The sequence below is a fragment of the Battus philenor genome, unplaced genomic scaffold (genome assembly GCF_028537555.1).
Source record: "Battus philenor isolate CCGP_79_NKW_IND1 unplaced genomic scaffold, ilBatPhil1.0.hap1 SCAF_9, whole genome shotgun sequence".
Lineage (NCBI taxonomy): Eukaryota > Metazoa > Arthropoda > Insecta > Lepidoptera > Papilionidae > Battus > Battus philenor.
Window position 1 is genome coordinate 9978552 of NW_027181759.1, and position 288358 is coordinate 10266909.

Genomic DNA, 288358 nt, shown 5'->3' on the forward strand with positions numbered 1-288358 from the left:
TTAACTGTACGGCCATAATATATCTTACTGTATGTAATGTAATTCATTTCGATTGTATTGCAGCCATTATTGTTTCTTCATATATTCGTACCAATACATAAAGTGGTTGTGGCATAACGTGACTCCCGTTGACAGATAAAAACACAGTGACACTTTCATACATACATCTTATTCAAGAATCATAAGTGTGTATATTTTACAGTATATTTACATTTCATCATCGCATTTGATTAAGCAAGTACGTAAGCGTACATGCTATTGTTTCATTAGGTATCACAATCATAACGGGTTAGTTCACATCAAATTTACTTTAAAAGCACCTTAACTTCATTACACACTAGTAAATAAATGAAGGTAACCACATTTGTGCTATATTAGTTAAGATGCTTATAACATAAATCTGCTCACGCCAGAAGCAGGGGTCTATAATTCTAGAAATAGTGAGTTTTTAAAATAACGTAACAAAGAGTTCGATTATGCAATTATAAGTCTCTATGGTCCATTAAAATTAATAAATTGTTTATTCGCATACATATAAGTGATATAAGTCTAGTTTGACAATTATAAAACCTTAAACAATGGCCTAAGCGGTAAAAAATTACATTGCCCCTCTTTTCGCGCCAATTCTCGTAACGAATTCAGAATTAGTAGATTGCAGTAGTAACACTGCCATTTTAACTTGTCTTCACTATATCCTCGCATATATTCATACGAAAATATACAGTTAATCTTTCTTTTATCGAACATTTTAATTACAGTTGCAATATTTATAGGTAAAATAAGATTTAACCTTAACAACAAAAACATAATGAAACAGATGGAACTAATTGTTTATTATCAATATTATAACTATTAATGGTTCAGATATCAGGTATGTTTGCGAATTTTTACCCAAAAAAAATTATTTAATTTTCGTATAAAATATAGACGATGTAGAGAAGACCTTAAATGTCTGAAACATGGCGTCGGGGATGACACCGCGTGAGGGGCGTTAGGGGCGCGAGGGGCGCGGGGCAGGGGGGCGGCGGCGGCGGGGGCGCCCGGGCCGCGCGCCGTCATACGCCATCCAGCTGCCGCACTCTCACGTCTTGCGAGGCACACATGTCCGGCGCGAACGGCAAACACGTGAAGTAAGCGCACACTGAACATTCATACGCCGGTGCCGCGTAAAATAACGCCACCAAAGAACACAGCATACCCACTGCTGATATCAAACACACCCAAACCAAAATAATCTTTCTTCGTCTATCGTACGGACCGAATGTTATGAACGGCAGCAACGCATACGAAAGTAAAAATCCGAACACGAAACCGAACACATGCGCGAAATTGTCAATCCAAGGTAATAAGCCGAGAAGAAACAACGCCATTGCGAGTCCCACTAGTTTCATAAGTGCACGCCGAGGATGCTTTAAGAGCGGCCACGCTCCTATCACTTCAACTATTAAACACGCGAGGAGTCCGAAATGAGACCCCGCTGGACCGACCTGAAAGAAAACACATTTTTAAAATATTATCTCATCTTAAATTGTAAGTATAATATTTTAATAATTAACAAACCTCAGCTCGATAAGGTTCGAATATAGCAGAAGCCATGTTCCCAACTACTCCGCTCCCCAAGTAGACGACAGCGAGTCTTACAGGACCTGCCATTTTCTCTAGATCTCTCATGAAGAGCCACTGGATAGCTAATGTGGCAGCCAGATGCAATAGACCGGCATGTACAAATAATGAAGTCCATGCTCGATACAGTTGATCTGGACGACGCCTTCGCATGAAAGGCAACATTCCGCAAACGTCGTCGAGACAAGAAACCTGAAAATAAAATTGATGTCATTCAAGCTTTTGCTTCTTACTTCATCTTAAAAGACTACTTTTATACTTTTTTACATGGTTGTACCGAATATTTTTTACAAAAAAAGGATTTTCTAAAAGAGCTTTGTTTTTTAACGGATATAAATGTTACTGACATACAGTAACTAACGAAATAGTCCTACTATTTTTCGAAACATGACAAAGGAATCAATATCTCTATGCAAAGACGTAAAAAAATCTGTGCAACATAATTTTAGTTTATAATTTATTGAAACTGTTTTAACATTGTAAATTTTGTTTTTAACAATTTTTAATAATTTACTTGTTGTGAATAATCAGTGGCATTAGTGCATATACGAACTATTATTTAACTGTATTTGGTTTCAAAACTAGTTTACAGAATCCAGTTCAGTTTACAATAACTTATAAATCTATCTGTACCCTTAATATTGAAGTTGGGTTAATTTTGGAAAATTTCCTATGAAGTTTTTACAGGACCCTTTTTAACTAGACGAAATAGGAAAACCGGATAATAGTTTTATCTACCTGAGAACATAACGATGCCTCTTCATGGAAGTATCCTTTGACAAAGTCACAATGCTCGCTTGTTGTTATAACACATTGTCCGTGGACACCTATACAGCAAGGATGAGCGATGACTTCGCATGCCATGTGCTCAGCTGCATGACCCGCCCGTCCGGCAGCCGTGGTGCCATCTATCACAGACTTGCGGCAAATTGGCCATTTCGTTATATCATCTGGCCATTCGTGTGGCGCGATAGATCTTGGGGCTTCGCAAAATCTGGAAAAAAATGAAGTGTTCTATATACATCACGTATCAGATCTTCTAAATTTTAATAAAATAAAACTAATTTACAAATTCTTTCGCAGTTAATTTTCCTTTTTAGGTCTGTTACTCCAGTAGGTGTTAATGGTTTTGAATTGTTGAGCGTCGTTGCCAGGGTTTATTTCCAGATGTCTCCGAACTTATATATTGTTTTGTGAGTTCAGGAAAATATACCGCGATATTCGCATATTTCTACGTAATTAATATATTTCGTTTAATTTAATATTGGAATATATATAAGATTTTTCTTTGTCCTTAGTTCTTTTTATTAATTAACATTATATCAATGCAATATAAAAATATAGCGTCATAATAATGAAAAATTGACTCAAAAATGCGCAAATATTTAGCGTACAATCTTTTACTCACTTTGGGTCCAATCCACAGACTGAGCCTGATATTCGTCCACCAGGTCCTGATTCGCCCGATGACCATTTCTTCCATGTTGATATTGTATTCTGAATAAACGAAAACATTTAGAATTCAAAAGCGTTACTTTTAAAGAAAAAAAATCAAAATTAAGTTCCTGTTCATGTTTTTTCTTACCTTTGCAACTAATCCTCTTATCTTTACGTATGCGTGAAATAAGATAACAAATGATGAAAACAATATGTCTTAGTGAATATTTACTTTATCATCATTATTTAACAAAATGGACTGAGAAAACAAATATTTTTTGTAAAGTTCATATTAGATCGGGAATAAAGTTGTTTGTATAAATTTGTAATAAAATCTCTTTGGCTGCACAATTTGTATCTGGTAGGTTTTGATGACATTAAAAAGGTTGCATTTAAAAAAGAATTTTCATAAACAATGAGAGAGAAAATTTTTCCCAAACCTATTACACGTATATCATTTTATATGTATATACGTATATAGCGTGTATACATATAAAATGATCACACTGAAAAACGTCCTTTTTATTTCTTTGTTCTATTGGGCGACAGATCAATAAGTTTTGACAGTAATAATTCTGTTTGTATAGCTAGCTTAGGAATAAAAATGCCATGTCATTCACTATTATATCACAAACTTCGTCGGTTTCGATTGGAAACATTGCGAGATAAAGAAATAAAACAAATTCAGATGTCTTAACTCAAAATTTCGTTGTTGATTTTGTAATCGGACGGTGATTGACATATATCATTATAGTAAGATACTAAATGATATCATTGTTGAGTTTTCTGTGCATAAAATGAATTTATCCAATAACAATAAAAGATTAAAAGAGATGAAGGGGGTCGATGAAATATAATCATTAATTGATTATCAATATCAAATTAGGTTATTTATTTATTACATCTTTCATTCTTTCCATTAATCTAATACTGGACGATGATGAATTTAACTACATGTAGGTAATTCACGTAAAACTAACCTAGAACATCAGACATGACTCTCTTGAGTACATATTTATGATAAACACACATAAAACAAAAAATCGTTAGCGTTGAAAATACGGCGACTACTTCAAACCATACTATTTTAACTTAAAACGATGCAGCTTCAGAAATTATTACACAGCAAACCTGCTTAATAGATGATTTTAGTTTCCATTGTTAGGTACGTATATTATAAGAACGAAGATTATAATACACGTATTTAAATAAAAAAGACAGGTAATTGATCTGTAACATTTACATTGGTATGCGAATATATTAAAGGCCAAGTTCAATGCTATCTCCAATGTTATTTTGATTATGTAATTCATTATAATAAGTAAACATGTGATATGAAAAATATGTTGTACACTACTAGCTTTTCGCCATGCGCTTTACAAACTTTGAACTATCCTCCTCTTGGAGACCTCTACTCGACGGCCATTTACTTCCAGAGATATCGTTTAAGTTTATCATATAGACGTGATACATACATTTGATACATTTCATGACATTTGGTTATAAAAAAAAATATATTTCACAATTTCTCCCATTGCGATTGTGATATTATCAATAATCTCAAAAGTAGAATTTTTTCTTTCGAACTAAATTATGAATTATGGTTAATTCAGAAACTGCTTCGAAACTTATATAAAGGAAGAACTATAAAGGAATTGAAAATTGATCTAATTTATCGTATTCTAATATTTGGAATCTTGCGTATTAAAATTTGGAAGATTATATTATGTATATATATATATGTATATATATATATATGTGTATATATATATATGTGTATATATATATATGTGTATATATATATATGTGTGTGTATATATATATATATATATATATATATATATATATATATATATATATATATATATATATATATATATATATATATATATATGCATATATACTAATTTTACTTTTTCTTCACTCCAAATTTACATCAATTCAAAGATTCTTGTCTTTTCCATGGCTTCATAATTGTAGAAATATTTACAAAAAATTTAGATTACTCGAGATTGTTTTTTTATATGAACTGGCTCTATCATTAATATCTCAAAATCTCCAAAATAATAAAGGAACATTTACCGAACAATCCGCTTTAGAAGATTGTACGCAACCGGAGTCGTCGTTTCGTATGCAGCACGCCGTGTCTCTTTCTCGTCTCGCTGACGCAGCTATAGCACGTGCTATTCTAGCATCGCGTCTCATGCAGGGTGCAAACTTCGCACCTAAATGTATCAGGTCCGCTGCCCTCGGACCCAGCCAAAACGAAGCAGGTTCTTCCCACTCCACCTATAATTTATCATAATTGCACTTTGTTAAATATACTAACAAACAATAACAAAATAGTCTATGTATAAATATTAATCTCTGATTTCCTTGGTCACGGTATAACCCAAGATTTTATCGAAATTATTTATCTTTTTTAATAACAATAGGTTTTGAATATCTTTAGTCTTTATACGGCCTAAAGTTATATGTCTATATGTGAGTTTAGTAATTGATTAAATGTAAAAAAAAATAACTGAATTTTGTGATTTTATAAACACTAACCAGTGCAGCAGTTAAACGGCTGTATAAAACCACACAACTGTCAGTAAACACGCAGTTGCGATAGTAAATCTAATTTCTAAAAAGTTTCAAGTTCAATAAGAACCTTCTACAAAGTATTAGAAAACGTAAGAAAAAGATGAATGATATCGGTAAACTCGTTATCGGACTATGGCGTGACCAAGGGAAACATAGATTAATTTTTTGTAAACAATTACGTCTTTGTCTACGTTTAAAACACTTACAATTAGAGGTTTAGATCTTTGTAGATACTCATAAACAGTGTTTTCGAATAGTGCTGTCTTCAATTTATATTCAATTTAAACGCATAAAGTAAATAAACACGTTCTTGAATTTAATTTATGCTACGTAACATACTTCAATCACTTAATATGCTGAATGGACAGCTAAGCTTAAGTAATCTGTAGAGCAGTAGGTTCACGTAGGCAGTAAGCTGCCAACCTGTCTAAAATATGATGCAGTTTCATGAGAATCTATGTCTTGAGAAACCGATCTTTGACAGCGATACCTATTGTTAATCCTAGGTAACTTATGATACGATAGTAACAATAAATTGTTCTGATTCATTGGATTAATGTTTACTTTGTGCTATTGCTAACTTCAATGTTTAATTAATTGTGATTACATGCAAACTTACTTTGATAATAATATAATACGAAATATCAATTATTATCTGTCTAAACTTTTTAGTGCATTTTTAAGAACAGAAATATATTTAGTTTAATTTATGAGATAGTAAAAACTCACGGACCCCAAATACTTCACGTTGTCGGTCCTTTTGCGGTCAGTCGAGCTTAAAAGATGGCAAGCCGCGGGTGACTTGCTAAGCGACAAAAAGTACACAAAAGAGCGGAGTACAAAGCGTGTGTGACCTATATTCCGCGCTTCATTCATTAATAATCTTACTTTGTTTCTATTGAACGTGGTACTCGTAGAGTGAATGTTCATAATTTTAATATTTGCAACTGGTGATATATAATCACGTTTTATTACGATCGCGGAAAGACTAATAAAAAAAATCAATATTCCTTGCTTAACATCACCTTTTAGCTACTCTTTAATAAATTATAATTCTTTTAAAACCTTTTTTCTTTTTATTAGTAATTAGATAATAGAGTTCGTATTAATAAGTTACATTAAATATCATTTTGTTTATATTGTATTACTCATTTTTCCCTCCCCACATTTACACATTAGCTTACTAGTTAATTTTTTCTTCCACTCTAAGCAACTGGTAGAGAATACCGATAATTCATTATGGCCACTATTCCACGATGTGTGTAAAAAGTATAAATAACAAATTAAATATGAAACTAGTAATTCTTCATAAACATTTTGTATAGTTAAGCTAATGGAAATATTAATTCACTTAGGTAATATTTTATCAAAAACTGTTATCCTGTTTATTAACGTCAGATACATGACGCCCACAATGAGCTTAGAGCCTTTAATAAATTCCCCGAGCATTGTGCATTGTCTCTTAAGCGATGTCGCGCGCGTTAAATCTGAGAACGCGTTCTGTCTAAAAGCTTTGCGCCATTTAACCTTGTTATGCTAAAGTCTTAAACAAAGAAACGGATTTTGGGAGTTGACGTGCGCTATTGCTCCCCCGAGATACGAATTTGTCGCGCTGCGGAGTCGCTCGTGCGAAGGAAATGGCAAATCTTGATACTTTGATAAAAGGAAACTTTGAATTGTATTTTACTTAGAATTTTAACTTATGTTCCGAGTATTCATAGGAATTCTCTGCTGTAATTTCTGTACGCAATGTCCTACGTAATGCGTAAATTGACTAGACGTATAAAATGTTTACCTTACACGCCATTATTTATGTAATTATTTATTACATCGTTATACGTTCTTTTTAAGGTCAAACTTACAAATAACACGCTTTACTTAAAAAAAATATTAGCAGCGATATAAAATCAGTCTAGTACGTAATTACATAATTTTAATAAAGCTTAGAACATCTTGAAGGATTCATGGTAATTTTTGAAAGTCGTGACGTATTTTCGCTTTCTTTAAAGATTACATAAAGTAATTGATAAAAGACTTAAAATATAGATCATTTTCCAGGAAACATCTGTAAAACTTTTAAAACACCTTTTTAAATCATTATGTATACTTTGATTTAGTTTTTCTATTGAAATGTAACATGCCAACAACTTCTGCCAGCGAAAAGTTTGTAAGGACATATAATAAATAAATATTAATTTTCATGTATAGTAATCTAAAGTTTAAAGACGCATTTTACGCATTGCTTTATTTATTATTTCTGAAACCTTTCATTTTTTTGGATAGGGTGTATGAGGTAGATACATTATTGACAGCAAATAAGTCATGCATTTATCTTCCTAAAGCTTTTACGGCTATAACAAACCCTACACATAATACGAATCCACAATGAAGAAAATATCCAAACAGTTAGTAGTAGGCATTTTTATCTTGCGACGGTAGATAAATTTACTTACTGGAGTGTTAACAAAGTAAGTACCAATTGCCAATGTCTTGGAAACTGTAAATGTTGCGCACACATTACTTTTAAGGTTTTTACATACAGTTAAATTCTATTTCATAGCCACTTACTATTCGCTTCCCTAAACATTTACCTTTTTTTACGAACAAAAACCAGACGAGGTCGAAAGAGCGTTCAATAAATATAACCGGATAAATATCGCCTAAATTAATCTTAATTTAAAACTTTATGGTCGAGTTGTTTTGAGGGATTACAACAAATTAACTATGAAAATTACTTTATATTGAACGTGTATTTTCAATTACTATAAAGGCCAGTATTATTAAGAAGGTCGAAAAAGGTCGCGTATTGTTTCATATTATTAATACGTTTAAATACATTTTCACTATACTACAGTTGTTTCAGCAATCTACCTAAAAATTGCCCTGTGTTTGTATAAAATATAATAGATCTAAAACATAATTAGCCAATTAAAATATTTCTATAATATTAGCTAATTAAATATATTTAAGTTTTTGAATACGGGATATGTTTAAAGAAGATCCCTCTTAACTTAGTAGACTGAGAGCGAATATTTCTATACGTAGCGGCAATAAAAGTATGTAAACCATAAAACATTGAATTGACACATTTCTAGTTTTCCTAATATTTAAGTGAGCAAGCGCAACTTAGAGAGCATCTACCCGTATAGTTGGACAGACGAACTTGTGAAGTCGTCAGAAGAGTGGACTCTGGAAGTCGCTGGCCTCTTCCCATTGGTCTTATTGAAAACTTTTGTTCGTAGTGATTTGCTTCTTATAATTCCAAACTTTGTTATACTTTCCTGTAGTTTTCTTGACTGCACTCCTTATTAATTTTCGCACGTTCGGTACCTCATATATCGTAATACCTCTACAAATTCTAGACTTATATAATTCTAAAGGGAATTGAGAACTTAGTGGCGTAGATCAGTTCAATCGGCGATTAGTAAGGTGAAGTATTCTTACCTGTTGTAAGCTGAGACTCTTGACCATCACCTGGCCAGAGTGTGTGTGCCTGCCGAAACCGACGGGCCCGAACCCATAACAGAGTAACGACAGCAGCAATACCAGCGTCTGCACCGTGCTCACCCACCAAGTGAAGTACGGCCGGTAGTCTGTCAGTTCGTCCAACTGTTGCGCTATTTCTTCTTGACGCGCCACCGACTTACGTAGAGAGCGTCTGAAAATAAAACAGTTCATGTTAAATTTAATATTCGGCCATATTCATTACAATTATGATCGAACATGATAGTTGCGTAGTTTGTATTCCAAAATCGAGAAATTTTGTTGTGGAGACTCAACATCATATGAATGTATTAATCGTTACTGCACAGAGTTATAAAAGCTTTAAGGAAATGAATGCCTTTTGTCAGCAAATAGATTTAAAGATTTTACTCCTATTTACAATCATTCCGTATAAAGAGTACACTCTGAAATATGTCACATTTTTATGGAATACGACAAGTTAAACAAGTTACTTCAGGTCAAGCCCACTAGGATAGATAGTAAACAATAATTCATTTAAGTTTGCAGTAATCCGAAATTTGAAAACGTTTTTTCTTTTCTGTATTATAATAACGTTACTTATTGTTCCTATACCATTAATTTTTGGATAAGGTGGACTATAGATTGTAATATATACTTAAAATATATAACGGTAATTAAATGAATACACAACAATAATGTTACATGTTCCACAGATGATAATTTATTGTAAAGTGAATTAAACACAACAAATATACAAATATTTTTAATTACAATGATGTCCGCAAATAACAATACAAGAACGCTCCCGCTGATCAATGAATTTGATCATGATAGAACTTGAAGCAATCCTATTGATCATAGAACTGTATTCTGAATTCACGTAGATCAGTGTTCGATTTGTAAATACCTACGCAGATGTAAATTAACTCCAGTGTTAAATGTTTTTTTAAGCTTATTTTTTTTAAAGATTTCTTATATGCGTTGTTGTAAAAATGTATATGAGATTTCTAAATATAGAAATTATTAACAATATTTATTAAATATCAACTTTGGTGCGATCTTACGTTAAGCGAACTGTAAAAAAATTCATAATGAGTATTATTTCTCTTGTACAAAAAAGAACAGTCTGCACAAAAAGGCGCTTTTTAAATTTTATTAATAAGTTAGGAATTTCTTTTTGACAGAGTTTTTCGTCTAGCGTCGTCGCAAAATCTAAATTATGTACCTTCTGCTCTTTTACCCTCCGCCTTGAGGCTACCGATCCCTAAACTCGAAAATGTGTTTTAATTTTTTCACAGTCCATTTGGAAGGCGAGCTTTTATTCACGCGTAATTTAACATCACGGCATTAAAATATAGAACAATGGTTTACATAATTGTATAAAATATATATGTTACATTTTTGGCAGATTTATCAAATGACTTTATTTTAACATACTACATATACATTAAAAAGCGGAAACATTCTATTATATTAATGTATATTTTTCATACTTCAAAATATAAATTTGAAGAATAAATTCATAATCCATTCTTACTTGATATTCGAAAATGAAAATGAGAATAAAGACAATAAAGAATATAATTTTTTTTATTAATATTTCACCAAAAACGTTTAAATAAGTTCTGGATGGATTCAATAAAACAACAATAAACTTCTTCATCCGTAGTAAGAGACTTAGATGTCGGAGAAGGTTTCACCATACTCTCATACAATTCAACTTCAAACCCCTATATCCAGACCTTCGGGTGATCAGTACAAGTACAAGGTCTTTAAGATAATTAGTGAAGAACGCCAGCGCTATCATAACATTTGAGAGGACGGCATATGCAAAAGCGTAGTAACCATTTGATTTATTGGAAATAAAAAATGACCGAGAGGTTTTTACTTAGGATAGGATTTCGGTATAATCCTTTAGTTAATCCCACAACAGAAAGGTATCCTATAAAGGATTTCGTAAAAAGAGAAAGTCATTTTTTATTTATATTGAAAACGAATATTATTCCTTTTGTCTTTTAATGTATAATGACGAATAATTGATTTCGTTTTAAAATGTCTATTCATTACATCAATTGAAATATGAAGCATAAATATAACGCAGATCAACGATAATATCTCATAAAGAATCAAGGGATAACACATCATCCCATAAATATTATCCCCCGTCACGTCCACGAGGTATTAATTCAAAAACCCATTACGGCAACTTTTAAATGGGGAGCTTCGCCCGTAAACAGGATGATATATTGGGGACGCAGGTGATATATTCGCAAATGGATCAAGCCCCGATTATTGTAATTCTTCTTTAAGGTACATCGTGAGCGTTAATTGTAAATTCAGTGATATCTTGAGATTTCTGATAAATTAACTAATGCTAACTAAAGATTTAGAAAAACATTTCGAGAAGAGATTTTCAAAACCAAAAATCCAAAGAAATTTGACATTCTCTAATCTGCTCTACACTCGGGTGGCGGATTATGTGACACACCCTCTCTCTGAATAGAAACCGGCACCCTCTGTCGTGATCTTGCCCCAACAATAGGAACAAACAAGGCTTATGTACATAAATACAGATCTTAAATGCGTCATATCGCAGTGTAACATTTTTTCGCATATAACTCACATGTATGTCGAGGTCAATGCTCTATGTTTCAGATCGCAATTCATAGTATAACAGAATTATTATACTTTATCACGTAGTGTACCGTCAGCACATTAGCCATTAGCAAAATGACCGTTAAAACATTCTTCTCTTCTCCACATATCTGAGATTTTGTAAAACTCAAAACTTGTGTCACTACCAGCTTAAAGTTTACGATTCTTTAATATTACGACAGCTTTCTTTACATTAAAAGTATAAGTAAATTATTTCAGACAAAGAGTAAGTAACAGCTACTGCAATTATATCAGTTAAAGTTTTTCATTCTTACTTTCAGCGATGATAAAATTTCCATCTCGATAACGATATCATTATTGATTGAAGAAATGTGAAAGGCGAACTAAGGGAATTTTATTTAAAAAATATGGTATAGTTTCAATGTTCATGAAAATGCAATATTCAAATATACAATTTATAGAAATCCTATAAGTATTTTACTATAGTACGACTGAAAGTGATAGATCTACCATGCTCTATCTCGCCCCGCTTTTATAGAACGGTAATGGTATTCTTAGCTTGAAAGAACCGTTGTAACCTACCGTCGCAAGGTTCTGAGCAAGTATAAAAGGATATTGTTAATAATGTAATTAACGGGTTTTTGAAAAATCTCATTTAGTATCTAAACGATATGAATGTACTATGTGAAGTAGTGCACTTATAAGCCAAAACAGTATTGAGGAAAAAATGATGTATTTCCCTTTCAGAGTTTCAATGACAAAAAAATACTGGACCTGAGAAATAATTCAACCTTTTAATAAGAGAATCTCAGTGACTGTTTTGTATTGATATAGATGATATAAATATTTGTGGTAGTGTAGCACTATTTTTGTTACATTATATGACTCCCTTTCAGGTAATCTTATTTCTTTTCGTTACTATTGAATACTTTCGAATATTCGTAAAGCTTTCACTTCTCACGCTTACTATTAAAAAAGTTTTTAAGTGTTTGAGGTTTTAGTTTTTGGAAAAAATAAAAAGAACTGAAGAGCTACATAGATAATAAAACAATAAAAAGTTTATCGGCATAAAAATTAATCGATGAGAATTTTTAAAAATTACTATAAGCATTTTTGAACGAATTGGTTGGACGTTTTTGAAATATTAATTCGTCGTTCATTTATTTATGGCGTTTTGCCGCGGGTTCTTTTTTAATTACTCTATGGCCGAAGAGCAATAATTTCGGAAGCCATTAAATATATTTGCGACGGACTAAAGTGATGAATGTTTGAAATAGCTCTTTGCGGCATAACTTAAATAATTACGAACCAATCAGTATGACGCCGAAACGATGTCCGTCCGGCCGAGACGTAATTTAATAATTATTAGTGGCTTCTAACCTTGTTTAAACGAGAAGGTGTAGTCGCCACAACTACAATCCTTTTAATTTGTTTTACATGACTTTTTAATTATAGCTGAAAACTTTCTGAACTATTACGAGTATAAAACCTTCAATAAAAGTAAGTTTAGAAGTATAGCGAAAGTTAATTTTTTAAATAATATTAAATTACAACAATGTTTCTACTATAATTGTAATTTACGTCGCATGAGCAAAATATATTTAAATTGACATTACTACATATTATTTCACAAAAGATGTCTTCAGGCATTTTAAAAAGGTTTCAGAGAAAATCAATTTAAAAAAACTTTCTTTTCGACTAAAGTACATTTGATATGACAGAAGTTTATTTTATAAAACATATTTAGAATCTTATGTCAATCGTATCGTATTATATTTATTTACTTGAAGAAACAGAATAGTTAATATTAATACAAATAAACACCTCCGACTAATACCTTTTAAAGCAGTTTTTACATCCAAATATTATAATAATATTATTACTTTTTTATTGTTTACGAACCCTTTGATTTTTGGATAAGATGTTTCATACAGTACATAGTTGACAGCAAAAAAGCTATACATTTAGAGCTTTTCTATATACAGGGTGAAATTTTTAACGCCACCTGGAGGGAAAATACTGCACGTACTGAAGATAGACAATTTTACTTAAAGGAAACATTCCTTTATTTTTAAAAAGAAAAGGAACTGCATTCACAGATTTTCAAAACGCGTAAAATCCGAACACCACCCTGTAGTTTTACGACATAGATCGACAGGGTCAATCATAAGGATCACATCTCTCTGACAAATGTGGTAAATTAAACATAAGGAAAGCCATTAAATCTAAACTTATAACTTTAATAGGATAAAATATAATAAGATAAAACACTTTCACCTAATGGTCTATCAGATTACTTATGTTCGTAATTATTAATTATCGTTGACGTTATTTATTCATTAAAATGACGAAGAATTAGGTGGATAAGTAGATTACATTTTGGCACGTGTTTGTTATGCTGGTTGGACGCAACATTTAAATATGGAATCTTTTATAATAGTGTAATAAAATGCCCTGCAATAGTCGTTTGTTGTTCACGTTAAATTTATTTGCATAATTTCATTATTGTAAGCTCACCGTAATAATGGCTTGTTAAGAACAATTTATTTTAATAGAAGCTTATTTTTTAAAATCACAAAGATTGAATTTAGCTCTGCGATGGTATGGAGAGATATCGGGACTGACAAGTACCAACTCGATTTGTGCTGAAAAGAATGGTTGAAAAATTAAAAAAAACTGGTAATTACAAAAAGCAACCGCAGCGTCGGCGGCAGGACTATTCCGATTTTGATGTAAATGTTTTAACATACTTCGAAGCTTATCCAAAGGCTTCAAGAAGAGAAGCTGCCGAAGAAAAAATAACAGCAGAATCACCACTACCCATCTTAATAACCATTTCAATACCTGGATTGGTACAAACGACACAATCAGATAGCCTGAGAGATCACCAGATCTCACCTTTTTGGATTTTTTATGGGGATATGTAAAGAATCAAGGTGCACAGTACGATTTTAAATATTCATCACAACTCGATGTTAAAAGTTACTGGAGTGAATTACTTAAAAGAATAAATTTCTGTATCCAACAAAATAAACTCCACATTTCGAGCAACTAATTAATTAGTTAACCCTTTTTTTCGTTTAATCAACAAAGTTTAGATTTCATGGTTTTCCTTGTGTTTAATTTACCACCTTTTTTAGAGAAGTAATCCTTATGATTGACCCTATCGATTGATGCCATAAAAGTGCAGGGTGTGATTTTTTCGGATTTTACGAGTACGCATTTCGAAAATCTGAATATGCAGTTCTGTTTCTTTTTAAAATAAAGGAATGTTTCCTTTGAGTAAAATTTTCCAACTCCAGTATGTACAGTACTTTCCCTCCAGGTGATGCTAAAAAATTCCACGCTGTATATAAACAATCACTTTGTATAATTGAGAAAATAGCAGAAAATTATTAAGCGCTTTATTTTTCCATAAAAATTATAACAAAAGAATTATTCTAGATCTGTATATGAATACAACGAAAGGCCTCACCGGAAGAATCTGCCGACAATGCCCATGCCAAATTGCCTTCTATTCGAGTTGTCTGCCAATGGTTCGAGCATCGGTGTATGGATCCGTGCCCCTCCCGCACCCCAGGACACACTCCTCTCCGGCCTTCTGTACTCCACGCCCGCAACGACCGGCGAACGAGCGCTGAAAACACAAACGCTAAATGTACATTCGAGAAAAAAACGCTGCATTCGAGAGAGGCTTTACGAAAACCCAAATGGAATTGCGTTGGAATCACCATGGATAAAATCCCTCTATTCAGCATCAAAATACATCTGTAGAGAAAAAATATTAGAAATGCTCCACATTCGTATAAAGTATATTAAAATCGAAAAATAAAAAAGCAGGGAACATTTTTGAAAAGACGAAAAAGTTTTAATCATTTCCAAATCTTTGAACACTGAAATACAACTTAAAATAGTAGTGGCAAAATCAATATGATTGTTATGTGGACAGATATTCAAAGAATAGACATTTACTAGTGTCTATTGTTGCTTTTGATATTTCTAATAGTGACCAGCCAAGAATGTGTCTTAATGGATTAAAGGAAAACTTCATCATGCTTTCTACCCATAGTTCCATTGCACCCAACGTCTTCCAACAACATTAACAACTATCTATCAACATTGCAAAAAAACTTATCATAACTTTATTTTATCCTTACTCTACGTTTATCTTCACTCATGTTAATAATTTTTAAAACTTGTAAGAAAAACATATTACACGAATAGTAATATATTCATACTGCTTGAATTGATTAAGCGAGTGTACGTTACCGATCGGAAATACAAGTAAAGCGATCTTGAACGGAACATTTTATCGATCGCTTTGTGGAAACTCACACGGAATACACAAGTAGCTGCATTACTCTTCGACCGATTGAAACACGTCAACAGAATAATGAAAAACAATAAAATGCAGAAAGGTCGGACACATTGCGCAATCTTTTTTCAATTGATTTTTTTAAAAGTCGAATTACAAAGAAATTAATAGTTTTCCTTTATTTTACTTAGAACTTTCGAAATTACTTACTTTGGAAGATAAAGAAACCTTACAAAAATATTAACAAACACAAAATCTGAAATCGTCAAGATAAAATCATTTCTATTCTTTAATAGCTTATAACAGAGGGTTATAAAACTCTTTCATTTCAGTTCTTAGAATAAACAGATATTTGATTTCACTATTTTAAATTTAATGTTTTATGATCACCATAAATCCACTAAGAATAATTCATAGTAGTCATCTATGTAAGCCATGAAGAGAATGCCAGACCTACCCAATTTGATAAGAACATGAATATATATAGATAGGCATATGTTATCATAAAGCTACCAGGCTTTCAAACTCTCACTGCTCTGAAAAGAGCCCATAATGGTAAGTCAAGTTTTTTATGTTTTTTTTTTACAATTGAATAATACTGTGGCAACAATTCTTTATCACTTATAATTCCTTTTCATAGTAATAAGAATTATTTACAAGTGTTTGTTTATAAGTTATTAGACTATTTTTCTATAAAATAATACTCGTATTAAAAAAATTAGTCATAAGCAATTTTGGTTTCTCTGTAAACAAAATTTCCTTAAAGCTACTATGTCAATATAACAATGATAAATTGGCAATATGCGGAATTGATACCAGATCACTTAATTCGATGCGCATATGTAAGTTGGTCCCGAGATTAAGTCCATTCTCCGACCCATGTCACAAAGATCTGGGTAAAGCGATATCTCCCTCTGTTATAGAGACATAACACGTTTAACATTATTGGGGTATGTCAATCATAATGACAATTATATATATTACTTTACACGTTTTGGACAAAATGGATGCATTACCGCAATCAATCCTGAATGACTTTCAAAAAAAGGAAGGATGTTATTGCTAGTTTTTATATTTTAATAAAATTTTATTGGACAGTATCCAATTCAATAATAATAGAAGTGATTTATAAATTAAACTTTAGCAAGAACGATTTGCTTTAATACACAAAGGCATTCAATCAGTTTACAGTTGAACAATAAGTTTTCAAACAACTTCCCGGCTCGGAGCTCGCTCGTTTACAGTGAAATGTATAATTATAATTAGAAGCTAATTAATCTGTCAAGTTAGCGCAACATGACGATGTATTAAGAGCTCGGTTCTGGCTGTAGCACGATTATTAAGTAAGTTTGCGTCCCAGCCCTGCTCGACGCCGAGCGAGTATGCATTTATAGTAAATTTCGAATTAAACAAACCTACTTCGCTGATGCAATTAACGTTGTTTATTTTATACTATAATATAAGAGAGGAATAATTCGTTGATGATACGCATTATCATTTGTGATATTTTTTAGTATAAATCCTACATAGAACTGAACATCATCATAATCATTGTAGCCGTAAAGCGTTCCCAACTGGACATAGACCTCCACAGATTTTCAATAGAACTGGTAGGAAGCGTCCCTGGAACAAGCCTTTTCCATGGTTATCTTTTGTGCCCGCGTTGTGCCCATCCCATTGCTATATTAACTATATCTTTACAATATTAAAAAGTGTATAATTCATTTAGCCAATCTATTAACCCTCTGGTCCAAAACTAATCTTCTGTTACTGTCAAAACCTCTATTACTTTATAGCGCTTTGAAATAGTGTAATACTCATATAAATACAAATTCATATTTAATATAAAATTTTAAAAGACGTGTTTACCTTATAAGTCTAATAAATCAATGAGCTTAATTATCCCGAAACTCTTAAATACCTTCGAATTTTCTTTTTACCGATACATTATATGACTTTAACACTTAAAGCTTTTAACTTTGATCGAATGTTTTTCTCAGCTTTTCACCAAAGTGCTTTCAAGAGGCAATCATTAGTTAATACGATCGAGAAGTAATAAAAAATTAAGGCTTTAAATATAAACCATTGCTTTAACTACAAGGCAGTGCACGGAATCGGTTTAAATGTAATACATAAAGAAATTATAATAAATTTATATTTCTTATTTTATAATTGACAATGTCTACACTTTAAAAATGAATCTCAATCAATTTAAAATTTATTTAAATAAGATTAAAAGTAACTTTGTCCTTTTTTTTTAAATTATTTATCATAAAAACTTAAAAATATTGTTTACCCCTTTGGCCCATCAGCAACATCGCCCTCATCATGGTGTTGCTGATTTATAGGTGACGTCATCGCCATCGGCGCGAAGAACACGTCATCGACGTCGACGTCATCGTGCTGGGTGCCCGCAGTGCCGCGGAACGAGCGCGACCACTGCATCGATGTCGACTGACGGGACCGTCGTGTTACCGCCTACAACAAAAGATATATTAAGTTTACACATTAAAAGCAAACGCAAAACTCTTTGTCCGAGCCTAATAATAGATTCTATATAAAACTGAAAAGACATTAATATCTTAATAATAAAAGAAAATATAATGACGATACTTAGGTGAAATATAAACTTTAGAAAAATAGCTTTCTCTAGGCTTCATAAAATTAGTGATTAGTGCGCAACTATTTACGATATTACAATTCACTTCCATGTAATGTTCAAGTTATCAAGTAATATATATTTTTAAATGGCCTCCGGTTTTGCGCGTCTCTCGTTCCCTTTGCTTTGTGTGGGACAGGAACATTACAAGTTCGAATAATAGTTTTTTCAGATACAGTTTTATTTTTATTTACATTTGTCTTTTTTCTTCTGTGTACATTACCATCCATTCTTTTTCTTTCCTTCATTCCATCATAAAATCTTTTTACTTCCGTAGCATTCTTTTCATTCTTTCAACCTTTCATCCTTCTACCCTATCCACAGCATTACAGATTGTTTATCACCTTATTTAAACTTTTGAGTTTTATACGAGGGTCAAACTGAAAGTTCTTAGAAAATCAAAAACTAAGCATTCTAGCAAGTTATTAGTTTTATTATAACTTTTCAAAATAGCGTCCATTTACATCAATACATCGCTGCATTCGATGGAACCATTGAGAAAAGCACCTTGCCCACTCGGCCTTAGGGGTCTCTTCGACGGCGTTTTGAAACGCAGCCACTGCTTCTTCGGCGTCCATAAAATGTTTTCCTCGATGTTTTTCTTTTATTTTCGGGAATAAATAAAAATCGCAGGGTGCGAGGTCGGGGCTATACGGCGGGTGACCCAGTAATTCCACGTCTGAGGTCGCCAAATAGTCGATCGTTTGCCTGGCGGTGTGCGACGAGGCATTGTCGTGATGAAGGAGGATCCTGCTGCGAGGTCGTTTCTCTCGAACTTTTTCCAAGACAAGTGGCAAACAGTTGTTAGTGTACCACTCTGCATTAACCGTTTTCTGATCCTCTAAGACAACTGTCGCGTATTGACCTGTCTTTCCGAAGAACGAGGCCACCATCTTTTTTCCAACACTTCGACCTCTCTTCACTTTAGTTGGCAACTCTTCGGAAGGAAACACCCACTGAGCAGACTGTCTTTTGGTTTCCGGATCATAACAGTAAATCCAGCTTTCGTCACCCGTTAGTATGTCGAACACAACATTTGAGTCACCTCCGTTAAATTTTTGGATCATTTCTCGGCACCAATCAACACGACGGAGTTTTTGAGCCTCGGTCAAATTATGCGGTATCCAGCGGGCAAAAAGCTTCCTGACCGCTAAATGTTCATGGAGGATTTTGTGCACTTGACTCATACCTATGCCTAGACTTGTCCGAATCTGCTGATAGGTCACTCTTTTGTCAGTCTCTATCATACGCCGCACAACACTGATATTGTCTTCAGTCGTCGCTGTAGAAGGCCGTCCCTCACGCAAATCATCGGTGAGATTAGTTCGACCACGTTTGAATTCATTAAACCAGTTGTAAACTGTGGCACGAGATGGGGCTTCATCGTGAAAAGCCAATCGAAGTCTATCATAACTTTCTTGTTGACTTATATGACATCGAAAGTCATAAAAAATCATTGCACGAAAATTTTCTCGGCTTAAATTCATTCTGACGTGCACAGACAATTTCCAATTTGCCGCCAAATCGTAAAACAAATGACAAATGAATGAAATGTATACTAAATATTATTGGTAAAGAGTTCTATTTTCAAAATTTAAACTTATTTTTTTAATATAATGCTTTTAAGTTGCTAGTTCTAAAAACTTTCAGTTTGGCCCTCGTATCTTCATTTTTATTATATTCTGTGACTAAATTGTTACTCATATTTATTACTCTTTTTTATCTATTCTTTCATATTTTGGCATACCTGTAGTCTTAACCGACCCTTTACTACGTACTACATAATATATTTATGAAATTCATTAAAGATAAACAATTACAGTGTGAAGGATTTTTCGAATAACAACAATGCTTATGAATGAATTGCTTTACTTTTGAATTAAGGATATTGTAAAAGTTACCACAAAAACAAACTTGTCTTTCGGTGTCGGAATCTTTTCAAAACAAAGCGCGTTATGTATCCTCGCAGCCTTAAGTACAAAGATGTCATTACAGAGGAATTCAAGCGAATTCTAACTTCTATCAAATCGGACACTTTAGGCATTTCTTCCTAAGTGGTCACTGTAAATGGTTTTGAGTGGATAATAATGTAAATTAATATTCTATTACTCGTTTTATTTATGTACGAGTATTTATTGCTCTATGATATAACAGCAGCACTACACATATATATTTCAATAAATTATGTTTGTGCTACTCAAAGCATTTACAACGGACAACATATATGACAATGAAAACATGTTATTACCATTGGTTGTGAAATACATTAGGTTAGTTATACAGCGATTCTTTAATAGCACATTTATGTCTACAGAGGCATAAGACTGCAAATATCCACGTTCGAGTACACACAAAACAATAAATTTTACCAAAAACAACAAGGTATTTAGTTCGATTTTTTAAAGTTTATTTACCTCATTCCAAATCAGGTAATAAAAAAGATAAAAATTCAAATCATTGCAACAACACAGTTTAGCACTTGCCTGAAATCCAATTTTAAATTTGCTGACTCCTTTATTAAAACCACATTAGCGTAATAAAAGACCATTTACTCCCCTTTTTTAAAGGTTCTCACGATAACGATATAAACGTAAGGGATAACTTAAAGTAAGGATTTCATAATTATTTGAATCACATGAAAAGTTAAAGAAATAAGTTACCCTCTAGTTATGATTCTTATAAACAGCGATTAATATCCGTCATTCTTATGTATACCTAATGAGGAAAAATTACTTAAAAAATTATTAGGAAAATTTTGAAATTCGAATATTTGGTGAGACTTTTAAACTTTGTTTGCGCTCGCGTATAGCATATATTCCAATTTAAAAGAAATTTCACTACATTATGCGTTATTTAATACGATGTTTAAAAAAGATTACACTGGATAGGTGGAGGACAAAAAGATACAACTGTCACATAGAACTAAGAACAGTTTGAAATATCCTTTATATCAGTGCGGTTCTTGCAAAGGAAGCAGTTGTATTTCGTGATGTCATAGCAGAGTTCCTTCCGGAGATATTGCCGGCTACGGCGCACCGCATCTTCGGCCGTTATTTACGACGCCGTAACGGACGAGTCGATCCCCAAAGACATCGCTTTTATAATTTATCGTTCGGAAGCATTGGGGCCTAATTCGTCATTCACATATTTCACATACTAGAAAAGGAAATTATTGAAGGCATTGGATACCTTAGAAATAAAGCGCTAACGATTTTTCTTACAAAAAATATTATTCCATAAACAAATAAAGCATACTTTTTTGCTGTTAAATTTATTACTGTATTAAAATTGTTGTCAGCCATTAATTTCTTACCATATTTTTGACTGTAGATCATATTATTGTCATATCTACGTCACCCCAATTGAACATGGTGATTATTGAACATTCATTAAAAAGTAGCTTATAACTCGCATACGAAGTTTAAGGAGGCCCCCTTGTAATGCAATGACAGTAAGGGATTAATTGCTAAGTTTATAAGTAACTGTTTTCTTTCAATTTAATGATTTTGATCATTTTTAATACAAACAAAAATTTTATTGTTAACATTGCCGATCAAACAATATCTTCACTAGGAAATATGTTGTCGTTTCAGCCCACAGACGCTCACTGCTAGGCATAGTCCACCCTCAAAGATATCTATCGAGTACGTTTCATATAAGTCACGTTTGGCAAGCGGCTTGGCGATCGCAGTGTGGTATTATGGTACACCGAGGGCGCTGCTACCCATCCTCTAACAACATCTTTATGAGAACTAGCAATCCTATATAATTAATGCATAATGTGCGAATTATATATAATACTGTAACGGAAATCGAACCCCCGACCACCTATCCCAAGTCTCAGTCCTCTACGTTGGGCTAGCACTGCAATAAATATTCGTATAATTTGAACCTATTTCCCCCTCAGTCTCCCGCCCCCTTCGCGTGGGCCGCACAGCCTTTTGTAAATTTCATAACATCCTCTCTTAGTGATTTAAGCATGCTAAAAAATATTCCGAGAATATTTGATACCTAAAACAGCTATAGCTTGAAATTATGCATTTTTAACGGCTTATCAACCGCATGTATAACTTCGTCGAATTCGTTCTTGGTTGACCTGTACTTGGCAAAAGTTCAAGTATCTAAACCTTATTGTTCCGGAAATGTGGTGATGAGTCAGTACATAGATGGAATCGGTATTTATATGTATGTATGATCTTACCTTCATGAATTTTTTGGTGGGTTTATCTATACGGCAATGTCTACAAAACAAATCCAATGACCATATCAGCGTTTAAAGAAAATATTGTTCCCGAGGTTAGTATTTTCCCACGATCACTTTTGCAGCGAGTGAAGCGAAATACCGAGTTCAGATTTCAGGAGTGTGCTCGACCGTCGTGATTTAGACAATATAAATTTTAAGAAAGAAAATCCGAGTAATTATTCTTTTTAATTTTTATTGAAGAAAATGTTAAATTATTTGTCCCTATTCTGCCTACACTCCTTATATGTGTACTGTATAAATAAAAGATTACCATCTATGTCTATATAAACTTGCGTGCAAAATGTTATTTTATCTATCTTATTACTTAGATCCTTATTCTTTCCTCACAATTTTATTTTGTTTTTGTTACATTTTAAGCTCGAGTAAATAATGCACTTAAGAAATGTTAAACATTGTAACAAGTGACATATTTATAAGTAACAAAGTTCTTGGCTTAGCAAAAACTACTGAACTCTACGAACACCTGCCAGAGCTACGCTTTTACCGAGTATGGCTACGGTTAAATCCATTTATTGTGCTTGCATTTAACGTTGTTATTTATGTTCCAAGTATATTAATTCCATAAAATACGTATTAAGTTATGAAAACGATTCAGTAAATTTAAAGTAAAGATTTATAAATTGTCATTATTTTAAATCAAACACTAATCCTTTCGCCTTTCCTTTCTCCTGCCCTTCTCAAAATAATGTTTGTATTTTGGCTTTGTGACGTGACCGAAAAATTTTCACCGTAAAACTGATCTCCAAGACAGGTGAAATAAGTTCGTCCCAGTCCTTCTCGTAATTCTCGTAGTTCAGTTACTGTGGAAATATTTTAAAATATTTGTGATGTTAACGCTATGAAGCTTAAAATAATCGTCACAAAATGGCAACTTCCCCTTAATTATATAGATTTTACTGTAAGTCTATGTCACGGAAATAAATTTTGACAAATTGAAAATAAAAATTTAATAAAAACAGCCGTCACAACGTAAACTATATACTGAACATGTCATGATGCATCCGGTTTTTTTTTCTTAGTCTTATTTTTCTCTTTTATAATATGTAGTTATCTTACCTACTTACAAATACTAATTATAAACTAATTTATTTACAAGTCCCAAATAATAATCCAGAAATCCAGTACGCTTTCGGCATATTCGTCATTTTTTATATAAAAATATATAAATAAATAAACAAACATAATCTTATTTTAATATGTATTATACAGAAAGTATGAACTTTTAAATACTTTAAAATTATTTAAATTCAAAATTTTTCAATGATCATAAACTTCACGACTCTAACAATGAATATTAGCTGAATTTAAATTGGTACATTAAAAATCGGTAGATTCAGTAATGAATAATGTACTATGGACTTTAGTAAATTCCCGTTACTTTTGCTGCATTCCAATGAAAGGAAAAGTTTGATTGCTCTACATATCTATTCGCGTTAATAAAACATACCTTTACGTTGAAATACCTACAATCGAAATGATTCTTCAGAAGTAACACAATTTCTGTTATCCATGTCACTCATAAAATTATCGAACTGATTTGAATAATGATGTAACTATAAATTCTATAATTAACCCCTCCCTATTGTAAACATCATAATATCATCATAATTGTTAAGTACACCATTCAGTATTAACAACCAAAAAGCATATTGTTTACTAGATAAAAACTCTATTAGTATTTTCATTTAAATATCAGAAAATAATTATAGAACAGAAAGATAGAATATTTTAATTTTTAAACAGCGAACTTTACAGCTTTCGTATTTTAATATTTATTGACCTATGGTAATCCAATTAAAAATATGAAAATAATGAAGCGTATTTAAAACCGCAGTGATTATTTTATCGATTTAATATAGTTATAAAAGATTGATTAAATCTTAACAAGCCTTGTATGGATTTCATTGACGTCAAATATTGAACAGAAAGGGATAGGTGTTTTAATTTAATTTGTAGTAGGCAACGTCACAAGACGTGAGCAAACGTGACAAGACGTAACCAGTCGTGACCAGACGTGACAAGGAGAGACAAAATGTGACAAAACGTGATAAGTCGAAACAAGAAAATTTTGAAAGCCGAACAGAACTTTCCTGTTCTATTACCTGTCGGTATATATTTGTTTTAGCTAAAAAATAATGATTACATTTAGCAACTAAATTACGAACCACTAACACGATTGTTTAGCTTAATTTCAACGACATTTATAATGTTATTTAACATTTTGGTCTAATCTTAGCAAATTGATTTTAAATATAATTATAGGCACAGATAAATCGTATGTATGTTACGTATTAATGTTTTCAACAAGAAAGTAGATTTTTACGTCATTTAAAATATAATCTTTTAATGAATATTCAACAGGAAACATTATTTTATTTCAATAAAAATGGTTCGTTTGTTAAGTTACTGTGCTTATCACTTTGCCTGGTGACAGGAATCTATAGTAGAATATATAATAATGAATAGTGTTTGTAGAATTTGAAATTTTAAAACATTGCATAATATATCATAATCGCCACGCGTGGCAGGCGGACTGCGACCTGGTACCTGGTACCTGGTGACCTGGTACGCAGAGGACTCTGCTGTCCATCCTCTGTAGACTTGTTTGAGAGCCACAGCTCTACACTTTGTACATTAAATATATAGGTAAACCTATATATTCAATGTACAAAGTGTGAATTATGTAAGATTGGATAGTTGTAATCTAAAACGCGAACTAAGATCGAAAGTCTCACTCCTCTACCACAAGGCTGCCACGGCATGAACATTTATTAAATTACTATTAGTAACCAATAAACGCATAATTTTTAAACAAATATCTAAAAAAATTGACAAGATTAATTCATATTTCGCATTTTGCACATTTTTTTACTATTTAATATTCAACCGTTTCTCCCACATTCGAAATATTTTACTGAAACATAGTTGAAGAATTTTATCACGCTCTAATTATGCATCAGGCTTTAATAGTGGCAACAACTTCCTTTGAAATTATTTATGAAATTTGTATATAGACTCGTCTGAAATTTCTGAAGCAAAATATACGTTTATCAAGCAGGCAACATTCTATTTATTTATAGCCTTGTGAATTCAATAGTTTACATTTACATGACTTTGTACAATAAATAACAAATTATTCAATATAGTCATTAATTACTATCCATTCACTTGTAACCAAAAAATATGAACTGTATACATACATATATACATATATATATATATATATATTTAGAGACAAAGCCGTGCGCATTGAACACCACGAGTCTGTGGTCCCATGGTAAACAGGACCATTTGCAAACATACACAAAAAATAACGTAACAGGCAAGCACGATCAAACATGTACACATATACACATACACGGCTACCATTCCTTCTTTCGGATCAATTTAGAAATGTTTTCATATGTGTGTCTATTTATTATTTGCATAGTATTTTTTTTCTTTGCGTTTGTGTTTCTTTTTATACCTTACTGTAATTATTGTGTGCATATGAATATATATCATTATTGTAACTGATTCGATCTTGTAAATAAGTCCTGAGCATAACCCTCACTACGGTTATTTGAGTTACCGTGAGCTTACAAATAACGCGAAAATTTTATAAATAAAAGTTTACGAACTTTCAAAAATTGGCTTACTACAAGACAAACTTTTCTCATTTTAATTCTAAATAAAAAACTTATTTTCATTATAAAATTTAAACCAGTAATTCAAACACACCTAAGTCGATAAACTAGTGCTCTGCAGGCTCGTAATTTACATTATCTAATGCCTTTAGTAGCTATAACTACGTAACTAAACTTCGCCGTCAGATATTTACCCAACTTTTAAATGCTTAACCGGTAAAACTGGGTTAAGAGCTAACTATGCCACCTGTGGTCGTAATGGCCTCTGTAGGTTTAACAAATTAAACTTAGGTAACAAATTGACCTTATTTCTACAGACTATAGTAGATAACATTGCTCAGAAAAATTTAAGTAAGACCTTTAGTTTACTTTAGAACTGTAATCAACTTTAAGTGTAAAAAAACAGTGTAAAAAATTCCATAATTCAACATTTTGTATAAGTAACCGATGTGACCGTGCGGGTTGGCAAGTAGAAGTAACATTAGATAGTCCACATAGTGCGCAGAATAGAGGCCCTTAAGTGGAGATAACGAACCAGTAAGCACAGAATAGGGCTTCTACCACCTGGTCGGACCTAGTAAAGGTCGTCCAAAGACGTTGAACGAGGGTTGTTTCCTAATGGTACTACTGTAAATGTTTTTGGGAGACCTATGTCCAGCAGTGAACATTTTGAGGATAATAATGAACATTACATGTTTTAAAGTATATTCATAAATTAAGGCTAAATTAATCGATGAATTAATATTGACTTTAATGTACGCTTTAGCTTGTCTTTATATACTGTTTAAAATCATACTAATAAATGCATTACTACACGCTAACATTTTACTAATTTCGGATAGAACTGTTAAAGATATCAATTGATAGTTTTTTTTTTTTGCGCGCTTCGTTATTATGCTTTATTTTTTTATTAACTTAATTTTCTAAATAACATTTGATATAAATTAAAATTAGAATAGGAAGTTACAATAGTCAAGTTCTTTAGCACTATCTATGGGAATTTATTTCGCCATTCGAATGACAATTTATGTTTTTTTTATTATTGTAATACAAAATAAAGTATTGTCTTTTTGCATTTTTCTGTATTTTCAGAAATAAAAATTCTTGCAATTATCTAGACATGTTCTCCCGTTACATTAATTTAAAGTAAAGCTCTTCTGGACCTGTCTTAAAGTGCAGTTCATTTAGGAATGCATTCTGCTACACCACTTAAGCTCATTGTTCTGCTATAAAACGTAATGGCTATTACAGAGTTCTTTTTTAAAAATACGAAACCCACTCCCCTGGCGGACTTTGCGAACAACATACAAACGGCAATTCTAATGAAATGTAACTAGCAAGCCTTAATAACACTTACATCGAAACATTAATTCTAAGGCCGCGCATAATCTTGCTAAAACAACAGCTGCAATTTCCTCAACAATGATTAAAATAAGTTTATATTTTTAATAAAGCATATATGAGAATCTTTAGAGCAGCGGCAGCCCAGCAATCTTACGTATAACTCACAGTTTGTACATTAATTATATGGAATTGTCACTGTTAACAAAGAAATTTCCAAAGGATAGGCAGAAGCGTCCTCTGCTTACCATTATACCAAACTGCGATCGCCAACTTGCCTGCAAGGCATGGCGATTAATATATTATATATCCTCCCATAGTTATCGTTGGAGGAATCTTATACCTAGCAGGGGGTGTCTAATGGCTGATACAACTACGACATGAGAATTTTTTACCTTATGTTCTACAAGCGATGCATAATTAATATGTTAGCATACAATTTTGTTTTAATTTTCAAAAAGAGCGGTGCTCTCGAAATTTTAAAATTAACGTATGGTGATAATATGGTAGCCTTGAAGATTGTTTACAAGTGGTACAACAACGATCGGAGTGTTCTTCGAACTCGAAAACCGATGAAAACGTACAAAGTGTAACAAAAATTACTTAATCTTACTATACTTTAAGGTTTTCGTTTGTTAGATGATTTACAGAGAAAGAGACCTGGAAAAAGGGCCAACGGTTACCTCTCCATCACGACAATGCACCGTGCTACCCATCCTTACTGATTCGTGAGTTTTTGAAAAAAAATATGACCACACTGGCCTTACTCTCCGGATTTAGCATGGTATTTTTGTTAGTTTCCAAAAATAAAAAGTAGTGAAAGGAAACTGTTTTAACACAATTCCCGATATTGTAATAGCTACACCAGAGTAGTAGAAGACCCTTCCGAAAGAAAAATTTCCGAAGTGCTTCCAATCGTGGAATCAACGTTGGGATAATTGCATTGCTAGCCAAGAGGAGTAAATTGAAGAATATTAATTTAAATTTGATGTATGCTTAATATCTCGTTGTTAGCAATAAAATAAGTCACCATATTTTTTGACCTACGTACATTACACGGCGTGGAATTACATAATGTTTATAAAAGTTAAGCAAATTAGGTCAATATATGTTCAAGATGTTATTTAACTTTGTGACTTTCGGCTAAAAGCTACCAATTATTTCTGACATGAGTTAAGTCCCTTTGGGGTTTAAGTTTTAATTAAAGGCTAAAGTAATATTCATAAAACCCAATTAGAAAGTTTAAAATTGTAATACTCGAAGTCGTAAACACTATTTAATATATATTTATGACTTAGATATTTCAAATTTCTAATAATTTACTTCCTTCGTATTTTATTGCATATTTGTTACAAAATGTACATAGATAGAAATAATTTATACCTGTAAATTTGCTACTATAGACTAGATACAGACTATATATAGACTAGATACACTAGAAAGACTAACAGTATTTACTAATAGTACACATATTGAAATATATACTGGATTTTAACAACTAAAACTTTATTCGACCAGATATAAATATCACAGACATGGGGTTACAAAAGAATAGTATAAAAGCGAGGAAAACTATTGCAGTAAAAAAAATTCCTCGGGCACATCTCTCTTCATCGATTCGTCGAAATTCTGCTTTTTTGGTGGTAATGTGGTAAAATACATCTGACATATTACCAAAATATGATTTGATCATAAGGTCGACGTACATTTTGGCCACTTCGATCATCCTACGCAGTGCTTGCTTATTCGTGATCTCCTTTTCAGAATCTTAAGATCCCAGAAGCTATAAACGGCCTGACCTTTGCTACTCAACCTTGTTAATCGACCTCGTAGTAAAATTCTGCTCATAACCCCCTCCATATTTTGAACCAAATTACCGCAATGTCTGAAGACGCAGGTCTTTGCCAGCGTGTGATGACTTAAGGATCTGAGACATAGTTGTTTACAATTGGCCTTACAAGGAGGCCCAAGATCTATCACAAAACACTGGATAGAACTATGCTAGGGGCTTAGTTGCGAGATGGGTTTATAAATTAGGAGATCCGGAAAAAACCAAGTTCAACGAATTTGTTCATAAAAACGCTTGTATGAAGCGGTAATAGTACATTGCTCGTGAAGCCGAAGACTGTTTTCAAAATTGAAAGTTTCTCGAATGGCAACTACGAATAGATGGATGTAGCGTAGATAGGCCCCCAGTAGATGGAACCGTCGATAGAGTTAAAGTCGCGGGAAGTCACTGGTTGCTGGCAACTCATCCTCATTCGTCTTCTCATCATCCGTCGGCAGGTCATCGTGGCGATCTGGGAGAGGCCTATTATACTTTGCAGTGAGCATCTTTCAGCTGATATGATAACAATAAGCTCTTTTCATGGCTTGTTGGGTGACTGTAAGCTTGCCAATGAAGACCGCAGTAAGAGAACATGTTTCTCGACCGTTAATTATTATATAGTAAGTCACTGGAAGTGTGTAATAAGTAAATTAACAATATTACCGTAACAACATAGGAGAGTCCGGTGAGGGTGAGCCTTGCGACGCTGTCCTTCCCGGGTGGAGGCAGCAAAGACGATGTGGCCTCTTGGAGCGACGCCGGCGCAGGCAATACGTCGGGTCGCTCCCGGGGATGCCCCCGCGCCTCTCTCGGCGCCGCGCCCGACGCTCCATACATACTAACCAAATAATACGATTATTATTTTTTTATATAGGATGATTAATAACAGGTTACATTATTATTAAATAAATATTATTATAGCATACAAAAGTTTTTGTTAAATCTAAATGTGTAGAACTCGGTTCTTTGACTCATTCACATGGATATTATAATGTATACATCAGACTTTGTTAATATTCATTTAAAGAGAGCAGCTATTGGTTTTATAGCTTGTTCTTCTCAGCAGATCAGCAATTCCATCCGATAGTAGCTTACTAAGATTAGTGTTAAAATAATCGACGATTAAAAAGTGCGTGTAAATTCCAACCTGAATAAAGATATTTCGAATTTGAATTTTAAATTGTAGTCAATTATGTTGCATTTGTAGTCAATTAAAATGTAGTAAAGTACTATTTTATTGATAGCATTTTATAACTCAATTATTGTTTAAATAATTACGTTTGTCAGTGTTAGAGGAATCTTTCGTCGCTAAGTGTTATTTATTCAAAGGTTACCTTGGATAAAATGTGTTAAAATCTAATTCCAATAGTTTTATTGTTAAATAATGCACGATTAAACAAATATCAGATAAATTTTAAATGCACTGTAAATCAGAAGAAACATTAAAATTTGCTAGAGAATTTTATTGTCAGAGGCAATCTTTCTTTAAGGCGCAATGTGGTGAACTTTGCAAAGTTAAAATCGGCGCAATGCGACGAAAATATAGTGTTGAAGACGCCTGCTCAGAATAAAACGGTCCACTCGCCTGAATAACGTAGCAATTCTAAATATAAGTCATTTAGTTCAAAGTTTTTTATAACTCAGTATATTATTAGTACACTTAAGGCGATTGTTCAGAAAATTCCTAATTTTCTTAAACAGAGTTGGCAAAATAAGTAAACATCTCTGTAAACCAAAAACCGATTAAGGCAATTAAAAATAAACTGTATATAACAATTTTTTTTCAATAATTTTCTTATATATTCGACACCTATATGTGAATATAAATATTGATCCCTAGTTCTCTTCTCTAATACTATATATATATATATATATATATATATATATATGTATATATGTATATATATATATGTATATATGTATATATATATATATATATATATTTATATATATATATATATCCCAGAAATATGTGTAGAAACTTGAAAAACTACCATTTTACAAAATATAATCACTATTAAAACTTTGTGTGCTCGACAATCAACATTTTACCACACGTTTTACAGTTTACGCTATGCAAATTTATATTTTAGCTGCATCGGTTAGAACTAAACGGTCACATAATTTATTTATATCGTATTTAAACAGTAAATAAAACAATGTATTTTTTATAAGAGTGCCGCAAACTTCAAGCAGTTCAAAATATTATACATATTTTTTCATTACATTATTTCGAGATGTATCATCTGATGTATCGTAAGATACAAAGCATGCTCTATAACTTCTCATAGGATGTTCGCTTAACTTTTCTCATCACTTTCATATGCATACAATATCTCTTCTAAAATCACTTTTAATTAAACAAATTTATAATTAAAAAAAATATTTTTATTAAAAAAAAATAAACTTTTGTTATTCTTATGTCCATTAAAAGAATTTTATTAGAATTGTTACTTTTTAAATTCAAAAACTCGCTGCTGATGGTTTTCATAATTTTTTCTTACATTTGAAGAAAAAGGAAAATAATAACGTCCTATGCGTAATACAACATCAGACACTAAAACCGCGGAGACTAAATTTTCTCCTTAAAGAATCGAAAAATCACAGAGAATTTCAGACAGAACTGGCGCAAAATGTCGAGCATTCTGAATTTTCTCCCGCGCATTTAGAATTTTGAGAATAGCTCTAGAGACTTGCGGCTGATTTCGATCTGATAAAATGGAAACAATTCAATTTCCAATTGGATTTTATGAAATTAAATTTGTCATTGCACATTTCAATGTTCTCTTATTTAAGTTATTGTTTTAACAAAACCTATTGAAACTATTCAGAAAACTTTCACGAATTTTAAATACAAAGTGTATGAATGAATCGTGTTTTATTTTTCCATTGCTTTTCTGGTAAATTAATTGATGAAATGTACATTCCAATTGCTATAAGAGAAAAATAAAAAGCACCGCAATTTTCAAATCAGTCGGTGATGAACTTTTAAAACCAGAGCTTATTGTTTTACAGTAAGAAAACAGTTTTCTTTTTTTGGATTTATTTTCAGACTAATTTTTAGCTCTTATAGTAAAATATTGCGTTTTGGATTATAATATACTTGTTGCCGAATATTTTATTCAAATACTTTTAAATTGTACGTAGTGCTCCAAAATAATGAATATAAGTGATGTTTATATTATCGTATATATATATTACTCTGGACATATATTACAATATTGAAAGCAACTCAAGACTCATGTCATCAAGTCAATCACATTAAAAATCTTATAAAGTGCATAATTTTAGCCTTAGGCCTGGTATTGCTGGAAAAATGCCTTCACTATTGACTTCAAATACAGATCGTCTTTTGACGACCATAATAAAGTCGTCTGTAAATGTAATGTCCATGTTATGTGATTTTTTTATTGATTGAAATTAAAAATTAATTTACTTGAAGATAAACGGAATTTAAAAAATGTTTCCTAAAAAATTTGCAATAACTGCGCTGCTGTATCCATTTCTTTAAAAGTTTTTTTTTTTAAATCCTCCATTTCTGCTTTCGGTATTTCGAGTTTCTAAAGTATGCAACAACTGGGATATCATGTGCATATCTCAGTCGCTGTAATTGTTCTAGATATACTTTACTGTAAAATAGTCAACAGGTAATAAGTTCCTTTTTTAATCATTCATTTAAATATTTGTATAAAAGATTAAATTTGATTAAAAAAAATTGAAAAAAAATTAAATGGATTTTGTAAAGTTCACATGTGTTTTATTAGAAAACAACTTTTTGCTATTTTCATTTCTAAAATTTAACACTGACATTTCTCAATTTTTACTCTCCGCAACAACCTTCCTTGTGTCTTTACTTAACATATTCTTATTTAAAAATGCCTTACTAGGTGCGCATTTATCCACTCGTTATGTAGACTATCCCAATGTTTTCTACTAACGAGTAGCCGGCATTTGAAGTGGCACGTCGGAAATATAATTCGTCGAAAATGTTAATCTTTTATGAACATAATCAGTTTTAAGTACTATGTATGCTTTATTTACGATTTCCGATGTTTCATTGTTTTAATAGCCATCCAATCGTGAAAATTCTCTCATTCCTAAATGTAAAAATGTTCTGTAAACTGTAACTGTCTCTCTTAGGCTTTTTCTTCTTTATTTTGTTCTCGTCTGTTCTTTTCGGCTTTTTTATTACGTTTCAGGTATTGTTTATGCATTCAGACCGTTATTTTAAAAATCTTATATTCATACGTATATTTGATTTTTCTAAAGATTTTTAACCTTTCTGACCGCGAAGCATTTACAAAAGAACACATATAACTAGGCACGCTTCTCGCTTATATATATTCTCTACAAAGCTCGTATGAGCCTACATCGACGACGTCTATAAGAAAATATTTAGGTCGACAGTTTTAAGTGAAAACTATTTTAGTTTTTTCATCGAAAGTATATATAATATTGGAAATTTCATTCGAATATCGTACGTCTCAATTTTTATACATGTTTTTCTATATAGAATTTATTAATAATTTGAAACAACAAAATCAGCCACTGTTTAGTTAAAAATTATTCGAGAATGATGAAACAATAAAAATCTGATGTTTTTTTTCTATTCTAATATTTAACTGTTATATAACAATTAAATTTGAATTTGACTAATTGTTGGTACAATGTATCTAATCTCCGAGTCAATATTTTTTTTAAATATTTATAACTATCCCAATAATACATTATTTGGAATTAGCTTGTTCACGAACAATTTATTTAATTGTTTTCTGAGAAATCATTTAACATGAAACATGTAATGAAACGTGAAAACATTATCCTAACAATATCAACACGTTACGTTACGTAATTATTTAAGTATGTCTTTATTAGGGATTAGATAACAGATATAGTATTTATCATATATTTATAGGGTGATTGGTTATAGGCGTAGTTTTTTAACTATTGTTAATTTATAAAAAAAAATTATGCCTTTTGCACCTATTTCAAATCACCACTTAAGTATAAAGAGATCACGCCAGAATATATTTTAATTTATTTATTCTAATGAAATGCGACGAAAAACTTCTGGTACTGCAAAGACTGCATGGACTGATAGTAAGCAATGATTAGTAAGTAAGTAATGTTAGTTAAAGCTTTTACACCACGTCTTATATTATTTTTATATCACAATTAAACACGTGCCTACTTCATGTGTTACCGGTAAAAAATGCCTACAAGAACTTAATCTGCCCTTGCACCAATTGTAAAAAGAGTGAATGATTACTAAATTTCTTTACATTTTAATATTACACTGTAAAGTATGGGAGTAACTTGAGGCGAACGTACTAACTGTAACAAGCACCTACGTGCAATTAGCTGGGTTGCGTCCAAAGTTTCCAATTCGGCGTAGCATGCAAAGTTGCCGGCACAGGCAGTCAAGAATTAACAACTACATTAATAAGCTTTGCGCGCTTCCGGGCTTCCCGGAGGGCAAACATTGCAGTTAGTCTTTCATACGACTTTCCTACTTACGTTAACTACAAAAGTACTTCGCCATTGTGACATCAGACATGTTCCGCAAATTGGAGTGTCAGTTATGTGATAATTATTTTATTTCTTTTGCTTTTATTGCATTTGGATCGGAAATGTTAGTATTTTAATTGTTATGTGTGTATATTTTTTCCAATAATAAATAAAGTTTTGCCCCTACTAGGTGGAGCTACGAAATAGTTAAGATTTCGGGAAGTTTCTGGATGCAGGCGACGCAAGACTGGTAATCATGGTGATGTTTAGGGAGGGCCATGCCTTGTAGGAGGCGTCTGTCATCTAAGAAGAAGAAAAATTGGTTTAACTCTCAAACTGCATTATTGAATTAACTTGATTTTTAAATTTATAGACACAATTTTACTTTATTTTGTTACTTATAACGGATCATCGGCAGATATTGATATCAAATAAATATTAGTTTACATGACAGCAAAATAATAGTAACATTTTCATGGCACATCTAATAATAGAAGAGTAGTAAACAAAATAAACTTTACATACGAAATACAGCACAATCCCAAAAAACTTCCAACATTTACCGAGGAAATTAATTGGATGAAAAATTGTTATTCAACGATTCACCAAATATTCATTGCACTATTAAAATGGCAACATGTAAGTGATTTTTTTTATATTTATTAAATTATTAATTGTTAAATATCTTTACTTTACACCACTACAAATAATCATTAATTTTTAATTATCTACGCTTTATGTAAGTGATTATGAACAGTATTATTAAAGCGGTAATATATTGAGGAAACGTAATAAAAGAGTTATATAAAAAAAGAGGCCATAATGCTGAGTTATATTTGTAAAACAACATTCAAACCTATTTTCGTTGTTTTCATTAGCAACTAAATTGCATGATCGTGAATTCCAAGCAGGCGCATTGTGTGCTGTTTTAAACAACAACGTAAGCAATAAACATCGCACGGTGTTGCCACCGTTCCTACTCTACGCTGATTTAGATGTTTTAGAAACATGCTATTAACATTAACGTAAAATGCATCTCTCGCCTCCTCCGCATCTACGTCGGGATTTATTGTTTTTATTTTCACGTTTCGGAATAATTTAATGTGCGCTTAATATACACATAATGCATATAATAAATATGGAGGGAGTTATTCTCGGGATATCTCTACCAGATGGAATTAGAAAAGAGGAGGTCCATAGACGAACGAAAGTGACCAACATAGTTGGCGAGTTGAAGTAGCAGTAGACAGGCCGATAGTTCGCAGAACAGATAGCCGCTAGGGCGTCAAGGTTCTGGAGTAAAAATCATGGACTGGTAAGCGCAGTGTCGCACATTTACCCACAAGGTGAAAAGGTTGAAAAAAGCTTGGTGCAGACGGCTTCAAAATTTTTGGAAACTTATAGGGCAGGCCGTTGACGTGAAAATCTTACGATTGAAATTGAATTGAAAATTGAGTTAATGATGACGAATATACACAAAAAGTAAGATAATAAATTTTTACATTACTTAAACAACTAGCAAATATATGGACTTTTTGAAGTTACAGTTAAAATAGTTGTAAATAGTCGATTTGTGGATTCCAATCTGCAGCAGTACTTAGACAATAACAAAGTCGTTACATTTTTAATATTGAAAGTGCCCTTCAAGCAGTACAAACTTTGTGTACTTGTCATAAGTTAGCAATTCTGAATGTTTTACTTAAAATTTTAATCGTTATTAATTTTTAATAAGTTACAGACGTAATTACAGAAAATATGCCTTTTATTTATTCTGACATAGCATAAATTTTTGAAAATATGTATTAAAAACAAGTAGCAATGCTGTATATATTGACAAGAGTGTACAGAGCTAATAATGTTGGATAGTTTTGATTAAAAATTTTGCTTGTAAATGGGCTATTAAAATTCAATTAGCACGCTCATATTTCAATAAATTTTCCCTTTAATGACTTTGTTGAGAAAATCTAGTAGTAGTAGTAGTCTAGTAAGTATTGTATTTTAAACAATTATGATGAAGATAGGGCAAATGTCACAAACGTATGTTCATTATTTAGCCAAAAATAATTCCTTCAATACGTTAATTTTAATTAGTACTTCGAACGATTTATTTCCGATAATTGTAATAAATATATATATATATATGTATAATATGCATTGCGAAGAAAGAAATCTCTTATTTGTTAACAAAGTACAAAATATCAATATTTAAACAATTTTTTTTAAATCTTTTGTGAAAGTGCTTGTAGCATGGATCCGGATAAAATATCTAAAGAACGTCGATACATCATTTTTGCAATGCCACCCCTTTAATGACTAACAATTTTCTTTTAGCAAATGTAATATGTAGTATGTAGTCTAAAGTATTCTTGTTTTTAAATAAATGAAGTTGTTTATGAAGACACCTGCAACACGTTTTATGAAAGCTCCTTTAATATAAATGTTCAGGGGCGAAAAGCAAAGTGGCAGAAGCTGTTTTTCTTGTGAAACGAGAATAAACAAGACATTATTAGTAATTTTGTACAATTCATTAACAAACAGTAAATTGGATATAAAAAGTTATCGAACACAATAACAGCAAGTAAATTAAATTCCGTTGTCTTGACAGACACGTGACCTGTTTTATTTCTCACATTTCAATGAATAGCTCGTGAAATACATTTCAATAGCGTAAGTAGCTTACAAATTGCTGATATTTGCTGACAGCAGTGGACTCTGAACACTATATTCAATTTTAATTAAAAATGAGAATAATTGCCTAGCTCCTCATTATGATCGACAGATAATAACACAATTAAATTGCAATAAACTCTGGTTCTATTTAAAGAAAAAAATAATGATATTATAATTCAGATATACCTACCTTTCGTAGAAATGAATTGTACCACAAATATTTAATTTAATGCATTGCCTGACATTTATAATATGTTTAGTATTAATTAATATTTATTATTTATTCACTCCTCTATTTTAATCGTTCTAATTTTCTCTCAGATCTACATTTACATGATAACATAGCACAATAGTGAAACATTTTTTTTACCTCATCGTTTTGCTTAAGACTAAACAAAACTACAAAATTATAACTCTACACGGGTTCTACAAGATTCAAGTAATCACTTTGTCAATCTTGTGTATTTTATCGCAAAAAATATTATTATTAAGTATTTTCGTTCATCATGGGATCTCTAATGCTTCCTAAAATCTTTTAAACGTTTATTCATGTAGTCTTCATTTTTAGGGTGTAAGTTCCAGGTGTAAAAATATCATTTTCGATCGCTAACACTTTTTGCAAGTTGACAAAATTTCGTTCAATGTGCAATCACCTTCTTTGACGACCACTCATGTACTGTAAGTCGTTAGACATTCATTGAATGGCCTTTGCTTCAACTAATTTGGGATGTACGTTAACTTTGCGTTACTAAGAAACTATTCCTGGGTATTAACTATATTATATAAGTAACTTAATTAGCTAGAGTCGTAGCCAAAAATACAATAACTGCAAAAAACATGCCCTGATATTTCAGACATAAATAAAATTTTATCAATTTTCATTTATAAAATTTAATAATCTTTTAATAGTATTCGATTTTCAAATTAGAATGTGATAGAGCGTATAATTCGACTATGTACATATAAAATACAATAATTATAGTGAAAAAAAAACATTCAAAAATTAATATGTAAATACCTAATATCATCGTCATCGGGGTGGTGGTCTGGTGGCAAATCAAGCCGGAGGTCACCAAGAGCTCTCGCCGCATGTCGTCTCCGTCTTTCATACCACAGTCTCCTTTGTTCCCTCTCATTATCTCTCTGAACACCGAAAAATGTTTGGGTTTCTCTTTTCAAGTAGTCGCGAACCGCCACAGTATGAACTCGACGCAATCGTACACCATCTTCTGGGGCGGGTTGAGGCACAGGTTCTGGCGGAGGTTGTACTACTGGAAGCGGAGGCGCTGAGACCACGCGTGGCGGTGAAGATGGCACAGGGTGAGAAGGTCCGGATGTGTTCGTTGCTGATGACGAGCTCTGACAAGCCAGCTGAGACGCCAACAGCCCTGCACTTGAGCGCCTGGAACAAAAAATAGTACTGTTATACAGGGTGGTGGGTTTACATATAAAAGGTTTCTCTACTTTAGTAGAGATTATATTCTCTGAAGCTTTGGCTGGCAATAAATTTTTGGAGGACCCTATCTAGAAATAAATGGTTTCAAAAATAATAACCTATATTATATATAATTTATAAAAACGGTTTTCAAGATTCGGTTGCTGCATATTAAAATAATAAAATTATGGGTTACTATCTGTCCTTGTCAAGTTTTTACCATCGGAGGTTATAAGCCTGCTACATTCCAATAGAAAAAAAAATTATATAACATACTTTAGGGTAATCACTGTGTACAAGGTGATAGGAATTAGGTGTAAAAGTTTTTAAAGCTTTTTGTTCACAAACTAGATAATCATACTGTATATTTTTATCTGGAAACGTCGTGAATTTTAACTAAAGAATTTAAATATTTGTATGTTTTGCTATATAAATTTAACTTATCCTAATTTATCTCCGGATATTGACATTCAATTTGTATTATATTCCTAGTGATGTCTTTTACAACACCCACAGGACTACTTATCAATATACAAAAATTACCTCTTTACTTATTGCAATGTATACGGCGAATATTTTATAGTGAACGTAAATATTATTAAATAACTTTTTATTATCTATGCTCGTAAAAAATAATTCTTTTTTCGTTTAATCACGATTGACCTATTATATTTATCCTTTTTTTATTACTTATGTTTCCTAATACTTTGTTCAACTTTCTAATGAAATAATCTGTAGAAATATTCAGAAAATATAATAACTGTTTAATCATTAAAGCGCAGAACAAATGGCCTGAGAATGGGTAATTACAGTTATGGAGTGGAGATTACGGGCCGATATTCACAAGGTAGACGGCTGGCTACAAGATAGAGAGACGGTCTTGTTAAAGTCGATGGAAAACGCTGTAGGCGGGCCCATTTCCACCGATTCTGTTGGAAGGTTCTATTGGAAATTTATGCGGGAGGCTTTTGTCCAGCATTGGAAATACTATGGCTGAATAATGGTAATGATTAAATCTTTGCGTATTTGACATTTCGCTATGAACTTCGCACGTTTGGCTGTTGGCACCATGTAAATTTATATTATGAGTTATTAATTGTATCTATCAGTATCGGCCATAAAATAAATAAACTTATTTTGAATTTAATCAATAAATAAAGTGGTCATTCTGAAATATGACATATCGATCTTTTTTTCTATTGAAATGCGGCCGGTCAATAACTCTCGTTAGTACTGTTACTGTACCGCTAGTTTTGTAATATTTGATCTGAGTGGATAGTTTCTAGGACTTTGACTTGAGATCTTTTAATGCATGTTCGATTTCCTTCACGCAGACCCAATATGATTCGTAATGTTATTTCTCTCAGGAAAGGTTTTCGTCCCCAAACATTACAATATTAACAACATTATTGAAACAATTTATATAATACGTTTTAACGTGTTCCATAAAGCAATTTGGAATTTCATTCGATCAATCTTCGTCGGACGTAAAATATTATTAATATATTATTGTACAAGAAACTTGGAATGCCCGTGTTCGGGGACAAACTCCGAAATTCGTTATTCCGGCAAGCTCGTCATCGTTAAATTGCCCGGATTGATTCGGTATTTCCGACTGCAATTCCATCGCAAATCAATTTTCAATGATTGAAAGTCAATAATTGAAAATGGCTCCGGGTAATTGCGATCTAAGGCTTTACAACACCACTCGCAGCTCGATCAATTACTGACATGAAATTTTGACTGCTTGTAACATAAAAAGGCAATTTTAATGGATCGTAAAACCGCCACCAATCTTTATACACAGATACTATGGGAATTCTCAAACACATACATAGAGAATATAATTAAATTTTATGTTATAAATTTATCAGTAGAAATAATGTCAGCTTACATATAAAACCTACAAGAAATTATTATAAGCATCGCAAATATCAAAGGTAACTAAAAAACGCAAGGCCTTCACATTGGGAAACTAATTATACTTACATAATATCAGTTAAAACGGCTTATATTGCTAAACAAGTATAGTCAGCTATGCAGGAATAGAAAATATATAAACATATTATATTATTTACTTTATTTACTAATCTATAAACTTATTTACATTTTTATTTACCTTTTTTTTGATCATGCCATTGTAGAAGTTTTTTAAGTAAATTAATCTGCAATTTCCATTGGGGCTTACATAAATAATTTCGATTAATGAATCTAAAATGCAGTCAGTTATGAAAGTGTTTGTGTCATCAATATAAAATTTTTTTTTCGTTTAGCTAATATAAAATCGCCAGTTCCTGAGTTAGAAATGCATCTACGTTATTTATTTGTGCACCAGATATTTAACCAACTAGTAATTTTGTGTATTAAAAAAAATTACAATAAACATTAGGTTTTTGGTATGATAAATAGAAAAAAAAACTTTATTTTCTTTTTCTATTTATTAAGTCTCAGGATCTCGTCTGTGGGTTCAGCTATACGCTTATCTATTTAAAAGCTAATTAAGGTTGAAGTTGTTTATGATCATGATCATGATCGCCGATTCGTCTGACCAGCATGGCAATTATGGCATATCTCCCATAAATATCTTTGGGAGATGCGTATGCGTTACAATGGCCATCTACGAGCTAAAATAACGATAACGTAGAAGTTAAAGTTATAGCGGAATCTATTTTTAATCGAGTAATTTTACATCAACTTTTATTTTTATTTATGTGAACAGGCAGTGTTTAACCATTGTATCCTGAAAACCTAATAGGCTTTTTATTTATTTTTTCTTGTATAATTGACTATGCTCGGGATTTTTCTTCTAGTTGGAATCATAAATGATCCATTGTAAAACGAAAGTTATCGATATAGCCAAGCGGATTGGCAAATTGAAGTGGCAGTAGGTAGACCACATAGCCGCTGGCACCAACCCACCCAGTTGATGGACGACCATATTATTGTAGTTGGAAGATGCTGAATACAAGCCGCTTCCAATTAATTTCGTTCAAAAAAATATGCTGGAGGCCTATGACATCAATTCACTACTGGACACTCTAAAGTTGAAATATCTGAATCTCAGGCTTACGTAAAATATAAAACTACAATAACGTTCTTTTATTTACTACAACAAAAAATATTTGAAAGAAAATCTGAATAAATCACACTCGAAGAAAATATATACAAAAACTCAGAATTCGAACATCTAAATTTTAATAAGAACTCGTGAAAAAAGTGTCAGGACACAAGCGAGGACTTACCGCTTGCAGTAAAGCGATGCTTTAAAAATTCAGCTTTAAGTACAGACTCGACCGGCCTACGTTTTCTAGCCATAAATATTAAACAACGCTGAAAAATAACAAAAACTAGTCCCGACATTTTCTCTAGGAATTTATTGTGGTATTCTTTGAAAGCAAATGTTGGCGAATCCTCTAATATATTTCGGTACAGTATCGGAAACAGTTTTTATGTCATGATTCGCATGATGCTTATTTAATACATCAGTGTTTTGGCATTTTGTTAAAAGTGAAAAAGTCAAACAATTAAAAATTTAAAAAAATCTGAAATAGTACAAATGAATCCGTTTAAATTATCATGTATGTGATTTAATGATCGCAGCCCAGGACCGGTCAACATAGAAATCTTTAGAGAAGGTCTATGCTTCGCAGTGGGCGTCTATCGGCTGATATGATGGAAGTCGTCAATAAAAAATATTTTTTTTATGATATAAGCTTGATCATTTGACTAAAGATTAACACTATATCTCAGCATTAAAATTTAGAAATTCATGTGTTCTCAAGAAAGTACAGCGTTTATTATATAAATAAACAAAAAAAATTCTGCATTACATTGGTATTTTTCACGGCATGTACTAATCAACATTAGCGTCTTATTAACTTCGTGACATTATTTTGACAAAATGAATCTGTCATATGTAATTGATAGCAATAATTGATTTTAAATAATAAAACAAAACCTTTTAAAAATTAACATAAAACCCAGATTATTTTACATACAAGTTTTAAGTTAATTTAAGAAAACAGACTATAACGCAACTATTAAGTCTATATTCCGACGTTATTTGTAGCTGACGACAGGCTATCATGACACGTGTCAATGTTGTTGCTAATGTAAGCAATAACATTCAACTAAAACCCCTATATTGCTAGATGTTGCCAAAACGTTAAAGTACTTATAATGCCGTATTTATGTTAAGTTTAAAAAGGTAGAATGAAAGTAAACATTCTTATTTATTATTATTGTTATTAGCTTGAGTTAAGTAGTAAGTATTTATCACTATTGTTTTCTATGAAGTCTCGTAAATTCATAACAATATTTAGTAAATATTAGCAAACGATGACTTATACAAGGTGTCTCATAGCAGATTAATATTTTTAAACTTAAACAAAAAAATATTTTAGACACAAAGTTTTAATTAAAAGCATTGAATGATGGAATATATATACGGATTTAATTTCTTGAATAGTATGTCAATGAAATGTCTTCCGTCGAGTTGCACACTAGTCAAAACGAGGCCTTGTCTTCTGCGCCACACACCACAGAAATCTTTGTTCAATTGAGGTTATTCCTCGGCGAATATCCTCTTTTTAATTTTACAGGAATTCGGGGATTGGTATTGTGATGTCTCCGTTTGAGGTAGTCCCACAAAAAACACCAGAGTTAATTCGAGTGACCACGGTGGCCACGGGGTATTCCCAAAGCGACTTATCAATTTTTGGAGAATGCTCCCCTTAACAAATTCATCGAAACTCTAGCCGTATATGCAGTTGCACCATCCTGTTAGATACACGTATGTGTAAGTACGATGGATAACGTCATATGTTCAATAAAAAGAAATCCGTAATCATAGGTCGATAATTCTCACTGTTAACATTCGTCGTCTGATCACATTATCCCATTTGTAGATAAGGCAAACCAAACGGCTACCTTGGGGCAATGGAAGTCTACGATGTATCAGTCGAGAGTTGGGGGTCTTGGAGACCAGTAACGACAGTTTTGCTTGTTGGCGCGACCGTTTAACTGAAACTGAGCTCCCCAAAAATTATATTTACAGTGCTAAAACGCCACAACAAAGTTTGACAAAAATTTTGCGTGAAACAAAGTCACATTCATTCAGTTCTTAAACAATTTGAATTTAAAAAGATGGAACTTCAAATCCTACAGGTGCTTTTTTACGTAACGAAACTCGTGAATTTTTACGTTAACTGCTTTGGTTTAATGTTTTCGGGAGTCATTGAAGATCGACTGGATCATGGCAGTGGGGTGTTAATAGACGAAGCAATTGCACTAAATCTCTGCACCCTAAACAGAAGTAAATTTACACTCGATACATCACTTATCCGGCGAATACCGAAAAGCGAACAAAATTATCGACGAGCAGTTACGTAAGAATCGTTCCCTTAACAAATGCCTCAACGCTGCGATGCTCATTCGACCACAGCAACATCGTGATTAAAAAATCCGCAAAGTCAGTAATTCCAACGGCAACACTGAAATAATTATATTTAAAAACATAAATCTGTCACCAGGCTCCCCGTATAACTATACCTTAATAATTTCCTAATATCCCACAACCTTTCCAATTGAAAGACAGTACAAATTGCATTCAAATATATTTATTATGAATTAAAGTATTCGAGCGCATACTATATTAAAAATCTCATAGACGCAGGTGTTCAAGTAATAGGCAATAAATTTCTCGTAAAGAATACGCGTGATTGGTAGCTCAGATATATATTTGATAAATTTTTCTGAGCACTGCTTTGCAAGGTATAGCGAATTAAGGAGCTCAAACAGATTCCTACAATCTGCATACGAATTACGTGCTCACAATAAATACTAAGAACGCGAAATTACATCATGATATGACACGAATCCACTTATGAGCTTTTTGCATGGTAAAAAGCAAAATTTGATTTATTCTGTTCATTACTCATATATTTACAGTACTTTAAATATTTTGTGGAATATAAAGGTAGTGAATTTTTTAATACCGTGTGATTGTTAGTTGGACTCAATTCTATCAGTTCTCTTTCGCTTTATAACCAAATTGAACTAGGGTTGACCTCCAGTCCGCAGTGGTGTTCTAAACTGATTGATATTCTTAGCGCATTGCCAATATCTTCGACCGATATTGCTCGCCTCTAACGGAAAGGACACCGACGTTATTAAAGAAATCGATCCGAAACTAGAGTTTTTTATAAATTCTACAGGAAAACCAAATTTCCCAACTTAGTCATTATGAAATTTCATCTCCGGGCCTTTCCATTATTATTCATACTCTGCTACATTTCTCGTCATTGTATTATCGTGTTCAATGGACAAGCGGTAATATTCAGGAAAACTAGTGTGTGAAAAATCAGTCTTTTTAACTTTTCTGTTTATTTACATGCCCTATACATAATTTTCTATTAAGGGTTTGAATAATACATTTAACCTAAAAATGCTTAATGCTTTTTACCTTAAAATGCTTAAGTAACACTTGATATAATTGTTCAACTACGTACATGAGAAATGATTTTGCGTATTGAATGCGTTTTATTAGTAAAAGTGAATTAAACAAAGTATTTGACTGCCTCACTTTATCAAGCGATGTGAGAATAACACGAAAACCTTTTAAATTCGACTTTTGATGATTTTCAACTTTTATTATGACCGTTCCTTGCGGTAAAAATGGAACATAGTATACAAAACAAACCCTCTAGGAAAAGCAATTGTCTGTATTATTATTTAATTTAAATTGAAAAGTCATTCTGTCATGAAAATTGATACACCGACAGAACGATTTCATTGTTTAAAGTTATTGAAAATAAATTTAAATTGATTACATCAATCCGCAGCTTTAATACTCATTATAATACAATTTCAATAATATCATTTTACAACTGCATTATGTTCTGTCTACTTTATTGAAGCAGTTTATGTTCACAATTTAGAAACATTCTTCTAGACGTAGTAGAAAGATTACGTAAAGAAAGACTGTTCGGTTTCTGAAATGTAATAATAGCTTATAATAAATAAGCGTTTTTTTGTGTTATTAATAATTGTATTACAAGCTATATATTTAACTGTAATCTAAAGTAAGCTCGTTGGATTCATCATCATTATTTTAGATGTAGGTGTTTCACTGCTGGATATTACCCATCCATAGGTTTGTTTATTAATTAAATTTCTTCATAAATACTTTATATTTATGAAAAAATTTTAACCATCGTTCTTTAAAATTAACATCTCTTATGTGATACTTAACATTCTTTGACAGGGTTATGAATTGACAGAATATTTTTTTCATCCGTAAAATATTTTTATGTTCAATCATCAGATCATTGTGTGTGGATCAATTAGAGCTGTGGTAGCCCAGTGGTAGAGGACTGCGACTTGCGATTGTAGGTCACGGGTTCGATTCCCGTGACACGATCTTAAACAATTCAAACTTTATGCTTAGTTATATAGGATTACCACTGCCCATAAACAAGTTCCCAAAGGATGGGCAGCAGCGTCCACTACGCTTCATAATACCACACTGCGATCGCTAACCTTCCTATCAAGGGCGGCGATTATAGCATATCCCCGTTTAGATATATTTGAAGGAAGTCTATGACTTGAAATGAGCATCTATGGGCTAAAAGAAATTACAATCATTATTTATTTTCGACAATCCGTCCTCATCTATTATTTTTAAAACTACAAAAGAAACCATAAAAACACGTAATTTTAATTTAGTACATTTCAGACAGAATTTTCTTTTAAAAAGTATTTACGCTCAAAAGCAAAATTACTCTCTTTATTACAACTCCTTTTCCAGGGGTTCCGCGGTAAAGTAGCTAATTTGTAATGCGAGCCATTAATGTAGGAATCTTTCATTGGCATTTATCTTAGCAATTTCGCAAATACGATCCAATTTAAGATTTCGAGTAATTTATGTGGTTCTTATAAAGATTTTGCCAACACATTTTTACTTTACTTTTTCAATGGAAAGAATTTAGGAGAAAATTCAGCTCCTTTTTTAAACGTTCTTTAACGACGTTATTGTTATATTTTGCATACCAATGCATAGATATACAGTTAATAATTTCAGTCTACACGTTACTATCAATTCTAAAACCTGTGAGAAATAATTATAGATGTAAAAGCTTTAAACGGGTAGATTTACGAGTATAGTCCATTAGATGTCAATTAATGTATGGTACATCTATCCAAAATTAATAATTTTAGAAATAGAGTTTTCAAAATTCGGATACTACATGTGCAAATTAATTGTTAATTACAATCTGTTTACTGCCAAAACTAAATGTCCTGTTACATATTCTACAATGGTTACTTTATGTAGTGTGATTAGAAATAGTCGTAAAGGGTTTCAAGTTTCTTGCTGACAAATAAGTTATACGACCCACCTAAGTAAAGCTATCTTAATGTAGTTACTGTGAAGAATTCACTTAGTTGTTATAAAACGCTTAAAGTTATCATTTATATTAGTCATAAATTATTGGTATAAAAATTGCGCCTAAAATAAAATTAATGAAAATGTCATGTATTTTTCAAAGTCCAAAAGTTAAATAGGTAAGTGGCCGTAATTTAAGTTCAGTTGCGATATAGCGTGCGCTGCAGCAATATAGATGAGGGTCCCGCTTATCGAGCCCATCGTTTCCGTAGCGGAAAACAGGGTAGCTTTCGTCCCATTGTTAACTATCAGAAAACTTCAACTGTTATTTATCAAAATTTAGACAACGCTTCTTTTACACAACATAATTTGTGATTATTAACATTATCGAAGATAAATTATCTATAATAATATGAAACGTATATTTAAGAAGAAAAAATATATAGTACAGCGACTTCCAACTAAATAAACAAAATAGTTTTTCCACCTTATGGGTGGTTGCTTAGCGTTTGAAGGCTACGCTTGCCTGTCAGTGGTCGGTTATGTCGGATATGTAATTGAAGAATTACAAACGCGTCCTGTGTTTCTGCTGATAATCACGATTTCAATAAAGGGTAAAAATATAGTGTTTTCTCATTTTCCAAATGTAATTTTTAAGACATCGCTTTTGCATTTGTATCTCTAAATTTATTCAATAAAAACTCAATCATAACTTAACTATCATTTCATATTTTGTGAATTTGAAACACACCATACCTCTATTTGAACTGTTTTTAAATTTTTTGTAATATTTCGAGCAGTATATATTCGAAAGCTTTCTTGAATTTAAACTTACTCCGAGTTAAAGGTAAACTCACCTAAGAAGGTCATGCACTTTGTGACGTAATTTGCCGATCGCTATCAAAACGTTTTAGCTGCTAAAAATATATAAAATAACTTAAAAGTTTCCTTTGTGTTAATCTTTAAAGGGCCATAAAAATTTGATTCATAATTTATCCATAATATTCCTTAAGATGAGAAAACCGAGTTGATTCAATTTCTTTTTACTCGATGCTTGAAATAATAATTTGAAAATTATATAAAGTTCTTCCATTATTTTCGTCAAATTGTTTTTACTATTAGCTAATTTTTCTGTTTAACCTATAGTAGATAAGTTTACTGTATGTTAAGATAATATTAATTAATGGTTATTATAAGCAATTATTCTCTATTCTTCTCCTGTCCGAAATTTCGGAATAGAAAATCTGGGGCATAAAATAATAAGTCTTGTTACTATCTTAATTATACTAGTTACAGTCAATTTGAACATGATAACAGCAATCCCTTTATTTCGCCTTCTTCTCTTTGCATCGTACGCCGACTACAGAGAATCGTGGTCAGTTTTTGTATTTTTTTTTTGGTTTATTGTGTTATCAATCGTTAAAAATTAATATAATTATAATCGCTTGGATGTAATCGGACCGGCGCAAGGGACGGAAACTCATGGCTGACTACCGTCTACCTTTCCATTGATCAAAAGTTGTAATACTCGCCTAGAGAGCTACTTTCAAGAGCCACTTACTTTCAGTAAACATCAAAGGATTGTATGATAACTTGACAGCTTCAAGCATGCTGCTGACGCCTTTTCGCGTCGCATTGTCAACTGTATATATTACACGGACGAGAATGACGGTGATAAGCAAGTTTCTCAAAAGATTAATCTTAATCTTAATGGCGATAGACCATAAGAACGGTTGGATCATGAAGGTCTTAAAACTGATCAATTCTAATAAAAAAGGTATGAACAAATTTCCTTGGCTACAGGGTACACAAAGTGATATCTTTGAGTAGATTTCAGTGACACAAAAAAGCAAATAATTCATTAAAATATTAATGTAAACTTTGCCGTTTTAAATTCCTAAAATCGCAATAAAAATATAAAATCGCAAGTAAGCATCAGAACTAAAAGCGTAGCAGTATCTCAATCCAATGTATTATCTAATGTAATGGCCTGAGCTGAAGCTCCTGGGTAACCTTTTCGCCTAGTTACTGTTAACAAGTCTAGCCTAAGCGCCTTCGGCGTTATACATCGCTCCCGGTGAAGCTGTAAAAGCTAACAGACACCGCATGTATGAAAATATCAGAATCATCAGAATCTGTAGTTATTATTACGAAAAACCTAAATTGAATTTAACCTAATAATTTAGAGTTTACCATTTTTTGTATTGTAATTATATTACATAATTTATAACTTTTTAAATTGTAAATATATTAAGCAAGTATGATAATACTATATTTTTTATCAAAGGCATTAAATTATACTATATAAGAAATGATAATGTTCTTTATTAATGTATTATAAATTAAATAACCTAGTTGATAGTTGTTAAAATATTTGCCATTATGACAAAAAGAAATGAAATGAACAAAAAAATATTTATGTAATCTAATACACATATTAAAATATCATTAATAATTCGCAACACGATTAAACGTTAGATACAAATCGAACAAATACAATTATTGAAACACAATGTAAAAAAAGGAATTTTATCTATGGTTATCTCAGTAGTGCAACCTGCCCGCGTCAATCAACTGAGGCACAATTAGATATTATAATAACATTACCGCAGTTGGCTGCATTGGACATTTTTATTTAAAATTACAAATTTGACATGTGTTATGTGTTCGTATAAAATGTACTTTTGTTGTTAACACAGTTATAGACTTTTATGTAATTCGTTTCATTTATTACTTATGTAACTGTAACCAAATTATAAATTCTTAGCTATAAATAGTTTAACATAAATTGTTCGTGTCTTTTCATGTTAGCAGGGTAATCCCGAAATAAATGATAATAATATAAAAAAACCTGTCAATGTATATAACAAAAATGAAAGAGATTTTTTGAAATAAATCACATCTATAGTTTAAGAATGTATTTGGCTATCGTATTTGGAGCACCAGAAAGTAATGTCGCACTTTTTTTTTTCTTTCACACAACTACATTTTTAACAATTTTTTATTTCTAATCAACTATATATTCACTTTCATTATCAGCAACCTTTTGCCATCTAGTATATAAATTTTCAATGCCGGAACCGTAAAAATCAGTCGATGTCGCTGTGAAATATGTCTTCAGAAACGACATTACTTTCCGGTCCCCCTAATACAACTAACCATTTATTAATTATTTATTTGTAATGACTCGTTTACAAGAAAGAATAAGGTTAAGACTGATGTTTATATATAACAATTATAGTTCATTGTGTACTTACATTGTATACATTTGAAATTATCTTTACAGATCAATTGGTTATTAATAATCGATTAACGTCATTTTATATCGGTAGTTATATTTCATGTAGTTAGATATACTCTGTTGTACGTGCCTACGTCGCAAAGTATCATGTCTCCTCCGGGGGAACATTAATAATTCAGTAGCAAGAGCTGCGGAGCGAAGTTGAGCGTAGTGTGCATAGAAATACCACACGCCGTACACTCACCGCGTATTTTACAAAGCAATTGGAAAACTTTCGACAATTCACATTTGCTTTGTTGTTAATATCATTCATGATTATAATTATAGTTTTTACTTTTAAATAATACTAGCTGATCCCGTTTCGAGTATCGTAACATTTAGATAAAAATATTAAAATCACTTAGCCGCCTATTATCATAAATGAATAGCAATAGTTTGAAAATGTACATTATTTATTGAACGCCCACTCAACCCTCTTGCTGTTAGAATTTAGTATTCATACTTAGCTTACTTCTACTTGGCAAAAATTATTACATTTCCGAATTTCAAGTCTCTCCTATGTCTAGTCCTATGGTTCCAAAGATATAGTAATGGTCAGTACATAGTTGAAAGTCACCTACATACAGGCTGATGAGTTATAGAAGTAAAAGCTTGATAAAGGTCAATTTGCTGCTCGTTTGCTGTCAATAAACGTATAGTACATTCTATCCAAGAATCAATAATTTCATAAATATTAAATAACATTATAGTACTACAAAAAGAAAAAGCGTATTTAAATTTCGGATTAGTAAATATTAAAATTAATCATTATTTACTATCTGTTTCTGCAGACTTTGCTAGAGAGAGCTGCGAAAGCTGAGAAACTTATCATTTTTCACAAAGTTATTTGAAATCGGTGTAAAAGCTTTAAAGGTTTTCGCATACAGATGAAGTAAACATTGCTTTACACTTATACCTAATCACCCTGTATTATATACAGAGATAGATATCATAGAGGCCTTATTACTTAAATATAGCATTTATCGACTAAGAAAAAACTCAAACAAAATACATAAATTAAAACAATAGTAAATAAACTCATTCCATACAATAAATGTACTAACAAGGTCAAAGTATCAAAAACCGTTTTTTTTTTATTTTAACATCTAAGGATAATCTTACTCTAAAAAGGTACAAAGAAACTCATTGGGGTCGAACACGTCCACCACTTGCGCCCACATCCGGGTCTCAACGCGGAGACTCTATGAAAGTCAAGTGTAGGCACGCTACGGGCGACACCATTATAACTCAAGCCGTCGGAAAAGTGTTTCCTCCTTTTCTTAAAACGTGCAAAATTTCTGCCGATCTTAAAAGCATGCCTATTTAAGGATGCAGTGAAAACGCGTCACTGTCGGATAAAAATGAGGGACAAGTTTTAATGACTGTCCGTGGATTCTGAACTTCATCATAGTTTCTGTTTGTCCACGTAAAGTTAATTTCATATTCCTAATTAAAACGATTTTATATCATAGAACTCGTTTAATCTTATTTTTTTTTAAAAATTGAAATTTTAATTGAAGTTTTTTTATAATTGAAGTTGTTTAATTTTATAAAAGGTTCACCGATATCTGTCTATATATCCACAAGTAAGAATTTTTCAGCTTTGTGCTCACTAATCGCGATATATCTGTAACCTTAAGGCAGGAATATTCCTTTCTTCCGATTAAAGGTCAGTTATAAAAGCATTATACGCAATATAATCCGCAAAGGCGTAAAAGTTCTTTTATTTAAAAAAAATCTTTTCAACGAAATGCCACGCGATGCGAGTCAAATAAAATCAATTAATTTGTGAACCACATGCCAAGTATAAAACAAAGGCAATAAATATGTTCTAAAAATGTATCCGAACGTGTTTTGCTTAGTTTCGAACAAAAAGTAAAAAAAAGAATAACTATTGTTTGTCAGAATTTATATTTACATTCACAATATTCGTTATTTTAAATTTAAAATACAAAATCAAATTATTGAATAAGAATTAAACACAATACACGATCTTAAATAATAATTTATTATTTAAAAATTCGTAAATGGTATGCTTTACCTGCCAATAAAATGTGCAAGTTCGTTTGAAATGAGCAGTCAATTCTATCTTACGGAACGCGCCCGGTGGTTTGTTAAATACCCGAAGACATTGCGAACATTATTTTTTTTTCGAAAAATATGGTTTTAGATTTGTGTAATAAAGTTATATTCCATTCTGCTGGCCAGAAACATTAGAGCAAGTGTATTCGTGTCCTTCGTGTATACAACAGTCTCGAAGAAGTACAACGCTGGGAACGTAAGTAACGTTAAATTTTTACAATATAGCTTACAGCTGTCCGTTAGTTTCAATTTACAAATTGCTCTGATGTACTTTTTTGAGCTATAAAAATGTCTTTTTTATATGTGCAATTGTTCTAAAATTGTTCGTTAATTATTTTTCCAATAATTTTAGAGGAAATAGGAATAAATGCTATAGACCTATAAGGGGTCATACCCCCTATATTAATTAACCCTTTTAAACAATAACTTAATCTTTAAATCTCTCTGCAAACATGCCTTTTATTTATCATATAGGAAAGATAGATATAGAATATTATATTATTAACCTTGATACTAAAGCTATCTGATACTAAAGTCAGGTTTTACGAATCGGGCACCGCGACAATTGCGCCGTATGGTCCGCGCGGGCTAGTTCACATACGTGGTCGCTGGATGCACGAATATTGTGATTTTATTATAGTTCCGCTGGCCTAACTCGTTTGGCCAGCGGAACGAGAAAAGTTGTAAATAAAACCTAAGCAATAGTTGGTTAAAATTATCAAATAAATTGGATTTAGTTAGCACGTCGATGTTAAAATCGCCACATAAGACCATTTTATAAGAATTATTAAAACAACATTTTTTTTGTTTCATATAACAGAGATTCAATCGCATAATATTCTATCAAGTTTGAAATGCTAAGATGTTTTCTTTCAGTTATTTCATGAAATTTATGCGAGTGTTTGACTAAAATATAAGAACCACCGTTTCTCTTACACATGCAAAAATAATTTGCTATGACGGTAGTTCGGAAGATTTAGCTGCTTAGTCATTAACGGTTATATTATTCTCTGTTATATAGATTGTGTCGATGGAGAGATCAGAATTATAAAGAACAAGGCCATTAAAATTAACCTTGTTTAGTAGGCCGTTAATATTTCTATGAAATACATATATCTTTTGGTAAAACTAAAAAGCCTCTGAAGCTTATTATTAATGGAATCAGATTGATTAAATTGTTCGGTTTGCGTACACATATCTCTTACGTTACGTATTTTGCAATGAGTGACTATATTCATTTATTCTATAATTCTGTTTGATTTAATTGAACATACGTAATACGTCCCTCTACAATGGCTTGTATATATCTATTGTAAATTACCGTTTAAAAGTAAATTTAAACAATCCATGTCAACCTATATCATGTTTTTTCCGTAACATGAAAATTAAATTTCAGCCAAAGCGCTGCGTTATTTAGTCTAGAAAACCGCGACGAAGCGATTTTGCGCCGCAAATTTGTCTTTGACCTAGACGGGTGCGTCCCCCATGCTACACCCATAACATATCACATCACTTCTTGAAAGCATCTTAAGGGAAAATCGTACGAAAATAATTATTAAAATTGATTGAAATTTATCTGAGTGTTTTATTTGACGACACCAAAGTATGTCCCGCAATTTTCGTGCGTTCTTCGTAAATTGCTTAGCAGTCATACTATTAATAACGAAAGTTTATTTTAATGAACATATTTATTAGAAGGTATTTCAGTAAAAATATTCTTAACATGTGCCGCATAATGAAGCTAAGTGTTAGTAGTGTTTATTACGTTAAAGGGATTCCTGTCATTAGTGTTGGTCGCGATAATAATGACGTCATTCGTTTGTAACTGTTTAATTCTGTACTGTACTGTACACTGTGATCTGTAGTAGCTGCAAGTAAGTGTTGCATTCAGATTGATAGTACACGTGACCTGAAAGCGATCATCTCGTAGACTCTTTAGATTGCAATTGCGTACTTGGTTGAAGATGTATGCGGTACCGGTCTTCATTAGTGTCTAGTTGTAGTGCGTTGAGTTGAGTGAGTTGTAGTTTCTTCAACGCCAATAAGATATATTACTGATAAAGTCCAGCTTTATTTGGCTTGGCTTTCTTGACTCTACTTGGAGTAGGTATACAGACATTCATAAAGTGATTAATCAAGAATCTGAATAAAAATTAGAATTTGTAGCTAATGCTTTTCTATGGCAGTTTGACCAGAACTCCCTAGATATCGCTACACGTGAGCAATTTAGTCATTATATTCGGCTGTTATTTGTTTAGTACCCACTAACTTCATAATATGTTGAAAATATAATAATACAAATACGTTTAAATTAATATTGAATATATATTCTAATTCGCAACATAATCAGGCACTTGTTTTAACAACTGGGGACTGGTTTTATTTGTAATATTTATATATCTGGTCACTATTTGTTTTGTCTACATTATTGTTTAACTTTGAATAAATAATCCCTCCTTACATAAATTCGCTTGGTATTTTATGTAAATAACAATAACCCCGTTTCTTTAAACTCTCACATTATTCCAATATAACAATTTAATCGCACGAAACTTGATAAACATTTTTTTAAGATAATTATTACGGAGCTGATGTTGATCTTGATATTTGACAGCTGTCTATAAATAATCCTTTATTTTTATTAAAAAATAAAAATTTATTACGTAATAAGCGTATATAAATGATTTGAAATGATTATGAAAGTTAGCATGTCTCGAGATAAAAGCAGCCGAAGTAAAACACTAACGTCATTCCAAATTTAAAAGATTTTTTCTAACAACTACATTATTATTGTTTTTAGCATCTTTAATTTCACTTCTTTTACTTATCTTTATTTTACTTTTTAATGAAGTTAAAAATATATCATTCGAAGGATACACTATAAATACATATATATTGGCAACGTAAACATTTGGAATATAAGAGATTTTTTCTCAATAGCCAAGTCATATTTTCCAAGACGATGCTACAAACATTTTTACGGAACTAAAAACCTTGGTCAAAAGATCTGAGTCCTGTATAGGTAGTCCCCAGACAGGCATGTAAAGAAACGGTCGAGACAAAAAAAAATCGCAAACGAATCTCGAAAGCAAGTGACTTACGCCAAGATGTCATAATATTTTTTTCCTTAACGGCGGTCTTTAACACTAATTGAGTATCGTTAGAAACATCTGCTTAGTTAAAAATGAAATTTAATTATTGGCTACAAAGAAGAAAACTAAAAGAATAATAACAACAAATCATTAACAACCGTTAAGATTTGTGACATGATTTTAAACTTGCCCTCGAATATTATTTACAAGTATTTTTATAATAAATAAATAATAATTTTCATACATTAGAAGAAGACGGCTCAGTCTGTTGTCCAGGACGGCATTCGGACTAACACTTATTGTGGAACGTTCACTAAAAATTCCGGGCCTACCGCGTAACTTCTGCATGTACGTATGTTTGTGCTTGCGCGCGTGTATGTATTTACTTGTGTATGTTTTACCGTACCAAATAATGCGGGCTATCAATTTAAGTAGTCGCACAGGCCCTAAAGTCCCCTGTACGTGTGGGTTAAGTTTTCTTCTACAAGCTATGTTTTAAGTAAGATTTTGCACTCCATTTTAAGAGTCTATTAAATCATAGATCCATCCGCATCACAGGGTTTAGCCCAATTGAAACAATTAAAAGGATTTAGCTCGAAGCTACTGTTGTACAAAAGGTCCTCTTAAAATCTCTCTTAATCTTTTTTTCGATTGTTTATCTCAGTCAATCTTGTGGCAATCCAATTTGTTTCATTTTATCCACCTTACGAGAAAGTTATTTGTCAAAGCTCGTCCGTCGAACGGCAAACACGGCGACTAGAACTACACAATATACAGTAGTATTTACTTATATTTTCTGTGTGGTAAAAGAAACCTAATGCAACTGAAGTATTAACACACACATTGTATTTAAGTTGTATAAATATTTAGCTAGAGGATGCGAAATACAGTTTAAACAAGCTTATAGCATTCTGCCAAGCCAATGTTTCTACTTTACAAATTTTCTTACAATAATAGCTGTCGCTATAAATTCCGAGTAAATGATTTAGTTTCCGAGTGCACTAAAGTTAAACATGAAGCATAGTAGGCTCCCGAAGTGCAAAACGAAAGTAAACTTGGACAGTTTGGTAAACTTCTCGGTAACATTTCACTAAACTCGACGCTAACAAAGTAACTGTTACAATGCATTTTCCACTTGAAGTTCATGAGTCGTGACTCACTACTCTATTTTCTACTTAAAAGCACACGTTTCGGTTTGTGACCACGGCGACAGCTACGAGAAATATTTTACTAAATACGTCACTTTGTCATAAGACAAATATCCTACACTAAAATATAATTCCGTACGTCAAATTTACGATATCATTCGCATGAACAAAGAAATATATCACATCTTAAAAGCATCATTTTTATTCTAAAGAATATTTCAAGGTTTTTTATTTTAGTAACAATTTAAGTATTGAACTTCAAACGCTCTTTACCCACGACGGCTAAACTTGTGATTTTTGAAACATTTTTAGGCTGCAGTTTTTTATAAATATTTATTTCAACTTTTCTTTGCGTTATTATGTATAATACCTTAATGTCCTTTGCTAGAATAGTGAACAAACCTAAATGAGAAAAAGGATATACATGTTTCGAGAATATAAACTTTAAACCACAAAGAAATTCATTTTCAATTTAATGAAAATGTAAAGTTGTTTCTAAAAAGGTGTTATAATACTTTCACTTTATTACATGAAGCGCGAGGGTTAACGACATGCAAACCGAAGGAAAATTTTCCATTAAAGTTAATTGACTCCAATTATGAATTCCATGCAGAATAAATGAACTAGACACAGAGTTTCAATTCCACAAAAAGGGAAACATCTATAACTACATCGAGTCCATCGCTCTTTCTTACACTTACTTATTCTCTGTTGATGTAGGTGCTGTTAGCCCGAAGGCTTTTACAACTTCATCTATGCTAAGTTCACGGAGTGGAAGGGTCCGTGTACTCTTACAAACTAAAAATAAAGCTGGTAGGGCGCGTACCAGTTATACAATGACGCTCGCACATAGCATAGGGGGCTCCATTTCTTACAAAGCTATTCTTACTGTCTTTATATTATTGTTGAATCATAAGACTGACAAAGTAAAAATGCTTCACCCAATTGAGGATTTACGCATAAAAGATTTTCAAAGCCAGTCGGACAAGGGATTATCGAATATTCCAATGAGATGCTCCCACTATAATAAAATACAATATTAAGATTTATTCATGAATCTGCTCTTTTTTATTTATTTCATTACTGAGTAAATGAACTCAAAAATATTCTAATTCGTATTGCCAATCCTCTGGGCTATTTCAATATTTTTTGTGCGATACATAGATTCCCTCATTTCTGATATCAATGATGACCAAATTAATAGAGATCACGTTTCACTGCCGAAAGTTTACACCTTCGGTAAGCTTATGTAGATGCATAGTGTACATAAAAACATCAAAATCAAATTCGTTACCTCGGGCTTGATACAAATCGTAACAAAGCGATTCACGTGGTTGTTTTTATTCGAAACTATGATAATGAACAATGAAATTACACCATTTCCATGAATATCGCAATAAGCAATGAATTTAAATGATATTGTCAACCAACCATTCGTTTTATTTCGTAAATTATACTTGGATAACCACCCATGATATGGTAATCTGTTATTATACTGTCAACGATCAATATTTGCCATTTATTTTTAAATTCTTGCGCATTATAATTATTTGCCGAGAATGAACAAGTCACTGCAATGATTTCAATGACCACTGCAGTCATAGTGTAAACACTATATAAAATAAATTTTGTTCTCGGAATTTAAATTGCTTTCATTTCCATGAGAAAAATATTACTAATAAAAGTATTGGACGTAACATATCTCTTATTATTTCCTGCATTTTCTCGGCGTAAAACAAACAAGAACAATTCAGGAACTATAAATGAAATGCATAATACGAAACTGATAAAAGCATTTTCAAAGAGAACTTTTGGATATTGCTATAGGATTCGAAAAAGTTATAACATGTTTTAAGCTAACCTACATTTATACAGTAAATATTGAATTTTATTCTATGAGAAAACATAAAAGTTTAGTCGTCATACAAAGTATAATTTTTGCCAGATTATATTTTTTTTAATAGTAACGAAAATTCTGTTCTGTATTACTAGAAATAAAAATTAATTCAAATCGTATATTTTTTTCGTAAAACACATGTCACATATGGTGATAATAAAAAAGAATAAATATGTTTTAAAAATGTATCCAAACGTGCTCTGCCCAATGGCGTACAAATTTTATGAATTAATAAAATAAAAAAAAAATAATGTCAGTCAGTTGTTAATTCAAATTTAAATTCACAATAGTTAATTGAATATTTTAATGATAATAATACACAATACACAATCTAAAATAATAATTAATGGTTTAAAAATTCGTACGTGCTTCACCGGCCAATATTGTTTGCAATTTCGCTTGAAATGAGTAGTCGATTCAGTGTCGAAAGACATTGGGAAGATATTTTATTTTTGGAAAAAACCTTGCTTTTAAAATTTGGGTAACTAAGTTTTATTCCGTTCCCCTGGCTAGAAATACATTGGTGCAAGTGTATGCTAGCCTTCGCGCACATAAAAGTCTCAAAGAAGTACAATGTTGAGAACGTGAGTGACCTCAAATTTCTGAAATATGGCATCAGTTTTATATGTGCAATTGTCATATAAAACATTATGCAATATCGCAATGTGGATGATACGAGCCTTTGGTACGTTGTTAAGCGTTTAGATGTTTGCTGATTTTCGTAATATGTATGGAAGTGCTTTCATCAGCAAATAAACCTACAGAATGTTTTATGGCCTTATATTTACAAGAGTGGGCACAAAACACTGCCTTGTTGTACACGTTATTGGATAGTTTTAGCCCCGAACAAGTGTAATTTCGCGTTTTTTATCGGAACACAGTGTTATCCTACCTCCTAGGTACGATTCGATCATATGTAGGTTATTTTCTCGTACTCTATATTGTTCAAGTTCGTTTAATAATACGCTATGGTTAATAAAATGGAAAGCTTTTATCATATTCATGAAAAGGACCGTGATGTGTCCTTTTTTCTATACTATAGTTTATTTTGTTATTTACGGCTATATTAATTTTCGTTTTTTCGGATGCCTTTTTACTCTATGACAAGAATATTATTCTTTTCCAAGTAATTGTAGTATTTTTCATTAATTATTTCATAAAAAATTAAGAAAAAATAGAAATAAGCGCAATTATCCCTTACCATCAATACACGGCAAGAAGTGAAAGTAATTACGCGTACATATAGGTAGAATTCCAAAAGCTAAACATCAAGTACCTATGCAAAATGCATGTTCGAACCCAAACAAGAGCGGAAGAAGACTACACCAAAAGGCTTATTACTAATCAAATCTTAGAAAAATCCTATAGACCTAAAACTATTTCTCTGGTTAAAGAAACCATGGAAAAACTATACGATCTTCATTCAACAAAAGTAGAATTATTCTGAAGAAGAACTGATACTACAAGGAAGCTATCTGATAACCATTCCTGTAGATTGTTACTTAAGAATAAAAAAATGCATGAAAATGAACTAAAATGCCAACTTCTGAAACTAATGAAAATTCTGTACAATATCAAAGAACTAATGACATCTTCTAATCATGTTAGCCTAAACTCAATTACTCTGTCAGTACTTCAAGATATTCACAATCGTATAATGCTCAAAACATAAGACGAAAACAACAAGACCTAAAGAAACTCATTTAGACATATTTCAGACATCAATCCATGATATCTTTCTACACTATCACGTTCAGCGTAACTATACTCACCATCTTACTACTAAGTTACAAATTGTGGGAAAATTCTACAGCAAGAAGTACAAAAACCAAATACCAAAAGTAACCTGCATAATTACAACGAAGTTGAAAAAAGAGATGCCAGAAACCTGTTTAGGAATTCCTAGCAACATTTTCGTTAAACGCTTTGCTGTACTGTGGGTGGAGGTGTTACATACGTACCATACAAGACATCTGCATACATCAACGTGCCATGTGACCCGATCTAAACATTCAAGACATTGGAACGTCAGGCGGTAACTACTGATGCAGCGCTACGTGACCAGAAAAAGCATAAGTAATAGTTATGAAGCAAGATACTCTATCATCACACTTCGAAGTGGACAGTTAGATTAGTTAGCAAGTTTAATTTTTAATTTATTCTTATTATACATAATTTTAAATAAAATAAATTATTTTTGGTTATTCGGCTGCCGCGATAGTAATTTTATTTAACATTCCTAAAGTACTCAATACGAAAGTGTTTTAAAACATTATTCTTAATAAAATTTGTCCAGTCATTCTTATAAGTAGATATAGATTAAACAAGATAAATATTGAAATATGAATATTAAAAACGCTTAGGATGGTAGCTGCACAGTTAGGTATTTTTAAATTCTTTCAGCATACGAGTATTGATATTAATAACCGATACGCTGGTACATCTCTATAACATTGCTATCAATTTGCATGTGTCAACAGTGTAGCGCAGCATGTTCGAGTACAGCATAAATTAACAATAGAAATCGATACCTGACTAATGTTTGCCGGTCTAATTAGTACCGCCAGTGGTTCCGCAATGTGACGGAACTGTTATTGCTGAACTGAAGGCATGTCGATGTAATTTGGGCGGGACGCCACTTAAGTTAACGACTCATCTGGGCAAAGACAAGGCATGTACAGGTCATACCTCCTCTTATTTTATAAATCGTATCGTATTTCGTCAAACATGAGTTGGATTAATTCAAAGCGTCCATAGACTTTAATGGGTATACATCTCCTATGAAAAAAACTTTTATTACGCAGGTAGTCTTGAGTTAGTAGTATTGTGCACATGTTACATATTATCTTATTTTATAAATCTTATTATAAATTTAACGGGCTTTATGTTATATTCCGTGATTAGACTTGAACTTAAAATCTCCATAATGCTTTCGCTGCTGTTGAGCACAGGATAAAAACGACACAATATTCTCCCCCGGTGAGAGAATTTCGTCACTTACCGATTACAAATTCCAGTAGTGTTTAATCTTCTAATGTTTTTTCGTCTATCGAATTCTGCTGATGAGAAATATAAGCATGCTTTATAAGACTGTAATTTCCACTAAGACTGATTATTGGTCTTATAAGTACTTAATAAAATAGATTGAAAGTTATTATTCTTCAAGTCCGTACTCTGCTTGAAAGAAAGATATTGATAGTAATTATATTTAATAAAAAATTTTTTATAAAATTACTATCGTTTTGAAAAATGAATTTATCGCCAGCCATAGGAACAAAGACTATGAATTCACTTAATACAAAGTTTAAATTTATTTGTGGAAAACGAACTTATCATCAACTCTTTCTTCGTAAAATATGAGAGAATCAGCTACTGCTTATGGATATCCATATTTAAATAAAAATAACATCGTACAATTTGTACAATGTCAATATTCATGTTACCTGTGAAATCGTCTGTCCTTGAATACTTTGTCGAAGTAGTAATAGTTTTAAGCATTTTTTTTAAATTATGCACTTGAAATTGACAATAAAGTAGAGCTAATTTTATCAATTATTATTTTAAATATTTTGGTAACATTATCTAGAAAACGTCTTCGAATTGATACTAAAAAGTGGGTTTTTTCAGTTCTATAGTGTACTTGGGGACAATCGATAAACCTAATTACATATTTATTAAACAAACGATTATCAATGAAAATAACGTCCCAGACACTTTAAGCTCGGGTTACCTAAAACATGAGTTGATTAATTACAATGAACTCTTGACATAATAGAGTTCGCTTTACTTGCGTCTAGTCTGTAAGTAGAATACTTCATAAATAACTTAAAATCTATTTATAAATAATTCATAAAAGTTCAAAGTTATGCCTTACTGTTATTTATCAAAAAACATTATATTTGAATACGTTATGAAAATACTTTAATGAACTATTTAGGATTATGATTATATGTCATTTTAACAAATTGGTTAGACAAGTAAAAGTTTAAAATGTGTACAAGTTTTAATTAATAATTGTTTAACCATGACTCGTAAACAAGAGATTGTATTTGCTGAAGATTGAAACTATGTAACATCTAGTGATAGAGTAAATTACCTCGAGTTTTCCTTGAACTATTGAACTATTTCTTCGAATGAAATTAATTACACTTTATTTAGTAAATAAAATACGTCGGAGAAATGTATCAGTGGCGTTAAAAAGTTAGAAAGTATGATATTAGAAACGTCATTACCATTATTTTGGTGAAAAAAAACACACTTCCATAGCTATAGCTTAGATTCTTGAGAATTTTCTTATAATCGACTAAGAGCGTATCAACAACTCAAGTTACAAGTTACAAGAAGACCGTGCCATCGATGTGTCGCCATTTATACCTACCAACGAGCAGATTTCTTTAATTCGTCTATTTTATCGATCGTTTGTTTAACATCTTTACCCTGTTATAGTACCTTTTTTACAATTACGCTATATTACATGGTGGGCACAAATCCGACAATATTATTTCCATAATGAAATGTAATGCTCATGTGAGGACTCCACAGTACAGACTTTTCATCACTTACTTAGACACTGCTCCCGATTCGAATCGATAATACCTCCGTTCAACTTCCCGGACCTTCTCAAGAAAAAATGTACTGCAGAATCTTTTGATGAGTTAGCGCGACACATTGTCCTAAATCTCAAGCATTTAACGGTCTGTAGCGTTTGGGCAGTGACTTGAAATAAAATAATGTACCAACTAATATATAATTGAGTAAAATTTACGAATTTCATTGTTAATATGTATAAATTTTAGCTGTATTTACCCATAAGAGAAAATTGTAAATATTATAAAACTCTGTCGTGTTTGGCACTAATCGGCGTAACATAACTTCTGAAGATGCCCCATGGGGGGTGAAACTGGTGTTGAGTGATTTGACGGTCGCAGTTGTGTAATTGCATTGTTTGCCGCATACGCATTTATCAGCGGGCGGGCGGGCGGTGCACTTTGTTGCACGATTACCACTGCATGTGCGGAAGTGACTAAATATTGGTCCTTTTCTTTCTTAATTGTGATATATCACCCCAACGATATCTTTGGGAAGGCCTATGCCTTGTAGTAGAGGTCTATGGGTTGTACAACGACAAAACATTAATAAAAATAATGTACTATCTTTTTCTTACAAATATTTAATTAAAATGGTATGTTTTGCTTCACACCATTTTTTATTAAAACTTCCATTACAGACACAGAAATCCACGAAGCAGTCAACGTAAGATCTAGAGGGAAGTAAAAAGTAGCAGGAAAGTAATATAAACTGCGATTGGAAAATCACCCGTACGACTTAGCTACCATTCGCAACAATCAGCTACGCTAAAAGACTGAAATGGAGAGATACACAAAAACGTGGCAACGAATTGATGAAGGATGGGGTATCTCCTGCTGATGAGCGCCTTAAACGTTAAAAAAGTTAATTAGCTACACTAAACGTCAGAAATGCCGAGATACACACACTATTTGCAACTAATAATATATTATAAAAAGTTTTAAAAATATTATACACAGTGCATATTATTTAGTGCAACCTGAAAGTAAGCCTCTCAATATTAGATCTAGATATGATGTTGCTACATGTACCTTCTTATCGACCTAGTGATCGTCTGTTTGTATCTGGTAAATCTGTAGGCTTGGACAAAGAACCTAACAACAAGGCAATGCAAGTTAATATTTTATTTTAAATGTATCTTAGCGGTATCTTATTTTCTCCTGCTGACGAGCGCTTTAAACGTTAAAAAGGTTTAGGAACAAATCTGTTCATAGTTTAAAACTTATTGCAGGTAGCATTGAGAAAAAAAAATTAAAACTTCCGTATTAATTTGCTAGTTCCTTAAAGTCTTTTTAAACAATACACAATACCGGTAAAGCTCAATTTAAAAAAATACAACTAATGATGCTTTAATGTATAGGCACTTGGATGAACTCTTGAAATTATTGTCTACCTGGTATACTCACACTATTTGCAACAAATAATAAACGATAAAAAAGTTTTAAAAATATTATACACAGTGCATATTATTTAGTGCAACCTGAAAGTAAGCCTCTCAATATTAGATATCTAGCTAAATCGTTTTTCAATATCGCATAAGCGCTCTTCAACCGCTTTCGCTTTTAAAATTTATGCCTTGATTATAATGTTAAGCACGTACAGCTAACTCCATCAACGAAATTATGTATTGAACGTGACGGTGAAAAATTAATGCATGTGTTGTATAAGACTTGAATTTGGAATATTTATTTTAAATAATTCAGTTTTATATGGTGCTGTTATAAAATGTTTGGTTCTTATAAACTAACGAATACTTTTATTAATCATTAAATTATCAAAAAAAAAAAAAAAAATTATCAATCATTATCGGGAATATTTTATAAAGCCATTCACTTTCCAGCTCAAGCCGATCCGATAATCTGTTACCGCCGATAGCTTATGCAGCGCTTTAAACCGATCTAAGCATCGATATTTGCATATTAAAGCTCGAAATTTTAGCCAATCTACTTATAAACTCTATGGTAATGGGCTATGCAGGTAGATCAAGTTTTAATCACGTATAGAATAATACTAATCGAGTGTGTATTGCTGAGAAGCACACATAATTCAAATTTAACAATTGTATCAGAGGTTCTCCTGTAGCTTTTAAGTGATATTGGTTGGTTAGTAATATCTCATCTGTATCATTACAATCGTTCACTGCCGGATATGGGCCTTCCCAAAAGTTTTTAACAGGACAGATTAAAAGTGGCCTGCCTCCAGCGACTTCCGTAGACAAGGTCGTCTGACCGCTTTGTGGTTAGCACGTCTTACACTTAACCGATCCGTGGTCTTCAATACAATACCGTAAAGCCAGTCGGCTAAAAATGACTTTAATCATTTTTAGCTTATTTTAATTAAATTAGCATTAAGACACAATTATTCAAAAAGTACTCTAACATCGTCGGTTTTACAAAGAGTTTTCTTGCCTTTTTTACAGAAAGCGACACTAGTGAAGATTTAAACATATTTATCCATTTATTTCCACGAACAAGTGTTCAAAGGATTAGCAGTAGTTTCGTTTGTGTACAAATGGCAATGTTGTACAAAATTCTGTACAGAACTGCTATTCGAGCCCAGCAATTAGGAACGTACAATAATTAAACAATAATTTCAAAATAACGGCGTTTCACACCAGAAGACTATTTACATTTTTCCTTGGAGGCGAAAACAGATGTGACTGTACGGTTCCCTTTAACGGCAGAAACTCGATCGAGTGGGCTTACACTTTTAATAGCTATCAGTGACACTTTCTTGAGTGTATCATTATCATTATCATTGTTTCAGCCGTAGATACAGTGCACAACCACTGTTGAACATAGGCCACTCCAATATGACCTTAACAAGTTCGCCTGTTCACCTCGTGGGTGGAAGTACTCCGCTGCGCTTGCCGATTATACTTAGTATACGAACATTTAGTATTTTATGTATTTCCATTACTATCGGTTATCCTGCGTACAGTTACAATTAAGCATTTATCACAACTCTACCGGCGATGTGTATCACGTGATTGGTTTATTTACAGCGCACCGCAATGAAGCCACATTGTTCCTCACACTATGTTGTCGTGTTTATGAATACATAATACAGGCTATAAAGGCGCGCCTGTTCTGGTATGTAGACATAACTTGTGTTGGGCTGTGTTCGTCATGCGGTCACTAATCTAATTAGAGCTGCAAGCTCGTGTAGGTAACAATTTGTGCTGACCATTTATTTGTTTTACGTTGAGCCGGGTATATTTCGCATTATCATTATGTTTTACAGTTGTAGCTTATCCAACCCCTAAATATTAAAACTATTTATTTTAAACAATTTAGACATTAAATTTGCCTTAAATGCTAAATGCGTTGCAAAGATAATCATTGCTTATTAGACACACACGAATATAGCGTCATGTATGTCGAACAGATATATTTATGCCGAAATTTTGTGCTGATTTTTAGTAGTGAAGATTATGAAGATTCGAAAATTACTAACTTAGTAAAACAGATTCTCACATGCAAGTTATCGCGTGGTGTAGCCCGAACAATAAATGCTATAAAATTGTAGAGTTCGTTAAAAATTAATAGAGGTATTTAGCTTCCAAATAAAATATTACTATGCTAGAAATGCAGCATGTATTTTAGCAATGTTAAGAAAAAAATAATCCAATAATTTTGAATAATATATATATATATATATATATATATATATATATATATAACTGAAATATGCTTATTCTTTTACCAATTAGTGTTTATATTTCCCTTCACATTTCTTCAGAACTTTAATACCACCTTGTTTACGTACCAGCGTACCGTAAAGTAAGTATATAATTTCTAGCATCGTAATATTAATATTGAAATTAAACGCATTTTATTTTTATTGAACTATTTACATTTCTATAGCATTATTGTTCGGTCTACGCCACGAGATGACTTGCATGTGAGAATCTGTGTTATTAAGTTAGTAACTTTCATAATCTTTACTAGTAAAAATCAGCACAAATTTTCGACACAAATATATCCGTTCGACATACATGACGCTATATTCGTGTGTGTCTAATAAGCAATGATTATCTTTGCAACGCATTTAGCATTTAAGGCAAATTTAATGTCTAAATTGTTTAAAATAAATAGTTTTAATATTTAGGGGTTGGATAAGCTACAACTGTAAAACATAATGATAATGCGAAATATACCCGGCTCAACGTAAAACAAATAAATGGTCAGCACAAATTGTTACCTACACGAGCTTGCAGCTCTAATTAGATTAGTGACCGCATGACGAACACAGCCCAACACAAGTTATGTCTACATACCAGAACAGGCGCGCCTTTATAGCCTGTATTATGTATTCATAAACACGACAACATAGTGTGAGGAACAATGTGGCTTCATTGCGGTGCGCTGTAAATAAACCAATCACGCGATATACATCGCCGGTAGAGTTGTGATAAATACTTAATTGTAACTGTACGCAGTATAACCGATAGTAATGGATATACATAAAATACTAAATGTTCGTATACTAAGTATAATCGGCAAGCGCAGCGGAGTACGTCCACCCACAAGGTGAACAGGCGAACTTGTTAAGTTCCTGTTGGAGTGGCTTATGTTCAACAGTGGTTGTGCACAGTGTCTACGGCTCAAACAATGATAATGATAATAATAATGATAATGATACACTTAAGAAAGTGTCACTAATAGCTATCAAAAGTGAAAGCCCACACGATTGAGTTTCTGTCGTTTAGGGAAACCGTACAGTCACATTTGTTTTCGCCTCCAAGGAAAAATGTAAATAGTCTTCTGGTGTGAAACGCCGTTATTTTTAAATTATTTTTAAATTATTGTACCTTCTTAATTGCTTAACTCGAAGAGCATTTCTGCGCAGAATTTTGTACAATAAAACACCATGTACCATAGGTCGTTTCTCAACATTAAATGATGTGACAATGTCTCTGCACTTTTTCGTATCAAGAGATACACAAAAATAACACAATTACAACAAACTCCCGTTAGTGTATATATAATGATTAAAAATTATTTATTTATAACCTTTGTGTCTACTCCGAGTTTACATCAATTCTCAGGTTGAATAATTTTGTTCTAGTTTCTATCAAATTGAACTCTTTGCTCATTACGTCCACCAGTGATTAGCATAAGCAATCCTAAGTGGATAACAATATGAATCGACGTTTCAGCACATGGATACCCACTGTGGGGTATAGGCCTCCTCCAAAGATATCTATGAGGGATCTACCAAAATTGCCACGCTTGGCAAGGCAGGTTGGCACTCAAAATGAGGTATTATGGTACACAAACGCAGCCACTGCCAATCCTTTGAACACTTGTTCCTGGATATAAATGGATAAATATGTTTAAATCTTCATTAGTGCTGCTTTCTGTAATAAAAGGCAAAAAAAAACTCTTTATAAAACCGACGATGTTAGAGTACTTTTTAGAACCTCTGATACAACTGTTAAATTTGAATTAGGTGTGCTTCTTAGCAAAACACTCGATTAGTGTTATTCTATACGTGATTAAAACTTGATCTACCTGCATAGCCCATTACCATAGAGTTTATAAGTAGATTGGCTAAAATTTCGAGCTTTAATATGCAAATGTCGATGCTTAGATCGGTTTTAAGCGCTGCATAAGCTATCGGCGGTAACAGATTATCGGATCGGCTTGAGCTGGAAAGTGGATGGCTTTATAAAATATTCCTGAATTGATAATTTACCCGATAAGCGTATATAACAAATGCCTTCTGAAAAAAATAAGGATTCGTGTTGCCCGCTCATCATCAGCCGGAGGTTGTCTGCTGCTGAACATACGCTTCCTCCACATTTTGCCCTTAAGACAAGTAGGAAGGACCAGCATCAAGCGTTTTCGGACGACTTACAGTTTAGTCTGTCAACTTTGTAGTCGGACATTCTACGCTGCGCTTACCGCTCCTTGATTTCTATTCCAGAACCTTAAGGTACCAGCGGCCACTTATTCACACTGTTAGTTCATCCTGTCAATTCGCTGAGCCATGTTTGTTACATTTGATCGTCCACGGATTTCCTAGTTTCAGAAATGATCTCTTAGAAAAATCCGAACAAAAGCTGTCCACGTGGCTTTTTGAACGACTCTGCGGGGTTGCCAAGAAGACCTCGGAGACTTAGCTAGACACGCATTGATCATAAACCTTCATCTTAAGGCACTGAGGGATATTGGAGAAGATGATTCGTACATTGCCAAGCCGAGTGAACCTCTTTCTTACTTGTTATTTATTCATCATCATTATCGTCTTGTCAGCTGGTGGATGCCCACTGTAAGGCACAGGTTTCGCTCAAAGATCGCCGAGATGTTCAGTCTTACGCAGCCCCCATCGGCGACTTTCCATCACCTAGAGTGGATACGGCCCCTATTAAGTGGCTACATATTCAATAAGGAGTCCATCCACATCGCCTCTACCGGCTCGTATTACTCATCGCAAAGTTAAATGGGTCATTAAAAAAATACTTACAATACAGATGTTCGCTTACACAATAATACACCAAAAAAGTATTTGTTAGTTTATAAGAAACAAACAATACATAACCGCACCATATAAAACTGAATTATTTAAAATAAATATTCCACATTCAAGTCTTATACAACACATGCATTAATTTTTCACCGTCACGTTCAATACATAATTTCGTTGATGGAGTTAGCTGTACGTGCTTAACATTATAATCAAGGCATAAATTTTAAAAGCGAAAGCGGTTGAAGAGCGCTTATGCGATATTGAAAAACGATTTAGCTAGATATCTAATATTGAGAGGCTTACTTTCAGGTTGCACTAAATAATATGCACTGTGTATAATATTTTTAAAACTTTTTATAATATATTATTAGTTGCAAAAGTGTGTGTATCTCGGTATTTCAGACGTTTAGTGTAGCTGATTGTTGCGAATGCGATAGCTAAGTCGTACGGGTGATTTTCCAATCGTAGTTTATATTATTTTCCTGCTACTTTTTACTTCTCTCTAGATCTTACGTTTACTACTTCGTGGATTTCTGTGTCTGTACTGGAAGTTTTTATAAAAAATAGCATAAAGCAAAACATACCATTTTAATTAAATATTTGTAAGAAATAGATAGTACATTATTTTTATTAATGTTTCGTCGTTGTACAACCCATAGACGTCTACTACAAGGCATAGGCCTTCCCAAAGATATCTTTCGGGGGATATACCACAATCTCCACGATTGACAGGCTGGTTGGCAATCGCAATGTAGGTATTATGATACGCAGAGGAAGCCGCTGCCCATCCTTTGCAAAGTTGTTTCTAAGTATCTGCAATCCCAAATAAAGCACAAATTGTGAATCTCTTAATATTATATCGCGGGATTAGATCCCGAAATCTACGATTGAAAGTCTGTCCTCTACCGCTAAGGTACCACTACTCCCTATTAATGTTTACTAATTGCTAAAGCCATTAATATACACCCTAAATTCTCTTTTCTTTTTCGCGCATAACAAAAAAGAATAAAATTGTATGTAAAAGGGAATTTTTAAGAACACTTAATGCTCTAATGGTAGTATTACCACAGAATCATTGGCCAGTGTAAATATCTATCGTCACTTGTAAACAACCAACTGAATAGTAGAAGCACCGTAGTTAGGAGCTAACTTGACTAATGTGACCTTCCTTCTTTTTCATTTTTGTGACAGGGAAGACAGACCCATTGTACATGACTAAACTCCGTCTTTTTGGTCTTTAATATTGTGTCAGCTAAAAGTTTTGCTAGTATATGTCATCATATATATCACCAAAGCCTATCCTCGTTGAACTTGTCTTGTCTTTTTCTAGTTTTTTACTTTTAGCAATTTTCTCCTACAAACTTCTTATATATGCTATGATAGTTCGATATTTTCTCATCCGTATTGATTACCGACTGTTTTTTGATGAAATTTTTCAGAGTTTTCAGAAAAGTGATAAACGATAAAAATAATGATGTTAAAAATCCGTTCAACTCGTACAAATCGCGATCTTTCCTAGCTCTGGATTGCACAATGTTTATTGATCTTGATGGCACTAAATAAGATACTGCTAAGATACATGTCAAATAAAATAGCCTTGGTGACAGGTACTGTATCCAAGCCTATAGATTTACTAGATACAAACGGTGACGATCACTGAGTCTATAAGAAGGTACATGTAGCATCGAGGTCGTATCTAAGCCGGCTCTAATAAAAAAAGTCTATGATCAGCGATTTACCAAAGAAAATTTGTCTTTATATAGAGCAGAGTGTTTATATACATCCCGTATAGATTCTATTCGCTAAGATATATTCTTAGAAGCGTAGTAGTTACATCACATGCTAGAATAAAATAAATGTTTATAATTACAATTCATGTCTGATAGAAATTTAAAGATGCTAATATTTTAAATTCTGATAGAAAAAGAAAATACAAAGATAAAGAAAAAAAAACACGCGGTTTAGATGAAAATATATAAAGTTTGACATTAAAACGAAACTCTCACGATTGTTGCGAAAGAATTTTAGAAACAAAAAAGCTTATTTTGACTTATATTTTAAGAAGTTATAGTGGATTGTCACGAAGCAACGTAGTGTTATAGAATGTCTATCAAATTTTTATCAAAGCTATGTTATTAGTATAATTTGTTAAAATGACATATAATCATAATCCTAAACAGTCCATTGACGTATTTTCATAACAAATTCCAAAATAGTTTTCTGAGAAATAACAGTAATGCATAAATTTGAACTATCGTGAATTATTTATAAATATATTTTGAATTATTTATGTAGACATCAGTATCTACAGACTAGACGCAAGTAAAGCGAACTGTAGTATATCAAGAGTTCATTGTAATTAATCAACTCACGTTCTAGGTAACCCGAGCTTAAAGTGTCTGGGACGCTATTTTCATTGATAATCATTTGTTTAATAAATATGGAATTAGGTTTATCGATTGTCCCCAAATACACTATAGAACTGAAAAAAACACACTTTTTAGAGTGTCAGTTCGAAGTTGTTTTCTAGATAATTTTACCAAAATATTTAAATTAATAATATTAATTGCAGTCTTTTCAAGCCGAGATGTAATAATTGATAACATTAGCTTTAATTAATTGTCAATTTCAGGTCCATAATTAAAAAAAAATTGCTAAATATTATTACTACTTAGACAATGTACTCAAGGACAGACGATTTCAAAGGTAACATGAATATTGACATTGTACAAATTGTACGATGTATTTTTCATTAAATATGAATATTCGTGATTAAGTAACCGATTCCCTCATATTTTACGAAGAGAGTTGATAAGAAGTTCGTTATCCACAAATAAAATTAAAGTAGCTTTATACTAAGTGAATTCATAGTCTTCTTTCTTATGGCTGGCGATAAATTTATTTTTCATAACGATAGTAATTTTATAAAATATTTTTTTTTATTAAATATAATTACTATCAATATCTTTCTTTCAAGCAGAGTACGGACTTACAAAAGAATAATAACTTTCAATCTATTTTATTAAGTACTCATAAGACCAATAATTAGTCTTAGTGGAAATTACAATCTACTAAAGCATGCTTATATTTGTCATCAGCTGAATTCGATAGACGACTAAACATTAGAAGATTAAACACTGCAAGAATTAGTAATCGGTAAGTGACGAAATCCTCTCACCGGGGGTGAAGTATTGTGTCATTTGTTTATCCTGTGCTCAACAGCAGCGATAGCATTATGGAGTTACGATTTTAAGTTCAACGTATCAAGTCTAATCACGGAATATAACATAAAGCCCGATAAATTTATAAAGTAAGATAATATATAACATGTGCACAATACTACTAACTCAATACTACCTGCGTTATAACACTTTTTTTCGTAGGGGATGTATACCCATTAAAGTCTATAGACGCATTGAATCAATCCAACTCATGTTTGATGAAATACGATACGATTTATAAAATAAGAGGGGGTACGACCTATACATGCCTTGTCTCTGCCCAGATGAGTCGTTAACTTAAGTGACGTCCCGCCCAAATTACATCGACATGCCTTCAGTTCGGTAATGACAGTTCCGTCACATTGCGGAACCACTGGCGGCACTAATTAGACCGGCAAACATTAGTCAGGTATCGATTCCTATTGTTAATTTATGCTGTACTCGAACATGCTGCGCTACACTGTTGACACATGCAAATTGATAGCAATGTTATAGAGATGTACCAGCGTATCGGTTATTAATATCAATATGCTGAAAGAATTTAAAAATACCTAACTGTACAGCTACCATCCTAAGCGTTTTTAATATTCATTTTTTAATATTTTTCTTGTTTAATCTATTTCTACTTATAAGAGGGTGACTGGAAATATTATTAATAACAATTTTTTAAAACGGAGTTAAAGGTATGATTAAAACATGTCAGCGCGACGGAAAGTCAAAATAACAAACCGGAATTTTATTCATAACATTGTACTATTTATAAATGAACAATAGTGTTCAGGGGTAGAGGATTGAGACTTGCGATCGTAGGTTGATTGTTCGATTCTTGGTATACATTGTTATAAAAATCATACTTTGTACATTAATTATATAGGACTGCCACTGCTCGCAAACATGTTTCCAGGGGATGACAGCAGTGTCCTCTGCGTACCCTAATACCACACTGCGGTAGCCAACCTACCTGTTAAGCGTGGTGATTATGGTGAAGCGCTATGGAGAGAAAATCTATGGAAAAATCATTGAGGAGGCCTATGCCTCACAATGATCGTCTATAGGCTGAAAAGACAACAACGCTCTACAGTTTCGGTAGAAGTTAATGCTATTGGCTCTGGGCTTTTTACGACTCCGTCGGAAATGAGTTCGCGGAACTGAAGGGTTCGTGAACTAAACGGCAACGATGACGACTACGATTATTTATAACAATATTTTTGTAAACTTTAGAAATCTGTGAATATATATCTCTCCCTCTCTCTACCCGTCTCTCTTGTAAAAAATCTTTCTTTTTACTTAAAAAGTAATAAAGCTTGAGAATAAATTGCTTTTCTACTGTAGTTAGGATATTATCGAGAAAATAAAATAAGATAATAATATCTTGGATAAAAAGTTGTTCTAGCCTCTACCTAAATCAGAGCGCGTTAATGCCATCGGAGCTTCGTGATGCCACTTTACGGGAGCTCAATTTTATTTTCGCTTCTATCAAATTGGGCTCTTCGGGAATTTTTCTTTTGCGCACAAAAGTGAAAGATCTTAAGTGAATAATGAAAAAATATATGAATGTTCAGGACCAAATCCACGGTACATAGCAACTATCGATCACTCAGATGTGCAAATGTGGCTCATTTAAACACAAGCTGGCTACCATAAGATGCAATTCACCGTGACCACTCTGGAACTAACCGAACGAGAGAAAGAGAAAATGGTATCAAGAATTCCTTTAGTTCAAAATAATACTCAAAGGCAGTTAATAAGCACCGGAAAGCACCAAATTTGTTATTCAATGATACTCATGTTAGTAAACGCGGCACCACAAAACTAAAAGTCTCATTAAGACCCGCAGAGCAGCTTTATGCGATATGGTCATAGACACGAGAATAACATCGAACTAGGTAACATTTCGAATGCATGCTCACATATTTGCAATCTTACATTTAACTGATTTTGCTGAATAATTTTCAAATGTCGCTCTGGAATCATCAGTATTCAAATGTCGATATTACATATTTCGATATAATTTCTTGATATTCCTTGTCAATGTACGCAGCTTTACAGCGCCTATATTTACATAACTGATTTACAATTCATATCAGCGATATGCCAAATCTATATTCTGATGAAAGGCAATTACCACCAGATCGAATATATGATGAGTGAAAACTTTTTGCCATGAATTTGAATACATACAAATCTTGTATTGAAAAAGATATTTTTTCATTGTATGTATTTATTGTAATGGCAAAATTAATTTATTGTTAAAAAAATCTTACATTAAGAAATCTAAACAAAGATTTTGATCGGTGGCTAGTTTATGTTAAGGGTTTTAGAACATTAATTACTAGTACGCTGATAATAATATGCTTAGTTTCAAATAACACCGCAGTTTTATATTACGTCATTTTAAGCGTCAAAGCTATACTGAACAAAGCTAATTCCATATTACAAAGCCCTGGATCATATTATATAGTACCCCGAATTTGATTTGACACATCAAGCAGAAGAGTAAGACTTGCAGAAATCGTATGTGTTCAGTTTTGTTAACCTCGGATGTTAAATAGTTCAAACATGTGTTTATAAAAGATTGAGATTTCCTACAAAGATATCCCATAAGATGAACCAAAAGTGTCTTCGTTTATTCTTATTTCATCACTTTAGCAAACAAAAATAACAACATCTATCTTCAATGAGATATTACAATAGCAAAGAAGATGAACACAGTGTGTCAAACACATATTATCCATTTACAGCAGTATTCATTGCACCTACCTAATTCTATACAATCATTTAATCGGATATTTAATAATTATATATATATATTTGTTCAATCGATTTCTAGTGTTAACTTAAGAAATAATAATAAAACTTTTGGTTAACTCAGTCGCTCCGGTATGACCTCTTCTTACTTACTTTTCAGAGCGAAATAAGTAGAAAGGTTTAGACTTGAAAAGTGGTTTCAGTTTTTCATGCTCAGGCTTAGAGATCTAGCTATTCATTTATTATTTCTGCCCGCTCTAATACTGGGCGTTGAATATTTTTTTAAAGTAACCAATATTTAAACGAATAAAATATTTATTAATAACTTTAATCTATTCTTAATTTCCGTCGTGTTCGTCTTGAAATGCCTTGATGGAAATCATGACAAGTTATTTTCGTACATTCCTATATATAGTTATTGATTTAAATTCCTGATACCAGCGGGTAGTTGATTGTTTACGTGAACTTTGCATTCAACCAATAGTTTGTAGAAGTTATCCAGTTGTATACGGTCATAGCAAAAATAACTTTGGACTCATTGATAACATATTGAGGAAAACCTGGTCTTAATCTTATATTGATCGAAGAAGGCTGTGGAAGAAAAGTTGGAAAATTACAGTATTATATTGTTATTTATACTTGAAAGATTTAAGTAAATAAAGATTTTGTTAATCTCATTATTACGAGTAATTTGTTACTGTTACACTTACATCCTTCGGTTATTTCACGAGTGCATTGGTAAATTTTTAATTGTTACCGAATAAAGCATTGGTAAGGAAGTCGAGAGTTGGCGAACAAATTATAAATTAATTAACAACGAGAGACCCGAGCACCAACAATTACTTTAAGATTGCGAGACTCCGATTCTGTGCGGGCTCTTTGCCAACGAAGCCTAGGCAGACTCCCATTTTAATAATTATGACTTATTTCATTAATATAAGAGTACGTACCACGCCGCTGAATTGTCTGTTCTAGTGAAATTAAGTGAAATTACATTGGTTACCTCGGAGAGTACCATCCAATTAATTAGGTACATAAGTCTAAAGTACAAGAGCGCCTGTGTTTATATCGACAAAAAGTACTCAGTAATTAAAAATACTTGTATTTTCGATGATTAGACATAACATTCATAGTAAATTTGAAAAAACATTGGAAATGATGTGTTCGCCTCTTGGCTATCTCAATTGTGTAAAATATAATGTGTAATTTTAAATTCTTTTAAAAAATATCCAGTTCTGCAGAGTTTCTTTCACTTGTTCTTTTAGAGTCTTGGGCATTTATCATTCGAACAAATCGCAGACTCATCATGACGTCAGCAAGAGATGTAATCCATCCTTTGTTACAAAAAACAATATTCAAATTGAGATTTTGTATATGATTTTTAATTATAGTAATAACCTCAAAGTATTCATATTCGTAATTTTTCTATATAAAGTTATGGAAAATTACAGCTATATTAGGGGGTAATGACAAAGTTTTAATAATCAGATGAAACAATTCGGCAAATCGAGATAGAAACTTCCAAAACCTGAAAGACAGAATTTAATTTAGTATAAAGAGATTTTAACTTTGTACACACTACAAATATTGCTAAAAACGATTTAATTAAAAAAAAAACTTTCAAATATTTTCTCAAAGGAGACGAGTTACTTTTCAATTTGAAAATTTTAATGATTCAGAAAATAATTAACTTCTATAAAATAATTTAATGTGTGTATACATTACAATATAAAAAAGTAAAAAACAGACTTGAACAAAACCTGAAAGTGGAAATTTCTATGTAATGTTTAATGTTAAGTTGATAACATTTACTTAAACAATTTTCGCGACTCTAAGAAACACAGGCAAAAATTTTAGAAATAATCCTGTTTAGCACCCTTTTTGCGCTGCCTTATTTGAGATAACCGAAAGTATATCATATTATATCAATGTTACTTTATTTTTCTAAACACAATTCAGTATACTTTTGCATGGAAAATAAATGATAGATGATGTTTTACTAGTGGGCGTACTTGTTAGAAGCCATCTAAGTTGATGTCTACCATCATAACTATAAACATATAAACTACCAAACTGTATTGATAATTGCCTGTGTTTGAGGCCGCTGGATGAGGGCAGCGCAAGACCGGTTATCGTGGCAATATTTTGGAGAGGCCTATGCCTTGCAGTGGGTGTCTATCGGCTAAAAAGTAAATACGTAACCTCCCCAGATATACCGATGACGATGACCTCAGAAATTAAAGTAAAAGTATAATCACTACTTAGTGCTTAATTAAACTCGTGCGTTTTACCGTGCATGGAAGTGTCATCTGTAATTTTGTCTGCTGTTACCATAGTTTCGCATTATTAGTTACCCATTAGCTAACTTAGTAAGTTCACTTGATGTTATTTTTTTTACCTGCCTTATACTGTTGCACAATTGATATTTGCAGATTCCGCGAGTAAGCTGGTAAAGACGCAGATGACGTTTAGCCTAAAACCTCTTTAAATGTAGCGAACCTCCGCTGTTCATTCGCGTATTTAGACAAATTCTTCGGAAATAATTTTAGAGTTTTATATATAAAATTGACTTACTTCGCTTATGAAAATAAACATCCTATTTAATAAATTGATACAATAATGTGATATTTTAACAAAGACGTTCTTTTCTACATGCTTTTATCTTCAAAATTAATTTATAATTGGTATCTTTTTTACTCGGCTTACCAAAATTATCCCGTTATTTTTTACACTTTGGAACTTTTGTAACACTTTGTTTTAACCCTTTCAACTCTTTTTCCTTCTTTTTATCTTTTGTAAATTGAAAGTATTGAGAAAATATTTTGTAATCAGATACAGACTTGATAATTCCCACATAAATATCAATTTACCCCGTTTTTTAAGATCTAATTTAGATAGCACTTTTTTAATTTTCATTAGTCTATGGCATCTATAAGAGATTCCTTATAAAAAGTTAACTGCTGTTAAATATTTGAACGAAAAGTATTGTATTTATATAACAAACAAAATTATATTATTTGCTTTAGAAACCTGTTGATAAGTAAATTTAAGCATCATCGTCTGACAATCGGACGATCTAATGGGTGGACATCTTTTGCTGCGTTTCCTCGTCCGTGTTGTCTACTCTAGAACCTTTAGTCCCAGCAGCCAACAGTTCGTCGAGCTATGTGATCTGTGCACTGATACTTCAACTCACTAGACCGATAACTTTTGTTCGTGTAGGGATCTCCACGTTCCCGGTTCGATCTCATAGAGAAACGCCTAGCCGTCTCCGTGGTTAGTTGAAAGACTGTAAGCTTGTCAACGTGGCCCAAAGTGAAAGACCACGTTTCAATATCGTAAGTAATTACTTTTAACACACATTGATCGTAGACAACACTCTTAAGGCACAGAGGTTTATTGGACGAACACTTTATTCCATTTATAGTTTAGATAAAAAATATAATGAAGAATACAGTAGAGATTCTTTTCATGAAAAAAGAAATGAAATTTACAAACGAAATACAACTCAATATAGTGCCATTTATTCCTCACATCTTTAACGCTCTCTGGAGACAAAATGCCACTATAAAGATAAGACACTAAGCTAATTCTAATTAATTAACTCGGAAAGGCTAAATACATCTTCTGCTTTCGGACATATTCCGTTAATTTGTACGTAATGAAACGTACTGGAACATTTAACTAAGTAAATTTCGTTTTAGTATTATTTTTCTTTTCAATTATTTATTCTTTGCGTGATCAACATGCAAGCTTAAAACAGATTTTCAGTTAAAACTTGAATGAAAAAAGTTATGTATTTATTATTCTTAAAAAAAGACACCAAAATAAAACTTTTACGTTTCATATTTCCTAAAGTTTCCATAATTTTTTTTTCCAGCGGTCTCTAAGGCGAAAGATATTCACGGAGAGTTACTACGACTTGAATACGAAATATAAAAAATGTAAAAGTATTCAAAAATAATCTGAAAAACTTACATTTATCTTTAGTAATAATGTTTTTTCAAAAAAATAAAAATTAACTATAATACTTAATTAAATTATTACGTTATTAATAGTATTTACATTATTTTATGAGACACGTAACTAGTATAGCGATATGACTTACATTTTATTTTTGCTTGTAGCTACATGTCCAATGTGTAAATATCCATTTAGTCATTAGAAAAAATGCACCCAATTTCATAGACTGACCAACTTCATTGAAACAGAGTTCACGGAACTGAAGGCTCCGTGAACTTATACAGATAGGGCGAAGGTGTGGGGAGCACGCCCTCTGCTCAGTTGACAAAAAGCCTCGTATGATCTCAACGAGTCTGTCCGGCATGATAAGTGAGTACAGCGTATATAATAAGCCGCAGGCCAGACTTTGTCGAAAGCCTTTGCGATATCGAACAGGATGGCGCCTGTATCTTTGGGCTTGAGAGGTGTGAAGTAGGAAAGGATAGATTCTGTGCTCGATGGATGCACAAATGGTGATTGTGGAATCCGAAGTGTTCGTTCGGGAGAAGTTATTGTTTATTCGCGACCGCTTGGAGTCGCTGTAGGGGAATCCATTCGTATAGTTACCCTATCTTAAGGAGACTTATATAGCGGAAGGATGACGGGCGATACCTTGGTTTGCTATGCTTCGGAATTCCTATCGCCACCTCTTTTATCCAGACGTCTAGAAAGGATCAACTGGCAATGGGGGAGTTGAAGATTGAAACCAGTAAGTGAATAAAATGGGGTGGGAGGTTTTTTAGGACTGTGTTTGAAATGCCATCAAGTCCCTTGTTATTTTTTAACTATTTGATGATGTCTGCGACCTCTTCGGATGTGACGCAAGTAACTTCCGGTCCGCTCGGCGGGAGCGCCGATTTGATCCAAACCTCATCCTCAACCGTACTTAAGTGGACGTTGTCCACGGGAGAAGTTGAAAGTGCGCGTTGACTCTTCAAACTTCCGGCTAAGCATTCAATTTTATCGAAGTCCTTGAAAGCTACGGAGGAATCATATTTCCTAATAAGGGGAGGCGAGCCAGACGCCAGAGGATGTCTATTTACCTTGAGTTTAAACTCAAAGTTACGCCAGTTTGTCGTTAGTTTGGCTGTAAATACCTCTTTAGCGCACTAACCCAGTTTTATTAGGACTGGTCAGTGATCAGAGTCCAGTTGATAGAGTGATACGATACTAAAGAGGACTATGTTAGTAGTACGCCCTGTAAGGGAGAGGGTGGCCTGGGTATCGTGTGGGTGTAGGAGGAGCCCTGATGTCTAATTTTTTTTTTTTTGGAATGTTATAAGTGTATAACCGTTATGGTTAGAGCTTCCAGCTTTCGTATTCGCTGTTATAATCGCCAGCAATCAAGACAACCGGACCTAAGGAGGTATGCCTCCTGATGTCCAAAAAGAGAATCTCTTTGTAAAAGGATTCGTAGGCAGAGACCATTATAAGTAAAGGGTGTACCGTGAGGGATATTCTGCAAGCTAAGATTTCCAAGTTAGTGAATGTTAAAAGTCTAAAGAAGTGCAGTGGAGGGATCTTTTGAAATAAATTAAGGTGTCTTCTCCCCTATTAGGAATTTGGTCATTTGAGACGAAACGATAATTTCTAAATGAGCAAAAGTCTAAAGAGAGTCTAACGCAACCCTTAGCGGCAAAAAATTAACAGGTTAAAGAGGCTTTTTTGCAGGTACCGACCCGAGATAGGAAGGCAGCGAAGGAGGCGAAGTCCTCCGCAATGCTAGCGGGTCCCGCAGAGGGCGCGGATGATTTGTTTTGCGCTAAAGGCGAACCAAGCGAACCAAGGTTACGCAGAGGGCGCTGCCACAGGTTTATTTGCGGCGCCTGTGTCTGAGAGTAACAGAGGCTAAAGCCACGCAAAGGTGGGAAGGGCAGAGGAGGTGTAATAAGGCGGGACAAAGACCTCTGACCGGAGCGAACGGAGGGACTTGTTCGACATGAGCGCCGCGAGGAGGGCCTACCGACCGCCTCTTGGGAGCTTTGACGCAATCCCTATAATTAGCGGGGTGCTCGACTTGGCAGAGAACGCATGTGGTCGTTTCGATCGTCGTTGGTCTGCGCACACCCGTAGCAGGCTTTACCCCTCTAATATGCCCTTAAAGCAAAGTGGGGAACTTTAGACATATATTACATCTATACAAAACTTTCGTAAAACCCGTCTTCTCCTACGCAAGCGTAAAAAAATTCACCCCCTTTTTTGAGACTTGATCAAAGACATACTTTGAGTCAGCCTCGTTCCACTCAAATCTCGCAGAGACCACATCCAGCTACTTTCCCTACACATCAACCAAGACCAAGAGGCGTCCCAAAGACGTTCACTCCCATTACAGAGCTCTCGTAAAACTCTCGCCTCACCATGTACGCTGCAGTCACTCGCAACACTGCAAGTGCTAGCATCAACAGCCACTGCACCTGCGACCCACTGCAAACGATACCGCATTGTTCACAATAGAACAAAACCTTATTGGGGAGGCCTCCAGCCCCCTAATCAAGAACATCGTAGGAGATCTCCGGGAGAATCCGGATCATCCCACTGTTTGTCGGTTGGTTCACGCTGCCGTCCTTAACCTCGCACGCGTCAATCACACTACACTCATCTATACGGAAACAGCTGTTTCCTACGTGCGAACATTATAGTGCTACTGGTATGCGAGTGCCCAGTAAAATTTATTTTTGATAAATTCACGACCCATTCGTTCCCTGAACTCAGAACCGACAAGGCTGTTGAAGCTCCCCGGCTAACAGCATCAACTTCACCAGCAAAATGCGTTAAAAGTTTGTAATATAATTTTCAGGGAATCGCTATTCTCGTCTTGACATTTTCAACTCTAAAAATACTGAAGAATTAAATTCACCTACTCATTTAAAAACATTTAAATAATATAACTTGAAAGAGTACATCGCGGAAAGCCATTAGTGATACAGATTTGTTCGGTCCTTTTAAACTTTTAATTACCGTAATTTTTTCTAGGGAAACGTAGCTTACGTATAATACCATATACAAGACTAGTGTTAGAATTTTATTCAATTCAAAATATCTTTATTCGAGTAGACGTTCACATGTGCTTTTGAATCATCAATTATTTTAACACTACACTACAATAAGTAGTGAGCTACCACCAGCTCGGAACGACTGTTGCTGTTGGAACTAATCTGTTGAGAAGAGCCGACCATTTTGCATGTGTATCAGTAATGTGAATTAGTCAACGAACCAAGTTCCACACATTTCAACCAATTCAAAGCTCTGGAAGGCTATTATAAGATTCATTTAATCATCAATCATTTAATTTTTTTTAATTCTAAGAAATTTGTTTATAACGCTAACACACACAAATTACGGAGACCCCTTAAAAAACCATTTAGCAATCGAAGTAATATCAATGTAGACATCCAATCGAAATCCCAACTTTAGTTACGATACGCCCGAGCAAGTGCTATCTTTGGCATAAAAGTACAAATGATAATCCAATACAGAAATTTCTATAACGAATTCTGTATCTACGGGTTGAGTTAATTGTTAAAACATTTCAAGTGTACTCAGAGTGCGGTCAGTTGATTCAAAAAATGAGAAAAATGGAAATAAATGATATTGAAAAAATTGCAAACTTGTTTTACAGAACTTGACGTAAACTTGAAAAGTCGCGTGTTCGACAAATTAAATTATTTATAATAACATAAAGGACGATCATTTAATGGAGAAATTTAATTAAAGTTTTTCGTGTCATCATCAAAATTTAAAATCTTACTAACAAAATAACCGCTGAAATCTATCCTTATTAGGATAAAAAGATTGTAGGTCGTAATTTGTTTATATTAAGCTACAAACTGTGTTAGAAAGACATTTATAAAGAGGAAACTGTCCACAAAGTTTTGTCCGTGGGACCAATCACATTAGGATGGCTTCACACAATTTCAATATGCAAACAACTTTAATGAGTTACCTCCAACAACCGCTAACTATACAGCTCTGTGGTAACTTAAACACGTATTTTACATCAAAGTTTCTACAACAGACTCACTTCAAATTTTAAATTTGATTTATTGGTCTTTAAGCTACATTATTTAAGAAGAAATTTGATTTAAATATAAAAGCCGTCCGAGGTCTTAAAAGGCCGATTTTTGAATAATAACTGTATTAAATCGTATAGCACTACGTGTAATATTTTATTGACAACAGATAACGGGATATCGGTTAACATATGCCTCTAGACATGAGCTATTTACAACAAATAGATTTTAATTATATTATTTAAATTTTAGAATGTACTGTCAGATATTTTCTTTGGTTTTTGCTTAGTTAAATATATTGTTATATAATATTTATACACTAAAAAATTAAAATGAAGGAATGAATGTGGAAAAATAGGGGGCTACTGTTTCGTCGTTCGACTATTTCAGCTTATTCTGTCGGTTTTGTGAGGGTAGATGTAAAATCAGATATATATGTTTCATTTAATAGCAAGCAGTGAAAATAATTTAATTTGTATTTATTTGAAATATTCAGACATTTTTCAGAAAGTATGCTCGGACTAAATGTATTTCTTATTCCGTCAGTAAAATATGTTAAACTTCTATAGAGTTTATTCAATTGCTTTTAGTTCAAAGAGTACTGAAATAACGTTTATTTTAAAACTAAATTTGAATGCAGTTCCAGAACCTCGGCTTTTATTTTGAATGAAATAGAAACAACGCCCACTTTTCTTTCCTGTAGAGAACGTAAAACATCTGATGTTAACCTAGTTAGCCCAAGTTCGCATTGTACGTAATATTTTCAAAAATAGCGGAGGGAACGTTTTTTTTTAAATACAAAAACTAACGCACAACTAAAAATGAAATAAATTTTATTTGCCGCTGATGCAGACAGTAGGGTAATTAACACAAAATATGGATAGTCGAAGCTTTATATGAGAAAATAATAATATTAAGAACAGTATATTAGCACTAAAGATATGTGATTTACTAATAAATTAATATTTTAAAAATAATACAACCATTAAAATATTATTTTATTTACGTTCATCGTTGAGTGCTTTCTTCCTTTTAAAAACAACAATATTATTTCAGCCGTATGACATCGTCTGCTAAGACAGGTCGGCCCATAAATTTGTAATACGATCGTTGTATTCGAATTGCATTCAGCGACTTCGTACGACCTTAGTAAGATCGTGTATCTACCTTGTAGATGGATGTCCTACGTTGCACTTGCCGGTCAGTAATCTCCACTGCAGAACCTTAAAATCTTCTACAAGATTGGGGCCTTTAGGTCTAATGAAAACAGTTTTTTTTTTATTTTCTAATAAATTCATTTTGATTTTTAGTTATTTACATTAATATAACAATAGATATATTATACGAGTATTTCGTCTAGGAATCCTACTTTTCGTCCGTGTAAAAGTTTTAAAGATAGAATGTTATTTTATTCCTCCTAATGTTTTCAAGTTTTGATGAAGTAAGTTAGTGAGTGTATTATCTTAATTAAACTTGCTATAAATAAAATTCAATGCACGCTCGACGTGTATTTATAATTTCTGGGAAATCAAATAACTAATTATTTAAAGATTGCGAAATCTAATAATATGCGAAATAATTTTACTTTAAACATCGATTAGTTGCGTGTTAACTATGTAGGTATTATAAAAGGCTATGCTCTAAATATCACTACGAGTTCGAATCAGACATGACGAAATCTGCGGACTAACGACTGTAGCCGACATAACCTAGCCAATTGGTAAATTATTGGCAGAAGGCAGGCCACATAGCGTGGATACCATTGTGCGGCAAGCGCAGCAAAGGAACTCCGCCTACAAGACAGACAGACGACTTTATAAAGATCTTTGAAAAACACTGCATACAGACCGCTTCCTTTTGCTCCGCTTGAACATTAATGAGAACGGTCAATGTCCTACAGTGAATGTCCAATAGATGAAATGATGAAATGATGATGACAAAAAGTATAAAAAATACATAATTTTTACAACTTCAATTTAAGGTTACTGAACACTTTAAAAGAACTAACTTTTTGTTATGTACTAGGAAACGGGTAGTTGAAATAAATTCACACGATCGATTTAAAACCAACTGAAATGTACGTAATGTATTCCGGACGCGTGTTTCCAATAAAAACATTTTTATTACACGTCGGCTGCATAGTAAGTCACGCTGCGTGTGAAATTTTACGCAACGTCATGCCGAAATATGCTGTCAATGCTTATCAGTGTTAAGGCACTAAAGAATGCAGTGACTCATCATAGATTGCCGGATTTGCTGTTCAAAGATCATCTGATTCGATCTCCAAGAGAAATCCTGAGCAAAGTCATTTCCAAAGCTCATTAAGCGACTGCGAGCTTACCCTTTATAGTAGTTAGCTATTGATTCACACGGTGTATTTTCATTTTAAATGTAATAAGGTTTTTCACTACATTTTTTATTTATTTCTTCTCTTTCCAAAGAACTTAAATATACAAAGATATATCAAAAAGCTTACAACTTGTATACTCTACACCAAGAAATCATATCGTGGGTCAATTCACGTGTAACTTATTTACGTGACTATATTTTCACTTGTGGATATGTCCTATGTTAATTAATCTTAATGAAACATTCACCTTAAGGGTGTATACAATCCTCTGACAGACTTAAAGGATTATGAGTATGCATTGTAATTACATTGTTAAAGCTGTTATGTCGACGTTTGAAAAATATGTTAATTAATGTTGCCTTTCTTTTGAATTTTTTATTCGAGTTCATGGTGGGGCTATGTCTCTAACTTCATACTTTTGTATAAGACATAATTTCAGTTTATATTTCTATAAAAGCTTTAAAGAAGTGAATGTATATATATATGAATTTGCTGTCAATTAATTAATCAAGAAATTAATTTCTGTCCAGAAATATATATATATATATATATATGTGTATATGCATATATATATGTATGTATATATATTTATATATATATATAATTAAGATATTAGGGTCGGCTTGGAACTTATTTCCGATTAACATAAGTTTGTCGAGTGCTTATATCCGATAACATATCCGCTGTATTATCTTTAAATTAGTGTGTGATGTTAGCATTGTCGATATCACCTATACCATCTTGGGTATTAGAACACATTTTTAATTAATACAGCATAGTTTTGGAATTTTTTTTTAAATTCAAATAAAGACGCAATGACGTCTTCATTGATCATCGAGAAAACTCTTTTTTATCGTATATGCGACGGTAGTATACCGATCGATGCTCACCCTCTTAATAATTAATTTATCGAAATCAGGTATCAATCAATTTAAAATAACTACCCGATTTTACGGTCACGCCGATAAATATAACATTCGTAATATATAACAGAAATTAATAATAATAAATAATTATTTAACCTGTTTTAATAGTAAAGAACTTACTGATGTCAATCTAACATTGGTTCTATAAAGCTTCGATTTCATTAAAAGATAAGGTTTCAACAATTACACTTTTTTACAACCCATCAAGACGAGTAGTGTTTAATATTGTTGAATATAAAGTTGCTTGTACAATTCATAAACCAGATTTATAATGTTGGTGTTAAGCTGCAGTTTGGAGCATCGACAAAAACTTACTAATTTATCAGCGTTGTATAGACTGCATTTTGGAGAGTGTGCATTGGTGTTACATCAATTACTTCCCTCTTCTCCTTTTTCTATTGGACAACATGATGCACAAATTCACGACATCCATATACGGTTGAATTTTCCCTTCAACCCGCACTAAGCGTTTTACTCGATAACAAAAACAGCCTTACAACGTATCGGTATCGTGGTTAGTAACAGTTTTTTTTTATTCTAGGCCAGCATGAAGCGTCGTAGACCTCGACCTGACTTAACATCGGGCGGGACAGGGGTCACATGCTTTGCCTATAGTCAATTAAAAAAAATCTTTTACAAACATCATCGTCATCACGTGGGCGGATAGACACGCATTGCAATGCAAACACCGCGCGTATTAAGCGACTTATAATCTTTAATATATATAAAACTTAATCCATCGCTTGATGTAATAAATAAACCGAATCGACGGCGGTGACAAGGAAGAAGTTAATCGCCACAATCTGCTAGCGAAGTATTAAACTAGTGCTTCGTTTCCTGTCAAAACAGGGTTTTGCTGGAAAGTTCGGCGTATCGCAAAAAACCGATTTACGTGGTCCGAAGCGGGAGGCGTCGCGTCGGTAGATGTCGTCGATTACGAAACGCGCCGCGAGGAAATGAACGATATCTCGTGTCAACGGCTGACAGGAAACTACGTTCCATCGATTTAGCTTTCTGTGTATACACCATTTCATACCGCCTCGCTTATGATATTTCATCTTCTTAACGACATAACATTTTTGCTTTAACCTGTATTTAATATGAAATCGATAAATTTATTAAGATTAAGTTAACTGCTGTTATGACAGAATTTTTTAAGTTAGTCACAATTGCTGTAGCATATAAAATAGCAACTAATTATCGGACAAAATAGCAAACGCATATTATGATTAAATGAGACGATTATAGAGAATATTTTGGTTTTAATGAAAATACGAATAGTTTTTTTCCCTGATGCCTATTTGTGTCCAGGTAAATTATAATAAAATTTGTGTACCAGGGCATACAGAAAGTCGAGTTGTATAGAAGCCTTTATATAGTAACCCATGATTCAATATTTTTTGTTTATTAAATGAGATTTCTATGAAAAGTTAACAATACATTGTTCCCAACAAACCACTGAAAATATTTATTTTTATGAAAAAAATAATGTTATGAAGGATTAAAGTAACTATTATGTAAAAATACTCGTGAAAGACTCACGTGAAAAACCATATTTCAATAATTAATGACAATAATACTGTACAATACTTAACATTTAAATGTTTTAAATTAAAATGATGTGTCTGTGTAATCTCATGGCGATTTTGCTCCGATTTACTTTTACAACAGAAATAAATTGAATCGGATTAATTAAAACAAATTCTACATAGATCCCATTATTCAGATTAAAAAGCTAAAAATATTATATAAATAAGCGAATAACGAGAATTTTTACTGGATACGAGGTACCCTTTTCGTAGAAATATTTTATGCTTGTCACTTTTGCTCTACACCAGAAATATAAAAACTTTACATTACTTTCCTACTGCAAAAATGTATGTAATGATAATTAGTTGTCATCTCTATATTTTTCATCTTATCTATATTCGTTTTAAGATTTACTTATCCACAGACTCTACTATTACAGTCTCTACCATTATGATTGTTTCATCGGCAAACTGTAATGTAAATGATGTACTCGCCGTTTTTATATTGATCTCGATTCAGATGAAGCCAATTAAGAAAAACGTTCAAATTTCAGAGACCTAAAAATTTCGCAATTTAATTTGACTTACACGACGGACATCTAAATGTAATCCGAAATATGCGTTATAAAGGTTAACCGACAAAATTAAATTTTAAAAACTCCCATTAACACTCGGGCTGATGCGACACGTCCCCAGCCCGCCCTCTTTCCAACGCAATCTACTCTTGTTATAATGCCGCGGCCAGAACTGGGTCACCGCAGTTACGTCTCAGACGTAGCTACGTTTAATTTATATAACAAATTAATTCACTCCTGCTAATGTTTTAATATTCACGCATATCTTGTTAATCAAAAATTAAATACACTTTAAAAGTAGTTATCAAATATATTCTACATGTTTATCTGTTCAGTACCGAGTCTCTGTTTACTCGATGAAAGGAAACATTTACATATCCTTCCATTATAATATTTAAAAAAACTGTATATTTTCAAACCATTTTCTTATAATCATAATCATCATTAGAAGTATAAGACGTCCACTGCTGACCACGGGCCTTTTCCATAAATCATCAAGAAAGAAGCGTAATGCATCCAATTTTTTTTCCGATTACCTTACCAAAGTCTTGAACCCCCTTTATGGGTGGACGAACTAAACTACGCTTGCCAATCCGAGATCCTGTTATATTCTTATGGATGCAGCAGGCATCTTTTTATTATATAATCAAAGAAAAAACTCCAATGAACTAAACACATATCAAATTTTATAAAAGAATGCTCAAAAGTTATAATAGAACAAATCTTATACAGCCTGGAATAAGTTTCTGACCGAGAACTTACTATGAACATGTATGATAAAAAACATCAAATCTCTGTAGATCCGGCGGTGATATCTTCTAGACTGGCCTTAACATGCTTAAAAACAATGAAACATCTAGTACTAATAAAACTTACTGTTCTGCAAGAAATAAATATACACACAACTTTATGACAAGTATTACGACGTAGTCAACAAAATAACTAGGAATAACGTCACAGTGAATTTGTATACGGTGAAACCAGTTACATTAGTGTTTTATTTTGATGTTAGTATATCAAAACTAGAAGTAATAAGAGTAAAGTTATTTCAAAATTAGAAAAAATAGCTTTTACCTTTTTTTTTTCGAAGTAAATAATAATTACCAGGGAACATTCAAACAAAATATCTGTGATTCGTAGAAAAATTTTATTTGTAAATAATTATTTGTATCATTATATCGAGATAGCTGACCTCTAAAAAAAATACCGTAATTACCTTCATTAAATCTTAATTATACCTCATTGAATTACTTATTGGTACCAAATATATATCATAAGCGTTTATTTTTGTATGGATTAAAAATAACTTTTCATGTTATTGATAAAGAAGACGCTAGAAATAAAAACAAAAAGCCACCATGCACTTTTTTTCTTACAAACTTTGATCCAAATTCTATAATCTATTTTTGGAATAAATAAGCTTATAACGAGTTCCAATTTTAAATTTTCTCAATCAATTATTGAAAAAAGTAGTAAAGTATGGTGGTGTTTCACCTTCATCATCATTATATTAATCTAAAGACGTCTTTTAATAGACATGGGGCTCTCACACAGATTTGCAATAAGATCGATCATGCGTGGTTTAAATGCCGCAGTTAATGAAATTAGACGATTTATACAACGACAGTACATAAAGTAAAGAGTAAAAAAATCTGTAATACGTATTTACCTTCAACTAAAATAGTTATGTAAATAAAGAAAATGAATCGTACAGAAAGGAAGAGCACTTTGCATGGCGCAGTGCAATCCATAAGTATAGGGGATATCGTTAAAACAAATCACCGATCTAAATTACTAGTGACACGAGCGGCACGTAAGTTAGCTCACGACTCTAAACGCATATTTCACTTCTTAACACCTTTCTCTAGCAGTTTTTATTCGCGCGCCGTACGTTTATGCCGTGCATAAAACTTCAGTATCTTGGCAGTAAAAATATTACGTCAACTGTACTTTATTTGCACCGTGTATAACTTTTTTCCTTCTGGTTCCTCTGGGATAAAGGGGGCGTTATATAGCATTTATACCTTTTGACCCCCATGGTGGTCGTTTACAATACATCGAAGCGCCTCCCTCGAATTTCACCGATCCAAGGTGTATACATTTTTTTTGTTTTTGGTTTGTCTGGGAGAAATGCAAGTTTGTATTGGATTTCTGCCCTTTAACCTCCGCAGTGGCAGTTTTCAATACTTCGCCCCACAGTGAATACTTTTTTCTCTTATGGTTCTTCTATAAAAAGGGGGTGGGTTGTGGGGATTTTCTACCCTTTAACCCCCGCGGTGGACGTTTTCGATACTTTGGAAGACTCCCGAATCTCCTACGGATTACTATACATAAGATATATCGTGTACTGGTACGCTATTAATTCCCTTCATTAATATTTTGCCAAAGCAAATTTATTATAAATTTAAAAGCGAATATATTATAAGGATTTTTATCATATTGCTATGAAATTGCGATCGACACAAGACGATGAAGATTATTCAACTAAATATTGATGAGTTTGTACTAGACATGATACAAGAAGGAGACCGTTAACTTAATTTTTGGCGAGGTACATCTTCTTGTTAACAAGAGAGCAATTGCGAGTACATCTGTCGTCATCCACTTGATATCGTTTTATTATTTAAAAAGTATAACGAACAAAAATTATAAAAGATGTATGTAAAAAGTTAATGTTTAATATTAATTTTAACATCAAAATTTTTTTATACTTCTTTAATACGAATAATTTTATATCGAGTATTAAATTCAATACAGTATCATCAAAGCATTTAGGCACTAAACACAAGTTATTTAGTATCGAAATTTGAGATATAATACATAAATCGACTAAAGCTATAAATTTCTTTTGTCGTTATTAGAATTTTTATGTTATAGTTTTTATGTATACATATTAAAGGTTTCCGAAATATCATTAAAAACATCGGATAGAAGAATCCATTGAAATTTTATTAGTAAAGTCACCATATTTTTAAAACAAACAAATGTAACTAATTAATATATTCCAGTGAATTGGCAAGTTGAAGTGATAATGAGTAGACAAAACAGAGCAAAAAAACTGACGGCCGCTACGATCTTAAGAGTGGAGAGTGAAGACTAAGGACCCGCACGTAACCTATACCTACAAAACGGACAGACGACCTTGTTAAAATCATCGGAATTGGCTGGTTTAGTCTGTTTCCGATAGTAAAACTGTATATACAATTAGTCAATAGTTTCAGGCGATGTGAAAGTAAAAGAACTATTTTCTTCTTCCATATCTCGTGAAATTTAACTGTAAAATATTTTTTAAAAATAAGTTTTTGCCATTTTTAAATTCATGGCTCCTTATAAAGTCAATTAAAATGGGGCAAAAACCACAAGCAACAGATTAGAAGCAATTGAAACTGTCTCGAAACTTCCGGTTTTCTTAAATATGTTACGTCGCTGCATAAACATGGCTACACAGTACATATATGTGTTAATTTGTAAATGATTAATAATAAAATTGTTTCGCAATATCCGGTATCGGAATAAATCTACATAGAAAGTTATTCATGCTCTCGGAATTTAAAGCGGTGCCTCGTAAATTTTATGACTTCTTTTTTATTCCTTCGATATTTGTACTTGTTTTTCATGGCGAATATCTTAAGTTCATTGTTTTTGTAATAAAAATATACACGGAGTTTATATCTTGGACGTAAAAATTTGTTATGTATATAAAAATTGTTGCTTTCTGGCATCTGTGCAAATTTTCTAGCTTACGTCAAGTTTGTATACGTACATTTGATTTACATTTTCAAAGACTAGTAACAATAAGAACATGAAAGATGAACTCAGCATGAAGAACGCAAATTAGTTTTAAATTAGATAATTTTAACAATTAGCTCATCTATCATTTTTTTAAACTCTTTTGTATACATTATATCATGGTTAATAGTACACCTATTGCTTAAAATGTGTAAATGTAAAGCTCACTCTCTGTTAATTAATGTATAGTGCTGCATGCTAAAAAATAATGGTTTCTAAAATATTAAATAACATAATGCGTTAAAAGCTTTTTGAAAATTCGGATTAATTTACTACATATTATTTGTGATGTTAATTATGTTTCCAGTTTGTCTCTGCAGACTTTTTACTGCCACAATATATTGGCATATGGCGTTACAAAAGAAAAAAATTGTTAATGTTTAACATTTCAAAGTAATTACACAATTATTGAAAATGTGTAAAAGCTTTTTTGCTTTTGCTGAGAAATGAACAACGCATTCACGTTTTTGATACTTTTACACCTTCAAATAATCACCCTATAAATTAATGAATATAAGACATCAAAAAATTATAATTTAACCTTATGAGCCCAATCTGAAAGACCGAGTAACAAGAATATTTCTTAACTTTTTCAATAAGACCCCCAAGAGATGAGTTGATGGAAAAGTTACGATATTTGAGAAGTCACCTATCTACGGTGTGATCAATCACGATTCTTTTGCTACGTAATTACTTTCTCGTGAGCAATGATAGTCCATAGGTAAAAGACTTCGACTTGCGATCATAGGCCATGGGTTCGGTTTCCAAGATACAGTATAACATAATTCACACTTATGCATTATTTTAAGCGATTGCCTCTGCTCACAGACAAGTTTCCAAAGGATGGGCAGCGGCGTCCTCTGGTTACCATAATAGCAAACTGCAAGCGCCTACCTGCCTGCCAAGCGTAGTGATTATGGCATTTTTCCCCTAGATATCTTTGGGGGAGGTTATGTCTTGCAGTGAGCGCCAATAGGCTAAAACGACAAACTTCCTATTACTTCGTGCCCAATATGTGGATTTCTAAAGCTTTTATTCGCCTATTTATTCTTCTGTTCGAGTATTTGATATTTTTTAAATGTAATCGAGTTAAATGATAACTAATGAAGTCAAGACAGTCTTTTTCTAAAATATCATACATGATAATATGATGCTCTTAAACAACGCTAGGTAATAAAAAACTTGAAATGTGTTTCACAGAAATATACAAAGTATGTTCTGTACTTATCTGAGTGGAAAAATCTTTTTCATGAACAAAATAGGCCAAAGACACGAACGTCAACAATTTTATTTACTCAAACTTAGTGTCAAGAGCATATACTTTGCGGCATTATAAATGTGCCTGCCGCCAACATTAACCTCAATAAGGCTTCCCTTCTCCCCTCTACTCTAAGTTATTACAAACTTTTACCAATCCCGGGCCCGTCCGTAAGACGCGACCAAAGAAACTTTGGTGTTAACACGCGCAAAATCAATATCGAATTTTGCGTATTTGCATATATACACATTTTTCCATATACATTCAATTTAAAATTACTTCATATGAACATAATTTGCAACAACAACGTAATAACGCGCCTGTTCAGCTACGCATGCTTATCTTAAATATCTAATAGATTCAGGCGTTAGTTTGCGGAAGCTCTGTATATGTAGCTATATATATTAGTCTCCTTGTTACTAACGAAATATAAAACAAAGGCTATTTACATTCTGCATGTAAGAATATACATTCTCAACATCAAGTACATACAACATTTATACACATTCTTCGAAACATCCAGTAACAATAAGCACTTTTTTTAAATAGCGAAAACGATCTTGTATCCATATGTAAATGAAACTAACACGCCTAATAAAAGAAATATTAATTTAATTTCTCAAAATTAATGTACAATAAATAATAATTGTTAGAAAACATGTTTTAACTTTTTTATACAATTATAGTCATTTGCTTGATGTCAATTTTTTTCTCATTACGTAATGATAAAAGTTTATTTTACTGAAAGGCATTAAAAAAACCGGCATGTAACTAAAGATTATATTTAATCGTTACAGATTTGTAATTGTGTTGTTAAAGTCCTCGCTGGCAGATTCTAGGTCAAAACACAAAGTTTGATGAAGCTGTAAAGCTGATAATACTATCAGACAACAACTCCGAATATTAATTGTTACTTTATTAACTCACGAAGCGTATGATAGATAACTAGTGAATAATACTCGACTAACAAATATCCACCATCATAACTAATAGTTTAATATTATTTTGAATAAACTCTTATATAGTAAATGTTTTTGGAATAAAACTAATAAATAAAGATATCTTTTATTTATTTATTAGGGTAAGAAACGGCCATGTTGTTGTTCAGTTCTTAGACGCTCACTTCAAGTCATAGGTCTTCCGGAAAGGTGTCTATGTGGGATATATCATAACCCTTGAAAACTTGTTTGTGAGCAGTAGCAATCCAATATAATTTATGCACAAATTGTAAATAATATATAAAACAGTATCCCGGGAATAGTACCCACGACCTACGTTCGCAAGTCCCGTCCTCTACCGATGGGCTACCACTGCTCATACCATCAGGCGGGTTGAAAGTCAGACGCAAACACATAAAGCAGTAAAAAGCAACCGATATAAACAGCTAGTTGACAGGTTTAAAAGAAGACGCTATTAGCTGAGACTATGGAAAAAATAAGAAGACATGTTGATAACACAAATAACAGACGAGAGGTATAGAAGCGTATTTATTCTAAGACGGGGCAGATCTTATTCAACGCCTCCTACTTGTGAATTCAAAATGGAGACAGACGTCTTTATTATTCATAATATGAGCTAGCGGTATGAAACCATCGCCATTAAGATAAAAGATCTGCTTAAAACCGACCGTCAGTCGTGTATAAAACCACTGTTTGTATCAAAAGTAGCAAAAGAAAATATAACAGCGCCTTCAATTCCGTGTACGCGAAGTTTTTTGATTAATATTACTCTCTCTGTTCAATCTGTTAATGAGTTACATAATGGCGTATACTCTAGAGCTTTGCCGTAACAGTATGAAAATGAAGTCTATTAAATTACAATCAGCCAGACTTGTTTTAAAAGAACTCCAGAAAAATCATAGCAGTGTTTAAATTTCCATAGAAATAATGTAAGGCTACTTTTTTAAAAAAATTAAATAGTTGAAGAAATTCCATTTATACATGGTTATTGATTATGGGTTTAGGTCATTTGATGTCAATTAATGTACGTTTCACCCTCTCCAAAAATTAGCTGTTTGGAAATATGTATATAAATTTCCCTTTTAGCTTTTATATCGACAACCACTCGCCGTGTATACATTTACAACCTTTAATGGGTCTACAATTGAAAAATTTCATAAGATTCATTTTCTTCTCAGCAAAGAACAAGAGACTTACAATTACTTTTAACATTCGAATTCAAAATCACCATTTGTAATAGTCACAATCACTGATTAAAAACGGTATCATTATTAAAAAAAATACATTTTTAGTTAATTATACGTTCAGACTCAATACAACGATAATGTAAATTATTGTTATAACCAGTTATTAAGCCTTTATCTACAAAACGAATTTTCCGATTTACGCGACGCAAGCCCTCGAAAGTTTTATCTAACACATAAATAATGTTAAATCCGGTCTATGAACTTTCACAAGTACATGACATTAACAATGTTTCGTGTTATAAAAATATCCTTCTATTCTAGAGCCAAAATTAACGAATGCCATTAAGTATATAATCGAGGTTTAAATAAATTGTATTTCAGAAATGAGTTATTCTAAAAGTTACAATGTTCTTTAAGGACGTACGAAGAACTACAAGCGAATGACCCGGTTAAGCGCCCAATGGAAAGACATAAATAATCGTTCCGAATTATTTAGTTGATATTCCTAAAACCGCAAGTAAGCACTCTAGCACATGAAATTGTATAAAATGACGTTTTGATATAATCTTTATTTTATCTATACATAAATATAATCATATGTGTCTTTTAGCGTGCTTAATTGAAAATCGCCCCTAAATTTTTTGTATTCGTAAACCAAAGTTATTATATTTTAATATTTTTAATGTAAATGAGATTTGGTACGAATATTTTCCTTTTCTAAATTCCAGTATCATTCCCTATTGATGGGTAAGTTAACAAATTCAACTTTGTTTTTAATAGCCTTTCATACAATTTTCTATTTGATTTTCGTCTTGGTGTACACTTAATATATTGTGGTATAGTCGTAGACGTACAAACACAAGGAAGCGATTTTCCTTGGGACAAGCGACAAGCGGAGAAGAGTTAAGATCCATCTTTTTGCTGTAAATCGGTAGTAGAAGTAGAAATAGACCAGATGACCCACCCATTTGCAGCTGAACCGTTGTTGAAGTGACTGGACGCTTCAAAATCACAAGGATCACCAGAGATAGACAGAGAGGAGAGATTGACTTAAGCTATCATCAAGAAATTTTATAAGATACGTGAATATTTCACGTCTTCTGAATATCAGCATCGCTATATCACCTGATTAGTGACAAAATAAATGAATATTTTTTAAAAATTACAATTATGTAATCGTTCCAGTTGTTGGAAAATTTTATAAACCATCGGTCCTTTTATAGAAACATGCCCTTTCTCCTTTCTATATTCAAAAAAAAACAGTTATGAATTTAGATGTGTCACCTGTGCCGAGCATGTTTATTTGTTTCATTTACTCTTAATTGAAATAAAAGGAAACGGTCAATAATTAAAATATAGTTGTACTATGTAGTTTTTTTAAAATTCGTGTATTAACTAACACTACCAATCTTCCTTGTTTTTGTTTTTAACATACTATATAAAAAAATACACGGGTAAACATTCTCCCGTATAATACAAGCTAATGTGAAAAAAATGTATTTTTTATTAATAGCCCTAAGTAAAGAATGCGACATTTCAACCTGAATATTGAGCTTAAGATTAAATTATTATATTTACTTAGTACAATAAACAACATTGGTTCTTAGTAATTTAGAGGTTAAATTTGTTTCAAAAGTTCCAATGATTCGCCCGTTTGCATGTTGTGCTTAGTATTCTTCTTGAATTCTCGGCAAGTTGAACGTAAACAACGTTTTAGCTCCAACTTTATTTATTCTTTGAGTTAAGTTTTTGCTCATACGATTGTATATATATTCTTAATCAAATTTGAGTAAAAATCACGGGGAGTTCTACTTTATTATATTAATAACCAAACAAGCATTGAACGGGTATATTTTTCGTAAGTAGAAACTTTATTTTTTGTTATTCCTTATACCGGATATATACTTCGACGAAGTAATACCACTCATCATTATTATCATAATTTTGGCCGTAGGATGTCCTCAGCTGGATATAGGCTCCTCCAATAGGACCATACTCTTCTCTGACTTATGCCTAATTTGTAGATTATACTGTATTATATGTATAATACGTACCGTATCATACCAATAAAACCCTGTCTATCCTATATGTAATTTATTGATTATATCGTCCCCAGAGTTTCCAACCGTTAGGTTATACCAATAGGGACAGTACTCCCGCTCGAGGTCAGGTATCTATTTACGGTAGGTCTTGCCCCCACACTTTCCGATAACAGAGCTCATTAAGGTGAGCGCCCCATACGCGTACTCAGTACCCGACAGGTGATGGAGTTGTAAGGCATACTCAATTCCCACACGTCAATAAGAACTCATTAACGATTCAATTTTCTCTCGGGACGTACCTATTGGAAACACAATCGTAGCTAATGAGACCTGTCCTGATGTCTTGCAGCTGAAATGATGATGACGTAATCGATTTTTATTATTATTATACAACCATAAATATAACAGAATTTCACATCTCAATACTTGATACAATTTTTTCTCGCTAAACAAGCATGCTCGTAAGATTAGTTAGTATTTTGGTAAGCGAAAACTTGAGTTGTGTAAGCAAATTTTTTTTTACGAACAAAATTAGTCAACTTGCGGAAAGTAATTGCTGTAACATGCAAATGGCAGCTCCTGGGAACGCCAGGCCACGGTGAGGAACACAAACGATTCTCAATGTAAATGAGCAGCCTGGCTGGTAAGAATTTATCTTTCTGTCTTCGTCGTACTAGTCACCATTTTTTTTGCGTATTCCTTTAATTTAAACAAAATTAATGAGTTTACTGATTTGATTACCTTTTTTCCTGCTCGCCTTAAATGGTTTTTTAAAAATATATTTCAATACAGATTTCTTTTTTAAGATTAATACGCTGTCAAATAAATAGAAACATTTCACTATTACATACACATTATTAAAACTATATTATACGTATATTATTCTTTTATAATATAATACAAATAATCCGGTACCTATTATGAGCTGTTACAAGTATCATTTGCTTCCTTTGATAGTTATTTTTAAAATAACACTTAAAATAGCAATAATTCTAGATCTCAGTTACTTCCATTTTACTAAATGTGCTTTTAACAATAGGTATAATGGTGTTTATTATGTACAGTTGTAATTTTCCTAAATAATTAGATACGTAAACATAATATCAACATGCTTTTTTATTTATTTTAACCTAACCTAAAGCCACTACTTATAGAAAAATTGGTGTATTTTATACAAAAAAAAAAAAAAAAATTATCAATAGAAGCAAATGATATTTGTCGTAACAGCTCATAATAGATACCGGACTGTTTGTATTCCATGCGACAGAGATAATGCTCTACAAAGCCGAAATTAGCCGATTGTCTCTTTCCAAAGGTCGATGTGCAGTATTTATTGCCAGGTATTGTAGGTCATGTGAAACTAAAATAGTGTATAAAATATCTATAGCAGCATCTGTGAGCTATTAACTATTCAATTATTGCCTTTTTACACATTCTATATGGCAATTAAGAATATATTCAATGAAATTTTATTCAAAAGAATCAATTTCATTTTTAAAAATGTTAACCCTCGCCCATTGATTCATAGAAACATACATAACTAAATAAAGAATGAAAAAAAACTACTTCTTTTGACGACTCTAATCTCGGTGATTACCAAGCACTTTGTAAATGCATTTTTTCAAAGGACTTTCCATACTCTCATTCATTAACGCTATAATGAATAGGCAGCCGTTATCGCAAATTCAGCAACAGTTGCAGCGAAAATAGCTTTTATAATTAACGTCGGAGAAAGCGGTGAAAGACTGCTACAGACTGCACATTAATCAGGAAAACATAATAGAACAGAAGTCTCGTAGAGCGAAATGTGAAATAAGAAAACCTCCTCACAATACCAATTACACGTAATAAATAAACTTACTTCGGGAAATGGGTGGGCCGCGGGACTGTTCATAGTTGGCAGGCAATAAACCCGGCTATTGTGAACGGTACGTATAAAGTATTGTCTCGCTGCACGGCGAGCGATACGCGAAGTTGAGGATTCATATAAATAATGCACGAACATTTGGGGAAGTTGAGTTTGCCGGCACTTGCGTATAAATTCGTCATCCGCTCCCGAGTCTTGGATGATTCGTGCTTTGTTAGCGCTAAACGGGCTTTTCGTCGCATTGATTTAATCGGACGAATGAATTCACTACGAAATGACGGTAGGTAATCTGTTGAGTGAAGTCCGTGCTCGTAAAAAAGGCATATTACTACTGCGGTCTCCATTCAACTTAAACATTATATTACCAGACAATTCAAGGCAGTAAAATATTGTTTAAGTAGAACCAATACGAAGTCTGTGAAAGACTCTGTGCGTTCCAAGTAACCTTACCCATATTAAGAGCGTAATTGGAACGCACATGGCAAAAAGGTATTTTTTGTATATAAATATGGTACTGCTCACTAAACCGCTTCATCTTCGACAAACATCCTTACGTACCGTGCAAGGAGCGGATACAAAGTGTGTGCGATAATATTTATCCATAGCTGATACGCTCCGTGTATGGAACGGTGTTTGTTGATCACGGAACTGTCCAGCGGGCATAGTATCACACATTAATATACTGGTAATAAGAGCCTAACGCTGTTTATTCATAATGCGAATAGCACACGGGAACAGATCACTCAGACAGATCACGTCAGATTTTACTTTTGTGTTTGGAAATTAAAGATTTTCGCATATTCATACTTAAATATGGGCATCGCTTTAAAGTAGATATATGGAATATTTATTTCTTGTAATAACTAAGCCAAAAAATTGAGCATAACTCGAAAGGACTGTGATATTTTTAATAATTCCGTTACAACAGTGGCAGTTGTGTAATTCGCATTGTTAGCCGCATACGCATTTATCAGCGGGCTGGCGGGCGGTGCACTTTATTGCACGACTACCACTGCATGTGCGGAAGTGCTTAAATATTGGTCCTTTTCTTTCTTAGCAATGGAGAGGGCTGTACTCGGAGTTTCGCTGCGATATCGAATCCGAAATGAGGATATCAGCAGAAAAACCAAAGTCACCGACGTAGCTCGAAGAATTGCTCGTCTAGCGCATCAGTGAGCGGAGTACATCGCTTGTGCAACCGATAACCGTTGAGGCCGAAAGGTTCTCAAGTGCCGACCACAAACCAGTAGACGCGGTGAGTGTAAGCTCACCACTAGTTGTCTAGGACGTCGTACGTAGTCGACGACATAGTTAAGATCTTAAAAGTATCTAAAAGCAGTGCAAGACCGGTCATCATTGCGATCTTTGAGGAAGGCCTGTACCTTGAAGTGGACATTGATCGGCTGAAAAGAATAAGAATTACTTTTTAATGTTTCTCTTTTTTGTTAGGTTCTACATTAGCTCATAGATTCTAATAAAAAAAAACTGTCTCAGGTGTAATTGATTTGAACAAAAATGTGTATTATCTGTTATCGATGTTTATTATTAACGTCTTAACAAGTTTCAAAATTTCCTATGTTTGGTTTAACATCGTTGATGAACCTTAAATTATTAAAAAATAAAGATAAACTATACATACCTTTTGCTAAGCAACAATTTAATGATATTTCACCCTAAATAACCATAGGTCGTTGCTGTCAGTTATACCTTTAATTAAGATTGTTATTAGCGACCACCTGCCGGTATTTTATACCCAACATTAAATCGTAGGAGGCATTCCATTATTTACGACTTTCTAAATAAAATCATACCACAGGGAAAATTGACAGTAATATATTATTCTAATATGTTTATGCAGTAATTTTTTACTGTTGTCACTGTCAGGTTATGTAATGAATTGCTAGTAGCAATAAGACGCGCTAAATCGCCGTCAGCTTTTAAAAACATGGTAAAAGAGCACTTACTTGGCCTATCTTGAAAATGAAATATTGACTAGCATTTATAACTTATTTGTACTTATGGAATACCTTATTTAAAATGCAAACCCAGTTTCGCTGATGTCCAAAAACAGCAATGCCTAACCGCTATTGGACCTAAGGATAGCTAAATTACTAAGAGACCTTTAGGTGTAATTATGGAAACCGCATACATGTGTTCACAATAATTGAATAAAAACTTTGGAATATAAATAATAAACATGTTACTTTATTGTACTCATTAAAAGTAGCAAATCCTTCGTGGGATTTCCTTAAGTATATAAATGAAATAAAAAAATAAAAATAAATAAATGAAAAAGTACGGGTACGTTCAAGATTAAAAATCCAAAAGATATGTGGAATACATCTATTCGCCATGGGCCGGCTGAGAGGATTACGACTCGCAATCCCTTAGGAAAAAAAGGCTCGTGTCACAAGAGTAGAGGCAAAAAAGGTTACTAGCACCTTTATTTCTACATAATATTATATTCATGTATTTACGTTTTCATATTAATATAATTTCATTATTATATCTAGGTAACTAGTTATTAACGAACAATGTACAAACTATTGAGTAAACTTTGAAAATTTCTTAGAATTGCAATGAATACGTATCAGCCTGTTATGATATAGCCATATATTTGAATTTACAAATAATAAAGCGCAATAAAGCGCCTGCTACGTCATAAATGTGGTAGAATTAAAACATACGTTCTATAAATTTCCATTTACAACCTAACTATTACTCGCTTCGTAAATAATAAAGAACAGCGAGCGCTATTTTTATTAAAATGATTATGTTTATTACAACGGAAAAGGTGTAACGTTTTATTTTAATATCACGCAAATTGTGTAACTCAAGATGTCGGCCCGTCAAATGTCATGTAAACGAGTATTCTACGCCCACAGTACGTCGCTCCGCTGTCATTTCCGAAAGTCAGTCTACAATATGAGACGCCCGAGAACTTAAATCGCGACAATTTCCATTTATATGACTGTCATAAGCCGGGTTCCGTGGCTTTGTCTACAAGACATAATACGGTAGTTCCTTACGTGCTGCACGAGTAGCCTCATAGCGCGGTGTCAAAAAACATTATCACATATACATTGGCATGTCTTGGCTTCGATTTAAAATGCACTCCGAGAAAATAGGAAAAATTTGATATTTCTGAAGCCACTTGTATAAATAAATCTTCAATTAATGGGCAATAATTTTTATTCGGTTAATTACATTTCAAAGGGTATTTTATTATTTTTCTAAATACCTTATATTTTCTTAAAAGTCATATTATAAATTTAAAGACTACACCCTGTATACTATCAAATCGATGAATGTATAAAGGATCACATTAACTAAGAAAATCGGTATTTGACATCAACTGTAATATTTATTTTTGTTATCTTTAATTATTTTTGTTATAATTAAAATACGGTCATTAACTTTCAAATTCTTCTTTCAAAAGTTGTAAGAACAAGGATAGACATCGTCATAGTTTTTAACTCATAATAACAATTCTAAGAGCAATTGTTTTGTTTTATTTTTATTTCAATTTATATACTTAATTGTCAAGGAAGAGAGTGTACTAACATGACGTACGGCAATGAAACTTGGTCTCTCACTTCTGGCCTCGTTGCTTCCAATAATTCGACAAAGAATCGAGTTAAGCTCAAGGTTCTCTACGAGATTCGTATGCGAACAAAAGCAACCGACGTAGCTCATCAGTAAGAGAAGACTGGCTGGTTGAAATTCAATAAGCAGGCCACATAGTGCGCAGAATAGACTGTCGATGTAGTCTTGAGGTTCCAACTGCTACGGATATCTATGGATCAGACCTATGTCCCACAATGGACATCCTATGGATGAAATGATTACAATCAAGAGGCGTCGTAGTATGATAAAAATCTTTAATTAGCCTAAACTAATTATTATTTCAACTAACTTCACGGCAGAATTGTGAAGTAAAAAATGGAAGAGAATGCTCTGTTGTTTTAAAAACGTTTGTCGCAATACTTCTGTCTCCGTCTAAAGCATACGCAGCGGTAGAAGAAAATTACCATACAAATTGTGGGTTGCGCGAGCTCTGTGATGTATGTAAGGTTACGTATAGCTTTTAGTGCGATTACACTGGATTCGTGAACTAGGAATAACGCAACGCGGTTATTGCAATTTTTCCCATATCTCTGTAAACTCCGTATTTATGGTACATGAAAAATACTTTTGTTTAAAAGTAAAAAAACAAAAACCTCTTTTATATTTATCATTTATTGTTTTAACCGCCACCTTATCAGGTTCAAATATTTTCTTATGTTATTAAAAATCAGTTTTATTATAAAATAAGATCAAATGATAAAATCAATATACCCCCTGCAAGCTTACTCTTCACTTGTACTGAATATAAAATTTAAGGAAAAGAATCTAATCGAAGCATTTCGTAATTAAACATTTTTTTTTACATATTTATATTAAAAAAATATAAAAACCCTATTCAAAAGGTTTTAATTAAGATTAAAGAAATATCACTAACTTTTTCCAGCTTTTTTGCAATCAAATTACTTTTTACAATTACCCACAATCGAAACCATAACCATAAAAGTAGGGTGGTAGGGTCAGCTATGCGAAAAGAAAAGAAATAAGACTATAATTAACAGGGATTATGGTGTAATTTAGCGTAACCGATATTTCGGAAACCCAAGCGGCGAATACAGCTATTAATATTTTTCATTTCCTTTATGCCTACTTCCTTGTAATTTACATTATTCGTAATTATATTTCTCTATAAAATAAATTAACACTTGTATTCAATTTCAAATAATAATCAAGAAAAAAATAAATGTGGAAATAAAACACTCTCTATTTTTCGTAATTTTTTCGTTGAAGAAAATGATCATAATTGTCTTTTATATACATATATTAAAATAAGGGATACGTTGCTTGTTAAACTTCTAATATTGAGGTAGAGAGATTTATATATTTATGAAAAACTTTTCACTTTTAATTATAACTGTGGAACATTGCTCGTGTAATCAACGTTAGAACCGAAATATTCTTAAGTAGTTTGAGCCGGTACACGGGTCTTGGTTTGGTCTCCTATTAGGTAGACCGCCAAACATAGTTAAGGCGGAGGTAAGTCGCTAGATGCGGGCATCGCAAGACCAGTCATCGCAGCGATTATTGAAGGAGGCCTTGGGCCATCAGTGGGCGTCTATCAGCTGATACGAGCAGGAAAAAAAATATTACATAATATAATTGAGGACTATATAGCGAATACCATGACCAAGGTAATGAAGTTTGTTTATAAGTATTGGCAGCTAATTAGTAAACCATAAGCCGCGTCTGTTACATCAATACTCTTTTTATATTAAAGACATTTCATAAAACTGTCTTTAAGAAAAAGACAAGATAATGATGATGCACCATTTACAGCGATTTATTGTTTTACTGTCAGATAAAGTCCAATACAGCTTACATTTAAGTCTCAAAAACTTTGTTAGCTTCCTAAACTCTTGTAGTTAAAAGTTAGAAGGCTGTAAAGAAAGATCGTTCTTAACTTTAATGGCCTAACATAAAGTTTACAAGCATTTTTAATGGCGCGTACAGAGGTACGGGCACAAACTGAAATTCGCGTTTTATAAGGTAATGCGAAATATAATTGACATCGGTTATTTATAGCAACATTTTTATTAATTGTTTTTCCCCCGAGGATCTTTTATTTCGCTCATACCAATTACGTCTGCTGTAATTAGTTCTGTTCATTAACATCCGGGCTATTAAAATATAGGATTATTCAGTTTTAATAACTCAATCAACACCAGAAGGGTATTCCCGGTGGAGGATGTAAGAACAGGCCACTTAATTTATCTTCTTTCTGTTTTTATACATAAATGATAAATGCGACGTTTAGAAAATTATCCGCATAGCTCTGCTACGCTATTATTCCTTTGAGATGAAGCTAAAAGCTTCGTACATTCCCCCATGTACGCACTAAAAAGACGTGCCATCTTTATTCCACAATATTTTCTTTGTATCGATGTTTGTATGTAGTCTTTCGAGCTTCATTCCAGAACCTTTTTCATGATTCTCGACACTTACTTTGTTTTTTCTTCAATCACAAATATAAACTCAACTTTATGAAGTTTAAGCGATTTTAATGTACTAAAATATTTTTTTTATAATATAGATAATATTTGATATCAATTTTAACACTCAATCAATATTTATGAATTTTTATTTTAATGTACAAAATAGATACTCGTTATTCTTTACAAAGAACTATCATTCGAAATTTTAGATCCGTAGACGTTATAAAAAAATAATCTACGATGCCAACAAAAGAATAAATTTTCAAGTGAAATTGTAAGCCCTCGTGCAATAAGAAGCCTACGAAAATTGTTGCCTATTATCTGACGCTGCAAAATACGAAAGGAATTTTAGTGTATTGAAAAGTAAAGTAGAAATAAGACGTAAGACTCTTTCATATATATCAACACTTGAAAAGAAATACACTTAATTTTTTTTCTCATTATATTTTGATTTTAATGCAGGGACTTAAGTAGTAACTAAGTAAGTAGTAAGTATTTCATAGGTTCATCGCGCATAAGCCGGGTTCGTCGCTTTGTAATGAGAGGTAACGGTCGATGCTGATGACCTGCGTAGCAGGAAAAAGTCTTCCTTGCACTGCATTGGAGTTTCCCTTTACCTACTAGATTCACTAAATGATCCTTTAAATGCTGGTTTTCCCAAAAATGCTCTTTGCAAAAGGGATCTAATGCTCCTTTTTTGACACGAAATCCTACTGCAAGTTATAATGAAAAAAATATGGGTCTACGTATTTAGAGATAAGGCTTCATTAAATACAAGCAAAGTGGCTTATTCTTAAATTCCTTGTGGCATTTTAGCCAGTGTGCCCCGGCTTACATAAATATCGGATTGTCCGGAAAGTTCGTGCCGAGTTTTGGGAGGCGGTGTAAGAACGAGTGCGAACATACAACTGCAAACAAACAATATTTGCACGTATCGCAAACGAAGATACATTTATTTTCCCTAGTTTTGTACGGTATCGAAATTGGAGCGTAAACACGGCTTTTGTGTCGTTCCCTTTTTACCTCAAAAATATGCGAAGTTAATGATAAAACTAGTTGCTGCCTAAATTTAAACCTAGTTAGTATAAAAAGCTCAAGAAACCCTAAGGAAATTAACACACGAGGATCTAATCGAAAGTTAGATTAAGTATGACCATTCAACACGACATCAATTTTCAAATGTTTAAATACACACTGTACATTTCTCCGGTTTAAAATAGATATCAACGTCCATACAAAATTATATTAGGTATGTGTGAGCGTCGCTACAATGGCAATACCACAAAACTTTCTGAATAAGCTTATAATATATTTAGTTACTGTTAATTTCTATATCGAATTTATTAATAGTAGACTATAAAAAACTTTAATATGTACATTTTTCTACCTTAAAAACTTTTTATCGAAAACAATGCGATTAAATGAATATTATACTATAAAAACAGTTAACATGTTTGTTTTCCTTTTGAATAAATCAATTTCCTCGTTTTTTTTCTTTCTCATCGCATTATCTTGTACTCAATTATACTAAATACCTTCTCGTGTAACAATTCGCCTCACAATCATTTCGATAATTGCTTTCATCGGAAAACCATTTGTCTTACTCTCATTTTCATAAAGCTTACACTTCGCTCTTACACAAAGTTGCTCTGTTGTTTTCAATGTTCCCGTTCTATTTACACATTTTAAATGATTTAATATTTAAATGATGATAACATAGCATATATCAATATTATAATGACTTCTTAGATTTACACAAAAAGAGGTCCGTTTATTTTTATGTTAATATTTCTGACGTTTCGTATATCTCGTATCATTATATACGTATTTACAATATCTTGTTTATAATTAATTTAATATTCATTCCTTGTGTCTTCTTTTACTATTATTTCAAGAGCCCTTTTGTAATTTTTTTTTTGTTGTTAAACCTTACTTTTATAATTTTGTAGTATAATTATGGTTAGGGGAGCACGCCTACAATAGGCAAATATGGTTAAATTTGTGCAATGTACGAGTATTAAAGTTATATTGCAGCATAATTATTATATTCCGAACGACATGGAAACCCATGAACAATGTTATTGAATCTAAAACTTTAAACCACTCGATTCATCTAGGATATAAAAATGAAAATCAATTTGAATCCTTTCAAAACTACATAGATATAGATTATCATGTTTCTAATTTTTTTTGTTTACAATATGGTTGCTTTATTTATTTACTGTCCGCCTACAATGGTTTACCACATATTGGCTCACTTATGAATGAGATACTTTGGATGTATGCACTGAAAGTATCACAGATCAGAAATAAAATACAAGAGATACTCAAAATATGAAACACAGAATTAACGCAGCAAGAATTAATTTAATATTAGGACAAGCCCCACTATATTCGACGTTAAAAGACCATACTTTTCAAATTAAATGAAACAATTTGCTCTGAAATTAGAGTAAAAGTTAAGTCAGAAAATTTGTACGGCCACCCGATCTACAGTAAGGGTATATTTAGCGGGAGATGAACCGCATTCGAAGGTTAATGGTGCTCCCGAGATAAAAGGGGAGCGAGACACGAAATATAGCACAGGGTACCCTGGAGAACACACTACCTACAGTTTTACTGTAATGTTGAGTAAGTGCGGTAACCCATTAGTGTAACATGGACATATAATTGTTCCCGATTTAGAAAAATATACACGCAAAATGCGGGCAAAGGGACACATTCGCGTGATAATTAAATACACATTAACACCTTTATTACAATCTGATTATTTATAACCTGTATGTACGAAACAATATTCGAATAGAAAGGAATATACAGCTTTTTATTCGAATCCGCGAGCATCATTTGACGTACTTTTTTGTATATGTAACTGTTTTTTTCATAGAATAATATAAATTTCAGTCAAAGATGTTAAATAATTCACATGTATACAATGTTTTACATACTTGTTTTTGAGAATTAAAAAACATATTTTTTACATTAGTAGTAAAATCTTATAAATATAAAATGTTTCGAGATTTTAGATACTAGTTTAGTACGATTTACTCAAATGAAACCGAAAAAAATAAACCTCTCTTAGTTGTCAGTTTATTGCATCATATGTACATAGAGATGAAATGTGGTAGGAGACGTACTCGTTGATGTATCTTATTATCCATGGTACTCATTACATTTTCCTCTGACACTATATTTCAATGATTTGCACTTTTTTGGTTTGCGTTTTGACTAAGACTAAGTATGTTGAAAATACCAGCGTCCTCACAGCTCTTTACTTTGGTTGCGATGGAGATATTTCTATTCCGATTCTTGACACTTTTCTTTAAGCAACCTATCCGATTTCAGTTTCAAAGCCTAAACGAAATGTCTTAGTCTGTCAAACTCCCGTCAACGTAAACTTAACAGTGTATCTAATTACTTATAATAACTGATTCAACTTAAACATAAGCCTCTATAGAAATAAAATAAATTGATTTTTTCAATTCGAAAGTAAACTTAATCCCGGTTATATAGTATTTATCAATAAAGTAATAAAGAAACAATGTGTTTTTATTACTTCTATAGCAACGACATACAAAAGGCAGACGACCTCGTTAAGGTCGCTAAATGCAGGTCCCTTCCGACCGGTCTTATTCGAAGTTTATGGAAGAGGCTTTTAGGTCCAGCGATGTCCTGCCGCTGAAATAATGATTATGATGAACAATATACAGCATTTTATACGTAGCAGCAGATCTAACTGCTACTTAAAACTTAAACAGTCGTTTAGCTCTCTCCACTAACTGTATGATAATTAAGGGCGCACAACAAAAAGGAATTTTATTATGACTAAAGCCAATTATAGAAAATATTTAAATTTCACACACAATTTCCTGATGCAAATTTTGGTAAGTTTTTACTTTGATATTTACAGATCGTAAAGAACATACGACTTATTTTAACAAACTCGTTAAAAACAAAAGCAAATAAAATGTTGACGAATTTATTTGGTCGCTGCGTCCTTCCTCAAGGGGGTAACGAATATTAACAACCGCTAACATCGAAATGCCTGAGGACGAACGACCTGGGTACGAAACCTACAACGCTAACGTTAGACCGACGGTTAAGCATCGCTGTACTTTCATACATGCAACAGCATGTAACGGCTCAGAGGCGCGAGGGCCTATATTCACCTCAAAAGTTTGGCTGTGGAAGGAATCGGGTATCCACCACGTGTACTAATTCCCTTGAACTAAAACGTCTGCTAAAGATAGAACATTGACAAGCGACGAAGCATAATGAAGACGAAGATTACTCCGTGTTCGTAGTATATCACGACTCTCATTGACAATAACGATGCGTGAATGGTGGAGATTGGAATAAACCTCTGGCTCTATTTTTAATTTTCTTACCATAATCACTTTCTATTAAAGTATTGAGAAATTATTTATTATAATACTGCAATCCACCATAAGGCTCTAAAGTGGAGACCACATAGGTCGTGCACTTACGAAGTAGACAGACAATCTAGTTGAGGTCGTCAGAACACACTGGATATAGATCTTGTCCAACTGGTCTTATTAAAAACCTATGGAAGAGGTCTATGTCCAGCAGTAGATGTCCTACAGATAAAATAATGATAATAAATACTCATGTACATTCCCGGTAATTAACAAACACAGATGTTGGATTAGTGTTATGACGTAACTGGCTTTCATCAGTACAAGATCAAATAATACATGATTTATATTGGTACTTTGTATAATATGTTGTAACCGCATGCTTTGCCTCACTACCCTTATCACTTTCACGTATTAATAATGTACATTTGATTGATGTATATTTATAACTCGAGCGAATCTTACCTCATATCTTCTCGTTTGTGAGTAGAAAAATAATATCTCTGAGTGTTTTTAAGATTAAAACAAAAAAGAATATTCACGATTGTATTTTGTTTCGAATATACAATATTCGTTCTCGTATTACAAAATGTACGACGTGACGTGTTCTCAACCTTTAATGTTAAGGCTTTTGTGTTAGTTGAAATGTCATTTAATTATAAAAGAAGAGAATTAATCTTTTAATGTGAAACTTTTTACAAAAGATACCTTTGTTTGTCAAAAAAACATTTCTCAACGAAAATTGGAAACCTGGAGAAAGTTTTACCTTCCATTATTAAATTGATGCTAAATCAGAGGTATTCCGAGAAGAAAGGGGTAGAACAGTGCCTGTTACGCCTTACTACTGTCTAAGAAGACATTTAATTTAAGTGACTCTAGCGGCATACTGCGTCGTTTTATCGATTTTAATAATACATTCTTTTAATAACACGACGTTATACATTAACGAATAACTTAACTACTTCCTATTTTTGAGTAAATATAAATATCTGAATATTTCATGACATTTATGTTATTTAACATAATTAAAAAGTTTTAATCCGAAAAAACCAAAACAAAACTAGACATCTTTAAAAGAATATGTTTTCATCAAACTTCAGTAAGTGTTTAAAAAATTTAGGCTGAAATATATCATATTAAACGTTAAAATTGCTAAGCTTTCTGAAATCACTGTAAAGACAGATGGTGTTGTGACAAATCATATCTTAATAAAATAATAATCGTTAAAATAACCTGTTCTTTTCAGATATTTGCGAATACTGTTGGTCAATAGGTCCGAGTCCTCCAATTTACACTCAAATATATTGTATAACTTCATTATTCATGCAAGTACATTCTGATCAAGATTGATTCATTTTTTTTCTTAATATACATAGATTTCAAAGTCGTTTGACATAGCGGTCCACAGGGAACTTAAAAACATTTAAAAAGTAATAAAATCTCATATATTTAATAAAAATATCGGCTGTGAGTTTCTCCTGGCCCTAACGAACCTGCTTTACTTCAATATTCTCATTGAAGTTTAATTATGTCGCCTCAATCTAAATTATTCACCTACAGTAACTTAATTTCTCATCTTACACTATTTGAAACACATGAGCGACGTGCTTCATACATTTTACAACAAAAGTCGCTACAAGTGGGTAAGCTTACAGGGAACAAGTCGACCTAATTACGCCGCATAACTAGTTTAATCACGTATTATTAGGATTCAGTTTTGATGATGATTGAAATTGTAGACTGAAAAGAGACATAATGCAAACCACGTAATAAGTAATATGTTGGTTATGACGTGATATCAGCCAATTATTTTCTTCCAATGTTAATCATTTTTAAAATTTGATTAATTATATTTGATTCTTATGATGATTGATATAGAATGGAGCTGTTGAAGCGGTAAAATATTATGTAAAAATCTCTCTGTGGCCGACGAACTTAAAGTAATGTGTGTAAGTGGTTAAATTAAAATAGTTGAGAATCGTACAATGTGGAAAAAAGACATTGTAGAAAAATAAAAATGAGAATTTTAGTTCCTGAGCTATTAATTTATAAGAGACGTTGCAAAATTAAGAACCTGTATTTTCTTATCTACATTTTCAAGTTTTTACATTGTTTCTGACTGAAGGGGCCTCAATTTATCAACCTACAAGGTAGATACCTTATTGGTTTACGATGAGATTGCCTTTATTAAGGTTTTCAGTAGAGGCTGGATACAAGCCGCTTTCAACAGATCTTATTAGAAATTTATAGTCCCCTCTATGTGCATATCACCACCAGTAGAAGTCCTAGGTCTGAAACTATGGTGATAATAATGATCTCACTGATATAATTTAATATTACCTTAAAATATAATTTACTTAATTTTATTATATTTTAAATAAAACTGTCGGAGCTATATTTAAAAAGAAACAATTAATGTGAACAACATATCGTTTGTTGAGAGTTACAATGTAAATTCTGTTTTCTTTCATAACAGACTTTATAACTCTTTTATTTGAAAGCCTTTCGAATAAATTTTCGTGAAAGCTTCTTAAAACATTTCGTTGGAAACAATTGTATAATTGAAAGTTAGCAAAAACTCCTAAGTTACTGTTTTAATTCATTAAGAATTTTTTTAATTAGTCTTTGGAATTGAATGATGATGATGAATTTAAAAAACATGATGAAATCTAATAACACTGATGCTATGTAATACATACTAACATAATAATGATTTTGAATACTTCCTTTTTAAAATAGTCATGTACACAACTGCAAATCTACCTAAGATATAATATAACAATGAATATAACAAATTAAATATACTCATTTTATAATAATATAAATTAAGAAAGTAGTGATTCCAAAAGGCACTCTTAGTCACAAATTATTACTATAAATAACAAACAAGTAGTCCAACTAATAGTAAATTTGATATTCTAAACTAACGCTCAAAGAAAACGCAAGAAAAACCGATATCATGATATGAATATTGTATAACTCAAGAAAAGGATTTTCAACACGCGGTTTGTATGTAATGAAAGAATGAATAAAGCCTTTTGGTAATAAAAGAAACTCATTAAAAAAAATTACGTCTACAGTAATTTTTAATAATGTTTAATGTTTTCTTAATGTGAGTATTGTTAGTAATTTTTTTTTGGACCACTGTTTGGGCGTAGGTCTCCTCCGGCGTATTCCATACATCCCTGTCTTTTGCCTTGTTCACCCGGTCCTTTTCTGCGATATAATAACATTACTCTATTAAATCTGTTATTTCAAATTATATTTTTTTATTTACATTATATTAATTAATATCGTTAAAAATTACTCTACTCTCGTCTATAATCATAAAATTAAAATTTGTTTGCAAAAACAAAAAATTGTCTCAGTTTTATGAGTATAAATGCTTAGTAGGTAAGTATGAAATTATTAGGACATAATATTTAAAAAAATTAAATTTTTTTAGATTAAATTAATTTTTAGAGGGTTAGTAGTTAGTTAGTACGTACTTTTATTTACCAATAGAAAAGTTCAATGAAGTCAACACCAAAAAAAAAAGATCACTTAATCACAGTATTTTATAAATATTTTCGTTATCAACCAAAGGAATAATTTAACATTTAATTATGAATTTTTACATAGTGACCGTATAACAAATTGCTCCAAAATTAAAGAACATTTGCAGATATATTAATGCTTATAACAGTGTTTTTGTATTAAACTAAAATATTGATAATAAATGCTTTTGATCAAACCACGAATGAATCTATTATTTTTAAAACAACCTTATAAATCACTGCTTTGTAGGGTCGAAGATCTAGTATTTGATGACCGTTTTTTGTTAATCTTTATTTATTAATTTACGTTAACAAAGTGAGCAACTAAGTTTGTACTGATATTACATAGTAAGAGTTCAACCCTCATCAACATAATGTCTACACTTTCTGTATGTATAACCAATGGGCCCATTTTAAATTCCGAGCCCGCAATGAGTATGTTTACCTACTAACAACTTTCATTAAAATGGTTCTACAATAGCGCCAAATTGTATGAGGTTCAGAGTGGTTCAATAGCAGTGACTAGTGGTCCTCGAGCCTTAGTTCGCCGACCGATGCACTGGCACCGAGCCAAATGACAGCCGTTTAACTCTGCTGCATCGGTGTCGATAGATTGTCTTATCCTGAAACTGTTTGTAAGCATTTCGTGGCAAAAATACAGTCTAGCGTTTTTCCGAGACATTTTTTAAGTATCTTTGTGTGTATAGACACAAGGATTAAAACCATGTTATAATTTATTATTTGGCTTGTATTGAAAAAGTTAAGTGTTTTTATTATTAAATATCTCGCAAATTCTTAACAAAGATATGAAAAATATTTTATTCAAATTGTTTGAGACAAACTTAAAATCAAAACATAAGATCTTTGCCTTACTTATAAATACCTACATAAAATACTCGTAACTTACTTTTGAAAACTTGTCTTTTAAAAACAAGAAAATTATTTCTTTCTCTCATATAAGATGCCCCAAATGTTAATATTAATAGGAAAAATATATATAAATTTAATCATGGATACACATGAATATTTCCGAACATAAATATGCGATACATGGATCGAATAAAAAAAAATGTGTAGACCGTTATAAATGTGTTATCTGTACTCGTTCGAGTTACCAAGGCTAAAATGGCTGCGATCAGAAATTTGCATTTGAATATTTCCCCTTTTTTATTTAATTTTTTACGTTTGTAAATATTTTGAATGTTCTTATACCTATTCTGATTAATATATTTAAAACCAAGCTTCGGAACACATGCTAATATATGTATATCAGAACTTAAAATAATTTCCATATTCATATTACGTTATTTAGGCCAAAGCAATATCTTTGAATTGATATCTCATATTATGAAGTATCATTTTATTCATTATTTTTGAGAATATAATCTGTGATTGAGGTTAAACAACAGAAGGGTATTCCTTAGGTCTATAAAGGACTATAGCGTAGCCTTTTTATTGTTTTCTTTAATAGTTTGTAAATAGCACTTTCTTTGCTTTGTCAGCTGTCTCACTCTGCTTTCCAAATAAATGTACGTATATATTTCCTAGGTTTAGTTTAGTACATTTAACTAAAACATTATATTTATCTTATGGTCGCTTTACTGCATTTATACCTTTCACAAACAAATCTCTGATCTCACAAGGTCTCAACTGAAATGATGTAGTTGATGACGATGTCTAGCAAAATAGATTTAACGATGGATTATATATTAGATAAACAGGCAACATAAAAAAATGTTCCAAAGTATGTAATTATAGACAAAGTCCATATCTTAGTGAATCGAGTCATCAAATTCGCCGTAGTTAATGACCGTCTTAACAAGCATACTCGTTTACGGCAAACACGAAAGTACGACTAGGCAACAGCTAACTGGGTCAAGTTATTTGACGTGCTAGGAAAGGAAAAAATTAACTTCGCCAGTACCAAATTTAAAAAGTATAAATTGTACGTAATTAAATTAATTCGAGGTTGATTGCTAAAGCCTTGCTTATTAATTCGCCAATGATTAAAATTCTTTCCACGGTGTAAGACTTTTAAAATTTTAAAACAAACCTTTAATCAACCGTGTTGTTACAATATCAACTGTAATATATTATTTTATACATTTAAAGGACAAATTGAATATAAATTTATAGAAATGAAATCTAACTCTCAAAAGTGCTGATACTTGTGTTAATTCATATTTATTTTTAAATTCAATTTTGAGTCCGACATAAAACAGAATAGCGACACCAAACGAGATCAAAAGAGGACAGATCCCGCTCGGAGACAACGCCGTCAGCGCAGGGACGAGCCTCGCGACGGCCTTCCGGTGAATGGTGCTCCCCTATCTTAAACGGGGCCTTCGAAGTCGCGGGAGTTTAGGGTGGGGGCCTTAAACTCCCCCTAACGGGGACTCTGAGACGGACGATGGTTCGATGTGGTCTCGAACCATCGTGATAGCAACCTCGGGACGGGCTCTCGAAAATAGCACGGTGCAAGGGAAGACCGCGTGGCGATCTCTGACCGGGAGATACCGCGGTTCCCCGTATAGCGCAGAGGGCGATCACCGGGGGGGGGGGGGGTATTGAGTAGGAATCCCACATACTCCTGTCCTCAGAGACGGGGCATCTTGAACGTCCGGAAAATAGCGACGGCAAATATCAAATTCGAGTCTTTTTAAAAAAGAACTTACATTTTGAGATTGTTACTCACGTACTACACCCGTGTTTGGGGGTAGCATCCCAGATGGCCAACTACCGCGATTTACCGTGACGCCTTCGCGAGATTACCGGCGACATCAAGAGTCTGTAATCAAGAAGATGAGTTGGCTAGATCAAAGCCAACCTCGGCGCAAAATGAGCGCAATGTCGCTTAGTTGAAACCAGCCCGTTTTGACAAGAACAGGTAATTCTGAATACGATTCAATCAAAGTGTCAAGAAAATTTCATCCCTTGAATACAGGCGCTATTAAAAAGTTGCAAAAATGCCTATTAAACTTTTGCTATGCCGACAATAAGATAAATTTCGGGAAACATTTTCTTGGACGGAAATTTGAGAACGCTGAAAATTTTGCATAGCAAAATATACAAGCAACAACCCACTGCAGTATTAAATAATTATATTTATTTCGCTTATGTAATGACAGTAAACACATTGCGTCTTTTAATGTAACATTATACAATAACATCAATGTTATATGTCTCAACTATTTTACTTAGTTTAAGAGATTATGAAGAATTTATATAGGCATTTTAAATAAATATTACATATAAATAACTAGCTGATCCCGCAAACGTTGTTTTGCAAAAAAAAAATATTAGTTTTTTTATTAAAATTTAGGGTTGTAGGTATTTTTATAAGCTGTATCATAAAAAATAAAAACAAAAAATTTTGTCTTAAAAAAAAAGTTAAGGGATGGACCACCGATATCATTTAGAGGGATGAAAAATAGATGTCCGATATGCACGCTAAGATTCACAAAAATCGGTCGAGCCGTTTCGGAAGAGTTCAATCACGCACACCGTGACATGAGAATTTTACATATTAGATATGATCATGTTTGCATATAGCTAACATTTATCTTTAAATTACGAATAATAATTTTGCGGAGTTTCTTCCTGTTTCTTCTTCACAAATATAAGACCATACACAGCAGAAAAGAGTCAAAAATAAAAAAGATTGAAAAATAAATAAATAAAAGTTGATAATCAATAAGAGTTCTGTTAAAAGCTTCAATGTTGAATAAACGAATTTTATCTTTATATACGTATATTTTGATTTAATTGAAAAAAACGTAAAGCAAATCTTCACTTTCTAATGGAAAATATTTTATTTGCTAAACGAAATATAACATCGTTTATTGTCATGAATTCTGTTCAGATTAAACGAATTCTTCATGACTTAATTATATTGCGAAATACGCATTGCGCTTAAAAACACGGTCAAATTTGTTCGTTTAAATTTCCAATGCACTCAACTTCTGAGACCGCTACGTTTTTGTCAGTTACTCTCATAATCTGGGTCACCTTAACGCGAAGAAAGGTCATAATATAACAGACATGTGACAACGTTGTACGATACGCTTGACTCACCTTATGCGAGAAGAAAAAAAGGCCTTTAATAATGAGCTGGAGCGGCATTGCTCTCGTGAGACTTAAGAAAAACTAAGAATGTCTGCAGAAACAAAAACCAAACACAAAAGGAATACGTGACTAAAAACAAATACTTTCTAGACGTCAATCGTCAAATCTTAACACGCGCGTCTAAATAAGTAAACTGTTTCCTTTTATATAGTTGTGATTCTACGGAATGTGGTACATCACACGTTAATCAGAAACCAGATAGTCGACAAAAATATCGTTAAGTCATCAATTATTCTGGAGGTGATTACGGTTTTTATTTATTGTACTAATTATTTGACGAATTAAGCTTTTCGACTTAAATAAAGTTCGAGAACAACGTCCACGCATCAAAGTGCTTCATCACACCAACGCGACGGCACCCAACCAGAGAATATTTGACAGAGTATTTGACTGTGGCAGGTGTGGAATAATTGGGTACCTTGTACCATTCCACATTCAATCCTAAAAACCATGGAATATGGTTTCAAGATCACGAACAAGGGCTTCGGAATTTACAAGACTCAACGATGTATAAATTTTAATTTCCTTTATTTCTTATTTTTCTTATAACTTTCAGTGTCTAGGTGACACTGAAAGTTACAATATAGCAACCACTTAGCAATACAACAACCAAATGATATCCGTAGCTTTGTAACGCAAACATATCTGTGTCGTAATTTGAAAGCCGTTCGCTACTACTATTAATTAATAGGATATACCAACGTAGTCTGTATGTCAATATGTAGCAAACACTGTGTTAAGCAGAATTTTGTAGGTCGAATAACTGTAAGTTAACATTACAAAAATAAGCAGGTTACACTTTTGCTACGGGCAAGACTGGTATGTTCGTTTAGTTGCATGACTACTTTCAAAGACTTTTTTCACTAAAAATAGAGAAGTGAAAATTTGACTTTGACATATTAGTTCCCTTGGAAAGCTACAGTCTCCTTTTGACCACGAGTCCCAAGTTATTTTGCCACAAAGTAAACCAGATAACTGCGACGTGTTTGTGGGAAAAGTAAACGGTAAAAGGCCAGGTGGACTATCTTTTACCCGCTGGTCTGTCCTTTCAAATGTTTCTTCTCTGAAAAAAATAGAGGATAAGATAGTATGAAAAGAGTTCATGTGTCATCAATTCTTTCCAGACGTTTCAAGATGGACACGATGTTCAGAAATGAGGACTCAGAATTAATTCTTTACATAAATATACGTTATTAACCACCAGTCAGGTAAGCTCTAGACGGAACGCGTGTGTAATATTCTAATTACCGACTTTATTTATTTTTGTAAATAATTTTTTTTTATTTACAAAATTTTAAATTTTATAATCTAAACACTTTAATAACGCTAACCCGCTGTATGCGCACATAACATAAATTGCGTATTAATTTTTTTTTTCTTTTCAAGTAAAAATACATCTAGAAAATATGAAATAATCCACACACTCCCAACTCACTTCAATGAATCCGGAGAGGGTTTAAGCCTATTTATTTAATACTATTGTCATAACGAAAATAAATTCTTCTAAGAAAATACTGGCGACCAATACATTAAACATTTCCTGACAAAGTATAATACTACATTTGATCACATATTTTAACTACACTCATGTATTTTATTAATGGAACAGAACGAATATGTAGTATATTTTAAAAGATAAGATAATATAGCGACTGTGAGTTGAAATGATTATCAAATCGCATAAACATTATTTTGTTTACCTAATATTCTATAGTTTTACCGACACCGCTGTACCACGCATTAATAAAGTGCGACGAGATATGGGCCGAGGAAAGAAGGGCATGACCTCCTCCGCGAAAGTTGATGGCGGAAGACGAAACGTAACGCAGACACTCCCCCCGTCTCGCTGTGCGTGTGCCTAAGGAGCGGTACAGCGGTTTTGGTAGCAATGTTTTAAAATTTATTCCAAAATAACTAATATTTGTTTTATATTATTATCAAATCAGAATTTGACACGATTAATAAACCGTAGCAAAAATTATATCAACAATTTTCAAGCACCTGAATTTTTAACAAAACATTTTTTAATTCAAGAAAGTAACTAGTTGAACAGACTGTTTGTGAAATGGTAACCATACATGTCAAACAAAAACGTTTTCCCCTACAATCGGAAAACCTCTATTTTAACTTGTATGAGCAGATGATTGTTTTCAGAATATCATTAAAAAGCTACTTGTGACAGTAGTCCTGTTTATTCCACAACACCACGAATCATTTTATACACATACCTTATGTCACATGACTAAAGCTTTACATGTAAGTATCTCATTTTCAAAAATGTTAATCTATGGCTGTAATTAGGCAAAGTTTACATTTATAATGTACCACGATTGTTACAAGAAATTTATTTGAATTCTTTCTAGTCTTTCAGTTTGCACTGCTTAACTCGGGGACCATACACAGCTATTGTATTCCCGTACACTTCTTATTGTACAAGTATATGGGCGTCAAAACTTCCAAATCTCTGAAAAGTTTTATTAATCTAGAAACAAAGAAGCAAAGTTTTGATGCTTTATTATGGTCGATGTGAGTTTTGTAACTTAAAGTGCTATCGAATATCACTCCCAAATCTCGGTTCTATTGCCTAAAGTCGCCGAATATCCATTATCTTTATCGAAATATATGACATTACATAATACAAGTATAATTTTGTAAAAATACATACTTATTGACGTAAATAAAAGTTCAATAATGTTACAATTGATATTTGCTAGGACGTGTATTATACAACGAAACAATATATTACTCTGTGTTGGTACATGTACCTCGAATATTATCTCCTTCTATACGAGATAGATAAATAAATACGCTTTCAATGATGAAACGTCACCATCGTAATTTCAGCCTTTGGACGACTGGACATTGGCCTCTCCAACGGATTTCTTGTGTTTTCCGGTGACGGTAAAAACGTCGTCTGTCCACGGTGTGGGTGTACTACGTCCTGTGTTGCGCTTTCATATAGGAAACATATTTATTCAGGTGAATTCAAAAGGTATCCATTAAGTTTTTTTTTTCAGCCGATTGCAGCCCGCTACGAGACATGCCCCCCCCCCCCATATCGTTACGATTACTGTGTTTGCGCTGCCCGCATTCAACAACTTTCCGAGACCTTAACTTTGTCGTCGTTCCACCCCTCCCAGTGACACTTCAGATGAGCAATTCTCCTAATTTCTGATCTAATTTCACAGCTAAACTCCAGGCGTAGCTCTCTCCGTTACTCTCAGGGTGACCATGAGCATTTTATATGACCACGGTAAGCAACCTCGTCTCGGATCCGTAACTCATCATCGGCAACATATACTGGTCTTCAAGTATTGCGGTAATTTGGACAGTTTCTCGATGATTCATGTGTGTGATGTACTTGCCATTTATGTTGAAGCCGAGTCCTTTCCAGTCCATAGATTTGAAGACATTTTTCAGTGCAGCAGTCCATTAAGTCAAAAACAACAAAATAAAAAACAGAAACCTCAATTTGCTTATGACTCAAATAAACACCATTTAAGCATAAAAATCAAACTCTAACACTAAATTTTAAAATGTTTCACCTTTTTCTAATAACTCTTCGCTAGAATTTAATTAGAAAATAACCATCGGCACCTGGTGCCAGAACTGGGTTAATACATTCCTTGCCCGTTTAGCTTTTGTCACTGAACATGCATTAAATATAAAAAACATCATGGCTAGCTTATGTAATATGGCGTATATAGTTCGTCGGGATGATGTTTAATAGAACGCTCAAGGTAAACACTTACTAGACCTATTTAAGAAAAATAAATCCGAATTTGCCACAGAATTTAAAGTGTTCAAATTCCATTATTGTAAAATATTTTAATTGCACGCACAGACTTTCAATTAATCCATGAATTCTAATATCATAGTAAAGTCTTGTAACCAAGAACTAATTTAGTAAAAATATTTAATATGACAAATTCACATTGTAAACAGAAGCAAGTCATCCAAATGATAATATGTTATTCAAGTTTATCAAATAAAACAGAAATTCATTTCATTCAGAAGTAACAATTTGCCAGACGTGCATATTAAAGTAGCAAATACAAAAGTATACGCCGGTTTTTACCATTAAAATCTGAAACAACGTTTGTAATAAATACACTTTATGTATTATCCAAATTCATATAAATTGTAGCGTCTCATTGGATTTTTGGCTCGAAATGTTGGTCTTTGTTCGCCGACAGACGGCGTAATGTACAAACATACTGAGACGCCATTCTAAATACGAATGTAAAATTCTCATATTTATAAAGTGACACATATTTTTTTATTAAAAATTATCTTAATAACCAAAAGCTCTCTTATTTAAGTTATTTATCGTTTTTATTTCGGCGATAGCAATTCGACTGGTGGACATAGGCCTCCGCCATAGACTGACAATAGGAATAGGTGGAAGCGACAGTCATCATCAGCATCTTCTGGGACCTTAACACGGGCATTTGTTCTTATAGAACGACCTACGCTATGCTTGCCGACCCGTGGTCTGTAATATAGAACCTTAAAGCCCTGTATCAACTAGTTAATTTTGGCTGGAAATTCAGTGTAAGAATATAAAAAAAATTGACATTTCCATTTAAAAGCGAACAGTGGTTGGAGAATAACTATTAGGTTGAATAACACACGTAACACTAAAACACAACCGAAATTATTCATTAGACTCAATTAGTGCTTTTAATTAACAATTCAATTATCAAATGATCAATATCGTAATATCTGTTGAATCAACAAAGTGTTTATTAAATACGTGTAATAGGTTTAGTCCAATAGTTACAATAATATATGTACAAATATAAAAATAAATTGTAGCAATTCAGCAATAACACTCTCTAACCAAATTATAAATAAGAGTAATATTAATTTATGATAAATTTGTGTTCATCTCGGTTTAATTTTATTTATTTCTTCTTATCATGATACCTAAAGTCAAAACATAAACATAAATTTAAAATAAAACGTTATATCTTTATTATGAACATTGACAAGAGGCGTTATTTATCCAAGAATAAAAAAATGTCAACTAACTAACTTAAGATTAAAAGTTATAATATTGATGTCCCTGCATACGAAGTTATGGTATTTACTTAAAAAAATTTGCTTACTTTGGTTCACACACAAAGGCGAATTATACCTTAAATGTAAACAGGTTTAATTTACGGCGACGTTGTAATTCCGTCACGGCTTAAGGTTTATTAATTTCAGCATCCCTACATAGACAACTAGACTCACGAGATGTCCCGGCAAAGGCCACAAAATGAAATATCACGCGTTAAAAATGTATTTAAATTTAAAAAACGTCACGTTTCAGGAGCGTATTAAACATGTATTTTATTTATAAAGATGTATAAGATATAGATCTCTTTTACGCTTTATATATAAAAAGCATTCACTATTTTTATAATATATATTCCTTTTGCTGGCACGAAGTTCAGTGAATAAGTCTGTAGTGTGGTCCATGTAATACATAAAACTTTTGTCATGAAGTCATCAGCTGAGAACAAACCCAAGTGATAACAATAAGTTATTAGACATAATAAGTTTTAACTTATAACTTAGGTCTTAACTTAAAGTGGTAATTTTAGAAAATTTATGAATACATATATAATAAGAGTGTATTTTGCCTGTACTTTACCTTTGGTTCATAATAGTATCCGACGTTGTGGAGTAATTTACACTATCTAATTTTTCTTTTGCTTATCAAGAACCATATTATTTTATACTTAACGTAATTATGAATATAAGAATTAATCCCTCCATCCTTTGACAACGTTATAACTATATAATGACTTACAAGCATCTTTTTATTTTAAAATTTCTTAACACTTCCCAGGCAGTTCTTATGGTAAATAAAATGTTAGAATACAGAGCAGAAACAATAAATAATAAATTTGACAGCTTTAATCTTCACTTGTTCGTACATATCATAAAATTATTTATTTTATATTTAATCAATAAATGTATTGATCACTCTGAAATATTTTACAATAATTAATATTTCCGAATACTACAAATCAATACCTTCTGACACGCCAGTCTGTGGGCACAATTAGTTTTAAATATTAATTAAAATGGATTACCTAAAAGTATAGGTTGTTTTTAAGACCTGCGTAAAATGCGTTAATAGTTTATGTTCAGCTTGTAAGTAAAATATATATGTTTTACAGTATGGAGTCATTTTTATTTTTCGAAATCATTTTTTACGAAACCAACTACAAATTAAACTTGTGTTTTATTTAAAAGAAATATTGTTGATAAATATAGTGTGGTGACATAATGAATGGCACACTTATGGGCATCGAATTTTTCTTGTAGATATCCAGAATTAAAAATACCTATCTGCTTGACATTGCCACATACTCTATTAAGATCAAAATATCATTTAGCAAGTCCCTTTATTAGACTCGCAATTTCCTTTACGTATTACAACTCGTAAAATTATGACGATATGTTTCTAATAATGGGAGATCATCTATCGATCGCCGAGATCAAACAACTGCATATTCTGGAAGTAAACGGTACAATATATATCAATAATAAATCAAGTAACGATAAACGCAAACTCAACGTCGAGCAACGAGCCCGTTTATTAATCACGATCCGCTTAGTGAAATCATAAAATTAATAACTATCACAGATTTTATATCACGAATAACGTTCAATAAACCTTGCTTCATTAGTAAAGAAGTGGGTCAGTTTATTGCGGTTAATACAAGTACATGCGTTAAACGGAAGGTCTGTGAATATTTTATAACAAAGCTCTGCTATAGCTGGTTTTGTATATTTTCAACAATAAAAAAATATTACGATGTAACGAATAGACCTACTGAAGGTCCATTTAAATATAATAAAACATCATTTTGTTATATTTATAACAATGTGATACTTTAATTTTAGAGTCCATAAAAATTGTAATTAATACCGCATAGCCGTACTTTTTATATATAATCTTAATAATAAAACTAACGTACACCAACATTAGATGTATTTTTGTATTATTTTCATTTGATTTGTTTTTAGGTGAAGAAGCTTTGAAAGGGTAAATATATCACTAATTTGCTGTCGAGTAGCGAATCACACACCCTTTCTGAGCCGTTGTAGTACATCAGTAGAGGACTAAATTTTGCAATCGTAAGTCGCGGATTCGATTTCCGAAATACAAGCTTATATAATTCACAGTTTGCATATTAATTATATAGTATTACAACTGCTAAAAACAAGTTCCTTGACGATGGGCAACAGTGTCCTTTGCATACAACACCACACCACACTGCGATCGCCAACCCGTCTGCCAAGCGTGACAATTACAATTCTTATATATCCCAACGTAGATATCTTATGGAGGGACCTCAATGCCTTGTAGTGGGAGTCTATGGACTGAAAAGAAAGAAAACACCGTATCCAAAAAAGTATTTCAGAAATAATAGTGATAATATAGTATAATAAAAAAGCGTTTTTAAATTCAGATTACTACATATTAAAATTAGTTATTGTTTAATATCTGACAATGCAGATTTTTTACTGGTCGAAATTATTAAGCTGGCCTCATTGCAATAGAAAAAAAAATTGTACATACTTCAGAGCGAACACTTTATACATGGTGATTGGAAATAAGTATAAAAGCTTAAAGTTTTTTTCTGACAAATTAGCTGTATATTCATCTTCTTAAATTTTTTATACAGCTATAACCAATCACCTTGGGATGTGTAAAAAGAATAAAAATCATCTAAAAATAAACGGAACCACATTTCCAGAATTTTCGTTTACTCTGAAGTGTTTGAGTTATCCAAAGTATCAAAGACAGTAATATTCATAACAATCACTTGAATAAACATTAAAATAAATTATGCGTTAACGAAAAACATAAAGTTGTTATAAAATTTTTTTCGTTTTTTAGTAAAGTTTTTAAGTCTTTAGAGTTTAAAAAGGGTACATTGTATATATTATATTAAGCTAAAGTTAAGACAGTAAGTTCTTACAACGACGGCAATTAAAAAACATCTAAATATTTTTTAGCAGGTTTTTAAAAGATGTGTAGATAGTGCGCCAATCTATATATTATATGTTTATAAAGCAAACAAAAAAGACGATTTGTCCTCTCAAGTTCATAGCAGTAGACTTGTGTTGAAGAAAAATAGAAATATATTTAGCCTTTAAATTATTGCTAAAAGTAAAACCAAAAACTTTACATGAATTGAAATTATCAGAGTAAATTGTAGAGGTTTACGAAAGGATATTTATTGTGTTATGTTATGTATTATTTATTACAATTTTTCAATATACGCACATATTTTTTTAAATTTTGATCAGCGACTATGCAGATTTTTCGCGAATATTTCATTAGAGATCGTCTATTCCATATATACCGAGATGAGTTTTGTTCTATGCAAATTATGTTTTACTACAGAGTGCATATTATTCTATTATTTATGTCAAAAACCATGATTTGTACATATTAATGCTAAAAAAATATAATTCAGTATCATTCAGTTTGGAAACAAGAGTCGGTCAGACAACAAATGCCATTCAGATTAATGACCCAGAAAAGTTGAATCTTAATCCCCGATAGGAGGGTTTCATAAATATTCAGTGTCGTTATTTCACCTCGGCCGATGTCGATCCTGCAAGGAGAACGCGGGCACGGGAACCTGTGTTTATGTTTACAGGGGGCGGGTGGGGGGAAGGGGGTAGCCAGCTGAGAACTCAACCCCCGCCGCGCCGCACACCCCCGACGACTGCGGAAAATCGATAGCGCTCCCAGCGCCGTAGAGCCGTGCGGATTTACCGAGTTTCGCGTCTTTCAAACATAACAGGCGTACACGCTTTAGTATTCCTCCATTTACCTGAACCAACGAGTCCCTCTCGCTCAATTTCAATAATTCACACAATCACGTCGCCACCGCTCCGAAATTCATAGATTTGCACGCATATCTACGCACCATGCTCCGTATCTTTATTTTCATTTAATTTTCCTCAAAAAGAGTAACCTTGCCCAAATAAATTAGACGCAATGCAACAGCTGATAAAGCTGCGAAAATAAACTCCTCGTTCAAGTAACTTATCACATAGCTTACGTTGCTACTTTTTTCACCAAATTCAATTTTTTTTTATTTAAGTAGGCGTTTACAATTTTCATTTACGTTTGAACCGTCCATCATATTAATATATATAAATATAAGTAGTGAGCTACCTGATCGGAATGCTAATTTGTAAATGATATAATAATATATAATTTGTATATAACATGTAAATGATTCAGCAAACCAAATTCCACACATTTCCAATAACTAAAAAGTACTTTATAGTTTCCTTTTAAAATAAAAGGAAGGTCTGAGAAATTTTGTGAAACTTTATTATAAATGCGTTCGTTCTTCAAATTCTTTATTTTGTAACTAAAAATAAAACTTGTATCACTGCATAAGTCTTGTAATATTACTGGGCGTTGAATACGGAACCCAATTTTAAAATAGGTCAGATGTGTTTAATAATTTCGCTGTCTCTGAGCAGGGCGTAACGCACCTTTATCTCAAAAGCTGCCATAGCAATTAACATAATTTGCCTCACTTTCACCTCTGACAAAATAACTATCCCTACTATTTGTATTTTGATATGCATTATCAATAAAAGAATAGAAGGAGAATAAATTAAACTTTATGTTTAATTTTAGCGTAATATGTAATCTGTATTTTATATATCTAATTATTATTATTTTATGTATCATGTATTATATATGTTTAAATGTATATTAAATATTTTATATATTATTTTATATACGACATCTCTGCATCTGTCATTCAGCCGAATCATTTTTATTGTTTTAAATTAATAAAACGTAATATGTGAATTCGTATACTATACAAAGTTCAGGAAAAAACAACAGTTTAAATTACTAAAATATTTTAAAAATCAATTAATTGAGAAATCAGTAATATTTATTTTCTTCAAAAATAAAAAAAATAAATAATGTAAATGAAAATGAAAAGTTTAACAAATATAAACTTACAATTAAAATAGTCAGCTGTAAAATGTTTTAATGAATCATAATTCAAATATTCAAGAATGACATATTAATTAAAATAAAAACTTTAGTTTTATATGAATGAATGTATTTATCAGAACAATGTTTAAACAACTTTATTTATATATCGATGCACTAAAATTGTAATCGACAATGATAAATAACAACCGATGTATTATTGGATCAAATAAATAGTTAGAATTCAATAAAAGTATAATCAAATGCGTATGAAAGAAAAACTATAAATCATCAACGACAAAGTAAAAATAATATATTACGTGTACTTTTCGGAGGTTAAATTTTATATAAAAATTTATGGGGACCTTTTATCCTTGATCGCATAAGCATGAAAAAGAATATTTTTAAAAGAAAAACGTAAGCATAATGCAGCATTTGAATTATATCCATACTTCTTTTTCATTTAATAGATGTTGATGATTTGAATGCGCGGGGGCATTCAAAGTTTCTTTTCTAGGAACTTAATTTTGTAACTAATCAGATTTTCTGACACTGAAACATTAATAAGTATTTAATAAATAGATTATATATGTTTTATTTGTATAAAAATTTAAAAGAGTACGGTAATTAAAATTGACTTCCACTGAATATTATTTACTACTTTATAGTATTAGTTTGTACGAATAAATCTCAATTTTAATTAATTTAATCATAAATTAACTAATTATTGAAAATCTCTTGCAAAATTGTAAACCTAATAATAGTAACAATAATAATTCGTTTATATTATCCTCAAGACTCATTTACAGTTTCCACTTGCGTACTTCGTAAAAAGAAATACAGAAAATCACAATTTAATAAAAACCGTTTTAACTAACAGTATAATGATATCCTTCATTTTGAAGCAACAACGTCCTAAATATAGAAGTAGAGTAATTATTTTTATGCTTTATTATCTTTTAAATTATTATTTACACTATTACAGGTTTTTTAAAGTTTTTGTTTCTTTTTAACTTCTTTAATGTATTGGCGGAAAATTTCAAGAGATATACAGAATAATTAGCCTAAACTGCAGCCTCTTAGATTTAAAATTTCAATCATGATAGCAATTAAGTTTCAATGTCATTCACGAAATAATTGACATTACGGCTGACTCAGCTGTAAAGTGAACCACGGAACAAGCGACTGGTATTCCGTGATAGACGACTTCAGTCACGTGTATTGTGAACAATCGACAAAAGCACTCAAGCTCAATATTACAATATGCCTTCATACAATATAACATTATATCGTAGCCCTATATCGGAGCCCTGTATTTGTCGTTCAGGCACATAAGCATATTGCGACTATTGAATACAATATAAGTGAGTTATTACAATAGTATGTGTTTCTGTTCTCACATATCGGTAGTACGTGTTATATTATCTATCATATTGTTACATAATACGTAGAACGACAACAAATTGTATCACTTATAAAAACGTTACTTGTTTAAAGCAAATGCATTTGTATTTTTAAGAATTAATTACAAAACGCATCCAAAATTATTTTAGAAATAACATTTAAGTGAATATTTTTACCAACGTGATATAAATAAATGTCGAAAGTTATCCATGTCCATATATGTGGACATGTTACTGTAACAATTTCTTATCAAAATATTAGTAAGCTTTACTGAATATAAACATTAATTCAAATTCTTGTTCTTATTCAAAAACTAAACGAAAATTTTGAAAATAGAAGTGAAATTCTCATTTGAAAATACGAGTATATACTATATGATTCAATTTTAAAAAGTTCCGTTACAAAAATTTTATTTACGAATACGTTAACTGGAAAAAATAACGCACTAGAAATATTTTCCGGGAAAATATCGGCACATTTAAAGTGCACGTTGCTGGTAAACTCAAGATTTTGGCCGATATAAATCTTTCGAGTGGAGATAAATTTCCCGGACTGCGAAATGATACATTGAATATTCATTACTCTGAGAAATGCAAGCATCTGTTTTTCTCTTAAGTGAAATCCTACCTAGTTCCTCTAAATCTGCATTTAATCAAAATCGACGTCATATAAAATTTAAGGCGCTTCAAACAGGAATTCGTCCCGGTAAAATTTATAACTAGGGGCACGGGAAAATATTAAATTTCGTTTCGTTAGATGAAATTCTCCGTAGCTTACCTAAACTTTTCAACATTGTTTAAATAAACGCAAAGTACCGCTACATACCTGAAACAACAAAGAAAATATACATTAGGAAAACAACAACCAATCAAACAACTTTTGAACACGGTGCATTGAATATTCCATTAAAAAAAAGAATTTGTTTGTATGGATTTAGTGATTCTATATTTAAATAGAGAATATGAATTGAAGCGAAATTTTGATGTAAGATAGACAAAATCTTTTTTTTCTAACAACCATTTTTTCCGCCTATAAGCATCATGGCACATAACAAACAACAATGTAGTAAACGTTTCAAAAAACAGATTACTACTTATTAAAATGAATTATTGTTTACTATCCTTCCCTGCAGACATTGTACTGTCAAGTTACTTGTCTGTTGCATTCTAATAGAAAAAAGAAATGTTCGTTACATTTATTACTTTTTTTAAATACATAGCGATTACTATATACGGGTGAAAAGAATTTGGTATAAAGACTTTAGAGCTATTCGCTGACAAATGAGCTACACATTCATCCCTTCAAAGCTTTTACATCTATCAGTAATCACTATGTATAATCGCAAAAATTTTCATTGTTCAGCGATAAGTTTTCAGTGCTAACTCTTTTGTTGAGAATCTCATTCAAACTCTCTGTCAGTATTTCACAACAACGCACTAGAATTTTTATGATCTGTAAATTTCCACCCAAAATGTTGAAATGTTAAAAATTATATGAAAGATATTTTCAAATTAATTTTAAATAGCAACATTTTAATTGTTAAATATTTAAAGCAATGTAATTAGATTCGTGTTTACCTGTTTTACAGTTTTTATCACCTGAAAAAGGGTTTCAAAACTTATGTTTATATTGTTACAATAAGTAAAAAGCCATTGTAGTTATCATATGCTCCATAATGTTAACAAATTTAAAATATACTTATTTTGCCTTGATTCTCCACCTTTGCGTAATTATTAAACATCTTTTTTACTAAAAAATTTAAAACTTTCTCAATCACAATTAAATTAATTTTTTATTGGTTAAGAAATCTTCTAAGTGTTATTACAAACTAAAGCAGATCTTTCATGGGACTGGCCAACGCGCATACTTAGACGACTAATTGCATTAATAAATATATGGATATATAGATTGGTCGATCTTACGTATAATTGGACACATATTGATGTAAATAAACATGGAAACTCAAGCAATAATCATCGGTCAAATTACAAGTACAAATAGTCAAACGACAAAATTCTTGTGCACTATTTTTTTTCTCCCGTGGTGAAATCTTACGAAGGATACATTTTCGCTGTGAGGGTAAAGAAAAGGTTGAGATACCACCGAAGTGTTAACGATGCCCCCTACGCGTCATAACAAGAATAGAAATAATTCGCACGTCACGATATTCGGTTTATAAAAAAAGAAAACAAAACGGGTACTGTTTCACGGTCATATTCTGTTTTAAATGTAAACAAAATTTTAATAAATTATGACTTGTGGGAAGTAGTACGTTTCGTTTAAAACTAGTACAATTGCCGCTGGGTCCTTAAGGTAAAGAACGGAGACTGGACTGGACGTTCAGCAGTGAACGTCATCCGACTGAAATTGTGATGGTGATAAAGTATATCAGTTTTACACCCATGGTAAAGAATTTATAATGTACTTTACCACGGATTTTTGTATGTTTGATATTTTGGTTCTACGAGTTAATATATTGATTACATCTATTATTTATCAGTCATTTTTATTATTATCGTTTCTATATTTTATTAATATTATATATAGACATATTGATATTAGGTTTATTGTTAAAGAAACCTTGTAAATTATTTATATTACATGCTAATGTAATGTCATTTGTACACTCAAAAATAATATATGTCAACCCTGACGAGTAAATGTCAATATTTTTTTTCGTAAATACATCCTTAAACTAACATACGTATAATATTAATGTGTAGGAATAACGTTAAAAACGTTGTAGTTTCGCCAAGCAGATATATCTCATCTAAGAACAGATTTTACGAAATTCCACAAGAGGTGCGATATATAGCCATTATAGATATTGAATAGATATCGGAGCTGGAGGAGGCTCGGCTGAAGTCGCCGGTGCATGGGGCACTGCGTCGCGCATGGTCACGAGACCAGCGCGTTTTAACACCAGTTAGGTTGTCGCTCGCGCGCCGTGAAACTTGAGCGGTCGATACTTTCGTGTTGACGAGCTAATCAGCTAAAATATCTTCGGAGGAAAAGATCACATCTTCCTTCGAAAACCGAGAAGATAACAATTAGCCAATATAAGACGGCGCATCAGACATACATTTTTTTATATCTCGCGGATTTTGGACCTGCAACCACTGCAAAGTCGGCTAACAATGTCTAGCAGCAATCGAATACAACCATAGACATTTTTATAGCTGATTCAAAATTGCTAATAATGGAATTTATTGAAAACACCTAAAAGGCAATAGACCACATGAAGCGAGTGTGTTTATATTTATTATACCATAGTTACTCCTAGACATAATGGTTCCAAACTACCTATGCTTATCAAAATTTCTCATAGCCTGCTTTTGGAGCCGGTGTTTCATACTGTATTAATTCACTAAACTAATTTCGCATCTAAATATGGGTCCATTTTTATTTAAGTTGCTATTGGCAGCCATGAAAAAAAAATAAACATAAGTTTGAATATAATGTCTAAAAAATCCTAACACCAAAATTGCTACACTAACAATAGCAGCAAGATTATTGATTAAGATTGTTTTAAAAAAACTAACATATAGAAGATTTATGACTGGTGTTCTATTGCTGTTTATTGTACGTTAGACAATATGTATTTAAGAATCAATTTAAAAATTTCATATTACGCGGTTATCTAACTTGAGACGCCAAGTTTCAATAACGAAACTTATGTTATTTTACTTTCCGTTCCGGTAATAAAACCACTGGAACCGTGGAACTTAAAGTGTTGTTGAGTTTCAGAGTCAACTCATAACATTAGTAATATTTTGGTTTAAAATTGGTTTTCGCAACCATTTCATTCAAATTATTAATATAATATAATTCAAAATAATTTAAATTATATTATAATACTTATGCATTTCTTCGGGTATGTAAATATAAGGTTATATATTTAATTTATTGTTAAAGTGATAAAGCGAATAGATAATATAAGATTTTTCTCGGAATTAATAATACGTCACTCCTTTTACAATGCTTTGAGCTCGCTGATTCCATATAAAGCTTTGAGTCCGACGAAACTAAAGGTAAAGAGAACCGAACAACATAAAATAAAATAAGTATTAAAAAGAGGTATCCAGGGCTTCGAAATACAAAATTTTATTCGCCTAGATGTAGTCACCATTAGACATACTTCGTCCTATTAAAATAATTTATCCCAGGCGTTCTCAAACCGAAACAAAGTAACAATTTCGCTCCACTATTTAGTACCGGAAACAAAAATAGCATTTCTGTTACACATCCATATAACGAAAAGATGCAAGTAGTGGAAGTCCGATCTTTTGGGTTGATCCTAGGTAAAGGTCTCTGCCTTGCAGAAGGTCTCTACCGGCTGACATGAAATAATGAATGAAAAACGAATGAAACCGGTAATAATTTTTTCTATTAGGATACGGACAAATGTTCTTGGATTTAAGCCATAAATAAACTGTGAGCACCGTTTCATGATACGTCATTGCAGAAACAGCTACAGAAACTACCCATATTAACAAAGAATTTGTCAAGGTAGTAATATAAAATATCACTCACTGAGTCACTCGCTTTGTGTTTGGCATTAATCGGTGTAACGTAACTCCTGAAGATGCCCCGTGGAGGGTTGAAACACGTGTTGAGTAATTTAAAGGTGGCAGTTGTGTAATTCGCATTGCTTGTCGCATATGCATTTATCAGCGGGCTGGCGGGCGGTGCACTTTGTTGCACGACTACCACTGTATGTGCGGAAGTGGCTAAATATTGATCTTTTTCTTACTTAGTAATAAAAAAAACAAAGCTTGATTTTAAAACTACAAAGCAAATTAATATACATGTCCCCAGGAACCAAATTATGACATCAATTACAAATTATAAAAACGTGTATAAAGATGTCATGAAAAAAAAAATGTCCATATATTTTAGATTTCCATCTCATGAATTAATTGAAAATGTAATGATATTATTACTAAAGTCTTAATGTTTTGGTTTTTAATCGTTGTACAAATATTATCAAAGAAGTTATCTCAGTGAATAAAGTGATCACTCTAAAATAGGTTTTATTAGTTTTTTCTTTATTTTTGATAGACTGCGACAGGTCAATAATTAATTGTCGAAAGTTAAAATGGTATTGGGTAAGCCTAATAGCACTTAAAAAGTAAAATAATAGTTAACGGGGCCTTACGATTCTTGAGAGGATACCATGGTCGCGCAAGGCACGATATCCGTTTAAAAAAAATATGTTGACCATCAATAAGAGTATTGTTTAAAAGTTCCAAAATTGAATAAACGAATTTTATCCTTATCAAGATGGACAGAAGTTGGACAAAAGATGCTTATGGAGAACGTCTATGACCAGTCAATGATATTGATGATTCGCGATAAGATATAGTGAACAAAATTTTGTAAATGATTTTAAGACTTATCAATAATGCAATTTTATGTATGTCAGAAAATAACGTAATTTTTATTGTCATGTGATGTTTATCTCATAACGTAAACCCAACGTTACATTTTGAAACATTACGTCACCTCAAGCCAAAACATTGAAAACGCAAAAAATATGATACGCAATAAACTTTCTTCTGAATCAAATTACTTACTTACAACACCAAAAACTTCTTATAGATTTTTGACTTTTCTCGTGACTTTTTGTATCAAATGTCAAGATCCAGTTCGTCCAATATTGAATAGTTATTTTTTGCCAACGTAAATAAAAACTGGAAAAGTCTCTTATGACCAAAATTCTGTCGCACCGATTTTTATCAGAAATCAGTGCCGAAAAAATGTTGCTATAATTATAATTACTTTGTTTCAATATTCTTGTAAAATTAATTATACTTAGTATAAAGATTTAAAAAAAAACTTACGTTTAGTGTTAACATAAATAACTATAAACAACCTATCTTTGACAATTTAAAATCATTTTATCTAAAAAATAATATAGATATATACCACATTCAATCATTTATAATTTTATCGTGGCTATAAGTAATTGTTTTTTAAAAAAATTCGCTTTAAGGCCATATGTCACGGTTAGTTCTAATAAGAACACTAATAGAGTCATCAATATTGAAAATATTAGCGTAATGAAATACAAAAACGTTGTGAAGTGTGATTAAAAGGTCGCTATTGAACGATAGACATTGGTATTTATTTTTGACCTTAGCTGATAAGTCGTATGGAATTCCCGAAGGTAAGCGTTCTTGCCTCCTTTCGACGCCTGTAATCGAAGGTTATCACACGCCTTTTTCGTGAACGTAAATATTACACGGGTGTGGTTATGCCCCCCTCAAGGTAGACCAACGACATAGTTCAGGTCATTGGAAATCTCTGGATGCGGGCAGTGCACAAAGAACTTACAGAATAGCTAAAAAAATATACCACTGTAGTTATTTCTTATACTATCTTTATTAAATACACCCAACATATTCCTCCAATACCTCTATTACTTATTACTCCCATTTCTTTGAGCTTATTATACATTATGAAAATTATTTAACACAAATATTTTTCAATCCATTTTTAGGTTGACTAACATATAATATAGCAATGCTTTACTTTTACAGGTTATACTATGATTAAGATACGACTCTTCAGTAGAATACTATAAACAAATGAAAATATTTCAAACAATGCAATGGTTACTACGTTTTCTTCATTATAACAAGTGGTGTCAAGGATTTAACTCCACAATAATGTCAGGATAACAACAAAAACTTTAAATTATTACGCCAGTACTTGGGTTTCCTACGCTAAAATCAGAAGACAAGTAAGGGAATGAAGAAGTTTATATTACGAAGAAACAATGTTCTTATATCAAAGCTACTTCATGTAATTACGAGACCATCTCGACAGACGTCCTGCGAGTCAAACTTCTATTGTTTCTCTCTGCTTATTTATGTAAGGCAAACTCGGCAATTCAGTCGCGAAGTGAATTATTTTCGAGAAATACTGAACATTCCTTACTAACCAAAATAACTTCCTAACTATTTCATACTACGATTAAAATTGAAGAGGTTTAACTATTTACGTATATTGCAAGCGAATAATTTCAGGCAAATAAACAGACCACTGTCTAAGCAACATGAACAATAGGATCTTACACAATATCTCATTTTTAAGTCTTTTACAATCCATAGGTTTATATTTAAGAATAGGTAGGTTTAATAATCAAAGAGATCACGCTGAAATATGTAACATTATTTTATTATTTATATCCGAATGCCACAGTCCAATAACTTTTGGTAGTGCAAGTCCGCAGAGACAGATATTAAACAATAATTAATTTTAAGTCTGTCAGGGCAGTGATCAGTGATTATTTAAAAATATGTTTTTAAAATATTTGTGCAAAAACCGAAAACAACTCATTAATATTGTGTTCTGCCTAGGAGGAAAACCCTCAGATCGCATGTAATAATTTTTATAATAATCGTCGTCGTTTCAGTTCATTGATACCCACTGCATGGCAAAAGCTTTTCCCAAAAATGAGGCTGTATACCGCAATCGCCACGCTTGGCAGGCGGGTTGGTGACCTCTGTGTTATATTATAATACGCAGCGAACACTTCTACTCATCCTATAAAAATTTGTTTAAGAGCAGCGGCGATCTTTTATAATTAAAGTGTGAATTATATAAGATTGTGTCCCGGGAATAGAACCCGCGACGGCCCGGGTTATTTCTACACTTTATAATAGTAGGTATACGTTTTCACTAAAATAAGTAAACTATTTTTAATACACTAACTAGAAAACAAACTTGCGTTATAATAGACGTTATTTGATCCGCCGGCTTTTATCTATTTTATCTATTGTATCGGATCGTAAGAGGCGAAGACAACCCCATTAACAATAGATTGCTTTATTGATCTGTGTTAACTGAAAGAAACTTACGCGATCAGTTCAATTACCTCCAATCGTCACTCAAGTCGCCTTTAATTATATGATTAAATCTCAATTAGCTTAAGAAATAATACCTTTAATTTTTATTAAATCAAAATATATTAATTCTTCTCGTATACTTTGAAGATTTATATTTGTTACAAAAATAAAACATTAAATATTTTAACGTCATCTGTAATCCTATTATTAAACTTTAACAAAGCTTAAGTCAAAACACAAAGTGACCGCAAGTTAAGCTTAAAACAACTGTTTGAATATGGTTGCGAAACTTGTACACAGTTCATACAAAGATTTTAGTGTTATCAAAACCATGTAGTTTCAAGCAAAAGTATTAGAATTTTTTATATGTAATATTGCGAGCTAGGAAGAGTACTACTCTCGGGATTTCTCTTTCTCTACGAAATCGTATCAAGCATGAGGAGGCTAGTGATTTGGCAAGTTCAAGTAGCAGTGGGCAGACCATATATAGATTGGTCTTGATATTCTGGAGTGGAGACCATGGACAGTCAAGTGTAGCGTACTGCATCCACCAACAAAATAGACAGGCGACGTCACACCAAAGAGAGAACCGTCAGAAGTTAGATGCAAGTCGCTTACAATCGGTTTATACATATGCGCATATTTGCAACGGTCAAGCGGTGTAACCGCGTTGTAAAATCTCTCAATTATTAAATAATATTTACTGAGGTTTGTTAGATTATAGACGAATATTTGTAAATCTTGTTGGTGATTATAAATAACTGACTCACCGGCTTCATCAATTGTCACATGGGTTACCGAAGTATTCGTATCTCTCAAGACATTGTTTCGCTGTTGGTCTAATATTATATAAAACGATTCTCCTTAACTGCTAAACAATGATACTATTTCTCAAATATAGATATTTTACATTACAATAAGTTTCGAAGAATTATTAAACTAAAAATGGCATGAAAGAAAGTACGATAAGATCTTTACTATGCGAATAAATATTTTATAAAATGAAATTCAATAAGTTTTATTTCTTATTCACGGCTGTCCTTTAAATTGAATTCTGTCTCAGGCACTAATAATATTCGAAAATAAATATTCAAGTCTTACTTTTTAAATACAAATATCAATCTTAGTTGGTACTTGATGTTTTCTTCAATTTTTCTAATACATTTTGGGGCCAGTATAGTTGTGTCTAATTACATACGTAATTTCTTTTTATGTACCTTTAAACTGTTCAAAACGCTTATGTATTACGTAAACAATGGAAGAAAAGAGTTTCTTTTTTAGGTTTTACACTACTTTTGTAATAATATCATTAACAACAATTAACCGGGAGACAATTATCTTTATTAATTATTTACATTTCTTTTACATAAAAATTTTTATTGAAATATCCTACAATTATTTCATTGTTTGAAAAAATCCAACTAATATTGTAATAACTTTATGTTGCAAATTGATATCATACAAATAGAAAAGATTTTGCTATAAGAGATGTTTCTTCAATTTAATACACACGATATGCACAAGTCTTAAATGTAGAAACAGAATGGTTTTTTTGAATACAGATAACTTTCACAACAGCGACTGCACGAGAACTTACTCGGATCGAGTTCATTCACATCCAATGCGAGAAAGGAGATACACAATAAAAGATGGTCTCCGAGAAAACCGCCAATGACAACGAGCATACGTACATAAACGTATCGGAACAACGGCGACCCAATAACAGGAGATCTAACGCTTTCCATCTCATCTTCATATTTGCTGACGATAGAATTTTGCGAGAATACTTTCGTATTCAAGTAGAGTAACGCGCCCCTATTGTCGGGGTGAACGCACTCTACTGCTCCCTGCTTCATTCCCTTACGAAAAAGGTTATTTTCCAACGAGCAAAAGAGTTACGAGTACTTGAAAGGAATTACAGATAATTTGATCTGCGCTAGTGACATAGTTTATGTTAAGCTTTTTAATTTAAAATTGTATATAAAATAACGAACCAAATTTTTTAAACGTTTTTATATAGAATGTACTTTATTATTTAACTTGTCAATAATGTACAATTAACATCCCTGTGACAAGGTACTTCTATACACGTCCTTATATGTCTCGTGTAATAATTGTTCTTCCCACAACACGGAGCTTTCTCATTTTATGTTTCAGTCCTGTTAAATTTATAATGATTTATAAAATTCATAATCAACATTGCTACGTCAGCGACTTACACTAGTTGAATTTTCATAAAAAAATGTACTTTTTTATTTAAAATGTTTTTAGACCTTAATAAAACGCATATACATTTATTTTCTTCGTAATTTCGGTTTCCTTAATATTCTTTTTGAACCTTCCTTAGAAAATTTAAAGGTTTTGGTACATAAAGCGTTATACAGAGGCATATGAGAGTGTTATATAATAATTCTCGTACAACCCATTTTCCTATTACACGGATCTAATTAATCGTGTTATAAGGGTGATTACTGTAATTCTTTTTTAAAACTATTGATATAATAATTTTTAATTAAATTTAATTAAATCGTCTTTCTTTAGGATCGAAAATGAGAGACTTTAAGAGGTCTTTAACCACCACTTTGTCTACTAAAACTTATATTTAAGTTACCAAGCATGAAATAATAAACTTTAAAGAAGTCAAGTATTATTTTAAAGGTACATTCCGAAGTACGTATAACACGCGGCATTTGATTTGAAACGTTAGAAAAGCGGTTTTAACGATTTTATTTTACGATTAAAGTCAATATAATGAACCACTACGATCGATGTGAGTTATTATTGTGTCAACAAATATAAAACCGTAAGTTACTTTGTTTCGATACTAATTTATATTATCAAATTTAAAACAACTAATACTGTATCTTATATTAGGGGTAAACAACAAAATGGAAATTTTGAAATCCGCAATATACATACAAATAATAGGATTATGTTAAATATTATTTCTTATCGATAAACACTAAAATATAAATCATTCAGAGATTCTTACTTTCAGTCTTTACTTCATAACTGAATATCGTGTCCGTCTTAAAGCACCTTGACATATTCGATGACAGAATGCTGAAAGAGCTTCCGTACTATCCTATTCTCTCATTTTATCAGAAAACCTTGAATTAATCCGATCAGCGGATAAGTGTTAGTCTTTTATCGTCTTACCCTATTCCCGGTAGTTTCTTGAAGATATCATCTTGTCCGCGGGGAACGTGGCCAAAATAAAGTAATTTAAGAGGAATATTGGGGCGTAAAACATTAAAAGAATAAGCAAAATTATTTCTCTATCATTAGGCTGGTTAAACTAATCGTATTTAACATAAATAATTGGCACGACCTAGTTTAGATGCTGGTCAGAGCTAATTACGTTTCAAATCCACTCGGTATTATTTTATTATCGCACTCATAACATGGCGGTTATCACAAACACATACGTTATAGGACGGCTGTTTTGTTAGTTAGGAAGAGTACAAAAACGTCCCTCGTCCCATTTACCCGGGTCCCTCTCCCCACGCCTCGCTTGCTCTGCACTCCCCACTATTATGTTTGTGCATTGTTCATTGAATTTGTACAGCGCTTTTTTTGCGAAATCTAAAGCGCTACCAGGGCTCTCTTTGAAACGACCGAACGGCACGTTAACAGCGAATGAGCTATCGTGTATGTAAAATTACGCTTACCTAAAGCAAATTTTTAACAAACTATTATTGCATAAAATCCTTATTTTACATTGTTTACTTCAATGGAAAGGGAATTCATTAAAAGCGACCATAATAAATTTAGTCGGTGACAAAAAAAAAGTACGTCGGTGTAAAGCGCGGTTATTCAGTCACGTTCGGAAACTCGCTACGAAATGAAAATAATTACATGTCAAATGAGTTGAACGACGCCTATTTAAAATGTTCACTGCGCGGAGGCCCGGTTATGTAACGATTAATGCCCCTCATCATGCCACCCGAGTCGCCGCGCACTTGTTTTTTTGAACACGATGTAGATACGTTTTTGTACCCGACTATCGCTAATTAGTGACATTCTTCAACTCAACTTTGTCGACTTTGTCAGTGACATTGTTAGATAAGTCTCTATTAGTGTCAACTATCTTTTATTGAAATGAACGACCGTCGTGTATTTTTGTACACGGCCAGCCATTAGTACATTTTTTCCATTACATAAAGCTTATTTATTTATTTGTTTTTAGGATGGCTTACAGTCTTGTACAATGAGACTGAGTTGTTAATTTATAGGCAGTTTACTGACAGTAAATCTCCACCTAAAACAATTAAAATAGCACCACATATTTACGTACTAAAGTAATTAAAAATATACATTAGCTTACATTTAAAATTTGTGTTTTAAATATAGTACTGTGTTACATATAACATAAAATTTAATTAAATAAATCTACGCTTTTAATAATATATTGGATTCGTGATCGGTATAGAATTGTAGTGATAACACTCGCTTTGCAGCTGTCGTTTACACAATAAACCAATGTTTAAATTCAGAGGTAGACGATTAGAATTATTCATACTAAGAATCATAAATGAGTTTTATAATTTGTTTTAGCTAACGATACACTGCGAGGGATATTACCTGTTTGTTTTAAAAAAATACAGTCCATTTTTTCTTACTAAGTTTATGTTTATAAAACTGGTTAATAGAGACCTGTATCAAGCTTCTTCCAACGACCTTATCAAGGTCATCTATCCACGTAGTGAGTGTACGTTCTACGTTGCGCTTGCGCACCTGTAGACTCTACTCCTCATACTTCACTGTGAATCTTTTCATTTCTGATTCGATCTCGTAGAGAAAGCCATGAAACATTAACAATTTTTAAAATATTAACTAATAGGTTCATGACTATTTCTTTACCGACTAACAAAATTGTTGCTGAAACTGGACTGCAATTACCAAGTTCAGTCCAAAAAACCCAGACATGGAGGAGAATGTTTATTGATAAGTTAATAAAAACGATAAAATTTTAGCTATTTTATTACAAGCATTTTAATATGAAAGAAAAGGATAATTTAAGCATAACGGTCCTTGCTCAGGCTCCTCTGCTAAAAACTAAGACCAACTGTCAATTAAACACCAAAACTACATTTAGTCGTATTCTTTACGCAAAAGATACGCTGAATTTCATCTATAATAAAATGGAACATTGATACAAAGAGATTTTGTTTCTTGAAATACGTCTAGACATATTAAACCAATAATATAAAACAAATATTTTTATCCGATTTTAATGTAAATGTAGTTGAAGTACGAGCGTAACATATTTTGTTAAATCTAACATTTGTTAAAAATTTATCTTTTATATAATAATGTTTGCGATATTTGTTAAATAATATTATTTTATTTAACCGTGTCCTTTGAACCGAAAATCGATTCCCGGGATACAGTCTTAATATATAATTAACACTTTGTACATTAATTATATGAGATTGCCAGAACTCACAAAGAAGTTTTCATAGAATGGGCAGCCGTACATCGTACTATAATACAACATTGCGATCGCCTACCAGCTTGCCTTTGAATTTCATTTGTTTTCTCATTCAATTTTCATTGTTATCTCCAACACAAAAAAAATTGTGTTACCTACACGAAACCCTGCACATGCATTTAAAATATTTAATCATACAAGAATCTATCGTCCACGTGGTTTAGATTAAAAAAAAAGTATAAATTAATAAAGAATTGATATTTTTATAACGCGATTGAAAAATTATATCAGAAATTCTTATATCCCACGGATGAAGAAAGAAAACAATTTCAGATAGAAAACCATAAAATATCACATCGATTTTATACGTTCTCTTTGTTGCATTTAAGCATTCTATATTACAAAGTAACATAACACTTTAAGTGGTCACATTCAAGCTAGTCATTACAGCGTTATATGGACTTTCGACAATGTGGCAGTTGCCCGCATTAGCTTGATAGCCTTCTGCAGTCGTACAAAAGAAAATACATTTCATTTTAACAGCCTTGTAATATTCGTAACGAAAGTGCGACGTAACTTTTTTCAGTAATATATTTTCAACCCCGAGTATCTACTTATGTACTCGCGCCGCGAACAATTTAAAACGTCCTTGTCAACGCTTATGATTCATGGTTGGGGAGCCACGCGACTTTTTTTAAAAAAAATCCTACGCTTTTTACAAACGTAATGTATCCATGTATGTTTTATTCTTACATGACGAAAATATGAGTGGAATTTTTGGTGTAAATCCTTTTTCAGTTTTTTCACACTGAAGTCGTTCAAGAACTAACGAATCTTGTTATTTTCGTATTAGTAAACAAGCGGTGAATACAGAGATCACTTGCTGTCATTTAATGTTTAGTACATCTTACTCAAAAATCAATGGTTTAAAAAATAATAAACATCGTAATGATAATAGGATAAGAAAAATCGTTTTCAAAATTGAGATTAATACATATTAAATTAAGTATTGTTTACGGTCTGACCCCATAATTATAGCCATGTCGTGTTCCTATAGAAAAAATAAATTAATGTTATGTATTTCTAGTTGTTTACTCAATACAGAGTGATTTGAATTAGGTAAATGCTTTAAAACTTTTTGCTGACAATTTTGCTTTTACACTTACAATCAATAATCCTGTTCTTTTTTTTCTAAACTGAATCATTAATGAATTTCTTTCACACTTAAAGATAAAAAGACTTTGGCCCACCAATATGAAAAAAGTAAAAGCCTACTAATATGAATCTGGGTTTATACCTAAATTCATATTGGTGGATGCCCAGTTGCTTTTAACAGCAACTAGTTATAGCGGTGTGAGCGCCCGGTTATTCGAACCTTCGCAAGGAATACGCCTAAATTCTGTTTTTTGAGGCTTTAGTATATTCCGCAAAGTCTCCTTTGCAAGAAATAGTTTCAACGGTAATTACCGCGGATCATTGAATAGTACTTAAATACAAAAGCAGATTAATTGTCTGTTTTGATTTGTCAAATCATTGTATCATACATCAGAAAAGTTTTTTTTGGTCATTTTATCATCATCATCATTTCAGCAATAGTACGTTCCGGAAAAAAACCGGACGAATAGGCATGCGACTTCGACCCACCTTAACATTTTTTGGACGGTCTACGCTGCTCTTGTCTGCGGCCATCTGTTCTGTTCTGCTCCATGTACGACCTGGCCTACCTACTCCCACATCAGCTTACGAATCCGCTTGACTACGTAGGTTACTTTCACTCATCTACGGATCTATTTATTCTCGATTCCATTTCGTAGAGAAACCCAATCCTATAGCCCCCTCCATGGCTCGTTAAGTGACTGTAAGCTTGCTAAGGAGGCCTGAAGTGAGAAACTATGATTCACTGTTGTGTCATCACTGGTAAAACACATTGGTCGGAGAGCTCCGTATTTATGCACTGAGGCATATTACACAAGATGTTTCGTAGTATCTTATACAAAGATTGATATTTCGTAGTCAAAATACATATTTTAGTTGTTTCCTATAGCTTACAAGGAGAGAATGCATTGATGTTTGTCAGAAATCATATCAAAGACTCTTGTCTCTTTTTCGTATCTTAAGAATAGACAGAAGACAAAGTCCATCCTCAGATAATCGTGGGGTTGAAAATGTCATAACTATTATAGAAGTAGCGTAGTTGTTTATTAGGAATAACATTTTTTACTAACAACATAGTAAAATAGACAAATTATCGGCGTTTCAATAACACAAAATCGATATAATAATAAATCAACTCATATTTTTCTGTCATACGAAATCGCATGAATTACTCATTTATTTAATTCAACCACTTTTATATATTCACTACACAATAACCAACTTATATTAATCACGTGCTGATAAGGGTCACGATTCAAATGAACATTTCCCAGTAAAAAGGTCTTTGCACTAACAACTCAAAAGTATGTCTGTTATATTTTACCGAGCGTATTGCGCTTACTTATGCACGAAACATTTGTTTTAATATTAAAATTAAAAACGGTAAATTAAAATATATTCCAAGGGCTTAATTAAAAAAAATATCATTACTTGACAATAAAAGGTGTGTTAAGTTTTATACGTAATCTTTTTCTTAATGTTGCTTTATCCTTACTTGGATAAACCTCTCGCGTAAAATCCTGTTGTCAAGCATTTTCCCTTTATTAATATTTTATTAATAAACATAACAAGGTACAAAACCATTACTGGTTCTCCATTATTATATCATGGTAGTAGATTTTACACTATTTTGACGTTGAACTTTAATATATTACACAGGTTGGTTATTGATAGTTGTAAAGACGGGTTTTCAAAATTCGAATTACAACATCCTACATTTAATTATTTATTCTTGCAAACATTGTACTGCTATAAGTTATTAGCCTGACGTATTCCTATAGAAAAACTAAACTTACAAAACATATTTCAGAGTGATCGCTTTATACTATTATGCTTTATCTATAAAACTTTAAACCTTTTTGCTGCTAAATAGAGATATCTCCATTAAAACTTTTACATCTAAAAACAATCAACCTGTATAACAAGAAAGAGAATGCTGCTTATTCTATTCATAATATTTACGTCATTACACAGAACAGATGAAAAGCATACATTTATAAATGAGATAAGTTTGAAGGTAATATCAATTACTGACGCAATTGCTTTGATTAAAAACATTTTGTAGCGTTGGACTGCGGCGAGTGTAATTGTCGTTTTGTAACAACTGTGAACGGACATTTAATTAAACAAAAACCCCAAATGCTTTCTTTGAACACGTTAAACTATTCGCTAGGTAATTGTTTGAAAAACTGCTTCAAAATAAATGTAACTCTAATTTAATTTTTCAAATTGAACGTTTATTTTACTCCATTTTACTTCGAATTGACCGGTGCAGCAATACTAACTCTCATAATATACTTAGACTGAGTTTGTTGTGGGTTTTTCTTAGATCAGGGCGCGTTAGTAACCCTCGTAGCTGTGATGGCTGAGTGATGGTCAATCTGATCATAGTTTGTATCGAATTGGGTTCTTATATTATTCTCGTCATGACGTACACATATGGTCACTATAAATGATCTTATGTGGATAATAATACGAATACAAGTATACAAACTGTAATATAAAAGATTATATTATAATAAGCTTCAATATTAAAAAGACGTGGTCGTTAATATGAGACTTTACTACGTGTTTATCGCTGTCATATGAAGCGAAAGATCAATAAATTTTAAGTACATAACTGAATGTGCTTAATTAAGTTTGCACGTTCCGAAATACATCTGCTTATGCTCGGCAAAGAATTCGATTCCAATTAATATGATGGTATATAGTTTAATCATCGCATACTTTATTATTAATCATTTTTAATTATTAATAATGAATCATAGTTTTTATTGGAGATTTTTCCATCGTCGTCCACCATCATCATTATTTCAGCCACAGGACGTCACTGCTGGACATATGCCTCCGCCCAGCATTTTAAAAAGGACAGGTTATAAGTAACCAACATCCAGCGTCTTTCGACGAACTAAGCAAGGTCGCCACCGACATATTACACTACGCTTGCCGGTATGTAGTCTCTTGACAGTAACTTTTCTGGACACTATGTATAGATATATGTATACATATATTTATTTATATATATACATAAATATATATATATATACATTATATATATATATATGTGTGTGTGTATATATATATATATATATATATATATATATATATATATATATATATATATATATATGTGTATCAGCGTATGTAAAACACAAAAAGACTCATCGATATTATACAAATCTGAAAAAATTGTGCGTAAAATTTTATCTTGATGCAATTTAAAAAATCATCATAATATTTAAATATTTAATACATCACTGGTATACTATAAAAGACATGTTTCGATTATCTCTCGAGTAAGCATCGGGGACATAATCGAACCCGACGCAATAAAATTAGGCTTTACCCGAACGTTGTGAAAGCCCCTCCCTTCGCTCCAATAACGAAGGGAGAGTCTCGAACCCGACCTACTTTCTATCCCATACCCACAACCCTACCGTTAAAGGAAAAAACGATGTTGCAACATCTCTAATGCGGCGTCGATACAACCGGCAGACATCAGTAACGGAATTCGCACTTCAATGTAAGAAATACAGTGAAAGGAAAACGCGAAAGCGACAGCGCAGGGAAGACGCGATCGATCGGAGAGTAGAACGCTGATACCTACTCCGCGTAGAGGGATCACAATTAGTGGCGGCGTAACGTTGTTACCGGCCTCGGGTGATTGATGCCTGAGGCGCGCCACATACACGCCTAACAAGGACAATTTATTAAAAGTATTACCGACGTTTAGGCTCTGATATTCTGTTACGAAGCGCTTCTTTATTCGGTTTTTATTTATTTTTTCTTTCAACAAAGCCATTTGAATCTCGTGATCGATTAATATAATTTACGAAGAGCGTTAAAACTGTCGTTTAGTTCACTGGTCTTAACATCTTATGTACATGGCTATGCGAGTTCCAAAAAGGAGCATTGACACATTTGCTAAAGTAGAATAATGATTCTATTTTTGTATCGTAATACTTGATGTAAGTGTATACATTATATTTTAAATGTTGAATACACTTTTAATAAGCAGGTGAATGAGAATTTTTAATTGTTATAATAATTAGGTGTACCATTTTAAAGCGTCTGTCTTTTGATATGCTTTTCTAAATAAATAAATAATAATTTCCAGAAAATTAGATTTGTTCTGCAAAATAATATTACACAAAACCGTTAAACGTCTATAAATTTATAACACAATAACAAATATATTATTGACTATTTTCTTACTTATCTGTGAAATTTCTGCCAAATGAGACCCGTAGTTTCTTAGTTCAGTCAATATATATAAAGTATGAAAGTGACAGTTTAATTTATTTGTTTATCAAAAAATGAAAAAATTCGAAATATTGTATCTTTTAGATAACTTAAGATAATCTATTTTGTATAAAACGGAATTTGCCGAGGATCTAGTTTAAAAACTATGACCTATTATTATTTAATCAAACTAATAGTATAAACTTTATTCTAGTCATATTGCTTATGAAAAAGAAACAATATCTCGATTGTGCTTCCTGTATTACAAATGAATAAAATAATATTAACATTAAAGAGATTTTACAGTTTTTATAAATCGTTAAAATTGTCTATAAAGCTTATTTATTTTATTTGACAAAGCATCAACATCTATCTCGCCTGTTGTTAAGCAATGACGAAATCGATAAGTGCTTGTCTAGAAAATACCTATTCATTCTTGACTTCAAAACTCTCATTTCATAACTAGCTGGAAAAAATTACACCGATAGTTTGTTCCTTTCCATTGTTGTCTGCTTATTTACAACAAAGTTAACTTTATATTGAACTTTTTTAAGACAAAATAGTTTTAATATCCACATTGATATAGCATCTTTTAGAGATTGTTCAATTTACATAAACAATCAAGAATAATTAATATTAAATATAAAGATAATTAATTTAAAGAAAAGTTTACCTAATCACTCTTTGCAAAATTTACGTAACTTTGGCAGCCATGCTACATTAAAAATTAAAATTTATTCTTCTCTTTACTTTGATAACTTAAAAGTAAAACTTTTTGATACTATGACAATGAGAATAGCCGGAGGTGATTAAGTCAAGAAACGAAAATTCAAGATTCAAGAACTCCCGCGAAGCCGTTTGGTTAAAATTAAACTCTTTGCTAGGAACGTGATCGAAGTTGGACGACGGGACAAAAGTACGAAAAGTTCTTTTGAAATTAAGATGTACATATTATAGTATTTACGACTAAAACTCGCAACTATATAAAACTAGAAGGTATAATATTCGTGATTGAAATACAGCATGCCCTTTGAAAAATACCAGTATCCTTGATGGAATATTTACTATCTATAACAGGAGTATTTCTATCAATAATTTATTTATACTTAGCTCAGCGAACTGCTATGAATGGTAGTGTGAAAGCCACATAGCGGGCAGAGCAAATGACTGCTAGGGTCTTAAGATTCTGGTGTGGAGACCACGGGCCGGCAAGGTCAAGTAAGACGTTCACTCACTTCGTAATTTCGTCGAAAGACGCTTAGTGCTGGCCACTTCCTACAAGTCGCATTGGAAAAAATAGGGGAAGGCGTATAATCAGAAATGTACACATTAAATTATAATGATAATAAATGTAAAACACATTGTACAACTTGCATAACAAATTACAAGCAAACATAAAATTATAAAATACATGGTTATCAACAGATAATACAAGCTCTAGTCATGCTACATAATCTTTCATGATTTCTCAACAATAAACTCATATCATTCTAAATACTTTTCTAAATTTATACTGGATATTTAGACGATTGGTGATAGTTATAGTACAGAGTAAATAATATAACAATTAAGTCGAGGAAATAACAAAACTGACCTATTGGCAAAAAAAGACTGATTGAATAGCATTATATAAAAAATATTTATAGACTAAGTTTCCTTTGGTTTCATTATGGAAAAAATCTTACTTTGAAATAAAAATATGAAGAAGTATTGATCGCATAAATAGTAAAAAAGTGATTTTAAATATAGACTCAAAAAAAAGATTTATCTTGCAGTTTTTGCACATTTTCATTGCCTTATTGAAACACAAGTGTCATTAAAACTATAATACCATTGACTAAGATACAACAAAAAATTGGTCACAGTTAAATAAAGATGAATGATAGTTGGCATCCATACCTCTACCTCATTATGAGATGAGCTCTAGGAATGTAAATATGTATATATTATACATATTTATAAAACGTCGTTATCAAACTTCAAATTATACTATTTAATTAAATTTTTTTTGGTTACAATTAATAATAAAATTTTAATAAAAAATTTGGTAAACGTGGAATGACAATTTTAATAAAAAAAATTACTAATTTAAAATTCTAAACGTAAGGACCGAAAATTGTTATTTCCTCGCAAAATATCAATGTTATTCGTACGTAGACGTGTTTAGATATTATTTTTTGGAAGCTGCCAAGTCGAATTGAAAGCCATGTTGTTGTCTGGCAAAGGAAAAGAGATAATGGACGTACCGGAACTACAAACGCTCGTGTTTCTAATTTAAATTCAGAAAAAGATTCCATTTTTTTTTCATTAAAAATATTTTACATTACACAATTCTGCCCGCTCATTGAATAGGAAGGTAATAAATTGAATCGTTATGCTAAAAGTGAGGGAAAACATTTTTTGTACAAAATTCATACGTTCGTACGGTTTCAGTAACAAAGACGGGAAAGTTCACACTCAGACTGAAATGAACGAAAAATTCGCTATTGAAATTTTATACAGAGAGTTGTCCCGAGTGGAGCTATTTTGTGTGCTTTTGTAACGGTATATTATTTAATATCTCTTTACGTAACTAAAACTTTTGTTTCTATAAATGTTAATGATTAGTTTTATTTAGAAAAGTTTTATAATTCTACATTATTTTTTTAACAGTTGAATACTATATTCAAGTGCGTTCTTAAAAAAATAAGCAATTCTATTAGAAACGCTCGAAGATTTATTAAATTTTGACCTGGTAATGTCCCCGAGGCACCCAAAGCCATCTAATAAAGTGGATTAAACTTTGAAACGTTATAGGTAATAATACAACTACGTAAAAGCGCTGTGCAGTTTTACTAATTAGACTTTGAACTAATAACAAATTAGTGTCCTGAGTAATGTCACCGCAAATGACTTCAAAATCGATAAGTTCTTGCTTTGGCCCAACAAAAGTCAATTGTACTGTATTTAGAAGCTTGCTTCGTAACTGTTGGCGAAACTTTAACTCCTTCATTAATTATGAGGCGAATAGATACCTATTTTTGGATATCTTCAAACATAAAACGATTAATCCTTATTTAGTTAATTATTATGTTATCGGTGATCGAAATATTGACCAATTAATTGTTCTTATATAAAATAATATAAGGGAAAGTCAAATAACATGCTCTCTCTCCTCAAACCTCTTTGGCCAACACATAATCGCTTAACTAGCCGTCTAGAAGGCTATGCTCGTGACTTCTCTACGACATCTGATTGGGAATCAGGAGACAAGTTAAAGAGGCAGTAGGTAAGCCACATAGCATGCAGAACAGACGGCTTTTAGAGCCTTAAGGTGTGGAGACAGACTGGCAAGCGCAGCGCAGGACGTGATAGGAAGTGATAGGAATGGATATAATCAATTGTTACAGCAATAAAAACTTTCAAACACTATTGTCTGTAGACATCATTTTTCACTCCATTATTACATAAGTGATATTGCTACATCCAAACGTTAAATCTAAATCAAACATTATTACAGCAATTTTTGTTACGAAAAATAATCGTTTCAACATAAAATTTGGCCAGAACAGTGGCGTATCTTGCAAGGGGGTACATGGGGACGCATTTCGCTGCCAAGGCGGCTGGGCGCCCGCCAACCATCGGCGGAGGCTTCGCTAAACGCGTCCTATCGTGATCTGAACGGAGATAGCAGCCCGCCTTTCCGACACTCTTGAGTGATTTTAAATTAGCTCGCCATTCCCCGTTTTAAAACATCTGCCCTAATAACGCAGATACAATCTGCGAATGGAACCGTTTTTAATTAAATAATAAAAATCTCTGGAATAGAAAAACTTTTGGACATTCGTTTTTATACCGCTAATTAAATTGTACCACAAACATTGACACAATTTTATTCAAAACACATTAACTTATGTGAGGGGTTAAGGGTTTGACCTTACTGGGACACTTATTAAGTGGCAAATTATACGGTATGTGTTAACCATCAACAGAAAGTTGCAATGCAATTTGTGATTAATTAAAAAATATTTGCACATTTGAATCCGTGAGGGTAACACTATCTAAAGCCTTCTGTCAAGTTTTTTACAAGTGAAGCCAGTGGACTAATTCCAGAGGTCTGTTAGTGCTCAACGTATAATAATATTAAACTTTTATTGTTTAATATTTCTTCCATTCCTCTATACAGAAAAAGAACGCAAGATTTATTGTTTTTTAGTTATTTTGAAATTTAATGCCTTTAAATATCTACCGGTAGAAATATAATTATGCAGTGGGACCTATAGAGTAAATTCATCAAGATTATAAATATCTATTCTATAACCGATAATTCGCTAACATATTTTTCAGGCTTGTGTTATACCTTCACATGCAAATTTCATACATTCTAACGTCTTATAAATGTATATCCAGATATACGTTAAGTTCTCTTTACCACAAAGTGAAGCGTAATCATATGTATATATCAATGAGATAATAATCCGTTCAAAAATCTGCAAATAATAATATTAAATGCAATTTATAAATTATGATAGCTTTCATAAATTTTCTGTTTAGATAAATCAAAACGCTGTCATATTGATTACTGCATCGTAATTTCATAAAATAATTGACATCCATTTCTATACTGTTAAACAGCAATTTATTTGAAACGTTATAAGATATGCTATTAACAGACGAGCCAGTGACGCTTCAGAGCGGCAAAAACGTACCGAAGTTTTTCCTACAGCTAACGAATTTATGATTGCTCAGAGAAAAATTTTACAAAGCGCTGTAAAATTTCTCAGTTAAATGCACTTACAATATAAAGCTCATGAGTAAAGCAAGAACATATTCGTTTTAATATTTAAAGAAAAAATCTACTGTGTTCAAGAAGACGTCGAGATGCTTGAAGTTATCGATCTAATGAAAAGCAATCAAAAGTTTGTTTTTTGTTTTTGCGCAAGAGTAAAATACATAACTTGCAATATCACGTTTTTATACGGATATTCTCTGCTCGCTGTACGTGGAAACATTCGCAATATTTTGTAAAATATTATATTATCCGGTTTTTTTTATTGATAAATGAACAATGTTTAAGCTTTTAAATTACTCTTTTGCATTAATAGGAATTAACTTTTAACAAGCCTCTGCAAGTTATGTATTTTCTTTGTCGCAAGCTATTGGAAAAAAAACAGTTGTGATCGGAGTGGGTGAGTGAGTTGTAGACAGTCGCCTGACATCTTCCTCTCTGAGGCACTTCATAGTTTCAAAAAAAATACCCCAGGGCACCCTTTCTTAATCTATTCAAGCTCAAAGCTGGACGACCTTAAACCGTTCACTCTATTTTAGATAACAAGAACCAACAGATCGATCTTTCTTTCGCATAACGTTGTCAAAGTATTTTAAAATTTGAGAACGAATGACGAGAGTCGCTGCTTTATTTTAAACTCCTCTGAAGAATAGTCATTAGTGCTGCGTTGAATCCATGGTATTCCGAACATTCTGGTAGCATATTTCTAAGACTTCAATGCGCTTTTGTTCCCTTTCCTTGACTTACAAACTGCGCTGTAAAGCAAAACACATTTAGGATCTTAATAACGAAACAATATTAATCTCGTAATATTACAATCTCTAATGTCTTTTTATTTTTATTTCATATTTGATATTATCTAATTATCCAGTAATCTATGTATCTAGAGCATTAAAAAATACGATATACATTCTAACAGCTTACAGCGTGTCTCAGGCTTATATAGAAAATTTGTCAATAAGATCGACTACAATAAATTACGTATGCTATAGTTAGCAGACGTGTTAACGATTTGTTCCCTAAGAACATGTCGGGTCTCATGGAGTTCGCGATATTTTCTTCACTGCTAGTCTTTGTCCTTGGCAGTTCTGTCGGACACTGTCAACGTCAAACGTACTCTTTATTACTCAATGGCGTCAAATAAATTCCGGCACGTTCATATTCAAATAATACTTATGTTTTTTTTTACGTTTGGATCAAGTAATATCACATTTTGTTTCATATTAGCCATAAAGTCACATACGAATACTACGAACAAATTAATATAATCAGAGTTAAATAACAAAGAAAATTGTAAACTGAGAAAGTCTCTTGCCTTGCGAAGTATCCGATAAGTCGGTTCGTGTAAAGAACAGGATTTCAGACCAAATCCCCTGATTAGATAACCGTAGCCGACAGCACGATGTTAAAGCTAGGAAAAAGTCTTTTCCTGGATAATATAAATAGGATACTGACATCGGAAAATCATGTTATTATTTTTACGATTTTGGAAATTATAACTTCTACTTTTGTCAATAAATTAGATGAAGAATTAAAGTTATTGAATAAATACATTATCTTAATTAAAAATATAAAATAAAATGTTTTTTTTTTATATACGAGTATACAAACATCTCATTTTGTTATTCGCCTGTTATATAGATAATGCTAATAGTATAGGTCATAATCCAACATTCAAGTCCACAGGGGCAGAGAGTAGTTAGTTAGTAGATCTCACCTATTCCTAGAAAACAGACGATCCCAAAAGGTATTTCACAGGGGCCATATAAAGCAGTGGACCTAATGCTTTTATAGTATTTACGAATGATTTAAGTATATAACTAAAAAGTACGATGACTTAAAATTATTCCAGAGGGTCCGAAGTGAAGCTAAATAAAAAAATGAATTAAATTAAAAAAATTAAATTGGTTAAATAAAATATTAAATTTATATCTTTTTAATTTTTCCCTTCACATTCCAATTTCCTTTTTCCGTCTCTATCAAGATCAATCCTATTTTTTAAACCGTTGAAATATTTTTTCTACAACTGCATATACTTATTTACAGAACTACAGAAAAAAGATCTAAATAAAGTATTCAACAATGCTCAAGTAGGCCATGTATGGCTACAAGTCTACGTATGTATAAGCAAAAAGCATTCATCGATTAGGAGCGAGTATTTATGTTTTGCGACCAGGGCGTGGCGATTCTTGGCGTTCCAATGATATATGCTTCATAAGCTTATTCAGCAACACGAACACTTTATTTACGATGCGCCCAATACACTCAATGACTTATGACTTTATTCAAGACGTTTATATAACTAATACCTTTAAAAAGTGCCCAAATAACCCGACTTCAATATGAATTCATGAAATTTATGTGTAATCTCAATTCTTCGTGTTCTAGGTTGTGTGTATTATTTGACTGTCCGACAGAATTCATACGGTTGCAGTAAAAAAGAAGAAAATTTAATAAATATAAAGTATTTTAGCATTTTTTTTATTTATTGATTTAATGTCTTAATAAGAAATAGAAGAACTTTCAGAATTATTGTTTTTTAATTCTTTACATGTCTTTTTGATGTTAGACAAATCTCTATTTTGTCTTATTTTTATGACAGAAAAAAGTGTTGTTCTTACAATTTTCCGCGACACCATAAGAGCTTTCCTTTGTCGCAAAATAAAAAAAATTTAACCGAATTAACTGAGTCGTCTTAATGTTTTGGGCTTAGCACCACAGTTTGGAATCCATACATATTAATATTGATTTGCAATCGCAATATATAAATCCATCATTCGCCACCATTTCGTGAATATAAAAGCATTTGTCTAGTAGAAACAGCGAGGGTTGTCTCAAAAATAAATAAATTCGGTACCTTTATTAAATCATTTACTACAACATTTCTTCAATAAAGACATTGTATATATTAAATTATTTACGTAAAATTAATTTTTCTCTATTCAGAAATTGTAATATTCATAATTTATATAGTCCTTCGGCTCGAGTTTACGACTCAATATTGTATTACGTAGCATATCAAACTGGGCTATTCAACTAATATTATAGCAACTCTCTTTGTCTGACCTAAAAATATACTGCAGTTATTCTATTAGTTTTAACATAAAATACCATTCCTATTTAGGTAATCGCCTACGACATTATTAGATTTTGTAAAAAGATAATGAAATACTAAATTAAATAGTTTTCTGACTTTAAAATGAAAATCTCACTAGAAGCAAAGATATGAAAACATTGAGTCCCCTTGGCCACGGCTTTTTTCAGCGATGCTGTGATGACGCTGTTGCGAGTCCACATCGATACAGTCGAGATGCAAAAGCGATTGAGTAACCTGCATTCTTGCAATGCAGTAGCGCGTTGGTATCACTATTGTAGCGCGTTGCAACACTCGTTAATAGCTGTACAGCAATTTTAAAAAGGTCGCCGTAGGCGAGAGACTTTAGCACAAACAATAACAAATATGCTATTCCTTTCTCTAGGCTTCATAAAATCAGTTTCTCGTGTATGCGTACGGTCCCATGTATAATATATATACACACGCTATCTTGTTATATATATTATAATGAATTATCATATAATAAATTTAAGATGTCCATTAAATTAAAAGTTGTAAAAAATATTGTTAAGGATTTTAAATGATAATAATGCCATGGATTTAATTGCTCTATTAACGTGTTAAAGATATTTCAAAATCAACCACAAAAACAAGTTATTTGTCGTAGGCTCTTTTCAGATCGGGGTGTGTTTGGAACCATCGTAGCTTGAAGTAGAAGGTTGCCACTATAAAAGATTTCAATGTAATTCTAGCTTCTTCTCATGACTTACACAAATGGTCACTGTAAATGATTCTATGTAGAAAATAATGTGATTAAAAGAAGTTAAAGCTTGGGTTCTACAGGCTAAAGTAACTCATATGTTGAGATATTGGCAAAGTTCAAAACAAGTATCCGTCACTCTAAACTAGAACAATGCACGCTGCAAGTGACCCATAAAATATAATAAGGACGAACGGACAACGCGGCTACATTTTTTATAAGGCCGCAGCTCGATACTATACAGAAATAAATGCAACATAAACGTTTAAGTTCGCAAAGAGCACGCGACATACTATCGACTCTTTGACACACGAAGTGAGTTGTTGAACTATTTTAATCTTTATGCCAGTGAATTAAAGCTGTACCGGTAGTTAACGCAAGGCACTGTATAATTTTGCAGCGCTGTGACAGCATATTGACGCCGACACTGCGGCCGACAACTGGGTCGACTGGCGTACTCGACCCCAAACTGCGTCCCTTCACCGTTCACACGAATTCGGTTGTATAAAAACATTTTAGAACACTGAAATACCCTCTAACTAGTTCGAAATGTGTAAAAGACATATAATACGTAAAACAAGATGGCGTCTCACAAAAAATGCGAAGGCTGCGCGAAAATATCTCTTACGAACCCCAGGATTTCAAATTATTTAGATCGGAATTATGGGCTTTCGGCAAAATAATCCCATTTTGAAGTAATAAATGAATGTTTTTATGAAAACGTTATGAATATTTCACTAAATTCAAATATTGCGAGTTTTATACAAAATATTTTATAACTAATTATTATTTTTATTTACTAATGAGAAATGATAAAGGCGCCATAAAAAGTCATTTAAATGCGTTATTTCGCAGTACCACATGCGCTTATTAAATGTGTCTTATAAATTAAAATGAGATGTCATTATCCCAGTAATTTTGTAGCTTCACTATACTTAACACATTAATGTGGAATCGTTATAGCATGGCGGTAGATATACGCGCGGTGTGAGAAGTTACCTAGTTACCATGCTATGATACGAGAAACCTACCTCTAGTAGACCAGCTAATGACATTATTAAATACATAGCTAAAGTTTTCAGAGACATTGCTTCTTATCACTGCGTAGAATGCTTTCAACTTGGTGTTTTACTTAACCAATCTCTTTAGTTTCAGTGAGCACAGGTCATTATTATTCACAGTTCTTAGTTTGTCTGCAAAACTTCCGCCATTCATTTCAATATTCAGAACGGCGATGGCAAGAAATAATGCATGAAGTTCGTTACAATGAGATATTCTTTACATTTTAACTCAACTTAAAAATGCTAAAGAATCCACCGAGAGCAGCTGTAAAGATTTAAATAACGAAATTTAACAATCCTTAACATAAACAATATAAAAGGCACAAAATGTAAAACTACAATTTATTTCCCTTTATTAAAATTGTCATTAAAACATCCAAATTACTCAACATTCGACAACAGTCTAAATTATTTAAGGCAGACAGTTACTTTAAGAACATATTAGCATTTATTAATTTAATTGGACGACCTACATTGACAATCTTGAAAAGATTCAAATTAATTTAATGGAGTTTCATAATTACAAAGAAAAATTGCATATTTACCACATGCGGAGTCTTACCATTACCATAATATAAACACATTAGAAGATAGGCAACAATTATTTTGAAATAAATAAATATTTTGATATGATGTAAAACAATAATTTTGACCGTCTCCAATTGCTGGCAAAATTAAATTTTTGTGTACCCACTAAGCATTTCGTATACCATTACTTATTCAGCCAAAACAATTTTTTGAAAATTGCTTCTTTTTTCCGCAAACCGGATATTTTTAACACGTACCCTACTGACTAGAATATTTCGGTATCACTCGATATACATTCCTACAAAAAAGTATAGAAATGACTTTTAGGCAATCAAAAAGTATTTTTCTGTACCACCCGTAAGTTATATACGATATATACTGCATAACACATGCTGTATACTTTATACTATTCATAATATATATACTAATCATTAATCAAACGCACACCACACACATATTCCACACATACTAAACATACACACTTCGTGCACACGTCTGTTTAATTTTTTTTCTTATCATTTTATATCTACTCTCGTAATTTTTCGTATGACCTTGAAATTAATAAATAAGGAAAAAAAAAAATAGTATTATAAGCACAACTGGTATCATTGGACAATAAAAAAAACAAGCAAGAAAAAGACAGTATCGTTCACCAATTAAGAAGACAGTGAATAAAGAAATACCTTAATTGTTCTGGCATTTTTAAAAAAGTGAAATCATGTAAACTCATCTTAACATTTCTTTATTTTAAACGCCTACTGCATCTGTGCCTCAAACTTGATCACAGATTTGAAAGAACGCTACTTTAACGTTGTACAAAGAGTAAAGTTACATTGTGAAAAAGCTTAAAGATTCTTAATTTAAAATAGGAAACTCAGTCAAGAAAGACAGGTCAAAAAAGGAATCAAAATATAAATATTATTTATTATAGGAATTTGCATTTTGTGCAGTTTTATGATAATAATTTAATACGAAACCGCGAATAAGAAATAATAAAAAATAATTAAGCCTTTCTTACGCGTATTTTAAGACTGAACATAAATTTAAGTATTTATATCTAATGCTTTTTATAAATGTAGGCATTATTTAAAAAATACAACTTAAATAGATGAAACGTAAAAAATGGGCCATAAATTTCTTTACAGTTCACAATTTACCACGGCAAGAATTAAGGTAGGTTTTTATGTAGATATATTGAGGTCGAAATTAATATCGCTAGTCCAATGATAGGTTACGTAGTAAAAATGCCATTTATCTCAAATAATTTTTCAGATGTAAGTTTCCCAATTTAGCTATTGATTCACTATTGAAAAACTTGTTCCCGATAGAAGTTCTGCAAAGTGTCGTCTGGTTACCACCAATGTGTCGATCGCAGCCAAATATTAACACAGTGTCATCATAATCATGTCGGCATAGGTCTGGTGGACATAGACCACCTCTATAGATTTCTAAAATGACCGTTTAGAAGCGGACTGAATTCAACGATATCGGAAAAACTTACTATTTGTGTTCTGTTCAAAGTGCAGAAGGACGCCCTGCGCTGGGCTGAGCGATTCATGATCTTCATTCGCGCGATATGTGGCCGGCCTGTCCACAGACTCCTTAAATTACTAATCCTTTGTGCTAAGTCAGCTACATACATTAACAGTACTCAAATTTCTACTTGGAAGTCTTTGTAACTGAATTTGTTACCAGAGTACGCTTAACTACTTACCTTGCTGCTAAACTACGCAACGACACCATTCAGATTTTAAATGCCAAAATCTATGATATCGCTACTTTATTATGTAAATAGTATATCATTAACCTTCAAATCAAAGGTTCTCTTACGTTTTACTCTGAAATGTTTTAATAAGAAAGTATAAATAATGTAGCATTTTTTATCTTTAACTACACATGACTTCTATTTTTTAAATATAATTGTAAATAACAGAGATATGTAGCCCACTAATATTTAAATATCTTTACACTATACTTTAAAAAACGCCGTACACAACAATACTCCTAGGAATTGTAAAACTGCGGCAGTACTTTCTTGCTCTACAATACCATTAATCTTATAACGCGATATAGCTTCGAACAAACCCATAGTAATAAATTTTAAAACTCCGATAATCCTTTAGATTTCATTTCTTACGTTAACTTTCCACTACGTGCATAAAATGCAGATAAATGTTATGAGTTGCTTTTTCTTAGTAGGTACTAATTTTGAATAAAATTATAAACAATTATTACAAAAAACGTAAAATTACATTTTCAAAACAATCTATTTAAATAGAAAAAAATAGAAGAATTTAATATCTTTAATCGTAAATTTTAAAACATCATCCGATTTACAAGGTAAGATTATAAGACATCATGTTACAATGTATTCCGTAATGGAAGTAAATAAATAATATTCATTCATAATAAAATTTGTCAAATGCTCAGTTCACAGTATACATGTTTTTTTATAGTCACACAAAAATAACTATAAAAACATCTACACTGTAAAAGAAATTATTGATAATTACTAAAGATTAAACTATTTATGCATAGATGGTACAACAGGCGGTCTTATCGACGACAACGTTTATATAGAGATGAGAGAAAGGGCAGTTTAGGTTCAACATATGACAAAAATTTAAAAACTCATTAAACATTTCAGAGTATAACACAGTACAAACACAAAGAGTAATAAATGTTAGTCCTTTACCTAATTAATAGGCTAACAAAGCCTTCTTTTACCATATTTTTAGAAACAAACTGCAATTTTGCGTGCCTCATTGCTACTGGCAATTCGTTTTACAATCTGACAGCGACAACAATGAAAGATTTCTCTATAAATATTGTCGAATGAACAGGCATTGTCAATTTCAAGTTCTCCGATGTTCTGAGCAACTTATTATGTGAATCATATAAAAAAAAATCTAATTTAATATGAGAAGAAGTAAACGAGTTAAACAGAACATTATAGAGAAGGGGAAAATATGCGGGTATTTCGGCGAAGTCGAATCGCAAACTACTTGAGCGTATTACGAAACTAAGATGCATATTTGCGCGAACCAAATAGGGACCTAATACAAAAATTCGGAAGTCGATCGAGATTATTTATTTGTTCTTCAATAATATTAATATATAGCATCAGAATAATCAAGGATATGAAGTATAAAACGTTTTTTTAGCACAAAAATTAAAACTAGAGTTTAATATTCAGTTGAATTAGATTTTATTCCACAGAATTGATTTCCGCAGAATGAGCTTGCTGAGAAACTTAACAAGATGCCGAGAAGTGAATGTATTTTCACAAGTTACTCTATCCCTTCGCGGAATAACTGTAACATGTGGTTGTACAATAACTGTCTAATCCGTTACGTAATGCGAAAAAATAGCTTAATCTTGCAGTTATTTAGAATTAAGTCCATTCATTCATCTAAGAGATTTTACCAATTGACAAGGTTTAACGTCATTGTTGTATTACTGCTTCAGCTTTATGTTAATATTATTTACACCTTTATCATACATTGATCTTTTCATTCCTTTTAAATATAAAATATTTATAATACAAATTAATAAACGAGGAAACAAATGGTAGTGATTATACTATTGTTATGTTAATGAGAGCACCCCAACTTAATATGTGATGCCAGCGTAGTTAATTTCATTAAACTTAAAATAGAAGTACAAAATTACGAAGGCTTGTGTAGATATGACTATCCGTGTACTTCACTAAAATGAATATTAAGAGACCAAGAGGCCGAAGAACTAAAGGTCAGACAATGTATAGCAGGAGTCACTAATTAGTGCGGCAATACATTCAATCACAAAATGCAACCAACGGAAAGAGAAGGATTGCTTGTTGGCGGAGTAAAACCAAAGAATCATTGAGGAAATAGATCGGAGAGACAGAGAATGATACTTTAGTAAGGGTCTACGAGATATCATCATATCAGCCGATGGATGACCACTGCAAGCCATGCGCTCTCTCAAAGATCAATACGATGTTCGGTTTTACGCTCCCGCTTCCCGCTAGCGGTTTTCCGCGACTTTGGCCATGGCGTCGAAAAATACAAGAAAATAAAATAAATATTTAATGAAATCAGGCGTTATTTTGCCGAAGTCCATCTTAAGTAATAAAAGGACAAATATATAGCTACTTCCACACATGCAGTCATAGTCGTGCAATAAAGTGCACCGCCCGCCAGCCCGCTGATAAATGCGGATGCGGCAAACAATGCGAATTACACAACTACCACCGCTAAATCACTCAACACGTGTTTCAGCCCTCCACGGGGCATCTTCAGGACTAATGTTACACCGATTAGTGCCAAACACAGAGTCAGGGCATCTTCGTCATCTTCAGGAGTAATCAAGAGTAATCTTCAGGCGGGGGGTACACTTTATTGCACGACTACGACTGCACATGCGAAAGTAGCTATATATTGGTCCTTTTATTACTTAAATAAAATGAAATCTAAATGTAAAAATGTAAATGTAAAAATACTGCTTTTTTCAGTCAAATTTTCATAATTCATAGCTTACTGAAATCCACATTAAATTTATGAGAGCACACGCAATGATTTAAGCTGTCTGATAAAATGTTACTAAGTTATGTGTACGTAAGTACGTTCTACGAGCGATACATTGCGTTTAATTAAGCGATAATAATCAGACCGCAGCAGGTTAAGGGGCTGTCATCATTAAAGCGTAGCTAAACGACAGCTGCCACGGGCTCGCATTTGGGCGTCGGCCAAAATCAAGCAAATTTCAAAAATCGAAAAATATTTTCGAAAATCTGCTTACATCTTATATACTTTTTCATAATAGTTCGATTGCTGCCAGTTATTATTGTACGATCCACCTTCTGTGATGCCACAAGTTATTAGCCCGGCGCATTTCAACAAAAAAAATATTTTTTCAGAGAGATCACTACTTTGTACAGAATGATTTGAAATAGGTTTATAAGCTTAAAAGCTTGCCTAATGACTTATACGTTCACGCCTTTTATTCGTTTTTTTCTTTAACCTCGATGACATTTTTACCTATAGTGTGTTTAATTATGTTTAATAATGTATTGTATCTAAAGAAACCAAAAACCTCCTCTATTCATGAACTGGTAACAAAATAAAATACTATTGTAGACATTTTTGAAAATAAATTATGTATATATCTAACAACTGTCAACCGCTTAGGTTTGTTCACGTCGTTTGTTATCTGTAATGAACGAAGCAACCACCCTCGGACCCTAACCCTTTCTCCCTTTGATGTCCTCTGACGTTCCGATCGGCCCAAATCACTGATTAAACTTTTTTTCCGTATTTTATGCTATCATTTTATTTGCATGATTTGTGAAACGTGATGACCTCTTAATAAATGATTCATAAAATGTTTTTACTGCACACATAGCTGTATTTTCTGAAATAAAATCACACATTTCTTCCTTAATGGTTTGAAAATCAATGTTTTAGACAAGTATATTCTGCAAACAAAATTAAAAATCAAACTTTACGTTGTTCCGAAAATTTTAGGCATGTTAGAAATTTTAATTATAATTTATAAGCAGGAAAAATTAATAAAATAGGCCATGAAAAGTATTAAAAAGGCTGATGTAAATCACTTAAGCTATCGATTCCCGGGATTACTCAACAGCATCGTATCAGGAAAGAGATCCCTAGATGAACAAAATTAACGGAAATAGCCCTGCGGATTGACTGCGGACCGCGGAAACTAGTGATAGGTGGGCACGCTACACAGCGTGCGGAAATGTTCGCTGGTGGAGCCTTAAGGTTCTGGAGAAATGACGGACTGGAAAACTTATCGTAGAATGTTCACCCACAACGTGGACAGATGACCTCGTCAAGGTCTTCGGAAGACCGATTGAAAGCTTCGTCCTACTGAACCTTTTGAAAATCTATAAATCTATAAGTGAATCCCACACCCAGCAATGGATGGTCTCCGTCTGAAATAATTAGGATGAGATAGCATTTTGAAATGTAAATTTAAGAGATTTTTCGGTTATATATTATAGAAATCACAAAGTTTTCGCTGACCAAATGTTAATGTCAATAAACGAATAATGTTATATCTTCTGTTGAAAAATAATGCTGCGTGTTAATAATTAGATCTTTCAAAAATAATTCCACTTACATAATAAACTTCAAATCAACTAAAACCAATTGAGAAAAAGTCTTTTTCTGCTTTTCTCTTTCCTGGAACATAAAAAGTACTTTACTCCATCATAAATATTCATCATTTTAGTAGATCGCTTGAAAAGATTATTGGGTAAGGGAAAAGAGGTCGCATAGTATGGTGAAAGGATAGTCATTTTGTGCCTGATTCTTGTACCTATACAGCTTAGCCTACAGTTTTATGTTCTCTCTACAGTGTATATCACGAAGAAAACCATAGAGGCATAATAACATATTCATGTTAATTATTTAATTAATATTTAGCATACAATAAAAAAAATTTTCAACTAAGCAATATATTTTTAAAATTATAAAGAACAAGTTATAGGTTATTTATCCCATTTATTCCAAATATTTTACGGATGAAAAACAACACGCCAACAATGAAGTGTATTGTACAAAAAGTGCGTGATAAATGCCATTGTTCATAGCTTTAACAGAATTTATGAGTAATTACATTTATTTAGTAAAGTAGAACAAAGTCCAGACTCGATTCCAAAGCTCCATAACCTACAAAACTTCAGATGCTGGTGGAATTGGAGATTTATTGTTGTTTTCAAATGACTGCTAATATTACTGATATTATTTCTTAATATAAATGATTAAGAAAGTTGTTAAATTACTAAATTAAGATTAAAAGAAATTTGAACATAGCCTGGAAGTTACGTTTTAAGAAAATAAATGTTTCTTAATATAAAGATTTTGACAGTCTAGGGACAATCTAAAAAAGAATTATAATTTATTGAGAAATACTTCTTGTTACTTTTATTTCAGTTTCTTACTATTAAAAAGCAAAATTTATACGGTAGGTTAAAGTATTATCATCTTCATCATTTCTGCCGTAAGGCGTTCATTGTTGAATATACATTTCCAAATAGATTTCTAATAGGACCGGTATAAAGCGGCCTACATCTAGCATCTTTAGATGAAATTAACAATTTTCGATTTTCCTATTTAATAAGGAAATAAAATAAACCAAATTTCTTGTATCAATCTTCTCTGAGGCTATCTTATAATTTGGACTATTCATATTTTTTTAATACACGCTTACGTTATTAAAGAAAGACATCAATTTCGAATACAATCAAATTTTATTACTTGTATAAAAAAACAAAATCGTGCTTCAGGATAAAAAAAAATAGCTTTAACAAAACTACTTATTAAAAACTGTTTAACAATATATTTACAAGGAACTGAGCACGCAACTATTTTAAAATACGAGTTTTTATAAAATGCCCGACCTGCAACTGGACCAAAGACCTAATTGATCGCTTGGCCAGAAGAATCCACAAGACTAATTCGAGCTGCCCGCGCTTTATGAACTCGGTCTCGATAATTGACAAAAAAAACGCGCCGAAATAGTTATTTCATGCTGTGAATGCTCGAACTAGAGCGGTCGTTAGTTAGAAAAACGTCCAGTAATAAAGCAAACTATGATTCATGGACCATTTAAATATAAAATGAAAACTTTATAGTTCAAAAGCCGGAAAGATTTTTAGACGTGAACGTTGTACTTCAGTTGTTCCCCTTTGGAATAGAAGAAAATAAAACTCAAGTATTCGTGAACTCATAACAATGCATTCAAATTAAGAGAGATTCTTTCTCGGCAAAGCAAAGTACAACAACAACTTCGAAATTTCCGTCTGTGTGACTTTTGGCTTTTTTCCAATTTTGAGATAACTTTTGAATAAAAAAACGCGCACATGGTTAGGACTTACAATACCGAGATTCCGGGATCCCTAATACCGGAATCCCGGGCGATTTTTGTCCGTTATTAATAACTGGTCTTTATGTAAAAATACCGGTAATTCGGTATTGCATTAGTTGATAAAAATTTCATTTAGCACAATATAAATCTAATTTAAAATAATGTTAATTAATTACAAGAATTTTTTGTTAATGATATACAGACAATTTGATTATATTAAAATATCTGGCACATTTATTACACATATGGTACCATCGGGAAGCGACGGTGTCGACAATACAAAGCGATCGTTTATGTTTTACGCCTACTGCCCAATGAATAGGTCTCGTTTATACAAATACATAAACTAAGTAACACGAAAATTATTAATTATAAATAGGAACAAAAGGAATGTATTAACAAAATATGTATCAATTCGTAATGAAAATACTGCCGACAGGTGTAAATTCAGAAACAGCTTTATCGACAGCTGGTTATATTTGTACGAAAATTCGGCCCTCGATTGACTATGATACGATTGATTGTTTGTTTTTTAAGAGCATACCTTAATAACTTTAATTACATAATGCGATACGAGCTTATTATATGTAAACAGTAAAATAGAATTTAATATGTACTTTTTTTACTTGTGCGTTTTTTTTTTGTATTTATCTACTCCTACTCTCTATGTAATAAAATAAATAATATTTACACATTTCAGAACAATATTAATTGGATTTCATATATTATTTGTTAACAAATATAACTAGTAATATTTTATTGATAATACCGGTTTTAACACCGGTATCCCGATATTTCAAATTTCAAATATCAAATATGGGTATTCAGATTTTAGTTCGGTATTGTATGCCCTACCCATGGTCAACATCAAAACCAATGAGAGAAAGAAATTTAGCAAAATTTAGAATGATGCTTTACCAAAATTCAGTAATACTAACTACTAAAAATTATTTATTAATATAAAAATAAAGTTAAGGCTTGTACTAAAAACCATTTTAGATGAATAAGATGATCGTAAATTAGTACAATTAACTTATAGATATATCTACGAAGCTCAAAGGCAAAAATTGTCGTTTAATATCTCTTTTTCCATCTTAAGGGTACTAGAACCTTGTTACTATATCAGGAAACTGAATGAGAATACTCCTATTTAGATAGATAGATACTGTAGAGTTAACAACAGTTCGTAATAACTTGCGTAAGAACCTATAAATTATTTATTTTATAATTATGTATACCTATAATATGGACGTAAGCAAAACTTTGCCCAATTTAATAAATAATTCAATTTATTTAGAATGTTTTGTACTTCCTGTCCACGTACATTTTGTTTTTAATATCGAAATTTATCAATAGTTACCCTCACACAAAATTTTAAAACTGAAAACACGAGTACAAGTATGTTTTGATAGCCGAACATCACGTAGTTCACCACTTACGTTAGTCAAAACCGTTGCCGTAGTCGAAGTCGAGTGGAAATACATGAATCACATATCTCAATCAAAGTGAGTAACACAGATATCAAAACGCGCAACCTCAAATCAAACTAAAATATAACATTGAGACATTTATGAAGATGAATATTATATCTCGTATTAGTAACGTTCTGGATTGATTGGATACGTCTCGTATATCCTATAATTGTAGAACCTGATATCTTACAATATAGCGATCCTGAATAGTCCAGTAATTTTATACGAATTAAAAATAAGTTTATAACCTGTAATATACATATCAAATTAATCCCTATTTCATTAACAATAGAAAAAATCAATTTCATTTAGATTCTAATTAACCTGTTATAAATATCTGTGACTAATAATAAATATATAAAGTTATTACTAATATTGTGTTCCAGGTATGTTTCTTTTATTTTCTGCTATATTTCCGTTACTAATTTTTGAACGGCTTATGAACTAGTAGAGGCCAGTTACATAACTTGATGGTTTAAAACTAGACATACATGCATATGAATTCTTTTCTATATTCGAGGGAAATTTTTACCGTAATATTCCTCGGAAAGTGAATGTCAAGTAGGAACATCGAATGTCAGGGAAGTGATTTTTAAAACTGCTAGCTTTTTGGCTAGAAAAGCTTTTGCTGGCATCAATTTGGTATTTCGGCTTTTGGTTGCAATCTAAGAGTGAACTTGATATACATTTTCGAAGATTAAAGAAAGGACATTGTATTTCATCTAACTTTATACAGTATTTCAGTGCTTTTGATGAATGTTTACTAAATTGATATTGACTACTGGAATTATCAAATATTCGTATTTTTTAAAATATTTTTATTTCACACCTTTCAATACTTGGTAGGTAGGTCAAGTAATGTTCTAACTTTTTTTACCAAAATATTTTTTTTTGTTGACTAATTTATATAATATTAGCTGCCCCAATTAACTTTATGCTCTTAAAAGTCATTGTCATGTGGCATTTCAATGGAAAAAAAAACATTATTTAATAAAATTGATCATTTTAAATAAAGGAAATTGTGACCGTTAAATACTGATCGATCTTGCTCCTGTTGAAAATATAAATTTGCAAAGCACTGTCAAAGTTTTAGCACATTTGTTTGTAAAGAATATGTTTTTAACCCTTCGTTTGCCGCCACCTGGCGCCTGTCAGTGTTGGAAACGATGTTTTGTAAATGATAAATGATTAATATTATTATTTATGATCCTGTGGTCTGTAGTACAACCAGAACTAGCGATTTTAAACTGTATTTTTAAGGTGATTCGGTATAATGCAGCCTACTTCATTTCCGGCAGATCTGACCCGTACGCACTTGGGGAGTTCGGACAGATATGTCCATAGACAATTGACAGGTAAAGAAAGTTATAAAAATTATGAATGGAATCGGTAAATTAGTTTTAAAACTAGATTGGGCATGGCTAACGATAGGGACTAAATATAACAGGTGGTAGCTATTTATAACGCTGTTAGTTATTTCAATGTTATAAATAGCAATGTATAAGTTCCGCACGACAAGTTGTGAAGCCAAACGCATTCACGAAAGAACTTGTACATCGTCGTGAAGCAGCACTCAATGCAAGTTTTTAAACTCTAAGCTGTGTCTACATGTACAGACTGAAAAGAAATTGAAATAGGTACAGAAGTAATAAATGAAACCCTTTATAAGTTTCATTTAGTTAATCATTTTTGTAAGTAAATCGTAATTTGACATATGATACTTACACACATATACACATATAAAATTAACGCTACTTTCTAATATAAGAAACTAAACTACTAATATAAGAAATAAACTAACTCATTAATTATGACGAACGACTGAGTGGACGACGTCCACGGCTGGACATAAGCCGTCGTCAGAGATTACCAATAGTACTGTTTACAAGCAGATTGCATCCAATGTTGAAGCCAAGTCCACTGTCTAATTTCTTTATAAATAAAACATTACTAATAATGTTACCAATTGCTTTTAACGAGTTTAAAAAAAAACAAAGAAAAATTGTATTGTTATATATAGAGGTTTAAGCACAATTATTATTAAGTGAACGAACGTTTAATAAAACACCCAATTGTTTCAAACTCACAAAAGAACTAGTATCACGTACATATTTATGTATAACTGACACAACAGCTAGAGTAATCACACACAAAGCAAAACAACCCACTTGAAGTTAATACATAATTATAACACTTAGAAGATAGAACAGTGTATATAATTCTTTGTTACATTCAGAGCATTATAATTAAAAAGATAAACACAGTGTTGCCATAATTTCCGCGCATGACGTAGAATGCAACTAAGAAAATTATTTACGCAACCTAATTTGCATTCTCGGCGAGTTCACTGTTGGTGTTGCTTTTTTTAGTATGATTTGTTACCACGCTAGCAAGCCAGCTAGTTACTAGCATACACTTACGATTTAATATGATTACTGAATATGACGACATATTAAATATATGAGCGGATTCAGCATCATCATCACCTGCTACCGATTTCCGATAAAACCGAATAAAAACAGTCTATATCAAGCGTCTTTCGTCGATCAAGTAACTAACTAACAAGATCGTCTTTCCGCCTTATGGGAGGATGTCCGTCCCATACTGCGCAAGTCCGTGGTGTCCACTTCAGAACTTTAGGAATGCCAATGTTCTGCACGCTAATTTGGATACTGTATATATATTATTTATTATATATTTAATGTTCAATATGCATATTGATATCGATAATTAAAATGTAATTTACCTATTTATACTTCTCCATTTATTATGATAAAATTTATGCCATTTATGTAAATATTATGTATGTAAGTTATTTATCACATCTTAATACTAGACTGCATTACGTTACTTAAGTTAAAGTCTTAGCAGCCATCACCTGTGTGGGCTATGTGGTCTGCCACTGCCACTTCAACTCGCCAATCGTTTAAATTACATCAGTTAGTTTCGGATAAGGATCCTGATTCAATATCGTAACGAAATTCCAAGTATTGTTCACTTTTAGGTTCATTAAGCAACTGGGAGCTAGCCAGCTCGGCGTGAGAAATCACGTTTGTCGTTTTGATCACTATTGGGTTAATTACCATACCATAAAATGAAGAAAGTAACAAGGCTGTCTGGGTAGTAAATAACACACGGTTTTTTTTTCGTTTATTTATGTGTGTGTTACGTCTTTTCTCATAGACAAAGCTCTTTGGTGATTAACATTTATAACTTTACTAGTTTTAGTGTCAGAGTGCCAAAAGCGCTTAGTCTTGACATCTTTGGTTTGAGCTGTTACATTGTTTATTTCGCTAGATTGCAAAGCCGAAACGCTTTTACAAATATTACACGCAGTCTACACGCCCTAGCATGTCGCAACTCAAAAATGACCATATTAACTGCCTCTTCCATTAGATAATAAAACTTAACTTAATATTGAAGGTCCACTGTCGAATAAGTTGCTTAACATACTCTTTAATATCACATTACCAAAGTCACTTCTTTTTAACCTGCTTCAAAATTCTTTAATACACACCTATTTTTTACTATTTTAATAATTTTAAAATCGAACAGATTTCAAGATATTTTTTCTGATGTGATCAATAGCTACATTTTAAACAATGAGTCAATTACAGGACTTGATTGAATTGAAATCCAACACATTTCAATTCTTAAAAATACATAAATTTAATAACATAATATAATATAAAAATTAATAAATAAATGTCGTATCATTATGTAAACAATATTTATCGTGTCAGTAACGGCAGATGGCAAAGAAAGATTTAAAGTGGAGACCACGTATAAGACGAAAATGTGTAGAACACGCTTCTTCCAGAAGAGCTAAAAACCTAAGCACAGTCAGTGGTCAAATTTAACCGAATGCTGGACTCAGAAGTATAATGTCCAGAAGTAGATGAATTTAAACAGACAATGAAAAACCATTTCGTCAATGATTTTAAATTTTCAGTCAGATGACATTCAAAGGGTTTCAAGAATATTATATCGTTTAAAGATATCTGCTTATGCTATATATGTAAGGTGATAAAAATACGTCAGTTTTAAAAAATCTCAATAAAAATTACAGCGTAATTCTACCTGCCAGGTTAACTACAAATGGGTTCGTTCAAAACGAGAGTTATTCATTTATCTTCCTTATTCGCTTGTTTTGGTTCGGCGCTACTTTTTCTGAAACGCTATCGATAAATCACGCACCTTGCTTTACTTAAGGTTGCTTACGCACTTATATTACCTCACGCTTTTATCCCCAGAGCCATTACTCTTGTTTTATAGGTCTTTTACAATTACACATCATGATACCTTCATGTGCTTATAATTTTATATCACTTCGCTACCAATATGTTTAAACAATAATAAATTAATTACAAAACTGAACCGTCCCAAATATTAATAATACGTCGCGGCCAATTAATTAATCTTCGAAATCGTTGATATTTTAAAGCGGGTTCAATTGTGTCACGTAATTTTTAAACAGACAATATATTTGTTTATTTAAATTCTTTGTTTCATTTCAAAAGAAATTCATCGGACAAATATCCACTACATGCTTCTTACTTTAGCATTAGTTTCGGAATCAAAATATTTCTTTTTTTTTAACTTTATTGATTTGTATACATGTTTATTGGTCATAGATATAGAAGCTCTAAGGAGGTAAATGTCTGGTTCATTTTGCTGTCAATTAATGTATTGCACACCCTGCTAAAATAATGTTATTAGAAATAATATTAACGTAAAAATAATAATGTAAGAATTTTTTTTTAATATCTGCCTCCGAGTGGACCGCCCGAAGTTATTAGCCCGTCGCATTCCGATAGCTTCAGATTGGTCACTTTTTACAGGATGATAGGAAATAACCTTTAAAAAGTTTGCTGGCAACCGTTAACGTAACTAATCAACAAGCTATATTTAATTAAAGAGGTGTCAAAATATTACGTTAGCCAAAGAATTAAATATTTATAACATGTTTTGATAAAGATATGTTTTATTACCGACCCATATCTGGTACACAATGAGGTACAATGTAATTTTAATAAGTCCATTTAAAGAAATCCTCAGGTCATATATCCGCAAGATTTTAACGACTGTTAATTTGGTTATACCGAAGTACATTTGTCTATTGTCGTTAACAAGTACTCATTAAAAGAAAAAAAAATCACACTAAATCATTATTACATATAATTTTATTTCTTGTGAAATATTATACACAGTTAAGACATTTTTTAAACTTGAAATTTAGGTTCTATGAACGATTTTTAATCAAAGCGAAACATATTTAATTTGTTCCCGTTGTATTTATTATAAATAAATTTAATTTGAATCTAAATCCTTTACGGAGACCAGGTTCGTTAAAATTGTTAATAGTAATCAAAATAATCGTTGTACCAACAGCATAAGATTTTACCAATTTTGTATTAAAACAAATCTTAAATCGTGTAAGAACAAAGACGGGCCAAAGACACTTCCCTGGAGAACGCCGACTTTAATGTGTCGATCAGCACTTATAGTTTTCAACTTTAACTCTTCGCTTTCAGTTGCTTGGGTAACTTTTCCAATTTTTGCATTAGAGTGGGTACAGAGGAACTGGGAAGAGATTTTTTTAGATGAAGAAAAATAGTAAGATATTTATTACCATTTTCTTATTGTTTATCTATAAACGCAGGTAAGTCTTCTTCTTCGGAGAATATCTATTCTATAAAGTCATTTTGAAATACATAAAAAATATGTTTATCGAGTATTTAAGAAGCTTACAAGTATATTAACGTTTCCAGATTCTGTAACGCCAAAATCAATAAAAATCGGCTAGTAATACTATCTCTGTAGTATACAATTAATATCGAAATATAAGATTAACAAAGTGATAGACTACAAGAGTGTTGTCATCATCATCATTTCAGCTAAAGGACGTCCACTGTCGAACAGAGAAATTCTCCATAAATTTCTATTAGGAACAAGTGAAAGCTGTCTGCTTTCAGCGTCTTCCGACAACCTTTATTATAGACAACCATTATTTTTAGGTATAATGGTATTTAAAACTTTTACATTGGGATATTTTTTCCATCATTCAGCTACAACATAATGAAGCCGTAGAGTTTACCTAAATAAGTATAATGTACTAAATAATATGATAATAAATATTAAATACTATTAGACGCTTTGTTCTTTTTTTATCTGCGAGTGTTTATATGACATTGACAGTACTTAAAAGAATGTTTTTGCTATAAAATTTATAACTCTGAATCTAGGAATTTAGTGAGAAAAAATTATTCATATTGAAAGTTACATATTTACTAGTATATTAATTGCGTGCTAAATTAACATGGTAACCTTATTCTGCAGAGGTAAAAAGGACAATACCGTCAAGATTAAAAAAACATGCTTGTAAATTTCTATAATTTTTATATTACATTTCGTGACTAACATTTCAGAATTTTTGTATATTATAAAATGTTATAATTCCATCGCTGTCCACGCGATGTACACGTAAACACAAGAATTCACAACAAAAATAAGGTTAACTTACTTCTTATGCATTATAAAACAACAATCCACTCACACATCTGCAAATTTCTTCCCCTATAACTATCCCACACACGCACACATAAATGTTGTCTTTTTAATATTTAAGAGACACAATTCCACAACGCTCTCATACAAACACGTTACACAAAAACTTGTCAAATGATATCAAAGAAACACCTGGCGCACCCGTTTCTTATCATTAAGCATGAACACGTAACAGATAAATTTAGAACTCACTAAACAGAAGTACATAGATAGAAATCTACGTATATATACAACTATATCTAAATTATAAAAAGTGCAATATGATACCACTAATAACATTCAAATAACTGAAAGTATAAAAAATGGTTCATTTTATGTCAAGTACTGATACAGTACGATATGTATGGTAAACGTTAATTTTAAACAAAGCAAAATGTAAAATGTGATTAAACGATTTTTATTTTGCACATACCACAGAATTAAGTAACAGATTATAAATAATTTAGTTGCCTTAGACGACATTTCTTTATGAATATAATCGCAAATTGTATCTAATATTTGACTTAGAGTTACGAGAAACTAAAACAGCATACCGCGCCTACTGAACTGTTAATCTACTTTAATTCCTGCAAGCGGACAGAAGCCTAAAGAATACAAAAAGATTGTTGGGATTGTAACGCTACAAAACATTAAAATGTTATATATAAGAGATTTTCACCTATTTACTGTCTCATTAAGATATATCTAGGGAATCGTAAGGCGTAGAGACTTAAAATTTGCTAAAAATAGTTGTTTTCCAAAACTCGGCTATAAACGGATTTTATGAAATTCCACTCGCAAAGAATGTCAAAAAACTGAATGTCTTTATTTTTCTCTCAATCGTGGTGAAATAAACTGTAAATTAACGTATTTCTTACAAAGAGGTGTTAACCCAGTAAAGCTGGATATTTATTAATAGAAAATACAATTATTTATTCAATTAACATAAATAATGCAATTGCCTGGATGCGGACACATTCTTTCCAAAGTGCGTTATCCTTTATGTAATTATTTACAGTATAAGAACCTTTAGCAAATAAAAGTTCTTTGACAATTTTTCTAAATCTTTTAATTCTTGCTTTCTAACCATTATCTGGGATCCTTTTGTAAAACTGAATGCATTGCTCATACAAAGATTTACTAAATCGATGAATGCGAGTCTTAGGTACAGAAAATTTGTTTTAAAAAAAATTCTACATGATATATACCTCGAACCCTTAGGTGTGTTTTAAAATAAGATAGAACAATGTTAACCTACAAGATACTTAAATGGATTCTAGAGTCAAATTTATATTTGAAATAAAGAAACATACTTAAGTCACCTACTCAAATACTTTATATAACACATTATAGAGACACAAAGTTCGTTGTTTACAAATAAAGATTTGTAAAGCCGTATCTTTCGCCTGGGCGTAGAACTAGTCTGTTCTATAGCGCAAGCAATCTATAAAGACCAATTCTAGGATATTCTATACTTGTATATATCGGTAAATGTAAAACTTATTTTAATTATTACGTAGTATATTCACCTATATTAATTCGAGAATTTGAATTAATTTTCATAATTTGAATTAATTAAATTACGCCCGAGAATAGAAGCAACGAAAGGTCACATTTTTGTGAGCAGTCGCAAAAGTTTTTAATGGAAAATTCACGAGACCCTTGCGAAATTCCATTGCTGTCATAAAACGACTGGATATAAACATTAAAAAGAACGTTAATAAAAGGTCCGTATAAAGAAATTGCGTGGAACGAATAAGATACAAACAACGTTATCCAGTCAGCAATACGTCAGCCGCAGTTAAATGTCACGTAATGTAACAATAGCTGTTATTCAAGTGATTTATCTGAATTTATAACGTAACTATAAAAGTTCTCGTCTGGCGACCATGGGTACGCGAGCAGCGGAAGACTGGTCATCGTGGATAACTGAAGATCATTTTAAATAATATCGTTTAAAGCATATTACTTTGGGTATAATGGTATGTTGTCAGTAAAGCAAAAATGTTGATGCCTCTACCCCTGCTGCACAAGTTTCAGTGTGTTTCAGTAAGAAAGGAATCGAAGCTAAAAAGAAACAATAATCAAAAATACTGTCATATCATTTGACAGTACCTAGCGAGGGATACAGTCTTTTCTATAGTATTGCATATTTGGTAAAAAACCTATCCTGTCTAATTTTTTACAGTATTTTTTTTCTATGATGTATAAATATTTGACAAGAAAAGGAACGAGAAGTAGAAGAAGAGATGTTATGATCATTTAATCAAAAATGTACGAATTCGAAAATAAATATTGAATATTTATTTTATTCATATTCGTGTTACATTATATCATAGCTTTTATATTGTATGTGATATCGGCTATATTTTTATTACTTGCTAGATTTATTTTGATTAATTGCATAAAATTATTGTCAACTTAATTAAATAAGACTTTTAACCTTAACCGTTTTTATCTAAAGAAATAAAATATGAAATCTGCGATATATTAGACGTTAAATAAAATTATATGAAGCGTAATTGTTGCATTATACGAAAAACAATTTACTGATAAATCATGTATTTAATAAATGTGGCGTTCTCGACGTTTTTAATAATAAACTAATGAAAACAATCTCGTATGTTTTATAGCCGTCTGCTTGACGTAAACCGATATAGGCTTCTTCGAAACGTGAAAACGGACATGGTACATTGAGAGCGACCTTTTCGTATTCGTTATTTGAAATAAGGCATTTGCCTTCGTCTACACATCGCATAACCCTCATCCACTTTCTGCTTTTAAGAACTGAATAGAGATTTCCAAGAAATGTGCCTTTCCGTATTTGACAGGTCGTCTGTTAAACCTTTCATGAGCAACTCTATTTCATTTCATACATCACATCTTGTCTATTGTATCTGTACTATATTACAGAGATGTCTCAAGGACAAAAGTAATATATTCTCAAAAATATGATCAATGTATTTATAAAGAGTCTAAGAGTGATTTATTCGCGTTGAGCATGTTTTATGGTACATTTTCCAGTATTTTTACTAAGTTATTTTTATATCTGAACGTTAAAGTCTTTGACAGAAAAACACTCTCTTGCAATAAAAGTAAAAAAAGGTAATTATAAATCGATTATTGAAAATAAAACGTGGCTGCGTATTTCAGATGCCAGAAACATATATTAAAAGAAGACCTACATTAGCATAGTTTAAGAATATATTAAATAAATTATGATAGCCCTGAATATAATGCAATAAGATATGAAATAAATATTTGAATATATTATTAATAGCTTTCAGCTGCAATTCATTTAGGTCGTCATTAGTGAAAATTGCGATGAAATGATCGACTAGTATTTGTGCAGCGAGAAATATTTACTTCAGACAAAGTTTACGCAATAATATGCATTTATACGTTAGTGGTTGATGAAACTAACTTCGTCATAATATACAAGAGTTTATTTTGCGGTAGTAACAGCAGATACCATGAGGAATGATTTAGCAGAACGAATATGTAACAAAGTTCAACAACATATCTTAGATCTTCCTTTTTTTAGTTTTAAATATAAAATTAAAAGTATATTATTGAATAAATCTTATTCTGCCTTTTAGAGATTTTAATTTATGTTAATGAGAGAACTTGAATGGCTCGTTTACATGACACATAATATAATGTGTTTGTATGCATCAAAGATTGATAAATTCCATTTTAAAAGAGCAACTGTTGAGTTTTCGCCAGCTCTTTTCAACAGATCATTATTCTCAGCCAGTGATAGCGTACTACTTATAATGTTAAAATAATTGTCGATATAAAGTGCATGTAAATTTCTATTTTAATTTGTAAAATTTGAATTTAAACTCACCAATCATGCGGAGGCTGCGGCCTTCGCCGAGCTTGAACACAGCAGGGGGGCTCTTGAGGATCGCAGGGCAACTGCAGGGCAGGAGGTGGTGGCGGCGGCGGAGTGCAGGCTAGCCGTCGCGCTGCCGCTGCGCCTACGTACTCCACATATCTCGTCGGTGGTGGTGAGCTGACAATGTCCTCGCGGCATGCAGGCCCGCAGCACTTGCGCGGCGCGGGCGGGCGGCACGCCAGGCCACAGTAAACCGGCGGCGGCGGGCGCAGCGGGGCCGGCGGCCGGGGCACATAGCGCTCGACGGGCACGTGCGCCGCCGGGGGCACATACCGCGGCAGCCGAGCACGCTCCACCTCCGCGCTGCGGCGGACGCGGCGCGGCGATGCCGAGAAGCGATCCGGCAGCGGCGCGGGCGGCGGCGGGCTGAGCCGCTCCGGCGGGGCCACGCTGAACGCGCCCGCCGTCGGAAAGCGCTCGCACGGGGAGCGCGCGTACTCGTCGGCCATGGCGCGCGGTCACCCGGCGCCGCCGCCGCCCGCGCGCCCTCCCGACGGCACGCCGCCTCACATAACGCGCGACCACTCTAGCACTAGCACTGGGCGGGCGCTGCGCTGGCTCGCGGCTGCTGCGCGCTCCCGATGTCCGCATTCACTCGAGCGGCATCGCTCGCGATCGATAGCGGCGGCGCGCTGCGGCCTCAGGGGGCACCGGCCGCGGACCACCGTGCCCGACGCATCTCCCGTCGGCCCGACTTGCAACTCGCTTTCCCGATTACACTTTGATGCTTGGGCGAGGCGAGCGTGCGTCCTCGGGCAAGATGGCCGCTGTCGTCATGGCCGCAGAGGGCGCGCGTGCGCGACTGTCACTCAACAATGTTTATTTTCACCAGGTTGTCGGGGATGAATATGCAACACTTGCGATCGGTGGTGGTGAGGTCAATTAGAGGGTGAACGAATAACAGGGTGTATTCGCGAGGAGCGTGTCGCGGCCGCGGCGGCGTGGAGCGTGCAGTGTCGCGGCGGAGGGCGCGGGGCGCGGAGCACGCGGGGAGAGGGTGCGCCGACGTCATGCCGCTGCGCGTATCGACGCCTTCTGCGCGGCCCTCCCGCAGCTACCTTCAGGCCTCCAATACACAAACACTTTATTAAACGAACATATTGTTTTTGAAAATGATCCCTTCCTAACCTTGGTAATACTCTGCTAGGGATAAGCAAAAACGAGTGTTGTCTAACAAAGAGTTTTAACACTACGTTTGACATCCTTATTGTAATCTTGATCGAAAAACTGTAAACATGTTAACTCTATCCGAGAAGTTATATGGCATATCATAATAACATCGCTTTTAAACCACAACTATCTAAGACATTTAAAGATCAACTAACATGATCATGATGCTCTTTAACCAAAAATCTTGATACTAAAAAACTCCCGAAAAGAATTTAATTTAAAAGTTGTGAAAGGGAAACGTAGCATTGTTAATGTACAAGAATATTAGTAAATGCGCTTATACTTTACTCTGTAATGCAATTAACATAATCGAACCGAACTCTGAACTGATCACAGAAACCTCAACTAAATGGGCAAACTCCTGTTTTGCTCCGTCAATATTTGTTACGAAGATTGTCTACAACCAAACTTTTTCATAAAATAATATTGCAATATTAAATTAGACTACTTTGTCTAGATTTCGGACGTTTACTAAATATCACAGTCGTCTCTATCATCATTGTTAATCATAGGTCATCCACTGCTGGACCTCCTCCACAGATTCACAATAAGACTTGTTGCAAGCGGCGTGCTTCCCGTGTATTCCAACAACCTAACAAGGCTGTTTGTCCACCTTGCGATTGGACGACCAAAGCGGTGCTTGCCGGTCATTGGTCTTCACTCCAAAACCTTGAAGCCCAAACAGCTATCTATGATCTATGTAGCCTGCTCACCCACTTCAATTTGTCGATTCTCTAGGCTTTAGTGATTACCGTCGTTTGTCTAGGGATCTTCTCATTCCTGATTTGATCTCGTAGAGAAACCCGGAGTAACCCCTCTCCATGAGTCAATCATTCTCGATGAACGAATATGAGCTCACCGACGAGTCTATGGGCCTTAGCTTATGTTTGATAACGCGTTTTATTGACATAGAAGATGATAGATAAAAACATATTTAATATTCAGTCATGTTTTATATATTTAATTGTACTAATTATTCACTTGTACGCTAGACTTATACGTGTGTCACGATTGTTTAACACAATTTTTCGAGTAAACTGTTTACTATTAAACACGATTAAAACTTGATTTTGTATTTACGTTTACTAACTAAGACTAATAAAATATGCTAAAACTTTATGGTACTAAGATGGTTATCAATTTTAAATATTAATCTGTATTATTGAAAAAGATGAAACGTTCCCTGAAAGATGCTTTTTGTTTTATTATTTCCAGTTATTGCTCGATCATTTAGTAACTATGACTGATTGTACAGACAAGAATCCTAAAACTAGTCGATGAATAGAATGAATGAATGAATGAATGATAAAAAATTAAAGAATTTTTGTGCTTTATCAGAAGTAGTTGCTTTTACGTGATCTGTCTAATTAGAAAGACTGGGTTACAGGCTGGGATAGGTTAAATTGAATGTAATCAAGTTCTGAATATAAAGCTGAGATCGTCGTTCTATCTAGAAGTCCCCGAAGCATCTTTACATTATCTTAAAATAAGACACTTTATTTATCAGTACAATATTTCACTGTTAATAAAAACATCAATATCGCTATTTGCCTAACCTACAATATAATACTCAGTCGAGTCCCGCCATGCCCCGTCGGTAAACACAATAGCTCTATAAACAAAAGCTACACGTGTCACAGACGATATCATAAAAGTGAATGTTCGAAAGCGTTTTATATAAAACAAAGCACACCAACAATCATTTTCATTATTGACGAAGAATCAGGGGATGAATAAAACGTCCCCGGGGCCACACGCACTACAGTCACGCAGCGATCGTGCTCGTCTCCTTGTTGTATGTCAATATTGGGTCCGAGTGATCGTTATAACTCCGCGTTGAGTTTTAAAAGTGGCAATAGAAATGAATCAGGATTATACAGGATGTTCTGTAATACCTGGATAATCCTTACGTGCCTACTATTACAGCAATCAAGCATTCAAAAAATATCAAAAGAAAATTCCAATCGGTGCCATACACGAACATGAAAAAAACAGGTTTTTATTGACCTTTCTGTTTCTATTTTTTTTTCTTTTTGTTGTTGTTTATGCCTCAGGCATGTATGACAGAAACGTAGTAAATTTATGAATACCTAAATATTTGGAAGAAAAGTGATATTCAAATTTCTACATGAAATTTGATAAAAATTTTATTTAGATAAAGTTGGAGATCTATTGAAAAAAAAATTTACGAAAACCCGGATGCTGGGTCCTGGTGCTATTTCAAAGATATCTGCAGTTAACAGAGTTCAAATCATGTAATTTATAATGTAATTAACCGTAAACATACAGTGATTACTGTTAGTACCATGATGATTTTAATTAATTTATTAACGCAAAAAGAGTATATTTGGCGGAAGAAATCTAGTCTTAAATTTTATGAAACATAAAGTTCTACATAAATCAATTTTTATTTTATACAAGGTGTTCGAAGTGTTTATCACCAACTCTGATGTAAGCCTTACTTTTACACCCTATATAATAAAAATCTAGTAAAGGAAACAGTCCAAGCCAAATGTGTTTTTGTATTTTAATGCGTGTTTTATGTACACAATATTATTTAACGGCTTTAGGAGTATAAAGGTTCTCTATTATAAATTAAATAAAACATTGTTATGAAAAGTAAACCGCATAGGTATTCAATAAGGAAAGCTTTTATTGATAAAATTACATGTCTATATATACACCGGGAATAACATAAGTTTCTGAAGATCACGCGACGTAACAAAAGGCACGTCGTTTGTTATATGCCAACGCGGTGTCGTGTTATGGCGGTATTCTCGAAGGTGAGTCTTACATACTTCGGCCAAAGCGTACCGTCGGTCAGGATCGGTGTTAACAGTTATGTGATGTTTGTGTAGCTTCCACTGCGGCAGCTACAGCGCGTAGTAATTTACAGTCAATGATCCTTTAGAAATCATAGAATCAGCACCGCAACAATATCGTTCTTTTCCAAGAGATCAAGATTAAAAAACACCTGTCTCAATAGTTTACACTCTAATTATGGTATACCATTGTTGTGTTATACAAGGGATTTTTGTTCCGGGTATAATGAATTAGGATTTAAAGTGTGATCTATTTTAAATTGACGAATCATGTGAATGACTCTCTATGCTTACGAGATGCCACGCTAAAAGTAAGAAAAAACTGTGCAATTATCACAACTATATGACAACTATACCAAGAGCCTAAATGTAAGAAGAAGGTTGTTAAGCGAATACATTTTGTATTAATTCTTTCTTGGAGGTGAAAAAAATATAAAAGCTAATCTGTTGTGTTTTTATATAATTTTTTAGAGCTAACATAAAGCGTATTATATAAAATTAACAAATTGTATATTTCAACAAGCCATTCGGTAACAAACCAGTCTCGTCAGAAACGAGGTCGGATCGTAAATCACAAGGGACGCCCGCCCCCGATCATACTAGACAGAAGCGTTGCTGGAGTTTCTTCTTCCACTTCTTAGTAGTGATATTGGGCAGGCAATAGCAACCGGCCTTCTTGGGCGTCCTTGGGTCGGAATGCTAAGCGGGTATTATCGACGAGTGACAGCCCAAACCAAGGTCCCCGCATGGGGGCCCTTGAGCATAATTACTCCTTGGAACGTTCACTAAAACGATCTAAGAGCTCTGCGACCTCCCGGTCCGGTAAAATAGTAGTAGTATGAAGCGGCCCTGGCATAGGCTCGCACAGGAGCTTACGAGCCATGCTACTTTAAAATAGGTCTTTAGTTAGACGCGACCTGCGTATAGCATATTGAGCATATTGGGCAGCAGTGGGATATCAAAAAAAATCAACAAGATTTTTCTTTTGAGTAAATGAGTTTTGGTTACCAAGTCAATTGTAATTACTAAATTACTTTGAAAACAGTAATCAATTATATCTGTATACTAGCAATACTATCTTTTTTAAGCCATAACAATGTTTTGTATTCATGACCGACCGCAACAAAAAGTTACATTGATCTAAGTGATATGAAGATTTTTTGTTAATAATTCGTATACGTAAAGAGCACATCAGGTCTTAAGGATCTGGAGTTTTGGATTATAGATTGGCAAGCGCAGCGTAGTATGTACTCCAAAAATCAGGACGGACAGTCAGTCGGTTGCAAGTCTATCTCTGGGGAAACTTTTAGCCAGTAGTAGACGTTTTACGTTTTAAATAATTGACAAATTAAATCGGACTTCAACAGATTAAAATCCACCACGACGTAACCTTGTCACCCGTCAGAGCTGGCCCTCACCTTCCATTAAAAAGCGCGGCGATAAGTAAATCAACTTACTTATTTCTCGGCTTCATCTATCGCGGGCAAGAAATTTTCCAAGTCAATTCAACAGAACAGAGGAAGCGAGTGCTTACGAGTACAAACATCGAAGTCCGCTACGTTTAAAGTCTGGATTCGCTGTACTTTTGACGTTACCACCTCTGCTCTGCCTCTTATATGATCGCCTCTGAAGTAGGCTCATCAAGTTTACACAAAACGGCCGCGTCCAGCCGACCATGTAAATTCTACTTGACTTCCCCAACCCGACAAAGTCTGAAGATATCACCTGATGGCAATAATTTAACCTAAAATGACGTACAAATGAAACAAAAACGTTTCATTGCCCATAATCACAAAATCACTATTTATATATCATCTTATTTTAAGATTTGAAACGACAAACATGATAACAAAAACAGTAATTCATCATCTCATTGAATTATTCAATACTATACAACAAAAATAACCCAGTTTTTCTCGAGAGTGTTCAACAAATACAATATATCTTTACAGAAAACGTCAAAGTTTACAATGTTCAAATATAATGTTATTTGTAATGGAATGTTCTAGAACATTGCCCCGGACAACATGCCTTTAGTCATGTCCGAAACCGATATCTGACACTAATTTGTTTGCGCTTTCAATTGGGACATCAAAATTCCCGAACCTCTAAATAGCCGTTACCATAAAGTGGTTCCCACTCAACCGGTAAACGTTTGCCGCTATTCGTGCGTCAATAATCGTGATTAGTCCACGCTTTCGCTTTGTGCCCAAACGATGAACGACTATATAAACGTGGGCTAAATTCGTAGGGTCCTTATTTTTAGTCACTTCTAGGGCGAACTAAACGTTTTATCGCCTTAAGTAATTCAGTAAGCGTTAAGGTTACGTATCTACGCTGTTCTTGCATACAACATTGTATAAATAACTTGAAAAGTAAACACCGGTAATTGTTTTCTTTGATTTTATTTTTTACCACAACTTATAGTACAGTACCCGGCGATAAATATTGCACATCGACCTTTGGAAAGAGACAATCAAATTATTTAGGAAAATTACAACTGTACATAATAAACACCATAATACCTATTGTTAAAATGAGACATTGTAATAAAAATAAAAATAAGTCGGTTTTAACAGCTCCTAATAGATACCGGACCGTTAATATTTCGTGCGATAGAGATAACGCTCTACGAAGCCGAAATTAGTCGATTGTCTCCTTCCAAAGGTTGATGTGCAATATTTATCGCCGGGTACTCTGCTCTCAAGCAAGAATTTTTTACATTTAAATAAATTTTTTGGTGCATTGAAAGTAGTTCCACAAGCAAATAACTATTGACAATACTAAATGAGCTTTGCTAATAGACAAACCGAAATCAGTATTACTGTATAAATATAAGCTACAGTTACCACTTAATAGAACTGACTGTTGATGCCTTAAGGTTTAGGATTGGAGACCAAGGAACGGCAAAGATAGCATAGAACATCCAAGGGACTTTATTAAAGTCGTTTGTCGCTCCCAACCAACCCTACCGGAATTTTGGAGACATCATGCAACAGAAATGGCTATGATACAATCATGTATAACTAAGTATTAGAGTAACCGAAATAACGAGGTTATATAATTATGATCTGTCAATAATTGTGTAGTGATTTATTATTAGAATACTCGCACACTTACTCTAATAAGAAAAATAAATAATTCTATAAATAATGTATTACAAATAAACACGATTTCATTCATTAATGCTCGTTAATAATGACGAACATTTCAAAACAAACGTACAAGTGTATGTGAGCATAGTTTTATTTGGTACATATAAATAATCTTTCGTCTTTTACAGCTCTTTTTCGGGGTTAGCGAGTTCAAGATGGACAAACTATAAGAATACGGGTGCGTAGTGAGTTTCGTTTGTCTTCGATTGAATCAGTCATTGTTGCGAATCTCCAGATCCTGGAGGAGTTGCTGGGCCTCTGCATACTACTATTTTATCGGATTGGGGGGTCGCTGAGCTCTGTAATTACTTCGGTGGAAGCTCCATGGATAGACGCCTACAGCACGGCATAGGTCTCCCAAACGACCGGTCTCGCGCTGTCTATATTCAGTGACTACCTGTAACTGTAACTATGTTGTTTGTCTTAGTTACTTATTGAGAAGCTTTTCGACCCTAACAGCCCGCATCGGTTGCACAAGCATACCGCCCACTCTCACTTCAGACGATCAATTCTTTAAGTTGAGTCAGTGACATTGTTGCCTTTCATAAACATCTAAACAATATAGTATATATCAATAATTATTAAAATTTGCAACTAATTAACTTCGTTGCCCAAACACGTCGATCCCGCGGGAATTTAACGTTTGATTACCACACTCGTGACGTAACGAGTAACAATTTTAATTAAAATTAAACGTTTATTACGTTAATAGTAATTAATGTGGTACCTAATTAAAGTAATATTTACAAATAATATTATTTTACATTTTATTTAAAAGCATGTTATCTTTCATTGAATTTAAAAATTAAGCTTATTATTTTGATAACATGAATATTAAGTTAAAACTGTCATGAACCAAAATTATTGTATGGAATATTTTTTGAATGTAATAAGTCAGAGAAAGTTTAACCGAATTGCATATACAAATTGTATTATTTTATTACAATTTTTTACATTTAAAAATAATTTATTTACTGTAATTTGTTCGATAATGGTTATTAATGCATTATTGTAGAAATTTTGAAATTGTGACTACCATTTTCGACTGACTGCTATTCATGTTAAACAACGGAATTTCAAACGGGCCAGAAGATATGAAGATAATATATATTTAAAATAATAGAATGGATTCTTCCGTGAGATCTTTTAATGAAGCTGGAATTAGATTTGGTTACTAATGTAGATGTAAATAATCTTTCATTGTATCTACTAACTTATAAAACATATTCCATTTACAGTAATGTTAATACAACCTCCCATGACACAGAACTTGATCATAGAGCTAAAATTGTATTTATTCATTTCCTTTTATACGCAAAAAGTTTTTAAAACTAGAACACGAGCATCAGGTAGCGCGTTGAAATATTTGTTTGTGGACAGTATATTTTTTATAAAGGTAATAGGGATAAACTTTCGTAATAGACCTAAAAAAAAGATGTTAAAAAATTCACTCTGTAAAAAGACACGTTTAGGAATATTTTTGACGTTTTCGAAAATCAATAATGAAATCAGCATGATAAATTAATTCGGAGCTTAATACATAATATGTAAATATTTTTACAATTACTATTATAAACTATTTAATATTTTAGAATACAGATATAGTTTAATATATGACAATGTATACAAATCGCATACATCATGTAACTTTTGAAGGATACAATTAAAAAATTAAAAATAATATTAATGTTTCTTGAAACACAGATGAGTAAATAAAGAATATGTCCTGAGTATATGTATGTAAGTATCTTAGTGCCTTGCAATGAGCGTCTATCGATTGACCTGAATGAAAGATTCCTAAGTTTATATGATGTAATTTCCATTAAGAAAACTTTACATATTTTGGGGCGATCCCTTAGGAAATGAAAGGAGAGGCGTGTATATCCAGCTGTAGACTGTTTCGGCTGAAACAATGATGTGAAAGTAAAAGGGATCTACATCAAAGTTTTTTTATAAACAGATTTCCATTGTAAATCTGATGTTATAGAAAAAATAAATCAATAATATTGTTTTTATTATTATTTCGTTCATATATATAACGGCACTTATTAAAGATACAATTTAATATCAGCAGTGGTTTTCCTGCGGCTGAAATGATGATGATCATGATGATGGTAATGATGAAATGCTCGTTTCCTTAATATGGATTTCTTCAACGTCTTTAAGAAATGTAAGTAGAAGCATTTCCACTACTATATAGCGACATAGCCCATTCAAAGCATGCTTGTTTGTGGGGTTCCTTTATCGTTAATCAAGATCCTCAACCACTAAGCGTTTTTTCAAGATCGGCGATTGTTCAAAAACTATGTACTCGGTAAATAATTACCATCGCGAGGGTTATATTATATAATGCATATCATGTTATTTTATATCATTGTACAAAATTTATGACAATACATCAATCCTTGTTATAATGACAATCCTAAACAATAGTTTAGTTCAAAATAGGAATTAAAACTTCTCTTTTATATTACATTGTGTTGCAAACAGATCCACAAAGGATCGTTATAGTAGCTGTAGAGGTCCAACTAATAGCTGGACCACTAGTGTACGTTGTAAGATAATATAAAATTAAGTTCAGACTGAGTTCCCCTAAACTTGCATAATTCATTAAACTATGAGGGTTCCATACGCGCCTTGATTTAGAGCTCACAATAAACTCGGAAGGTGTTTTTTCTATTTGCTCCCATTTTCGTATGAACCTGCTACCGCCCTCAAGAAAAACTAACAGTGGCTTCAACAGTGGGTCACGAGTGCTGTGGCCACTGGTGACGCATAACTAAGAAAAGTTTTCCACCTTAATGCAATTAAAGTATTTAAATCACTTAAATTTCTCTATAACAGTATTAAAAATTCATTGTTATTAATTTCGTTCTTGCAATATTGTGAATCTTTTGTTATTAAGATTTTATTCATATAAAAATCCAAGTTAAATTGGGAGGAAGGATGTGTTAATTATAAACTCATTTTAAAACAAAATTATGTAGAAAATTCTATAGAGATAGTAATACACAGTCAGTGGATAAACAATTTTATTAAAAGTAAAAATAATTTTAATAGGTTACCAGGAAGATATTAAAAAGTACGCTTAATCAGCAACATATTAAACTCAAACGGGCTAAATAAATCAAAGTAATATTTACTCATTTGAAACTTCAAATCGGCTATAAACGTATACACGGGTGTAATAATTTCCATTAGGCTTTCAGTTTAAATTTTGAGCAATAATGAATGCGCATTTAACAGCACGTACTAAAAGTACTTATAATGTTTTAAATTCTAAAAAGGAAAAGACAACATAATTCCACATCGACAATTAGATAAAGAGTTAATGAACTTTGCATCAGAAGGATAATTCCGTTATCTCTTTCGACGCTAACGGGATTACCATCTTTATTACGTTCAATTTTGAGAATAGAGTTGTCAATTGTAAAAATATCGACACCTTATGACATTTTATTATTTGTAATTACTTTGGTCGGGAAGCTTCCCAACTAGCAAAAATACTGAATTAACAAGACATGTTAATATAAAATTAAATAAATTTAAATTTGTTATAAAATTATCGCGCCGATTTCTTATAGTTCATTGTACATACATTAACAACAGAAACTATTTTTGGAGTCTTTACCGACGCAAAAGTATGAGTAATTTGTCATCTACAAATAGATAATATCGATTCAGAAATAAGAAGATGCGTAGACGAAAATTACCTTAACCCAGCGGGTTGGCAAATTATAATGCCAGCGGCAACGGCGCGTAACGTTGGAGTTTTGAAGACGAGAATACGGAAAAACAAGCGTAGCGTAGGACATCACTCCAAGAGGTGAACAAACGACCTAGTTAGGGTCTGCGGAAGACGCTTGATACAAGCCGCTTGTTACCGATCTTATTAGAAATACACGAGGCGGCCTGTGTTTATCACTGGACATCCCACAGTTGAAATGATGATGATAATTCAGATAACATTTACCTTACGATTTTAAAGATGTAATCGCAATTGAATATCGGTATCATAGAATGATATGAATCGATTCAACGGTATAGAGGCATGTAGAAACAAATTTCAAAGCAAATTTTAACGCCACAATGTTACAGCAATACGATAAAATTTATTTGAACTTACGTTATCGTTTTCACATAACGCGTAGCACTTTCGTCGCACTTCAGCGTGATAACAAAAGCCACCCACCCTCTTCAACAGTTAATCCACTGTAAAGACTCGATAAAATCCTTGTTACATACTCACTTTTATTCAATAACGTCATATCCCCTTTGCTCAGCCGTATCTTCGAGTCCATTACCCAATTACGTGTAATAACGCTGCGTACAGCATATTAGTAACGAATGCAGACACCTGTCGCCTAATATCATTAGCCGCCCTCTTTATCGCCGACACAACGGCTCCTGTGTATGGTGTCAACTGGCGTAACATAGCCGAGTATATCCCAGGCGTGTCGAAGATTAATTGGCAGGAAAAGTACGAAGAAAAGGTAACTTATATTCGTATTAAAATCTATATTCCTTACAAAAACTCCCGTTTTTAGATGGTGTGTAACAGTCAATCAATTATTTATAGAAAGATATAAAGAAAAAGCGGTGACAAAAAAGAGAATGGGCTACTTGTTCCCGGGAATTTTTGATAATCACTCAAAATACTGTTGTGGTATACGTACCACGTCATAACACCGATAACGTAGTGACACATCTATGAGCGCTAAAGTTTGGCTATAAAATTGCTTTTATTTTTCGAGCCATTTTGTCTTTTTTATTTCATTATTAAATATTTTTTAAACATTATTTAAAGGTCTCTCTTGTGTTTTAGTGATCTTATGATCGGACGCAGTAAAACATTCCAGCTATAACCGGCAGCGAACTTGAAAAGTTATAGATATAATCAATCATTTTTCGTTCGATATTCATTAATATTTGTCAATAGAATAACACCTTTTCGTAACTATCCAAATACAAAAGAATGTCAAAAAAACTTAATTTATTAAATGTTCCCAGTTCTTTATTGAATCGTTAACGTACGTTTTTGCGTAGCTAGAGTCTCAAATAACAAAAGAAATTGTATTCAAAAGAAATCACACTTTCGACGTATGTATTATGTATATACGTGTGACCTTAATGGTTTGTAACCAAGTCATGTAAGAAAGGTCTAAGCTTAGTTTATATTAAAATAACATTGATGTCTTATTTAGATGTTTTAGACTAGAACGAGAACTTGAATTCGAACTCTGCGTTGTCTAACCTACATAATAAATACTTGTGGCTTAGGTAAACAGTACATACAATAGGTTTTTTTTAATCATTCATGAAAACCAAAAAAAGGTCACGTATATTTCACATGAATTTAAAACGTAAATACACGATTCGAAGATCGCAAAAAAAATCAACGTGGGACGTTAAAAATTACATATGTTTTAAAACAATACTTATAGAAAGCATTTATCAATGTAACAATATATCTTTTATAATATCAGCATATATTAATTACTAATGAAATACGTCAAGAAAAATATTAGCCGCCTAAAATAAAGCCTTGCAGTTTTACACAAACGAAAATGCTTAATAACGGAAACAGTAGTAGTACAATTTTTTTAAACTAATTACAATCTTTGAGAACTTTCTATATATAACATGTTTTACCTTCTAGGCCACCGCGAAACGAACGAACGAAACGCTTCTTACCAGTCTCGTCTATATTTCTGCATCTATTGGAGAGGCCTATGTCTAGCAATGGACGTTCTAGGTTTGAAACGACGATGATAACGCTGACCTTCTACTAGTGTCATTTCTACAATTGCTTAAGTTTACTTTAATAAATTCATAGAAAGGAACAAGGTTTCTGTATATTACGATAAACATAAAACTACAGAATAACTTAAGTATTTTTATAGAAAAAAGAAGATGTATAATAAATTAATTTAATCTATAACTAAAGATGCAGCTTAAACATATAATATTCCATCAAAAAGTGATTTCTAGATATATACTTCCTAGAGATATAAACATAAATTTAATTTATTTACTTTCTCGTTTGTTAAATTATAAATATTTTCCAATAAAAAGTGAAAGCGATTTTATATTATATATAAAATATACTTTATATAAACCTTATAAATTTATTATAATCTATGTTTCAAGGTATATATAATATACCTTGAAATCACTTTTTGATGGAAAATATTTACAACGTAATTTTGACGAAATCAAACACACGTCAAATAAAATAATTTAAATTTATGTTTACAGGTAAGTATTTAATTGAAGTTAAATAACATACTACTGAACGAAATGTACTGCGTATGTATAAATATGTAAAATGTGTACCTCCCACAAGAATAAAGTTCACCGACGTGAGAACAAGAATTGCTCTTCTGAAGTGCCAGTGGTACGCAGAGGACGCTGCTACCCATCCTCTGGAAACTTGTTTGTGAACAATGGCAATCCCATATGATTAATGCACAAAGTGTGATTTATATAAGATTGTATATCAAGAACCCAACTCGCGACCTGCGATTGAAAATCTCAGTCATCTACCGCAAGGCTACCACTGCTCGTATAAAATAAGACAGATATTGTACTAAGTTATAATAAAGAAAATATCAGATGTTACTCTTACCATGTTTGTCAAATTTCTTTCGAGTAAAACAAAAGCTTGTTAACTTACAGAAGGGAAATAATGTAAAATAAAAGAAACGAATATACAACAAAAATATTTATTCAATCTCTTGAATTCCTAAAACAATACATTCTATTTACAAATAACTACTAATACTAACCGTCAGAACTGGGGTACGATAAATTATTACAACAATTTACTTATATGACTTATCATAATTATTATTTGATAAGTTGGTATACGAGTACGTTGGCGGTGGTTGCTCTTTCAACGGACAGTCCTCCCACAGCCACCATACCGTAACTAAAACTTCTAAATTAATTAAAACCAGAGATATTACCGGTATTGTCAATTTACTTATCAATGTTTTGATTCCACCCTTAGCGACCAAAAGAGGTCTTATGACACCGTTGATTACAAGGTCTTTAATTCCCTTCACCTCGAGGCTTTGCGGAGAACTTCCAAGTAATGCTAAAACTAAATCCATTAGCCCGGTGGCTTTGGTCGATACCTTAGTCGTTATAGGCGCGAGAAGACTTGTGAGATCAAAGCTTGGAAACGGAACTTTAGAAATCGGCTGTGCTGGTAGGATATCCTTATTTTCTGGTGCAACATATGATGGCGATGGTGGTGGATAACTTGGAGCATCTTGATATTCGTAAGTCGAAGGTCTATGATAAAGAGCATAAGGCGAACTATTTGCTTGGTCAGCACGAGCATTGTCTTCTTTGCTGTGCATTTTTATTACATTTCGCTCGTTAGTTCCTTCAACTGTGTTGTTTAACAACGCACTTCTGCTCAACAAATTTAAATCATCTTCTGAATGTGATTTCCGTTGTGATAGAATTTGTGGCATACTCTGCTGTTCCACAAAGCTTCTTCTCAAAGGTACGTAATGCATACCTGTAAATGGCTCAACGTGTGGTACTTGACGAACTTCAAAATATGGTTGGATCATTACCGCATTTCCCATTACACGGTAATTACAAAAATGCGAAGAAAACATCACAAAGTGTAATAAATATATTAACGGCTTCATGTTTGAGAATCAAATGTTCATAAGATTCGACACGATTATTTAAAATACCTGGAAAGTGATTGCGTAATAAAAAAAATGCAGACAATGCAATGGTCAGACACACTTTTCTTATACGTAAACATTTAAACATCAGCTAATGTCGACTCCGGTACTGCAATCCATTGACATACATTCCGCGACCTTGTCACCCGCTAATGCGCTGAGTATACTTTTAGCAAACGAACTATCTTCCTCTATGTCATCTATTAAGGAAAATGCGAACGCTGTACCAATATTACTAGTCCAACCCGCCACTGATGACTTCTGAATCACACAAGCGAATCTTTGCGAACAATCCTTTATTATTCTCGATTCCATTCCCTTTTTTCTTTTCTTCTTGAAATATTTTATTAATTTCGTTATGAGCGGCCACAGTAATAGTGCTTTTAAACCCAATTTGGCAATAACCATTACTATTATCGGCAACAATAACAATTTCCCTCCTAATAACTTCACTAACATTATTATTGCAGCAGATAACATTATTTTGGCCGCACTGGATAGAATACTCGCGAATGACGCGAGCGAATCTGATTTTGGGCACGAAGTATAGTAGCCAGTATCATATGTTTTTCTAATATCGGGATAATAATTTGATGAACCCGTGAATAAATCCAAGAACGGAAACGAATTCGTGTTTGGGGGCGACATAGTACTTAGCGCATGTTCTTGCGCCCCAACTTGCGACACAACAAAAATGACAACAATACTGAAGAACATCACTAAAAAAACTGTTACGCCTCACTATCCACCTTTCGTTTAAAACCTCCGCCGTAAAATTTTGATTTATTCTTTAACCACGCGGGGATGAGAAATTATTTGGGTATAACGGTACCGTTGAAAAAGAGAGTCAAGGTCATGTTAAATTAAAAAAAAGTATTAGTAAAGAGAAATACTTTATGTTGTAGATTAATTATAGCACAATATTTTTTTAATTATTACAGATTAAAAAATACAATTAATATATCTTTCTGTTTTATGTATATCTGTATGTAAGTAATGGCGGGAAAATTTTTGTCAAATTTTTAATTTTTTACTTTTTAGACTACTTACTAGTTAGTGTATTTTCAAATTAGCAATTTAATAAAGATTGACTAAAATTTCGTTATCTATTACTATTAACTTAAAAAAATTAAAAAGTCAAATTTGGTCAGTACTAGTTATCGATATATTCAAGTGAAGCTCTTGAAAAAGATTTGTTTAAAATATTAATTAATGTAAGAAAATATTATTTAACGGTATATTTAAATAATGATGATAACAAAAAGCGCACACGGAAATTCTAGGAACAATAGTAGCAATGATACGTCGCGAGTACCGCCATGGTGTTCTTCAGGTCAGTTTTGTTACATGTTGTACATTTATAACCTTACTTTTTTTCGTTAAAAATTAACATATAGTATTGACGTACTAATTATTATACCATATCATTAATATTAATATACAATATTAGTTAGATAATTTTGCATTATTTTGATATTGGCATCAATTTTCTTGTAACAATTTTTTTTTTAATATATAACTGATAATGTAGTCAAATACATATTCGTAGCGCGTTCCTAATTTGATACTCGAAAATTCAATGAAACGTAATAAATTTATCTTAAGCTATTACGTGTAAAAATAATTAATATTGCGCATAGATTATTTCTGCAAAAATATTATAATTAATTATTAGTCTTTATTTTCCCATGTTATATTTTAGTCCAGCTTTTTTGTGTGCAGTTATAATTTACTTTTTGTTATAATTTTTTATGTGGTATTGTGGTGTGAAATAAATGTTTATTTATGTATCACTCGTGAATGATAAATCTATATATCCACAACGTTGTACAGTGACCCACTGACTTGTTTGAGTTTCCATTAAATACACAACTGACTAAGAATATTTTATGAGAGGAACAGTTCGACTGCAAAACTTCTGTTCGTTCCCATTTCACTCCTGTGTCCGTGTCGTTATTAATTCAATGGTGTGTAGGTGATGACACTGCAGTTGTAAGAAAGAAAAAGAAAAGTTTATTATTGCATTATTATATAACATCTTGTCTGGATTAGTTATAAATGATGTTATACAGGTAAGAGTACGTGTAATGGAAATTCTTTCTCAGCTACACACTGCATGCCCAACGCGTAACCAAAATTATGTGTTCCAATTAGTTTTCTGATCAAATTAATTAGCCTTTTACAATTTACGTGGAAATAACAGCGCCTGTGCAAATCACAGAATATACAGGTGATTGGAAATAGGTAGTTAAAGCTTTAAAGAAGTGAATGTTTAGCTCAGTTTTGTTAATGTACGAAACACCGTATCCATAATTATGAGTGTTTTCGAAATACCGATTACTACATACTTAAATTTTTATTATTATTTAATGTCTGTCCCTGCAGAATTTGTACTGCCAGAAATGGGCATGTCACATTCCAATAGAGTTTCAGAGTGATAACTTTATACAGGGCGTTTGAAAATAGGTGTGATTTGTTTTCTTTAGCTCATATAATCACCCCTTTAAAGGTTTTACACCCATAACTAATTACCCATGTATAACCATAATTTTTGTGAGATGTGAATTATTAAAAATCTAAGATATGTTGAAGTAGTAAGTAAGTATAGAAAAATATTCATATTTTTAGTCATATTTAAAACAAGTTCAATGATTAGTGATTAGAAAAAAAAGAAAAAAATTGTAAATGGCAGTCTTCGGGTAATGTCTTAGAAAAGCTTAAAAAGTATTATTCCATTAAATCGAGATCGGTCGGATGTAATTCCCACGATTAGCATACTCAATCGAGTTCAATCAACTTCCCCTGGAAGTTTTCTTTTCACTGACATTCCGAGATGAGGCGATCCGGATCCGGTCTAAATACTCGAACGGTTCCGCCTACAGAAATTATTGCCGCCCGTCCCTAATTCGCACGACCCAAAAACGGAATCGACGCGGCCAAACTGCTTGCATAATGCAATTGGAGCGTGCCGCCACCTGCAATGCAATGAATAATGTCGGTCATCATTTGCAAAGGCACCAACATTATATTTTTATAAAAATATTCAACGTCATTCGCGCTTTATTTTTCAGATGCAAGAAATTTATGTTTTGTGGCTACAAACTGCTTCTCCGTCAAACTTTGCACTATGAAATATTCTAGACTAATCGTAATAGAAAAATCAATAAATTGATAAAAAATATGATAGTGTAGATAAAAAGAAACACACGTGTGTTTCTTTCATCTTCATTATTTTAGCCATAGAACGTCTACCGTTGAGCATAGGCCTACACATTTTCAATAAAACTGGTCAGAAGCGATATACATCGAGTATTTTCGGCGTTACAAGATCATCTGTCCACCTCGCGGACGCTGCACTGCCGGTTCGTAGTCTCCACTCCAGAGACTTAGGCTTCCATCGGCCATCTGATGGCACACTACGTACAGGCTACATAGCGCGCAAAACACTTCAACTTACCAAACCGCTGGGCTGGGGTCTACAGATCTCGTCATCCCTCGACTCCTCATTGTTAAGCTTTAAATTGTTGTGTTACGTAAATAACCTATGGCATCAAAGTATTGTCAGGTATAATCTAATTTTCATATTAATTTTCACCTATTACTTAGCGACAAATAGCTTCTACATTACCCGGGCTAATGAACTCTTTAACAACCGGCCGTCAAGATGGTGCCGTGGCGTCTATTTCTTTCGATAAACAAAAGAAGTAATCATTACTGTCTCAATTTCTTAGGTATCTTAGCTAATAAAATTATAAGGGCAAAAGAGGCTAAAGTGTCATATCATATCTTTAGGCGATGAACGCAAATGCTGTGTTACAAAAAAATTTTTTTTAAAAATCCATATGTTATGATTATCATCATTATATAACAGCTGGTGGAAGGATAGATTTCCAACTGGACCGACAAGAGGCATGCATGCAGCATCCCCCGACATGTCCAACTTGAGGGTGGAACTCTAGAACCTTATGTACCTAGTCATAAATAGATACTGATGACTTGGTCGTACTTCATCACCATATCAGTCGTATGGCAAGGTCTGGTATCGCCTTGGTATCGTCCCGCGTTGTAGAAACAAACACTACTATCCTATAACAAATATAGAACGCTTCGAATCGACGTAACGAAAAAATCATTCGCAAACTTGTACATTTTTTTTTTGCCTTTAGCGAGATGATATATTACTAGTGATGTTACACAGGATTTCGGTTTGGATCCGGTGTTCTCTTTCGAATAACTATTCGATGGTTTTATCTTCTCGTAAAGAAAATATTATGAATTAATGAATAAAGGCTATATGAGTTCGTATAGCCGCAGTAGTTGCTCATCGGAAGACGACTAAGACTTCGACAATCGTAGGTCGCGGGTTCGATGCCGAGACACAGTCTTACATGACTCACACTATACATTAATTACATAGGATTGTCACAGTTCACGAATAAATTTTCAGAACGTAAAAACACTCCGATCGCCAACCCGCCTGCCAAGCGATTATAATATTTCACCCCCATAGATATCTTTGAGGGAGGCATGTGCCTTGCAATGTTTGTCTACGGGCTCAAACAAAAAAATATAATTTTTTAAGCAACTTTGCTTAGATGGTCTGCCAGAGCTGGCGTTTCCAATAAACCCATCTTAAAACTTGTTTATTCGTTATTTTCTGAGTCCTGGATATAGTACACATGTGCCTTCGGGACAATATTTCCATCGCCTTTGTACGTTTTCTGAAGTCGTTCTTAATATTTCAGACTTCATATCCATACAAGCATTGGCTATATACAGCAATAGAATAGACATATTCGAAGTTGGAATTTTAAGGCTTCGCTTGCATAACATATTGTTGATTTTTTCAAACGCACAGTGCGCGTTTTTAATTTTTTTTACTTTCGTAGTCATATGTTATCCCGTATTCGGAAATATGTTTCTTACTTGCAAATAATTAATAATAAGCTAAAAATATTAGCCGAATTTGATACCATCCATATATTTTATATATATTCTTTATCGTGATAAATATTAGCTTTATTTAGAAAAAATCTGTTACTGGAATTAACATAACGGTAAATGATTCGAATTCCTGAGATATATTTTTCTTCGATATTCCGAAATCGGCCCAATAGCCTTTCCTTTTTAGTGTCTAATATATGTTCGGGTGTATAAAACTAAAAAAAAATTGAAAAGCATTGAATTTAACCAAATCTCCAATCATCTTCCTTATTCTCTATACCTTTCCAAACCGTTATTTTAAGTTATATCTAAAAATATACAAGTTGTTAACATCATAATTGAACTGGCCGAAAAAATCGCATTGAAGTAAAATTTATTTCATAAAAACAATCCGGCACAAAAGATAAAATATAGATGCGCTTGTAAAAGAAAAATATGAATAATGAATAGTCTTTCCTTCCGACCCCTGTTTTCCTAACAATATTCTTATCCCCGTTTTCTATCAAGGGACTTCCGATGAAATTTTTTCAAATACTTCCCTCATTTTAGGATCCCATTCCATTTTCGACGTTTTATACCGTATGACAACACAAATACGTACGTCGTCTCCTGTATAGTACAGTACAGTAGACGTAGAAAAAATAAAAGTATCAAAAAAACGCTAGCTAGCCTGACGTTGGTTAACTTAAATTTCATTTTATTTCATAATTTTTGTTGTATATGTAATAAATGTGTTATTTCATTATTTCGCTACAATAAGAAGGACGCTGACGACTATAACATAGTTAATAATTGCTACAGCTGCCAACGACATACAAGAATTCAACAAATAATAATTTAATATAGTCTTTTGTCTTATTGCTAGAAATTTCTAGTCTGTCGGTAGCTCATAAACAAAATTTGAATCAATAACGTATAGATACATATTTAAAGGTAGATTATATCAATGTCCTCACTTTTCGAAGGACGATAGCAAAGCCTATTCGAAAGAGTAAATACAAATTTGATTCCATTGTTTCGTTGTTAATAAATTCTTATAACAGAATATTTGAACAATTGCTTACTATGTATATCTTTCGCGGCTGCTATAGTCTTTAGAATTCATCTTAATAATTCATTGGGTCCATAACAGATTTTCAGTTTTAATTGAGTATTTTTAAACTGACAGCCTTCGGTCCGGAGGAAACACTTTCAAATTAAGAGCTCTTTTCGTGTCTAAATAAGTCAGTTTCCTCTTACGTGCGATCACTTTTCTCTTCAATCTTTTTGAAATCAATCTTATTTTAATTTTATGTGGTCTGATCTTTCTGCAATGTTGTATTAAGTAAATTTTTAATGTTTTGTCACCTATATTAGAACACTTTAATGTAATTTAAATTTATGTGTACTGCTGGTGTACCTAAATAGATAAATAAAATTATAGTACAGTATAAAAATTCTTCCATACAATATTTCATAATGCTTGGAGTTGTAACAGTGTTTTAATACTTTAATAAAGAACCAGAAAGCTCAGTCTGTTTGCAATTTTAAACATTAATAATTAAACAATACATTGATACAGATTGATGATTACTTCAGATATTTCATAAACCTTTTAATGTTACATGAATTGTAATGACTACGTTCTCTCTGTGAGTGGGTAGGGATCATAATCCACCACGGGTCCAGTGCGGATTACAATTAATATTATTATTAACACAAAATCAATGTTTAAAACTGCTCTTATACAGGTGATTCTTTATTGTTATAACTGTGTAGGTGTTCATTTCCTGTCAATAAATATATGATACTTCCCATCCAAAACTAAATATAAAAATAATTATTACAGATTATATACGTTTTCAAAATTACTAAATTATTGTTTACTATGTGTCCGTTCAGACTTTGTTCTATCAAAATTTATTAGCCTATCCAATTTAGATAAATTAATGTTACATATTTCAGAGTGATCACTTTATAGAGGTGACTGGAAATTGATGTGAAAGCTTTACAGCTTTCTTTTGTCAATTGAGCTGTACATATACCTCTGTACAGCTTATACACCTATAAGTGATTGGTTATAGGTCTAGTCTTTTTGCTTAAATAGTTAGTAATATTTACGTGTTTTTTTTTAGTCAATGCTTTACGAGGAGTAGTCTTTGTGTTTATATATGGCTTAATTATTTAGTCATCATCTAATATATCAAATTCTCATGGTCACGGTGTGCGTGATTGAACTCCTCCGAAACGGCTCGACCGATTTTCGTGAATCTTAGCGTGCATATCGACCAGGGTGGAGAATTGGACAACATTTATTTTTCATCCCCCTAAATGTTAAGGGTGGTCCCCTAATTTTTTGACAATTTTTTTTTATTTTTTTATAATACAAAAATACAACCATAAATTTTCATCCCTCTACGATCAACTCTTATTTTTTATTTGTTTTTTAATGTTTCCTAGAAATAACTTACATGTCAAAACAGCGTTTGCGAGATCAGCTAGTATTCCTATAGATATGTTATTATTATATACTTTTTGAAGCATATCATCATCATTTCAACTGTAGGATGTGCACTGCTGGTAATAGAACTCTCCCATAGATTTACAATAGAACCGGTTAGGAGAAGCGTGCATCTAGCGTCTTCCGACGACCTAACAAAGTCCTCTGTCCACTTTGTGTCGTCCTGCGTGCTGTGTGGCCTGCTCGCTTCCACTTTAATTTGCTAATCCTCTGGGCTACGTCGATAACTTTCATTCGGATCTCCACATTCCTGATTCGATCTTTCATTAGCGCATTCAATATTATAAAAAAGAAATCTGCAAAATGCGGTACGTAAACAAATTAATTAATAATACATATTTTTGTAGGACGTAACGTAGAAAGAAGGAAAACCCAAAAGCCGTCAACGGCAGAGAGGGAAATACACTCGCTGAATCCACTTCGCGAGAACATCTGCGAATATCCACATGACGATAAAGAGTTCCACAACTTTCCCTACACTGAAGAAAAAACAGCTAAAAACTACAGTAAACAACTCCAATACAAGCACAAAAGACGCGGAAAAAACTTTCTCAAATTACTCATATTTTTCCTCTCAGCTTTAGCATGTACAAGTCAGTATTATTCGCATCAAAAAGTTTTACTTACACTATTATACTGTTGTTATCTCTAATATTATAATGTTTAAAAACTTGTAGTGTCGTTTTGGAAGTATAATTCGTTCTCGAGCAAGGAATTAATAGCGAAAGTTATTCCGGGGGCGACCCTTATCTCGTTACGTAAGTACCATTGACTCCTCTTCAAAATATTAGGATAAAGTCTGTTTTAAGAAGACCTATTAAAGTCTAACTGCGGCAGTCTTAGCCGCAAGATATTCATTCATGTTCCAGACGCCATAAGCTAGCGCTCAATTATATATTAATTAAGGGGGCTTATTTTGATTTAGTATCGTCTAATATATTACTTAGCAAATGCCTGGTTAATGAACTAGACGTTCGTAATTTATGCAGCGAGTATGGATTACTCGACGTCTGTCGACGCGCAATGCTGCCACAGGATGAGGCACTTAGCCGCGGAATTGTCACGAGCCCAACAAGCACTTAGGTAACAAGCCAAGTTTTCATTACAGCTCTCTGTACAAGCTGAAGCATATGAATTTAATTATTTTCGAGCGTGGAATTTTATATTATCTCTTGCTTTAATTACAGAAATATATTGCGTCTGCGTAGAACTTTGATATTTACTTCACAAACCTCTATACCAGGTACGTTTAGTACTCCATTGATTCTTTTTATTACATTTTCTTTTCAATTTTTCAAAATACTCTTATCTCTTTTTGATGAAAACTCAGTTAAGCTGTTTCACACAAAGCCGTCATAATTAATGCGAGTAATGTATAAGAACAGACATAGTCTTTACGCTAATGGAAACGCGAAGATAATTTACTACAATTTTTCATTTCTTCTCTTATTATGATTAATTTTAAATAAATAATAGAACTCGAGAAATTATCACATATTGCTCTAAGTCAAACTTTAGAGTCTTAAACACATGCTAAATAAATATATGACCTAAATGTAATGTATGTAGTATGTTCCGAGATTACTTATTGTAAAAATCTACATGTTGTGTGATATCGAAACTTGCTAATTATTAACTCGACAATATTCTTTTTAAAATATCTTTTGATACACACGTACTTATAAAATTTTATAATTTTCTATACTATCGCAAATAACAATGTTAATGAACATGTGTAACTATAAAAACAAAAACTCCATTTAAAATTGTTATGGGAAACAGTTTAATTATTTAACTTATTACATTTTTCAAAATTTTTTTAATAAATGCTTAATGTGTTTCTACTAATGATTATTGATAGCTAATAAAAAAATCTGAAGGCATAGAAGTGAATCCGATTTCCGTTAGAGAAATAAAAAGCGTAAATGGTCGCGAGAAAATCGGCAAATGGCAGAAAAAAAAATATAAAAAATAATTCCGCACAAGGCTCGCGAGTCGGATAATGACCTCGCATGATCGATTATGGCCCCGCAAGCCTACACTCTGAGTGCGAGAGCTAATAAAATATAAATTTAATAACGTGTAATTCAAAAAAAATGATGTTTTCCATGATACGTAATGTATTGATCATTGATATTAGATAAAATCATTATAAATAAAATATATATATATATTATTTTATAACCATGAAATTATTTATTTAGTATATAGAACAATTTAGCCTAACTCCAGTTTTAATAATAATATGAATATGTAGTATAATATGGCACAATACATTATAACATGAATGTTTTCAAACGTTGCAAAATTATATTTCGCTTACGCGTTTAAATGTTATGAATATGATTCGCTATCAATATTTAGTCTGCCGTATTAGAAGTCTAAATCCACATGTGGCAAATACGTTAGAACTTTCTAGATTGTTTGCTGGCGAAACGGATGAGGATGACGTTTATAAGGCTCACAGAGCGGATAATCCACAGCGCATATAATTGGTATTTCCCGCGCTACGGAATTGACACAGCGCCTACAGATACACAATATCTCTTACTTCAATGATTTCACATTTAAATAAGGACAACATAAATGTTGATTTATTTACGGAGAATGTTAATTTGTTATTTTTTTTTTATTAAATTACATAGTTTTTAACAATAATAAAAATCCATGTAGTAATTAAAACATACTTCTGGTATATTTTATTAACTATGTATAATTTTGTTCAGTGTACAACATAGATATTGGTAAAAATAGAAATGGTTTTTGGCTTCCCCAAAAATTATTTTTATAATTTATTTGGACGATTTTGTAGTTATATATACTTTACTTTGAGTATGATAAAAATTCTACGACGAGCTTATTACCCCAGCGTGCCATTTTACAGCAAAAATATATTCCGTATTATATATTAAACAAAGAGAATACACCTCTTCATACTTAACCCAAATCCGCTACTTCAAACGTCCGTTGAGCATTCTCAGTGCCTGTATACTGAATGCTACATAGATAGACAGCAGCCAGTCTGCATTGTTGTCAATTTTCAAATTTCTGTAGCAGAAGCTCGTAATATAAGAGAGCTATGAAAAGTTGGAGAAGTAACTTTAGTTTAATTTATGCTTGATTGATTATTTATAAAATAAAGGTAATTAAAAACAAACGTACACGATTACATATTTATCTTTGGCAATTGAAGTAAAAATACACATTACGGTTAACAATCGAGAAGTTTGCGTTTTAAAAATTGTATCACAGAAGTTTAATCAGCTTTATGGCTGCCTTTCCCTCTGTAAAATTAATTCGTTATATTTTCAATCACGCAATTTTCTACAATATTCAATAGACAATTGTATTCAACGTGTATCAGTACTAAATACACAACTATACATAGTATATACATTCAAAAATAATAAAATTATTTCTTTTTACTTTAAAACAAACAACGCGGAATATTAATTAATGAACAAGAATAAATAACTTATTTTTATATCGAATCCGAATTGATTCTGAATAGACATTTATAATTTTTATCTCAATTTATACTCAATTGTGTATTATTTATTATGTATATTATGATATTCCAATGATAGAAGGAATACGTGGTTGTGTAAAAACGGGTCAACGCATCCAATTTTCCCACCAGATCTCGGATGAGAAAGCTGACCTTTATAGGTTGCCATTATTAATTCACTTAATGTCATAGCTACAAAGCCCATCAATGAGTATTATAATGTTTAATTGTAATTAATTACATGCGTTTTTGTTCGGTCAAAATTATATTTCTTCAAATGTTTTTACCCAGAAATGTTTTTGAATAATTTATTTAATGAAATTCAAAATTTGTGTTGTGAAAAATCACGTCATCAAAATGAACATAATCATATTTTTTCCATGTAACTAATATTATTATACACATAAGTTTAAAACAAATGTAAAATCAAAATATATGTAAAATTATTATTTATATATATTTGCTTATGTTAGATTTCAAAAAAACTCTGTTGTAAATTTGTTTACATTCAAACTGAAAATTACATAAGAAATCTATTTTACAAGACAAAAGATAATGGCGTCGGGAAGAACCGTACGAATCGAATAAATGATTGTGCTGACTCAGGAGCATTGCGGTATCGCCGGTTCTCTCCTCTTGATTGACAGTTAAACTTACCCGAGGCTTCCTGCTATCGTGATCGATTACGAATACATAAAAAATAAGAATTTTTAACGTTAGAATGGGTGATGTAAGAAAATATACAAAATAATTTAGTAAACAATTACTTCATACTTTAATTACTGACTATGTTTACACATATATGCATAATAGAATATTACAAAATAAACGCTTAAATATTTTTTGTCTAAGTATCATGACCTCCCTAGGTGGATGAAATCGCGTAAAAGAAAGAAATTACAGACTCGGTCATTGTAGCGATCTTTGGGCCAAGCCTATGGTTTGCGATAGGTGTCTATCGATTAATATGGTGATGATCATGACAATCTTTATTTTTAACAGGAATTGAATAAGCATGTGTTGTTATAACTTTAATAAGAAATTATCTACTTTATTTTTATGAATATATATGTCAGATATTTTTAATATCTACACTTACGAATACAGGTGAAGTAGTTGAAGCAGTGAACGTATTTCGCAAAGCCATCTAGGTGGGATACCACAACGCGACTATTTCTGCTGAACTATATTAAAGATTTCTCTACACATCAGTTTGAAAAGCAAAATAACTGGGCTAGTTAAATGCACTTCTAATGAAAATAAAAATTATTGGTACAAACGTTAATCTATGGCATAAATAAATGTTCTAGAAATTATTACATACCAATATAACGCTCGTAATACATTTGGTGACGAAAATTTAAACAATTTTACGCATAAAACCTTAATAGAGAATTTCATGAACTGCACCAGAAAATTTCAAATGTCTAGAACATGTTTTAATTACCTCGTATGTTTTAATTAAGCGAACAGTTTAAAATTTTAGTCCGGGCTATGTTTGACATTATTTCCAACATAGAATTTTCAGCAGAAACGTTCTTTTCAAAATTTCATCATGAAGTAATGCCTAGTACATCGTGAATGTTCTAGAAATTTTTTGCTGTTTTAGCGCTCGTACTGTTTGCAGAATTCAGCGACGACAAAAGTGTAATGCAAAGGGGCTATGTAGATGGGGCAAAAGCTACAAAAGGCAGCGACACTAGGGAGTGGGGGGGGCGAGTCGCTCTCTGGGGAATAGTGCCGCTGTGGCGTGCCTCGCCTCCACCAGACACCATACTGGCGTTACGGACGCCGACGCCGTCGGATTGCTGGCCGTTTAGGTAAATCACCTCGCATTTAACATTATAAATGGCCAGTGTTATGCTACTGGTACTTTATTCCCTCCATACTTTTTATTTTCCTTTTCTATATTTGAATTTTAATGAGCCTCTTATTTTTACTTGGCTTTTGATTTTATTAAAAATCATTAATGCAAGCAAATACATGGATTTAAATATCTCAAATAACTGTATATTAGCCACTGATTTTTAATTTTGCAATAATCGCAAAATATCACTCGCTGTTTTGGGAGCCAATAAAATAGCCGCTATATGTACTATATTAGCATAATGTTGTATGTTTATAACGTACTACTTTGATAATTGTTTGTAATAAAAGTCATTATTTTAAGAGTTACTTAATGTTATAATAATTAACAAAGATAACATTGAATAACAATATAAAGTTGAATTTTTCACACATTCCACGTAATTTCATTTCATTAGCCGTCCATTTCTTGAAATAGATCTCCTTAATAGATATCCAAAAGGACCTGTTGTCTTCCAACGACTATTCATACTCTCCAAGACTAATGATGAGCTCATATATTCATATATTTGCATACAAAGGGACAGGCGTATTACTTGGCTGCGGTTTGTACGAGAAAAGCAGAGTTGTTTTAATTATTACTCAGCAATTTATTCTATTTTCTTCCCCTTAGAGACATTCCTTGCGCCTTAACGAAAATATGAAAAATATTACCCAAATTGGCCGAGACTTTTTCTTTAAATTTTTATTTATATGGATTACATCACAAAATAATGGGTATATGATGTCGCAAATGTCGTTTCGACCGCGAATAACTTGTTAAAACGTTAGGGTATTTATTAAATCACAGGAAGTGCATTAAAGTACTAACCTCGTCAACAGCGGATCATACGGTGAAGTTATTATCGAGTTAGCACATAAAGCGAGACTGAACTATATCAGCGTCGAGCACATGCGTCCCGACCGGGCTCGCAGCGCACCTAAGAACTTTGTCGTTTACGTAAGTTGTGTTATCGAATAATATGCAGTAAGTGCTTAACACTCCTTCGGTTACGTAAGCAACAATGTTATAGCACCCTTCTCTAATCTAGTAACTGAAAACAGTGCAAATAGTAAATTTGACGGAGAAAAAAGTTTTTTTCACCTTTATAAACGTCTTCATATTTACATTTGACTGTAAAATTTATTTGCCTTTTTGTTTGACAGCTTCTTCCCATGTTGTAAGGACACGTCCATTGAAAAATTTCATACTTCTGTAGTAAAGAAAGTGTCAATTAGTTTTTACCTATTGATGTTTTAACAGTTTAAAAATCTAACAAGAGCGAAACACGAATGGTACTTTACTAACTTCAGACCACTGGTACAGTTTTACCGAAACTGCTGTACCGCGCATAAGGTGCGTGCGATGGGATGGAGGTTTGTGGGATTTTGATGTTCACGATGGTAAAATATTATAACTAATAACTGTCAGTATTGGTCAATATTTGAAAGCTGAGGACATTTAATACCTATCGTAAACGGCCGAAAGCGGCCCCGTCTCGCCGCACGCATACTTAAGGCACGGTACAGCGGTTCCGGTGGCGCTATAGTTGCCATAGCGAGTCCTTAACGTAACACGTTGCAGTGTCTGTGGTGTGAGCAGTGATTATTGAGCAGTCATTTAATTCAAACTATCTATTTATAATAAAAACCAAACTCATAATTCGGTCAATCGACATTTGTAAATAATTATCTCATAAAATAAAGCTATTTTGACTTTGACTTTAACTATTTAGTATAATAGAAAACGTTTAAATAAGCTACATTTATTGATCTGGTAAAACAAAGTATCCAAAATCTAAAATGGTATAAAATAAAGTAACACTTGATGAGCTACGAAAGCAGGGCCTGTGTGCGACAGGTCGAGTCTAACTGATGAATGTTATAGACATTAAAATTCCCAGATGAGAACGCTTAAAACAATTTTGTTATTCTCAAGTTCATATATATATTTTGTAATGAAATTTCTGAATATTTTTTGTTATTTTGAATTGTTTGGGCTTAAAAACAATAAAAATATGGGGAGAAAAATGTTACGTTTTATATTTCTGGTTTCAAAATGTCATCTGTTTAATAGTATTCAATCCTGCAACATTTAACTCTTGAAATGCGAAAACGCCTTTCGTCTCGCCTTTCCTGTACTCAACATTACAAGATACAATGATCAATTATATAGTTTAGTAATCTTTCTTCAGAATAACACACGCAATAGTGAATGTAAAACTTTTGAACAATTGCAATATTTTTCATTCAGAATATTTTAAATTTCACTTTAACTGATTGCACGAGTTTTATAAATTTAATAACGAAGAAACTTTTAAAAAATAATCTTATTGATATATCTGGCAACAATATTTTAACAAAAATAATTTAAGAACGTTCATCGTCTTTGTCAAGATTATATCTAAAAGTTTTCGTCTGCGAACAAAGTATTTAGGTATAATTAACTGTTTCACTTTTTCAGAAAGACTAGAATATTTTTTATAAGGGCAGCTATTTTTAAATTTAAATTGTTTTAATATAGACTTTTCTCAAATCAAAAAACCACTCAAAAGCTATATTGAAGGTTTATTCTTTTATCAGTAATTGAATCTTCTGACTACTTATAAATAATTTATTTTCAAATTGTTTTTTGGGTTAAAAAAAACTTTATTGCCTGTCTTTAATAATACTATTAACCTTTGTCTACTCCGCGTTTCGTTTGTTAATTAAATACTTTAGTTAATAATATAAACATTTGTAATAATGTTATGAAAATATTTAAAATTTAAAACATCTTTTCGGCAGAGTATACTGGAAAATAACACACGAGTGGAGACAGCGCGAGCCACTTACACCTATAATAAGCCGGCCAAACAATACTTCCAGCTGAACGACAGAAACTTACGTGTTAAAACTGTGATTTTCCGAGTCCTGACTAATCAAGGCAATCAGAACTATACTTGTATTTACAGAGTACATTTGTATGGAAACGGTGTTCAGACGCAGTAAAATTTTTGCAAATTGTTAAAAATTACATAAAAGCAAAAAAAGTTTGAATGTGTTTATTCTTTAGATTTTAAAAAAGGGCACTGCAAGGCGTAAGCTTTCCCCAAAAAACGTAACAGTTACGGCTATTGCCCTTCCTTTTTCGTCCTTTATATAAAATATATGTGCAATATCGAACGTAACAATCATTAACAATAATAAGGCTAATATTATAAGTTATCTTTCATTATTAACAGTAATGAAAAGAAAATCACAACTTTTTATCTTTGCTTATCTATAAGCTAACCCTATTTCTAATTGGAAATCTATGCGGGAGAACCATATCCAGTAATGAACGTCAAATGGCCAAAATAACGATGATAATTAAAGCAATTTAATTTATTGGTACCGCAAGCTCAATTGAAATAAAGTTTTAAGAGCTATAATACTAACAGTATGGACATCGTACAAAACCATATCGTGTGCAAAACAGATCAATATTTAATTCAGATATTTCATTATTTTTAAAAGAATATTAAAAAAAATGTAATTTTAATTATTATTTTTTCTAGTCGCTAAAAGAAAATGTCATAGTTGTTAGTCAGGTTAGCCACGGCCCTTGACCTATTAGATCATTAGAGAGCCGACTCCGTGCTCTCTGAAGGACTTAATTCAACTGGCACAATCAGACTTGGCGCAGTCTTCCGGTTCAAGTTTTGTTTCTACTGACTATGGGCGTATACTTATAATTAGAATCTTTCATTCTTACCGATGGCTTAACCAGCTTAGCCAAACTCAGCATAAGAGATAACTACGATTCATTTACTTCAAGTTGTATAAGTCAAACTTTCTCTTTTTAGAGGAAACTAGACTACAGAGGTGATTGCACCATTCTTTTTAAATAAACATTTTTTCAAGTCATGACCAATATGCTGTTGTGGCAGACACGATTAAAGGTACATAAAATCAAACTACATAATGGTTGTTTGTCAGGCGACTCGTCTTCAAGAATGCCGCCGCAATAGACTACGTACTTCGTGTAACGCTGCGGCAACAAGACACTGCGTTGACAAATGTCACCACTTGTAATTCATACGCCTCGTGATTGACGGCTGTATAAATAATCATGTAACATCGCATTGCAATCCAATTTACTTAAAACAATACTGTTCCATTTAAATTAGAATATAGTACCGGGGAGTAGAGCTTAAAGTTATCTAATCCTAAACTGCCATTTCAACGTAACCTCTAATAATAAATCTCAAAATGTTTGCGAATAATGTCTTTAATAAAATTTAGCCCATCAGTCGCTCGGGTTTAAACCACTAAACCAATACAAACCTCTCCTGAGCGTTCTCATTACTAGTGTACCGAATACCACGTAGACAACAGTCTGCATAACATTGTTGTCAAATATCAAATTTCTGTTACGCAGACCTGCCTTTGTGGGATACCGATATTAATTGCTTTAATGTCAAAGCAATGTCCGTTAGCGAACTAACCAGTTTACTGGCGTTGTGTAGCTCACATTCATATCAAGCTTCCTGTTATATCAAGTAACACCTGCATTGTGTAATACTGAGGATTCTAAACGCATTCAACTCGTATGCATTAATATTTGTTTCACGAAAACATCCATGTAGTGTTAAATTTTACTAGCTTATACACTTGTCAGCAAAGAGCTTTAAAACTTTTTACATATTGGGAAGGCCTATTCGTTGGAATGAACATCTATCGATTGAAAAGAAAAGAATCCAAATTTTATAATTCATAAAGTTACTCATTATTATATACGCTAAAAAATATATAATTAAGTGCAAAATAGTAAAGACAAAAGTACAGTGGGCAGTCTTATCACACGAGGCAATTTGTTCCAGACAACTATAGAATGAAAACAGAAGTATAAATAACGGGTAGTTAACGTGTACAAAACATACATACAAACGTACATACATACACTAAGTTATTTCATATTTCAAAAATCATTGAGTTTGTAATAGTGTATCGTACATCAATTGACAATAAAATAGCTATACATTCTCCTTTTTAAGGACACACCTATTTCCAATCACAATTACATGGTTTGAAATTGTCAATGCTTCTTATGCAACGATTAATATGTATATTTCTGTAACTGGGAACCATAATGATCCAAGCGACTTTCGCAATTTTTTTTTAAATTAAGCATGCGTGTTACAAATAATATTTAATATATGTGTCAGATTTAGAGAATAGGCCGTTGTTTATGTGCTTGAATCAGTATGACTTGAAATATTAATTATTTTACTTTAAAAGTAAAAAATACATTTAAAAAAATAGAAATCTCAATATATGGATCATTATAATCTTAACACACTAGGTTTATCAGAGATAAGATTTCACTAGTGTTTTTTAACGTGTGCAATGTCAGCTTTGCCGTTTACTAATATAATTTTGGTGATTACATGAGTTTCGGGCAAATCTTATATTTAACCAACAGCGTAATAACGATTTCAAAGATCAAAGAAACAACACTTCTTATCCCCAATTATTACTTTTAAATAGTCACGCAGCTCTACAATGGGATCTCGCCGACAAGTTTAGTACAAAATGAACGTTAATGATTTTCTGGCTTACTTAAAACTTACACGGCTAGTAATAATAATGATTTTAGAGTTCATATCGGAATCGAAATAATCCTAATCAGTTCTATTTTGTTATATTATACGTACAGGAAGGCAACACGCGCAGAACCTTCACTTCTTGGTATACAATTCATTACAGAACGGTCATGGGTTTATAGAATATCCATCTCACCTTAAAACTTTTCTAATAGATCTCGAAAATGGCCAAAGGCAGAGTTTGGCGAATCTATATGAACCGTATGTAGAACGTAGCGTTAACTTTTCTTAAATTTTAATACTCATTGGTCTTAATAGCGCTTGGTCAGTCGTGAAGAACCACGACGTTAACTGCAAACATTAAAAATATCTAGAACATGAAGTTGGATGTAAGTTACTCGAAGGATCTAATACTAGTCCTCTCCTACTTATTTCTCAATAATATCTATAACAATGGAAATCGTTTTCACTAAACAATTGCAACCTTTCAAACACGAAAACAAATCTTTGGATAAGTTACAATAAATTTATCATCTTTTGGTAGATAATGATACTAACCAAGAACAAATATGTATTAAAATTTCATCTGTTCAAGCCTCACATACATTAAGACACTATAATCACCATATGGGTGAACTTACCCGCAACTCGCAAAAATTTTTACTTTTTCTACAGATTCCATAAGCATCATTACTAGCCGAATAATTAGATTTTGCATTCCATGTGGCAATATTTCTGATGAGAATATTGATGCTTAGGTTTGGCGAACTAGGATAAAGTTGAGAATTCAATTATGCCTTGGAACATATTGGGAGATGACATTTCAATCAATTTGTTTAAAACAACATAAAGAAACAATTAGTTATCTTATTTTTAATTTAGTGGGAATGTAGCTCTTTCCAAAATATATGTAATTGTATGGACACACAAACAGACGGAAGAAAATTTAACCCTTTGGGTACACATTTCAAATAATTTGCCCACCAACCAGATGAAGATTCAGTTTATAAAATTTTGATAACGAAATTAATTTCTCGTTGCAACTATACAAATAAATTTGAAATAAAATAGAATGAACATATTAAATATTTCCTCAATTTCTAGGACGCAGAACGTCATGTGCGACAGGCCAAATTAATGCATGTCATTCTGATGCATCAAATGTGGTCAAAGGATTAATAAAACTAGGTATATTTTTCAATTATATATTTAGCTCAACAGTTCAACATGTTTATGCGGCGCTCCAGTCCTGAGCAGAACCTCCCCATGAGGGTGTCGCAGCGGCAGGCGCAGCAGCGGGAGCCGCGGGGGCAGCTGCTGGGCCCCACTCGTCTTGAACCTGTACACAAAATTTTGTAATTGGTAATGACAATGAAGAAATAAAAACCACTAACAAAAGTTACATTCTGATAATATCTATTTTTAAAATAGAGCACCATAATTCTTAACAGTAAATTTATAACTATTTTTTGTCATCCAACAAAAAATGTGAAAAATGCTATTAATATGCTTTTGACATACAATTATATACCAATTATAAGTAGTGTGGCACATGTCTGGCCAGGGATGACATGCCCTGAAGTCACTCCCTTTCCATAACTTCAGGGTATTTTTATACCTAATGAGGCATTGAAATAATTTGAGTATACAAGAAGTTAAGTAGCAACTTGTTTGGATGGTTAGCCAGTGTGTCATTGGTAGGACTTCATTTTTGGCTGTTTCCATCCCAAAGAATTTTTGGATCTCGGAATTTATTGTGCTGAGAGACATTACATATTTTTCAAAGACTTATGTTCTGAAAGTAAATAGATTGCAACTCCAATAAAATAATAAGATAGTACTAATATAAAATCATGTGCACAAAATAATATAAGAATAGATTACCTGTGCAACCCAATCTTCTTGTACAGGTGGAGCTCCAAAGACAGGTGCAGGAGCAGGAGCAGTTTCCTCTGCCCATGATGCAACAGGCTCCACACTTTCATTCCAGTCCTCATGTACTGGTGCGGGAACATCAGGCTTAACAGCGACAACAGCCTAAACAAGAGCAAAATAGTGAAATACTACAACATAAGTTTTGTACATAAGCAATATAAATTAAATTTAACCAATTTTTTTGCAAAGTTGAGTACTTTTCAGATGCTTTTTATACATGTTTCTGTGTATTATCTGTTTCAATGTGGAATATTATTCCTAGTGTTAATGCACTGTACTTACGATTTACAGAAAAGGATCAAGTTGAATAAAACAGAAAAGATGACAATATTTTGATATACCCTCTAAATGTATATGTCTAAATAAACTAGGTTCATTCATCCCTGTTTTCAGATTGAAACATCAAGCAAACAAAAAAAACTCACAATTCTTTTATAACCAGAAGTAATGCATTCCAAAAAGATTTCTCAAGCAATAATGTTAATTTTTTTTCCAAAACTTACTTGTTCCTTAGCCTGCTGTTCTTCCTTTTCACTTTCTTCAGGATCACGGTAGAAGAACAAATCCACTACTACATCCCAGCGTTGGTCGCGAGCAAGAACACCACGCAGTCTTAAAACTTCACGTGCCAAAAGCCACCACATCAAACCAATGGAATGGGATGACTGGAAAACAAATATGAATTCTTAAATTGCTAAAATCATACACATTTTAATTACAACATTAACAATGTGTTGGATGATATTTTTAAGTAGTGTTTACTGTAAGGGTTAGAAGTAAGGGTAACTGACAGTTTTTGGGCTTAGTTAACAGCGTGCCAAATGGTAAAAAATGGTGTACATGTGTACAGAATGAGTAACAAGGGAGCAGGGAGATGTAAAAGATGTTAAATGACATAGACTTCTCTGATGATATTCCTTCGAGTGATTTGCCTCACAAAAGGGGCAAGCTGAAGAACAAAAAGTAGAGTAATAAAACCACCAAAAAGAACAACAAACTCTACATTTGCAGATGTGACTTCCAGTTCTACCACCATCATGCATGTTGGATTTGTTGCATCACTTGTAAAAATTGGATTTGCGGTATGTATAACAAAGGCTCAACCAATCCACCCTATTATAGTGTATGAGTATACAGGTTAATAAAAAATATTATTAGTTATGTGATTATTTTTTTGTGAAGTTTTTGTAAAAGTTGATTGTAATAATTCCAATGTTAATTGTGATTCCTAAGATAATTACAAGACTGATTATGACTGCCTATATTTGTAAACTATGTGATAATAAAAATGAATATTGGTCTCAACAAACTTGTTTTTAAATAAATTTCCTGTAAAATGCATAAAATTTTTGATTTTCAGTATCACAATGATATAAAGTAACATTTTTATTTTTAACAAGTTACATTTTAAATCTTTGACAAAGTTCCATGTTAATGCCATGTCAAACAAGCCCCATTCTTCAAAGGGATTTCGCAGTATTTTTGAAAAAACATATAAAATTGTGGTTGTTTAAAAAAAAGGAACATCCAATAAACTGCCAAAATGTGAATAGCCCCACTTTACATAAAATAACAACAAAATTTTCTATTATATTATGTATGTTTAAGATCTGAGTGTGATTGGGATTCAGGTATAAAAACATTAACAATTTTGAAAATAACAATGACTTATATTCTATACAAGTTCCCAGATTTTTCTCTTCTTAAAATATTATCTGCCTAACCTTCCGCCTATCAAAGTTCAAACCAGGATTTTAGTTTATCACTATTGTAAGCTTATAAATTTTTGAAGACACTCCTACTTACAAAATGTGAAACCCCATTTATTTGGTCATACCACCTTAAACTCCAGTCAAGCCAACTCTGGACCCTGTGGTGGTCCATTGGGACCATTTTGGGAGCCTATATTCTACATTAAATACAAGAATCTCAACATTTGGAATTTTACTACACCTATTTCATAAATATAATAACTAATAAAAGATAAGGGATATTACCTTGGTATTGCATGGAATAGCAATGTCAACAAAACGGAGTGGTGAATCTGTGTTGCAGAAGGCAATAACTGGAATGTTAACATATGATGCCTCTGTAATTGGCTGGTGGTCTTGAGCTGGGTCCAGTACAATCAGCAAACGGGGCTCCCTGAATGCAGCTTGGATCTACAAAATATAACTAATTTTCAAAACCAAAAATTACACATATATTAATTAGATAGGTTTTAATCAGGCATTCAGATAATGTTTAATCATTTTTGCTTGTGAAAGCAATCAGTGGTTCCTTAGTTTGTTTTGTCATCATTATGATAAAACTTTTTACTTTTTAGTTACTAATCTTTATACTAGTCATATTATCACATTATAATTTATTGATATCAATATCATAGTAAACAGTTGTAACAATGATTTGCATTCTAATGTGGAATTTTTGAATAGCAAATCATTGACTTTGACCTAATACCCATGATGTATAAGCATCCTTCAAAAATAATTCCTAAGCCCTTTTCATGTATTTGAAGGCAATAAATAATATTGTATACAGAAGCATATAGAATAAACATGGTTTTAGGAATTTAATGAGAGAAAAAGCAATCACATTTCAGTGTACTTTTGTTATAAAATCAACTTTATGCAAGGATTTCTAAGACAGTAGCAGACATTGTTTTGCATATGAAGTACTGTGATTTCTTGCATGTATGCAATCATTTTTAGCTTCCTTAGTTAATTTTAATGTTAGATTGAAAATTAAGTTCTCCAATTTAACAACCTGCAGTGACTTAAATAGTAACTGTATTCAAACGAGCTATAATTTAACTATGTCAACAAAAGTATTTATCTTGATGAGATGATGGATATTTGTAATTATATCTAGCTCTCTATTCTATTTGACTTCTATCTACTTTAACTCTATTCAATTTAATTGCATATTATGTTTAAACATTTCTTGATGTATTAACCTGATTAGTAAAGGCACCAGGTGTGAAACGTCCAGCAATAGGAGTAGCTCCAGTGTGCGCTGCGAACTTCAGCACGGCACGCTGACCGAATGGGCGGGATGAGATGACGAAAACGTCAGCAGGATTTTCAATGGCAACCACAGCACGAGCAGCCAATACAAGCTTCTCCCATGTGCGGCGAAGATTAATTACGTGAGTCCCATCAGCACGGCGCTTGTAGACATATGTTTCCATCTAAAACAACATATTTGATAGTCAGAAAAAATATTACCTTTCAATATAAATAAGTTAATTTTTTTGCATTCAGTTGGGAGAATTGTTCGTCACAATTATCGGAGCTATTTGGAACGGATTCTCTTATCATCATAAAAAAAATTTTATTCAGAACGTAATGGTAAACAAGACTAACCTGGAAGTTAACATTTTCTGACCCTAAATGGGTTGTTGCTGCTAACATCTTAGTGACATCTTCCTCGTTGAGGGCCAAGATATCTAATCCTCCCGACATTGTTGCGTTTATTTGAGTTACGACTAAACCTGAAAAATAGATAGTCTCATGCACACCGGGAATATTTTACAAAGTTAATTAAATAATGAAACTCAAAAATAATTTACAAAATAAACAGCCATGAGACAAAATAATTCATAGCTACTTTTTTATTACAATAAATATGAAAGATCATAGAAATTCACCAAGATTTAATAAAATAACTTACGCGTGTAATGCCACTGGGAGGCGAATGGACATAAAGAACTGTCAAATGTAGTTTGACATCTTAAAAGAATCGTTATTCCTAGTGTTTGCAAATAACCGGTTTTACAATATAATTTTATCGTTTATAATTATTGTTCTATTTTTCTTACTACCAATATTTAATCATCGCAGTTATCAATTGTTGCTTAAGGTTGAGTTGAAAATAAAATGTTTTGTCTATTATACTCATCCAGTGAATATGAAGAACAAGAATGACTCATTCATCATTTTAGCCGAAAGACGTCCACAGCTGTACATAGGCGCCTCCCATCAAAAGTCCAAAAATAATTTGTATTTAAAATTAGTAAGCTTAAATTTTGTAGGATATTAGTATTCTTACAACAACAGCAATCAAATAATAGAGTTCTTATATTTCATACCTAATATTATAACTGTTACCAGATTTTTAAGAGGAAAAACTAGTTATTCAAATCATATATTATGACAGAAAAAAGTATTTATTACTGGTAAACATTTTATTTGTCAAGGTCCGTTAGACCATGTAAAGATTATACTAATGAAAATCAAAATGTACATATGACTTACTTAAATTATGAAAAATTAAGTCCTGGCCCCTTTTTAAATTTGAGTATCATTATTAATTTCAATGATAAAACAATTTACTTTTTGCTTCTTCAGTTTGGTGTTACTAAATATTTTTTTTGGTAGTCTGTGACATTATACTGTCTAGCAACCCGGCTGGGAATGTGTGTGACTTATGTGTAGTCAGAGTTCGTACAAAATTGTTTCGCGTAGTAGCATTAAAATCTATGATTAACTTTATTCTTAGGGAAATACATGCATTATGATTACTTTACTTCCCTGACCTTAAACGCTGTTGTTAGTTTATACATTTTGTGAGTTATTTTCGTATTAGTGACATTTCAGTGAAGTGCCTAATTTGAACATGGAGGCTATAGCAAAACACGATTTCACTGCAACTGCTGATGATGAGCTGAGCTTCAAGAAAAATCAAGTTCTTAAGGTATTTAATTTCAATTTAATACTTTCATAATACTCCCCAGTGTCGTACAGTGGCAGTTTTCTTCTAGAATACTTATTTTTTCAGATACTGAACATGGAGGACGATATGAATTGGTACAGGGCTGAATTAGACGGCAAAGAAGGACTAATTCCCAGTAACTACATTCAGATGAAAAGCCATAGGTATGATAGTCATTACTAATTAATATTTTTTTTCACCAAACAAAAAAGCACTTCTAAATTTCACTTTATCAGTTACTACGATCTTAGTGAATTCGCCGGGATATTACAAAGTGGGAAAGTAAATATAGAGGTACAATTAAATGACACGAATTATGTTTATAACTGCATAATTATCAAAATTATTGTTTGCAACAAATGGTATAATGTTTTATAAAAAACATTGTTCTTTCAGTTGGTACTATGGTAGAATTACAAGAGCGGATGCCGAAAAACTCTTAGCAAATAAACCAGAGGGAGGATTTCTTATTAGAATCAGTGAATCAAGCCCTGGTGACTTTTCTTTATCAGTAAAGTAAGTAAATGAACTTGTATCAGTAAATAATTCTTAAGATTTATGATATTGTTTTGTGTGTATATATGTATTTTTTTACCTATAGTTTATAATGTAATGATATTGTATAAAAAAAGTCAACTCAATTTTTAAGATTTGGTGGATATTTTTAATATCTACCAAATCTTAAAATTAATAAAGACCAAACAGAACAATAGATGTCAAAGTGAAATACAAAGTTTAAAATATTGCTCATGGTAATTTTGTACATTAAAAAGATAATTATGCACCAGTTATTTGTATAATATTCATATTATAAACATGGTTGTATAAATCTCATGTTAACTTTCAAATTGGTCATTCATGTGTTTTTATAAATTTTATACATCTATACTATTTTTAACATAAGTATTGGCATTTATTGCTAAAAATGTTAAGTTATCATTGTAACATTAAGTATTGATTATAATTAGAAATTTGTCAATGTAGCTGCTTTTTTTTTTAAATCACATTAATAATTTTGTGGAGCTCTATGGAGTACTTAACATTATTTTAGCAATAAGTTGGAGAATGTTTATTATGTTAATCATACACTATCATAGCTTATATTGCATTACATCTTTTAATTAAATTAGTCTCCAAATTAGCTGCAATGTGACCTCTAATGCTGCTAATTGTCTATGTTGTAAAATGATATTAAAACAAGTTATATTTAGAACAAATTTTTGGCATAGTATAAAAAAAGGTACAATTCCCTTATATTGAAATATTCTTAAATGGTCTGCTAAAACATAAAAAATGAACTTACTTTCATGTTTGATCATTATAATATCATTATATATATATATATATATATAAAATTATATATCATATTGTTTTTGGTGGTGTGAAAAATCAGATGCATGTTGTGGTCAATTTTTGCTTGTTACAAATAAGTAAAAGTTTATTACATTTAGTTTAAAGAAATTTGCAATTAATAAAGTGAAAAATGGTTACTACTATAAATCCATTGAATGTCTGTTCTTAGATAAGTAAGACATAAAGGCTTACTATATTCTCATAATTAAACCGCTATACTGTAATGTACTTTTATATATATGTAAGCATTACCGATTTATTAATTTGCATATATAAATGATTATCCTTACTTTGTTGTAATACAAAATAACCAGATAGCTTAGTTGCAAAACAAGCCCATTGAGACATGGCAAGAACTCTTTATTCGCTTAATATATCACAAAACAATGACATTTATCATCTTAATGTAGCACGCTACTGGGAAAATTACTAACAAAATAAGTTAATGCATAACATTATCATTTAAAATTTTTGGTGTCAATTCACATGCATTAAAGTGCAAATACAAAGTATTTGTTATACAACTATATAAGCTGTGAAGCTTTGTTTTGTTCAGTAACTTTGCAAAATTTCTATGTGGGATTTTTTTATATGTGTCCACACTATCTAAATCGTTATAAAGGCAGAACTTGTTCTGTCTGTTGTCTATTATCACATAACTAGCTTTTTAAGTTTCCTGAATGAGTGAAATTTTATAAAATTAGTGATGTTATTTTATGGGGCAGTTCTCACATAACCTAATTTCAAATATTTTCTTTTTAAAACTAGTAATTTTATTACATGTACAAACTTTTTTTTTATACAGTATTAAATTTTAATTACTGTTTGGATTAGGTGATCTGTGTTACAAATAAGAGTTATTTAGAATTAAAAAAAAACTTTAAACATTAATTTTTTTCATTCTGTATAGATCAGTTAACACTTACAGTGAAGGAGAATAAAAAGAATGTTATCATGACAACCCAGTATGGTAGTTAAGATTACAGATGACAAATATTTTGTTTAAAATAATAGATAACAATTGTTTATCGTCTTTATGACTTATTTTCTGCATTATATGAGAACGTAGGGGTGAAACATTTCTTAAAAACTATTGTTTAAAGTTATCAAAGGAACACAGTTCACCTTATTACAATAATTAATTAACGCTGGCACTGGGAATTAATCCTGCACGCGTGTCGCGGTGACCCACGACACTGAGCACCTCTTTGTAATTGTACAGCAAATAGCACGAACTCGTCCTACATAGCGGCGAACACAATTGTATTGGATGTTAAATTGGTTCATAAAAAAGTAAGTTTCGCGTCGCTATGTGACTCACACCATCTTTGTCGCAATCTTTTTATTTGTTGAAATTATTACTATTCGGTATTGGCTGTATAGATATAGCTCGTTTATAAGAAGCGTTAGTCATTCTTTATGTTCGTACGGTGTGTGTGCACGATAAAGAACCTAATTTTTTACGTTAATCATTTTCTTGTACGCTTTTAAACCAGTTCCTTGTCAAACAGTATGAATCAGCTTATGTGGGGAGAATGTACTGAAACCTGTTTTATTCTAATGCAGACTGGTATATTATGTTTGTTCTATAAATATTGATTTGGTGCTAAAGTTTCAAGTACAAATATTTCGCTAAGGATTTTTCTTGAAAGTCTTCACTTGAATACTTATATGGAAACATTTTTCCTTACTAACAGAAATATGATTTGCATAAAGACATTTTAAGTGACTTACACTCAATTCAAATTGTTACTGAGATAACTATTTATCTGTTATTATATTTAATTATCATTAAATACATTTCAATAAAGCTATAAGCTATATTAAAAGTTAATATCATACTAAATAGTGTGTTATTTAAAAATGTGAACATTATCGAAATCATTTGAAATAGAATGGAATGCGGTTTTAATATTAAATAATTTGGAATTTACTTATAACATTGAAACTAGTCCACGTTAGAAATTTCACTTTATTCACCGTTACAAATGTAATAAACCATATTAATTATTCATAGAAATGAAGCCCACTTAAAATTTGCTATTTTTTGGTTTTCGGTTTTTAAAAACAATTTAATTAGATTACATTTCTAGGATGGTCATTTGATAATATGAGAATTATCACGGATTTTGAAAAGGAAACATCGTATTTTAATTGCCTCGTATTTACTTTATTTCGATATCAAGTTTCGTAACTTGTATGAAGTCTCTTTTTGGGCAAAATATATTGCCTGTATTTAAATCGTTTTTATGCGTCTAAAAATAGTTATTATAAATGATTAATATATACTTCGTCGCAATTTATGGTATTCAACCAGAGAAATAGAGGTAGTATGTTAAATTATAGATACTTTCACTTTGCGAGCAGTATATTTTACCTCTTCTACTTTTTATTTTTGCAGTTTTAAAATATAGTTTTATGTTTCTTTAATACAAGTTTTATCAGGTATAACTTTCTTACGGTTAGTAGCACAGATGTGATATACCGTACGCACGATGTAAAGTACCATTTTTAATGTCATGTTAACAGAAATTAATTTGCTATGTTTCTACGAACTTACACATTTTGCGGTGTATTCTGTTATTATCTATGTGATAATCACAGTTGATACAAAAGCTTCATCTCACCTGTAAGGTAATAAAAAAGCTAATGCGTGAAATACGTAAAGAAGCTTTATACAGGGTGATTGTTTATAGGTGTGAGAGCTTTGATTTTTTTGCATCTATAAAGGAGTTTATAGGGTTTATCAAAAATTAATAGACTAAGCGCTATTATGATAATTTCTAGTATCTATTTAATACCTAATTTTGCGTTGATAACACCAAGACTTGTATAATGAAGGTGAAAAAAAATTTATCGCTTCAACAATACTTAAGCACCTTAACGTACGATTTGAAGTTTCACCTCACTCGACAAAAAATAATGTGCGCTAAATTCACAAGGTCAATGATGTGCTTCCGAAGTCTTCATTTGGTAATTTACATTTTTAATTCCTATATCAATTGTATACAACGGCTTATGATAATATTAGAACTGTTCTTTGTTTCTATGATGAAAATTGTATTAAAAAAATAATATATCGTTTTATCATAGCTGCAAAAAAAATATACTTTCGGAATAAATGTTCAAAATAAATTTGAATTCAGAATTATAAATACAAATGCCGGATACTTAAGTTGCCAGTGTTTAGTGTGCAATTTACTACGCAATGACCTATTTTTATGTAAACGGTGTTAGGTCTTAGAAAAGAAGTCATTTGAATTGGTTTTGTTTAAACATCACCGTGTTCCTCCTGGGAGTTTTAAAATCAAAGAGACGTAGATGCGCAGTTTACTTTTTAAAAGTCATAGTAACCTACGCAGTAGTTAGTACTTACTTATAGTAATGTATATTAGGTTATCATTCTGCTTGTGACCTCACCGTTTTGTTTTAAATTAAAACCTTTCGAGAACGTTCACTGTTAATTAATTTTAGTGATTTATTCCCATAGGTGTCCCGACGGCGTACAACATTTCAAGGTACTCCGCGACGCGTCGAGCAAATTCTTCCTATGGGTCGTGAAGTTCAATTCGCTCAACGAACTGGTCGACTACCATCGCACCGCATCGGTCAGTCGCTTGCAGGACGTCAAATTAAGAGACGTGGTTCCCGAGGAAGTAAGTACCTACTGTTTTTTTTTAAATATTTTCGTTGTTTTTGACTGGTATTTAGTGGTGTAGTAATTTCAAATTAAAAAAATCAATGACATCAGTATATTTTAGATATATGCTTATATTACATATCAAATTATATAAATCACAAAATTCTTTAACATTATATAATAATAGTATACATGTATATATTACTATGTTATGATTTCTGATATGGTGTACCATATATTAATTGACTATTCACTCCTTTAAAGCTTTCAAACCTATAACTAATCATCCTGTATATAATATAATACTATGGCAGATAAAAACTTTCAAGTATCTAAGACATAGGCTAGACCCAGTTTAAATACTAGAGATAACACAATTAAAAACATCCACTATGAGTATATTTTATGAAAAAATAACAAGAAAAAACAATTTCTTTCGAAAATACTATCAAGTTAGTCGTAAAACTTCGTAGTTTTAGTAGTCGAACTCAACGCCATGTTTTTGTCCGTAGTTTTTAATTTAAATTCACTTTTGAATATCCGTTTATGATTTTGTACAACTGCATGGCATAGGCCTCCTTAGAAGATCGGCGACTCCTCGCGACCTTGACCATGTCGTCGGTTTAACTGGAGGAGAGGGGGTCCACCTATGCCGCGTCTACCAGCTCGTTGCCGCCACTAAAACTAGATACTTTCGGTCCCAACAAAATTGTAAAGTAATATCACCGTAATTTCTGTTAAAACAATAGTTTTTTTTTTTATATTGCAGTAACAAACTCATCATTATCATGTTAAATTATTACTATGGCATAAGTCTACAATAACATATTATGTTATAAGAAGAATTGAACAATAATAATGTTTAATTTATTACATACGCACTTAATTCAGTTTTTTCCTTTATTAAGTATACAGGCTTCTTATTTCGTAATGAACCAGAAATCAAGTTTTTTTTTTTTAATTATGTGGTGTTACGGAAATCGCAGTATCGCCTTAGGTATTCGCGCTCCGAGACCGAGACGTTTAAGAAATGTTTGAAATCATTTTATCTTTGAAGATGAGCTAGTGTCACCGCTAACATGCATGGCTTCACCGTCAATGTCTTAAGCCTTAGGACATATAGGACACAGGGCACAAGGTGTTCTATATTTCGCTTATTTATTAAATCGTTATAATAACTGATACTTAGATAATAATTTTAAATTTTATCGATAAAAACTCACAATTTAGACATTGAGTAAAAAGACACTTAAATGCCTAAATACATATTAATATAAGACTATGTAATATAACTTTTGTTTACGATCAAAAGGACACATTTAGGTTCTAAAAATAGTTTATTTTTGCCCCCCGATGAAAACTGCGTAGTATAATTCATTTTAAAGTTTTTATAATCACCTGATGAAAGTAACCAATCGAGTCATTCTTTGAAGCTCTTGGCATCCTTGACTTGGAAAGCGAAATGCCTTTCCATTGATAGCTCAAGCAGAGGTACTTTCTCATGGGTTCTTATGATTCAGTCACTCAACGTAGCGCCCATCACAGCCACCCAAAAGCTTGGCGGCGTGCTCCTGTGAAATATCTAAAGTAATAGCTCAAGTCAAGACCCTTGACGTATCCCTTAAGCTTTGCTACTGCTGTTAGGTTTGTTGACTATTACATAATGTTAATATGGCGCAGTTTAAATCGTATATTTTTACACATATTTTTGTTTTTAATGATGAGAAAAAATTAAGCTAGAAGTATTCGAGGTGGCGTATTCACAATTTACACACAAAGACTATTTACAATTGTGTACTATTTATGACTCAAATGTTGGTGACTATTGCAATGATGGCATCTAAATTCAAATTTAAATTCGAACAAGCGCAAGAATAATTTAACAATAAAAAAAGTATTGTAGCTGTAGTGGCCAGTAATACGGAGCGGTTTCACGTGAACGCAAAAGTAATAGATAGAGGCAAAGAAAGAGTAACAATATTCAAATAGATCACAGGTTTGATTTCCGACAGGCCGGTTTCGTAAATTACAACAGTAACACTCACCACAGACGGAGGAGATCACAGATATACCAGCTTAATAAAGGATCAAGACTTAAAAGATGTGCGACTTCCGATTCGCAATAAACTGTACATTACCGCTCACAACATATCATTTTACGGAGTTAATTTCTGTACAATCAATTCCAGTCATGACATGTAACAAAGCCCAGAAATTTTATTAAGTACATAGTTATACCGAAACACAGCAATAGTTTGCGTAAAAATACGCGACTGGATAGCATAATACATTTTGTACGCATATACTACTTACTGTGATCAAATAGTAAGGTAAAATTGTCATTTAAAACTCCCGCGCATAAGGAAGGCAGTTAATTTTTTTTCCTAGATTGTTGAAACCGGCTATATCATTTGCCGAGCGTTTTTTTTTTAAATTTGGAACCTTATTTCATCATTAGATTTAGCTCAAACCATTTTGAAGGATGTCTTATATCTCAAACGCGTCAAGTCTCGATTGATGCCAAACGCGCTCGTTTTTTTTTTAGGATAAAGTCTCAAAAACTCGACTCATATCGTTCCGCAACCACTGTATTCGCCTGATTTCGTTCCATGCGTCTTCTAGCTATTCCGCAAAATGTAAAGCTAATGCTACGACCCCGTTTTGACACGTGTGAGGAGATAAAAACCGAATCAAGAAATGTCTTTGAAAGCTATACTGATAAATTACTATTACTATTTGATCACAATGCTATAATAAGGGCTTGCAAAATATCTTAGACTTTCCCTTTCTTTCATAGTCTTACATCTAGAATAAAAATATTATTCATTAAATCTTAACATAACATACATGAGATTTTAATTAATCGAAATATATAGATCTTCTTTAGTTTTCTTTAGTTTATTATTACTTCTTAGCAGGATTGATATTAATGCATCAAACATTGTTAAATTTTATTTAAAAATAGCAATTGTTGAGTTCGGGCTCTTCTCAGCAGATTAGCCTAGCATTCCAAGCCTTTTTAATGTTAAAAATAATTCAAATAATTCAAAATTGTTAATAATAATTCAAAGATGCATGCAAATGTCGACTTGTATAAAGATATTTTGAATTTGAATTTCATGCGAGAATCACCATCAGTTCCGGTGAGATCAATGAGAGAATCGTAAGTTACTGCTTCATTAGCCAAAACATCATTAAGTTGGTTTAAGTAGCGTTATGCGCCTTAATCACAAGCAATACAGGAACTGGAATATAGCGCCCAGTCTTATTGTTGGTTGAGTTATCATTGTCAAAATAGTCATTACACGGAAGTTCTGTCACTGAAGACTATCTTCCACCAACAACGGTCTATCTTTCTCAATTATAGTTAAATAATTAGTTTACTTATACGTAATTAGATAAATAATGGGTCCTTTTATAATGTTTGTTGGTATAGACGATATTGAATAAACTTTTATTTACTACAATTATTGGTTTATCCATCTATACAGTGTGATTGGTCAGACGTTTAGATGATTTAAAGCAGTGAAATTATAGCTCTTCAGCTGTCAATCAATGTATGGGACCTTATCTAACAATCAATGATTTGAGAAATAATAAATAACGTAATGATATAGTACGAATAAACTTATTACATATTAAAATTAATTTTTGCTTTCTATCTACCCCAGCAGACTTTGTATTGCCGAAAGTTATGAGCGTGTCGAATTCTAATAGCTTCAAAGTGATCACTATATACTATATAAAGGGTGTAGAAAAATCATTCTTTTAAGCTTTTATATATTCCAAAACGTAAATAAAAAATATTTGTTACGGAATGTGTTGGTAAGAGCCAAACTCTAGAACTGTTGTACCATATTTTTGTTATTTATTCGTTAAAACTAAAGAAATTTATGGAGAGAAAAATTGTTAGCAAAATAGTAGAATCAATTCATTTCCTATACAAGCGAAGTGTAAATTAAATATTTGCTGTCAAACATTTACGCTCAAATGCAAAAAAAAACATGTGGGAATGCCGTCAAATAAAAAATAATGTTTCCCATAAAATATTACAATGAAAATATAAGACATCATTACTAAAGTCTTGCAGTATGTGCGTATTAGAAAACCTATTTTCATAGGTAATTGTTGAGAAAATAAATCAACAAATAAAGTAAGGACTCTGAAATATCTCTTTTGAACTATGACAGTGATATAAGTTTTGATAATAGGAACAGCTGCAGTGTAATTAAATATGTCTTATACGTGCATCAGTTTTCCTTAACACGGTTTTAATTAAATCGTGTAACATACGAGATATTCCCGCATACGTGATATTAAAACCAACGTATGTTGGTAGCGCATTGGCTAATAGATGCCGCATCCCGTCTTGTAAATACTAGTGCGCTGTGACCCTGATACGGTAGCGAAAATAACTCGTACAGAACGTACAGTTAACGCGGACTGGGCATCCCTTTATTACTCAAATTCTTTCGCACAACTTTTAATTTGCAGACGTTAAATATAATAAAATTCTTGCTTCCGTACGATATTTAGTAACGATAGTTTTAACTGTTAAAGTTAAGTAACACACGCACAAGTAAAGTAACATTTAATATCTACAACTATTGCGTGCAACGTCCGTTTATCTAAGTAAACAATAGTAAATTATAAAGGCGTGTTCACAGTGACTAGTTGAGGTAATTAAATAAATATCTCATCAGTTAGTCAAGGGACGCGGATAATATGAATGTCATCGGTTCCGTTCAAACATACGTCATCTACAATTTCACTCACACACACAGTACAGAGACTCCAGATTATTGAAAATAATAGATAAACATACAAAAATTATTGATTCATTTTAAAAATTAATAATAACGAAATATAAATAATTAATGAATACCGAAAATAATTCAATGAATTATTAACTTTGGTTGGTTTGGTAATTTTAACCGTGGTCGCGCGTGATGTGTACAACAGTGGTTTCAATCACCACTGGATACACGTACAGAAGAGTGTGAACAATAACCACTATTATAGAAAAAAATTAACTTAAGTGAGTTTTTATATTAGGCTACTTTTTTTAAATTAGTGTTATAGTTAAATTGTATGACACACTTATCCATAACTAATATAGCCTTTAAGTAAATTTTGTTATCAACTTATATTCTATGGACTCACTAGATTCTGAAATAAATTTTATTATTATTATTACTAATTAAGTAAGCAACCATAAAATATTATAATTTGCAGTTTATCCTGTCTATATATCGTTAAAGTTCAATTTGGTTTTAAAATATGTTCGATATTGCTAAATGACGCCAGCAATACGTACCTCGTTATCTTTAACAGTATTCTACATTGCAGTACGAGTGAAATAAACATTTTCTTTTAATTACGTCTTATTACGTCCAATAAATATATTTTATTGTTTTAAAATAAATTCCCCTGTCCTATCATTGTTTATGTCTGTTCAATGAATGCGGCCGGAAAATTTCATTTACTCTCTGTGTTATTTTTATTGTTTACGTATTTAAATTTATTCCTTTTATAAAACAACTTTATCGATTTTCTCCGTACATCGTGGTGTAGTAATACGCCTATCCTATGTGACCCCTATTGATATTTTAAACCGTAGTTTAGGCAGTTTAGTTTAGTTTATAGCGAAGAGATCAAATGGCCGCTGGGACCATAAGGTTCTGGAATAGAGACCGGCAAGCGGTGCGTAGGACGACCATCTACAAGGAAGACAGACAAGATGTCAATGTCGTGACGATGTAGCCTCGAACCGGTCCTGCTGGAAATCTATGAGGAAGGGCTATATCCAGCAGTGGATGTCTAACGGCCCTAATCTCTTAATACCGTATTTCTTTTTAATGAAAAATATTTTAAAAAGTGTCTAACATAATAAAAACAAATTCGTTTTACAAGGTATAAGAGATAAATTTAGTTTTTTAAATGTTTTATGCCTGAAACTGAACCCTTCAGTAATCAATACGTGGAAGATGACTAATTTTGAATTTTATAGGTTTTGTTTGTAAGAATATTTCTCTCATTTTTATTTGCAAGACAGCAGAAGCATATACCATAACCCCTATTTTTATATTTATCAAAATCTTCATTTCTTATTTAAAAAAAAACTAAACTTTTACTTTACGACCCACAACTAATTTTCAAAAATTGTGATTTTAATAAAAATATATCTTTATTTACAGATGCTGGTGCAGGCGTTGTACGATTTCACACCGCAGGAGGCAGGAGAGCTGGAGTTCAGACGCGGTGACGTCATCACCGTGACCGACCGCTCCGACCAGCATTGGTGGCAGGTAAGTTATCGTGGTATCTCCCAAATATCTTTTCAATTTTTTGACTACATAATTATTAAGATGTTTTATCGTAGATACACTGAAACGTATTCCTTAACAAAACACAATATGTCCTTACGTTACTGGAAAAAGATTAAAAACAAAAAACATTAAATTTTATTGGTTGCGATATTGGAGTACTTACTTTTCATAAAATTTTCGGTGTTGCTCATTTGTCAGCATAAAGCTTTTTTTTACACTCATTTCCAATCCACCCTGCCCTCGGAAATATTATTAATTAATTTGTATAAGGGAATACGACAGGGCAAAATCTTCTGCCAGTACAGTCTGCAAGGGCATAAGTAAACAATTATTATTTCAGAATCGAATTTTGGATAAGTTGTACCCATACATTAAATGACCTATACATTTACCCTTTTCACACCTATAATCAATCCCCATTTATAATAAAAGTTAATTTTAATTTCATTGAAAATCCACAGACAATTGTCTGATAGCAGTTTACACAAAGACCTCGTTCATATTGTATATTTTTATGTTAGAAGCCATTTATGAAAAGGCATTTGATAAGGCTTCAGTATTGACAGCAAATACAAGTAAAGGGGAAGGCGTATTATTATTTTTATCTCTGAACAAATAAGTTTTTATGTTTTTTGAATTCTATTCTTTTTATTATGGATGAAATTGTTTTGAAACCTTTTGCTCTGCTAAAATTAGGCACATACATTTATTGATATTTATCTCATGTTTATTTAATTAAGAATGTAAATTTCAAATAATAAAAACAATTCTGATTTTGGCTTAGCTCGAATTAGTATTACCGTTAACTCACGGTTGGGTCACAAAGCATACAACGTGTTAAGTATTGTCATAGCTTTAGTTTCGTTATTATGCCGTAAATATAAAAGTGTTCTTATTCTCTCTTCATATCTCCCGTGTTATACTTTTGGTACGTACATATTATGTTTCTCTTGCGTGTGACGTGTGTTTGAATAGCGCCGATTGTGTTTCAGGGCGAGATCGCGCACCGTCGCGGCCTGTTCCCGGCGTCGTACGTGACGGCGTACCACTCATAGTGGCAGCGCGTCCCGTCCTCTTGCCTCTCTACCGCCGCTGACTTGTGTTGTGTGCCGCCGTCTTTATCTTACTTTCCGAGCCGCGTGGGCTCGCATCTCGACGCTCCGCGGACACCCCCGCGTCCGCCCTCGCGTCCGCCACCAATTGCAACCGCAAACATATATGATCATCGCAAACCATTTCAATATCCCGCTAGTGTTGTTCTTTGACAAATCTTACAAACGATGTACGGTTCATAACTGGGGGCCGCCCCGGCGGCGGAACACGCCGCGCGTCGAACGTGAGTATGGATTGCTAAGCTAATTACATATCATTTCTGACAAATACATTTGTATCAACTGCGCAATACGTTTCGTCGTACAAATAGTCGAATTATATACACTATTAGCGCTTAGGTTGAAAGGGAACGCTTCTATCAGTTGCGAATCGTACGTTGTATAAGTTTGCGAGGTTGGCTTGATAGCGCCTTCACCAAGGTTTGACCGGACGAAGTCTGATTTTATATGTAATATTTTGACGTGTTTTATGGTGCTTCGTGTCCTACAGCTATTTGATTATACGGATAATTTTAAGCGTATGGTTTTAATCGCATAAGCATTTCGCGCCACGCGACCCGTAACGGCACGCGCGGGTACAATTATTTTTTTGCAATATTACATTGTGGGTAGTACAAAATTTTCATTCGTGCCGTGTTTCATCGTTAGCCGTACTCTTTGAACGAATTTATTTCAAATATATTATTCATTTTTAGCGTGACAATTCGCTGGACGGGTAATTGTATCGTCCTCAAACGTGCCAGAATTATTTATAGATTGTTCGAGAAATAATGCTTAGTAATTTAAACATTCAAATGGGAGCGATTCAGTTGTAGACGACCCGCTGAACTGCCTCCATGATTTTACATTGATGTGATTTTTTTAACTTTGAACACGCGACTGTTATTTATCAAACATATTAGTGTATAATGCTCATTTTCTTAATATTTACCATTTACATGTTAGTTAAGTAATAGATCTAAGTTTGATTCGATTTTATTTTCACATGATTGGTATATAACATATGTAATCTGGTACCATAGTCACTTAGGAAGCCGGTATGAAGCGTAGTGTCCCCCACAAAAGCTTAGCTCTCCCTAGATTAAGGCATTCGACAGTGTGTTACGCACAATACGCAAAGCCCCGAATATTTTATATTTTTATTATCGACTCAAGTGAATGACTGTTGGTGGAGTAGAACGTGCGGTTGTACAGCGAGCAACACCTACAGTACCGCTTTTTAAAGCTTTATATGTATTCGTTCAGTTTTGTTAACTGTTTTAACGTTTTTCACCCATTTAATAAGGCGCAAGCCGAAATTTTAAATCTTTAAAATTCTTCTAATGTTACGATACTATATTGAGATTAAGAGATCATAGTTAACTACACCAATTATACTAATACAGTTAATGAGTTTTAATAACGCGTAGTCACGGTGGCACCCCCGTGCCAATGTACTTAGTTAGCATTTAACAACATCGACCTGTGGTTGAGTTGAAAATTGAACATGCGAATGCTCGTTGATCCAATGTAGATATTTATTTTTGTTATCGTAATGTACCCGAAATTACTATATTTATAGAGTCGTAAACAATACAATTTTAATCGTAAATGTTTATTAAACGAATGTAGAAACTAAATTTGAATGTGAATAGTCATCCTTTTGCATTTCATATATACCTATCGGATGAGCATTTAAATTGTTAGTGTAAGTCAAGTCTCCAGTATAGGCACGGCCCCATTGAACCTTGGGTGTAAAATGTAACCGACAACATCGATGCTAGGCGCCTTGGTGGAGAGGGCGTCGGTAGTCAACAGTACAGCCCTTGCCCTCGGCATTGGTTCGTACGCAATGTATTGTGCTTCTCGCTGTAGTGACAAGTAAGTGTATGATGGCAAGTTTATATGAAAATGGAAGTGCTATAATCTATGATAATCAAATATTTAAATAATTAAGTTATGATTCTCCAATATTGTGGAAGATGTATAATATTTTTTACTAATAAATTTAATACTGTATACGTGCGTTTTATTTATCGTTCTAAAACGAAGTCCGTATTTTTATATACACTAACAAAAACTGCTTTAACGTTTTTTTACAATAACTTAATTTTGACAGGTGTGAAAATTTTCACAAGTTTTTCAGTTGGAGTCAATAATAAAGCAAAATAAGATAGGTCCACCATTACAAAAGTTGTAAAAAGAATGAATAAATAAATAGAAACAAACTACATTTGAGTATTTAACATAAAAATCTTCAAATATTACTTAGATATCTATGTTCAATAAGTTTACAGATAAGTAAATTAAAGACACTAATTATTTTAAACATTGATAGTGATATGGAATTGGTAACTCGCATGACTTCACTTTCACACATCATTTTTGTCATAAAAAATTCCTTGTTGCCCAGTTGGCATTCACTGATTTTGGCTGTACCATTTCATATTCAACTAGATTAGGAGACACCCAAACTCTTAGGCTGCTAAGAACTGTCACTAAATGGTATAACCATTTAACATTTTTGTATTAATTTATCCAGATGTATCTGATGTCTATATTGGGTGGCCAATAAAGAAATAAAAAATATGTATTTCATCATCTATTGTCATAATGTAACCGTGTTTGGAGTCTAGTGTTGCTCTGATTGGATACTCTACTCTTTCTTAAACAGATACATATACAAAATGTGTAAAAATTACCAAAAACAGCAAAAATGTGTTCAATTCAATTTCATTATTAGTTGTAATTTTTTTACTTTATAATCAATCATACCACCCTCTATGGTGGAAGCCTATGTCCAGCAGTAGACATCCAATGGCTGAAATGATAATAATACTTTACACTAATTGTGTACAATGTACATACTAAAAGTTTATGTGATAAAAATAAAGACAATTAGACTTTCTTCAAAATATCTTGAAGTATTGACATGATTTCACCTTTCAAGTAAAATTTTATTGTTATGGCCTAGGAATTTGTGCAATTTACATGTTTAATGGAAATTGTATAATTTTCTAACAGGTCACAAATAATATTACATGAATTAGGTATTTGAAGGGTATTAATTAATTTAAATTAAAAACAAACAGTAAAATAATTTATTTGTCTTCATAACAACACCAACAATAATAATTTAGATACAATATAAACATTCTATGTCTTTTAAGTAATACTTCTATTGCACTTTTCACAAAACAATGCTAAAAATAGCTTGCAACTACAAGTGCATAAATAACAATTCAGTCAAATAAACTGAATTAATTAATACTGCAGATTAACCTTAAAAATTTATGTTTTTATTAAATTGTTACCAATTTAATAATTTGCAAAACATATTGTAACTTACACTTTTTATTAAGATTTTATAAGCCATTAAGTAAGGACTAATTTAATAACAAGCACAATAACAATGTAAAAGCACCTAATATATCTTATGTACAAAATCATAAGCAATGTTTGTGAACACTTGGGGCCATTGGTTTGACAGAAGCAAACAGGAAACTGAAATTGACCGAAACATTATCATACAATTTTTTTGTAAATAAATTGAAGTACACAATTTACCTTCACATCGGTATTTAATACTAATTATTCTTAAAGCCGTAATAGATACTTTTAACTCCCATTTTGACGAATTAACAACTTTTACCATAAATTTTAATTTTTGATACTAAAATATTCACAGCATTTTTGTAATTCACGTCTAAATAAAATAAAAAAGTAACGTTTCCTCTTTATATGAACGAAATAGTTCTGTTACATACTAGCATCAACAAATTAGTAAGTAGTAGTAAAAACAATTGTAATAAATATATAAGATGTCAATAAAATTGAATAGGATTACTGAAACTTATAGGTATATAAACTTTGTGCTTCGCTAAAGATTTCCCGTCGTATATAACATTTCAAAACTTATACAAGGTAATCTAAATATTTTGAACACGTATTGTAAACAATTTTCACTTCATACTTTTAAATGCTTCATGTCCATTGTGCGAAATTTATAATAACATTACAATATTAACTATTACAATAATATGACTTCTATTAATTAATACAATTTGAATTCACTTCAAACAATTCATTTGCGAAATTTCTATGTATACGTCAGAATCGCAAAATTGACGTTAATACATCAAGACTTAGACGCCACCGTAGCATTTGCATAAAATAGAAATTTGGTAAAGTTCATTTTGATTCTTTTCCTTATAATTAGTATCGTATCCTCAAAGTTTTATAATTGAATCATATAAAAATATAAGACTAGTGCATTTTGTTCAACATAAACATATCATTAAGTATTTAGTAAATACGCATTATATTTTTAAAAAGTCTCTTATATTTCTATGCGAAAATTATTTTTGTGCAAGTTAATATATATGTTAAAATAAACATCTCTCTGCAAATCTCGTTAGCTAAAAAATTAATTTAAAAACTTTTTGGACAACATCTTCAAAATTATCATAAATTTATTATGTTGCAACTAATGAATAAAAATAAACTACTGCTCATCGGTATAAATGTTATATATCATTTTTGTATACTTTTAAACCTAATAAATATTAATATGAAAGTTCATTACTGATAAACATCTGACCTAAGTCGATAATAAACAAAATGGATTTTAAAAATCACCTAATATATTGCATTGTGTATATATTTATATCAAAGGATTATTGCTAATGTAAAAACAAATTGTAATCTTTTAACCGCATTAAACTATCTACGCAAAAAGATTAATGAAATACTATATTCCCGCTACATTTATTATAAACGCCGATTGCTTGTTTATAATTTCGTAAGAATCTTAAGCACCATTAGTTCTATAAGGTAACAATGCCTAACGTTTACTAAAACCTCCACTTAAAAAGTCCGACCACCTAGCGCAAACATTATATGCTCAAATGCAATCCAATTAATCAACGCCCACGGTCCTAATCTAATCCACATCGGAATGAAACCGTTGTAAAGTGACATGATACCTTCATTCTTGACAGATATTTGCAAACAGTCGATCATTCCGCGGTATAATATCCCCCTGGAAAATAAGTATTATTATTATTATTAAGGATTGCACGACCCATTCTGCAACAGATTATTTAAATAATGAATGATAAAACTTCAATTCAGGCTAAGAAAAAAAAAGGTTTCTCGCGTTCCTTTTTAAAAAGTAGCCCTAGGTACAATCCCTTTTTAAAAAGTAGCCCTTTCAATCATTTTACAATAATTACACTTTGCATACAAAAGTGCGGTTAAAAGAGCGCTATACTCGGTTAAACATACTCAAACTTCAAAGCTAAAACAGTAATTCGCTGCAGTAAGACATATGGGCGCCCCAGAAGCCCCATCTACAGGAAACTATCAACAACATTTTTGTCTCGATTGATTGAAAGAGGAATACAAAACTAAAACAACTAATACTAAAATTAAGTAATTATTTTTGCTAGATGCCAATAGTGTTGTTTGAAAACTCTTAAGAACATATTTATTAAGACGTTATAAATATGTCATCTAATAAAGTTACCGTTGTCGGTTTCGATAACTTTAAACTATTGGCAAATTGACATACAAAAAAACTTTTGCGTTTAATATTATTATAACCTGAAATCCTTCTAAAATAATAATTAATTATTGCTTTTTCATCCATGTGTCTAATCAATTACCTAAGACAATTAAAAAAAAACTAGATTTTGTGCCGTGGATGTTGTTGTCTTTTTGTATAACTGCCATCTATACAGATGCACAGCAAGCCACAAACAGTTTAGTATTATAATAATATTTTATTATAGTCTAACAAAAGATGTCGCTACGATGACCTATTGATATCATGAAAAATTTAAATAATTTAATTTTGAGTTATAATTAAATATAAATGATTTATTGCTTTACATGCAAACTTATTATAATAAAAAGTGAACAAATCATATGCTATTTTAATTATCACCTAAAAAAAATTGACAAATGTACCTAGCAAAATATAATATCTTATACAGTATGAAGAAATCAAATTATATTATTACTAATGAGATTTTCTTTATTTTGTGAAACTTTTGCAGTGAACGGTCTCTAATGAATGATATAGACGGAACAGATGTAAAACGTCATTCACATGTCCTTGATAAGTTGACTAGAAAATCGACTACAACGAAAGGAAAAGGACAATAATTCTCAATGAGCCTGCGCCGAGTGCGACTTTGACCCGGTTCTTTGACCTCGACCGCGCTCTGTACCTACGCTACGGCCACAAATAATGCATCAAAACATTGACGCCACGACTTACGCCATGCGTACTTATCGATTCCACGTTATCGTAATGGCCTCACGATGGATACGAACGCTACGTAATAACAAATGATTAATATTTTTACATGTCTGATACGTATGGTGCAATGACGTGCGCGGGCAGATTTTCGTCTTTTCTTATTATGTAATGTTTCAATTTTTTATCCAAAAATTAATAAATTTCAATGAGCGAATTAAATGAGCTTACATTTCAATATTGCTGTTCATGTCTAAAATATTATTGAAGTAAAAATTACTAAGTGTAATTATCAAAAATAGTTTTCGTCATTCATTTGTATATTCTGGTATCAACCAGAGAAGGAAGAGAAGGTATCAACCTTAGATATTCGGATGCAAATTAACGTGCAGTAAAAATTCTGTCTTACAGATAGATAAACTGTTTTTTTATTTAATAGCATTCTTGTATTGGCGACGAAAGTAACCGACATTACCCGGTGGATAAGCAAATTGCAGTGGCGGGCGCAGGCCACGTAGCGGGCAGAACTGAAATGCTGGGACCTTAAGGTTCTGGAGGGAAGACCATGAACCGGCAAGCTTAGGACCAAAAAAGTGGATAGATGATATCGTTAAAGTCGTAGAAAGTGTTCGTGTTTAATATGCGAATCTGCGTTTATCAAGTTGTCTGTTTGTACAGCGAAAATAATGAGTTTGTATTATTTATTTATAGCGCATCGATCATGTAACATTTCTTTTGTTACGCAGTGTCTGATACATACTTGCCATCAGGTCCCACAGGCTGGTTCATGAGGCGGGTTTTCAGCACGTCGGCAGGCGTGCCCACCACCGCCGCAACCAGTCCAGCTGCGAAGGCGGCCAGTCCATGCGTCACCACATTATCCTCCATGCCAACATCTCGCATTAGAAACTGTTTGGTGCAATCGTAAGCAGCCAAGTCGCCCAGGTTCACCAGGGCTGCTCTTTGCATATTTGGAATAGCACCTACAAGATTATTAAATGTTAATAAAATCTAGACAACCAAGACTTTGATATAATGTCATGCAATAGAGTATCTATCTATGAAGACGCAGTACTTTCCAAGATATTGAAATAAAAAAATTCTCGCTATTGGCAGACTTGTGTTTGTATTTTTTCGCATTTTCACCGACGATTATTTTATAAAGAATTTCAGTGTTTGATTTGTCTTGGTATCGTAGAGATTAAATGGTGGCTTATGATCAACGTACAAATACATGATCGATATTTAATTATGTCATAGAATCTTGTATTTATTTATACTGGTGTAATCGTAAACAGGTTGGTTTACCCAGATTAGCATATTATAATATTCATTAAATCAATGTGTAATAAATAAAAAGCTAATAGCTATTGTAATAAAGGCGATAATAATAATTTTTTGTGTTAGATTACATAGTATGTCTATCGAAATTAGATAATGATGTGGCCAATTTTCGGTTCCCAATAATACGGTATCACACACCATACAATAGTAAAATTGTTCCATTACCGCATGAAACCTTTGTTGGATGGTGTACGGTGATTAGAGTTGGCATCCTTAATCGTGAGGGCTTATACAATTAAAATTCTTCTTATGGGTTAATTGAAATCAAAGGTGGCAGACACATGCGCCTCTTTGAACGATTATCTGTGGCTCTCAATAAATATATCCGAGTTCCATTTTCATGTTATTATATTTAATAAAACTTTTCTATTTTATATGTTTCAAATATTGTTGGCAACATTTTTAAAATACTAATTAAAACTTTGTAAGAACTATACATATTTTGTATACATATACTTTTTTGCATAGGTCTTAGTCACCCGTGGTTATTGTTAAGAAAAAAATCGGCCACAATTATCTTCTTGAAAGTTGTTGACAATGAAGAGTATATGCTGGTAAAGCTCTGGGAGACTATGCTGATGGGTATTCATATTCTTTATCATATTTACTTTATAATAAGGGACAACCTTAATAAACCGTCCGTCAAAAACAAAATTATAAAAAAAAAACCGTCCGTCAAATATGAAAAATAAACATGAGAAAAAATGTGTAACTACCTCTCCAAAATCCTTTAATACCACTCTCGTTATACAGTGTAGAGTACGCCTGCATGCAGCTAGTGAACCTCGGAGGTTTCCCTTGGAGCAGGCGACGGCCCTCCGCCTGCATCTGGACCTTGACCAGGTCAGCCGGCGACGCGATCAACTGCGCCATAGCACCGGCCGACATTCCGCCTGTTGGACTTCCATTTGTTGTTACCTTCAATCACATATTTTCAAACATCCCTAAACATACCACCCGACTTTTTAAATACACTACGATTCAATTTAAAATTAATTGGAATGTGAATGCTTACAGAAAGAAATATTCAAAAATTCAATTATTAGTCACACTAACTTATACAGTCAATATGAACATGACGGAGTTGCAATTCTGAGTGACGATATGTTATTACATTATTAATGCAAATAGACTATATCTTCGCAAGAAGCATCTTTATTTATAAAATTAAATAAGAGTTACTGGTTTGAAAGAAAACTACGTAAACTAAGTTCGCAGTTTTAATTGAGAGAATGTTGAATACAGTAAGCATTGTTACAGAGTGTGCATTCGATTTCCTCAATATACGAAAAATATCACATCTTTTAAGAAACAGGCGTATGAAAGTTTCCAATATCGTATAAACTGCATTTGAAACGTTTTATTTAAGAATTTAGACAATTTTTGGTGATTTAAAAATTAACATTCTAATATCATAAAATATCATGAGAGTATATATATTTGTAATAACCAGTTTTTCGTGTTAAATTATTTTTAATATTTTCAATTTCATTGGCTTGTGTTACTGCTCACCCAATGACGCCACCGCAAGAGTGACCGCCCCGTTTTCATCTTTGAAGGTATTGCGAATTTGTTCGTAAAAAACCAGCCTGCAGCCAGAATATATTGCGTGCCGCTGGAACATCGGCAATAGACCACTCCACAGCTTTAAAACGCCTTCCTGTTTGGCTATGCTTACGGCTGTCCGCATCATGCCGAGGTTTTCTAGCTAAAACAATGTAAAATTACCTTTATGTAATTTGAATAGAGTGGATAATTGTTACCTATTTAAATATAAAAAAGTAATAGAAATAGTGCATACTTTTTAGAAGTAAAAAATTTTAGAGTACGTTAGAACGTAAGGAGTCATTAAGAATATGCATCTCCAATATGAAACTCACGCTATTCCAAGTACATAGACTTGATTAAAAACATTTAATACCATTTTCTTAAATATCTGTCTATCGCCAAAACATTCCATATAAATGAAAAAACTTAATGACACTGGTATATCGGAGAAATATAGCAAATATTTCCTTATTTTTTAAAGTAATTAATAAAGAGATTGATCCCCTGATCTACTAAATAAAGTTTAATATTGCAAGGTCTTTTGATGTAATATATCCTTATGTATACAAGTCTAACCATCTGAGTTTGTGGAGGGCTCCATTTAGATCAAGACGCTAGACCATGATAGTTTTAATATGAACGAAGCCAATCTATTTATAGTTTTTTTCGAATTTGAAACTTCTGGCATTTTTGCCATATCGTACACAAGTCGTCACCGTAAATGAGCCTACGTGGATAATAATATAAATAAAACAATAAGTGTTTCTGATTATTTAGACCCTTTTTGGAATACCGTTCCTTTGGCGTGAAGATTTTTAGGCAAGATATTTAAAATTATTGACAATAGATTTTTTATTTGCTTTCTTTTCAAAATCGTGTTTGAACTCAAAATTATGTTGCAGCCATATAATATTATAATTTGAAAATTTTTGGATGTCTCAAATTTAAAATACAATTTATTATCTATAGCTGTTAGTCTTCCACATCAATAACAAAAAAGAATACTCAGATATTTCATAAGTTTGCGCCTTTTGGTCTTAATTGTTGTATAAATGACAGAGAAAAACGAACACCTTAAAAGAAAGTATTCTTAGATCGTTGCGAAAAATCGACGCGTCGCCCTGCTGGCTTACAGCTTTGTCGGATGTGAGATGGCTTACCACTAAAGGCACTTAGACTAAACATTTTCACAGAGACTAAGCTGAGTGCCATCTCGGGCGCCTCAGCTCGAGCCGTTACATCATTTCAACGGATTGGGAAGTCGCCAAGCCTTTAAATGGCCTAGGCGGATGCTCGACATACTTCTAGAAGCTATTAATTAGCTTGTATGTAAAATATTTAATAATGTGAGCCAGTGGGTATAATTTTAAACATAAAAATGACGCTATGCAGTAAACATAACTGGATATTGCAACATAAATCACTGTGAAATCTAATCAATATGTTACTGCGTTGCAAAATAGCGTAATAGAAATTGATTAGTGTTGGGGTTTCTTTTGTTGTCATTCCGTAAATGACGACTTGAAGGCGATATATTCAGATTTAGAGAGATTTTTTGAATTAGGACCATGGTATCCTACACGCATATCGCCAGAAAATCTGGTGATGATCTTCAAAAACTTATTGTCTCCGGGAATGCGATTGTTTACTTAAGTGGTGTATCCTATGCGCTCCTCTAACTAAATTCCCACCATTCTCAACATGAATATGTCTGAGGCCGCACACGTCGCATAAAACCGGAACAGATGGAGAAACATCGTAAGAGATAAGATCACTGCATGTTTGGGGTCACGAGCCCCATTAGAGAAACGAAGTTAGGGAGAGGAGGACACATAAATTGCAAACACCTGATTGTTAAAAGTAATTATTGGAGGTGGACAAATATTCGTGAGTCTTGTTGGTGGATATAAATAACCACGAAGTGACTGCACAAAGAAGGTAACGATGTCGCAGGAAACGCCGGAGCGTTAAGATCTTTGAAGACGTTACGTCGCAGGTCGAATATAAGCGTCTCCGTGTGTTTTATTTAAGAAAAATATTCAACGATATAATGTTGGTGGTGTTACAGTTGCTGATACGTATGCTTTTTAAAAATACTTCTGCGGCTACTTTTATGACAAGTAAGTATTTATCATCATCGCGCCAGCCTATAGATGCCCATTGCAAGGCATAGGTCTCCCACGATGACCAGTCTTGAGTTGCCCGCATCCAGCGACTTCCTGAGACCTTGACTATTTTGTCAGTTTACCTAATGGGGGGCCTACCCACGCCAGGTCTGCCGGCTCATTTATGTGTAATGACTTGTACAAATATTGCATCAGTCTAGTTTAAATAAATAAGAACTTGAGCCAAGAACGCGTTAGTATCAATTATTTAAGGTCAGTTTACAAATAAACTCTACGCCATACATACGGACTACATATTGAATCAGCTATGATACTGTTTTCTCGTTAGTAACTTTAATTTTAAAGTGTAATTTGGCATTGCGATCAATAGCGATTTTGCCAAACAAATCGAAGATGGTGTTAAAACATTGAATGCTCCTCATCATTTATTTGTTATTTGGAGCTTGAAACTGAGTTTACGTATGTTATGTTTGGCAAGTATTTTGTATACAGAAAATATATTAATTATAAAATTAACACAATCTACAATTTTTAATTTATACATCTGAATCCTAACAATGTTAGCAATCATTGTATATGTGCAAGTGATTGTTAAAAACGAAGGGTAATCTTGGAAAAGTAGCAGTGACGACAACGCTTCTAAAAGTAGGTATTAGTGCCAAAGAGACACCGTTTAATGTTAATCGTAGTGAGGTGCGCGCTGCGATCGATTGATATGTGAATGGTTTGACGTTCATACCGTTGTATATTAAGTCTTATTGAATAAATAAACGTGATAGTTTCTTACAATAATGACATAAGATTCACAATATAAAAAGTTTAGTCCAAAGTGATTACGCATTGATTTGTGGAAATTGAAACTAGACTTTACTATTATAAGGTAAAATAATAGATGGACTGGAAACTAATTTTTTTTCTGTCGACATATTTTACAGAAAAACCAATTGATTTTTACCGTTCCAGCATTGAAAATTTTTATACTAGATGACAAAAGGTAGTTGATAACGAAGATAATTAATAAATTATTGGAAATAAAAACTTGTTAAAAATGTAGCCGCGTGTAATTTAACTTAAGAAAGCTACATTACTTTCCGGTTCCCCTAATACACGGTAAGCGAGAAAGGCGTGCGAATTTCAAAACTACATTGCTCGGTAAAGGCCCGCAGTGAAAACGGGTAAGTTGCTTTTCGGAAATTTAAAAATAAATAAATTTGTCAATTTAAATTTTCTTCCCTTACCTTTGTACAGTTTTTCTTGCACGAATTTTTTTAAATTCGCCCAACTTAATGTCCCATATTATGAATATCTCTAAACTAAGCGATTTTTGTGATGGTCTAGTAATGTACTGTACCTTATATCCATGTTTTGCAGTAGCAACCTCTGATTGAATCTGTAACCTGGTTTTCGTCAAATCGAACGGATACGTTACTGCAAAAAATATAGAATGTTAAATGTAACTACTAAACATCTTCGGTTAATATCCCTCAGCGTCTTGTGACGAAGTTTTAGCACTAATGTGTATTACCAGTGATGAGTTACGACACTAAAACGTGGTCTATTCTCATGTCAGTCCTCGTTGGCAAGCTCATAACGCTCAACGAGCCATGAAAAGGACTATGGAAGGGATTTCTCTATAAAACCGAATCAGGAATGAGCAGATTTGTAGAACGAAAACGGAAATAGCAATTTGAAGGGACAGTGGATAGACCACATGGTGCACAAAACAGATGTCTGCTTGGACCTTAAGGTTCTGGAGAGGAGATCACGAACCGATAAAAGCAGCGTAGGATGTTCTCTCCACTCAGAAGGTGAAAAGATAACCTTATCAAGGTCGTAGCAATATGCTATCTGCCCCTACCGGTTCTATTGGAAATCTATGGAAGAGGCTTATGCAATGGACATTCTACAACTTAAACGAAGAAAATGACTTGTTTCAATTAACTTAATGTTTAAATAATCCCTACATTTTTATGAACTGATGAGACTTTAATATTGTTTTATAAATATATTTTAACCGAGGTTTCTTTCGTTAGAGATAGAGTATTAGTTCAACTGCGGCGCGTTTATACACCACCAAACAATAGTATATTTTTGTTCTTCACCAGTTTCACTCATATTCGATGCTGTTAAACCGTCATTGTACTCGGGGATTCCGGTTTCGGACCACGCGAGCTAAAAACCCTTAAATTTAACAGCGCTACAGTTACAGCTAGTTCTCGTAAAGAATTCAATGAATTATCAGTATCCCTCAGCCTAAGTCAACTACCTGGTCATTTTAAACTTGTCTTTCTAAATAAAAACGACTTTATTTAGAAAGACAAGTTTAAATTACAGAGCGAAGCCAGGTCTGTGGACAAGAATGATTCACTTCATTCTTAATACGAAACAATTGTAGTAAAATCGCTGTGCTATGTCTAAAGATGTCTGGTGTAGATGCGATATTGCGCATAATACTATTGTTTCTCTAAATAGGTTATATTGCCCTACTACTATGGTTAAGCCATGGCCTAATGATTAATGAAGGGATTTTATTCCTTTAAATCTAAAAAAAAATGTTTCAATAATGTCAGTAATGGGTTTCTTTTCTTTCACTAGGACCTCTCTTTGGATTTAGGCCTCCTTGAGCATTTGCATCTGTCTTCGCCTTGTTGAAAAAAAAAACAATAGATTGTAAACAACGCATTACCTGATTCAGCTGTCCAAGCAGCAAGCACTGCAACGATGTAGCGTGTAGCAATGGAGTCGCTCCTTTTGGCGGCAGGATGGTTGGCGTTGCGTAAAACCGCCATATTAAATGATCACCCTTTTGTCGGACTTTGATTTTTCATCACACCTACAAACAAAATTTACCAATTAATTTAAATATCTATTAACAACAAAGATACTTTAGTACAAACACACACACACATTTAATAACGCGATCCATTTTTTCGATCGTTACACAATCTTTTCATTTTTAACTTGATTTGGTGTCTATCACTAAGTAATTACTTACATATAAACCTAAATAGATAACGTTATAAAAATTAATGACTAAAGCTGATATTTAGGAAAATTCTGATTGTGTTAAAAGTAACTTTTATTTATTAGTATAATAAAAGTACTTTTACACCGAAATTGACATTTATACAAAGTTCCGTGTCAGATTTTTGCAATATAAAACATATGTATTTTACAAAATATAAAATAACGCATAACGCAACGCCTTTCGTTGGCAAAATGCCTTTTAATTTTAGCTCTTGTTGTCTTAGAGCTTAACTCGCTTATCTTGAATTTGACCCAACCAAAACCGACGAGGCAGATCCAATACCCTATTTACAATGTGGTCCTGGTAAATCGCCAAAGAAAAAGTGGTACTATGTAGACACTTTCTTTGCTTGCGACTTTGCTTTCGCAACGAATTCAAGAAGGACTTCGTCTGGAAACCTGCCAACTTCTGCTCATCTATGAGAACTTAGTCGATACACACTCACACTAACGCGCGGAGACACGGAGTCATTGGTTATAGGTGTAAAAACTAAAGTGTGAATGTACCCATATGTGTAACTCATTTGCTGTCAATTAATGTTTGTTACATCCTATCCAAACATCAATTTGCTTTTAGAAATAATAACTGGCGTAATAATAGTATAGTAAGAAAAACATTTTCAAATATCGTATTACGTCATATTTAAATTAATTTTTGTTTACAATCTGTCCCTGCACACTTTGCATTGATAGAAATTGTTGGTCTGTCGTATTGCAATAGATACAATAACGTATTTCGAAGTGATCGCTTTATACAAGATAATTGGATGTAGGTTTTTAAGATTTAAAGATTTTTGTTGCCGATGAACTATGCGAACATTAACCTCTTCAAAACTTTTATTTTTAAAACCCAATGCCCGTATAAAAAGTGTATCTTATAAATACGAGTTGAGAGACATGTATTAGTGGTATACATTTGTCTCTTATAAGTGGCCGGCTAGGTAGATAATCCCTGCGGCGTTCATATCTGCCGCATAAATTAGTGTAATAAGTATTCCTAAGTACCGGTTAGAGACCGCAGTGACCGGCATAATTATTCGGCTAATGACGTATTATCTTAATCGCAGACATAATCGTGCGTGAATTAAAACGCGAATTTTTTAATACAAAACTTTACGCTTTCTATGGTACATTAGACAAATACTAAATGCACTCTTTCTTCGAAAGAAAATTGTAATAAAACAACAGTTTTAAGGGTAACTTTAAAAGATAAAACAGTGCAATTTATGCTTTAATCTTTTATATATCCATTTATTTCATTTCTTTTTTTAGTATCACATTATTATTAATATGGATCATTTACAGTCTACACAAGTGGTCATGAAATGAATTTGTTTTAAATAAGAATCATATAGCGTTCTCGTTTAATAAAAACCTTCAACTTAATACGTGTCTACGAGAGTTTCAAATTCGCCCTGATCTGAGATAAGCTCACAACAAACACAATCTATTTTTATTTTCGGGTCGTGGTTTACTTTCGTAAAGCTTAATTCTATACTTAGAACAATACATTTACAAACTTTATAATCACTTAAAAATTCTTTACACTATAATAAGATCTGTTTGCGTGCGTCAAGTAAATCATTTTAACTTATTACATGACAATTTATCGTAGTTTATTGTAAAATCTTACACTTGAAGAAAGTTTGTAATTCGTTTTAATCAATTTTTAAATGATAATCGGTGCTAAGTAAAATTAAATGCTCTTAAAAGGAGAAAATGATCTATATATATCACACCCGATACATTCAAACGCCGCACTGTCCTAAGATTGAGACACATACTCGAGTTTATGGATGACGGGACAACATTGCACGTCATGATTATCGCTATTTGATAACCAACCAGTCTTGTCAGAAACGAGGTCGGATCGTCGGCCGACCAACCCCGATCATACTAGATGGAAGCGTTGATAGTTTCTTCCGCTACTTCTACAAGCGCTAACGCTTCTCGAAGTGATAATCCATATTAGCCAGGCAACAGTAACCGACTAGCCGAGGTTCGGCACTCTAGGACACTTCGTTTTGAAATGCTAAGTGGGTATTATCTACAAGTGACAGCTCAAGCCGAGGTCCCTTCGTGGGGGCGCGTCCACCGGAGCGATTTAAGAGTTCAGCGAACACTCAATCCGGGAATATAGTAGTATATAGCGGCTCGAATCGATACACCTCCGAGAACCCTCAAGCTTCGTTACTTTAAAAGAGGTCGTTAGCTAGATGCTCTCTGCACCCTGCCACCTCAAACCAGCTGAACCTTAAAATACCCTTGGACAGAAGTGATAGTCCGATTCACAATAAAAAAATCTATGTGTATTATATTCCGCAAAGTAAATAAATTATTTGTAAAAAAATTTATATATATCCCTGTGTTTTCGTATAAATCGCCGTACAGATTGCTTATATAATATTCAGTGATTTAAATAGCATAACGATAAGTTTAACACACACACTTAGTATCTACAGTAATCTTAGTTACAATAACTTTTCCGGAACATTTTACAGGTAATTAGTAACGATGAAGGAATTTTCTTTCAAAACTAAATTTAATGTCACTCCGAGCCATTCGATACTGGTTCATCTATTCTGTATTACCTTATCTATGACAATCATTATCTTATACAAAGAATAAGCAAATAAAATAATGGCGTCTAATTTACTGCCAAGCGAACCATTTATGTTAATTACCAAAAACAAATTTCGTGGTATTTTCGTCTATATTTCGTGAACTTTGAAAAAATTACGAAAAAGATGAAGAAGAATGTGGCTTTATACAATTTGACAAGAAAAAAAAAATCGTGCTGTTACACAAGATATTATTGTTAATACAGCATTCATAATAATTACCGCATTTATGATATGTTAGGAACTTATTTTTGTCGTTCTTATATTCTTGAAATTTAGACACTATGACAATTTATATAAATAATATAACATGATAATTCATTAATTATACACGAGTATATTGTAAAACGGTGCATGCTTGCCGACAAGAGTTTCGAACTTTATTTAGCCTAGAGAAACCTTATCTATATTTCTTTATAATGCTAACTATATGTACATAGCTATTTTTTCGCATAGACAAGATTATCATAAATATATCATAATATTGACTTAACTATTCTCGGAGTCTATATTACAGATTGCACGTGCAACTCTTTATTTAGTACATAAATCGTATCGATTGATTTAGACAAAACATTACATGTAGTACAAATCCTTCAGTAACTAATCATGTCGTGGTGCTAAAAATAAATCTTACATAAATAAAACAAAAGGTTTGAATTTTTTTAATCTGTTATGGTAAATGCCCCATAGTTCGCTTCCTTAGAATTTTCAATGCATATGAAAATATGTTCTATCGGTACGTATTGCCTCGTTTGCGGTGGCATAGAAACAAGAAGCGAATCACATGTTAGTAGGCCTTGAATAAGGAAATCGCGTATACGTGAAAAATTAGTAAATAAAATCTCAGATAACAGTTCAGTTGATAAAGATTAGATAACATTAACATATTTAAAATGGCAGCCGTTTTAAACGATGTAAATACGTGTGCATTATACTTATTAATAAATAATTATAAAATTGTAAATATGTTTTAAGCAATATTTCATACCTATTCCTCAATGAAATTTTATTAAAATTCTCTTTATCTTAAATTTTAATTTATTTATGAAATCGAAACGAGAACAACTAAAATAAAATGCTAATCATCTCGTTTGTACAATTAATAAAAAAATAAGTTTATATGTATGACATGTTCGAATTTTAAACTTGTCCGTCATAAAAAAAACTATTCACTTTTTAATTATTCGAAATATGCATTGAAATTTATTTACAATGACATGATATTAACTATAAAAATTATTTATCTAATTAAAAAAAAATACAATAAATTAAACGACTCTTCATATCTATATATGTTAAAATTGGCAAAATGTTAAAGGGTCTCAAAGTTTTAAATATTTATAATAATTAAATCTGCTGTAAAATATTACCTTACTACTTGCAATATGAAACCTCTTTGGTAGATGATCAAAGCACAACTGAAAAGAATTTCCTTATTGAAATTTAAATTACTTCTGTTCTATTTAAAATAAGTATTTAAGAAATGAACTGTTCAAACAACACGTATGAACTGGACTACGTTCAAACAACCATTGTGTTATTTCAATTGAGTTTCGTGTAACATAGTGAATACATTCATACTTCTGGTAATGAATTGTGTGATGGACATATTAATTTTCATAAAAACGTTTGAACTAAGTACTATATTTATGATTTTAGTTTGACAACATTCGTATACTCGTAATATAACAGGCTTGAAAAGATCTGCTATTTTCAAACGCAAATGCTTTTACGTAACGAACGTTTGACACGATGAAACCTTTACCACATATGAAAGTCAATGAATGAGCGAGGTTGACCAAAGTACAAAGTAAAGGCAAGGCTATAAATAACTATATATTGCATAAGAATAACTTTTTACATTCATCACATTACAGAACTGTATACTAAATGGCATGTCGAGATTTTTTTAAACTTAATTCGGGATAAAGGTTTGGTCAATATGACAATCATTGGGGAGGCCAATGCCTTATAGTGGGCGTTTACCAGCTGATATGATGATAATGATTATGAAAGGGATTTTTATTCGTCGTCGTTTCAGCCCATAGACGCCCACTGCAAGGCATAGGACTGTTCCAAAGGGGGATATACTATAATCGCCAAGCTTGGCAGGAGACTTGGCGATCGCAGTGTAGTATATAATGAATAAACAAAGTGTGAATTATATAAGATTCTATCCCAGGAATCGAACCCGAGACCTGTGATCACAAGTGACAGTTCTTTACCACTAGGCTATTACGGATCTAAGTAATTGACAATAAAAAAATATGTTTAAATTAGTAAAAAATGTGTATCAATCAATCAGATCGGTCAAAATGTTGATGATACTTACAGCAACTACTGCACAAACAGACTTTAATTGCAACTTCCATGTTCTAAATTAAATATTTATTACATTATCATAATTCTATAGTTAAAAATTTAAGTTTTAATAAAGTTTCGGAATTAAAGTAACCCCTTTTTTACAAAAGGTTGCACACGTATCACTGTGATCCGATTTGAAGGATATTGTGGTTAGAGACGTTGAATTAATGAATCATAACGTCTTATGTCAACAGGCGGCGATGGCAAAATAGAATTTTTCATTTGAAAATCTCTGCACTAAAATATGTCTATAGTATGTTAAATCATAAAAATAATTATTTTACCTAGATTTATTATGTATAGATTATATATGCACAGATATTAAATGTAATTGGCTACAGATAAATCATAAATTTAATATGTACATAGATATAATCTGTACATCCTGGATTAACCCTTTCAGGACCATAAGGTTACGGTACCTTATTTAATCAACTTAGTTAGATGTAATGAATTAATAGGCATCCTAAAAACATAATTTATACTAAAAATTCAAAAAACTTTTACATTTTTTTTGGAAATTTATGGGACAAATATGTCCCTATGGTTTAGCGACGGGTTACTTTCTACTTAAACTCTAAATTTTGGTTTACTTATTGGTAAGTCTGTTTTGTTGTAAATAATGTACATTTGTTACTTAGTGTACTTTTATTTACTTGTTTATGAATAATATAAATATAATAGGGCAAGTTATTTGTGGTACTCGGTGAAACAATTCCTGTTGTTAGATGATTGGTTAATGATTAGATGGATTGTTTTTTTTGAGACGTTGAAGGTTCAGGTGATTCTTGCCGTTGAAGAGTCGTCGTTTCTTCAACCTCGACATCAAATACCCCTTGGTCATCATCCTGTACTAGAAGTCTTAGGTCTTCGTCATCAAGCACTAAGTCATCTTCCTCATCGCTATCGTCACCCACAAAAATTTGAAGAATTATATTTTTCAAAGTTCAAAAACTCCACGTCCCTTACGAAACATATTCTGAGAAAAATATGAATAAGAAAATGATAGCATTTTGGTATATCACCAGGCCAAAAGTTAAGAAATTCCGTATAAAAAGTATCTCTTTACGCCGACAGGGACATCCGTGTCCCATAATCTTTATAACGATTTATCACAGAATACAACATAAATACATTACTACTGAATATTTAGAATAACAATTTACTTACCAGGTAATGATAATTTGACATTGTAAAAACTTGAAAAGCACTTTTACAATATCAATTATTTATTCCAAACAGCAGATCATTCGCGCCAAAAGAACTCTAACGTTCCGATGACTATAAACAATAAACGGTGTTAGTTATCCTATATTGCCAGTAAAAAATAATAAAAAGGTACTTTCCGAAATATAAAAACAAAAAAATAATTTACAATGGTTACGTAAATATTTAATTAATCCATGATTTTTGCTTGGGACACCGGCGTCCCCGTGGTCGTGAAAGGGTTAAAGATTCTAAAAGTTCCAAAATCTTGAAATCTTCAAAAAAATTAAACGTGCAAAGATAGTTACGGGTTTTCAAGGTTTTCTTTGATCGTACAGTAAAATACTTGCAGATAAAAATTAATCAGGTTATCGTGAAACACTCATTAAAACTTTAATAATACGGGATATTAGCGTGAATTGTAGTCTGAATAATGAATGGTGTTATAACTCATAACAGGGTACATTCATACGTTTTCTGCAATACAAGGAAATTCAGTTCCGCGACACCTGACTATAAGCTTTTCTCGTTTGTTTATATGTTAGTGTGTAGTTGGTTGCACAGCTCCGGTTAACTCTTTTTCGATACGAATCCAACATGCACTGAATAATTTTTCTTTAGTTTTATATGGTAATAGGGTAGTGTGTAGTGGGTCAAAAAATACTTAACGTATATATTAGGTCATGACTTACGACAACTACAGTTCACTCTGAACTAGACATCTAGTTGAGAACAGCTGCGATGACGTAATCCCGTATGTTCAACGTATTCGTATCGGGGTCATTGGCCGAGGTTTATTAGAGAATTTCAAAGTACATATGTTATCCATGTAACAATAATATCGAAATATGGAACTAAACATTTTGGAATTAGTTTCAGTCTATTAAAATATGTTCAAGTCGTAAGAGCGAAACGTTATTATAATTATATAGCAATGACAGACTATTGCGATAAAGCAGTGTTATTAATATAGCAAAAATAAACCAAACGTTACGTAGAAATTGCTTGTTCGATTTTTTTTAATTGAAGGTTAGTGTCCGTATACACAATTATTTAATAGAAAAATGGCAACTTCAATTTAGTAGGCACCAAATAAGTTCACTATCCTGTTTTTATATCTATTCTATATTCTCTATAATAATTTTTATTCATGGTACAAAACATAAAAATGTCTAACTAATAAAGAGCGATATTAAATGCAAAAAAATCTTTTTTGACCAAACCCTATTATATTTATATAATCATATAGTTAAATAATATATTATATTGGTTATAAACATAGCAAGTGTTTATGGTAACGCCAGTATTTTCAAGATTGAAATTTCCCACTCGAATATTGAAAATACACAAAAGCTTACATAATATTCAAAGGTCTTTAAATATAAGACGGGCGCTTCCAATGTCTTACTAGAAATCTGTGGAGAATATATGTCCAGCAATAGACGCTGGAATAATTATGATGAATATCGTAAAAACCTTATATTAGAATTGAAGTGAAATTTTTATATTAATATATTTGAACTTGGTTCTAGGAGTATTATAAATGTAACGGCTTAGACAATAAAAGACCTTTATGATATAATTATAAAAAATTTAAGAGTACTAACTAGACATCGATTCCGGATTATATTTACGTGCTTTTCGTGGCAAACAATACAGTTCTTCATTGTATAGTGAATCACTTGTGCCCGATCTTTTGTTCAGTCAGAATAAGAGTGCTTAAATGCAGTGTTTAATGCTCGTAAAGTGTTTTATTCTGCGATAAATTCAGGTATATACGCTCTTAATAACTATCATAAAAGTCAGATTTTTTTATAAACTTTTTAAGCAATATTTGCTAAACTTTGACCATAAGAAAAATTTATCAAAAATTTCAGTACAATGAATTTCTAAATACAATATGTTGATATTGATTTCCTCGGCGTTCAATTAATATCAAAACAAAAAATTACTTCTTTTTACTTCCGTTTCCTAGATTCCCTAGCCAAAACATGTGTAAAAATTTTAATGTTTGATTTTGGGAAATAAATACAATGGCCTTTTTTTACATAGGACATGTAAGTAATTAAAAATAAAATTTATAAGTATACAAAAAAAAATGTAAATAACAATCAAATGTAATAATTATACTAACGCCACGGTTCAAACTCGAAGTTGACCCTTTCCGAACAAATTAACCGGCGTGTTCACTGCACACGCACGATATGAACATTGAAATGTTTTCATCAATGGCGTTCATATCAGGCAAAAGTGTTAGAGAGAGAGACACTATACGGCGATCTATAAATAGAATTATTTGTGTTTGGCCCTAATTCGCGGTTATCTCTTCGCGGCGCGAGAGAGCGCGAAAGCAAGCACGGAACGCTTGCGTCCGACTTCCATCGCTACCGAGTTGTGACTACTCATTCAGGCATACGGTCTATCAGCCAAAAGAAAGAGCTGTTGTGAGGTTGTGATATCTCTTTCCTGCCCCGACCTCGTTGTAAAAATGTAAATAGAACGATTTGTAAATTATTAGTCATCAATGAACGTATTTCATTGAAGCGTGTCATGACTCCGACTCAATTATCAATTTTTTTTTTCTTTCTTTAAAACATCTTTAAAATGTTTACGTCACAGTTAGTATTTCATCTTCACCATTAGTTTACATATTTTTATTACTCATGTTGAACCAGTATATGTATAAATGAGACAAACAGGAAATAATAAATAAATATACTCACGTGTAAAACAATTACACATCTATTATTACAGAAAATGTCATCACCGCCAAGGACGACTTGTCATGTAATCACTAACCCAATACTTCCCAACGTGAGACCTACGACCCACAGGATGTAACTCGACTATACAGAATACCAACAAACAAAAACTACGAAAAAAGTACACATATGATTTAAAATAAAAACTACTATAATGGAGACTTAAAATCAGTTAATCACAAAATAAATAATTTTATACTAATAATACAATATAATTTATACACAAAATTGTTTTTAAATTTTTTATATATTCTCACATACAATCATATTAGAATTAAAAATGTCTTTTCAAGACGTTCATTTATTAATCATCAAATATTACAACAAAAACGAATGCAGCTAGCTAAACATCAACTATCCTATATGTAGTTAGTAATAAACCTTTTACAGATAATCTTTCGTCTTACAAGGCGTTAGACGCACTATGACAAATATACCGATTTTGGTAAAGAAATAAGTAAGTATTACATCTCTAGCTTAAGATAAAAAGAATCGCTACGTGTTTTGAAACAAAGTCAAAAATTGAAGACATTTGATGTTTTTAGTCTTTTTTGCAAACCGCACTCCATAGTAAGAGAGGTGACATTGAAAGTTTCACTAAATATCAAATAATTAAATCCCCTTGACAATTGTGACAAACACTGGAGCCACCTCTCTTTAGGGGTCTTTTCTACAGTATTTTCGAAGTCACCGCTTTTTCGAAACGATGTTTGATTATGATTCCACGAATTCTTTTTTTGTTTTTATTATTAAATTAAAGTCGTATGATGCATAGTCAGAAATGCACTCTCTCTAGTTTCTGTTAGATGTCGACGCTATATAGCTTATTCAGGCTGTTACAGCTTCGTCGGTCACAGAGCTAATATTTAAATTTCTCCTACTGCCAAGTCTGCTCGTGCCCATGCACCACTTGAATATTACGTATCGCGTCGGTGTGACTCGTGTATACTGTTTCTTCTTTTCTACCGGTAGTGTTGAAGGGAGTAGTCCTCGTTCCGTAGCTGTTGCTGTTGTCGTTTTGTCTGTTTCTGCAGCTCTGTGTTGAAGTTTCCTTCTTTCTTAAAACTCTTCTTTTTGATGGACCTCTTGCATAGCCGTGTCCACTCTTTGTGGAGACTCATATTGGCCAGGAATCTACTGTAATTCAGTTGTACGGCGAGTGCTGACGCGTTGTTCTTATGCCGGACTGCTACGTGGATGTTGTTTTCAAAATCTTTCCAAAACAACAGACAAACAAATGCATCAATGGTCAATCATCAGCATCGATATGCTGTTACTGTTTTATTGCTAACGAAACCAAATGTGACGTAATTGCCAGTCCGTCTAAAGAGCGAAACTATCGTTTTTTTCCATATAATTACTTCTCTCTAAACTTCTGTATTTATTTTTTAGATTCTTCTTAAGGAAACACACCCCCTGTGAAGATTGTCTTTTGGCTTCAGTATAATAAAATTTCGATTTCGTCTTACCGGCGATCTGATGAAGCAGACTCGTGAGTGCCGAAATGACATGCTCCCTGGGTTAGGGTAACCTACAGTGAAAGAAAGTGACATTCGCCGAGTCGACGGGCTATGTCGTCGGCAAGAAGATCCGACTGGTGCTGCTGGGACATTTTGTTGCGATGTTCGAGAGTCCGTGTATATCAGTACATCGATATTCGAACGCCGTGCGGAGCGAAGGCTGGTCGTCATTTTCGAAGATCAGGCATGGCGATAGGGCAACTGGAAAACTAGGAGTCTGTAACGCTTTAGACTGTGCCGGGGAGGAATTGCGTAGGATCTCTAAGTCCACAATCTTATCCACAGTCTCTCATGGTAAGAGCAGCACGGCTTGGGGAAACTGTGGAGCTCAAATAAGTCATGTCATGACATAGCCACACAGCCTCGCACCCGCACCGATTCCGGCTGAAAGACGGTCTTGTGTGCGAGTACGACCCGGATATGGGTGAGAGGGCACTGGTGGTGGACCGTGCGAAGTACGGTTGGTAGGGTGCGACTCGGAGCCGTTGCGGGAAGGAGGATAGACCGACGCGTTACCGGAGGCTCTCTTCGATGATCCTCTTAGGCCGCATCTCCTCATTTTTTTAGACAAACATGTCCTTGAAGATTTATGGCTAAAGTCAGCAGTTTGCTGCGTACTGGGATATGGTTATTAATAGCTAACATCTCGTACCGGTCAGAACCGGCCAGTAGTATGGCAAGAATCTAATAAAAATTAAAGAAAAAGTTGTAAATAAAATAGAAGGAATATAATGAGTAGTCAATACGCATCAGTCAAGTAGAATAAGTGTTTTTAAAATGTATAAAAGTAAATATATAAGGATTAGATAAAAATAGTATGGCTTCCAAATAAGTATGGGAAGCAATTAGAAGCAAATTGTTAAAATATGATAAGCAATCATAGTAATACAGAAAAATATTAATATAAAAATTGTGATTAAAGGTAAAAATTCAAAGGCTGTTAATATAAGTAGTTAAAATTAAGTCTTTTTTTTCTTTTTTAAATTTAAATAAAACAAAATCTAAAAGAAAAAATTTGCTCCAATATTTATGGTGTAATGCCGGGATGTAATTAAGTTGCTACCAATTTATGTATACATTTCTATACTTGAGTATTAAAAAAGTTTTTAATATAATTTTATATTTGGCCAGTTCTAAAAATTTCTAATCTCACCAACGTACACGCACTCGCTGATTGGCTGTAGAAAATAATTACATATTTGATGACATCATCAATCATTTCAGAATTTTTTCACGTCGCGTTACGGAAATTGTCATTAAAATTTAATGTCAGAATTATATAGGCCGTCCTGTTTAGTGATGGTAGGTACTTGTTTACATATTGGAGTAGCGTATGTCTGCTATTTAATCGCTTTGGCGGGGACTCCCTGGGGCGACTGACAAGAGCCCTCATAAGTGAACTTTGATGTCGGATATAACACAATACTAGTTTAACATTTCGCTTAGAGGGTGCCCAAACGGCCAAATAACTGCTCTGTCGGTTTCTTTATATCCTTGATAAATATTACGAGCATATACAGAGTGCTTTAAAGGAATTTTGAATTCATAAATATTAGTTCTATCTCAAAGTCGCACAACGTGCCATGGAGAGAACTATACTCTGGATTTCTCTACAAGATCTCAATAAAAACGAGGGTAAAGGCATTGGGCAGGTTACATAACACACAGAACATATAGCCATTGGGGCCTTAAGATTCTGGAGGGAAGACCACGGGCCGTCAAGTGCAGCGTAAATCATCCACCCACAAGGTGGACAGACGATCTTGTTAAGATCCTCGAAAGGCGCTGGATGCTGAATAGGGAAAACCCATGTCCAGCAGTCACTATCCTACAGTTAAAATCGTGATTATCATGAAGTATCGGTGAATTGTTATAGGTAAGAGTAACGTATAAAATAATTTAGCTGATTTTAAATTGCTTCAGAAAGAATATTTTCATTATCAAAAATGATATTACATGTGTCTGCAACACACGATACTAAAAATTAAGATAATCTAGATACCCTTCTCTAGGTTAAAATTTGTAACTTTTTTATGGGCAACTGTGTATTATATATATACACACACTCCCGTCTTATATCCCCGATGGCACGTAATAAATTTAAGTTTATCGAACAATAATTTGTAAAAAATCGTGCTACAATGTAAAAGGTTTTTAAAGTAATAACATAGTTTGAAAATTAATTACTCTACTAGTGTGAAGACATTGTGAAAGTGACAAAAAAACCCGTCTGAGTATTGTGGGCATTTCTCTGATCAAGTCACGTTCGCAACTCTCGTATTTTTAAATTGGAGGGTACCATTATAGCTTAAATAGGCTTCTCATTGCGTACATAAGTTGTCGCTGTAAACGATCTAGAATGAATAATAAAATGATTTAAAAAATAAAGGGGTACGAATAGATAAGAATAAATAGTCACACGTTTTTTCTTTACACACACGTGTGAATCTATAGCAAAAAATAGTTAACATATAGTCTATTATATTATTTATTATTACTAATCGGAAAGTGCTCTCCTTAGTAATAATTATTCTTTTATTTCTGTCTATCGCGTCAACAATTTGACATAAAAACGAAATAAATTTACTCACTATTATTAATAAATTTTAATATTCATATTATATACAAAATTCATGAGAGTAAAACTATGGCGTTGCGCTAAGTTTAATAATATAATTAGGCCAATAGTGTTCCTAGTTACTTTAGGAGTACCTTAGTAGTGCTGAGGGGTTCTCTATCCTAATTGAAATGTTCAGTATTGTTTATTTAGTGAAGTGTATATTTCACTGTATTGGCTGCTCCATAGCTTTTATGGAGAGCTTCTACAAAATTATTTGGCTATTTATACACCGGCGGGAATAATATTATAAAGGGCTTCGACAATGCGGGGTTTTGTCAACGCGGTGTCTTGTTGCGGTGGCGTTATTCATAGTGCGTTGTCTATCGCGGCGGCGCTCTTGAAGGCGAGTCGCATGTCAACAGGGCTATTGTTCTCTCTACACTCAAAGTGTGCTGTCGGTCGGGACTCGCGGGTTAACAATTGTGCCATTGTATGTGGCTTCTACTAGCAGCTACACTGCTACGTGCACGCATTGCTTTAAACTGGTACACCAACTTTTGGAAGATGACAATGTTGTTGCATCATTTGTTTGAAATTGATATTGGTGTTGTTAGCCTTCTATTTCTTTTACTGGTTTTACAGCTTTAAATATGCACCACCAATTATTAGTCTATCACTTTGTGTGTTTTTTAACAAAAATATGCATACATGGATAATACTCGCATGCGTTTAATTAAATGTTATATTTTATAAAAAAAAATATTGAATACATTTTATATATTTGTTAAGTATATTATTTTCATATTTTTAAACTTGATTAATATTCGACTATCTTACGAATCGCTATCAGCGTTGGTTAAGTGGGCGTGATTTTGTATCTACAAAAGAGAACTATTCTTCATTTTAAACTATTATAAATATCAAGATAAATTTTAGTGCACAATTTTTACAAAAGAAAAAGGAAAAATAATAATGTTATTTATAATGCACAAATAAGTCATAAATAAAATATAACTCTCAATTAAGTGTTTATCAAATAATTGAATAATAAGTATAGTATTTATCATATAAGAGTGTACTTATTTTGTAGGTGTAGATCGATACAAATATTTGTTAGTGTGGCCATTTTAGTCTAATATGTTTTAGTTTTTTAATTATAGTGAAAAAACCGGTTTCCTACAAAATTACTCTTTTTTTAGTTACTTTTTAAATTAAAAAGTTATTCATCATAATAATATATCCCTTTTTGTATAAATATTATAGCCATTAGTATTCTATAACATCTACACACCTGCCTACTAGTTTTTTCTGCATTAATTTTGATTGACTGGTAGAGACAATCTTTTCTACTATTACAAAGATGTATAGAGGTAAATAAATAAATAAACACTAACTTATGAACCATTAATATTACGAAAAGTTGATTTACATATTCTAACATTATTGCAAAATTAAATATTATTGTAAAATAAGGAATCGTACTTTCAGATACATTTAACTTTATTAAAATGTTGCTAAAACAATAATTACACGATTTCGCAATAGTTGAATCAAAACAAGACATAAAATACTCGTGTATTAAAATATGTCAAGAGTTTTAAGTCTACGATAAAAGATGGCGCTACTAGCGATTAACTAAATCTATATTGGTATTATTCTTAGTAATATTTCTTCACGCGTGTGCAACTGGCACGCTCACGCTAGCCGTGTTATCAGAAACGAGTCAACCCACTGACCTTGAGGCAAAAAGGAGAAACAATTTTAGTTCTTTGGATGTTTTTCTTGCTAAAGAATATTAATAAAGACTAGCAAAGGATTTAAGCTTTGAATAAAATACTGTAATTTTTGTTATATTTCAACCTCATATCTGATTTGGATAAATTATTTCAAGAAACTGTACTTTAACGATACAAAAATTATTAAACAATTTCATGCATTGTTTACAAATTTTATTACCGATTTATTTACAATAGCAGATTATTATAAACTTATTATTTGTATCGTGAAGTTTTTAGCATCTTATACACATTGCACTTGAAATCATCGATGTAAAATAAAAAAAAAATAAGATATAATTAATGATATCAAGGATAAAAATGGATGTTAAAAAAAATTATGCAAAAGTCATAAAAATGTTGCAGTACCGAGATACATTGTAATAAAGTAGTTAATTCAAAATCATCATATAAGAAACCAATAATATTATTCTGTTTCAAATGGTGTCCGCGGTGTAACATAAATAAATTGATTAACCATGTCAGACCGGTCTCTAAACATATCGAAAGTAATTTGAAGAGATCTTCAATATATTCTTAAGCAAATAAACGATTAATTACTACTCATTGTATTGTATTATTATATTGTTGAATAAGCAAATATATGATAAACGAAAAGACGACTTGAATTAAATGTATTAATAGATTGAACCGAGGACGATTCCCGCCTTCGCAGAAATAACACCTGCATTAATGATTGGAGAAACCTGAGACCCAAGAATTGGTATCGAAGTATAGGTCAAGGATTTAACAACATAATTAAGTTTTTTTTTTTTCTTAGAAATGTTAAGCTTAACAGATTGGTTATAGGTATAAAAGCTTTAAAAGGTAGATTGTATGGCTCGTTTATTGCCAATTAATGTGTGGTATATCTTCCAAAAAAAATCAATGATTTCAGAAATAATAAATAACGTAATGATAAAGTAAAAAAGCGATTAAAATTACGAATACTACATATCAAAATAAGTTAAGTCCGTGCGTACTATACTGCCAAAAGTTATTAATTAGTCGCATTCTAATAGAAAAATTAATTATTAAACTTATTTCAGAGTATTTACTTAATACAAGGATTAGAAATATGTGTTAAAGCTTTTTGTCTATACTTATAATTACAAAATTAGGTATAAAATGGTTTACAGTGACAGTTAAAATATTTTTGTCTAACCAACGTGTTATGATAATAATATAAATTTATTGCATACAAGAATTACAGTAATTTATCTCATGAATGTTACCACACCAAAAAATAAAAAAGCAACTTTAATAATAATAAATAGACACACACATGTTAATATTTTTTAATTGTTCCGAACGGAATGGTATCCGTATACGTGTATATGTTTGTTTGTTAGAAGAACTTAAAACTGCTCCGAAATGCAATGGATCGAGCACGCGGCTCCACAACAGCGCCCAGCTGCGAACGCAGCGCGTCTCGCTCGTCCATTGCAGTTTGTCGACAAGATACAAAGGTGTGCGAAACTTAACCAAGTTGAATATAAGGCAAGCCATGTGTATATTCTGGCGCGCCTTCATTTTTAATAAATTTGCATCGCTTAAACATGGGGTAACAATAACGCGCGGCGGAATGTTAAAGCAAAATCTTGCACAGGCATTTCGAACTCGCTGTATTCTCGCTCGACGACTAATGTAATATCTAGCAATAAATGTTTATCTTAAATCCACAAGATACAGTGCATCAATTACACGGTCACCTTATAATCAGATTCAAAAACAAGCTAAGTACGAGCGAAATAAACAGTGCATTTTGAATAAAAGCCGGGTTATACTGTTATAATAATACACAGGATGATTAATTATATGTGTTAAAGCTTTGAAGGGGTGAATATATTGACACAAAAACAATTCATTTTAATGACTTTAATCCGAATTTTATACTAGTCTGAAATGAATTTCTGAAACTATTGAATTTTGTATAGTCTATTTATACTTTATTTAACAGCAAATTAGCTAAACAATCATAACTTTAAAGCTTTTACACCAATAAACAATTACCTGTATTTATAAAGAAGTATAAACCATTTTGACTATGTAGCCAAAGTAACGTACGTTAAAGAAACGACAAAACACTGTTACAAAGAAAAATTGCGCCTGAATATATATTTTTTTGGACCCTTAAATCTCAGTTCTTTTTACCCTTCGTAGTTTTTGTGACGCGCGAACCCTAAAGCGTTACTTTTTTTCTTCCCAGCCCTTATAAGCGGGTTGGGGCCCCTAGCTTCATTATGCTTCTCCGTATGGATCGTATTTCTTTTCGTGTAAAGGGTAGTTTTAGGACCTTTGGCTATCTTTAAAATATTTTTCTTTGTATTAGAAAAGTATTCGAATTGTGAAATGAAGTATAATGAATAGCACCATATTTCTTTTTCTTTTATTTTAGTTTATGCTATGTTGATGAAGTATTGACCAAGTTTTATTATTTAACTTTTAATTTATTTTCATATAAAGCTTAGAAAATCATCATCTACACAGTTTTGCAAAAAAACTATTTGTTTTACGTTAAGTACTGAAAAACTAAAAAAAAAGCGTTAAGTAAAGTCTCATAAACATTGGAAAATATTTATTGCTCAACCATAGCCTTGAACGACTGAAATCTATTTATGTATTCTTATTATTACATTCTTTAATTTTTTTAATAAAAACAATATATATTTTAAACTTTAATTACATTGGTTTAGTAAGTAAGTAGTACAATTTTGGACACAATTTATAACCAAAATAACTTACCCTCTAGTTTTTCGGCATCAACAATAATCACCTTTTAGTCTTTGAATTAAGATAAATGTTTTGTAATAAACACAGCATCAAAAATAGTAACAATAAAAACCATCAAACTTTATCGCTAGGTTCCGTTGAAATTTGTTCATGTTTTGTTATCATTATAAAAATTATATGTTAAAATAAAGAACTGTTAACATTAAAATTCCGTCATTGCAAGAATAAATAACCACGTTATACTTTTTAAATTTGACAAGATCAAGAATACCAAAATAAGGATAAGAACTTAAGGACTCTTATGGTTTTTATGATAATGTTATTACTAAAAATAATATCTTAACAGTATTAATTAATGATTTTTTTTAATTTATTCAAGTAATATTTCTGTAATAACGTGGTTGATTTTTTTTACTTCCTAACATGTTACCCGTGTTCGGACTGAATATTTGACTTATAAAAAGAAATAACGTCGTTGTCTAAACAAGATATTTGTATAAAATGTTTATATAAAATTCACAAAATTCGGTTTTGTTTATTCGCGTTAAAATTAATTATTGTTTGCTCTCTATACCTGCAGGCAATGTACTGCCAGAAGTTACTGGCCTGTAGCATTCCAAAAGAAAATAATGTACCATTTTTCAGAGTGATCACTTTGTACAGATTAGTTAGGAATACCTATTCCTAATGACTTCTATGTATACTGACACGGCAGACTCAAAGAATACATTGCTAGTAACGTTTTTTTTAATTTTTTTTTTTAAAAGTCAATAACATTAAATTGTAATAGAATGCACTTACGTTACTATGATTCTTTTTAATAAAAACGATAAATCAAAATTTTTATAGAGATGTGAAAGATTTATTCCATCAGTTTTTGAAAATTGTAAATAATGTTTTGCAGACAGTACACGATGCAATTATTACAAAAATTCGAGTTACAACAGTTATCTTTACCAGTAAAAAAATGTGTTTGTAAAATTATTGTTAGCAAAACTTTCGATGATGTCTTCTAAATATATTTTAAGATTTCAAAGTTGTAAATACTGTATATAAAAATAAGCCGAGAAATCAATTAGCATTTAAAAATTTAAAACTGTAGTATATTAGTACATAAATTAATTCAAATTGATTAGATTTTTGTTTAAAATAATATTGCATTTTTTAACTATTGTTGTATCTTATCAAACATGCCACGACGTCATTTACAGGTAAATATTTTTGCAAATATCGGTTATGTATATACATTTATCATCAATTTCATCAAATTCAATAATTTATCACGCTCAATTTATATTCGAGGTATTAAAAGTTTACATTATTTAATATTTTATTGTTAGAAAATAAATAATCAAAGAACGTTTCACGAAAAACCGGAAATAATACTGTGGAATTACCAATGTGCACATTTTTAATTGAAGATTGTGAAAAAAATTTTCGATACATTTAACTTACGTTCTATAATCAAATGATAATATCATGGCTCTGTTTTTGATTCCGATATTGCTTGTAGTTAAGGCATGGCTCATTTATACTAACTTAGTTTAATGATGCTTTCGATAATAAAAACGTACGTTGTAACTAATTGTAAACATTATCACTTTATTGTGACCGGTGGCCAACTTGGATGAACTTGTCTGGACTGATTTATCTCAACCCCGTACTAAACAACAAATTAAACCTTTATTAGATCATGTCGAGCCAAAAGACGTTAATCAAAGGTAGCGGTATAAGAATTACCGTATTCCAAAAGTCCTTTTTTTATTATATTATAAAGTAAAGTATTCAAGCCTTTCTTCCATAACTAGTAACATAACTAATCCTAGTAGAAAGTGAAGAATTGCTTCACAATTTACGGTGTTATAGAAAATTTTCATCATTATTCTTTATAATACAGATTAATATAAAGTACATGCCAGTAACATATTTTAAAATAAAACAGTTCACTGGTTAATTAATAAAAAGGAACTTCTTCAATGATTTATCAGACTCGTAAAGTTGTACATTAAAGTTGGCTTTCTTATGTTAAGTAATAATTATATTCATCACAGACTAGCATCCAAATAACGAAAACATTAATTATCGAAATGGCAATAGTTAATATTACAAAACAGTCAAATTTGCTTAACCGCCTTCATAGAAAGTAACCGTGGTTAAATAGGGTTAAGACGATTTTAAAAGTCTTAAAGGCTGCTAATCTAAGGTAAGATCATTGTAAAGAGAGGATTATAAAATAAGTAATAAGAATGTTTTTTTTTTTCAGAAACCAGGATAAAAAGTTTTATTTTATAAGTTGTATTAAAATACTTTTATTTTTATTTAAAAAACGAGCATCTGCATGTAGTGAAGTGGTTAAAGAAAGCTAATAAAGACATACGTGGTGTTAAAAAAAAGGTTCGTTTTCAAATGCATGCAGACGACAAAAAAAGTTTGCGATTTCGATATTAAGGTCAGAAAGCGAGTCAGGCGTTTCAATAATTCGCCAAACGTTTAATATTAAGAAAATCTATAAAGAGGGAGTAAAGCACATGGCGGTCTATCAAAACAACAAAGCCGATTGGTGTGGTGACGTTCCACCCCGGTGATATGTACGTCGTACTACCTAAATGCCTTATGTACACGGCTAGTTACTACTTCATGACTACTCCGAGCTCAGTGTGTACTGCAATGCAACGGAAAATATGCGTGTTTACCAAAGTCGTTTCGGTAGAACGGTGTCGTGTGTTGCGTCACGTTTAAGGAAATTGATAGTGCGCCGAGGTCGACGTGACTAGCATTATCGTGTACTACATATTGCAATTTGTGATAAATTTCATCTTTGTTATTACGGTTTGCCAATAAGAGTGCTAAATATCATGGAAATAAGCTTCACGATTTTGTTACACTTCGTGGATGCCCGACTAATGTCCGACGCCACGACACAGTACGCGTCCTATATAACCTTGTTATCGCAAGTAAGTTTTTTGTACTTTTTAATTCAGGCATGTATTAAATTAGTATATGTTACAAACAATTTAGCTGTCATATTAAAGTTAAAATAATGTTCAAAAATCATTTAGTGTATAAAATATGTTAAAAAAGAACATTTCAAATAATAATATTGAACGTTGTTCGTTGCGAAGTACAGTCGACAAGATGGCGGCGAGTGGGGAGAGGGCGCCCAGTTGGCCAGGTGCTGCCGCCGCGTCGAGTTCGGCGCTATAGCTAACTAAATAGGAACGCAGAGTGTTGTACATTTAGAACGTTCACAATGGCTACCGCGAAAGACACGTCTACTTTCTTTCTGGAGGCAGATGCAAAACAATTTGACAGTGTTTTAAAGTTGTACCCACAAGCAATAAAACTAAAAGCTGAACAGAAAACGAAGAAACCCGAGGAACTCATAAAATTGGACAATTGGTAAGTGCGAACGTCTTTCAGTGGAGAAAATGCGGCCGTGGCGTGTCAATGAACTTGTATTGTGTGTGTATCCGTGCAAACTGATTTGATAGCTACCTCCCTCGCGGACTGCATCTCTAGTCCGCGGACGGCTCATTAAAATCACTGCGTCACGTGGGATCGATGTCAAATTGACACTATCGTTTTTCCTGAAGCCAGTGCGGGGGAAAATATCACCGCGCTTAGGCGTTATAAAATGGTGGCTGTCCTTTACGTTTCGTCGTTCGTAAATGCTTTTAGTTAAATGTATGCTACATTGTTTCCCTAATTCTGTGGATACATTGATTAAATAACTCGCTAGATAACATACATAAACTGTTATTGTATTTGAAACTACTTGTAGCTAGTATAAAATACAATGCTTTGTTGAATGCTATTCACATCCGCTCAAAATGGTGACTTGCCTTTTGCTTTGTATAAGTATTTTGTTAAATTATACGTGTCTTTTTCATAAAATAGTAATAATCACTGGGTTGTTTAATTAATTTAGCGTTGTAAATCGCTTCTAAAGATATTTAACAAATTTAGATTAATACTGCAGTGACTCATCAAGTAAAAATGTTTGGGGCCACATTGTTCTTTAATAATGTTAAATTAACTCATATAACAGCAAGTATTAATTACTAATAGTTAATGTGAATAGTAGTTATGAAAGTAATGTTATAAAATATTAATTTAGGATTATTGAAAATATTTAAATTGGGAAATCTAGAATTTTTAATAACACAAAACATTTTTTAACAACAAAGAAATAATTTATTTAATTTCTATATTTAAGCTTTAATACTCGCCTACTATATTAGTTACCTGAAACTGAATAGAATGGGTATACCATATATTATTTTTAAAAAAAATCTCGGTTTTTCAGTGTTATTATAAATAGGTTATTATAGCTAGTTTTGTTAGGCACTAAAATGTTTGAATAATATGAATTTAATTTTTTTTTATTAATCATAATTAAATCAGCCAAATTGTACCAACAAATTTGGTAGTTAATGTGGTAGTTAATATTTTAATGATTTAGATGATTTTAAATAAATTATTAATATCTAATGTTGTTCTTATGTACTATTTAATTTTAAAATTATACAATCCCTCAACTCATTTTCACTTAAAATTATGCAGTTATTATCTCAATTTTGCAACAAGTAGTTTTAAAAATATGCAATTTCTCACTAAGATTTGCAAATATGTGACAATTTTAATTATCTCTCTATATATTTTTTTTTTTTAGATTGAACATTTATTTTAAAGGTTAAAATAAGGAGAAAAAGTACAATTAATAATATTTAAACATATGCATAAGTATGAAAAATAATTTTATGAGTACATTATTCATTATTTACAGGTATCAAAATGAATTACCTAAAAAAATTAAATCCAGGGGTAAGGAAGCGCATATGATACATGAAGAACTGGTGCAACTTATGAAATGGAAGCAAGCAGTAAGTTAAAATCTTACCAGTAACTGGAATAGTGTTTACATCAATGATTATAAATTGTTAATAATATTTTATACTTATTTTTAAAGCAGACGCAAGTATATTAAAAACAAAATGTGAAATATGTTTGTATATTTTAGGCTTATCAAGGTTAAAAACCACAGGTAACATGTAGGTCAATAATTCTTTTCTCAGAACTTAGTATTATTTTAAATCCATAGTTTATAAACAAGTATAGAAACACAGAAATGTCATAAATACATAATTATTTTTAATTGTGATAATTTTCGTTTTTAAATCATACCTTACACCATGCAAGTATATCCATGAATATATGCATATATTACATGTGAATGAAACGAAAAAAAACACTGCAGGAAGGTCATGGTTTCACTGAGTAATAATTAGTTACCGAGGATAGGAGGTAATAGAAAACTTAGGTTCTTAGCTTTAACCTCGTAAGCTCGGCTGGACGCTACGAAAATTTTTACCGGATTGGAAAATCGCTTGAAAGAACAGTTGAATTTGCAAGAGCCGAACGAAAGGCCAACTAAAGCGCAAAACGTAGTCTTGAACTATCACTTAATAGGCGTTGAGGGTGACCGAGTAGGACGGACTTCGATTTGACCGATTACTATTCATAGACGCAAGGCATAAGCCACCCCCAAAGATCTTCACGATGATTGGTGTACCAGCTACTTCCCGCTGCGACCTTGACTATACTGTCAGTCCATCTGGAGTCGAGCTAAAAATCTTCGTAAAACATTGTAATTTTTTTTTATTTTGCAGAGAGGAAGGTTCTATCCACAGCTGTCTTATTTAATTAAAGTGAACACACCAAGAGCTGTTATGCAGGAGACAAAGAAAGCCTTCCGTAAACTGCCCAACATAGAGTCAGCAATGACGGCACTAAGCAATCTTAAAGGAGTTGGAACAGCAACGGCGTCTGCACTTCTCGCGGCTGCAAGTCCAGAAATCGCGCCTTTTATGGCCGATGAATGCATACAGGCCATACCAGAGATGGAAGGAAGTGACTACACTGCCAAGGAATACCTCAATTTTGTAAAACATATTAGAACAGTCTGTGATAGATTAAATAAGGTAAGAAATATACCAATGTTTTATGATTTTTATATAGCGTTAATAAATTTAATAACAGGGCCGAATGAACAACCATAGTAAACTAATTGTCTTCATTGTCATCTAGGTTTTCTCGCGTCATTCTGTATAAAAGCGTTGCTGGAGTTTCTTACGCCATTTCTTTCCGTGTAAACGCTTTCTGAAGTGATAGTAATGTTATAACTGGGTCATAGAGCAAATAACCATGTCAAAGTTCGGCTCTCACGAGTGACAGCCCAAGCTGAAGAACTCTCGTGTGCGCCCTGGAGCTTACTCACTCCATGGGGCGTCCTAAGCGATCATCATCATCCTTTAAAGAGGTTTTAAGCTTAACACTAAGCGCTCTGCCCTCTCGCACCCGTGGAATCTACAAACGCCTCTTGGGCAACAGCGGAAGTCAGGTTAAAAAATCAGACCCGGTTTCAAAATTTTGAGCGCCAGGGGCAAAATAAAATTTGGCGCCCTTTCATTAAAAATTTAAGAAAACCAAAAAATTAAACCATAAAATTGATTTTATTACGTTGGTGCCCCGAGCGATCGACAAGCTTACCCGCCCCCTTTATCCGACTTTGTATATACATATCCATTTACGATCCTCTGTTAAAACACTAATTATTTACCCCAATGATGTCTAAAACGGTATGCCAGAAGCCAACATACTTTAAAAACCGAATTATATTTTGTAGGGAGAAAATGTAGAAAGTTATATTGTGTTTAAATCTAAAAACTAAAAAGATCCGCACATAAAATAAAATAACAATTAAGCAAAAGTAAATGAAGCATGTTTCGTAAATAAACTAAATGTTTTAAGTTATGTGCATAATTGAAAGTTTCAACGTCACATAGTAAGAATTTGTGTGACGCATGGCATATGTAGGTCAGTGCTATGAATCTGTGACATTAACATATCTTAGGTTCGATGCTGCATTGCAATGCAAAAAACTTGCTGTTAAATACTCTAATTATTTTTCGATTCGAAATAGGAAGCCTATTCCAAATTTAATTTTTAATAAAATTTAACGATAGAAAATCAAACGTTACGTATCTCAAAGATTTCTAAATATTAATATGTAAACCATGAAATAATAATATATTTATAATGATATATTCATTTTACAAGTTTTACAATATTAAGTGAATAAAACTTTTGTTATGTTTACGATTGAAATAAATGAATTATGGAAATATCTAACTACGAACGTAAAGAACGCAACATATATAATGCGTGTGAGTCCAATTTTGGTCTTTGATAATTTTTAAATATCTGACTTTAATTATATTGTTAGTGAATTAACCCTGAAAAATTTTAAATTTTAGGTCAATGTAATAATCAACGTAATGTTTTAGCAAAGTATTATTTTATAACAGACAAAAAGTCTAAATAAAATAATAAGATTTTTCGACAAAAGCTATTTTTAGATAATACTATTGAACCTTTATTTTAAAAACCTCATATATGTGAAGTTCGAGGGAACAAGAATCTTTAAAATTAATATTTTTTTAGGAACAAAACGGCTGCGGGAAAAAATGGTCACCGCACATGGTGGAGTTGACGTTATGGACACACAATATCTTATCCGAATTGCAACCACAGCTGTTGGGCAAAGAGCCCAACGCAACCGCACCCACGAACGGAGGCTCCCCACTGCCTAGCGACGAAAGCAACCTTGAACCGCCCGCTACTAATGGTAATGGTAAGAACGAACCTTGGCAACTAACATACTATCATTATAAATTACCGAACATACTGTATCACAAAGGTTCTCAATGCGTAGCGAAAATGCTTTCTGGTACAGTATGATACACACACCAGCACCACATGTCTAAATGTGATGCATAGGTCAAAAGGAAAGAAGAAGGTCTCTAGTTGGAACTATTCATTAACTAGAGACTTATAATAATAAAGCCCTTGTTAACGAAATCTAACATACTGAACCTAAATTATTATTGAATAATAATATTACAGTTTTTTTTTTAAACTACATGTCTTGGAGATAATTAGTATATATATAATTACACCTAAAAATAATTTGGTATGAAGTATTTAGTCATTTCCTTGCGTAAAACTGTTAACGCTAAAATTGTTACTAACATTTTTGAGAGAACATTATATGATAAAAAGGCGGTCGAAAAAAATGTTACCAGTAAGGAATTTATGTATAAAATTTGTAGAATGACTAAAAATGAACAATTCTGTAATAATACAGTGTGTAATAAAAACGTAGTTGGAAAGGATTCTTTTAAAAATAAACTTCGCCACAAAAAATACGGTTACTTCTGAGAAGTGAATACACCCAGCATTTGAATTACAATGCGAAATGCACGCACGCCGTGGTGGTGGAAGACAAAGACTCTACAATTAACAATGGCTGAACCTCTCATTACCTGTGCGAAGGCGTCCCCCGTGTACAATAACTGCTGAATACAAATAGACTTTAATGCTTTCTAAGGAAAAGAAATTTGGAATTATTTTTATTACACCGCCCATACTTAAACAAATTTTTGTATTTTTTCACACAGGTGATTGGTTATAGGTATTAAAATCTTTAAAGTAATGTAGGTTAATTTATCGGCATAAAGTAGTCAATCTTATTTTTGACTTTAAACAGTACAGTCTACAGGGACGGATGGTAAACAATAATTAATTTTAATGTGTGCTAATCACAATTTTGAAAACACTTTCGTTAACGTATCATCTATCATCACGTTATTTTTTTCTAAAACTAATAATTTTAGGATAGATATTGCCATACGTTAATTAACAGCAAATGAATGTATTCATTCACCCATTTAAACCTATTAAAACAAAAAGATATTTTCTCCGTATTTACATTTGTGGAATTTATGGACCGTTATACGTAATGTCTCCCGGAAACGAAAAATCGACCTATTTGGTAATGATTATTTGTATTTCAATTCAGTTAAGGATAATTTTCAATGCAGTTGTTTTAAAAAAATATTTTGAATGTTTTAATAAAAGTGGTATATATTATTTGTTGCAGGCAAACTTGTGGATTCGGTTAACGAAGATACAACGACATCGTGTACAGAAGACTCAATGGACGCTAAAGCGACGTCCCCGGCAACGCCCGCCTCTCCCTCTGATAACTCAGATTCCGCGTTTAGCACGCCACGCGCAAAGAGGTACCTTTAAAAAATATTTCTTTAATAGTAATATAGTTACATGATTCACATTGTGGTTAAGATGCAACATACAATTGCTGCTAATAGAGCGATTTTATAAAAGTAAGTTACCCAGATTTTTCGACGTAATATTTCATTTGTTAGTTTTTATCATCGAAATTTCATGTGTTCGTACACAATATTTATTATTTATTTATTTCAAATTACGATATGTAATTCTAATATATTGGCAGCTGTAAAATCGAAATAAATGATACATACAAAAGAATTCAATATTAATTTTGCCTTATGTATATATTATTTATAATTATATATCTTACAGTGATATTTGTATTAATTTCTAAGAGCGTGTGACTTTTTACCATTTTAATTTAATAGTTCACAAGTGTATTATGGATGATTTTACAATACGTTTTTATTACAACAGGCAAATAGAGGAAGCGAGTTCAGCAGAAGAAAACTCATTGGGAGACTCAACGGACGCACAGCCCCCCGTCACAAAGAAACTACGAGAAGCCACACACTGACATCCGCGCACTCCCACCAAACATCCCTCGTGCGCCTATAAATAGCTTTTCTAGACTAAAATATTGTACCTAGGTAATTTATTTTTCAATTCCGTTTAATTTTAAAAAGAATTAGTCTTAAGTTTAATGAGTACCGATCGGTTTTGTAAGTTTTATAGGGTATTAATTGAAAAATAATTGAAAATAATTTCGGTCGCGTTTCGACGGACTACTCGGCCGGGTGCACTCGGCGAAGCATGAGTTTTTGGAGATTGTACAATATGCGAGTGCTATGTACCGAGTGGCCCGGGGTTTGGGCCTACGCAAGATTTTTAATTAGCTGATGTTAAATGACAGATTAATATTCAATTTTTATACATATTTTTTATTAGTGATGTGTTAGAGTAAGAGAAAAGTAATTTGTATTAAAGAATTAATCAAGCGATATCGAAGCCTGGCGAATTCATTGTTTCTAATGGGCTTCGTAAATCGAAATTGTTCGGCTACCACGATCTTCGATTTAACTGCATATAGTTTGATTAACTCTTTTTATTAAATGAACGTAACTAACCATTAATATATGTTCTAGGATAAATATAAGAAATTGAAAGCGAATTTGGTAACATCACTAATTAAGCTGTCACTTCACAGCGGCTGATTAAAATTCGAGTCTAGTGTTAGGTTACGTTTGTAAAGATTTGTTTGGACGTTCGCATACCGAGTGACATTCCAGTAATTGTTAACTTACGTTGGCGGCGAGGGAAGGGAGCTTCGCCGTTTCGGATCCGAACCAGATGCCTTGAAGATTCACTCACCATTGCCTTATGACACAGTCTGCCCGCAGAGTTTATATGCAACAAAATAATACAAAGGTCGTGTTACCCGGGCGCCGGGCACACGGGCCCACAATGTAGTTTTTATTGAACAAATATAAGATATTAATTTTATAATGTTGCATTTTTAATTCATCCCCCCGCTATCCTAACCTTTAACATATTGTTCTGTAATATGAAATTGTTTACAATACACACAGGCTTTACATTCTTTGTCCCCGTGTCGTAAATCATTACAATATGTGTACACACTTATACAAAGTATAAGGGCGAACTTAATACCTTAGGTATTTTCTACCAGTAAACCAAATATTGTAAATATAAAATAATATATATATATATATATAATAGAATAAAAGCTGTGGACAAGACGGTGGTGCATCTGATAGCCGACTCTCTCGCATTCAGAGGACCTCGGTACTTTGAGTATCGGTTGAGTATAAAGATTAGCGAGGAACAGCATCGCCTTACTAATTAAAGATGACAATAACAAGCCATCGTTCCTCAAATTCTGCAGGAAGCTAGTGGAGGACGCAATAAAAAAAACTAAACGAATACAGTTAATTTGCTTGCTTACCTGTGACCCCCGAGGTCACAGGTAAGCAAGCAAATTAACAGCAGGTAGAGAAAAGAACTAGGAAGAAATAATAAAAACTCAAAATAATGTTAGGGTAAGTATAATAAAAACTGAAAGTTATTTCGCAATAAATCAGTATAATAAATAAGAATGTAAAATAGCACAAAATAAATTAAAGTAAAGAAATGTCATATAACCCAGATCTGTGATATTTGAGGAACAAGGGAAAGGAAATTAGGCGATGAATGAATGGAAATAAATATAAAAAAGAATGATAGAAAATTGTAGAATGAAAAAGGAAAGAGAGATCATTTGAAATATAAATCAGTACAGAAATAAAAGGAAAAGATATTAAGAAAAATATTAAAGAATATCAATCCCTGTCCTACAACAAGATAGAGAGTACGAGAGGTTCCCGTTAACGGAGGCAACCAAAAAAATATTGCAAATATTTAAATCTTATGAAGTACTGGCACATCTATTTAATTGTATGATAACACATTCAAATATCTTTGGTTTCTGCCATCTAATATTTAAATTACTGTACATTTTTGCGAAATTAGTCTTAACAGACATATTTTTGTTTATAACAAAAGATGGTACTTGCCTCGTTTTGACTGGTGGACCAGTTCTCTCTATGTTACATAACAGTATCTGGCGTAAGAACTAGATTTATCGGAAATTACATATTATTAGCCTGATGATGAGGCAAGTGATGCCTAAGCAATCGTTTTCCTGTGAAACGTTACGTTATGCTCTTGATAAAGTTTGTAAATAAATTACCACTTTTTTAATAGCGCGGAAAAGGAAATTGAATGTTCTTGAAAACGACCCATGTAGGTCATATCCGTTACAACATAGCAATGAATGCTTTATTAGTCTTGAGAAAATTTTAATGATTTTATATAAGGACCCGTGTTCTTTTTATAAAATCATTATTTATATAGATTGACAAATAAATTCTGATTCCTTTATCAATGTACTGGTTAATCACAATGTCTCAAGAGTAAGGCTTAGACTACAAATTTATTAGGAATATTGCTTGAAATTGATGTTATTGACGAAATTCCACCCGCAGGAGTGATTAGGACGCGTTCATCAAAAAATGTATATTTTCAAACTATAGCTCTTATAAGTTCAAAGTCAGAATATTTTTGGCCTGCTAAAAATTACTAATGGATTTTGGAAGTATGTATGAATTTCACCGCTGCCAAAGTGGCATTTGCAAATTTTGCGAATGCCAGATGGTAGGACATTGAGGGCGCATAGCCTAAAACCTTTTTTAAGATAGTTAAGCCTGAGGGCTCCCAGAGAAGCCTCGGTTTGGATCGCTATATAGTACAATTTCACCGGGTTAGGTGAAGAGAGCGGGCGACAGCTAATATATTTGGAATGTTATTTGCTGTTCTTTCAATATATCTTAAAAGTATTAATAACATTATTCTTAAAAACGAATATTATCCAATTTTTAGTATATAAATTTGAATTATGTGAAGCGGGCGGGTGACAGCCAGTTTTACATGAAATAAAAATTCGGTAAACAATTAACTTTATATCTGTTGATTGTTTTATTTATAAATTAAATTCAATGTTGCGCTTCTACGTCTTGTTGTAAATGTTGGTATAAAGTGGCGATTCTGTTGCCTGCGGCCATGCGGCCCGCGAAGTCGGGCCTACGTGCCGGTCGTGGCGTACCCAGCAGTGTGTCCAGCACGTTCCTTGGCGCCCACACGTCGCCGCTGTTCGCCCCGTTGCCTGCTCCTACGGGCGATAGGGGAGAATCTGTGGTAGCCCGGATCACCGTAGCTCGAGATTCACCTGGAAATTACTTTAATTAATAATACATTGTTCATCACACAATATTCATCATCATTTCAACCGTAGGACCGTCTATTGCTGCATCAGCTTCCTCCATAGACTTCCAATAGGACCGGTTAAAAGCGACCACCTGTGGGTCTATCTCTACAAGGGACACCACAATTAATTGGTGGACCCACACGATTCTTTGCGTTAGTTTACATATTAGTGTTTAAAAAGAAAGTATGAGGTTTATTGGCGGAATAATGGACAGAACTTGCAAGACATCTGGCTAAATATGAGAGAATTGCTCCCGCTATGTATAACGGCTAGTGATCGCCCCTTGAATACATGTTTGCATTAATGCATTCTGGATTCGAGGGCCATCAAGTTGCTTGGACGTTGCTACAGTGACCAGGATCAAAAGCAAGAAGAATCCATGGCTTGCTTTGTCAGTACGCGTTCAGCATTCTGATTAAGTTGTGGCGTGAATGCCTGGTCATCATTTTTACCACTTCAGAAAGTATTGGGGCGTGTGAATTGGCGGAAAAATCTTCAGAGACGCTTGTTGGTGGTACACTAACCTCTTCAGACAAGCAACATTTTGAGCTACTCCTGTGACCTTAGTTTAACAGTAAAGAATAAATAGATAGGCGCGGCGTGAGGTCCCCCCTTAGGTGTACCAACGACATAATCAAAGTCACGGGAAGTCGCTGGATGTAGGCAGCCTAAGACCGGTCATCATAGCGATCTTTGGGGGAGGCCCATGCGATGCAGTGAGCGTCTATCGGGTGATATGATAATGATGAAATTGATAGGTACCGTCGGGCGCGTGGTTGTGCGCGCGGCAGTCGAGCAGCGTGCGCAGCAGCGCGCGATGCGCCGGCGAGGCGGAGTGCGCGCGCACCAGCGCCTCCAGCTCGCCCCACACCTGCCGCCACTGCTCCTCACGCCGCCCGCTCCACTTGCCTCTACAACATCATTCATACTAATATATTAAGTAGATACCACTCAAACGGATACAGACCCCTTCCGACATGTCTTACTGGAAATCTATCCGAGAGAAACGTTTGGTAGTGAACGACATATTGCAGAAAGATAACGATGAAACCGCGACATGTACATTTCTACTAAACTAATTACAACGTTATTCGAATATCCCTAAATGTTTCATGTAATTTTAGCAATAAAAACTTTTCTTGGTAGTTCATAATAAAAAAATTCATTTAATTTTGCTAGCAAATTGCGAATTTGATAAATTCTTGTTAGACGAAATATTTAAAGCCAAAATAGTTAACAGCATTTACCTTCTACAGAATATAGATTACAGTCGCTCAACGTGACATAGAGGGAGCTATATTAGGGATTTCTTTACGACATCGAATTAAGAATTTGACAAGTCGAAAATAGCGGATTAGCAAGTTGTAATGGTAGCAGTGGGCGGGCGATATAGCGCGCAGAACAGATGGCCATTGGGATTATAAGGTTCAGTAATAGAGACCACGGACCGGCAAGTGCAGCGCAAGATGACGTTCAAAGATCGATTGTTCGACTTGAAGGTGGGCGTAATAAATAAAAACCAAAACAGACTTAATTTATCATTATATAAGACATTATTAAAATTCGTCAATTAGTCTGTCTTATTAGCTTACAATAAAGCATTTAAAAATAATTTCCAATTTGTTCCTATTAAAGACATTGAGATGTTGTTGTTATGTTAATTATTCATTTCTTTATAGGACGTCCACTGCTGGACGTGGGCCGCTCTCACAGATTTCTAAAAATACCGATTGGTAGACTACATTTCAACTTAAAAGAAAACATCACAATTACCAGGGACAGCTAACTGAGACAAGCCAGTATTTTAGACAACCGACTAGACTTACTTAATGTTGTTATGTTAATTAAAACTTTTATATGGATATTTAGGAACAGATAATAATTCATTGTTTTGACAAATATGCATAAACAACATTGAAAGTGTTAAATATATTTTTAGTAGTACCATCGACAATATTTTGTATCCAACTTCTGTTTCTTTGTACATGCATATATGAAGTAATTTATAATTGATTTTACCAAAATGTATTCATCAGTTTTAATTCATAATTAATGTGTTCAAATAAGATAAATAAAATCATATTTCTCGTTACATTCATAAATCTTTAGGTGATACTTACACCTTCATATTTTACCGGCCGCTTGCAAACCCGTAAGTTTCTACTGGCACCAAAATAAACTTCTTGTTGACTTCTAGCAATGGCTAAAGTGTAACAGGTATGTAACTTATTCACCGTGAGACTGTTGGAACATTCCATGATATTATTCTCGTAGATGAATAAATACCAATTCCATATAGTAGTGTTCCAAATAAAACAGTCATGCGGTTTACTTCAAATCAATGGCTTTTATTTAAATTAGGACAGGGAAACTACTTCTAAAAATGTTCCAATAATATTTAATAGTATAAATTAATTTGTCTATGCTTGCCTCATGTTCGACGGTAGCTGTGCTGATGGCAGTTCGTGGCGGGACTCCATACCGAGTAGCGACAACAATACGCCACGGCAAGCGTCCACCTCGTCATCAGTGAGAGATTCTTGTACAACCAGCCTCGTCAGTGGCTCCATTATCTAAAATAACGCTTGGATTATAAGAACTTTCATAATGACAACAACATACAATAGTGAGTGCACAAGTTATACAAAGTCTTTGTTAAGATAGAAAGACGTAGGTAGCTGGATAGACCTACACTTCTAGCAGTGGATGCTCCCCTACCCTTAAATGATAATGATAGCCGAGTAACTTCAAATCGACACAAAGTATTAGACAATTTTTATGATGTTAACATCTTACAAGGTGTCATCTTAGTAAAGATGGGATGTCTTTTTCTTAGCATCTACACAAGCTATTGTGACCAAGCTTTTGTTTTCAGATTCCTCGGATTAGATTTGTACCAAATAACAAGTCTCTAAGCCTTATGAGGAATAACATGATAAGCCGGTTTATGTATATACATACCTATAGAACAATAATGGATGTATTGAGTGCATTGACGACATACCGAGCCCAAATTGAATATAAGTGTTGAAGAGATTGTCAACGGCCAGTATGTAGTGTGACGCTGCAACTTAGACCTGGCACGAGCATTGGCCCCCGCCCCGCGTAGTGGGTGCAACTTTTTTTGCTGCATCAGCGCACCAAACTCTTTTATTCTGAAAATAAAAAGACATAACCTTACTTTTATGTCCTACAATAAGAAGAAAGTGTATGCAATTTGGTATTACTAAACTTTAATAAGAAAAGGACCAATATTTAGCGCACATGCAGTAGTAGTCGTGCAACAAAGTGATAAATGCGTATAGCCCGCTGCGAATGCGAATCACACAACTGCCACCGCCAAATCACTCAACACGTGTTTCACCCCTCCACGGGGCATCTTCAGGAGTTATGTTACACCGATTAGTGCCAAACACAGAGATTACTAAACTTTTTTAAAAGATGTGTTGTTGTGGAGATTCTAACAGCCTCTTCACCATAACTATAACTTTGCGAAGCAAAGCGGGGTCAGAAATAGAATTGACTTAAAAAAGTGATGCTTGATAAGAGTCTTGTTAAAAATTTCAATGTAGAATAAATGAACTTTATCTTTATCTATGATAACAGAAATCAGGAAGTCATTGGCTACTTTTACTTTTTAAAGTACCAAGTAATAATAAGTAGTATCTAGTAGTACCAAATAAAACTTTTCAAAGTATTTTTAATTTATCATATTTACATTATAATTACAGGAAATCTTTAACAGGACTTTTTTCTCCTAAATCGAAAAAATGTACAGCACACGGCATTTGATTTTGCATGAGAAAATATCAGTTCATATAGTTTATTTCCTACACATATATAGTAAAATAATACTTATGTAACAATGTATATAGAGTAGTTAAAACAGATTATGTTTGTGAAAGAATTATATTTCCGACGTGCCAAATCAAATACTGGGTAATATCTCTGTACTGATTTCACTCATTAATGTGATAATATTGTTTCTTAATTTAAACGTAAGATGTATAAACAAAATTTAAGTATTTTTTACTTATCCTCTTTATTAGTTTTTGATAATTTCGAAAAGCCCAGACACTGATATAACGTGCGTATAAATATGTATTTATACCTACTGAGTTAATTCTGTAAGGAAGAATCAATATATATATATATATATATATATATATATATATATGTATATGTGTGTGTATGTGTGTGTATGTGTATGTAATAAAGGGCAATAGGTCTACCTGTAGTCAGTTACGCGGCCACCTACGCCTTCAGAGAGTGCCGGCGGGTCGTCGTAGGGAGTGCGACCGCCCAGCGCACCAATCCACAGCTCACCACCCTGTGCTGCCAGTACATGAGACGCAGATCGCCCGCCGCCTTTGCTAACCAAAACAGAACAAACAAAATAAAGTTTCGCTTTTTAATGATAGCTTGCGAAGATAAATGTTGCTTTTGTGCCTGCCCACTGAGAGCTCCTTAATCAAAAAGCTTTACGCACATCGTACCCAGCCGCGGCGCCCACTCTGAAGCCTTTAACACACCGAAGCCATCGCAATGAAACATTTGGAGAACGTGGCTAATATTATGAACTCAGTTCCACAGTAATGTCTTCAATCTCTAAGAACTGAAGATAAAGCAATGATTCTCGCCATGTTACGCGAGACAAAGACTATGCTGTAGAGAGACTTGTTATACACGGTAGAGTAAATGGCCAAAGATTCAAGAGTTGTCCAGCTTTGTGACGAACAAATTAAGAGGGGATCAAATCGTTCATACTTTTGCGGAGGGTCCGGAAACTGAGAGAAAGGCCATACAAATCTCCATGACTATGGCGGCTCGGCAGAGGAAGAGGGAGTATTGTAATGTTGGATACGTCTTACCGTGGTACTTCTAGCGTCACAGAGCGGCCGTTGAGGAGGAAGTTCACTAGGCATGCTGAAGGTCGAGAGGCCACGTCCGCGGGTGTCACGCGCCACAGGGGCCCGCTGCAACCGCTTGCACCGCCCTCCGCTCCTCGTGGCGTCCACCACCGAAGCACCACCTGCCGGTATATTATTAATAATTACTATTTCTATTAAATTTTAAAACCTACTCTTTGTTATCTTGAAGGTATATTAAAATAAATAATGACTCTTACCACACTCGACTCAAACAGCTTGGACTGACCTACATTGAGACACTCGGACATTAAAAACTTTACAGCTTACAAAATTTATATTAGACACAGCTAATCTCATTGAGTAAGTTAGGTTAAAAAAATATTAATTAGAGATGCAGTGTTAGACTGTACTAAAAGAGGAATAAAATAAAAAGAAAAAAAAATTAGACAGCTACCATATTGTAGATACTAAATGCTTCTCATAAAATTTTCAATGTTAAATAGGACATGTTTATTAGTTCTTTTCTCTGATTGAATAAAATGTTTATATTAATAGACTACTACCTGATTATATGCATTATGTGGAAAACATATGCCATGTGTATAAGGAGTCAGATATCACATAAGATTCCTATCATTTAATATCTCAAACTTATATATTTCATAGCAAAACTTCTATGTGTAAGTAAGAACAATTTATAAGTTCAATTGTGATTGTAATGGAAATCCATACATATAATTCTGGTGTTACATTTCTTCAAAAATTTTCACAAGCACTTATGATCTTGAGATGGCATAAACAAATCCTTAAAAGTGAAATCTGATAAAATAATGAACCTAATAACCCAACTCAAGTTTTCTAGCTACTTAAAATAAGAAGCACTCTGCACTACAAACCCTACGAGGCTTTAAATGCCAATGTGTAAACAGTATTTCTCTAGGACAAAAAAAAATTAGAGATAGAATGTAAACTTCTAAATTAGTAACATAACAAATGTGAGACTACATCGAAGTTACGTAATCTGATAAATTTTAGACCTTCAACAAATATAACGTTAACCATGTTAGATTTACAGGAACTGTTTAAATAAAATTTCAACATGAATTTTAAAAAACCTCAACATCTGGAGGTTTATTATTAAAACAGACTTATAGATATTGTTGGTATTTTTGCATGTTGTTCATATTTTTCTAAAAATATGAACAACAGCTCTTAGCTTAGCTCTAGCTAAGATAAAATAAGTGCTATTTTATTCAAATCAAATGGCACTCTATCCTCAAACCATTTTTCAATATGGCGCTTATTGGAATAAATTTCATAATGGAATAGCTAGTGCCTTTACACACCTGCCTATCAAATCTTTTTTATCGATTTACAAATAAATAAAATAATTTTGAGTAGAATAAAAACACTTACGGATTCAAGGGCTTCAGCTGCCGTTTGTGCAGCTCTTAAACCAGCGTGTGCTTCGGCCGAATGTATAATTTCAACATCATAATTAGCACTGGAGCTGGCGTTTTGTTCTTCCTTGGTAACAAATTTTTATTTCAGTAAAGTCTAATTGACAACTAGTAAAAGTTCAGCAGGTATAAAAATTTTATAAATTTAAGGTCTATCATAAAGCTATTGAATGATGTAAAACCATTCATACAAATAATGTTAGTGATGATGTTGCCATAATCATAGTTGACATTGGCATGCATAACAATAGCTTAACGACCTTCTCAAGAGTGATATCTTGATACACATTCATTGATATTTTGATCTCTTTTCATCCCTTCAAACACCACATAAAACCATCACCGAGGTCAAACAATATGCACAGTGTACTCTATCAAGTAATTGGAAAGCATCTTCAGAGCTCTCAGCATAAACAAAGTCATTTTGTTTGTTATAATATTAGTCAGCTGTAAAACTTGTCTCATTTGTTAACACCTGTGACCTCCCTTTGCATACTGCTTAAATAGATGTTTTGATTTTAACATCCTATTCTTTTTTACATAATCAGTTACGATGCCAGTCATAACTACCACAAACACATAGACTGCAACTCTTAAGTTATCATTTAAATACGTGACATGTTTTTAGAAGCTATCTTTATCTCCCGAGAAAAAATTTTTTTCAACAGGATTTCTTTGAATTTTTTCCCTAACTGCTTTGTCGCTTTACCTACTCTACCATCACCCCACTCTATTTTAATATCAAAAAATGTTTTACAATATATTGGCGCAAAAATAAGAAAACACAAAGAACAATCACAAAAAATTCCAAATTCAAACGTAATTTTTTATATTTTTAATTATAGCAGTATTTATGGCCAGACTAAGTATTATTAATACATTTTAACACAAAATTCCAATTTGTAAAATATATTAATCTATGTTTAAATTTTAAGGTTAATGACAACATCCTCAAAGTATCGTCAGTAATAATAGATATTTAAAATATGGTATAATAGTTTACCTTCATAGGAATTCCAGTAACAGTAGTTGTTGCCAATTTATAGTGTGGCAGGACAAGACGACCAAGGAGGTTGGCAAGGGCACTTGCTCGAGACACTATTACTTCTACACTCATCAAGCCCCCTCCCATCTGAAATTAATACATAAATAGGAATGAAATAATAAATTTCAATGTTTACCACGGGATTATTTCATACCACAATAGTTTCATTATTTCATCAGGAAGGCATACACAGCTGTACACAGGACGCCCCACAGATTTTCAATGTGATTGGTTGGAAGCAGCCTGCATACAGCATCATCCGAAGATCTTAGAAAGGTTGTCGGTCCACATTGTGGGTGGAATCTCCAACGACAATAATTTATAACGCATTATTTTGAGAAGTTCTACTCATTGTACTAAATAGTAACAGCTATTAAACATTGACATGTGCAATACACATTGTCTATTCTGTTTCAGCAATTAAGAAGAGTGTTTCTTTGCTAATTTTCAATTAAGCTCATTTGAAATATTTAATTTTAACATGGGCATCATTATGAAATTGTTATTTATAAATTAAATTTATGGTCAAAATATAATATACTTTGTTACCTCCGTAAGTGGTTGATTATTAACTCTTGTTTCAGCCTTTTCTGGTGTAACATTTACTATCACAAGGTGACAATAATGAACTACCAATGATCTGTGAAAATTAAGAATTGATTCTAGTTTAAATATAGACTTTGTTTTATACAGGGTTATCTTTCAAGGAGATGGTGTAACAGGCCAAACATCTCAATGGTACATGTGAAAAAGATATTCTCAAAAAAATGAATGTTCCATTCCCTCCCAAAAGCTGGACAAAAATACTAGTTTTAAATTTGTTCTAAATTCGGACATGTAAAATTTTCGGTAAATAATATTATTTATTGTTATATTATTAGCATTACCATTAAAGAAATATTACTTTACTATTAAAATTTATTACAAATATCACAGATGAGATTGCGCCAAATAAATTTACTGCTTTACACCTATGTCAAGAACCAAAAGCTTTTGATTGCTACAAATTACAGGCCCTAAAGTTTTTTTAACAACACTTTAGTTTATTCTGTGTACGCGTATTGTATACATATTGTTATATGTACACATATAATTGTACAACATCGAGAAAGAGGTCCCTCGCCAAATCCAAGATGTGGGTGTGGACATCGCTCATGTAACCGATTACATACATACATATATATATATAAATATATATACACACACACACACATATATACATTATGTCTAATGGATTCAGGCGTTATTTTGCGGAAGTCCATCCTAAGTAAGAAAAGTACCAATATATAGCTACTTCCGTCATACAGCAGTAGTCGTGCAATAAAGTGCACTGCCCGCCAGCCTGCTGATAAATGCGCATGCGGCAAACGATGAGAATAACACAACTACCACCGTTAAATCACTCAACACGTGTTTCACTCCTCTACGGGGCATCCTCAGGAGTAATGTTACACCAATTAGTGCCACACTAACACTCTGTGTTTGACTATTGCTTCATGGCGACGGCACTGCTGCATGGCGGAAGTAGCTATATATTGGTCCTTTTCTTATATATATAATGAACTAACATAATTAAACTTACTGGGGACTTGGTGTTGTTTCAGTACTAGGTGTTGGTTGAATGGTAGATGCTTTTTTGTTTTGTTGCATTAAAGTGTTTAGTGCTATTTCGGCCAAACTTCTTATTGAATCATCATCTCTTGCACTTGTAATGCATATTATCCTGCCTCTGAAACAAATATAAGCTATTGGAAAACAATGCAAAAGCTCTATGATAATACAGTCCCAATAAACAATATTATAGCTAATCATGTATTTGATTAAAAATGAAAACCTTTCAAATATTCCATGATTTCTAAAAAAATATAACTAAAATGTTTACTTAATATGTTATCTTAAAGAGATTATCTCTATGTCATTGTATATGAAACTTACAAAAAAGATATGTGACTAACCGATTTTGAAAATGTCTCTCAGTAGTAGGCCGCGATGATTGTGTTGGTGATGGTTCACCAAGTGATTCAATAGCAGCACACAAGCCAACCACATCACCACCTGCTCCACGTCGGACAGGACCCACCAAACACAGGCCATTTAGTATCTATCAAACAGAAACATAAAAATGGCTTGATTTTTACCTCACAACTTTAGGTACCCAAGTCATATGAGGACAGAGGATTCTAAGGTGTTGGTTCTAGAGAATCCAAACTATATATCTAAAAACAACCACATTATAAGAAACTTCTATTTTCATGGAAATAACATATTACATACCTTTCTTTTTATTTATTTTTTTAAATTGATTTTTTTATCTTATTTTGGTGTAAATATTTTGTAAAAAAGGCAATAGTTATTTATTTTACAAGCGAAATTTTGGGTTGCTACACTATTACATAAATTTTTCTATTATTATTTTTTCATTTGTCTATAAAAGAATTAAATAAAGAAACTCAATTACTGATTATTAATTACATTCATTCTAATCCATTCAGAAAAATAACAACTACAGTTAACAGAATGCCTGCAAGAACTTAGAAAAAGGTTTAAAATCAAAATGACATATATATATGTTAATGATTCATGTTTGATTACTATTTACACAATGAAATTAATTTACTGCACAAATGTCAACATTTTATTAATGCATATTGTAGATGATTATACATAAATTTTACATATATACACCTACCTATTATATGTATGTTATATAAGTACCAACAGTAGTTATAACAAAATAAACAATGACAATACAATATTTTTTAAAATTTCAGTACCTAAACTTACATGTGTTAAGTTTTGTTGAGCTACAGCCCATGTATTCAATATATGTGCTGCTGAGTCACTAACTACAAAGCGAATCTGCAAAAAAAAAAACAAGTTGTAAACAATTAATGTTGTTTTGTAATTTTCAACACTTTCAGCATTTCTGTTTGTAGTTGCCCAAGGTCAAAACTCAGCTTCATCAGTTGCTATTATTTGATCAAACTAAAAGTATGAAATACAAAACCACTGCAATATTCATAGAATTGAAACAATGAGACAACATACAATTGCATCTTGAGTATTAAGAATGTTTTGCAAAAAATTAATATTTATTATAAATAAAAATAAATTAATATATATTAATAATAAATTATTACCACCAAGCTAGAAAATATCTTAATATTAAGTTTAATAATTACAATATATTAAATTACAGTAGGTAAAAACTTACTGACTCTGAGACATAACAACATATTGTTAATAGGAGACAATAATTTAGCTTGAAGTGGTAGTAAATTTTATATTAATACTTTTAGATGAAAGAAAAATATTAACTAAAATTATATATTTTTAATATGAAAACTGTCAACTTTACCAATTTTCCATCAGGAAAAAGATCCCATACAATTCTACAATATTCAACCGCTGCTTCGACACTGCAAGTCCACAATGACTTACAAACTGGAGGCAAGGAAACATATCCTGGTCCCCGACTTTTCGAAACATCAAAATCTATTGGGTTATCTGACGATATTCCGAAGTACGGAGTATGATCCAAAACGAATATGGTCTTGTGATTTGTTGGAAACATTGCATAGCCAGTATTATACGATATATTTAAATAACAATAAAATGTGAAATAATTGTTGAAAATCTGCGATTAGACATCTAACTCCTACACTTGTCATAATATTTGTGTTTATAGTATTTCTATCTATGGTATAAAAACAGGTAGTGAGCGTTATCCACGCAGTGTTGTCTATGTCCACGAGCCTCCTTTTTAATTTATATTTTTATACAAGAGTTTTTCAGAAGGAGAAAAACTAAAAAAAACGGTAACTTGATTGATTCGAAATGTAAGGAAAAAATTTCTTTCCTTTATTATTTGTTTATAATAATTGTCTTTATTAGAACAAATTCTGTAACCTTCATATTATTATATCTTATTTTATGACTAAATTTAAAGATATGAAAATTGTCTTCTTACGATTTTTCTTTAATAAATTATTGCTTATTATTTTCCGAAATAGTTTCATAGGCAATTTTTTAAAAAAGATTTATTTACAAAATTATAAATTTTAAATGTGAGAATCTAATAATTAATGAGATTAACGACTAATTTTTTAACATTAAACCAATTATTTTTTGTTAAATGTTACTCAAAATGTAAATATTTATGAATTTAATACAGGTAGAAAATACCACAAGTATATTTTTAACGATGAACACGTGTACAAAACTTAAAGATCAATGAACACTTTTATGAAAAAATATTTTTGTACAATACTACACAGTTCTAAATCAAAGAAATCAATTTTCAATGAAGAACATTTTTAAGGTATATTGGACAAATAAAATTCATAATTTTTTTTAAATATTGTCACGACTTAATACGTAAATATTTAAAAGTATACAATATTATGTTTATTTTACCGTTAAACTATATTTCTTAAAAAATATTTAATAAATAGCTATAAAAACCGATACATTTTAACGTTTTGGGCTGCTCTACGGTGAATGTGAGAGAATGATAAAATGGTGCATTCGTCGATCAAACCGGGCCACACATCTGAAGCCAGAAATTAAATTAGACATCCACCATTTTGTTTATTTTCGTGAAAATACTTCTTCAACCGGAAACTGGAGTCATATTTTGTACTCTGTCTCATGACACCGTGATTAAGTAAAACTGAACTGGCAATGATTATTAAATTAAGAATGTGCTATTAGCGTTCACTATTATCAGGTCCTTGTGTTAAAATTTGCAGACATCGGCCGTGCCGCTAGTAAACATTCTTGTAAAATTAATATCTTGTCCTCTAAGAAAACTAAAATCCCTAGTGTACAGGGCGTCCGAGTCGATGAGAAAGGTTCGTTAAAGTTTGTTCAGGGAATATTTAGCAGGTGTAAAGAAGGTAATCCTCTGGCCTTAAAGGTACGTGCTGTGCAAGTAATGAGACGTTTGAAGTTGTATAATTAAGTAGACTTTGTGAAATTTTTCTTAGTGGGTATTAATTGTTTAGGAAATTTCTAAAAGTGGTGG

General features: G+C 32.5%; 9 protein-coding genes across 14 annotated transcripts in view; 4 read left to right on the forward strand and 5 right to left on the reverse strand.

The window, feature by feature from the left end:
* Positions 1–974: 974 nt before the first annotated feature.
* On the reverse strand, positions 975–179357 carry rho-5 (rhomboid-5). The gene is made up of 12 exons (XM_068776000.1): positions 178858–179357; positions 38957–39340; positions 30424–30598; positions 18339–18520; positions 15203–15364; positions 9091–9304; positions 5143–5349; positions 3209–3229; positions 3032–3120; positions 2362–2617; positions 1561–1815; positions 975–1487 (listed from the first exon to the last, which is right to left on the reverse strand). Exons 1-12 carry the CDS (start codon positions 179355–179357, stop codon positions 1056–1058), a joined length of 2877 nt encoding a protein of 958 aa, XP_068632101.1. The 3' UTR covers positions 975–1055.
* A 14494-nt stretch (positions 179358–193851) lies between these two features.
* On the reverse strand, positions 193852–194481 carry LOC137931966 (uncharacterized). The gene has a single exon (XM_068775481.1). It carries the CDS (start codon positions 194479–194481, stop codon positions 193852–193854), a length of 630 nt encoding a protein of 209 aa, XP_068631582.1.
* Positions 194482–201254: 6773 nt separating this feature from the next.
* LOC137932313 (uncharacterized) lies at positions 201255–210633 on the forward strand. Its single transcript, XM_068775918.1, has 9 exons — positions 201255–201267; positions 201556–201801; positions 201886–201966; positions 202198–202291; positions 202396–202451; positions 206344–206536; positions 207405–207522; positions 209349–209548; positions 210522–210633. The coding sequence occupies exons 1-9, from the start codon at positions 201255–201257 to the stop codon at positions 210631–210633; spliced, it is 1113 nt and encodes a 370-aa protein (XP_068632019.1).
* Positions 210634–213319: 2686 nt separating this feature from the next.
* On the reverse strand, positions 213320–217839 carry sta (stubarista 40S ribosomal protein SA). Its single transcript, XM_068776107.1, has 7 exons — positions 217736–217839; positions 217429–217556; positions 217020–217253; positions 216061–216225; positions 214567–214728; positions 214013–214165; positions 213320–213467 (listed from the first exon to the last, which is right to left on the reverse strand). Exons 2-7 carry the CDS (start codon positions 217525–217527, stop codon positions 213360–213362), a joined length of 921 nt encoding a protein of 306 aa, XP_068632208.1. The 5' UTR covers positions 217528–217556; positions 217736–217839; the 3' UTR covers positions 213320–213359.
* A 609-nt stretch (positions 217840–218448) lies between these two features.
* On the forward strand, positions 218449–233208 carry drk (growth factor receptor-bound protein 2 drk). Its single transcript, XM_068776109.1, has 6 exons — positions 218449–218758; positions 218843–218940; positions 219173–219292; positions 223620–223785; positions 229967–230077; positions 231091–233208. Exons 1-6 carry the CDS (start codon positions 218681–218683, stop codon positions 231151–231153), a joined length of 636 nt encoding a protein of 211 aa, XP_068632210.1. The 5' UTR covers positions 218449–218680; the 3' UTR covers positions 231154–233208.
* Positions 233209–235955: 2747 nt separating this feature from the next.
* Positions 235956–254064, reverse strand: Ucp4A (Uncoupling protein 4A). Its single transcript, XM_068775995.1, has 7 exons — positions 253825–254064; positions 245156–245302; positions 243821–243897; positions 240308–240503; positions 239512–239688; positions 238212–238434; positions 235956–236230 (listed from the first exon to the last, which is right to left on the reverse strand). Exons 2-7 carry the CDS (start codon positions 245256–245258, stop codon positions 236056–236058), a joined length of 951 nt encoding a protein of 316 aa, XP_068632096.1. The 5' UTR covers positions 245259–245302; positions 253825–254064; the 3' UTR covers positions 235956–236055.
* Positions 254065–265696: 11632 nt separating this feature from the next.
* Amun (protein amun) lies at positions 265697–273639 on the forward strand. 3 transcript variants are annotated; one of them, XM_068775687.1, is made up of 7 exons: positions 265697–265994; positions 266163–266439; positions 267827–267923; positions 268710–269021; positions 270544–270727; positions 272042–272183; positions 272611–273639. In XM_068775687.1, the coding sequence occupies exons 2-7, from the start codon at positions 266291–266293 to the stop codon at positions 272708–272710; spliced, it is 984 nt and encodes a 327-aa protein (XP_068631788.1). In that variant the 5' UTR covers positions 265697–265994; positions 266163–266290; the 3' UTR covers positions 272711–273639. The 3 variants fall into 3 exon arrangements, with proteins under 3 accessions (XP_068631788.1, XP_068631786.1, XP_068631787.1); XM_068775685.1 differs by having other exon boundaries at positions 265699–265994; positions 270544–270733; XM_068775686.1 differs by having other exon boundaries at positions 265699–265994; positions 266168–266439; positions 270544–270733.
* Positions 273640–275643: 2004 nt separating this feature from the next.
* On the reverse strand, positions 275644–286995 carry asun (integrator complex subunit 13 asun). Its single transcript, XM_068775728.1, has 13 exons — positions 286691–286995; positions 286117–286191; positions 285288–285433; positions 284915–285061; positions 283882–283972; positions 283291–283419; positions 282244–282354; positions 280828–280988; positions 280189–280329; positions 278961–279111; positions 278387–278529; positions 276719–276867; positions 275644–275917 (listed from the first exon to the last, which is right to left on the reverse strand). Exons 1-13 carry the CDS (start codon positions 286904–286906, stop codon positions 275685–275687), a joined length of 1893 nt encoding a protein of 630 aa, XP_068631829.1. The 5' UTR covers positions 286907–286995; the 3' UTR covers positions 275644–275684.
* A 1053-nt stretch (positions 286996–288048) lies between these two features.
* Positions 288049–288358, forward strand: part of LOC137932421 (ubiquitin carboxyl-terminal hydrolase 7-like) — a 14046-nt gene continuing 13736 nt past the window's right edge. For 2 of the 4 annotated variants that reach the window (XM_068776034.1, XM_068776035.1), the window contains exons 1-2: positions 288049–288250; positions 288339–288358. The exon at positions 288339–288358 is cut by the window's right edge and continues 110 nt beyond it. The gene's annotated coding sequence lies outside the window, so the exon portion shown is untranslated. Of the gene's footprint in view, positions 288251–288320 lie in introns of all 4 variants that reach the window. The other 2 variants (XM_068776032.1, XM_068776033.1) reach the window with 2 other exon arrangements.

Coding starts and splice junctions, on each gene's coding strand:
- rho-5 (XM_068776000.1), bottom strand. CDS start 179,357: ATGGCCGACGAGTACGCGCGCTCCCCGTGCGAGCGCTTTCCGACGGCG. Junction 39,341..178,857: donor CCGCAGCCTCCGCATGATTG/GTGAGTTTAAAT, acceptor TTTTTGTTCCAG/GCGCTCAAGTGCAGGGCTGT. Junction 9,305..15,202: donor ATTGTCGGCAGATTCTTCCG/GTGAGGCCTTTC, acceptor TTTTATTTTCAG/ACGCTCTCTACGTAAGTCGG.
- LOC137931966 (XM_068775481.1), bottom strand. CDS start 194,481: ATGTTCTTCAGTATTGTTGTCATTTTTGTTGTGTCGCAAGTTGGGGCG.
- LOC137932313 (XM_068775918.1), top strand. Junction 202,292..202,395: donor CGAGCCCAACAAGCACTTAG/GTAACAAGCCAA, acceptor CTTTAATTACAG/AAATATATTGCGTCTGCGTA. Junction 209,549..210,521: donor GGAAACGGTGTTCAGACGCA/GTAAAATTTTTG, acceptor GTTGTTTGTCAG/GCGACTCGTCTTCAAGAATG.
- sta (XM_068776107.1), bottom strand. CDS start 217,527: ATGTCGGGAGGATTAGATATCTTGGCCCTCAACGAGGAAGATGTCACT. Junction 216,226..217,019: donor CTGGTGCCTTTACTAATCAG/GTTAATACATCA, acceptor TATATTTTGTAG/ATCCAAGCTGCATTCAGGGA. Junction 213,468..214,012: donor AAGAAGATTGGGTTGCACAG/GTAATCTATTCT, acceptor TTTTGTGTACAG/GTTCAAGACGAGTGGGGCCC.
- drk (XM_068776109.1), top strand. CDS start 218,681: ATGGAGGCTATAGCAAAACACGATTTCACTGCAACTGCTGATGATGAG. Junction 218,759..218,842: donor AGAAAAATCAAGTTCTTAAG/GTATTTAATTTC, acceptor TTATTTTTTCAG/ATACTGAACATGGAGGACGA. Junction 219,293..223,619: donor GACTTTTCTTTATCAGTAAA/GTAAGTAAATGA, acceptor TTATTCCCATAG/GTGTCCCGACGGCGTACAAC.
- Ucp4A (XM_068775995.1), bottom strand. CDS start 245,258: ATGGCGGTTTTACGCAACGCCAACCATCCTGCCGCCAAAAGGAGCGAC. Junction 243,898..245,155: donor TGCTTGGACAGCTGAATCAG/GTAATGCGTTGT, acceptor TATTTTTTGCAG/TAACGTATCCGTTCGATTTG. Junction 238,435..239,511: donor TATTAAAGGATTTTGGAGAG/GTAGTTACACAT, acceptor ATAATCTTGTAG/GTGCTATTCCAAATATGCAA.
- Amun (XM_068775685.1), top strand. CDS start 266,291: ATGGCTACCGCGAAAGACACGTCTACTTTCTTTCTGGAGGCAGATGCA. Junction 266,440..267,826: donor CTCATAAAATTGGACAATTG/GTAAGTGCGAAC, acceptor CATTATTTACAG/GTATCAAAATGAATTACCTA. Junction 270,734..272,041: donor GCCCGCTACTAATGGTAATG/GTAAGAACGAAC, acceptor TATTTGTTGCAG/GCAAACTTGTGGATTCGGTT.
- asun (XM_068775728.1), bottom strand. CDS start 286,906: ATGTTTCCAACAAATCACAAGACCATATTCGTTTTGGATCATACTCCG. Junction 285,434..286,116: donor CTCAACAAAACTTAACACAT/GTAAGTTTAGGT, acceptor TCTGTTTGATAG/ATACTAAATGGCCTGTGTTT. Junction 280,989..282,243: donor CAGCTGAAGCCCTTGAATCC/GTAAGTGTTTTT, acceptor ATATACCGGCAG/GTGGTGCTTCGGTGGTGGAC.